The sequence below is a fragment of the Thermobia domestica genome, chromosome 13 (genome assembly GCF_964235325.1).
Source record: "Thermobia domestica chromosome 13, izTheDome1.hap1.1, whole genome shotgun sequence".
Lineage (NCBI taxonomy): Eukaryota > Metazoa > Arthropoda > Insecta > Zygentoma > Lepismatidae > Thermobia > Thermobia domestica.
Genome location: NC_137466.1, coordinates 91317557 through 91530621, shown reverse-complemented (window position 1 = coordinate 91530621; position 213065 = coordinate 91317557). Strand labels below are relative to the sequence as shown.

The 213065-nt window shown below is 34.9% G+C and overlaps 3 protein-coding genes across 19 annotated transcripts; 1 reads left to right on the top strand and 2 right to left on the bottom strand.

Moving 5' to 3' along the window:
- Nucleotides 1–16740: 16740 nt before the first annotated feature.
- LOC145667671 (uncharacterized) lies at nucleotides 16741–17451 on the bottom strand. Its single transcript, XM_081735129.1, has one exon. The coding sequence runs from the start codon at nucleotides 17449–17451 to the stop codon at nucleotides 16741–16743; it is 711 nt and encodes a 236-aa protein (XP_081591255.1).
- Nucleotides 17452–75193: 57742 nt separating this feature from the next.
- On the bottom strand, nucleotides 75194–156318 carry LOC145668327 (transmembrane protein 245). Of its 12 annotated transcripts, XR_014128013.1 has the most exons (18): nucleotides 155611–156318; nucleotides 149214–149442; nucleotides 140941–141002; nucleotides 139147–139474; nucleotides 136058–136182; nucleotides 126579–126707; nucleotides 124073–124240; nucleotides 123372–123567; nucleotides 116665–116849; nucleotides 112892–112992; nucleotides 106150–106280; nucleotides 103850–104024; nucleotides 99330–99518; nucleotides 96802–96930; nucleotides 94994–95098; nucleotides 89911–89970; nucleotides 82952–83097; nucleotides 75194–79302 (listed from the first exon to the last, which is right to left on the bottom strand). XR_014128013.1 is itself a non-coding variant. In XM_081736067.1 (15 exons), exons 1-15 carry the CDS (start codon nucleotides 156130–156132, stop codon nucleotides 79215–79217), a joined length of 2757 nt encoding a protein of 918 aa, XP_081592193.1. In that variant the 5' UTR covers nucleotides 156133–156318; the 3' UTR covers nucleotides 75194–79214. The 12 variants fall into 12 exon arrangements, 7 of the variants coding, with proteins under 7 accessions (XP_081592193.1, XP_081592199.1, XP_081592196.1 ...); XR_014128015.1 differs by lacking the exon at nucleotides 96802–96930 and having other exon boundaries at nucleotides 155611–156317; XR_014128014.1 differs by lacking the exon at nucleotides 82952–83097 and having other exon boundaries at nucleotides 79226–79302.
- A 1414-nt stretch (nucleotides 156319–157732) lies between these two features.
- LOC145668329 (single-strand selective monofunctional uracil DNA glycosylase-like) lies at nucleotides 157733–194943 on the top strand. Of its 6 annotated transcripts, none has more exons than XM_081736076.1 (4): nucleotides 157733–157850; nucleotides 171333–171596; nucleotides 176348–176500; nucleotides 190099–194942. In XM_081736076.1, exons 1-4 carry the CDS (start codon nucleotides 157815–157817, stop codon nucleotides 190762–190764), a joined length of 1119 nt encoding a protein of 372 aa, XP_081592202.1. In that variant the 5' UTR covers nucleotides 157733–157814; the 3' UTR covers nucleotides 190765–194942. The 6 variants fall into 6 exon arrangements, with proteins under 6 accessions (XP_081592202.1, XP_081592201.1, XP_081592204.1 ...); XM_081736075.1 differs by lacking the exon at nucleotides 157733–157850 and adding an exon at nucleotides 163498–164052 and having other exon boundaries at nucleotides 190099–194935; XM_081736078.1 differs by lacking the exon at nucleotides 157733–157850 and adding an exon at nucleotides 163499–163700.
- Nucleotides 194944–213065: the final 18122 nt, after the last annotated feature.

The following is a 213065-nucleotide window of genomic DNA, read 5'->3' as shown; positions in this document are numbered from 1 at the left end:
AAAGGGGGGTGTATGACACATCAAATAACACTAGCTTAAGCTCAGGAATTTAGTGGTGTAATTTGGTTTCTTCTATCTTGTACAGTTTAGAAGTTATTAATGTTCAAAGGTGGGCAATTACCTTGATACTGACCCAGTTCTCTCTTTGTTCCAGGTAATCTAAAATGGGTCTGACACGTGAACAGAAGATCGAAATCATCCTTATATCAGAGGAACGCACCTACCAAACAATAGCAGCTGACTACAACAGACGGCACCCAGACAGAGAACCGGTATCGCACAGCACGGTGGCTCACGTGATCACCAAATTCCGGAAGACGGGCTCTGTTCAAGATATATATTCTCCTAACGTGTTACACATACTTCTAACACTGCATGGAGGTACAGTGGCTCAATGGTAGAGCGCTTACCTCTGGTGTGTCTGGTCCCTGGCTCGATCCCCACCCAAGTAAGTTTGTGGTGGACAACATCGTGTCCGTGGGTTTTCTCGGGTCAATTTTTCCATGGTCATTCATTTGCCTTAACTATCGTGTCCTTCAGCCTAAAGGGTGTAATCATGGGACGTTAAACTGAAATATTTCATTTTTTTTTCCTAACAGTGCACACGCAACTTGCGACTTGGTACTCTCAATAACGCATTCATTATTCAGACACATTTCAATGTTTTTATTTTATTCAAATCAATGCATCATCATAGTTATAAGCGTGAGGGGAAAGACAAACTGTTTTATATAGGAAAGTGTATGGAAAACGCAACAAAACTTTAATATTCTTAATATTCAACGTGTAGGTACTTTCCAACACTTCAAACACGAATGATTTCGCACTTAGATTAGTCATAAAAATCGTCTACAATGACATAAATACGAAATGATGCAATACTTCACAAAATGCAATGCCAGATGTTTATTGTTCTTGTAAAACCAAATGTCTCAACTTCTTTCTTTCCTGTCATATAACATAGTTACTTGGTTAGCGATTCTGTGATGATGAGGAAACTTGTCTGCACACAAAAACACATTCTGCTATCCATTAATTTAACCTTTAACTGACGGAAAGTCAAGGCCAGCCTCTCCCGGTAAACATGCTCCGTACGGATGTCTCTCATTTTCTTCCAATTTATGAAGTTAATTTAATGAACTGTCATGCTACGAGGAAGTATTTACCCAACAAACTACATATACAAAGAAAAATGTCTCTTTGATTTATTTTTCAGTCATCAATCGACTATAGCTTCTTCAGTCCATAGGTGTACCTCTGGTTTTTATTTTTGTATCTATTCTGAGGCTTGCATCGTAGTAGAAACTGCTTTGTAACGTTTGTGTACCTCCCACCTGTGTTTATTACTAATCTTGTTCATTATATGACATCAACAATCATCATACTATTTCAAGCAATAGTTACAAAAAAAAAAAAAAAAAAAAAAAAAAAAGAGGAAAAAGGAAAAAGGAAATGTGGACCGCTTAGTGCCAGGATTCTACAGAATAGAGGCAGCAAAGTTAACTGAAATAAATGCAACTACTCTTAATGAACTTTCTATAAAATTTAATTGAGCCGATTATCATACCGACTATATTTATCAAACCGACGTAAGAGATATTTTGAGATCACTACGTCATATCTACTACACATTCTTCTCTTCCTAATTTGCTACAGTAATTTTATGATATCTTATGCCTTTAATGCAACATTCATGCATCACCGATAAGTGAAAACGATTTAATCAACTCCGTTCACAGACGGTTTCATATTGCCCATACTTCTTTAGGGGAAGACTAAAATATAAGCTATTATTGATTAAGAACGATAAGTAGAAGTCATATTTTGCGAGATACTGTTCGAAGTTTACTTTGGAGCCTTAAATTTTATTTTTTTAAAAAATATTTATAGGTTACCTTTATTTTATGAGAGTTGCGTTATTTCAATGTAAGTGAATATATAATTTTTAACTTCTTCGAATCTCGAAATTTCCCATGTAATAAGTTTATGCTAAATGGAAGCAATTCTACTGCACAGAAAAATGGATTTGTTCTTACTTTTAAACCGATTAAAAAAAGAAATTTCTCAATTCAACTTGTTTATATGCGAGGTGTGTTAAAAAAAAAAAAAAACGAACTTTGTATTACGGTAGCAAGATAGCAGGTGTAGATACGTGCTCCAGCTACCGTGCACACCTGGTGGCATATTTTAGTAAGAGATCGCCTTTCATTGCGTTCCGATCTATGCGTTAGTTGTCGATTAGATGCCGATTGAGTGACGTCGTGCATAAGCTTCTCAACACACGCAACAACGGATTAGTGAAAAAGCAACAACGAAGGAGTTCGAGACACAACGCGACCGTGTGAAAGTTCGCGTAAAAATGGTGAAAACTTCCACGGAAACATTCTAAATGCTTAAAGATGCATACAAATATGACCGCATAGGCTGAACACAGTGGTATGATTGCTTAAAGCATTTTAAGGAGGGCAGAAGTTTGGTTGCCTGAGACCCAAGGACTGAACGACCTTCCACATCAACAAATGAGCAACATGTTAAGATTGTGCGCGCTGTAAGTCGTGAAAATAACAGTTTACCTGCCCATGAAGTTGCTGAAGACTATCGAATTAGTGTAGGATTTTGCCAGTAAATTCTGAGTGAAAATTATCTGGCTAAATATCGCACTTCCGTTGTACCTTATGTACTCTATTCGCCGGACTTGGAGCCGGCAGTTCTTTTCTATTTCTCAAATTTAAAATCATTTTGAAAGGATGTTTCGAGTCCATTGAGTATATTCAGGGAAATGGGATGAGAGTATTGTACCTCATCGAAAACATTATTTCCAGTACCGGTAATTATTCCAAAGTTGGAGTAATAAATAAGCGGTACATTGACAATAGAGCGGAATATTTTGAAGGAATTATGTAGTAGTTCAAGTTTGTATTATGAGCAATTAAGCAAGAAATAATAAAAAAATCGGTCTTTTCTAAACACACCTCATATTTGTCGTGAGTGTGTTCACGCATAACCTTGACATAGGTGCACATACTTTAAATGATTCTTTGTTAGTTTATTTCTTTGTTTGAAACAGAATACTTCTCAGTTGTCCAATATAAATTTCATCAAAATACAATATTATAGTCTTCGGTGTTAAAGTATGAAATACCTCATCGGATGCAGTATGAAAACCGTAATTCACCAATATAAATTATTCTGTTTTTCTTTGAAAGGGTACACTTCCTTCTGTGGTTCTTGTAAAATTCATGAGGATCTAATGATTTGAAATCGGTTAATATTTTCTTTTAAAGATATTACTACACTTCCAGACTGTGGTATCAGAACAACCATGTCCGTTTGTCGAGACTCCAAAGAATAGATTCCATCCCCTCCTTATACTTTTTTTTTTTAATGAAGGTGTTAGTAATGTCCCATTTCTGGTATCAATATTGATTACCATAAAAGGGATACGGTCATAGATAGCGAGAAATGGTATGAATTGAAGGCCTCAAGAGTATCTCCGTCCTTATTTCTGTATCGTAACCGTGGAAATCTCCCACTTCCGGTTTGGATATTGGATCTCATAGAGCAGAAACGGTTAGAAATAGCGAGAAATAGTCTTTTTAAAATAAATCCAGTGTTCTAAGAAAATGTTCCATGTATGCTCTTATCCTGCTATTTCTCTCTATAGTTCACAAGACTATCGTAGTTCCACAATGTGAAACGAAAGTTAATCATCTCATGCCATAATGCTGGTGGTAAATAAACTGATAATCATAGCATACGCTATCAGTACCATTGCTTTCTATATCGTATCAATTTTCTATTTTCTCTTGTTATACAAGAATTATGAAGAGATGGTAAGTCTACTTACTATAAACATTCGAACATCCATACATACACCTGTGAATGCTCCAAATGTCAAGTAGATACAGAATAGAAGCTGACCCAGTCTGAATATCCAGCTAAACTAATATTGTTAATTAGTACATAGCGTCTCGTTCAGCAGCAAGATTATATAAGACGTGAACCTACAGCTTAACGTAGAATTCGAACCACTTGAACACCCACTGGGAACCGAACCCGGATCTCCCTCGAAAAAATACGTATCCTAACAACATAGCTACGAGGGATCTCAGCTAAATTAATTATTCAAATTTGGTCAAGGTTTAGCGCCCATTCTGGGATCTGAGGAAATATGAAATGTGGGTCTATGTTTTAACGTGTGATCCGACTTACATAACTCCATACTAGATACTAACATAGAATCCGGGTCAATCGAACTAAAAGTAAGAACATTAACCATCTATCAGTTAGGGAGCCCCTAAATCAATTCAATGTGTGCCCTCCATATATATACATATACATACATATATATCTATATCTGTATGTATCTATCTATCTATCTATCGATATATATATATATATATAGTATCTAGGTATATATGCAGGGCAGTAGTGTAGGCACCTAGGCAATGCAATGATATCAAATGTGTATTTTACATACATCTGTTATGCTCCGTTTGTGATTCCGAATATTGTGTCTTTGTATGTATATGGCCTTTTCTAGCTGGAGATTTCTCCCAAGATCCACGCATTTGCTTGGCTTATGGCCTCGCACTTCTCATATCCCTAACATGTCTCTAATATTAAAGAATTTCGAGATATGGCCATGTTATTTTAACAATTACAACCCCCATCCTTTTCATTCCGACCTTTTTTCTTCCCTTCTAAGGGAAACGGTGAAACACGTTATTACTCATTTCAAATTAAAAGCTTAAATACCTCTAACATAAAGGCCCAAAGGGGTATTCCCAGAGATGGTAAAAACTTCAGACTAAGCATCTTAGGAACAAGTTTGACCCCCTCTTATGTTTATTTAGTTTTAAAAACCAATACATACATTTAAACTAACACACATTATATATACACAAACAATAGTAAAATACAATGGTACTTCATAAAAGACATTTGTGTAGTAATGGTTTATGTATAGCTCCATTTAGTTCCCCTCCTCTTTCTCACTACCTTCTTTCTGACTGTTACTTCTATTACAACACGTATCATACAACCTATAATACTCATAGTTGTGTAACCCTAAATAAAATACAAAGTTTTAATGATCCAATAAAACTTTAAGGGATTTCGAGATATAGCCATCTTATTTTAACAACTGGCAACCCCAACACTATATTTGATCCTTGTGGGATATAATATATATATATATATATATATATATATATATATATATATATATATATATATATATATATATATATATATATATATATATATATATATATATATATATATATATATATATATAACGCTGAAACACGTCTTTAATTATTTTAAATGAAAAGTCTAAATACCAAATTTTATGTCCCTAACCTTAACGGATTTCGAGATATGGTATTATTAAACTAGGTGAGCTTTTTTTTTTTTTTTTTTCTTAGTATGCGTCCAAATTTACCGCTGTGGGATCTAATAGAGATTAATAAAAAAAAAAGGAGATGTTGAAGTTTTCTTTAAATTTTAGAGATTCTGCTTAGCCAAACTGTTAGCGCGTGCAACTTTCCGCCGTTGACCAGCATCAAGAGACAATTGAAGAGCAACCTAAATTAAGAGATAACGAGTTATGGTCCAGAAAGTCAGAAATAATGGCGCCTAGGAGCCTGACCACGCGTTGCATCAGCTGAATGTGCGCCTTTTGGCAGGCCATAGAGCTTAATCGGCTGTACCGCAAGAGGGTTTAGTACTTTTTTTTTTATTTGTTAGCTAATTTAATCTGTTGTTCAATACTGTACAGCTAAAAATAATTGAAAAGAATGAGATTTTATATTATTAGTCTCTGCAACAATTCGCCTCACCCTTGTGTACTGAAATAAAATGATGAACTTCATGTTGCGAGAATCCATGGATTCTGGACGGTCATATGATATACATTTATACACTTCAGTTGGTCACATGTGGTAAGTGTGTCTGTTTCCGACGCCATATTTTCTTAGGCCAATATAGATACACTCATGTCCAAAATTATTGTCGCATGTCTATAAATATGTTGTTGGAATATAATTTGATAACGAATTCGCCCGGTATTTCTTATAATGTTAGTATGTGTATAATCAGCAAATACATGTATGTGGAAAATTTCATGTCAAAAGAGCAGTAAATAAGAACAATAACACGAAAATAAAACTTTCTTGTCCATTTAGCAACATTTTGTTTTACTCATTCTAATTTTCATATTTATAATTCTTTTCCTATGAAATTTATCACAAATATAAATTTCCCGATTATACACATAGTATCAGTATTAAAAGTACCCTGCAAAATCATTTTCAAATTATATTCTTACAAGAAGACAGTTATAGATATGCGAAAATCATTTTGGACATGAGTGTACATATGTGTATGTGTGTGCTTTCACTACAAAGCAATTATTAGCCCCTTCATTCTTTTCTGGATACGCAATTGCAGTGGAGTATCTGTGTGTTTATTTATTTCTTCAGTTTGTGTCCTTAATGGAGATTAAAAGGGCGTTGTAATATATAGAGAGAACAAAGCAAAACAAGCAGATAATTCTAAAAATTCATTCTTTTAAGTAAAATAATACCTTTCAAATGCCACCTCAAGATCTTCTGTGTTTTCTTCAACTTTTTGAAATGTATCCCGTGCACGTGACGTCTTTTGGTAAGAGGTACTTAATTTTAAAAATATTACTTTTATTCTACTTTATTCTTCAACTTAAATAACCATAGTTCATATTACTATACGTACTCCTACATTTCTGAAGCCTTACATAGGATTAACATATTTGAGTGTCAGTGGCGGATTCAGCCTAGGGCCGGGTCGGGTCGGATTCAGCCTAGGCGCCCCAGTTTTTTTAATGAAAAATTAATCGAAGCTACTATTTATATATTTTTCAAAAGTTTATAGTAAACTCTTGATATACCAATCATAGTTTGGGTTCTGGCTCCCCCCCCCCCAGATTTTACCTTCTAGATCCGCCATTGATGAGTGTAAAATTTGAAGATTAGAAATATGAAATTCCATTTAACTGCTTTGTGATTTACATATGACATTCCAACAACAGGTAATATCTTAAATCAATATTCATTTAAGGACATTTGTTTACTTGTGTACCTTACTGGACAACTTCAATATTGCATTGCAAAAACAAACACAGTAATGCATTGCAAACACGAAAGAGAATCTCTACGTATGTAGCGACCGAATCAACACTTTATTTAACTTAAATTGAGGGAAAGCCCATAAAGCAACCAATAACATGCTTTAAGATGGTTGATATGTTAGTACGCATGTCTTAATATGGTAAATACCGGTATTTAGTTTTGCATGTATCTTGCTCAAGGAGGGATTTCAAACTGATTGAAATAATGGGAAAACCTTAAAATAAGCAAATAAATGTAATAATCTCTATATATAAAATTGAAAATCACTATGTTTGTGACTCTAAATCTCCTGAACCGTCTGACCGATCTCGATCAAATTTGTAACATGGATGAGGTTTGAGGAAGGGCTGGTTTTAGGCTATTCACTTTGATGGTAGAACTAAGGGATGGGGGAGGGGGTATAAAATAATTAAAACTTAATAACTCCTGAACCACTCGACCGATCTCGATCAAATTTTCAACATAGATGAGGTTCAGGCCTGGGATCGTTTTTATGATTGAAATTTGACAGAGCAACGTAGGAGAGGAGAAGGAGGGGAGATATATAAACATCAATTTATATAAGACCGAAAGTGACTATTTTTGTAACTTAATAACTCTTGAACTATAAGACCGATCTCAATTAAATTTTCAAGATACATGAGGTTCGGATCTGGAAACATTTTTGTAATTTCACTTTAACGGTAGATCCTAGGGGAAGGGGAGGGGAGGGGGATGTATAAATAAAAACTAATAAAACCTAATAACTTTTGAACCACCCAACCAACCTCGATCAGATTTACGACATGAATGAGTTTAGGGGTAGGGATTACTTTAGGCTATTCACTTTGACGATGCAACGTAGGAGAGGAGGAGGAGGAGAGAAATTTAAAAATGATCAAAAATAACCGATATTAGTGTTGAATCCATAGTTTTCGGGGAAGAGGAGAGAAACAGTGACACTTCTGATGCAGTTTCACTCCAAGTTCAGCCCTGATTGTTGGGGAAGGGGAGGGTAGAACGTAGGGGAGGGAGATTCATTTAAAAATAATCGAAAATGACTAATATTAGTGTCGAATACACAGTTTTAGGAGTAGCTGAGATTAACAGGGACAATTCTGATGCCGTGTGCCGCAGCACGGAGGAGAGGGAGGGGAGCTATATATAATAATGATAAAAAATGACCAATATTAGTGTCTAATCCATAGTTTTCGGGATCATTCAGATGAACAGTGACATTTCCGATGCGGTTAGATCCAAAATCAGTCCCGCCACTTGGGGGAGGGGATATATATATATATATATATATATATATATATATATATATATATATATAATGATCGAAAACGGCCACTATCAATCTCGAATTTATAGTTTTCTGGGTCGCTTAGATGAACAGTGATACTTTCGATCCAGTTTAAATTAAAATTCAATCCCGCAACTTGGGGGAGGGGAGGAAGAGATATTTAGAAATGATTTAAAATGACCGATATTAGTGCTGAATCCACATTTTTTGGGGTCGCTGAGATGAACGGTGACACTTCCGATGCCATGACCCCAATATGGGGAGGGATATATATATATATATGGTCGAAAATGGCCGATATTAGTGTTGACTGTATAGTTTTTGGGGTCGTCGAGATGAACAGTGGCACTTCTGATGCTGTTTAATTCCAAATTCAGCTCCGCATCTTGGGGAGAGGGAAAAGGAAATACATAAAACTGATCAAAAATAACCCATATTAGTGTCGAATCCATAGTTTCCGGGGTCACTGAGATGACCGGTGACACTTCCAATCCCGTTTAAAATGAAAGGACCCCGCACTTTTCTTATGGAAAGTGGCTTTCGGCTAATGTTGTTGAAACTTCGCTGGTTGATAGTTCTTAACATGTGGATCAAAAGTCTCAATGGGCACAAAGACTGAAATCCACTCCTTCCCCCTCAAAAACCGCCTCCAAGTAGCTGGGGGGGGGATTGAACTGATTTCAGCATGTAAAACAATTTGTTGTTTTAATCAACTCAACAAGGACCCCAAACAACCACATGTTAGACTATCAAACTACCCCACTTGACACCGCCCTTTGCCCCCCACATCCCCCCCCGCGAATTACTTTACGGATGTTCCATATTACTGTAGTTTATAGTTGCGCGTATGTGTTGAAATACCTACTGTTTTGGTCTCACCGACGATATAATGGGTTTCACGTATCGCTGATTACGAATCTGAGGTGAGAGTTCTAGAATTCAAGATGGATGATCAATATGGCGGATTAAAAACACGAAACTCCTGAATGTAGCCACAAATAGCTGTTTACTAGGGTATTTTGGGTCGTTGGTTACGAATCTGAGGTCAAAATTCTTGAATTCAAGATTGCAGATCCAATATGGTGGATAAAAACGTCGAAGCCACAAATCGTAGTAGACTAGAGTGTTTTTAGATCGCTGTTTAAGTACGCAACATTCCTAGATACTTCAGCCACCATATAGAATTATTCTGCATCCTTGCCCTTTACCAAAACCCACCACAGATATCTTAATGCTGAACGGTGTTAAAATAATTCATCAATTATCTGTTCATTATTTTCATCATTTCTGTTTGCAGCATCTAATGTGGTACTTAGCAATGAGTCATCGGGATATCTAATATTCTGTAAATGTGCATGGCATAAATACCACAAGACACTTGCAACATGCGCACATGTACCTAATGTACGAGCACCGCTTTGACATGTACAGTAGTAACCTTGAATAACATTTTGATCATAATCCTGGTCATCTTCATCATTGGCTACATATGCTATGAAAACTTGATGCTTAGTTGCATTGCGGAACCTTGAGTAGAGACGTATGCGCAGGAATCCCGGTTCAGTTACGTTTTCGTCAAGCTGGAATTGCTCATCCTTATCTCGTATTAGTTTATCTTGGACATAAGAGGATGAGAGATCTACTTGATATGTGCCTACAGTCAAATCTCGTAAGTAGTTTAAGTTAAGTACAGAGAAATCAATTAGGCCTTGATCATTCAGCGGTACCCATTGACCGTTCCTTCTAATAAGATTATCTACCTCCGCTCTTGCTTTAACAACGTTCGGCATGATTGATCTATTTCTCATTTCTCTAGCTAATTCAATGGTTGCATCTTGCATGAAAATAACGGGATGGTATCTGTTCAAAATAGCTCCAGCTATGCGATAGAAACTATTCAATTTCTTTGCATGTTGCAGATTCAACGTCTGTGCTAGAAACTTAAAAACAGATCTTAGATGCCCGTTTCTTGCCTCGAGTATCCATCGACTTTTTGTAACAAGTCGAGAAGTATTCGCTTCTTCTGTTGATAGTTGTCTTTCACGTGGTAGTAGGAGTGCGGGCATTCTATGATCAATTCCTAAATATTCCAGTAAAGGAATTGCATCGCGGTATCCTCTGTCTACTAACACAATGACCAGGATTATGATCAAAATGTTATTCAAGGTTACTACTGTACATGTCAAAGCGGTGCTCGTACATTAGGTACATGTGCGCATGTTGCAAGTGTCTTGTGGTATTTATGCCATGCACGACATTTACAGAATATTAGATATCCCGATGACTCATTGCTAAGTACCACATTAGATGCTGCAAACCGAAATGATGAAAATAATGAACAGATAATTAATGAATTATATTAACACCGTTCAGCATTAAGATATCTGTGGTGGGTTTTGGTAAAGGGCAAGGGTGCAGAATAATTCTACATGGTGGCTGAAGTATCTAGGAATGTTGCGTACTTAAACAGCGATCTAAAAACACTCTAGTCTACTACGATTTGTGGCTTCGACGTTTTTATCCACCATATTGGATCTGCAATCTTGAATTCAAGAATTTTGACCTCAGATTCGTAACCAACGACCCAAAATACCCTAGTAAACAGCTATTTGTGGCTACATTCAGGAGTTTCGTGTTTTTAATCCGCCATATTGATCATCCATCTTGCATTCTAGAACTCTCACCTCAGATTCGTAATCAGCGATACGTGAAACCCATTATATCGTCGGTGAGACCAAAACTGTAGGTATTTCAACACATACGCGCAACTATAAACTACAGTAATATGGAACATCCGTAAGGTAATTCGCGGGGGGGATGTGGGGGGCAAAGGGCGGTGTCAAGTGGGGTAGTTTGATAGTCTAACATGTGGTTGTTTGGGGTCCTTGTTGAGTTGATTAAAACAACAAATTGTTTTACATGCTGAAATCAGTTCAATCCCCCCCCAGCTACTTGGAGGCGGTTTTTGAGGGGGAAGGAGTGGATTTCGGTCTTTGTGCCCATTGAGACTTTTGATCCATATGTTAAGAACTATCAACCAGCGAAGTTTCAACAACATTAGCCGAAAGCCACTTTCCATAAGAAAAGTGCGGGGTCCTTTAGCCCCGCAACTTGGGAGAGGGGCATATAATAAAATGATCGAAAATGACCAATATTAGTGTGGAATCTATGGTTTTCGGGGTCGCCGAGATGATCAATGATCTTTCAGATGCTGTTTAAATCGATGCTATTAAACACGAAAACAGCATATTTCATGGGTACTAAACACATGAGATAAAGCGTATATATATATATATATATATATATATATATATATATATATATATATATATATATATATATATATATATATATAAAGAAGTGAATATTTAAAAGCTGCATTATTTTATACTTTCAAAACATCTTATATAGTTAGTGTTGCATTCTCGAAATGTTTGCTCTGTAACCAAATGGAAATTAGACTTTCACTGATGTGGGAGGTGTGCGTTACAACACTTCACCGACTTTTGAGCTGAGACTTTTTAAGTGTTCTAGGGCTTTATTCCGTACCAACCATCTCAAAACTGAGAAGTCTAACGCAATGCAAACTTTGCAAAAATCAATTACAATTGCTGTATCTGTTATCGCAAACTAAAACGCAGATTTTGAGTTGCGGTTACGCAAACTGAGACGGGATGGGGCTCTTAGGGTGACTAGATTGATATTAAAATTTTAAAAATCAGGACCATACGAAACGGCATAATTTGAAAATCTAATTAGTATAGTGGTCGTTAAGTCCTTAATTATGCCAGTGAGGAAGAAGTCTTTAAGCTTACTCCAAAATAAGCTTATTTTTAATTACTTAACCTTATTCAGTTTTATTATTTTTAACATTATCTTTCAGCATCTAAAAGGAAACTAGATTAGGGGCATTATTTGTCACTTGAATGTCATATTGTTTTAATGTCAATTTCTTGTAGAAGAGTTGATCTTTGCTTTAAAGACCTGTAGAAGTTCATACAAGAAATATGTTTAAAATAGCACTTTTGTGATTATACTACTTAACTATCAGCAAAAAATGGGCTTATTATTTTTTAAAAGAAATTTTGCCTTCTGTTTGCATTTATTTGCGGGACACTGGGCGACTTTGTGAAAAAAGGGAACAATACCATTAAAAATGGAACGTCTGGTCACCATAAGTATTCTTATTCTCCCATACATAGAACGCATTCTCCAGAAAAGTTTCAAAAGCACCATCATTTATTAGTACCCGAGAAAGTTCTGTCGGATATTGCGTAAGTATATTACAAAGAGAAAGATCATAACACAGCACGGAGTACCTTTTAAAAAATCAGAATATTACTCCTGATGCGGAAGTTATCTCCAATACCCGCACAGAATATAGATTTCATGAAGGTAGAACACAGAGGAACATGTATGAAAGATAATTTAGTGCATGGATTACCTCGTCGAGAGTTGAATTGAATTGAATTGAATTGAATTTCTCTTTATTTCAGCGGGCGAGGTTCAGCCGGAGGCTGCTCTGCCACCTAACCCTTGTCATCATTACAAAGAAAAGAAAGAAAAAAAATAAAGACACAAATAAGATACAAGATACAAATAACAACATAACATGATACATTCAATAATACTAATGATAAATAAAACACTCAGTAAATGTAAATAAAAAAAAAAAACTATACTCATACTGCTAGTCCAATTTCAAACTGTAGTAAACCTGTCATGTGTGCCAATGCTTTGTCTCTGATCTCTAAATAATAATGTTTGGAGTGATGATTTAAATAGATTATACGGTTTGTCAGTGATTGACTTTGGTAGGGAGTTCCAGATTCTTACTGCCGAGATTGAAAATGCCTTCTCCGTTATTTTTAAAGAATGCCGTGGCATATTCAGCTTATTGCTTCCTCGGGTATTGTAACGGTGAATTTCTGATCTACATGTTAATTTATGATGCAAGTAAGGTGGTGCTTTATGTGAATTTATTTTGTATAGTAAACAACAGTATCGGAGATATCGTCTTCGGGACATGGTTAGGATATTGTTTTCATTAAGTACCGGCAGAATATGCTGAGACTTCCTGTAATTGAGAGAGAAGCGTATAGAGTAATTCTGTATTTTCTGAATTGCTCTAGTATTTTGAGTGGAGAGAGAACTACCATATATTGAATCGCAGTAATCGAACAGAGGCAAAATCAGAGTGTTAACAAGATATAGTCTTGTTTCTTGCGATAAATAGCCTTTCAGTTTATAAAGCTGTCGTAAGATGCGCTTAGCTTTAATACACTGTTCAGAAATGTGTTTATTCCAGCTAAGCCCTTGGTCTATTATTAATCCTAGATCTTTAACAAAGGGAGAAAATGGAATACTGGAATTCACTACAGTTACTTTTAGGTCATCAGGGTTGATTTTGCTCAACTGATGTGATGTTCCTAATACAGTGAAAACACATTTTAATGGATTAAGTAAAAGACCATTCTTAAGACACCAGTTGCTAACAGCTGAAAGATCCGTATTAAGTAACTCTATTGTGTCCATAATATTTTCAGGTGTGCTACTGATGAAGATCTGGGTATCATCCGCATAGAAGTGAACTGATGAATGTTTTATGACTGTAGAAAGATCTGCTGAAAAGAGTGAAAATAATAGGGGACCTAATATTGAACCTTGCGGAACTCCTGCCTTTATCAGGGATGGGGTAGATACCTGAGTCTTTTCTCCTCTTAGTATTACTTGTTGCTGTCTACAAGAGAGATAGCTGTGGAACCATTTAATAACTGATTCCGAGAAGTTGTAATATTTCATTTTGGCCAGTAGGAGTTCATGATTTACTAGATCAAAAGCCTTCGAAAGATCCAACAAGACCAAAACTGTTACCATTGAATTTTCTATTGAATTCAAAATTGAATCTGTAATTTCTAAAAGGGCTGTGGTTGTGCTATGTTCTTTACGGAAGCCGGATTGAGTAACAGGCAATACTTCATTTTTATTGATAAAAGATGTTAATTGCTGAAATGCTACCTTTTCTAGTACTTTGGAGATAATTGGAAGTATACTGATGGGACGAAGCTCATCAAGCGACTGTACAACTGTCTTCTTGGGCAGTGGAACCACCTTCGCTCGCTTCCACAGTTCTGGAAAACAACCTTGAGTTAATGAATAATTTACTATGTGAGTAAGTGGAGTTAAAATAAACGGAACAGACAGTCGAAGCATTTTTCCTGTTATTCCATCAAATGCACACGTGTTGGATTTAATACTGTGTATTGCAGTTTTAACTTCTGTTTCGTTTACAGTGTGAAACTTAAACGTTTCAATATTGCTATTTAGTTTATGCGATGAAAGCCAATGCGTTTGTTGATCAAGTACTTCAGTGCTTGTCTCAGACATTTTATAGACACTTGTGAAATGTGAATTTATAGCTTCAATGTCATTTATATCATCTGGAAGAATCAAGCATGAATCGCTTTTACCTACACCAAGATCACGCAAAGTTTTCCAAATGTTACGTATATCATTAGTAGATCTCATGCGATCAGAAAAATACGCAGTCTTTTCTTGTCGCACAACAGTAGTTGTGAAGTTACGCAAACGTCTGTAATCCTCCCAATGCAACTGATTCTTCGTTCTTTTATATTTTCTGTAAGCACGGTCACGCAACTTCATTAAAAGTTTTGTGTTACTTGAAATAAAGGGAAGAGTGTTCTTAGATAGCCTTTTCGTTTTGAGCGGTGCATGGTTATCAAAAATGTCAAGTATAGAGTTTTGTAAAAATTCAACTTTATTATCTATTGTTTCCATTTGAATAATATCATCCCAGTTGTAATTTTGTGCATCATGATAAAACGATTCGGTATTAAATGAAGCGTAAGTACGACACTGAATTACTCTACTGGGAGTTTTGGATATTGTATGAAGCTTGAGAGTGACGTGAATTACGCTGTGGTCTGATGTTCCAATGGGTGGACTAACTCCAAACGAGTGTACCTGTTCCGGATTGTCAGTAATAATTAAATCTAGCAAAGATTCGGTAGTTTCAGTGACTCTCGTGGGTTCATTTATTAACTGTGTGAAACCTACAGCTAGTACGTTAATAATACCTACAGCTAGTACGTTTATGTTAATAATAGATTTCAAGTAAATAGTTTCTTGTTTATCTGGACAGAGTTGATCGCAATTGAAATCACCAACAACGAATATTTGGTCGACTTGTGGATATAGTTCCAATACGGCATCTTCGATCGCTGACAATTCCCTATATGGTATGCTGGGAGATCTATATACAGCAGTAATACCAATTGACAAGTGGTTCACATTAACAACAAGATTTAAAATTGCTATATCTTGATAAACATCGTTAGATTGAAAGTCAACAACTTTCACTTTAATATGTTTTAAGTAGTAAATCAGCATGCCTCCACCCCTCCCTTTGTCACTGCGAATGACTGAATATCCTGGAATCTCAATTTGCCTTGTACTTATAGAATCGTCCAACCATGTTTCCGATATAATTAAAATGGAACATTTTGTGGAGACAGCGAGTAGCCGTACTTCGTCAATTTTAGGAAAAAGAGAACGGACATTTGCATGCATAATCTTAAAATTTGACGAAGCAGCAGATTGAGTAAGGATCTGAAACCCCACATTGTTTATGTTTGTACTACTCATGTTCAAATACAAAGATTATAATTAAAATGTATGTAAAAAACACCATTAAAGCAGTAATTGAGCCCTGACGAAACTGAAACGCTACACTGACACACATGACATGATGATTGCCTTTTCTACCGATAAACATAAAATAAAATACCATAGAACATAGATGACTAAACTTACAGTAAAGAAGAAATAACAGTATGGGAAAAAATTGCCTTATAAATGCAGTTCTAACATAGGCGTTTTTGTATTTGTCACTTAACGCACACTTAATAAAACAGTGCTTAAAATTTAGCATTTTCATCGTGTTGTTAAGTTGTTAACTTCATCGTGTCCAGTTGAGATTTGTAACGTGATGAGTAACTAACTTACAACATTGGTACAAGTACCCTTGTACAAGTTCAACTTCTATATCCACTAATATATTATAAATTTGTCAACTCACGGTACACAGATAACAAAAGAGCAAAATTGATTTCGACTTACCATAGTTGTCCTTTAAAGTATAAAATATATTTATAACATAGAACAGAACAGATAACTGTAACATAAATACACTTTTGCACTACCTGCAAGTTACACACTTTTGCACTACACACAAGGTCATCATTCACACATTGTAGAGTGCAAACGTTACAGCTCTTGTAATTGAGAAGCGTTCGTAACGTAGTTCTTTTTGCCATTGATGATGACAACAATTTTTCCGTCCCTTGTATACACATTCTTGGGGTCAAACTTCTTAAGTGCCTTTTGCAGTAGCTGCAATCGTGAACTACATAAATCTTCTCTTATTACAATTCCAGAGTTCTTTAGCTTCCGTTTCTGATTAAACACTTCAGCCCGTGAGCGATAACTAACAAATTTAACAATAATTGGCCGTGTACTACCAGGCTTCTTCTGTCCTACTCTATGAGAACGGCAAATGTCCATTGTACTTAAATTTACGCCCAGTTTCTTTTCAAAGATTTCCAGTGCAAGGTTGTCTGTGTTTTCATTTATCTTCTCAGGTACACCGAAGATCCTTAAGCTGTTTCTACGCTGATATTGTTCTAACTCATCTATATTTTCCTGCAGATCACTTATTTTCTTGTCTCTTTGTACCAACTCTTTCCGTAAGTCCTCAATTACTTCAATATTGAAATTTAGCGTTTCTTCCAAACGTTCTATCACAACACGCGTTACAGATTCAATTATTGAATCAACGATTAGCTTCATGACTTCAGGTGTCTGCACAGTACGTTTCACTTCATCACATATATCCTTCATAATTTCTGACCTACTTGAAGCTGCAGCCGGTGACTTCAGTCCATTGTTTCTGCTGTTATAACGAGTGTTGTTAGCCATTTTGCACAGTAATTCTATTAAACTGATTATAATTACAAAGATTATATGTTCTGTGTGTTTCTTCTTGATTAAAACACTGACTAATTGTATTCACGCTACATTATATGCGAATATATGAATATAAATTATATGATTTTACTGGAGACGATGATATCAAACTTTCACTACGCCGCCATCTTGGTTCGGAACAGTAGTCCCTGTATATAGATGTCGGAACAAATAGTAATCTGAAAATAGAATATCTGGAGAATATAGGAGTATATTAACATTTCCCAGTTAAATCGTATAATAATGTCACGGGTGATTGAGGAACATAGAGCTTTATACAGAGTCGCTCTGACACGTAATTAGTGTCATACTAAAGAGTTCGACTAACATGTTTCCTGCAGTAGTCAGGCCTTTAGTATGACGCTAATCATACGTCAAAACGACTCTGCATAAGGCGGATAAGGTTTTGCGTCGTCCTGATGGAAAACAACTCCTATGTGATTCAGAAGCACTGGCTTTACAGTATCAAATTTTCTTTCACACGTTGTATTTGTTACGAGTATGCAGTTGCTTTGATCGCATGGCTAAGTCACAGCAATTAACCATTTACATTATAGCAAGCAGTTTACCAAACACACCAATCTTTTGTTTGATACAAAGAAAAAAAGAGGGAATTTATTTAATGACTGCACCATAGATTATGAAAAGAACACCCCTTTCATCGCACGTCAGTTTCTGTTCAGAAATTGACCTTTTCCCTGGCGACACACACAAATAAACATAAACAAGCATTTGCTCACATAGCTTTTAGAACTGCAGTCATCTCTTGTGGGACCATCGTCTTACCTTAAACTATCTCTTAAAAACTGATTAAAGAACAGCTGGTGAAGTGTTTCTGCACTGCAACGGAATGCTTCTAACAATGCAATACAATTTTGGTCTCAACAGCTGTATTCATCATTTTGTTGTCTTCGAACTTGTGAACGTTTTGTGCGTGATGCGTCCTGGAGGATGACTTCAACTTTCGCCTATTCAAGATTCACCTAATAACCTCAGGTAATGGAATTTACATATGTCAATTCAAGAGAAAGTGTAGGCGAATCTTGAATGCAAGGTTCGCCTTTCAAGATTTGCCTAATGCGCAATTATGTTGGTAGTATTGACAAGAAATGACACAAAAACTTTTATGGTTTCTAAATTTAAAAATAAAATAACTAACTAACTAACTCTATGGCCTATGGAACCCGGAGGTTCAATGCCGCGTTCACAAAAGCTCTCCACTGACTTCTATTCTTAGCTAATTGGATCCAGTTTCTACTTTGTATTCCTATCTCTGCGAGATCCATCTTAACATTGTCCTCCTATCTTCGCCTAGGTCTTCCTAATGGTCGTTTTCCGATGGGTCTTCCAGTCAAGACTTTGAAAGCGTTTCTACTTTCTTCCATTCCAGCTACATGACCCGCTCACCTAAGCCTCCTAGACTTGACGACCCTAACAATGTTGGGTAAACCGTATAAATTATGTAGTTCCTCGTTATGAAGTTTCCACCATTCCCCATTCCCGTTCCTCTTGGATCCGAATATTCGTCTCAGGATCTTGTTCTCAAATACTTTCAGTCTCTGTTCTTCCCTCAGAGTAAGGGACCATGTAAAAAGAAAATAGAATATATTTTTTAAAAATACATATTAAAACAGTATAAGAGCAATTACCGTATATGACTAGATGTATGTTTGACATCGAGATATTAAAATATTGCATGAAGTTACAAAATGTCTTACAGAAAGCAAAATGAAGTGACAAAAATCCTACGAGAGTTTGCCTAAATCATAATATAAACAAAGCAGCAAGAATCACTAGTCACACATTAATGAAATGCAGCCGCTGCTGTCTATAGAATAATTATGTTTTTCTTGATTTCTTACCTTAGGTTCAATCACACGTTTTTGGAACTTATAACAAAATATTTCGTAAAGAAAATTTTCTTTCGTTTGATATATAATAGTTCTCTGTATGTTAGGTAGATATAAAGTTACAAATAATAGAGTAGACTTGTAACCTTAATCTTGCGTCTTTCTTTCAAGCGTATTTTCCTGATTTTTGAAAACTCATAAAAAAGGTAGATTTCATCAACCACCAAAATTTTTAAATACATGAAAATACAGGAGAAAACATAGATGATGTGATACTGTTTTTACATGAATTTTCAGCAAGTGACACGACTCTGTCTTTGTTCCAGAAAGGGAAGAATATTTGTTAGAAACTACTCGAGACATAGACAGTCAATCGCAAGAGGTTGGAGTATATCAAACAAATCTACTACGAATCTTGAAGAACTAGGAAAAGAGTGATAACATATCCCAATTACACTTTTATGCATCGCATGATAGTGAGCACTTTTTGCCGATATTTCACGTACAGAAGACTTATTTCACACCAGTCACTCATCCTTCAGTTTTGCCTATAAGAGTAAGTGCGAACAGATGACACGTACCGAATTTGTACCATCAGGAGCAAACTTGGCTGGAGCAAGATATTCCAGCAATTGATTGGAGACCAGAGGAAAACATGAAGTATGCTATCCAATTACTTGTTTGGACATACTAGCACAGAATTCTTTTTCTGAAGCTGGTGTATTGCATACGTAAAATTATCATGTACTTAGTCCAACTGTTCACATTCCAGATTGCTTTATTCAGATATGTGCATTAATTGAAGGGAAGTCACATTTTGGGAATCAAAACACAATAGGATGAAGGTGACATGTTAGCGTTATCTTACCGGTTAGTGTTGAACTACCCTCGAATGATGAATCTTTCGAAATTCTTCTTTCTTTTCCTTTTAGTTTTTCGATGTAATAGGTACATTTACTGTTCTGAAAGAAGATGAGTTTATTATATGAAAAATATATTAAAATCTAAACGCCCTCCTCAAAACCCATTGTTTCAACAACTTTTTTCATCTGAAGCAGCAATGGGTCTGATCCAACAAAATCGTATCGTTTATGTTCCAGATACGACACTAGCATAGATGGGTTAATTTTTGTAACTTTTACGCACTATAAATTATTCTATCATTTATAAAAAAAGAAATAATTTTGATTAAATAACGTTTACAGAACAATACAAACTAAAACAAGGAAAATGCATCTTATAACAAACAATGAAGTGTTGAAGTACCGAAAAAGTTTCTTGACTTCATGGTAATAATTCAGAGAAGAAATCCATGAGAATGGTGAATTTGGTGAGCAGATCTGAGGCGGCTTTCAGCTTTGGCATGTAGGTGCATAGCGTGTGTATTATGTTGGTCAGATGTAAATACTTCAGAAGTTGCAGAAGTTCTTCAATAGTTTGGATGGCGTCTTTAGAGAATGTATTTCCATCAGGAGATGTCTTCGGTGTTGAAGCTGCGATAGTGCGTGATATTGTAGGCTCAGGTTTTGAAGTGGATGTACCAGTGGTGTCTTGAAGAGATGCGAAATGTGAGATTGTGCTTGCTGGTGATGTTTACCTTTTCGCTTGTAGAATTTGTTGTATTCGAGGACATCCGGAATACTTAGCAGGATGAGGCTCTTTACAGTTGACACATTTCGTTGGTGTGTCTCAGGTGTTCTTTTCGCATTGGTACGTCCAATGCGACCCAGTCCACTTAATGCACCAAGACAGAGCTTGGTAAGTTGCTTGAGAATACCCAAAATCTTTGGCATTTGAAGCATTACAAATAATGTTTCTTGTGTAATGGTTCTATGCGAAGTTTTATGTGTAACAATAAGTCTCCTTTGAAGATTCTGGTAGCTTGTTTTCTATACGGACTATTTTACCAAATAACTTTACAGAAACTTCCGTATAATGCCCAATTATTCCCAAATGCACCATATTTTGTATATATATCAATTGTAATTGTGGCATATTGACATCTTTTCTTTAATTTTTTTTATATATATAAATATTATATGTATTAAACAAGGAAATCAGCAAAATACACTTGAAAGAAACACAGGTACAAGATTAAGCGACACAAGTCTACTCTATCATTTGCAACTTTATATCCACTGACCTACACAGATGAATTATACATCAAACAAAGGAAATTTTATTTATAAAATATTTTGTTGAATGTTCCAAGATCGTAGAATTGAATCTAAGATAAGAAATCAAGGAAAACAATTGTTCTATAGACGGTGGCGGACAAATTGGATGTAGCAGCCATATTGAAGCTCAAGAGGGATGTTCGGGTGTTTTAGGATATTACTATACTTGATCAAAGGGAGTTATCCTGCAAGTTTCATTAAGCTATTATTTTTTGTTAGGTTGGTCAAAATTTTCCCATACTTACTGCAGTATTTAATAAGAACGCGAAAATGATTTCAAGAGGAAATGTTAACTATTAATGAGGTGCAGGACTACGAATGTATGCGAGCTAAACCAAGGTTTAAGAAAAATTCAACTTTCGCCTAATAAGAAAATTAGCTCTATGTCGTCGCCAGAGCCGTAGCTAAGGGGGGGCCAGCGGGGCGCCCGCCCCGGGCGCTGACAGCAAGGGGGCGCCGCACGAGCAAGGAAAAAGAAAAAGTGGTGTTGAACATGAGTAAAAGACGAGTCGCCCCCAGAAAGTATTGGCGCCCTATTAGATAAGTATTGCTGTAGGTTATCAATGAAATACATAGATTTCTTAAAAATTTTCTTGCTCGCTTCGCTCGCAATGCAAGAGTTTAAATAAGTCACAACAAGTTTTTACTTATTACTTGAAGATTTATCATACATGATTTATTAATGACATGTGGTATACAAGGTGCCGAGTAATGACTTATAGTGTACGCATGAGCATTTTCAAAATCAGAAACGAGCAAAGTCGTGTTCGGCGTTTTGACAGTGATGAATTTGCTGACTTCAAAACGTTTTTCTACCCAATCGGATTAATCACGACGCACAGTGGGGCCAAAGCACTGAATTCTTGGCAAAAACAAGAATTCGCAATATGAAGCGGAAAATTGAAATCAATTAGTTCGGCGTATGCAGTGGCTACAATAATATTTCGACATTATTTAATCAAAAACATAGAGTTTTAATCATAAAAGGAAATATCCCTTATATTCGCGCCTAAATTATATAACAGATTATATGATTGGCATAAAGAAACTCGTGGGCAATAGGCTTTGATTTAGCAATTTACGATTGGCTTATATTCTTATGTATGAAAGGGAGAGTGTACTTATTCATTTTACAACTGAAGAGTAATAAAATTGAAGAAAAGTTCTTGCTTCTCAAAATTATTTCAAAGTTGTGGAGGATTCGTTATGACAATGAAGATGCAAGGACCTTCAATACATAAAAATTATCTCATCACAAGTTCTCTATATGAATATATTATCAGATACATTAAACATATTATGATTTACAAGCATCAGTAACCTGTTCAGGTTGTTTCATATATTGCATCGTGCATTACGTGAGCTCATTTCATAGCTTCATTGGAACACTCTGAGCTGGAGCGAGCGGAGGCTCATTACAGTTGATTCCAATGTCACTTCTGTGCATGCATCACAAAAACACAATACTGAATTGATCAACACCATTTTAATATGGTTCATAGATTGTTTAGCATTGGCGTTTCAAAATGTCGCCACCATTAATCAAATATGTTTGACTAGAGTTTAGTTCTGTTGGTGAATGACAGAGAAGTATGACTAGATGTTGGAAACAAGATGGGTCTGGGGGCAAAATTCCCAGAATCGACCTTTATTCAACTTTGTCACTGCGTGCATGTCTAATAACCTAACACTTGTTCTCACATTCATCCCAGCTCAATTCAAAAGCAGCATTGCATCCAGAATGCGGTTTTCCTCAAACATTTTCATGTGCTATATTTTCCAAACGTGCAAATATGTGCAGGTTTTCTCTTTGCATACAGTAAGAACAATGTTTCTGTTACGACATATTAAAAAATCACAGACATATTATGCCATATTTTCTAGTAAAATGCCATTCTATCGTTTGACCATACTTTATATGCTTTCAGTACCACAGCATTTTCCAAATATGATATTAAGTAGGGGATTATCATAAGGATATGATAATGATATTAGCATCATTGCTAATATGATTATTGACTACATATCACATCAATATTCTAAATATACAAAACGATACATACATGTCGGTCGTGTCACCATGTTTACCAGTCACTGAATATCTACACGCAATGTAGAAATAGTCGCATTCAAAATCAATTTCCTATCTTCTCTCCGGCTTCAGCGGATAACCAAATTTACACGTCCCATGAGTTCATTGTAAGTTGCTATCACTTATTTTCCTGCACACTATCTTACGTGTACACTATTAAGGCTTCATTATAACAAATTATTCAAGTCAATCTTTTACTTCATTCTTCGCGTTTTTGCTAAGAATTGCCTGGTTCGGGCCCCACTGTGCGACGGTGAGAATGAAGGTATGAAAGTGGGAAGAGTGAAGAGACACATTCAAGCTGCTGTTTGTGCGATAACATTCAAAATAAAGGTAAACGAGGGGAACAATAACATTTTCGAACTTCAAGCAGTTGCCGAATAGGGACTTAAGGGATCAGAACTTAGCCCAAAGAAGTTCAACTTTTTTAGATACTAATCACTACCAATGATTTATTTTTAAATTCCATTAACATATGAAATTCTTCCAGTTTGAAGGAATTTATTGGGGTCATTTTTTCATCAACTTTTTGTATTGTCAGCATATTATTTTGTGCATACGTGTCTAGTTGTGTGATGTTTTTATCTATCTACATACATACAAAACATAAGTAGGCACACTCTTAATATAAGTACGTGTTAGTGTATTTTAATATGTTAATTAATAATAAGTAGCTTAAATTCGGAACTTTCATTCATTAAGAAATTAAGTAATTACTATAATTTCAGACATATGTAGTAGCCAAAGTATATTTTGGATTTTAAGTACAAACATTGAACATATTCTTCACCTCCATCGATCAATATTTAGAAATTCAGAAAGAAGACTCCTTCTGAATTTCCATTACATTTCACAAAATATTTTTTACCGTAAAAAGATCGAAATTAAAATGCTATTGATGTGATCACATACAGAATAAAATTAAAATGTTTACAATTATTATTGGAAATTAACACTGTCACCCATTTCGAACAATTTAGAAGCACACAGTTTTTAATGTATTGAAATATAATTTCTTATCGATAGTATTAAACGTTGTACATAGTAGTAATTTTCCTGAACTGTTCTCCTAGTGAATTTGTATACAACCAAACGTAGTTTTGTCAATCTTAACAAAAAGTCCAAAATAAGGCTCTTGAAAACAGCTCTTATTTGAAAAAGAATACATAATGATCGTTTTTAGTTGTTGCAATGGTCTTTCCAAGAAGATTTATAAAAATTCAGCGTAGCATAACAACAAAAGCTGCTTTTCTTATATATATATATATATATATATATATATATATATATATATATATATATATATATATATATATATATATATATATATAATGATTGGTAAGATTAGTAAGATGAGTGTAGGGGCGCCGAATTCTACTTCGCCCCGGGCGCCGAAATCTCTAGCTACGGCTCTGGTCGTCGCTTTGATTGACGTTTGCATAGCTAGGAGGTATTAGGCAAATCTTGAATAGGAGAAACTTGAAGCCTCGTCCTGGAGAGATTTCTTGCCATTTTTAAATTTGTTAAACCACCGTTGCACTTTTCGCTCATTTACATAATTCCTACTGAATGTCTGTCATATTTTTTATCTCCATTTCATAAGCTTTTGTTCCTAATTTAAAGTCTTAAAGAACGCACGCCAGTATACAGATGTTTCGAATCCCCATTACGCGGCCACAACCATTACGCTTAAGTGAGAAACAAACACTCGTCAGCCATGCTTTCTTATTCTTTTACCTCAAACGAAAATGCCGAGAATCATTTCAATCAGTAAAAACAACAGCAATTCATTTTACTGGCATCAGGGTCTTCACTGATTGTCTTAAAACGGAATGACACGAATTCCTAATTCCCGTTTAGTTTACTGATAAAAACGCAGAGATGTTCTGGCGGTATTTCTTGTCCATTGGATCATCACGTGGTTGACATTCGCACCGTAAAATTATGGAATGTCTTTGTTCATGTCAACACTTGAATGTATACCAACAGTGAGATGAGCATATATTTAATCCATAAATTTAGTATCAGAGCTGTTCTCAGGGCGAAAGGTGAAAAGTTATACTTTTTTCCAGATATTTCCATTAAATTGAAAAGTCTATTTAATTGATATATTTAGTTTCCATAATACTGATATATACACAGTGAAATCTGTAAATAACGGACACATGATGACTACTTGTACGTAAATGAGAGGTGTTCGTTACAGTGATGTTACACAAATTTTTGATTACTTAGAGCTCATGTGGTAACTGTATGTTGTGTAAATATAGGCTAATATCGAAATACTGTATACAGTGTTGAATAAGCAGAAAAGCCTCCTGTGTAAAGAAACAAAATATCGTTGAAGAATGTGCTTGCATGGGCGTGTACTCCAAAATATAATGGTTGTGTAATAATTTTATTTCCAAACACAAATCATACTTCTATAAAAGTCCTTCAATTTCATTACTAACTGAATCATTACTAACTGAATTAAATGAAAGTGATTCAATAAGAACATTCAACACTATTTTGAAATATTGGAATGTAGTAGACGGAACTAACCAATCATGACGCTTTATAAATTTCTTGGAATAAAGTCTGCAAGAGTTGCTTGCCGTGTAATCTTGCAGACACTAGATTCTGATCCAAGTTTGTTTGTATAACTGCTGGATCAGTTGAAGGGATCAATTGAAAATTAATTTTCAAACTGCAGGAAGTATTTTCTGTTCTAAATACATACTCAATGTTTAGTACGAACTCACGTTGATGATTAATGCTTTTGTCTTGATTCCATTCACAAGTGAAAATACATTATTATTATTATTATTATTATTATTATTATTATTATTATTATTATTATTATTATTATTATTATTATTATTATTATTATTATTATTATTGTGGACTTCTTTTCAACACGTTCTAACTACACAATAAGGAAAAAAATTTGCCTAAAAGAACATATTTCTTTTCGCTAATTATAAAACTTGCTTAAAAAACATGTCTTCTATAGAAATTTTAATTTTGGAGGTAACAGCGTACCACCAATTTTAAAAGGACAAGTTTTCTACTGTATTGGAACGAGCTCATTTCAGTAGGTAAGTCAAAGTAAACATGAATGAGTACTGGAAATATGAAACTTATTTACTCTTTTTCTTCGAAAAAACAAATGGAAATTACAGTATGTGGCGAGAGATAATCAAGTTCTGAAATAAAACTAGTGATTTGCAAGCATCTATAAGTAACAGTGACTACAAGAAAATTAGATATATTTATTTACATTTTGGTGAATCAGCTATTAGATGGTCAGTGACAAAAGCAAAGTCAAATTATTTTTACTGTCCGTAGTAAATAACTGTAGGAGAATTGAATGACACCTACAGATTGCGAAGCTCTTTTGTATACATATTAAAGCATACGTCTTTGTTCTTTCAGATCGTCGAAACGTTGGAAATGCGACTTGCTTCATATTTGACTATTAACTCACCCTACTTAAGAAGTCCAAAGATATGACGCTGCAGGAAAAAAAATAGTGGAATTTATTTTGTAATAAAACAATTTAATCAGGATTGTGAGTTCATTGATCCTTTTTTGTAGGCTCAATTTGAATGAAACTTCATCCAATTTTGTTTAAGGATTTCTAATGACATCTGTTACTTGGAGTTGATACTGGGTTAGGATAAGAGTGAAAAACATGAACTCGAACTTCTTTGAATAAATACATAACATGATAACAAAGGCATTTCCTATCATAACTTTCGTGTGTATATATAGTATACATACGGGGTGTTCAATAAACAACACCGACAACATTTGGGAGGTGATTCCTGATACCAGGATAAGACGAAAAGTATAGACCAATCTAGGTGCACAAATGCTTCTTTTCGGAGTTATAAACTGCCGAAAACATGAAAAACTGGAGTTTAAAGGTTCATAACTTCAAAACTATGGGACCTACCGAAGTCGGATCAAGACTTCACTTATGAACTAATATGTGCGCTATCCAAATATCCATGTTTCAGAAACCTACGGTACTCAGGCAACAATTTTTATAGAGGCAGTTTGGGTACGGGTATATAATTTGAAGTATTCTCCAACTACCTTTATAAAAATTGTTGCGGAAGTATCATAGGATTCTGAAACATGGATATTTAGATAGAGCATATAATAGTTTCTAAATAAAGTCTTGACCCGACTACGGTAGGTCCCATAGTATTGGAGCTATGGACTTTTTAAATTTAATTTTTTCTTGTTTTCGGCAGCCTATAACTCCGAAAGGAAGCATTTGTGCACCCAGGTGGTCTATACTTTTCGTTTTATTTTGGTGTGAGGAATCACCTCCCAAACGTTGTCGGTGTTGTTTTGAAACACCCTATATATATATTCGATTTGGATGAAATATGAAGTGTGCTCTCGTGCTCTCTTCAAGACTTAAATCTACCCTATTCTTCGCGTTGAAATAGGTTAAGAATAAATTCAACCTGAAACTGAAAACACATAACATGAATGTAGGAAAAAATGACTCCGGAGAATTAACTCCGAAAGAATTGGAACATATTTCCTAGTGTTCAAACGGACGATCTGGTGGAATGTGTTAACGAGAATGTGCAATCTAATAGCTAGTTCACAATAACTGAACTTGCCAAAGAATTTCCAGAAGTGCTGCGAAAACAGTGCATCGAACTGTGATTGATAAGTCGGACTTTCACAAACCTCGAGATATTTGCCAAAAATTATGACAGGCGCTCAAGAAGAGCAAAGAAAGACAACTGCACATATTTTTTTGGCCCGCTGGGGAGAGGATGGGGATGATCTGTTTTCTCTAAAAGTGACGGGGAGTAAACCTGGATATCGTACGCCACTAGGGAATCGAAGCAGCTGTGAATGAAATGGTCTTCTAAAACGAAGAAATACAAACAAACACCACCATTGTAATACTCCACACGTTACGTGATGGCATTCCAAACGATGATCTTGTTTGTTTACTCAATATTAGTATGATTTAGTTGTTTTCATTCATTCAATTAATTGTTCAATAATTTGTTGTTAATTTTATTTTTATTTCAATGCAATGTAAATGTTGACTAAAAGATCAATTTCTGCGCTTCTAAATTTCTACGTGAAAAGAAAAGGAAGGAATTTTACATACTTTAAACAAACAAATGGATCCGTATTTTTTGGACTGTTAATTTATCAATTTGGAATAAGCTGAATAATCAACATATACTAAAGCAGCCTATTTTGTGCTTGATTTATAAGTTAAAATTACGGATTAAGAAAATGAATTTTAGTATTGCTTGCATTATATATGGAGATTAAGAGTAAGCATCACTAATTGGTGGACCCACTCCAGGTTCTCACACACAACTTCCGATGACTATTTTCACGTACTTAATTAGCTGGAGCCTCATCAAAATTCTCAATGAAAATACGAGGGTCACTACAAAAATTTTTGAGATGTGAAATAACTTACATACTTAAAATCAATTTAACACTTACATTTTCTCAAAGTATTCACCATTACACTGTACACACTTTTGCATCCTCGAAAGCCACTTTTGGAAGCAGTGTTGCCAGTCTTTTTCTTCAAATATTGAAAGTTCATTCTCGTAAGCCACTACAGCTTCTTCAAGGCTGCAAAATCTCTTCCCATGCATGCGATCTTTGATCCTGGGGAACAGAAAAAAAAATCACACGGGGCCAGGTCAGGGCTATACGGCGGATGAGTCATAAGTTTGACCTCCGTAAATTCTAAAAACTGAATTGTGATGTTGGCCGTGTGTGCGGACGCGTTCTCATGATGAAGCAGGATCCACGCAATCCAGTTCTTAGACGCCGTTCCAGAAGCTTCTGGAACACTTTTGTTAGGCAAGCTTCTGGAACACTTTTGTTAGGCAAACAGTGGTGTACCACTGAGCAGTAACAGTCCTTTGTTCTTCAAGTGGAACAGTTGCAACATGGCCAGATTTGGAGAAGAAAGTTGCGACCATCTTCTTCCCCACACTTCGCGGTCGCTTCACTTTCGTGGGTGGATTTTCGTCTGGAAAGATCCAAACTGTAGACTGGCGTTTATTTTCAGGGTCAAATTGATAGATCCAAGTCTCACACCAGTAACAATGTCAGAGACGCGTCAAGAATTGCCTCCATCAAATCTTGCAAGCATTTCTTCACACCATTCCACACGCATGCGCTTCTGCTGTTCCGTCAAAGTGTGAGGCACCCAAGAGATTAAATCTTCCTGAACCGAAGATGATCATGAAGAACTTTTGTTATAGCTGGCGATCCAATGTTCACTGTAGATTCAATGTCCTTGAAAGTTGTTCGAGGATTTTCTCGAATCATTTGTTCCACAGCGGCAATGTTTTCATCTGACACAGCTGTTGCCGGACGTCCAGCTCTCTCTTCATCTTTAAGCGATGTCCGGTCTCTTCTGAATTCACCAAACCACCGACAATTGTAGCACGGGAAGGAGCAAGGTCCCCAAATGCCCCCTGCAAACGGTCAAGGCTTTGTGTCTCGTTCAAACCACTGTTGAAATCGTAAAGGATCATTGCCCGAAAATGTTCCCTTTGGAGCTCCATTCTAGACAGCCGAATATTGCTCACATCAACAAACAAGTGAAGGCGATACGGCCACGCCGATAAGTGAGGCGAGTTGAAACTTGCTTCGCTTCTTCGCTCTGGATACCAGTACCGAACGCAATTGTTGGAATTCAAATACTGTGCCACAACAATACGTATCTCAAAACTTCCGTAGTGTCTGTTCTTTTGGTAGCTAATGGTTGTTATACAACATTTGGGACCATCCGGACTGCTGATGCTATAGACGTTCATGAACATTTTACTAGGATATGCTATGTATGTAAGTCTGCTGCTGATGACAACGTTTCTGATATTGAAATCCATAGAATGCATTGAATTACAAGATTGGTTACAATGGGGAACTAGGCGTAGTTCAAGTATATTAAACATATAGAAAAAAAGGCCGAGAAAAAAAGAGAGCAAAAAATAAGAAAATGAGATATAAATAAAAGCAAGTTTATTATCGATGAGAGTAGTTAAAGTTAAGTACATAACATTTAATGAAAGGAAAAAATGTAAGTAAATACAAATATAAAGAATTAAAGTTGGCCTATGTTTAGCAGAAGGGGTTCAGCTCTTTTCTCTAAACGATGTTACAAATTTTGGTAATTTCTGTTCACATTCGGTTAGTTTAGGGTAGGATTGGTTAGTTTAAGTTAGGTTAGGCAAGTTTAGGTTACGTTAAGTTAGTTTAGTTTACGTTATATTAGTGTAGGAATCCCGCATAATTTTCCAAAAAATCATAGAATTTCGCTTATTTCTACTAATATTACGTTAGTTTAGGTTAGTTCAGGTTAGCTTACGTTAGTTTGTGTTAGGTTAGGTTAGATTTGGTTATGTTATGTTACATCTAAGCACTTGCATCACTCATTTCTCCTGTAAATTTTGTGTTTTTTGCGTGCTTCTGGACCCCTTGTACTAAACATACCCCTTAAAGTTATAAAACAAAATAACACTGAAATACGTCTAAGAAACTAAAGCATACAAAAGAGTATTATTTATCCACATAATTATTATCGCAATGAGGAATTATTCATTCTTCAGGATAGTCAACACAAAGTAAAAAGAAAAAAAAACTTAACTATGGAGTACCTTAAGATAATAATCTATATAAAATCAAATTATTAATAATACTAGCATATACCTAGAGATACTTGCTTAAAACATCTACAAATATAATAACTACAATTACGAGCTTTGTTACTAAACTGTATATATATATCACATTTACTATTCTAAAGTTTAACAAAGGATACTTACCTTATGATGCAGATTGTCGTCCTAGTTTCATGATGAATTTTATGAATCACTGGAAAGCAACCACAACCAGGAAAATAGGAAACCTTAATATGTAAACGCAGATAATATGTGTCTTGATAATATCTTTGCATGTGAGTTTATATATGTATTATGCATATGTATGTTCTGTACTTATTTGTTTTGTTTCAGGTTGTAATAATAACTTAATTTATGAACTGTTTTTGGTCCTTGTGATCTTGTTACTATCGAGATATTTTCAGCTTTATATGTTCGATTCCTTGGGTACAGACTCTTCCCATTCCGCATCTGGAAGCGTTTGCGTTTTCTTGCTTAGGATGTCATCCTAATCTGGCGACTCGGGCCGTTCACGTCGCCTGTCACGAGTGCTTCCGCATTCGCACAGTGTAACGTGTCTATTTTTCCCGTTGCTTGTTTTATATACTTACTCCACTCTTCGTCTTCGGCTGCTTAGAAGAAAGTCCATTCATAATGACAAAAGATGCATCAAAAGAAGATCACGTAACTCCATCGCAGTGGAGACGAAAGAGGAGCGTGTCACCATCAGTTCACAAAATTCTGACAACCGTGTTTTGAAATCAAAAAGGTGTGATTCTTGTGGAATTCCTGGAACCAGAACGAACAATCACAGCAGATATGTATTGCCAAACACTGAATAATCTGCAACGTTCCATTTAAAATCGGCAGAGAGGAATGGTACACTCTGGAATTCTTCTGGCCCATGAAAACACTTGCCCACACACAGCTGCTAGTTACTACTGTTGACAAAATTCAAAAATTTTCATGGGAATTATTCAATCATCCGTGTTACAACCCCAACCTTGCTCCCAGCAACTTCTTTCTTTTTCTTAACGTGAAAAAGTGGCTTGCATCGAAGTGTTTCAATAATAGTGAGGTGTTTAAGGTATCAGTTCTGGACTGGCTGCCCTCTCAGGCAGTATATATATTTGCATAAAAGAGTATACGGAATTTTGTGTCATGCTAACAGAAATGTCTAGGGAATCATGGTGACTTCGTCGAATAATAGCCAAGGTATGTATATCAATCACAATAAATTTCTGCTCCTGTCATTTTCTAGATTTTTTTTAATAAACCTTGTTTTCTTTTACATGTGTCTTATATCACCCAGATACCAAAGGGCAAAACCAGATTTATAGTAGTTTATTAACAGAATAAAAGTGAAATTCCGGTTACGTACTTTAGAATTTCTATAAATACTAAGGTTCTAAGGATGATTCTAAAACAAATTGCCTAATCTTATGTGACTCCTGTCTAGTCATATACCCATATAAACTGATAGAAAACCTCCCTCGTGCTATATGTTTAGGGTACACGTCTTCGCTGCTCGAGATCCAGCTTTCTTTTCCATAGATTTTCAAACTAAAAATTGGCCCTTTTGTTAGATACACACAATTTTACCAAGTAGTATGTGCGTCACTGTTATGAGTATGTATATCACTATTAGGAGAAGTCAAGCGAAGGATACACTCTCTAATTAACAGAGTATATTTTTCATATATAGTATGTTTCAGGAAAATAAAACCTATCAACTAAAACAAGTGTGCAACGAATGACACTTTTTAACGCCATAGAAACTTATCTTTCTCAAGAACTACACATGAGAATTTTTCCTCAAGCATGTCATTTTTTCAGCTCGATGTCATCTATTTATTGATATAGGGCCATTTAGGGACTTTTCGACACGTTAAGAAACAAGTCGATAGTACTCCGAAAGTTATGATAATTTTATTCTGCAAAAGCGATAAGCTTGACAGTAATCCTTGTCCTAGCTAGGAAACACAAAACCTTCCCCTAAAATGTTGTATTTCGAAGTACAAGAACACATAAACGGACTGCTGCGGATTGGTAGGTTTTAGAAATCTTGCGGGAGAAATCGACACTTGCTATGGGAGATGTCGACACCATATAAACAATGAAATCCTTCACATCTTTGGAGTACAAGAAACATAAAACGCAATGAAATACTAGCTCTAAGATTGGTACTATCTACGTGCGGCTTATTTGTAAACTTTGCTGCTATTCATTACAACCTGAGTTGAAATACAAGAGGAACACTGAAACAATGTAAGCTCTTTAGAAACGAACTTTGTTTTACACCTGTTTTCCAACATATTGCTTTCAGTATTTGCTACCCACAGTAATCAATAATCGAAAATCCCAATTTAACACAATCATTTTCGGAATCCATATGCCAAGAATCCAAATTTCTTCCAACTGAAATTGACTCTCTCATGGTCTTCTTACAGATTTTGTAATCCTACGAACAAAGTTCTCTTAAACGAACTGCGGAAGAAAGATTTGGCAATTTTGAGTACTGTGTAGTGGGAGACAACATTTCTTTACCAGTATTAGAGCTTTCTTTAATACATCAGGACCTTTGAGACGTGCACTGTGCTCATCTGAAACCAAACGTATTTTACCATTAGGCTTTACCGGACTAAATGACACAGAAGCTGAGAAAGCGTGTTTGCTATGTAACCTAAACCTATGATGTATACAGTAAGATAAACCAAAAGGTAGTCAGATAAACTAAAAGGTAGTCCGTTTTCTGATAACTTTCCTTATAATAAAGGAACTAAATGTCGAAATCTCCCTACAATCACTGTTGATTTATCTCCTAAATGTATTGATTAACAAAAGCTGCGCGAGTTGTCACTGTAATAAGCAGTGTGTGTGTCAGCCTGACACACATGCATACAGAGGGTATATTCTATCATAATACCGGAGCGTTCACCTCTGGTGTATGGGGTTCCGGGTTCAAACCCTGCTCCTGCCAAGTGAACTTTGTGGTGGACAAACACCCTGTGTGTGGGTTTTCTCGGGGTTCTCCCGAAACCTCCCACTTTCTTTATTCCGCCATATCATTCATTTCTCATCTTCACCGTCTCCTTTAGCGTAGCCGGAGTAACCATGGGACGTAAAACTCAAAAATTTCATTTCTACCATAATACCAATCCCTTGCCTCCTTTCATCGACACATATTACCGCTATATCTTATTTTTGACGTACTGAAACTTATAACATGGATATTTTTTCTTAAATGAAGCTTTATACCTATTTTAAAGGTTTCTGCTTCCTTTGTAACAGGCAAAATTAACTTCTCTGTATATGCAACTTGTCACTGAGAACCGACACTAACCTTCCACGTACTGAATGTTTCTTCTCGCGTGCGTGTATGATCACTAGCTTTGCCAGACCTTAAAAGTGTCGAAATCTCTTGAGTGTCGATATCTCCCTAAATGACCCTAAATCTGATTTTGGACAATATTACAATTAAACAAAAATGAAACCCTAAGAGTTAATCTTAATGCTAGGCTATATCTCATTAACCACATAGCATATCGTTGTCGTGGTAGTATCATAATGAAAAACGTAAATAATATATACTGCAGTAAATTAATTTTTGTTGATTTTCTCGAAAACTACGCATGAAAATTTATCACTCGCCCCATCATTTTGTTCAGCTTGATGAAATTTAATGATGCGTACAAGTATCTTTGGATATGTTTTTCTCATTAAATGCTGATATTGAAAAGTTACTTCCTTACTATAATGCGGATTTAGGCATCTTGCGTCTCGTTAAGTAATTTATAGCAGGATGTCTCTCACTCACCACTTCACCCATCCCGAGATAAGCTGTCCATAATGAACTCGTCCCAGCATATCTTTGACAGTTTTGCTTTAGTCAGAGTATGCGACTCACAGACTATTTTTATAATACGTTTACTTTCTAGTATACAAATATATCTTTGTGGGTTTACATAATTCGTTAATAACTCAGAAAAAATCTTCCAGATATTGATTTTCAACGAACTTTGTTCGTTACTGAATTCTCTATGTCTGTATGTCTTTCTGTCTGTTATTTGCGATTTTTTTTTCAATTTCGAACCCTGCATTTCGAGGCATAGGGCCTCAAAAACTATCTGAGAAAGTTATTAAATATTTCGCGTCACTCTTACCGTTCCCGAGATATTGGCCAAAATATGGTCGATTTTCAGAGATTTAAGGAGCCAAATTTATTATGAGATTTAAGTCATAGAGAAATCATATTGGTGCTGATAAATACCTAAGAGGATGGTATATATTTTGGTGCTAAATGGTAACCAGTGGCCACTGCCCAATTGGCCATTGATTTGGCCAGTGGCGACCAATTAATATCGGTACCAAAATGTTTACCATCCTTTTAGGTATTGATTAACACCAATATAATTTTTCTATGACTTACCGTTCCCGTGATATTGGCCAAAAAGAGTTCCGATTTCGGGAGATTTAAGGAGTCATATCTCGGGAACCGTAAGTCACAGGTAGATCATATTGGTGTTGATCAATACCTAAGAGGATGGTGAATATTTTGGTACCAAATAGTAACCGGTGGCAACTGATCAACTGGCCAACTGGCCACCGTTCCCCAGATATTGACCAAAAAAAAAAAAAATCAAATTTCGGGAGATTTAAGGAGCCATATCTCGGGAACTGTAAGTCATAGAGAGATGATATTTTACGAATTTTTGCGAGAAACAGAACAAAGTGCGGACAAGAAGATTTACTTTTACATGTAGGAACAACCACAATTATCCTTCCTTCTCCATCTCTCATTCTTTTTAATTTCGTTCTGGCAATGCTCTTGGAGCATTCTCAACTGGTTTTCTTCTGCAGCTCCCTCTGAATTCTACGACCCTACTACCCTAGTCAATTTGTCTTGTCTTGTTTGCCTAGTATGAAATTCGACGTTGGATTATTATATATTTCAAAAGTAATTATTACTTATCAATTCTTTTTTAATTATACTCACTTAGTACTAACTGAGACTGTAATATACACGTAATTAAATAACCATAAAGCAAGAGGATGATTCATTCACGGAAAATAATATAGAATATAACTATTTTGTTGGCCTTGAAAGACAGCAAACACTGTTTATATGAAAGAAGGATATTGTAGTTTTAACATATATACTCTCATGCATCTACTTCCACATATTTCTAACCATGTGGCATCTAATCAAATACCTGTAACAATTACTCAACGAATACAAGTTTTACACAATATTTATCCGCTTTGAGAGGACTGATTTGAAAGTCGGAGGTGGATAGGAATGTTACTGTTTCATACATTTAATGCAACAACAATGCTTTACAGGGTTAATCATGAAAGTTACATCAAGAAATCCGCAAGAACGAAGGTAACTCTGATAGAAAAATCGTTTTATTTTCCAGACCTCCTTAGTGCAGTTAGCTAAACTACATGCTGAAGTGGATGTCAAGGTTTACCACATCCTAACCTTTGACTACGTCATAACATAGGGTATGACGTATGATATGTGTCACAGAAGAATAGTCGCAAAAGATTTAATTTTTTTTTTCCGCAAAAAAATGAAAGAAATATGCAATTACGTATTCAACCTTCGCGTGATGTAATTTTTACTTCTGAATATGGCAACAGTGCTAAAATATGATGTTTACTTAACATTAAACATCAACCGTTTGCATTTAGTCACGCAACGGGATGTGTTCGTTAACTAGTTTAGCTTAGAGGGTTATTCACAGCACGAAAGGTCATGCTTTACAACTACAATCAAAGCACGTGCACTAATATTGAGTCTAAACTTCTTAATTTCTTTCCATTTTTCAGGAAAAAGATAAATTTTCTGGGGTCATAGTTCAGCCAAGTTAACTAATCAACACAAACAACATCCGGTTCAGATGAAAATAGGGTAAGCCTATACTTAGAATTATTGAGACATTCTCGAAATTTACCCTTGGATATTAGTCCTCGTGCAGAAGTAAATGGCTTTTAATACTAAACCCATTACAAAACGACCATAGACGTTGATTCAACTCAGCTCCTGGATTGTAAATACTCCTGCTCTCAATGACATTATATAATAACACGCAGTTTCTGTAGCGGCTGCTATTGCGGGCAGTAGATCGGTAAAAATTCAAATTTTATTGCTATATGATAAGGGGATAAACTTATCTAATTTTGTAATTATTGTATACAACAATTAGGACATAAAGTGACATCTCTTCTCGTAGCTTGTATCGATAAAATTTTACTTTTATTGATGTGATTTTCCTCAAGAGCCGCCACTGAGTTTCTGATATAGCTGTGAAGCCCATTTACATTGGACACAAATAAAAAAATAAAACTGCTGTGAAATTGTTGTCTATTTTTAAATATAAGATCCTTTCATTTCTGATGAGATTAAGAAGAAACTCGAAATAACTTAGGTTGGATATCCGCGGGATCTCGCAATTGCGGAATGTGAACACTGTTCGTCTACGCTCGAAATATGTCTTGTTGAAGATAATCCTTTTTAGTCTACACAGTATATACAAGTACAGTATAACTCCTATTTAATGAATCGCTTAAGAATTTCCCCCTTAAATGGGATTTTTCACTAAATACAAGTTTGGTATGAAAGAAGTGCGCATCATATGAAAGAGTTTCACCTAACGTAACGATATTTTAATATTTTAAAGCATTTTATGTTTCTAAAACACTAAATTTACGGAACGCGGGACATTCGGGTCCAAAATCGGGACTGTCCCGTTTTTTACAAGACGTATGGCAGGTTTAATTGTTCGGCACACTCTGTGATACCAAAGTTAACAGTGCTGCCAACTCAACATAAAAGTCTTTTTTTTTTTTTTTTTTTTTTTCAAATGGCATTACGTCAGGTTATTATACATTTCAAATCTACATATTGAACGAAAACAGAACGATACATTTACTATTCACTATTCAGTGTTGCAAGCTAAAGACTCTACAGTACCATATACATCCAAATTTTGATGGCTTCTACAGCAGTAATAATGCAAGTGATACAGACGAAGCAATCCATATCCGAAGTATTTTAGTGTCTAATATTATGATCATAATATGACGAACTTGGAATGAATATGAACAGAGTTAAAAGAGATTGAACATTCGACTTTTTCCAAAAGCCTCTATTTCGAAAAACTGTTTAGATCAGTGGTTCTCAAACTTGTTGTTAGCGCGACCCACATTAAATATTAAAAAGTACCGCGACCCACATTAAATATTAAAAAGTATTTTGTGGCCCACCAAATTTTATTCAAATATACATTGCCATTCTACGAAATGATACTTTACTTCAATTTCCAAACCAATTACATTTTGTAAATCATATTTCTATATTTTTTTCATAGAAACGTAACACAGAGCTAACACTATTTCCAACGCAATGCTCTACCCCGTGACAGACCCACTCTCTTTCCATCCTAATAAAGCACCTCCACTGGGTGTACAACAGGGCAGGCCTTTGAGTAATTACTTACTCTTCTCCTCATTAACAAACGTTTCCAGTTTTCATTTCCTGAATGAGTCTTACTTTACAACATATGTTTCTGCATTAAAATAAAATCTTCATAATTAAAAGGAAAAGCATTCTCGCGACCCATCAAAAAACGGCCAGTGACTAACAAATGGGTCGCGGTCTATACTTTGAGAAACGCTGGCTTAGATAAGTGTCTCATCCAATTGCATGGATGGCTTTCAATAGAGTTGAAGATCTCAATCTCGTTTACAGCAATTTGATATTTCAAACAGCTCTGAAGATACGGTAAAATTGTTAAAGTTCGGTAAATAATGCTAAAGAAAAATATGTAATTCCGAGAACTTCTTGTTATTAGACATATCAAAAATTATTGTTGCAATTTATTGTGAAGTTAAAGAACCACAGTAAGTAAAATAGTTCTAAAAAGTTACCACATATACGTCATTTTAAGCATATCACGTTATACAATTTTTTCATATTTCTCGAATAGTTTGAGATATTAAATTGCTGTAAACGGAATTATGATCTTTATGTCTGTTGAAAACCATGTAGGCCTATGTAACTAGATGTGATATTTAACCAAAATTTTTTTGGAAAGAAAGTTCTTTGAAATAACGACTGAGATTTAAGTTAAGGTTACTGGCAAAAAGGATGCACTGAGAAAAAAAGGACTAGGATTTCCGTGTGGATACATCGTATTTACGCGGGTACGCTCCTTAAGTAATGTAATTTCATGTATAAAAGTACAGCAGGTGGGAACACCATGCCAAGTCTGGAGTTCGGCGTCGAACTAGACTCGCTGTGATTGGATAATTTCATTCACATGATTGATTTCGTGTTAAAAACTATTACTCTCGTAAGGTAGGGAGTCACAGATTCAGAAAGAACCAAGAGGGGACATTCGTAGGAAGGTAGTAACAACATTATATACCTAAGTTACCACCGTCGAAATGAGTATGGCGTTAATTCTAGATTTGAAATGGTGGTCCCACAATACAAAATTTTCGCTGGACGGTGGTGTAGATCGTACTACTGATGAAACAACATTACTTAATGTGGTGACGCGCGTAACCTGGTAAAAACAGCATTTACATGCCGACTGGATTATGCATTTTTCTCTGTGTGCATAAAACGAAAACAACTCGTTCAATCTCAATGAAAGTTTCACCCTTTGCTCGTCATAGTATCTGACAAGTGTACGCTACGTGTGAGCGAGTAAACATGAGAGGGAAGCGAATGACAGCTGAACAGCCCACCCAACACAAGTACATACTGATCATGTGTAAAGAATGTTCCTCGAGGTACATTGGAATGTACATGATAGGTACGTGAATAGAGCAATCATGTGAAATACACATGTAAGGAATAAGGTTACTTCCGCCCAAAAGTACGTGCATGACACATACCGAGGAATGTATCTATTATGTGTATATCACGTACCGTGTATGTACTTGACACATTTACTTGGCATTGGCATGTGCCAGGAATGTACTAGGCATGTCAGTAATGTTCCTTAGGGCAGTGCTATGCAACTGGGGGTGCGAGTACTTAAATACTAAAACCTTAACGCTTCATTTTTACGTTCGAATTTAGAAGCTTGTACTTTTAAAAAAGCCAAGCAACCAACTCTGAAAATATATGCCCTCCTCCGGCATCTGTGTGGCAATTTAACTATCTATTAAAATACTACAGTAACATTTACGAGTGACCGAGCTCTAACCTATAATTTTAGCATTCAAACCTTTGATTTACGGTTATTTGTGATTTCACGTTTATAACAAAGACAAATATTTTTAAAAGAGTGTAGTTTAAATAAATTACTGAAATAAATATTTTTCACAAAGTTTATCCTTTTAAATTATTGTTCAAAGGCCTTTGCCTTTAGTAAGTCTTCTCCGAAATACATGCAAATGAATTGTGCTGCCATCTTTGGAGCTCTTTTAAAATACACATATATGTTTCTCGACAATGAGATCTCAGAAACTACAGGCTCTAGAAAGATGACGTTTTCACTGATCGATTGCAAATTTCATGTAGATTGTCCAGTTCTAATTCAATATTTAAAAAACATGGGCACTATTTCTTTAGTACATTTTTACGGGTACATTGGAAGTGTTGAAATTTCAAAAAAATAAAATAAAACATCACATCCTAATCATTACACATTCCAACACCACACTGTTGTATATAGCGGTTGTATATGTCTCCGGCATTTGTTTCATAGCCAAATAATAATGGAAAAGGAAGGATAACCATTTCTCCAGTCTAAGATGAACTTTTGTGGGGAGTGTTTTTCCCAATAAGCACCATATATAGAACTGACAATATAGTAATTTTGTATGTAATGTATTTGCTTATTACATACTGCATGCAAGAAGAAAGAAAACACTGGTCGTACATGAATTAGAAACTCCAACCGGAAGTAGGCTCAAATCTTGCAAACGGTGCGAGATATTCAGAAAAATAATCGAAAAATCCCCCTTTATGATACCCCTTGGCTATTTTTAAATCAATACGTCTTTAACTTGTGTCTGTAAAGAGACATGTACAGATGTTGTAAGGAATGATAAGGCGATATATGCTCATATGCGAATAATGCGCTGTGTAGAGAGCGCAGGTTCAGCTAGTTTCTTGCAAAAATTCTTCAATCGAAGATTTATAATCGCCACTGATTTTCAATTTTGTCGATATTATCTTCAAATTCCACAGAAGGTGAAAGAAGAAGCTAAATCAGTAAAAGATGTTTCACCGGTTTCAAGCTTATTGCCACTGAAAAGCGACATTTTCTGAAGGATGTCTATATTATTAGGCTGAATTTCTTTAAGGAGTTAGTTTATACTTAAACTTACGTCTTCCCGAAAATTTTATTTAACGTCTAGTTTTAACGAACAGGTTTTGAACTAATTCTCTGCTGTGTAACGTCACAATATAACCATCAATGCTAATTTTATGAGGACAATTCTGACAGTGGGGTTTAGAATGTTACAACCTAGAGAACGCATCAAACGTCAGAAAATTTGCAAAATGACACACACAATATATTACAATGTGGCTAAACTCAGAAAGTGGCTATAGAAGTGAAAAGCATATGGCTAAAAAGCCACTATTGGCTCTTTGGAAATTATGTGACTAACGACGTTCTCAAAATGGCCAGATCTCGTCACAAAGTGGCTAAATTGGCAACCCTAGTCGCAATACGAAGCAACTTACGCACAACCATGCCATGGTACATGGGGTATGTGCCATTTACATTCCTCACATTCCAGTGAAGCATGTAAAAGTACCTTACAAGTGTCAGAAATTCCTCGAAAGGCACGTACCTAGCGACACGTGCTATGCATATGAAATGTACATTTTTCAAGTACCAGGTACGTAAACGGTACATATGGAACTTAAATGGCACGTTCCTAGAATGTACCTGGTTGGGTGGGAGGCCAAGGCTGTTCTCGAGCGGTTTATCAAATTCTACGAGAAGCATTGCTCGCATAACTTTACGGCTGCTTTAAATCACTTTAAGTTTGAATATCCTTATAGTACAATGCATAGAACGTTGAAAAATTATGCGGAGGCTGGCGAAGTATCAAGAAAGAAGAAATCTAGTCGGCCAATTTCAAAATGGACACAAAAAGTGAAAAGTGCGATAAGACGAGAACTCTTGAAGGACCCTAACATGTCAAACCGTTTTTTAGGACAAAAATATCAAATTTCTGAATTCAGTGTAAGGAAGATCAAGAAAGAACATGGATTCAAGGTTGAAACATGTAAAAGTTCATCATTTTATACAGACGAACAGAAGAAGCGCCCTAAGATCAACTGCCGCAAACTCTCCGACAAGAAGTTCGTGAACAAGATTGTGATCATGGATGATGAAACTTACTGGTACCAAAACTTAGTGTTCAGGCCTATTTCCAAGTATGTATCGTACGTTGATAAACTTCAGGTTAGTCCTAGCAAGTTCGTAACACCTACAGACAGGTATGCTAAACATTTTTTTATCTGGCAAGTGGCAAGCGATCGTGGCTAGTGCTCCCAACGGGTCGGGTCGGGTCGGGTTGAATACCGATCCGACCCGACCCGTGACCCGAATTTGCTGACCCGACCCGATGACCCGGTCCGACCCGACTGACCCGAACCGTGATCCGACCTCATTGACCTGACCCAACAACCCGATCCGAGCTGACCCGATTGACCCGACCCGACAACCCGACCCGAGCTGACCCGATTGACCCGACCCGAGCTGACCCGACTGACCCGACCCGAGTTGCCTGACCCGACCCGAGTTGACCCGACTGACCCGACCCGACAACTCGAGTCGACCCGATCTGTTTGAGAGCACTATGGTCACGACACTGGGTGAACGCCAAAATGCACTCCCATTGGGAATTAAACCCGGACCACGTGTACCGAAGTCTTACACGTTAACCACTAGCTAGATCAAGCTGGGATTTGTATATGCATCTTAATGAATATTTGGCACTTTTGAGGTTTGGTTATTTCTTTTTATAACTGATACCAATGTCCGACGTGGGAGAAGTTTATTTTTTTTTCTTGCTTTAGTTCTATGTGACGAAATTTTATTCAAAGTCAGTGTTCTCTCCTGCTTGGACGGCAGGGGGTCTTCTCGGAAGGCAATAGCAAGAGTCTCTTGGCGGAGACAAAAGGAAATTGTTTAACTACAATGATAAGGGTTGAGGAAACAGGAGAACACCTGTGATTTTTTCAATCCTTCAACTTTCATTCCAAAATAGGTTCTTATGATTCCGGGACCCGTGCCACTTTGATTTTTCTTTCTCGGTAATTAAAACGTATTTTACAGTATATATAGTTGCACGTAAGAAGATACATAATATGAATTTTGTAATTTAAAATTTAAAAATACAGTATGATATTTAATTACAAAGTACTAATTTTATTTCATCACTTTCAGCCCGACAAATGAAATTCAATCAATTCGCTCCCTGGGTCTTGGTCATCAATACTGCGTCTTATTCTTTGTTTTGCAGTCAAGTCTTGGTCCTGCATTTCGTAGTTTTGATGGTCTTTAATGCTATACAAGAGCCAAGAATGCTCGCCTCATCGGTACAAATGAAGACCAAGTGTGATTTTGATTATGGTCTTTCATACTATACGGAAAGCAAGAAAATATGCTCATCTCTACTTGATGATCACCAAAACAAGGCCAAGAGCAAGATTACTATGCAATTCGTCTTGCATATCCAATCTTTATCTTGTTCTTGTATCGATGCCCTTGGGCTTGGTGAAATAAAATGAAATATTCAGTTTAAGGTCCCTTGATTCTGCACCGAGGCTAAGGGATACGGTGATCATGAGAAATGAATGCAATGGTGGAATGAAGAAAGTGGGAGGAAACAGAACCCCGAGAAAACCCACTACACGGCGTTTCTCCACCACAAAGCCTACTTAGCACAAGCTGGGATCGAACCATGGACACCATGCACCAGAGATGAATTCTCTACCAGTGAGCCAATTCAGCCCTGCTTGGGCTTGGTCGTCCATATCCAATCTTTCTTTTAGCCTTGCTTAAACAACTTCTAGTTTTGTTCTAAATCCAGACTCCATATTGGCGTAGATATTAATATTACAGTGGATTGGTAAAATCAATCTTCCACATTTACAAATTAAAGTACACACAACTATAAAAATAAGCATTTACCATAAAAACAGTAGCTGCAAGTGTTCAAAATAGATTTATGGCTTCTATAAAATCAATTGAAAATTGCTATTTTTAATTAGGCAGCTAGTGAAAAACAGCAGCTTTCGACTCCAGCCGAGCTTAAGCTCAACCTAAACTCAATTGACCAAAGTGAGCTGACCCGACTGACCCGACCCGATAACCCGACCCGACAACCCGACCCGATAACCCGACCCGAGCTGACCCGATTGATCCGACCCGACAACCCGACCCGAGCTGACCTGACTGACCCGATCCGAGTTGACCTGACCCGACCCGTTTGAGAGCACTAATCGTGGCAAACGGCAATGTTTCGCCTCCTGTTGTTCGAAGTGGGACAATCAACGGTGACCGTTATTTAGAGTGCATTGAAAAGGTTTTGATTCCATGGATACAAAAAAAAAAAAAAAAAAAAAATCACCGGATATGACATTGTGTTTGGTTCAATATGGCATCCTCGCATTATGTGAAAGAAGTGCGAGACCCGCTTACTGACGCTGGTATCGAGTTTTTCAGCAAAAATGAGAACGCGCCAAAAGTTCCTCAGGCTAGACCCATTGAGCGTTTTTCTGCTCTAATTAAACGCGAAATGGCTTTTTAAAAAGCATACTTTCATCAACGATGTGAAAGATATGCAAAACAAGAGGTCGGAAATAGCAAAAGAAGTGGTAAAAAGTAGTGGACAAGTGCTTTTCAGGATGTTCCGTTTCGAGCTTCGAGAAATCGGCGCAAGGATGTCTACAGCGTAAAATAGTAAACTACTTTTTCTTTCAGATATCATTTGATTTTATATTAAAATATGTTGATTTCTCAAGAAATAAAAAAGTTGTTACAAAAATTCAAAGTTCCCTTAACCTAAATCGCACTCCTTACGTTCAATTTTCTATTCTTTGTAACTTTATGTGTACTTCAAGATACGTCATATGATGACCGTAGTATTCTACATGAAGGTACTTTGGATGTACATTATTCTTGCTCACTTCCATTATTACTGTTCTACAACCCTCCAAAAGGATAAGGCAGTGAAAAGTGCCCTTACACGGATTGAAGTCATATTTATACCAAAGGCACCTCATATCCAAAGATAACTTTGGTCAGAAAATCAACTTCAAATTCTTTCGAATTTCGAAGTTAGTGTTGAAAATTCGAAAATCAAAACTTGTTCATACCTCGGAAACGATTTAAGTTACGATGAAACAAAATATAAACATACTTTGTTTGAAGGGCCTTACCGAAAACAAGAAACAATGTATTTCGCGCTTCAATTTTCTAGCAAAAAGCGCGTCGAAAAGATTCGAATTCAAATATTTTTGCTTTTTGTTTGAGTGACCATCATCTTTTTTCCACCATAGAACCAGCACCAACTCACCTATAATATATTTTGACCATGATTTGATATTCGCTGTGCAATTTGATGTAAAATGAGGGAAACTAAAGTCGGACACGTCTGGAAGATATGCAATCCACGTTACGCCATAATGTTTTTGCCAGCACGAATACTGTCAAAAGTCAAAGATAGTCGAGTTTGAATTTCTGACTCGTCATGAATGACTCTACATGACAGTATAACTCTCATAATCGTACCTCTAGAAACCGCGTGAGAGCCTAATGCCGCTGATAATCGAATTGTCATTTAACTACTGTTACGTTTTTCTTTAAACTGCGCATTCGCTATTCGAATTGTATTAGTGCTGCAATTCTAGGGCTGAAAAGGGAGCAGCAACTTTCGGATATTTGTGCGTCTGTCATGACGTCCTTTAAAAAAATCATTTTACCCTATAAGTTCGGAGTCATGACCTGTTCGTGAGAAGAGCTCATAATAATTGAAAAAGCTATTGTGGCAACGGAACTTCACAATACTGTTGGCCATTTGGTACTAATCTTTGTCGACAGGGCAAGAGGTCGAATAATAAGTATGAACAAAAATCGTACTCTGCCCCTCCTTTCCCCCAAAAAAGTTGCCTCTATGTAGAAGTCATTTACTATTTATAATACGACTGGTTATATTGTAGATATGCTGGGGCCATATACTGCGATCACAAATCATGCAGCAATAGTGAAATGTGTGCTTCAAGATCCAAATGGGTTAGTGATTCTCATGGCACGAGATGATATTTATTGTGAGAATCGTAGCTTTCGAGATACAACTGAATATTTAAAAGAAAGAGGTTTTACAGTTTTAATGCCTATACTAAAAGGTAACGCAGGCAATGGACTAAGGCTGAGGCGAACTTTTCCCGCTACGTTACAAAAATTCGCTGGGTTGTTGAGGCCGTTCATGGTACTCTTGGACAAGTATTATCTTCTATGTCACCAAAAGAACAAGTATTATCTTCTACGTCACCTTCCTTCTTTTTACATAATAATTTTGGTAATCGTCTTAGTTCTGACGATGACTTGGACGAGGAAGTTCAGCAAATAGGACATCACATCGCAGAGAACTCATAGAGATTAGAAGTAGAAAAGCACGGTTGGGACAGTTGTATATGCTCTTTCGCAAAAGTCACATCTGCAGACATCCTTCACTTCCCGGAGTTGACAGAAAGAGGCCTAAAAATTCTTTTCACAGGTTCCTACCAGTTGTCTCAAGGAGTTTCCTACTCGGCTGAAATGATGAACGAGAGTTCCCTCCATGCCTAAGCGGTTAGCGTACGTGCCTTTGCGCATGGGAGGCCCGAGTTCGATTCCCGGCGAAAGCTCATGTAGTTCAGATTCCACGTTAATCAGTAGGTCCACGTCTCATAGAGCCTCGCTGCTGAAAGGGATGTTAAACTCAAAATCAACTCAACTCAAGCAATGATGAATGAAGATAACAGCATCAATCTCCATTTCCTGAAAGAAAATACCCACACCGTTAAATTCGAGGTATGATCTCGACATGTTAGTAAGAATACATACAGGTGTTATATTGATTTTGTTCCAAATGCAATAGGGTATTCGGGTCTAAAGTCGTATTATTGTGAATGTGCATATGGAAATCGAACAGTTTGATCTTGTTCATATGTCGCTGCAAACATTTATTACCTTTCACGTGCTCGATACTTTGTTAAGATTGTTCGAGCTACAGAGATTTTAAGCAAATTGTGTGTTGCCGGTCTTGTCACTCCAGTAATAAAACGCACATGGTGATGAAAATTGAAGGTTCCACGTACCGTGTCCTTCATTTTCCTTATAATATTTTCTAATACAGGAAATACATTGGAAAAACATTTTGAATATTTTTGTATTATCATCATCGTGTGTATTATAATATTTTGTACATTATATATAGGCATAGTCAAAAACTTCGTTTTCTGTAAATCACGATTTAAAACATTGTTATCCTACTAAGACAGACTAAAAATGAATGGCACTAGTACTCTCACACGTTGTTTCGGGAAGAGGTACGATTATGACGTACGAGATCGCACGTAGAACCATTCATGACGAGTCGGAAACTCAAACTCGACCATTTTTGACTTCTGACAGTATTCGTGCCGGCCAAAACATTTATGGCGTAACGCGGGTTGCGTGTCTTCCAGGTGTATCCGACTTTGGTTTTCCTCATTTTACACCAATTCACCGTGAGTACCAAACCATGGTCAAAATATATTATAGGCGAGTTGGTGCTGCGTCTATGGTGAAAAAAATGTTCACTCAAACAAAAAGCATTTTCGACGCGATTTTTGCTAGAAATTTGAAGGGCGAAATACATTGTTTCTTATCTATTGAAGCTTTCCTGGCGACGTATTGTGAACAGGTCTTCTCGGGCAAGCAGCCAGGTAAATACTGTTATATCTTGCAGAAGAGTCTAATCATACATACATAAGTATATATATTCCATACACTCCATTGCACAATCATATTCGCCTGAAGATGAGGACGATGTCAGCCCTCGAAGCGTCGCGAGATATAACAGTATTTACCTGGCTGCTAACTCGAGAAGACCTGTTCACATTGTTTCTTGTTTTCCGTAAGGCCCTTTAACCAAAGTATGTTCATATTTTGTTTCATCCTTGTAACTTAAGTCGTTTCCGAGATATGAACACTTTTTGATTTTCGAATTTTCAACAATAACTTCGAAATTCGAAGGAATTTAAAGTTTATTTTCTGGCCAATGCTATCTTTGGATATGTGATGTGATACCTTTGATATAAATATGACAGCAATCCGTGTAAGGGCACTTTTCATCGCCTTATTCGGCTTTAAGTTTTGCCCTTTGGTTGTGTTCCGATGTTTGTGATATGTTGCTCCATAGTTTGCAACACTACATGGTGAGTGTGGTATTGTAACTTTCCATTTTATATATAGATCCAGAATATGTATTAGCTTGATGTAGTGCCATTTTAAAAAATAGAACTTTACGATGGGTTGGTAATACAGTTAACCTTGTGATATGGAAGAATATGCCAAACCGCCACTCACAAACTGGCTGGGGATAAAATTTCCTTAAAAACAAGAAAAAGAAAAGAAAGAAAGAAAGAAAAAGAAATAATGCTGCCAATGTAGTCTATATAGTAATAGTATATAAAAGATCTTTAAAAATTAAAAATGGTGAAGCAACCATTAGCAACTATTTTTAGTTATTAAATCATCAGAGCGTGTTTTCCTTATGTTGAGCATGAAGTCAAACGTTAGCTCAAAACAATTGTGTGTGAGTAGAGCTTGCTCCCTTTAAAAAGCTTGAGTTTGAGCGTGAGCTAACTCAGTTCTTAGTTCCGTCCCATTACTGCTTTCAATACCAGCTTATCGAAAAGTAAAACTCAAAAATTCTGACATTGGTTGTCAACCTTGTTATTAGTGAATGAACAATAAGCTGTGACATAAACAACTTGGTGCAAGTTATCAAACCACTCTCTCCGATTTCATACCTAGCAAGCTAATAGGTTTGTAACACAGAGTTGCAGTTGTCCATTAGCAGTCAAGGGGATCTGCAATCTTTGATCAAGTGCACGAGCTAAGCTTTTATTAATATTACAAATGAAATGTTCCAATTTTGTGTCAACAAGAATGCCTAAACGAACTGCACTTTTTAAAAAAAAAATTTGAAAGAGAAATACCTTTTTCTGAAAGCAACGAAGTTGAACTATGAAGTTGACTGTAAAATTTGCAATGCTACTTTTTCCATTGCACTGGTGGAAGCTCGGACATTTTTCAACTCCAGAAAACAAGCAAACATAAGAGGACTTCAAGTGCTTCTACATTTACAAGCACAGGGAAGAAAAGTGATTATAACCAGAGCTACAGTTTATTGGATTACACATCAAAAGTTATATATATATATATAACCAATGTTAGGTTCAACTGTGCCAGAACAAAAGCACATTATTGTGTCTACTTAGGACATTGTAGATGCATGATTTTCTTTCGTCTGCTACATTCTTAAATAATATGGCATATTCAGATGAAAAAAAATCTCATGTGTAAATGCAAAACATTCATAGAACTTCTCCAGAAGCATAAAGTGTCCTGAGAACGAATTGTTCGCTACTTCCTTGTATCCATTTCAAATAATGGAGTAAAAATGTTTTCAAAAATATGTATTGTGCCGGAAAGTTAAAGGGAGGGGGAGACATTGAATATGTCCCGTATTCTCATGAAAAAAAAATATGGCAGGCTTACGAACAATGTCCCTCTGCTGGTGCTTGCATGGTGCAAAGTTTCAGCGTATTTTGCCCATTAGTTTAAAAATTAAAGGGTGTATCAAGATAAATGCTTCACGTTGTATACGAGTATATTGTCATCTTTCGGAACCAAATTACTCTTACATAGATAACAATGAATCCACTGATTTACTCATAACAACATTTCTCAGACTGTTGGGTCATAGAGGATTCTCCTATGAAATTTTGTATAATTATTCTCCTTGCAACCCAGGCTTCACGAAATTTTGTAAAATGTGACTCCTAAAGGGAGGAAAGCGAAGTTTAAGTTTCTTAGTCCACGAGATATCCGAAACTATTAGTCATTGAATCTTAAAATTTTGATAATTTCCTTGTATTGTAAGCTGCAGATAAGACGGAATTTTGCGACATATTACCCCTAAAGAGGAGAAAGAGGGAACTTGAAATTCTTCAAATATCCGGAACTATTAGGTTTCTGTGAATGAAGTGTCCACTTAACGTCTGGTTGGAAACTCACTTCATCAATACAACACAGAGATGAAGTTAGGCTATGTGTACCACGCCACAACTTTGTACATCTCCAACAAACAGGCTAGGGTACCCAGACAGATATGAGACAGTGCATTATTGAACAGGGTGGTATGAAAGTGCATCATGGAGAATATACAGTTGGGAGTGTTTTCGTTATGGCTTTAAACTGGTACATTTCGCACAGCAAACCACGAAAAACATTAACATTTGGGCTAGAAATGGTGATTAAACACATCACTTGCTGTTGGTTTGTCAAATTTCATTTCGGTGACACAGCGGTGCAAAATGAGCTCCGACTAAAATCATGTACAGATGAGCTCAAAAACACCGTGGAAGCGGACCATCGGGAAAATATTCGTTGTATTGCAGAGTTAGGCTATACATCATGTTCGATGGTTCCGTGCAACCGGTGAGGTGAAAAAGTCGGACTTACGGGTCCAAATGAATTGATAACGGCTAACAAGAATAGCAATTTTGATTGTCTGAGATTAAGGAATAACCAGGATAATTTTCTGCATTGGATTGTCATTGTTAATGAAATATAAGTCTGCTATGACAATCATTAACAGTTACGACAATTGCTGGAGCTTGGTCAAAGTCCAGGAAGATTTCAAAAACCTCCATGTTGCTGATATGGTTAATCTATCATTCTTTCTCCGTCAAGATGAAACAATCATTGCGGATTGTTACGTGCTGAACTACATGATATGCACCTAACTTTGCCTGGAAAACCCAATTGTGTTCAGAAGACATGCAGTCCTCATGTTGAACGACAATGCTCGCGCAAAGCATGATGCAGTATGAAACTCTTTTTGAAGTATTCTCCTGACGTTACTCCCAAAGACTATAATCTTTTCCAGCGTCTGGATCACTTCTTGGGAAGGAAGATCTTCCCTGAAAATCGGGCAGTGCAATGTGCGGCTGAAGACTTCTTCGCATCGCAGAGTAGTTACCGTATTTTGATTAGCCAGGTATCGTAGTCTTCCTTTTCCCTTTTTGGAAATGACACACCTTTAATCTAGCATTACTGATAATGATCTACTGACAATAAACCCACGTGCACTGTGTTTGTCTACCACAAAGTCCGTGACTGTGACTGTGCGGACTGTGACTAGTGAACCCACGCATTAAAGTTGAGCGATTTAATCGGTTTAATCATACTTTATTGCAGTGAGCCACCACGGTCCGGGACAGTCTTTTCAACGGAGAAGTGAATTGTGTGATTTATTCCAACACAGAAGCGAATACACTTATAACTTCTTAAAAAATGAATCAAGTGATCCACAGGAATTGTCAATCTGTGAAGTGTTACTGAGAGAATAATAGTTTATGAAATTACAGCAATACAACCTAAAGTACGCAATGTGGCTGAAATAATTTCACACAACAATCTAACGATGTTTTCTCTCCTTCATGAGTAAGATGTGTGGTGGACCCGGGTTAGATTGCTAGTACTGGGTGCTTGCCTCTGACACAAACTCGAGTAGTGGATGTGTTCTCGGTTCGATTTAAGCAGTAGTAGGTAGATTATATTTAACTTACAAGGAAACCGATTCAAGTGTGACACGAAATTGTGGACGAGTTTATGTGCAATCGAAATGTTTTTTTTGTAATAATGAATTATATTAGAGGGAAAAACCCTCGAGCTCAACCGTTCCGGAGATAAAGAGGGGTAAAGGGAAAGCTGATGCTCTGATATTTTGGGTACTTTCGCATATATTGTGAGTGAATAGGTTTGAAAATTGCATTTAAACGTTAAGAAAGATGCACCACAGCGTAAAAAAGGTGGTGTTGAATGTTGATGTGAGTGGCATAGCTTTTACGTGGGGCCGTAAAAAGAAGGGGTTAAGAGGAATAACAAACGCCATTGACACGAAGAGCAAAACTCTTTGATATTATTTCCTAATATATCATTTCTTTAGTTCGTAGAAATGAAAAAAGGTGATATGAAAATGTAATAATTATATTGCCAAAGGAACAGAGGCGTTATTATGTGAACAAAACTACAATATCATATTCTGTGCAAAAGCGCTATAGAAAAACAAATCAAATAATATTGAACATAAATACATATTGTTGCAAACTGATTTTTTTTCATGGATCGTTCTGATTTTCACCCTCGACTATTATATAGTAAAACACTTTTTTAGGCCACTTTTCGTTCCGATCGGTTAATAATTGTAGAAGTTATAAATGTTTCGAATGTTCGGACGGCCACCGTTTTTTACATTTTCCATCCTATTTGACCTAACGATGTTTTTATTCGATTCAGCGTACCAAGAAACCTATACATAGACACCTTACACGCGTATTTCAGGCAACAATGGAACTCCGTTATTTTCCCTTTCACATTCCAAAACATTCTTCCCCTAAAATTTTTACGGACTCTTCGGTTTTGTAACCCTCATGTCTAAGGCGACGTATTAGTAAAGTTTTGTGGATGAAGGAGTTCTTCATTTTCAAATCTCTCTTTAACTTGTACTATCGCTACATATTCAAAAGTTCGCAAAATATCGAAGCACCAATCTTTCCCTTATTCCTCTATATCTTCGGAACGGTTGAGATCGAGGGTTTTTTCCTCTAATGGGTTTAATTGTACACAAAAACAATTCGTTTGCGCATGAACTTGTTCACAATTTCGTGTCACACTTGAATCGGTTTTCTCGTTAGCCACAGTACTATAAAGGAAGTTAAATCCAACAATGTTAATAGTTGATTAGCGGTAATAATGCTAGGTAAAACATAGCAATAACTAATGATGTTGTCGTACATTGTTAAAACAAGCGATCTCCCGCATTTTCCTTGCACTATTTCATCCTTAAATAACACAAATAAGTCTATAACCTCCTACAAAATACACATATCGAGTCGAGATATTTTTAATAAAATTTCTATGAAAAATATTTCATTCTGTATTTTAAATCATGGAGTTTCCAAGCAGTACCGACAACTGAGTTTTCAGAAAGAAAATATGTCATTTTTTTAAAAAAAAGGAAAGTTACATAAAGCTTATTTATTTTTAAACTCTTGAGGAGGGGGGCTAATAAGTGAATCCTTATGTTTGGATGGCTTCAACTTATTTTGTGTTGGGATTATGTGAAAGGCTCAAACATATTCAACATATTGTCTAAATTGATTGTTTTTTCACGAAAGTTGCCCTCAATGGGCCAAATTCACTCCTCCTATTGACTGATTTTAAGTGCAAAAATAATCATAAAAAGAAAACTCGAATATGATACACCTGCATATGAAAACTACGAAAGATATAAAAAAAAGTTCTTAAGAAAAAGAGGAAAAGTGTGGGAGGCGTGTTAATTACTCCCTCATTTTTGATTGATTTTAAACCCAAGCAATAGTAATTACTATGTAATATAAGCAATAATATAGGACACACATATATTGCACCAACATCGAATAATTTTTATGAAAGTTACCGTAGAATGTAATTTTAGGTCGCAATTGAGTAATCTATTTCTGGTTGTATTAAATTCACCGCCATTCCTGACTGATTTTAATTGCGAGTAGAAAAGTATCAAAATAATATATATATATATATATATATATATATATATATATATATATATATATATATATATATATATATACTGCGTAGCATAAAAAAATCGAATAATTTTCATGAAAGTTACGACGGAACTAATTTTTAGAATATCATGGAGACGAAAGATACGTCGATCTTGAATTTAATTTCATGCATTGGATATATATCTGAAGGCTCAAAGATGGATCTTCCAGCAGAGCTCAGTTGGGAAAGATGGGTTTACCAGAAAAAAAAAAAGTAATCTGGGCCCCTTCCATTAATACATATTTTTTTTTTCTGTAACCACCTAGTGTTTCCGGGTCTGTGGGAGTGTAGGTTACGCCGCTGGTCGTACTGCATCAGAATTAATTCATTTAGGGAAAAGTCATTTAAGAAATTTATTTCCATATATTATTTAAAATAAGAAAATACTAAAATTTAGGGGGTACTCACCTCCCGCCCTCTCTACCAATTTCAACCACAACAACAGAGGTGGTCAGAGTTCGATTAAAGCGAAGAAAATACGCATTACGTTTATCAAAATCAAATAATTTATACGTTGGGTCATACCGGAAAATTATATTGTATGAATATGTGTAAAATTGTAACATGGGGTTATTTTAACTCCATTTACCTCTAGGGGCGGATCCAGGGGGGCGATCGAGACGATCGCCCCCCAGAAGAGGAAGCTTTCTTATTTTATATATATAAATAAAATCCATCCCAAAGTTTGGAGCCCTTAAAAGTAGCAGTATGACAACCCACCGCCCCCCCCCCAGAAGTCGGTCCTCGATCCGCCCCTGTTTACCTCCTTAAACTCGAAGGATTGCAAACCCCAAACAATAGGGCTTTCTGCAAATTGAAGGAAAGTACATTACAAGTTTCATTAAAATCGGAGACAGTTTGTGAGAATTAACGTGTAACAGACACACAGACAGTCGAACACACGGTCAAACACAAGTGCCGACCGAATCGAATGTTATGAGCTACGTTAATGCTCGCTTCAATGATACAGAACAGTGTGCTTCGATATAGCGCTATACAGAATACTCACATCAGTGAGGTACCAAGAATCAAAAATTAAAACGTGCTCATTTAAAGCAGTTGCGTCAACCATTTGATTGTATGTATTGTCACCAATTATAATATTTGGTCTAGGAATTAATTCGTGCGGGTGGACAAGAGATGGCGCAACGAACGGAGCGTCCCACAGTTCCGTGTATCCACACATGTGTTGCAAACCCCTGTCATCGCGTATCGTTCGTAGTATAGGGCAGTGGATTAAAGCGTCAACAACACCAGTTTGTAGTTAAGTGAACATGGCGCAATTTGTGCCTGATAAAGTGTTTTTGCGGGGTGTCCTGCTGCATTACTTTAACATGCAGAAAAGTGCGACTGAAAGTCATCGTATTTTGGTGGAAGTGTATGGTGACCATGCTCTAGCTGAGCGAACGTGTCAGAAGTGGTTTGCACGGTTTAGAAGTGGTGATTTCGGCTTGGCAGACCAAGAGCGAGCTGGACAGCCAAAAAATTTCAAGACGAAGAATTGACAGCATTGCTCGAGCAAGATTCGTGTCAAACGCAGGAACAACTTGCAGCAGCATTAGGCGTTGATCAAACAACAGTCTCCAAACGCTTGAAAGCCATGGGAATGATTCAAAAGATGTCACATTAGGTTCCACATGAATTGAAAGACAGAGACGTTGAAAGACGAAAAACCATTTGCGAATTGCTGCTTCAACGACAGAGCAGAAAGGGGTTTCTGCATCGAATTATTACGGGTGATGAGAAGTGGATCCATTACGAGAACCCTAAACGAAAAAAGGCCTGGGTGAAACCAGGTGAACCAGGTCCATCACAACCAAAACGAGATATTCACTGTGCAAAGGTTATGCTGTGCATATGGTGGGATATGAAAGGTGTGGTGTACTATGAGCTGCTGCAACCGGGTGAAACTATGAATGGAGAACGTTATCGACGACAATTAATGCGTTTGAAGCAAGCTCTGGCCAGAACACGACCAGAATGGGAGAACAGACATGATAAACTTATTGTTCAACATGATAACGCTCGCCCACATGTCGCAAAACCGGTCAAAACCTATTTAGAAAATGTCGGATGGGAAGTTTTACCCCACCCGCCGTATTCACCAGACGTTGCTCCTTCGGACTACTACTTGTTCGATTGCATGAACAACGATTTGATTGGACAGCGGTTTACTTCTTCAGAAGATATCGAAACATGGGTCTCTGACTGGATCGCTTCCAAGGATGAGGACTTCTTTCGCCACGGAATCCGTACATTGCCTGACAGATGGGCGAAAGTGGTGGCTAGCGATGGACAATATTTTTCTTAAGGTATTTATGTATTTTGTGTTTGTACTACAGCTTCAATGTGTGCGTACCAACCGCACGAATTAATTCCTAGACCAAATACAATAGAGTACCGTATAGCACATGAAATTAAAACTGAATTAAATACCAATATTCCTTGGTTAGAAATTTAATATTTGCCATAACGCACTATTATGAAAACCTAAGTTTTTGCTTTTAATTAATCCAATTCACATAATCAATCTTTATCTTTTATAGTTAATATTTAACAGAAGGTTTTCTGCAATTTTATGCTGCAAATGTTTAAAATTCTTTGAAATGTTAATGTATACTTCAGCGTAAAATCATACATGTAAAATATATTAAGTTATAGAACGGAAAACAGTGTCCTGAAAGAAGAAAAAATAGAAGGATAATGCTAGGTGTATGGTGTAGACTGTAGCCTGCTTGCTTGGCGAATGAGATTTTCTGCCAATTGTGATTTTCATTTTTATTTTATCAATATTATTTTATTTCTAGTTTCTGTTTATTCATATTTACCAAACGAATTTCGAAAAAACAAGTCAACAATAACTGCAACAAATGAATTCTCTTCTTGTCATGGATTAAAAAACTATAATTCTTTTTATAACTATTTATACGAGGGTCATTCGGAAAGTAAAGAACGTTTTGCGCTAGCGCGTGTTCCCCCACTCTCGCTGCCGCTGGGTTATTGACCTGGGCATGCTTTAGCCTCAGTCTGGCACCAGCTGCGATCAGCTACGGTCCGTTATTGCTTCGCTGTGCGACTGTAAAATGTGCGATACAATTACTGATCCCGCCAGGTTTGAGGTTCATAGTGTGATAAGATTTTTGAATGCAAGAAAAGTGCGTCCGATAGAAATTTATAGACAAATCACTGAAATGTAATGAATGAAGCATCAGTTCGTAAGTGGTGCATTATGTTTAATGACGGACGGACGAATGTGCACGATGAGGAACGCTCGGGCCGGCCTTCTGTTGTGACAGACGAACTCAAAGGAAGAATTGAGCGGAAAATTCAAGAGGATAGGCGATTCACTATTGATGGGCTGCACGAATTCCCAAAGTTGAAAGACTTTTTGGGTGGAAGCCACTACGGCAGTGATGATGAACTTAAGGAAGCTGTTAGTGATTGGTTCAACAGTTTGGCGGCAACTGTGTATGCCGAAGGCATAGAAAAACTTGTACCACGGTATGACAAGTGTTTAAATTTACACGGCGACTATGTCGAAAAGTAACTTAAGTATCACATAGTATGTAACACAAATTTCGCCTTTGTATATCAGTTATTAAAGTGTTTATACAAAAACGTTCTTTACTTTCCGAATAACCCTCGTAATATCTTACCTAACACAATTACATGATTATAATGTAGGCTATTTTCCTATTCAAGTTTTGAATACGATTGTTTCGCAATTTTGATGGGAATTATAGTTAGAAGCAAAACTCTATGTCCTGAAGAATTACATAGTAAAGCCAGTTCAAAGTACATATTTCATGTGCCAGTTTAAGAATCTCTTTCTTTTTAAGGGGGTCTCACGTCACGTTTTGTAGCTGAGTATAATATGTATATGATGTAAACCTACAATTTAAACTTGAAACTGGAACCACATTAGTTTTACCCGTGAATATAATCCATGCCTTCTACTGAAAAGGTGAGAACACTACTTCTTGAGCTCAGATTCGATCTTGAGTCTTGAATTCTAGAAAGGAAATTTTATATCCATGCAAGATAGTTCCTAATATATTATTGATTGATTTATTAACAAGTATGTAGCTACATATTCCATATCCACTTTATACTAGAAACAATAATAATAAATAAATGCTTTTAATCATGATACATGCACATTTAAATAAATTTACCGCTGTTAGCAAATTTAGTTCAGTATTTAATTTAAGCGAATCCTATTTATGAACCTTTATACTTGCAAATGACGCGTCTATATGGCAAGCAATTCACTTAGTATTACTTTCTATACTCTCGGAATTAAACTAAACGTAATAGTGATCTCCTTATTCTGTTAAAGATCATGCTTTAAAAATATCTTAGGACTGAAAATTGCAATGCTGAAGTGAAGAGAAAGGAAAAAGTTTATTCAATCATGAACTACCAGTTGTGGAGAGATCTTGAAGTACGATAGTGACTTGCTGAACGAGATACCTGACTAATTATTCAGAACGTATTTAAAGATTATGCAGATAATAATGCGTCCCGCTTAGACGGTTTTTATCCCCTCCCAAAATAATTAGAATTATGGTAATGTTATTGTTATTAAAATTGCGGAGTAAAGATGTCATTCTAAACAAAATAAATATGTTTTTGGACAGCAACGAAAAACTACATATAAACACGAACAATAAAGTTAACCAGAAGTCAGCCGGTGAAAGAAATGTTTACAAAAACAAAACCTATTTCACCATACGCATATTTGAAAACAAAACAGTGAGAGTTGTCCAATCAAGCACAATAAAAGTCACAAAAACAAAATTCGATTGTGAAATTAATCACTTCCAAAAGCCTCTGGTGCCCAAACATGAGATTAGCTATGGCTATTTATAAGTTGCAACCTTTCGATCCGCATATTGTTATGCTTTTGAGGCATACTAGGTTTGAGCGATGAAATTATCGGGTCAGATGATGTCAAAAAATCTGTAGCAAGTCTAGGTTTGTATCTTTCCTAGAAGTTTCTCGGCACCGTTTCTCGTGATACCTGCGGAAATCTGTTTTCGAGACTCCTGAGCCTTTTCATTTATCATTCCTATTGGGAGAGGAGCTACGAATATAGTAAATCCTCTGTGGACAAAGATTAGCAATCAGCATGAATCAGGTACCACGCATATTGCTCAACACATAAACGTGTAGTTTCCATTGTATATGCGTAGAAGACTTTTGTTAACTTCACAATCATTCGAACAAAATTCTTTTTGTATTTGTTCCTTCCTTTTGTCTACTTGAGGTCTTAAGTTTTGACATCAAGTCTAACTGACACATGGTATAACTACTCAAAAAATCTTATACCGTATATGCATGAAGGTTGGATAATCTGAACTCACTCACATTCTCGTTCACAACCTTTTTAAATAACATTCTCTAAGTCTTTCATTTCTTTGGCAGTTGGCCCACACATATTGCACGTCTGAAAGGAATCAGTATTTGTTCAAATGTTGTAGTTTTCCATCAACCATCGTGAGACACAGTTTGTGTTCTACACCCAAAGAAGTGAAGAGAACATTATCACTGTACACTGAAGATTTGCGATGCTCATCCATTATTATTATTATTATTATTATTATTATTATTATTATTATTATTATTATTATTATTATTATTATTATTATTATTATTACTCTGCCTTTTGGCAGGTCCTGGTACTAATTATTTTTTTCTTTTCTTCTTAATTTTCAGTCTGGGCCTGGAAATGTTTTTTCCATGTTTTTCGATTTTCAGCTTCCTCTTTTAACTTCCAATATTTTTTATCGATCACTTATCCATGTTGTGTTTTAGCTTCATAACAATTTCTGGAGTTTCTTTACCAAACTTGAGTCTTGTAATATTTTCCATAAATAGAAGCTTTGCTTTGTACATAATTAAACACAAGCAAACTAAGGAGTGTATCGAAAAGTAGTTAGCAACATTGGGGGTGTCGGTGTGCACTTGCGAGGTTGCATAGACGGCAAAACCTGGAAGCACCTGGTCAGTTGAAGTCTTGTAAACGGATAGCTGCGTGCTTGTTGCTGTGTTCCGAGTTGAATGGGAAATGTCGCGTGTGAAACGCGAAGTGAAGTGGGAAATCCTGCACAATTGGTGCACCGTCAAAGGCATAACATACAATCAGATAGGAAAAAAGTGTGGGGTTCATCATACAACTGTGAAATCGGTCATTGAGAAATTCGGTGAACATTACAGCTTTGAAGATATGCCGAGATCCGGGCGAAAAAAGGGTCCCAGAAACCCTGGACTCGACCGTGAAGTTGTGCGGTTGATACACCAAAATCCATCAATGTCTGTGCGGGATTTGGCTACCAAAGCGAAAACGTCCATAGGAATGATTCAGCGTATCAACTCCAGACATAATTTGAAGACCTATAAGAAGCAAAAACGTGCGAAACAAACACCAAAGCAGAGACAAACGGCACAAACAAGAGCCCGCAAGCTGTACGACAACATCGTAAAGTCACCAGAGCGATGTGTGTTGATGGACGATGAAAAGTACGTAAGAGAGGACTCAAAAACACTTCCGGGACCCCAATATTTTACTGCACGCAATACTGGAAATGTATGTGCTGTACAGAGGCACGTTGACGTGGAAAAATTTGGGAAAAAAGTAGTGGTATGGCAGGCAATCTGCTCTTGTGGTTTGCGCTCCGCTATTTTTTATGCAGAATCCACCATAAACTCAGAAGTGTACCGAAAGGAATGTCTACAAAAAAGACTGCTGCCATTGTATAAAAGGCATGCAATCTCCCCCTTGTTTCGGCCCGACTTAGCAGCAGCACACTATGCTAAGACGAGAGTACGGTGGCTCAATGAACAGAACATCGAGTTTGTAGGGAAACACATTAATCCACAAAACTGCCTACACCTCCGTCCAATCGAAAGATATTGGGCAATTGTCAAACGCAACTTCCGAAAGAATGATAAACCAGTGCGCAACATGGCGGACTTCAAGAGAAACTGGGCTGCAGCATCGAGGAAATGCACCGTCGAGACTGTGCAACGGTTAATGGCTGGAATTAAACAAAAACTACGTTCATATGTACGACGGGACATGCAAGTTGTATTTTCTTTGTCATGTAGATACATAGAGGTTCTCTATTAATAAAAATGTGGATTCGCTTTACTTTTTATCTTTTCTTCTGACTTTCCTGACATATGCAATGTTGCTAACTACTTTTCGATACACTCCTTATTCATATTTAAAAACTACATACGTGTTAGTTGGCAAAACTGTCACACGTATGTAGTTTTTAAATATGAATATATTGTTTTGCTCAGCAAATAATTTGCTTGTGTTTAATTAAATATTGTAGAAGATGAACGGGGATTTTGCCACATAAAATGTGACCATTATCACTTTCCGCGAACAGCTGCAGTGGAACCAAGTAAGTCATGAACAAATTAAGAGTTGAGAAGCATATCCTCACTTCCATTGTTGTTTGTTCAGTGTGACCACTGCTGCAATCGCAGCCCTATTTTGATATTAAACTTAATTGGCCTAAGTTACCTGGCAACAAGCTTATACTATTCTTTCCCATTCTAGTTCAACTATTCTGCCTACAGTATGATTAACAAGTGCCTGAAGCCTTATCTCTACTTCCGAGTCACGCGCATAGATGCTACCTTTATCAGGATAATATTATTTGGCTCTTAAAACCTCATATGATGGGTAAAGTTGAACGTCCTTACACAAAGCACATTTTCTGATACATTGATATGATCTACGTATTTGATAAATCGGCTTCTAACACTAGAGTGAGGCTTCTTCTGATGTACAAGGTGTATTTCTTTAATAGCTTTCGAAGAGGGCCATGCATTGCTGATTTTTTGGGCTCGTGCTGGGGATGTGCATAATGCTTCCTTTGATGGGCCAGCTTTCAGCGATTCACCATGTTCAAGAAGACATGTCTGGGTGGTAAATGCTAATTCCTCAGAAAAATTCGCTTTTGACAGTGCTTCGGTCTTCTTCCTTTTGCTCCGATCGGAGGCCAAGACAAAACCCTTTGAAGGTCTTCCACCTAGTATAGGCGGAGCTATTGGTGGCTTGGGGGGCATTGCACCCCAACTTTTTAACAAAAATTAAAAATGCCACCTATAAGATCCTTCAATTTTCATTGGTATTTGCCGTGCCTCCCAGCAGACAAAAGGTCTGCCCCCCAGGAGACAATTCTTAACTCCGGCCATGCTAGTATCAGAAAAAAAATAAGTGCATTTCTAAAACTAAAATAGATGGAAATTTTGCACTTGTATATGCACATGCGAACAAATCTGTGATCAAGCTCCAACTAAATATTGATTATATTCGTCAAATATTATCGTTCAGCTTCCGACAGTTTTCACACGTGCTGTATTGTTAATATAAGGATGTTGCGAAATAAATGTTACAACGCTGAAGGTGATTTTAGGGGCCACAAGGAGAGAAAAATGTATTTGACATTTTCCCTTCGGGGCGTCCTGGTGGTAGGGCCCTTTATAGAATCCGAATTTAAATTTTGTTTGAGAACACAATAACTGTTTCAACATGGATTTCATATCAATGGGTCTTTAAAATAGTTTCCTAAATCTCTTTAGGGGTTTGTTCTAGTTAATGTTTGGTTACTGCAATCTTCCATCAAAGTCAATGCAGTAGACCTATATTGATGTGTTTCTACAAGCTATTATTGGAATTCAGGTTCGACTAAACAGCTTTATTCTTTCCATTATTAAGTATTCTGCCTTTTGGCAGGTTCTGGGACTTATTATTATTATTATTATTATTATTTTAAATTTTAGGTTTGTGCCTGGAAATCTTTCTTCCATGTTTCTCGATCTTCAGCTTTTTCTTTTAACTCCCAATATTTCTTCTATTTTTTAAAGTAATCGATTAGTTTTCATCTTCTAGCTACTCCTCGCTCTCCTTCCATCTGCCCTTCCATTGCGGTATGAAGAAAATTTCTTTGCAAGATGTGTCCAATCCAATTGGCCTTCCGCTGGCTAGAACTATCCTCTTCTCTCCTATTCGTTTTAAAACATCTTTGTTTGTTGTTCTCTCTGTCTATTTTATCTTCTCCACTTTCCACCAACACCACATTTCGAAGCTCTCTAAATATTTCTTCTCTAACTTTCGTAGTGTCCAAGTCTCTGACCCATGCAGTCTAATTCTCCATATATAACGCTTGACCAACTTCTTCCTAAGTCTAATATTAAGCCCGATAGTTAAGGGTGATCTTTTCTTGTTGAATGCTTCTTTGACTATGGCAATTCTTGACCTAATCTCTTTGGTGTAGAAGCGTCTCTCGTCGAAATACTTCCCAGATGCTTGAAATTATCGACGTTTTCAATTTCTCTTTGTTTTATCATGCAGAATACCAAAATGCGACAGCGTCCTTTCAAACAGTACAACATGTATGTTGTTTCCGGCTTTCAAAATGTACAACACATTTGATGTTTCCAGATACATGGTTTTCAAAATAATAGAAACAGCTAGGGCTGGAAACATCAGATGTCAGGGTTGGCAACGGTCAGGCGGTGACCGCAGCGTCGAGCTGTTGATGATGGTGTGTTAGTGCAAATTCCATACAACGTGAGGAACAGTAGCTTACAGAGAACTGAGCAAATAGTGATAGTGTAAAATGGGCCACCTCTCTGATTTTCCAAAAAGATCAAATTTTTGGCGTTCGGTTATGTGGTGTGACTGTGGGAAGTATGTTAGATGTGTCGCAAGGTATTTAGGATGATAATGCATTCATTCACACAACTGGTGCTATTGCGGTGTGATTTGAGGAATATCGGAATGAAGTAGGACACTTTCCCCTCCTGCCAAATTTCCACACCCAAATATAATTGAACATCTATGGTTCGTTTTGGAGACAAGACGAGAAGAGATTTTAGCTTCATCTTCTCTTATGGAACTGAGTAATGGACTGCATATGGAATGGTAATATTTAATTTGCTACTATTCACAACTGTTATGTGACAATTCCACAACGCATCAGAGCTGTTCTGAGGGCTAAAAGTGGTCAAGGTTATATTAATTTAAGGCAAGTTGCACTTTTTTTTAAAGGTGTTCCTATCATTTTGATAACTATTTGTATATAAATGTAAAATATCAGGTTATTTCTCATTTTTCTGAGAAGAAAGAAAAAATAGTTAATTGTGTTTATAAAGCACGGAATTTTTTGAAAATTATTAATAATAAGCACGGAATTAGTAACTTATGAATTCAGATTTGAATAAGATGCAATATGAACAGTTAGTTAACACACAAGAATTAAGAAGAAAAGTCGTTTTTAAAAAGTTCTTCAATATAAGTTTACACAACAGATAACATTAATGGAACATAGACTAATATGTCACTTGACATCATTTATGTAAAGGCATAAAGAACACTTAATGACATATCGGAATACCAGTTATTCATACTTTCACTAAATAAATAGGTACTGGAAAGTGAAAACAACTTCCAAGCAACACAAGATGTGAAAAACCAACAAAATAATTTAGGGCAAGAAAAGAGCACTGTAAATAACAAAATTAAACAGAGAAATTACTACTCAGAAAATGAGCCATGTACGAATTAGTATGTAAAGTCATATCAGCGTTTTTTTTTAAGCAATATAATTGTGCACAAAATAATAGAATTGCGATGTAATGATGCAACTTGATGCAACTATGATCATAATTTCTTACCGAGCTGAGCTATTTTTACAAGGAAAAATGTAATATAGTTTTTTTTTTCTTCCTGATAGAGGGGTCCTCTTTTGATCTCATATAGTTATGACACATCTCCACTCGAAAATCCGATAGCCGTTGGTTCTCAGTAATACATACCAATCCACTACAGACTAGCCACAATGTTATTGGGGATTGGCCGTAGAATTGATGAAGAGACCATATGCACTTCGACATTTTATGGCATATGGAAATAAAGCACCTCAATAGGCTTCAAAATGCAAGACACTTTACTTTTTGGAAATTAGATAACTACCGAAAACGCGGTACTTTAGGAGTACTTATTTCCTTTCCTACCATTCTTTTGTTTCAAACTGTGGTCGAAGGAGTTCATAAATGACATATCTGCTTAGTTATTTCATTGTATATTATTTTGCTCCGTTCCCTTGTTTTTCACCGAATTGGCAAAAGAAATGCAGTGTTCGGTTTACAACTTAAGAAAAGTGGGAAAACAAACTCGATCCGGATATAATTTGCCTAAAATACGAGCTAGGAATTTAATACTTGTATGAAATTAAGTTATTGCGTGTTCTCATAAAAATATAGGTTCATTTAGTGAACTGTGTAATGTCAATTTTCCGTTTCTTGATGGCATTACGTATTATGGATTATGGACTTAATAAAAAACTCTGTGTTGACACACTGGAAACCAGATAACATTTTACGCAATCTGTAATTAGAATATCTTTCCTCTATTTGGCTTTTCATTTCCATACGTGCTTGTTATACCATACATAAATTGTTCATTTTTATTATTTCATGTTCACGTAAAACAGCAAAGTACGCAAAGGGCTTTTCCTAGTAGGAAAGTGAAATCGGCTCTTGATTCAAATTGGATCGTTATTGACCCAAAATGTTAGTTCTGACCTAAAACCATCCCAAAAATGTTTCGGCACCCTACCTCCACCCCTTACCGAATTATCGTATCATACATACTCAAAATTTATTTTTTAAAAGAAATTCTGGTGGGATTGGTCCAGACATCCTCTGTCTGAGTGGGACACATCGCTGATTTTCTTGTTCAAAATATAATATCCTTAGGTACATTTTTTTTTCAGTGTCTGAAAGTGATGGCAACATTATCAACAAATTAAAACTGAAAAAAAAAGTTGAATAACGTCTCGCCGATATCACTATCTTACTAGGAAACACCCTTTAAAATTGTCCCGCCAATTTCTATGTAAAGAGCAAAACTGCAATATTTGCCTACATATATCTGGAAACTTTTCAGGTGCTAATCTATGAGGATAAGATATATTTTAATTGGAGTTTGGAATTTCTTCGCTGAATGTACTTCAACGAGAAATAGAACTCGGCACTACGACAGTGATGGAAAGAGTTATGGATCATTTAGGTCTGGGTCTCGCTTCTCAGATTCAGTGACCCAGTAACTAGAACTGGAAGCAGTCGAAATATCAGCTCTGCAGAATTTTATAGTTGATTAATAATGTTTACTACACAAGCTTGAACATTCATTTCTTTGATTCCCGGAGTGACTTTTTTTTAAAATTAAGGTATCATGTTTCAAATATAATTCAATGTTTATTCGTCTTCCCATACTGAAAAATAATACAGTGATTTTTGTACGTGGACTATAATAAAAACACTATTTTATTGATTTTTGTATATCCTCTGCATAAAAAAGAGAGCAGTATAAGATATATTCACAGTTTCACTCTTTTAATTTTACATACTGCAGGAAAACCAAATATTGTGTCACAAAGCAATAAATACACGAAATTCATGGTAGTTGTGCACTTATTCGTAGACGAAAAGAGACGAACGATAAATAGGAGTGAATACCGATAGAACAATTAAAGATATAAGAAAAAGGAAGAAATATCGAAATCCCAAAAAAATCCATGGATATGAAATAAGTTCACACCCAATACTCTTTGCATCCGTGCTGAATATAGTTATTAATGAGCAATCACGCCCCTATGCACCTCAAGGACAAAATTCTATATTTAGAAAATAGTACAATATTTTTTAAATTTACTTCGAATTTGTTCTGATTGTGAATACGTGTAAATATAGATTACTAAGAAGTTTCCAGACATTTTTAGGTACCGTAAGACGTCTTTGTAAGACATTTTTAGGTACCGTAAGACTGTAATACTTTGCACAGGATTTAAGGAATTTTAAAGAAAATCGCATGTAATTTACAAATGTAATGATTTAGAACACTGTATTTTAAACATATAATAGCTAGATATATGTGGAAAACATTCATGCAAGTTCATTACTAAATATTCAGTATGACCATAGTTATTGATATATGAATTTTGGTGCAAAGTAACCCCATGGTTGGGATTACTTTGCACAACATACAAAAAAAGTACGTTCAACATACGAACGTAATGTTTCTGTGCAATGTTTTCCCTCCAGTATTTATACATTTTACTTTCTACACAAAACTGCATACAGTTTACAAATGTTGATATTAAAATGAGTGTACTGGTATGGATACTTAGTATTAGCAATATTTGTAAAGAAAATTATAGATTTTCCGGTACCGGTATGACCGCTACCAGAGCGTTATTTTTTGTGGACGCTCTGTATATTTCGTAAAGAGAGTGATTATTTTTTCGATTTATACTTTGTTCTGCGACGCAAATAAGTTCTTTCTTCGGTGGGAATTGTTTCCTTCCCACGCAACTGGACAAAGAAGTCTCTCATTGTTTTTTCATATATATATATATTTAAAACATTGCTTTTTGGTGAGAACATTTCAGTGAGTGACGAATCTTTTCAGTGTTTCTCCCTGACTTATTAATATGCACCGTATATATATATATATATATATATATATATATATATATATATATATATTCTACTGTTATTTGGAACTGAATTAAGTGTTTTCTTTAATCGCTTATGGAAATATTGCAGTAGTTTAGAGCAGGCTAGACCAGAACAGGTGTTCGAGTGACCAGAGTGACGCTAGTCACATTGGTTTTGCAGTTCCTTATCTGTACTTTCTCACGCCCGAGTTATCGCAATGTCTCATGCATCGTGGCCAGTGGACGAAAATTAACATAAATTATTTTCCGTATTCTGTTTGTATGTGCATACAAGTACTTTAACTGAGTGGTTTTTAGAATGAACTGCCAACACTCTTCAGTCAACCATTGCAGCTCGTACCTTGAGCTTTGGTGCTCCGGAATTGTGTGGAGCCACCACGCACGTTGCGTCGGGAATTAAGTATGATTTGGTGTTAAGGGGCACAAGCTATTAGCCGGCGAAGGACGTTTTATTACGGCTAGCCCCCAACTAGTGAAGTCCCAGGTTCATATACCTTGTGCGCACTTGTCAGTTATAAACGCGCCCTCCAACATTAGCATTCTACTTTGGAGACATTTTATTTGCTGAAGACTCATCTTAACGCTTCAGGATTGTTTGGCGCAGCAACTGGATTTCTACGTGGGATTATCCCGGCAACTCTTCCCCCAGTGCTAATCCCCCAAGTGCGTCAATGGTGTGAGAGAAGCATTTGCAGTGAAATCTGAATTATAATCTTCTATATAAAAGTGGTAAAAAGGGCTACAGTGCATTAAAAAGGCAAAGTGTGATTTTAGTAATGAAGATTATTATACATATTCTGTGTTAAGTGTTGTGATAATTTCTCTTCGTTATTTTTTTATATAATAGTATTCTAATAAATAAGTATAGTATTGTTTAATACAGTGTGTTTTCGTTGTTTGTGTGAACGATGTTTGTGTGCGTTATGGTCTGGATGACCGTCTGATCGTCCGTGAGGTTTTCGAGACGAGAAATCCGAACCTCTCGGCGCCTAATGCTCATCTCATCATTGAGACCGACGAGCGATTTGGAAACAATTTGTAACCTCTTCTTGGAGAGGTCCTTCGTCGTACTATCCAGGTAAGTTCAGGTCTCAGCAGAATACTTATTGGCAGGACCTCGAAGATTAGAACCACGACTTGACACCCTGGTGGTTACAAATAAATGGCACCCCGAACTTCGACCTGACACCCAGGTGGTTACACCGGCACAGGAACCACATTCTAATAGTTTAGCATATGTCCCACAAAAATGCCAACTCAGGAACAGAAAAAAAATCCCCGTGAACTGATTTGTCTTGGTTATTCCTTATGTCCAAGAATATAATCCCATCCATAATCCACTATTGGCAGGTCACTTGCCGCAACTGAGAAGCGTTCATGCTCCACGGTCTTCACTAACATCTTTGTCTCCACGTACGATATTTCTGTTTTGATATCGTCCATAACTGTAGCCATCTTTGCCCCCTCCCTCTCTCTCCTGCCACCATACTCTTTACCACGTCCCTCATGATACAGTTCCTTCTCAGCTAATGTCCCAACTAGTTTCCTTTCTTCTTTCCAATTACATCTAAAATTATTCTTTTCTCCCCCAATATTTCTAACACCCTTTCCTTTGTTTTCAGCTCGACCCAGGTAATTATCTCCATTCTTCTCCATACCCACATTTCGAAAGCTTCTAGCCTTTTTAAAATCGTTTTTGCTTAATGTCAATGTTTCTGTCCCATACAGTACAATACTCTACACGTAGTATTTTAGGAGTCTTTGTCTCAACTCTTTATTCAAGGACTCACTAAACAGAGTTTTCTTCTTTCTAAGTGATTCTTTCGTTAATCCTATTCTTGCTTTTATTTACGTTTGCACTTCATATATTATCACTAATCACATTACCTAGGTATCGAAAACTAGTCACCTGTTCTATTTTCTTCCTTTCTACTTCTATTTGACACAGATCAGTTTGTTCCAACTACCATGGCTTTTGCCTTTCTACCATTTATTTTCATTCCATATTCTTCACAGCTCTCTCTAGAAGTTTTCTGACGTCTTATTTATTTTCTTTTCAGATTCTGCAACAAGCGCCGTATTATCTGCAAAACTTCATTTTACTTACTACCGAAATGTCTTCATCTTGTAGGCTCTTTCTCTCTATGTCTTCTAGATAGATATTAAATAAAGTCGGCGAGAGACAACATCTCCATCGAACTCTCCTTCCAATCGCACTCTCCTTTGTCATTCCTTTTCTTATTCTAACAGTTGTTGGTTCCTATGTAAGTTTCTTATGAGACTTCGATCTTTCCATTCCAACCCATCTAATTTAGAACGGCCAACAACAATTTCCATATTTTTAATGAATTTGATTGGTATATTATCTATTTCGATTGCCTTTCCATTTCTAAACTTGGATATAGCTTTTACAAACTCGTCCCGAAGAATATTAGAGAATATTAGACCCTTTACCATCTCGCATAGTTCATTTTCTACTTCAATACCTAGATTACGTGGTTTACCCTACTATCGTATAACTCCTCAACATATTCTTTCCAATATCCTACGACTTTACTTCTCTCGCTGACTACCTTCCCATTCTTGTCCTCTAAACCATCGTGATCCCCCTGTTTCCTCTGCAGTTCAATAGATTTCACCTCCTTGTACATTTCCTATTTCCCAATTCTTTTTAATTCTTCTTTCCTCATATTTTATTTTGTGAAACTCTTCCCTTGCTCTTGTTTTTCTTCGTAACTCGTTGTTAAACTTCCCGTACATCTTTTTGCCCTTTCATGTTCTGTAACTCGTGATTTCTTAGGTGTTTTGTGTTTGCGGAAACCTACTATAATACTTCCTCTGCAGGCTGCTATATGCAAAATTTAATATGTTTTCAACATTTGTTACTACTTGTACCTAACCTTCTTCGTTTGAGTACTTTTCTTCGAAGTTTCCTATGAAGAAATTTCTTACTTCCTCGTTTTTCAACTTTTAAGTATTCAACTTCCTGTTATCTACTTTTCTTATGGTTACATTTTCCAGCTGAATTTTCACTTCGGCCAGCACAAAGTTATGGTCTGAGAAATTGTCCGCCCGGGAAGGGTCTCCGCGTTCTTCAAGCTATTCCGATACCTGTTCTAAATCATAACATAGCCTATTTGATATCTTCGTCCGTCTATTTAGGATTTCCATGTATATCTTCCCCTCTTGTGCTAACTGAGCCAACTGTTGCCAATCACTAGTGAATTCTGTCTACAGAAATTGACCAATTTCTCTCCTAAATTTCCTTTCGCCTAATCCTAAATTACCTTCCTGTTCTTCTCCTACAACTCCATTGAAATGTGCCATTAAGATTACGAACTCATCTCTTTTCTCCCTTTTGTCTATAATTTTTTCTATTTTCTTATAATGATCCTTAGCTTCTTCAGTTGCATGCAAAGTGGTCGGCATGTATGTCTATATCGCCATTAAATCCTTCTCTTTAGAATCTATGAGGTTCCAGTAGTAATGATTTCCTATGTAAGAGATTTGGGGCTTGTGCAAAGTAACCTTGATTAGAGGCTGAAACCTTCTTCTTCCAGTTTTACTTTTTTATGACTTTGAAACGTTTCACATTTCAATTTCAACTATTGCTTTAAAGTCCCATTATACACAGTAGTATTTTACGAAAGTGACTTAACTTTGACGGAAATTCAAGTAGGTGATATCTTTCAAATGTTGGCGGTCTTTACAGTGACTGTTTTCCATACCTCTACAACAACACACCCTCCTTGTAATTAGAACTGATATTAACCCCCAACAATATTGCGAAAATACGGTCAGTTGTTCTATCTTACGGTGGTAGTTGAAACTTCCTCTTTACAGTTCCTGATTTTACCGACGAAGGACTGTGAAACTCTTGTACGACACGCTTAAGTACATAGAAAAGTTAACACTTTTTTTATTATATATATATATATATATATATATATATATATATATATATATATATATATATATATATATATATATATATATATATAATATAAGAGCTATTTACACCTGGAAATGAATCTTTTGAACTCTGAAAGAAACTTCTGATAGAGATCTTTTTATCATAAAGATGAAATAAGTATTGTCCAAAATGGACAAAAGTGAAGTTTATTCTCTTTACAGTGAACGCGTCATACAGTATATTGTACACGTCCTCAGATGGACTTATCCGATCTTCATCAAAGTTACCACACTGAACAAAGAAACTGTTAGAAACTAATTTGAGCTATGAGTATTTAAATGATGAGACAGTTTATTAGCTAAAGTATGTTGTGAATATATATAGGTTCGATAAAACGTAGTGGCAAGATGTTCTCACATCAGAGGGTTGTGTCTCAGCACTACAAGATTTCCGTAGCTGATAAGGTAACAGGTAGTGATGAAGTATGGTGAGTGGTAATGAATATGTGTTATTCAGCCAAACGCAGTAGAGGAGGGAAGTGGAAGCATCATTACGTTTTGGAAAGTTGAGCAACGTGCATCAAGACTGAAATGGCACGTGGACACAGTGCATAAAGATGTTTTCAGGACTTCGTGACGATCTTTTTATCAAAATGTAGGAACCACTTTGCGGGAAGCACAATGCACAAGAGAAACCATCATGCATACCATATGGCAGTCCTTGCGAGACATTGATAAAGATTGACGCACTGCCGGTGCACGATGTCTTCCAAACGTATAACAGGAAGGATTATGTGTACATTGAAGGAATGTAACAGGTGTTCTTCTGTGCATAAAGCCAGGTATGAATTATAACAATGTTGCCATTACTTTTTATCCAGCTCTTTTAGTACTTATAATAAAGATTTGCTAAAATTAATGAACGAGGATCTTTTTTCTGAACTAGGGATACTTACTAGATCATATATGGAGTAAACTTCTAGTAATAGCTATGTTGGAATAATATGTGTATTCAACCGTATGGAAATCTGGTCTTGAAAATCTTGATTTTTAAAATGATAGAAATGAAGACTAAGAAATACAAAAACTATAATAATTATTTAGTTTCACTGATTGGAAAAGAATTATATGAATCAAAAATCACTTACATGTTAAAATGGAGGAGTACTAAAAAGAAGTTCCTTCTAGTGTCTATTAAATTTTACAACAATGAGAAGTAAGTCTTGCAATATTCTGGTATACAAATACTTTTATTTATTACATTACAATAAAAGTAGTTTAAAATTCAAAGTATAACTTCTCGTTTTGGACTGTCTGAAACCACCTTCCTGCCAATTTCTCGATTCCAAGTAGATACCACAACTCGTCCTTAGAAGCAAAGACGTTAAGATATTGTTGTTTCCACTTCTTGCTGGTTGGTAAAGCATCGTGATTTCAGGAAGTGCGCGATGGACCGAAACAGGCAGTAATCTGAAGAATCAAGGTCAGAACTACACGCCGGTTGCATGGTGTGGCATCAGTTCGCAGTCATTGAGTTCCTGATATTTTTGTTGCATTGTCGAGCCGCGTGTGGTTTTGAGTTTTCCACACGCGGACGAGCTTTCGGTTCACCAATGCAGGATATTTTCGACGTAGCGCAGCATACAGCCGCTCTAACTGTACGGAATAGAGGTCGGCATTGATGATACGACCGTTAGAAACGAACTCGAAGTGAATTATCCTCGTAGGTCCACCATACACAGAGCAGGACTTTATGCTTGAAACCACTTTGTTTAACGACAGGAAGTTGACCCTCGCTCAGATACTGTTTTCGCACAATAGATTTCGGAAAAACATCCACTTTCTGTCGAATGTGAAATCCGTTTCAGGAAACGGACATCATGCGGATTTTGCAGAAATTAATAACATATATCCACTCTTCTCTGGGTCTAAGCTCGGGTCAACTCATGTGGCAGCTCCTGGTGGTTTTTCTGAGAGGACTTGGATATGTCGAGTTGATTTGATGGATATAATTTCCTCAATAGCGTATTATATGACCTCTGAATTTGTTACCATGGGACGGATGGATCTTGGCTGATCGTTTTTACAACCTTCACAAAAGTTCTGGAACCAACGAATTACTTTGCTCTGTTCACTGCACCTTCCCCATTCGGATGGCAAATGTTTTGGGTTGCAGCTGCACCGTTATGTCCCAATTCAAACTCATACAGTAACAGTTCACGCATCAGACGTTGAGCATTCATCGTCACTGCTAGTAAAAACTGCAGATATTGCTAGAGTGGCGACCTCCATGTTAAATTACGATCGATTATGGCGTATATATACATACATACGGTAAGGGTTGTGGAAATATTGCAAGACTTATGACTTACCTTTGTAAAAATGAAATGAAATTTTTCAGTTTAACGTCCCACGGTTATGTTCGTTACGTTAAGAGAGAGAGGCGATTAAGGGAAGTGAATGATGATGGAATAAGAATGTGGGAGAAAGCGTGAGTATCCCAAGAAAACCCAAGGACACACGATGTTGTTCACCACAAACTTACTTGGCCGGGGATCGAGCCAGGGACCTTACGAGCGAAAGGTACGCGCTCTACCACTGAGCTACCGTGCCTCCCATGATTTACCTTTGTAAATTCATAAGTCTTGAGATTGGGACATTATAGTGATCGATTGGTTTGTATTTATGTCCTTTGTATGTAACGAAGCCATGGGATGAGATCAATTTAAAATACGATCTGAACCACTAAACTGCGTTTGATGTTCCTCCACTGGGAATCGGACCAGGGACCTTCTGTATCAAAGACGCGCGCGCCAGCCACTAGACCAAGGAAATAACTTCAGACATATTTTGTCGCTTTCTCATTTTGTTGATTCTTATACTCACCAGATCTTGTGGTGTTGGCAATATTTAGTGATGACAAATTCCAGGCTCTGCATTGAAAAAAAAATAAATCCATTACTCTTTCCCTTTCACATCTTGATGTATCATGTCAAAGAATATATTTAGGGGAAGAATCGCGCAGCTAAGTGCGAATTGCTATATTTTGTTCTAAATCCTTTATTCATCCACATCAACGTAAACATGATTATGAAATATCAGCAGATCACTATTATCTATAGATTATTTAAGAGGAAGAGATACGATGAAAATATAATAAACACTGGAATTCGTTTTACTTCAGAATTTCATTAAGTTCGCTGATTATATTTAGTTTTTTTTTTTTTTTTTTTTTTTTTAAATAACAGAAAATCTGTGGTTTTAAAGAAATATTACAAAATTAGGTTTAAAGAGAATTTTCATTATGAAGATAAAATCTGATAGTGTTTTTTAAAAAAAAAAATCGGTACCATTTATGACTTCTATCCGTTCTTTAGAACATTTAAACAATTACATTATCGAATTTAACATGATATAAACCGTAGAAGGTTAAAAGATATGTGTGTATTAGACAAGTAAAGAAAAATCTCTATTTGAAATATTTCACAACACAAAAGGATAAAATAGCAAATGCATTGAACTGAACAGAAACAAAATATAGTACGAAATTCTTTTAAAGCGTTTATTTTTCGTTATTGTGGTTTTGCAGTAATTGGTTTAATATTAGATATAATAAACAGATTATTTATGTATATACAGAATTGGGTGCTAAATTCAATAGCTTGTATATTTAAAGAAAACTCAAGCTTTTTTTTTTTTTACATTACTTCATATTTGGAAAAAAAAATCATAAATCATGTATACAACTTATGTCGGTAAAGTATGTTATAACAGGATGTTGCGCTGTGTTTGATACAGAATATAATGTACTTTTTTTTTTTTTTGTATTTTTTCTATTATGTTGATGCTGGTAACTTACATTGTAAAGTGAACGCAGAAGAATACAGTACAGGACGGTTTATTCAATTATATATACAAATGGCTATTTACAAGACTCGGATTTTCTTTTGATTTTCTTTTCATATCTACAAAAGTTGGTAAGACTGTCGGAGTGAAAGATTTGCTATTTCGCATCATTTAGCGACAATAGATAATTCGTTAAGTTCGATTCGTAGTTCTGTTATTGATATTTCAAAAAGTTTGATAAGTATGTGAAGTATTTAAGATAAAATACATTTTTTGTATCATTCGAATTGAGAAATTATAATTACATATAGTGTTCACGACCGCAACGCTACGGTATTCTTTTACATTAAGAGCAGACTACTTCTAGATTTCTGAAGTATTGTTCTTTTGAGATAATTTACATGTTATTATTTTACATTTACAGAAGTTAATACCATGTTTCCCTTTAAAAAAAAAAAAAAAAAAAAAAAGAAAGAAAGAAAAAAAGGCTCGAATATTTTTTCAGATTGCTCGTAATATAAGCTCTACACCTAAAATATGCCCTGGTAGTTGGAGGGCTTGAAACGGTTCATTTATAAACAATAAATGTATACAGATATATTTTTATATGTGTAAATAGATGAACTCTAATGGTCTTTTGGAAAAATAAAACAAATAAAAATAAATAAATAAATAAGACCTAATCTTATTTTCGGAGAAACATGGCAATAAAACCACATACTTTTTTTCTTTCGAATTTGGCACTGTAACTGAAACAATGGAAGGTTGAAGACAGTGATATTAAGATATTCCTCAAAAACGTTCATTTCGCGCTTGTTCCTGTGATTTAGTTATCAATGTACGTCATAGCACACATATATACATCCATATGAATTTTGAATCAGATATCAGGTAATGCAAAGCTAATGGTAAATAAATAAATGAATAAAATTTCCCCTTATCAGTCACTAGGTCAATAGATTCTCATCATTTGATGATCATATTAGTGAAAGGAAACTTAAAGCATCTCAACCCCTCCGGTACTAATCAAATACACTGGGGAACTGTACATATAGATTCCTTCACCTTTTTTATAGTGTAATACTTAACAAGGCCACAACTAAGACAGAGATATCAATACGAAGACATATTCGAAGTAACTGAAGCGTTCTTGAATTTAGTACCCAGTTCTTAACATTAATGATCCTGTTATTTTCACTAGCATTAAGATTTGCCGTAGGCCGAACACTAAGCTTTTATAATTTCCTCAGTGCTTTTCAACTATGTAGATTATATGCATACTTTCTTGTGTAGCTACAAACATTTATGATACATTTAAAATTTTATACAATTAGATATTACATAAATACAAAACACTTGATAATTCCACTATACATACTTACAAATAGTTTGAAAGACAGTCTGTACAGGAGAATTTTCTTTTACCATAACAATTAATTATGCAAAAAAACAGTTCAACATTACTAAAATATACGATTGAATTTCTTTTACATTTTAAATAATAGTTTTTACACTAACGTGAATGCCTAGTTAAAGGAATTCTGACAGTTATGAGTAATATTCGGGATTTAAAATAATGATACAAAATAAAATAAATGTGCTAGTAAAGATATATATAAAATTTATTAATTAGTTTGAAACACATCTACGTCTTTACTAAATATTTTACGATGCAATAACTTTGGCTTAACGAGATTTTGATTTAGAACAGGAATGTTTAATTCAAACAATGAAATAATACATACAAAGAAATGACTATAAAAATGTTTTCTTGCTGAGTTGAGAGGCGAGGTCTACTGGTAACCATAAGTGCAATTAATTTTGGTATCTCAGCTTTCTGTCACTAGTATTAATACTGTGTTTGTTCGAGATTTATTAATATTGTGTTTGTTCGAGATTTATCCTCACATTCATTCACATATACTATTTCACATTCACTCTTAAAAACATATACAGAAGAACATTTATCAGAAAATATCACTTTTCACTTGCAAAGCTTATAAAATACATTCTATCAAAATGTAAAATAACACACATACATATATATGTATCATAACAATGTATGACTTACAGCAAATAATAAATACGGCCTCGTAATAGCACAGTATCAAGTAGGATATGAATGTATACTTTAAAACATGCTAATGAAGCTGTTTGTTAGATGTAATTAATACGGCGTCCAAATAAATTTGTTTGCCAGTAAAAAACGTTAAATCTTGCACTATCGTAAAATTTTACTGTTAGTAGTAGTTGCAGTGGTAGATTTTTTGTGTATATTTCTTGTGTTTTAAAAATCTAGGGATTAAGCTGAAACTTTGACATTTTGTAAGAAAAATTACTTTAGTAAAGTTACAAATTCATTTCTTCGTTGCTCATATTATTATTATTATTATTATTATTATTATTAAAAACAGAAGTTAATATTCCCACAATGAAAGTATTAAGAACTTCTGCATTTTATTAGATATTATGTAATAATAATAATAATAGAAACTATCACGACTTAGACTTAGCAAATTATAGTTACTATCTAATATTTAGCTAAATACAAAGTAAAACAGTCTTAATACAACTAGTACGCAAATAAAAGAAAAATATGAATTTTACTCAAAACTTCACAGTGTAAGTTAAATAGCGAAAATAAATTTATTATTCGCACTAGCATAAAAGAAGAAAAACTTATTTAATGTTTATATTATAATTGTAATTTGATATCGTTGTCATAGTGAATGTTGTTGCCGAATAAATAAGAATATTTCTTCGATATATGTCTATTATTATAATATGTACGTATAGATACAAACATACGAAGAATTAATAAAATTAGTAAAAAAATTTACTCGCAAATATTTTTTTAATTCTTTAGAGATGTATGTTTTAAGGTATTATCCATAAAAAGAAAATACTTGCAAATTCTAGGGTATTCAGTATTATATACTTTGCTTAATCTTTTAAAGTGCAAAAGTTCCTGAGTTAAAAATACATGTAATTTTGTACGTCAAAAATTTAGTAAAAGTACCTATTCTGTTAGTGAGAAATAACAAATAAATTTTAATTGGTTCACACATCAATTACATATATGAATTATGTTAACATCAGTTACTTGCTAAATGATATTATTTTCTAATACTAAAATGATCTAGTATAAAATTTTAGAAAATTGGCTTTGAATAGGTATAATAGGGTCATTTTCGTGATAAATCTTTCAAGACATACTATTTAAACTTCAGTATGTTCATTGTCGACTTTTCTTACCCAATAGTAACGTAAGTGCATTTAAATTAAATGTTGTAAGTTCTATACTTAACATTTTACTTTATCAGCAATGAATTTACATATTAAAGCCATTAAATTGCAATAAAATAATTATTAGCACACATTAATTAGTAATTTGTAATTTTTATAAAAAAAATAAAATATTTTAAACGTACATTTATAGTTTACAAGCAAATATCTTTATAAGCAATCAATCACAGCGTGAAGGTAACTTGTAAAGGTACAACAGTAAAGGCACTCTAAGTAGCACAGTGAAGGAACGCGCTGTTATAGTAAATACCCAGTATTTTATCAAGCATTCCATGTTCTCACATGCAAAGAAGAAATATGTAGAAGACATTTTTCACAGACAAGCAACAAGTGTCTCAGCACAACAGCACTTAATAAATATTTTTACCCCAGAAGAATACTACATGCCATTCCAGACGAAACAAATACTACACTATGTTATTGGTAACTCATTAGTCGAGTTGATTCACTAAAGTCAACAGTTCTATCGCCCGTTGTCTTCAAAGGGACCTCAACACTTCCGTATCTGAAAGTGAAATACATAACACTCATAACTACAAACACACAATACTACTACTTCATTACATGGAGTTATGTTATGTATTAGAAAAAATCCCCTCGAGTAACAAAACATACCAAATTTTATTTTCTAAAGTAATCGGTAGTCTCAAAACTTCCTTGCTTTTCGCAGTCTACAATTAGTTTCTGTAACATGATAACGCTGCAGCCATTTCATCACGAAAAATGTGGCATTTTTGACGAATAATATTGTCAAGTTATATTTTCTCTTTAGAAGAATTCTCAAAAATATCTCGGGTAAAGCTTTTAAATATTGCATTTATTTTCTATCTAGAATTTTATTGTATGCAAAAATACTGGATCAAAACAGTCTTGTGGTATACCATTATTACAGAAATGTGTAGTTTTATCAAATATGATATTATTAGAATTAGGATAGTCTTAATTTAGTAAGCAAAAATACATTTACATATAATGGAATCTATTTTTAAAACTGTTGAAGGCAAGTATTAGAATGAAGGACTTCTGACATCTTAGGTAACTTCATGGAATGCGGAGCGGAATATTATGTATAATTTTGGGTTTTAAGAAACAGAAGATTAATAAGTATTTTCTACTTCAATTATTGGGCTAGCCAGAGATATAACATGGCTAGTATTGCTTATTTCTTTTTAGCTTTTCTGAAACGATTTCGTTAAATTATGTAAGAATAGGCATATCAATGTGCATTTTAACAAAAACTTGTTAAAGTTGGTGTAGTTTTATGAGGCCATTTAACTAGTGATGATGAAAGACAAAAAGCAAGAGTGTGAGAATATATTTTAAGAAAGGAAGATACGCATCTAAAGCAAGCGCACACACGCACACACACACACACACACATATATATATATATATATATATATATATAAACAAAAATGTCTAGTGTTTGGAGAAGCTTTGAAATTGCTACGAATATTTTCCGAAGTTTCGAATCGAATCTCTCGCTGGACAATATTCCACGGTCAAATACACCAGTTTAAGTTGACAGCAATCAAACCCGATTCGAAGGCGTCCTGTATTATGAGTTTCTTTCACAAAACCAAACGGAATTTTGCAGTGTATGCGGAAGACATTATCAGAAATTTTAAAGTTAAGATTTGTCCGATTTCTGTGTATTTGCTTATTTTAGAAAATAAAAGAGAAACTGCTGCAACCACACATGATATACTTTTCGCATGAAATAGCTAATTAACTCAAGATGTAACATCAACATTTATTTGGTACGAACCCACTTTTAAACTTTCTAATTAAACGCATGCTAGTCACAGTTTCTTACTTGGTAGAATATATGCTGAGTTAGTTATACGAGTTAATTTTGGCTAACACAATTTTTGTTCCAGAATTTAAAAACATGCAGCAACGTAATAAAATGTAACAAAAACTACAGTCAATCCATACAGAGGAAGATCATAAATAATTCTACAGTAATTTAATTTGATTACTATTGTTAAAAATGAATATAAATACAACATTATGTCTAAGTCAAGAAAACAGAAAGGAATAATAATTCCCAACACAATTCACGTTTACCTATATAAGAAGGCTCTTTGCGGAATATCACTCCGCACATACTCCTTCCATACGTATTCACTTGTTAATAATTTCGGAATAACTAGATTCTTTTGAATAAGGTTAACTACCTTTCACACATAGTTAACGTGTATCTCTTCGTGATCAAATTCATTCATTTATTTACCAGTTAACTAACGAACATATACGGAGTGGATATTTGTTTGTGCTCTAAACTATATGTCATAACTACTTGATTGAGAGTAGCATTAGTTCGATTTGCTAAGCAGATAAAGACCAGTATAAAAGAAAATCAATTCTTTCACTTATCTTCATCTGAATTCTTTCACTTATATTCATCTGATCATCCGTGAAGAACTGTTGTTTCCCCAGTTACACTTTTATGGTACACAGATCATAAACACAAATAAATATACATACGTTGTTGTTGTTTTGTTTGCCTATATTAATTTAGTTTTCTTTGAGATAGCGACAACGTAATTTTTTGTACAGTTTTGAAAACTGTAATTGATAATTTTGACAAAAGAATACGTAGGTGTTGGGCAGTAAATGTTTATTGTATATAACACACTCTGCAACATTAGGAGTTAGTTATTGGGATAGAGTCTGCGCAAATACGATCAAAAATTAATGCCTTTAATTTATTCATATGCAGAAGAATAGTATAGGTGTAACGATCAAGTTAAAAAGAAATATCTATGTTGTTACTGTTTAATTTTGTTTGTATATGCATATATGCACTTGTTATTATTAGTGAAGGGAAGAGGATCTCGAGCAATAAATGTCTACTGTATATAACATACTCTGCAATATTGGGAGTTATGTTTTCGCAATATAGCCTGTGTAAATAAACTTGATATTAATGGTAGATTGGATTATTGTTTACGTTATATGAACTTTGTAAGTGAAGGTTTTAATGCAAATAGATGTTACGAAGTGTAACATATTGGATAATTGATGTTATGACGTGTAACATGTTGGGTAATTAGTGTTACGAGATGTAACATATTGTATAACGGTTGATGGAACCTCTGAAGCAGATAAAAGAAAGTATTATTTGAGAATCTAGTTTGGTATACGTATGTTATTACATATTGGCTATGTTGCTTTCTTCAGCAACCATAGTTACACATAGTAACAAAACTAATACTTGTCCATAGTTCTTTTACTACCACTGATTTCATCTCTCTTCACACAAATATAATACTTATAAAATAAAATTACGGTGCATATTCCTAGTTTTGCTGTGACTGTGTATACACCGAAAGCTAGCGTAAGCAGCATACGTTACTAAAGAAACTGTCGTTCAGTGCAAACTATCTTTATCACTCACGTAGTAACATTTTTCAAGGTTGGAATACGAAAATTAGTGTTCCAATACAACAAATGTTTCAATACTTGCAAAATAAGTAGCATAAGTACGTATGTAACTTTTTATTATTTATACAATTCTTACCATTGTGTTTCCAGCTGATAGGAACTTGAAAGAAATAGCCCTCAACTTTCAATTACCAAATCAACACTGTAATTTATTTTGATACGTTTAATGATTATTAAATATTTTCCTACGATAGAAATGGTGATTCAAGCTTTTCAAAACATTCTATTACATGAATATATTGAAAAAAAAATGTATTTCGTTATGGGTAATGCGAGGAAAACGCTTCTTCAGTGTTCCTTTTATTCTTTTATTTTTACTTTCTCTTCCATACCTACATGTGTAAACACACAACTTTCAATTAAAAGTAGGCTTTTAATTTACTTTGAATTATTTCTATGACAGCGTGGTTTAGTGCAGTAGTTACCAATTCCTTTTTAACCGACAACATACTCTACTGAGCGCCCATGAGATCGCTTACTTCATATTTATTTATTTACAAACATATTTTACTAATGATAATATAAATTATAGTAGTATCAGACTTCTAGTGAAGTTCCTATGAAGCAGTGACTCTACGCAATACCGAACGATACTGCTCCTACTGGAAGTGTTGATTGGTAAAGTCTGTCTCAGATTTGAGATTCACTAATTACTAAATGATTTGTGATATTTCTTTTTTAAATTCATAAAGTTCGCGACATACCGGTAAGGAAGCACTGGCCTCGTTGGTTCAAGAAGAGCTCAGATTGGTTTAATCAATGGGGTTTTCTCCAGTAACATCTAGATACGGAAGCCCTGCACTGTACGCACGTCAAAGAACACTTCCTTCAAGTATCTTACTAGCTAGATCTTTAAAAAAAAAAAAAAAAAAAAAAAAAAAAAAAAAAAAAAAAAAAAAAAAGTAAAATTAGGGAAAAAGTTTTAATGAACATATCTAGAGTTTTAAACGACACGTTATCGAATTACCTTCTTGAGTATCCTGCATTTTGTTGCCTGTTAACTAAGATTTTTTTTTTAATTTAAAAAATAGATAAAAGTGTACAGTACGAGCGAGATGAAAATGCAAAGACAGAAAAGGAACATATAGATAATATCTGATGGAAAATATGGGTTTATTTCACTGCTTATAATTATGTAAAAGATCATTTAAAGACGATTGTAACAGAGCAATATACCTTATGAGAGAGAAACCTAAAGTTGAACAATTTCAGAAATTTACTGGATTTCTACTTTACGAAAGTTATTAATTAAAGATGTTGCAAAATAAAACCGTAGGAATATTCTGACAATTAGAGCACAACAAATACATTTCAGAAGATTCTTCTGTTCACCAATGTTTTAATGTTACTCCATCGATAATAGAAAGTTCCAGCGGTTGTGGCTGTATGCAATTGTTCTACATACAAATTATTTAAAAACATATATATTTACTTTAATTCATTGTTTTAAAATGGCACCGAATAAACATCATGGGCAAATAAAATGACAGAAGTTATTTAATTATTCTACTTTCTCTTCATCAAACAAAAATTGGGTTCCTATGCCAGAATGACATATGATTGACATGTAATTAATTTCTACTTCACCATCGCTTAGAAACTAAACACATTAATAAATTTACTTACTTAAACGAATCTTCCATGTTATCGATTACTTATCTTTTACCAAATCAAACTTCAAGTATTTATCCTATTTCCACAGCAATATATATAAAAATAAATCCAGAACCCAAGCCAAACTTCCCAACACACATATGAAACCCCGATAGAGTTAAAGGAAACATAAGCAGTTCACCTTACAAATATTCAGTAATTAGAAATCTAACTTAACACCCACAAGCCATGCATTTCCCTACATACAATACTATTCACTATGCTCCCATCACAATAAAAGAAATACTACGAAAAATTAGAAGGAAAATAAAATTAGTTTCATTTTGTAGTAAATTCCACACACCATTATATATTTATTAGATATAATTGCAGTCATTAAAATTACTTCACATTTCAACATCTTTTACTTGCATAGGCTAAGAAAAACACATTATTCAACAAAGAAATATATACATAGGTACAACAGCATTTATACTCAATCATATTATCATACGCATTCTGCAACTATTGGCAGATCACTTGCCGCAACTGAGAAGCGTTCATGCTCCACGGTCTTCACTAACCTCTTTGTCTTCAATTACGATATTTCTGTTTTGATATCGTCCATAAATGTAGCCATCTTTGCCCCCTCCCTCTCTCTCCTGCCACCATACTCTTTACCACGTCCCTCATGATACAGTTCCTTCTCAGCTAATGTCCCAACTAGTTTCCTTTCTTCTTTCCAATTACATCTAAAATTATTCTTTTCTCCCCCAATATTTCTAACACCCTTTCCTTTGTTTTCAGCTCGACCCAGGTAATTATCTCCATTCTTCTCCATACCCACATTTCGAAAGCTTCTAGCCTTTTTAAAATCGTTTTTGCTTAATGTCAATGTTTCTGTCCCATACAGTACAATACTCTACACGTAGTATTTTAGGAGTCTTTGTCTCAACTCTTTATTCAAGGACTCACTAAACAGAGTTTTCTTCTTTCTAAGTGATTCTTTCGTCAATCCTATTCTTGCTTTTATTTACGTTTGCACTTCATATATTATCACTAATCACATTACCTAGGTATCGAAAACTAGTCACCTGTTCTATTTTCTTCCTTTCTACTTCTATTTGACACAGATCACTTTGTTCCAACTACCATGGCTTTTGCCTTTCTACCATTTATTTTCATTCCATATTCTTCACAGCTCTCTCTAGAAGTTTTCTGACGTCTTATTTATTTTCTTTTCAGATTCTGCAACAAGCGCCGTATTATCTGCAAAACTTCATTTTACTTACTACCGAAATGTCTTCATCTTGTAGGCTCTTTCTCTCTATGTCTTCTAGATAGATATTAAATGAAGTCGGCGAGAGACAACATCTCCATCGAACTCTCCTTCCAATCGCACTCTCCTTTGTCATTCCTTTTCTTATTCTAACAGTTGTTGGTTCCTATGTAAGTTTCTTATGAGACTTCGATCTTTCCATTCCAACCCATCTAATTTAGAACGGCCAACAACAATTTCCATATTTTTAATAAATTTGATTGGTATATTATCTATTTCGATTGCCTTTCCATTTCCAATCTTGGATATAGCTTTTACAAACTCGTCCCGAAGAATATTAGACCCTTTACCATCTCGCATACTTCATTTTCTACTTCAATACATAGATTACGTGGTTTACCCTACTATCGTATAACTCCTCAACATATTCTTTCCAACATCCTACGACTTTACTTCTCTCGCTGACTACCTTCCCATTCTTGTTTTCTAAACCATCGTGATCCCCCTGTTTCCTCTGCAGTTCAATAGATTTCACCTCCTTGTACATTTCCTATTTCCCAATTCTTTTTAATTCTTCTTTCCTCATATTTTTTTTTGTGAAACTCTTCCCTTGCTCTTGTTTTTCTTCGTAACTCGTTGTTAAACTTCCCGTACATCTTTTCGCCCTTTCATGTTCTGTAACTCGTGATTTCTTAGGTGTTTTGTGTTTGCGGAAACCTACTATAATACTTCCTCTGCAGGCTGCTATATGCAAAATTTAATATGTTTTCAACATTTGTTACTACTTGTACCTAACCTTCTTCGTTTGAGTACTTTTCTTCGAAGTTTTCTATGAAGATATTTCTTACTTCCTCGTTTTTCAACTTTTAAGTATTCAACTTACTGTTATTTACTTTTCTTATGGTTACATTTTCCAGCTGAATTTTCACTTCGGCCAGCACAAAGTTATGGTCTGAGAAATTGTCCGCCCGGGAAGGGTCTTCGCGTTCTTCAAGCTATTCCGATACCTGTTCTAAATCATAACATAGCCTATTTGATATCTTCGTCCGTCTATTGAGGATTTCCATGTATATCTTCCCCTCTTGTGCTAACTGAGCCAACTGTTGCCAATCACTAGTGAATTCTGTCTACAGAAATTGACCAGTTTCTCTCCTAAATTTCCTTTCGCCTAATCCTAAATTACCTTCCTGTTCTTCTCCCACAACTCCATTGAAATGTGCCATTAAGATTACGAACTCATCTCTTTTCTCCCTTTTGTCTATAATTTTTTCTATTTTCTTATAATGATCCTTAGCTTCTTCAGTTGCATGCAAAGTGGTCGGCATGTAGTCTATATCGCCATTAAATCCTTCTCTTTTTACCTTAAAGTCTTAATGTCATAAATCTGTCATCAACAAATTTACTTTCACTATGTTCTCTTTTAAGGACTTACCAAGAACTATTATCACAGTATATAACCTAGTAAATTTAATTCGTATTGTTAGAGCTTACAATTACTTTCTGCCTTTTTATCTTCCCTATTTCTTAAAATAACTATCTGAGCATTTTAAAATTATTGATTGATTATAGATATTCAATGTTTGTCTTAATTTTGCTTTACTGTCGCAAAATAAATGATAGAACTGACTTAATTCAATGTGATATTTGCGCATCTTATCTTACTACATCACAATGGACGATAATTCTGGGGACCAATTAATATTAATTAAATCCAAAACAATCAGTACTTCCCCATTTAGAAGTTACTATGTTATACGCAACAGAGACACATTATATAATATCAACTTTCTGCAGGACTCCTTATCTTCAGTAAACGCTGCTAGAACATATAGTGCACAAGATCTAACATGAATCAATTTCAACTTTGTTATTCTTTCTTTATTCTGACATAATGATGTCGAAGTTTGGAACACATAAAGCCTATATTATGATAAATAGTTCTTATATCCGACTCTTGGATACGGTTTTACCGCATTAAAAGCTTTAAAATCATCCAAGCAGAAAGATTTGAATTTCATTATTGACAATCTATGCAGCTTTCAATAAGAGCTATGAAACTAATGTTATTGAAATTCTTCTAAGTTTCACAATATTACTACGGATTTCACGCTATTACTATTTATTTTCCAGTTGCTGACTGATCTGTACACTAGTAATAGTTCATCTTCGTGTAGAAGTTTTGAAAACTTTTCATGTCTCCCCACACATTTTATTTATATACTTATTACTGAGTAGAATTCCTTTTCAGAAATGCTTACAGTTGCTCAAAAGAGAACTTTTCCATTTATAAAATATGTAACTAATAATAGGGTCTAGGTGAATATATACCGTAATGTACAGTGCGGTTTAAAAATAATAAATGTCCGTTCTATTATATTTACAGACAGAATTATTAAGCAAATATGAAACACATTAAAACGTTTTAATTATGAAACGTTAAGAGATTAATATTAGAAATATAAATGCATATTGTTTCTGAAAGAGACAAGTTTAATCATGCACAATTAGAACAACTTTACTAAAGTAATCTTAATATATTCGAATTAAAACTTATCATCAAAACGACAGGCAGTCAAAAAGTTTCCGACTAAGGAATGAAATGGTAAACGAAGAATTAGGAGTAAGATTATGTACGCAATGAAATGATGGAAAACTTAGCATGTTAGAAAGCGGCTACAATAGAACTGGATATGTCATGGTTGCATTTCTTGATATCAATGGTATCCTGCCGGTATCATGTTTAGCCTTGCAGTATCACTAATGTTCAGTGAGAGTTAGACGTAAGTCCTGGTTAATCAGCGCAATGTCGTGGTTCAAACAATGTGCAAACATCATATGAAATACAGCAAATCTGATTAAAGAATGCTATTGGCCTTGCAGTATGTTTACACTGAAAATGTACAACGAAATTTACAACATACGATCGGTCTTATCCGACAAGCGGCACAGAGGACAAGTTTTATATCAGACAACGTACTGACCCGCGCATCGCTTACTGTACAATTTCTCGCCGATAAATGCTTCCTGTCTTCACTTAGCCACACTACTTTCCAAATTTAGCTCAGCAATGTTTTGCTGTTTTCTGCTCTGAAAATGGCCTTCAAGAACACGTTTTGAAACCATGGAGAACATAAGATCGAATGCATCGCCAAACTCCAAAAGAATCCATATATACCAGTTCCCTCGTTTTCATCCTATGAAGTTGGGAATCCGTCCGCTGACCATAGTAGATACTTATTTATCGCTCTGTCTTCTTACTTCTAGAATACAAACAAGTCTACAAACTTGGTTCCAAATTCTAGAGTGAACATAGTACTTGCAAACCAATTATTATTATGCAACTGCTGAATAGATTCTATACGAGAAGATAAGAATAAATGTTTAATATATTAGTTTTATTACTTCGATAAAATTTACATGAAACCTAACTTTGCTTTAGATATCGGACAATAGACATCGGATTAAGAATATAAAATATGATAACCCGGTCGGGTCCGATTCAAATTATCAATTCATAGCTTCTGATGATTCGAGTCTATAAAGCTATAACAAACATGAAATTAATCCCAATAGTTAACTTACGTTTTATGTTTCTAGATGAGTAAATATTTACTTGCTTTTGTTTTCGAAGCTTCCTTAAATATGTCGGCAGACTTCTAATTAAATATTTTTGATATTTTTCTTTATATACTGTATATGGTATTTATATATTTAGTTATGAATTTTTTACTTTTTCAACAATTGTTTACCTTTTTTGCATTTTTGTTTATTTTTTAAGTAATAATTGTTTTTCTTTTTCCTATTTGAAGTCAAAATTGCATACAATTTTAGAACGTTCTTGCCAGTTTTATGTTTCAAGAGGTTTAAATTCATAGTACTAAATAACTGCATTGATTATAAAAGGACGTGGAACAAAGTTAAAATAATAATAAAAGACCATTCACGTAGAATGATACTAACATTTAATTATAAAACTATTAGAACATCAACTTGAAAACGAAAACTTCCTGTAATGACGCTGAAAGCGATTTATTACATACATGAAGCCTTTCACGTGGATTTCCAACATTTGCAGGATCGATGGAATAAGTATGTGTGCGTGTATGAAGTCCTAATGTGAAGCAAAATGATAAGCAAGCGCTGTCGTATGTATATCACTACAGAACTATACCACAAGTTCGGAAACTTCTTGATTACCCTCGTTTATACGTTGTATCAGATATAACAAATATAAAATTAAATGCTGACAAAAAGTATTGCAAAAATAAGAACACTTTCAATTAAAAAAAAAAAAAAAAAACGATTTATTAAAAAGAAAAGATATATGAATAGTGGTTTATCTAAAACTTGACACCTAGAGAGGAATCAAAAGAGTAACAAAATGTCATTAAAACAAAAAATAAAAATGGAATACTATTTACAAAATGGAGGATATTAAACTTATACTACAGGATTCAGAGAAACCACCCCAAACACGAGTGAAGGTGTGATACGCTGACATCCCCTTAATGCAGATAACACAATTAAGTAACTGTCATGACAATCATACGACTGCCTAACGTCATGAGATCAATTCAAGTAAATTTTACATTTTGTTTAAAAAATTTCCCTCGACAATATTACTGACAACTTTTACTTGTCCTTCTGCAATATTTCAGGCGGCAAGAAAAGAGAAAACGAAATTTTAAAATGCATATTCCTCGTGCCAGTACATGAGAATAAAATATGTACAAAATAAGCGTGCTGCCTGTTTCCACAAAGCAGAAAGACAATAAAAAATGTAATACCTACCTAAGTTATAATTAATTGACAAAGTGAAGACGAAAGACTTCTTAAATAACAGTATCCATCCTAAAATGCATACAAATATCAATTAAGTATAGTAAACTAAATAAGGGAAATTAAAAACGTGCGATCCAAATTTCAATCATTCAATGATATGTCAAGTTTAGTTTATCAAACATCTATGTTATTCTGGTAGTATTATTCATGAATAATACCTTTAAGTACAATGTGTTCGGAGACAACACTTTCGAAAATGAATCATCACATGAAAATATTATAAATTAACATAGAAGCATGTGTCATTTCGGAAATGTAGCATGCCGGAACTTGCTTAGAACGATAAAAATAAAGGTCCGTAACTCGAGAACGGAATGTCTGATGAAGGTCGGCTAAAACAACATAGTATTTGAAGCCTTGATTTCATGTGCTAGTTGATGTGGAACAGGGACGGCAACAGGATTAGCCTCGAAGCACAGAATATTCTTCTTCTTCTTCTTCTTTTTTTTAAAAGTCAATTTCATACGCACTGATATTTAATATTTTTCATGTGACGACTCATTCTTTGAAGATTTTTGATGGCATTTCCGGACACACTGTACAACAAATCCAGTTTGTAAAAGGTATAATATAAACAAAATAGGCAAGAATTCAAGATGTTTGAACTAATTAAAAATAAAAAATTAAATTACATTCTGCTCAAATGGATATACTAGAATCAAACAACCATATCACATGATTCGGTTTTGCAAGCTAGCCATTATTTTTGTTAATGACTTTTTCTCTTACAGTAGTACTTATAATTACTTAACAAACGTAATATCGGAAATTTACTACAAAAGTTACACCTTGCAGAGAGATCTAAATGAATTATTACATCACCGTTATTATAAATTCTCACTTTTAGCATCCTGCCAAGCCCTAATGTTTACATGGCCTTTTCAAGGACTTCTTTTACTCCATTTTTTTTTTCATTATAGATCATTTTTCTGCATCTTTATACAGCCCTTTGTACTTAATCCTGCCATTTTCTTCTTTCCTTGATCTTCCTCGAGACAATCTTTGGTCACTTTCATGAACAGAAATTTCTTAAATAACAGTCTCTTCAGTTTCCCTACACTCCATACCAATGTAGTATAGGTTTTTCTACCTTTCTCAGGTGCACACTTAGTTGAATGTATTTCTGATGAGATTATTTCTTATTCACTGCTTTTTGGTCAATTCTTTCAGAAAATGTTTCTTAGGAATTTCCTTGCATCTGTCCTACTCTCTTTCGAGGTCCCAATCCAGGTTATTGCAGCGTAAGTTATTATGGATCAAAAGTTCCTGTTATACAGTAGCAGTTTAGCTTTCCTACGTATCTTATATCACACATTTCATAGTTTGATAAAAATTCTTCTCCTTCCTGTAGTCTTTTTACTGAGTTCTTCCTTCATTCAGCTATCCGCCCTCACTTCCAAACGTAGGTATTTGGAACTTTCTGATATTTCCAAAGGTTTCTTCTTACAATTTTACAAGCAGAATGTACGTCTCAGTGAGGAATATGTGTATGTCACAGAGAGGAGAATACAATCTGGTATTTAACAGTGTTTTTACTTCATATATGGTAAATAAATAAAAATTACCAATTATCATTGGTAACGAATGACATACTCTTTTAGGACTACAAAAATTTATTTTTCGAAAAGTACGCATGAGAATTCACTCTCAAGCATCTCACTTTGTTCAGCTCCGCGTCATTTACCGATTGACATACGCTTCATCTCTGTACATTATAGTTATACAAAAATTGAAGTTTAACACGTTCGCTGTGGCAGTGTAAAACTGAGTTTGGATCTTAGTGCTATACGAGTCAAATCTTACTTTGAGCTTCTCTCCACAGATGATGGCACGGTATTTCAAATTCACATACTCAACCATCTGTTAACAGAATCTGAAGCTACATTACGCCGAAGCAGGACGCGTCACCGGTGACTCATGTAGTACGTCGATGCTGGTAATGTTAAAAATCTGTACAAACGAAAATACCACAAACGCACAGGGGTAATACAATGCATAGAACAGCACCGCACAGAAATGAAGTATTGCACGAGCCACCGGTGACTTGTAACGCAGTGAACGTGTTAACAGTTAATCATAACTTTAGGCTATATCTCACTAAACATACTGTGTCTTGCAGTCTTGCTAGTGCCATAATGAAGTTTTATGAGTATCAGTCTCATTTTCATACGTGTTGTAATTACCGTACAACATGACTCTTGGTTTATACGGAGACCATATTGTTCTGTACACTTTGTCCTAAGCATCCAGTTGCCTTTGTGCTTCTTCAGATTCTCCCCAAATCATTACATATGCAAATATAAACATGTTTCTATTTCTTTGCTGATTCTGTCTTCTATCACGACATTCTCTCTTGTAGTGATAGAGGCAACTTCTATAAGGAAGAATAACAAGGAAAGGTTTCTTTACATCTAACCCAGCAATCAGTAGAGAATTAATCGAACTGATTTCAAACCTATACGAAGTCCCAGCTACGTACCAGCTGCTGACCTATGATTGCCTAAAAAACATTAAATCACTGCAGCACAACTACTCCAAGCGTCTCGGTGAGTATCTCGCTTGTGAATATAGAACAAATGCTACTCAGATACGTGAATGCTGGGGTTTCCTTATCGAAGGCTTTTACAAATTGTTTAATGATCCCAGCTTAATATGGAGTAGAGGAGTATACTTTGCGAGGCTTACTTTGGGAGGTTTACCTTTTGCGAGGTTTACTACTGCTGAGATTTTACATTTTGCGTTCCCATGATAAAATTTATAAGTAATAGCCAGTCTTTCTAGCTGTAGTGTGCATTATTCCCATGATAAAATTTATAAGTAATAGCCAGTCTTTCTAGCTGTAGTGTGCATTAATGTTCCTGCTATCCCAGAGGCTTGGGTAGCAGTAAAACGTCGTACAACCTTCTTACAGACCATTAGTAATAAGCTGAAAGACAACAATGACCCAGTCATAGTCAAATCAAGTATTTAAAATATTTGGGAGATTTAAGGCATAAGTTAACAAAACGGTATGAAAATTATTTCCTCTTTCCTCATTAGCTTCCACACCTATATCACACTGAATAACAATGTAATTTTTTAGTTTATCATCCAGTGTTACTAAGTAGTACTGAACTTCTTATTGACTAATACGACTGTATAAATTATAACTGCTGAGGCAACAACCATCATTGCAGTTCATTGATAAGACACTCTCCGCCAAATAGTTGACTCATACTGAATGTGAAATTTGAAACGGCAAGTTATCATCAACCTTACACTTTGCAATCTAATACGTGCAAGTGCTACTGCAAATATGGATAAAAATATTGTTCTTTCAAAGGAGAGTGAGATATGGTCATTCTTTCTTATTTATTATTTTTTATTTTGGATACAGGTATATACAACGACATTTTAATTTGAGGGAGGCTAAAGATTACGAAATACACTAATCGTGAATTAAGATATTCTTCGTGATTTTTTTTAAAGCATGGGAACATTCTGATTTAAATATTTGCTGAAATTAGGATCGCACGATATTTGGAAATTACATAATTCTTACTCAATCTAATTCAAATGTTCAAGTTTGAATGTAAGTACATATTATATATGTTAAGTACGCATTTACAGACACATTTAATTAAGCACTCACTTATTAACAACATGCTATACTTACCTGGTTTGTATTATGAATTGACAAACTCCATAATAGCAACTAACTGATCGGAACATATTTTTCGTAAGTTGAATATACTAATGACTACTTAACGAAGTTCAATGGATTACAGGAATTATCTTGTCCTTCAATTACTAGCAACTTCACTCAACCTACTTGCACTCAATATCGTTATACATATAATACATATAATATTTCTGTATTTCTAAGATTGTTTGATGCTCCTCTTTTAGCTTCTTCGCGACACTTATCACACAAGTTTTAAGAAATAACAGAGTGATAAATATATACGATTTACTAAAACTTTATGTCACAGTATGTCCATATTGGTGCGATTTTATTTGCAGTGCTGAAGTTTTGAAACTAACAGGATATAGTATGTTTTAAACAAAGATCAAGGGTAAAATATACATAAATGCTGTACAAGAATAGAAGGCAACCACAAATTTATTGAATGATAGAAATGTAAGATTAGAAACCACGATCAACAGCAAATACAAATGACTTCGATTTCAAATTAAAAAGCAAATTGGGAAAGAAACGGCAAGGAAGCTTCAAAAATGTGAAAAATTACGATAGGTTTGACCTATTCGGAACAGCAAAGTAAATGTTGTCCTCTTGCTTCCTGCCTTGAGTGTGATAAAGAATCATTACCTATCTCATATGGGAAATACTAAGCAAATGATTTCAACTTTTATAGAAAAAAAAAAAATTACAAGACGGAAGTAATTGTTGAGAAGACGTGGTTGATAGCAGAAACGAAAGTAAGCTTCAATAAAGAAAACAACGGTCGTCTACCAACCTCATTCCTTCATTTCTTGTATGTTGCAGAATACTGCATACATTCAAGCAAAATATTACAATTTCTCTACGTATTTTTTTTACAAGGTTTCACTTCCATCATATTACTGATGTGTTCAGAATGTTCTTCACTGAATTCAAATCAATTACAAGGTTGAGTTAAGATAATGAAGATTTGTATTCGTTTAATTTTTTGTGAAGATCTGTCAGGATTTTAAATTCTTAATTAACTTATTATTAATAAAGCACCCGCCATCGGAAGGTATTTTATTTTACAAACATTAACAATGGGAGGTCGAAAGTAATTTTCAGAAGGAAACGGCCAGGATACCATTTCAGCATGACCCAATTAGACCTAACAAAAAGCTGAAAAAACAAATTCGAATCTGGAATGAAGCATGATAATGACTTCAACTCCTAAAGTGCGAAAAAAAATCCTCCACCTTTACGTCAAGCAGACGTGGTAATGTGCAGATTGATTTCTACGAAAGTGATTTGAATGTGTTAATGAACAGCTGCAAATATGACTCATTAAATAAATGCGAAAGAAATATATAAAAGGGGGGTGAGCATTACCATTAACTCCATTATCCAATCTTTCATGAATCAATTATGTAGAGCGCACTTCGTGTATTTGTTTCTCCTGTACACTGTCTTGAAGGAAGATATGTATAGACCAAGCTGACAAAATAAACAGTCATAAGCAAACAAAAACGAACTTCAAAAAATATCTACAGAATATGTTTCAGTAATAACTGATATACAAAATATTATGTTTTACATCAAAGCATGCACAAAACAAACAAAATTAATAATACAAAAATATATATACTGTGTAACATAAATTTGTAATACAAAAAATATAAATGTAAAAATATAAGTTGAAGCACACTTTTCCATTTGCAGTGCAGTTGTAACTCTGAAGATTGCACCTGCAGATGAACTCCGAAGTATTATTGAATGTTTCTTCTAGCCTCGAAAGACTATGACTAAATGCATCTTGAGGTTCTATTGTGGTGCATTATTTTTGAGCCTTTGACCGAGCTCCCCTAAAAATAAATAATGTACACGTAATAATATATCACTACTGTGCTTATTCATAGTTGAGACCTTACCAATTGTACTGCAATATTCAAAATAACGTTTTTACATTTTCAGGATACATTCTCACACTACTTAGAAGTCTTTAATTTGATGATACGTAACAATAATATTCTGAAATTCGTATTTCGTAGTATCCTATAGATGGCTCGGAATACAGCCAAAGAAAAATAATACACGCTTATTAAATCAGTGAAATACTATACCTAAGTTTTTCCTATACTTACTACTGACGACCATAGGCTTCTGTAAATTATAAGTCACATAACTACTGCTACCTGCACGTGGGCATAATAGAAGCTTTCACTTGTTCTAATAGTTAACACGGCCATTTTTAAAGTCGTGGACGATTACGATGATGACTAGTCATTTAAGACTAGGAACATATCACTTATTTCTATATGAAATATCCTCACTACTATACCCAAAATGCACAAAACTATATGTATACTACTGAACCCAATCCTATACTACACAACACAACTATTTTAATACCGCTTTGTATTTTCTACTTTCTATTCCTTGCCCTCTTGTTTTGAATTTTACACAGATTTTTCACATTTGATATAACAATCTACACCATCTTCAATAATTCTTACTTTAAATCAGAATCTCACAGATATTTGTTTTATTTTCTTCAGAGGTAACAGATACGCATAAAATTGTACACATCTGAAATGTGTATGCTTTATATATCGTACGTAAATTTACTCTTAAAATATGTAATTTACTTAATTTAGCATCCGATGATTAAGTTTTCAGGCTACAGCAAGAATAACAATTGTAAATTAATGACTATGAAGGAATTGATCGGATGAGGAAGAAAAAAGATACTCGTTATTCGTTACAAGCTCACATTATTTAGATTCGAATCGACGACCCTTGCGCTTTATCACTAGGTGGCTGCGTCCTCCCTGAAATTTCTCATCGAGAACAAGGTATAATGTACGAGATACGAGTATACGTTCGCGTTACAGTTCAAACCGAACTGTTATAATTAATTTTTTCTTATATTCTTTCACTTTAAAGTGTATTTTCTACACTAGCATTCCTTAGAAATTTACATACAAAAATCTATGTTAAGTAACTACATTCAATATCAATTATATATTTATAACAATTATTGTATTTCTACGATTTATTTCCTGTAAAACAATTAGAAATATTTTTAAGAAAAAAATACGCAGTTAATCTCCACAGTTTATATCGAATCATCGAAGCAAATAATCAAAAGCTACTAGCGAACAAAAGATATACGAATACAAAAATACTTATTTACGTACTTGTGTTCAAGGCAATTCATATTCAAATATTCAGTTTCTTCTGAGCTATAACTCACGTAAACAAATTTTGAATACTTGTTCCTTGATCTCCATAAAGTGTGTGGATCGAATGTCAAGTTGCACAAAACGCTACGAGGACGAAGAAACACACAAATGACGATTCCATTCTACAAGCAATGCAAAGCAGTACGAGAACATCTCGCATGAGCAGAAGTATATAAAAAGCAAATTACTTCACTAAGGTATCAATAAAATGGGATATTGCCACTGCGTTGTAGTTAATGTGAAATGCGTGTTTGCTTCATGAATCCAGTAAATCAGCACATTTGTACTTTTCTTAAACTTAATTATAAATTTGTAAAGGAAAAATGTGAACCAGCAATGTACAACACACGACGTGCGCAATATATGAAAGGAGTCTTCCGTAAAATAGCAATATTTACAGAAAAATAAATTCGCTAACATGCTTTACATTTACTAGTGTCTATGTCATGCATACTGAGGAAATATGAAAATATTCTGAATTACATCTGTCAATGACATCAAAATCAGCGCTTTTATTTCTTATTTTTCTCTCTTTATCCCTACAATATACATATGACTTAGCTTTACCATAAAATCGTTGAATTTATTTTCTCTAACATTGAAATATGAGGCAAATATAAAGTACTGCAAAAATCGAAAATATATGATTTGTCTTTATTTACAGCATATGTATTGGCACGAAATAGAAATGGTATTCATATAGTTTCGCTCTGCAAAAGCGATAGATTTAGGTCGACATATGATTTTGAACTCTTTTTAAATAATATGTATTCGAAAAAAAAAAACTTAATTTAGACGACATAATATTATGTTGATATATTCAGCACTACCAAAATTTACATAATTACTTCTAACTTAATCTTCTAACTTCTGCATCATATCCTTCTTGGTAATTACTTCTCAATGCAGGAATTTATTTACTACCCTGCTATCAATTGTTTCCTTGTAACTTTTAGATAGAGTGTAACTTTTAGATAGAGTGTAACTAATTTGAAATTCAGATAATCTAGTTTCAATTTAAAAGCAAGGTAAGTAGTTATTTCTCTGAATCTAGGGTTGTATTTATATACTCGAAGTGATGTCTAAACTACAGTGTGACCGTAAAATAATGATGGGCTTAAAAACAATTACAATTCCGGGATCATGAATCAATGCCGAGAACACTTTGGTATCAATGCCGAATACCTTTGGTATACAACGAAAAGGTGGAAAGAGTGGTTCTGCAGCTCACATGTACGTATTTGAAGATCAGTAATCATATTGGTTGTTATGATTTCAACACAGAGACAGATACAATGGTCATGTGGCTCGTAAAGTTTGTGATATGTACGGTATATTTAATGAACCATCGCATGGAAATAATAGTTGCGACAGAAATGGGAAATTTGCAACAACAACCACGTCCATCAATAGACCAGCTGTGTCAGGAACTGTGCAAGCAAGTCACCTTGGTAGCCCAAGGAAGTCAACGTGGAAGTTCTCGTAAGAAAGAAGCTAAAAACAATTGTTCTGAAGATTTAAAGAAACATCTATACTCTACTGGATGTAAAACTTATATTCTTAGAGACCATAGAAAATATGAAATTGTTCATATTCAACTTATTCATGGAATCATTTTCCTGAATACGTTAGAATGGTATGTAATGTTTTAAATATCGGGAAACGTCTTCTCAAAGTCACCTGAGAACTTCACATTATGCTGCAGTAATGCAAAATTTTGTAAACCAAATATTCCCTTATCAGGTTGGACGAGGCGAGTGGACAGACTGGTTCCCACACTACCGAAACCCTGCTTTTATGATTTATTTATTTATTATGGAGTTACGTTAACCAACTGGGCTATTTTAAAGAAAGGCTCACCGAGTCAGTTTAGTATGTCGCAATGAATATTTGCGTTCATGTTCGGCAATAGCGTATGTATAATATCATGTTGGTATCTTCAAGGCAACTACAGAATCGCATTAAAATCTATTGACTAGCTAAAAAATAAGAGAAAAAAATAACTGTATGATTGTATTGTCTATCGTGACTTGTTCCAGAATTGAGATTCTTTGTAACCCATACAGACACATTGTATAAAGTATGTTAAATTCGATAAGTAATTTTGTTTTATTTTCATTTTTTTAAAAAGTAAATTATATAAAATGGAAAGAAAAATCAGTATGGAAAGCCTCTTACATTCTTCAAGAACTAAGGGAAGTTTAAGATGCAATAGTGGAGTTTTATATAAACCGAAGTCTACATAACAAACATATATATATATACATACACTTGAACATACAGACGCACATAGTATATTTTTCCACACATATTAGGCGAACCATTTTACCTCAGCAAGCAGATATATACGTAATTAAAATTAAAGTAAAAATTTCTGAGAAAGAAAAATAACACTGTTTTGGTCATAAAATGATATTGCACTATTAAGTTTTAGAACATAATACCTACAGAGAAAAGCGATAAATTAATAGGTATGATATTACCTTTTGAGCTGCCTTACACCTATTGTTGGTAAATGAGATTCCATGGGAGATTCTTTCATCAGTGAACTCGACATATTAACAGCTACGAACAAACAACATAGAAGTAAAGGCCCAATAATAGCCCCTTCAATTCCCATACAGAAAATACCGCCTGCAATGGCCAGACCAGTTAGATATGGGTGTCCTGCACTGTAAAATACAGAATAAAACCATTTTAGAACATAATAATACACTACTAAAAATAACTATCGAGGTCAAGATTTTAATATTAATCTTTGTAAGTTATTTGGACGCTTTTAACAAGTGTTTAGAGTCTCGATATCCTTTCTATATTCTGTTTGAAGAAATCAAGGAACAACCGCGGTCAGATTGAGGATGTGAGATTAAACCTCAATCTCAATGGTTGATATACAGTTCAAATAGGAAACCAATTTAGCTACATGGCGTAAAAGTTAAATTGTGGGAACACCCTTGACCAAACTGTTTAATGACTAAATGACATTGCAGTACAATGGAATTTTAAAATTAGTCGTTCAAGCATATTAAGTATTGAACGGTTTCTCAAGTACAAATAATACACAATTTTATACAAGTGGCAGTTCATTGAAAATAAGTAACATATATAGAATATGAATACATCTTTTCTTATACTCATCTCATTAAATTTCGATTGCCGGTCGAAAAGTCTATCGGTACAAACTGACGAGGCTCGTGATTCAGTCAATTCTCCGACTGGAATCTGATTCCACACGTAACGCCCTATCAGGCCTCCAAATACGCGGTAATCACAGAACAAATTTATGCTCAGAGGTTCGGATGTCTTAAGATTTCCCACCTCAGTTCCCAGTAGATCGGGCGGGCGGTGTTTTTGTCGATCCAACTATGCAACGTCAAGTAAAATTCTGCCATAGGTTTATTTTGCTTTAATTTAAGCAATTTAAAATAATTTTAAAACTCATCACTATGTAGTTAATCAGAGATGCATTTTTATAATGCATAATAAACAGGAGTACATTTTTATAACAGAAATACTGCACTAAACTTGATCGCTTCAATACCTTAAACTAAATAATGTTATGCTGAAGTTATTAATGAAACATTTTCTTGTGAAGTACGAACAAAATTATATGGAGTTCTCAGAAAACTTCATCCGAAGAACACTCATCCTAAGAGTAAATTACCCTTTTAGGATAATTTCGTAAGAATTAATTTAAGCAACATTATAGTTATTAGTGAAATATATATTTATGAAATATGAACAAGATCACCTGAATCTTTGTGAGGAAATCGTCCGAAAAAAAAAAAACTCAAGAATAAAGTACCCCTCGTATATTTTTTCAGAATAAATGAGTTTTGTCTATTCCTTGTATGTTTTTTCAGGACAAATGAGACATGTCATATTGTAAGACTATTAATGAAATGTTTATTTACGAAATATGAACAAAATCACTTGAGTAGTTTTCGAAAAAATACGCCTGAACAAACTCATTCCTAAGAATAAACTACTTCTCGTATATTTTTTCAGAACAAATAAGTTGTCATACTTTCAGGTAAGTAATATTTATTTATAAAATACGAACAAAGCCATGTAAGTTGTATTAAGAGAAAATTGCCCGAGAAAAACTAACCTGCATGAATAAACTACTTCTCGTATATTATCACTGTATTGAGAGCGGTGATAATTAGAAATAACGTAAGTAAAAGGCTAATAGTCACCACAAGAAACAAACAACTATTAACATAGTAAGTGAACAGTGGCAAGTGAATTACTATTAATATATGTCTATTTCTAGTGACAAGAAGGTTTTTGCTTCGCATATTTTTAAAATTCTTTTTAAGCATTTTTACCTATCCATAATTTCTTTCCCATGGTTTAAATCCTTTTCGAAGTGTGCCTAGGCTGAAGATGAAGACGATGTTCTTCGAAAGTACTTCCTAGTGATGTGGTCTGTTTCTTGCAGTGACTATTAGCCTTTTACTTAATGTTATTTCTAGTTCTCGTATATTTTTTCATGAAATATAGTCAAGCTATATTGTCGGGTTATTAATGAAATATGAACAAAATCGCCTGAGTCGTTTTCGATAAAATCTTCCGAAAAGATGTTACGTCTATTACTTGTAAATTTTTTCCTAGAAAAACGACTTATATCACAGTATAGGCTTGTTAATGAGATACTGATATATAGAATATAAAGAAAATCATTACAGCTGTTTTTGAGAAAAATCGCATTTTTTAACTTTCACCCTTCTGTAAACTACCCTTAATTTTGGGAGTAGGAAGAAAATTTAAAAAAAAAAAAAATGAAATCATTCAGTTTAACGTCCTACAATTATGCCCTTTAGGCTAAGGGAGAGGATGATTAAGACAAGTGAACGATGATGGAAGACTTGGTGGAATGAGGAAGTGGGAGGAAACTGGAGTGTCCCGAGAAAACTCATGGACGCGATATTGTCCACCATAAATTTACTTGGCCGTGGATCGAACCCGTAACCTCATGCACCAGAGGTACGCTTTCTACCACTGAGCCACCGTCTGCCCTGATGAAAATTTGAAAAACACCCCTAAAGAATCCTTTAAAAATCTTAAGTTTAAATTTGGTGCGGATACATGGAACGGTATGGCCTCTAGGCGAGGGAATACATTTACGTCGGGACAGACGGACAGATACTCAAAAATTACTTCTTAGGCTTGCAGGGGTCACGAAACGTATAAATCCGTTGAAATTTCGATTTTTTTTCTTCACGATCGCAATACTTTCTTCTCTCCTATCATCGCTCGAAAGCAAAAGCAACGTTAATATAAAACAGAATTTCAAGCAAGCGTCTAATAATTCACTTCAGTTCAAAATGCAATAATGTTTTCAAAAATACATAATATTTATAAAAAGAAAGTAATGAAATTAACGAATTCTTTGCGTATTCAATAATTAAAAATAAATATATAAATATTCCTGTACAAATTCCGTCCTTTGGCGTATCATTTCCAAAGATGAACCAATCACATAATAAAGCTTTGCTCTTAACAAACAAAACTGAAGTATTGGTATTGGTAACACTGAAGACGAGTGCTGCCTTAAAACAGCATACCTGTTATTTATTTGAGTTGAAAGTCCTACTATATGCTAAAGAAATGACAGAAATAAACAGCCATGTTCTAGGTGCAATTCCAATTCGTGACTAACATATATTAGGTCGCCTTTACGAAGATTACATCGCCAATACAAGCTATTGGCGCATATCACTCAACTGTGTCAACAGGTAATGTCTGATTTACAAAGCAATCAGATCTTTTCTATTCGATAGCTCATTGCAACCTTGCCACGATTTCTTAATGTCTTTGCCATTAGTTTTCATTATTATTATTATTATTATTATTATTATTATTATTATTATTATTATTATTATTATTATTATTATTTATCTTAGAAATGCATCGCCTGTAAAATTGTAGATTCAAAATGTGTATATGCATTTTTTCCTTCTCTTTTTCGATCCTAAATCATCCGCTCGAATGCCTTTCTTCTTACGATTCTCCCTTATTGCGGCAATTATCCTTATTTTTCCATTAAATTTCAATGGTGATTAATTGTAATCTTCGTAATCCTATAAAATATTATACCATCATCTTCATGCTAATCCCACCTATCTCTTGGCACGTATCCAATCAATGTTTTTGTCTCAAATATCAAGCTTTCAACTCTATTACATGAATATATGGCTTTTTTTTTGACTGCCCCTTACTTAAAAGTTAAACAAAACTCAACTTAAGAAAGAAGACGAATGAATAGAAAAAATCACATATAGGGGGCTATTATCCACAAGGCTACTTAGTGTGAGTTCGACTTAGCAGCTGCACTCTGGAGTTGATCGCTTTACCACTTTCCACAGAAGTCTTTAAAAATATGGATGACAAGAGTCAATCTCATTCATTCTGAGGCTATACAGAACGTAACTTCAATGGAATATACTATTAGATTTACTACTTAATGCTACTCTTGATTTCTTTATCTTCAAGTATCAATTTATACATAATAAATCTCCCATACAAGATCCACTATACATGTTTCTGTAAAAGGATTCACATAAACCTCGAATACTAAAATCATCCTAGTTTTAAGATTTAACACATCTCACAACTCCATAAACCCTTGATTTTGTGTATCTTTCCATTAAAATTTTACTTCCCTACTTAAAAGTACTTGCTATCCTTAGTTTTAGCGTGCTTTTCTCAGTATAATATGAAATACCCGCCTTAAATAGATATATTAAATGCAATAATTAGCCCTTTTCTGCTATTGTGACCATCTTGATCCTCGATAATTATATATTTTAAGAGCTTCTGCTCAAAATATAGAGAACGATCCGTTAAAGTGAATATTCAATTCAATCTACGATCCGTTATAATGCATATTTAATTCTGCTACATTGATGTTATTTGGGTTAGGTATTACTTTTATCTTTCTAGCTATCAATTTGAATAATACTACTACAATATATTTTACGATTAATTCGCAAATTACCCTTTAATTTCCGCGTATATCGCCGTATCAACAAGTGATCTGGGTAAGATCATGAAAATTAGAAGTAATAAAGCTCTTGTCCCATCTTCTTGGCCGAAATACAGATCTAGAGCTGAAGGAACTCCTGCCCAGTATGTTCCAAGGAAAGGAACGGCACCAAAGATAGCTGCCAATACTGAAAGAAAAGACAATTTTAATGTAATACAGTTGTAAACAAATATAAATATCTGAGTATAATAATTGTCCTTTTTATTTAGAGACACTATTACTTAAATCACTAATTATTCTACCTTTAAAATAAAATAATAATAATAATGTGAGGAGTACTATCAAAATTTGACTTCTTGATGATCCCAAATAATGTATTTTTTGGACATATTACTAACCTCCAGGAAAAAAATGAATTTTTTTAGTTTAACGTATCACGGTTATGCTCTTTAGGCTAAAGGAGACAGATGATTAATAAAAATAAATTAATTGTAAAATTATTTTTTTTATGCTTTCCACCGGAAATCAAACCCGGGATCACGTGCACCAAAAAGACATCCACTAATCACTAGACTAGTGGGGAGAGCATTCCACGCAACCTGAATTATCTATCTATGACCAAAAAATGTTTATAAACAACGTTTAATTAATAAGGTGAACTTTGAAAACAATGATCGCTTTGTTTGATAACTGGCTTAATAATAGAATATAGCACATAACTAAATTAGACTATAGACTAATATGACCAACTTTCCTAGTTTATCTTGTAACTGTGGTCAAACAAGGTCAATTTATAACAAACGTATAAAAGCCTCATTTATCTGTTTTGTTTTTTGTTATTCTAAGAGACTCATGGTTATTTAAAAACGTATCTAGTTAAACCTAGAAATGACTCAAGTTATGAAATTTCATGTTGTGTTGAACTGGATTGGGGTTTAACGTCCTTTTCGGGAACGAAGCTATGAGATGTAGACTTACAACTTAACGTGGAATCTAGCCAGATGACTCTCACAGATAATCGAATCTTGATCTCCCAGGTCAAAGACGCGTATGCCAGCTATATAGTCACGAGGAGTTTCATGAAATTTCACGTTTAACGTCGTGCGGATATATTTCACACGGATACAGTAGTAATTACAAAGGAATGATAATGAAATTTTTATAACTGATACAACAGGAAAAAATCCCGATAAATCCCATGCTTAATGAGTTTGTACTGCACATAATTCATCTGAAAGGTTGACGTTCAAACACATAAAGATATGCTTTTGAAATGAGCACAGTACGGTAATTCTTGTAACTTATCACTAATGTACTTTTATCTACGCGTCAATTATCAAAATCATACTTTTGCCCCTCACGTGGTGGACAATCATGTTAGTTAATCACATCATTACAGGAATACCTTGCACACCGTAGTTAACTGATTTCAAGGAATGTTCGAGTTATGCAGAACTGCACCTCTTTGCAATGGGTTTAAATTGAATTTGATCATCACAAAAATTTAGGACAAGAAACAAGTTCAAAATGAAAAAATAATACCTACAGAAGATTTTTTAAACATATTAAAGTTATTAGGAAAAACAAAATACACATTTCTTTACTTCTAAAGAAAAATGAAATCTTTCAGTTTTACATCCTAAGGTTACGTCCTGTAGATGGATGAGTACGAAATAAATTGGTTGATTGAAAATAAAAAAGAAAAAAAAAACCGAAATCTTCCAGTTTTACGTCCCACAGTTATGCCGTGAAGACTAAAGGAGACGATTATGATGAGTGAATGAAGTGATGGAATGAAGAAAGTGGGACGAAACAGGAGAATCCCGAGAAAACGCACGCAAATGATGTTTGTCCACTACGAAGACGACTTGGCTCAAGCAACTGATGGAATGAGAATGTTCGAGCAAACGGAAGAACCCCAAGAAAACCTACGGCCACGATGCTGCCCATTATAAAATCACACACCTTTGATCTCTTCAAATCAGAGGTGAGCGCTCTACCACTGAACCACCTTACAGTTAATATTGTCATATAAAAGTCAACATTCTGCTTGAATTATACAGTATTTCCATCCATGCTATTTACTGGTTTTATTTGGTTATTTCTTAAAAATAGTAATAATAATAATAAAAAGTACTGGCAAAATCTACTGTCAATTCGAGGTAATATGTGTAATAATAAAAACAACAATATGGAAGTTATTCCTGTATACGAAAAACGTAACAACTTTTGCTTAATAATATAATGTTTCTTATTTGTAGAAAATTATTTCTATAAAAAATAAAAATTCGCCTTGGTAATTTGATACTTACCAGAGGGTACGTAAATTATGTGAACTTGGAAAAGGCTATGAATAATCCACGTCCACAGACCATAAAAAACTGCCATTTTAAATGATGCTCGGAAAACACCATTTACAGCAGCCTCTGCTGCAACACCAAACCTAGAAATAAAAGCATCATTGGGCGCACCTATTCATTGTATATGTTTGTCAAATAAACCATGAATAGAAAGATGATATTGTACTAACACTGGATAGAGATGTTTGGTTTCGAATTTCGAAACCGACAATTGTAACAAGCTGAAATTCAAAGACTGAAAAACGTCGGAATCAACCTGAAATCAAACCTAGGTCTTCGGCTTAAAGTGCCGGTGAGCTTACTACTATGCAACCCAGTCTACTTCACGAACTGCTACACATCCTAATCTTGACGTCGGTGCTCAGTCAATATTCTTATTAAAAGAGAATATGAAAACCGTTCTTCTTCATATTTATAGTTTGCTTTCGTAAAGAAAGATACCCTCTACATTTGACAGAAGATGAGAGTCTCAGATAATACAGTGTATCCGCAAAGCCTACTGAAATATGCTACATATAGTTATATAAAACAACATTTATTTATTTATTAAACGCATGAAGATGGATGAAGAAACAACAATGACGAAAATACTCTTTCTAGCCGTAATATCTATGAAAATCCTGTGTTGTGAGAACTTCATCGTTAGTTTAAAATTTGGTACATGCTGAAATATCGAAACGACATGGGTTGAAAATGCGTGGATTGACAAATAACATCTTATCGCATCAGTATGAAACTGATAATTTCCGGTTTTATAGCCACTGTGTAAATTTTCCAGTGTATTTCCTTTCCTTTTGCGCGAAAAGTGACTTAAAAAAAATCAGAAATAATGGAACATTATAATTTTGGGAACTGATGTTAATAGCGAGCTCAATGTAATATTTTCAAATTTCTGATGTAATATTCTTTTCTTCTTTGTAACATTCTTATAAGAATACTTTAACACGAACAGTTCCAGTTCCTGCACCAATTTACAATTATGCGTTCTCGAAACGTTATTGATGATCGAAACTAATACAATTGTGCTAAATCGAACTATAATTATAAAGTAATATCGTACGGGATTATTTATTTTATAACTTGTGCACAACATCGCTACAATGTGAGAAATACTGACCATACCAAATCACAATTATTCTATGTTCTTAACGTAAAATTATAGAATACTAAGACAAACTTAACTAGTCATTATACTTCTGATTTGTCGTAATATCAAGTACATAAGTTTCATCATCTTCTTCTAGAGATGTACCGATACCACTTTTTCACCGATACCGATACCGATCCTGAAGAGGCCGATACTGCCGATACCGATACTTTTGAACACATTTCTTATATATATTATCAGGAGTTTTCAGAATAATGAAATGATGAACATTGTAATAACGTATATTAGATATAAGGCCAAAATTTGACATACAAAGAAAAAAAGCAGAATTTCATATTAGGTTCCGCACAAAAAGCATATTTCCTCTAAATTTAATCCAGCTCACATAAAATGAACTAAAAAGCAGCAAATACTTATATAGTGTAAACTTAATTCTAAGAGTCCGTGATTGATATTTAGAGTGATAATGTACTTTGATAGTTACATTTATTTACTAATCTCTAATACACACATATAATGCAAACTGATACTTCGTTACAAATTTTTATTGTTTACAAAATTATGCGTGATGAACCAGGTGTTGCTGTGTACATCATAACAAAAAGAGGGTTATTTAAGCGAAGTCGAAAACGATAAAACTATTTATTAACTTTAGAACTGATTGTTTTTAACCAATGAAACTTTTGAACAGTTATATGCATTGTTATGAACTACTACTTAACCCCAATTCGCTTTTCAGAATTCATAGTTTTACAAAAGGATTATCCATCACATAAAGGAAATTTGTAACACGTCCGTCTCGCATAAAAACTGTATCATTAAAAAAAAATGACATACGAGAAACCGGATGAAAACTTTCTTCCAATTCTGAAATTAATGTTATTGTAAAATTATATTTTTTTGTAAATGTAAAGTATTACAAGTCACTTTGATCGTAATTGTAAGACTTTGAAAAAGTAACATAAGAGAATAACAAGAAGTAAATTCTATGTTCTATTCAAATCCTATAAATAGTTAGTAAAAATACAAACTAAAAAAGTCTAATTCAAAAGTTTCATTCATTTGTAGTAGTTTCGAAATATTTGAACACAATTTAGTAATTTGCAACATCACGTGTTTTACTAACTATTTTCTAGTAGTTGAAATATGGTAAACGCAAATTACAATGAAGAAACATAAGTGCTTCAGCTCTTTCAGATTTCATTCTACTTCTTAAATGATCATATATATGTCCACCAATACTAAAAAGACGTTCACTTTCAACTGATGATGGGGGAGCACTGAAATATTTCTTCACAAGTTGTACAAGTAAAGGAAAACTATTTGCATGTTGTTTCCAGCACGATAGAGGATGACCATTTCTTGGAATGCACTGCATTGCAAGATAAGTGTCGAGTTCCGTTAGGAGAGCTTTGGAGAATTCTTTAATTTGAGTATCTTCTGAAACTTGCTCCAAGTTCCAAATATCAAAATGTGTCTTTTCAGCAGGAGGCGTATCATCTGGATCTGAATCAGAAGGTTCTTGCGAAGTAAGAATTGATTCATTGCGTATCACTGACGAACTTTGAGGTGTCTACAACGCTTCCATTTCATTACAAATCCACAACTTTATTTCATCCTTTTGAATTTCACTTGACACATATTTAAACTTATAACGCGGATCGAGAACCATAGCCATGAGAATATTCTTGTTGCACTTATACTGAGGTAGCCTACTTTGTATTGAACTCAATAATTCGGCACTAGTTGTTCTAATCCCAGAATGACGTTCCTCTTGTTGTAAATACTTCTCTAACGTGGAAATTGATGGGAAAAGTTGCGAAATACACAAATGTTGGGTACTCATTTCCCTTGTTATTTGCTCCAAAGGTCGAAGTAGGTTCACCAGCTTTTCAGCAAGTGTCCATTGATTTGGAGTAAGTGAGCACGAAATATTATTGTCTGCACAATACATTACAAGTGCTCGTTTATCTTCTGTTATTCTCTCCAACATGTAGAACGTCGAATTCCACCGACTGGAAACATCCTAAATTAGTTCATGTACTGGTAGTCCTAATTGTTCTTCTTATCTTACGAGTAGTGCAAATCAAAGGCGTACACATGCATAAAAAAATAGATTGTACAACTGATAATAATTTAGATCAACTTTAAGTCTAAAAGAAATTGATGAAATATACGTGTCACTGTTAATATTAAACAAACTGAAAATAATTCGGAAAAAGTATCGGTGTCCATTTGCCGATACCGATACTCCCAAAAGTGGCCGATATCACCGATACTGATACCGATATATCGGTACATCCCTATCTTCTTCTATAGTTCAATGTACTTGGTATTAAACGTAAATTATTCGTTGCCAACCATAATTAACTTAACTCTTCTAGATACCCAGCGGAAACAAGATCCTCTAATGTGAACTTAATTTAATAAAATTACTGCAAAGACAACATTAACACATGGAACACAGGAGTACCAGTAACACGTGTATCACGTAACTCCCAACACTGTGTAGCACGCCAAAATTAAAACCAAGAAATCATTTAATTTGTAAATATTTGAACTATACAGAATCGCGCACGAAATATCATACCACTCAATCACGCCACAAACTTTTAAATATTATAGATTTAATGTTGAAAATACGTATTCGGGTGCTTCTGTTCATGGGAAATTCAGTAAATGTCAGAAGATGTCAGTATCCGACTCTGACTTGCCGCGAAAGAGTAGCTTGCAAGATGGCGAATAACAGTCGGTTGAATGTCGGACAGAAGGTGAAAGATGTGCTTTTATGCAGAAGTAAAGAGTATAGTGGTAAAGACGTTTTCGTGGACATTTTAGTACAAGATGTACTCCTGACAAACAGAGCAGTTTGAAGTCCTGACTCTGTGTTGAAAAAGAATCTACGGAACCCATCAAGTGTTCACGCATCTGAAAACATTAAATCATTCGCGTGGCTTTGACACGAAGTCCTAGCAAATTAACAAGAAGCATGGGTGCTGAGTTAGGAATATCTCGTGGGTCAATTTAAAGGATTCTGAACTCTGATCTTCACTTGATCCATTACAAAATGACAGTTTTCCATAAACTAACGGCTGAGGTCAAGAGACGAAGGCTGCAGTTTGCTTCGTGATTTGTGGAACAAGATCACATTCTATGCAATATATGGTTTACCAACGAGGTGCACTTTCATTTAACTAGTGTGGTGAATAAGGAAAATGATTCATTCTGAGCAAATGGATATCCTTACATATTGCATGAAATTGAGAATTACGAAGAAAAGGTCAGTGTGTGGACAGCAATTTCAACCGACGGAGTCATCGGACCTCTTTTTTTAATTATTTACTATTTAAAAACACATTGTAATACAATAAACAAAGAGCAATATAAGAACATATTCGAGAACAATTTCATTCCTCAGTTCTTATCAACAGGTCCCTTTTACATGTTCAGTGTTTCATGTAAGATGGAGCCCACCCACCCAATGTAAATGTTGTTCTTGATATCCGTATGAGATGTTTAATGTGCGTGTAACGTTACATCGTCTTCCTAAACATCATGAAAGCGAAAGACAGTGCCGAAATCCGGATAGTAATCCGTATGATTCCTTTCAATTGAGGTTTTTGAAATAAAAGATATTCACAAGGAAACCTGCACATGTAGTAAAACTCAGGGATCTTATAGTGCAGTTGTGTGTTCAATTTCGGAGACCTGTGCCGAAGAATTATGACAAGTGTAAGGAACACATTCTGCACTTTCCACATGCATTAATCTGTGCTAGTTTGATGATAGACAATTATATAATAAACAAAACAAATAGCATGACATTTCGTGCGCCACTCTGAATATTCGTAAATTTATGCAAATATTTTAACTCTAGCTTAAATGCAAAAAGCACTAATTGTTTAAATTAAATAGGTCAAATCGGTTGTTTTCAAAGTCTACTTGAAGTTATTAAAATAGCCTCAAAACTTATTTTATTCTATCGAACAAATACACAAACTCTTAAATAAAACTAAATTAAATTAAATCATTCATTCACTTATTAACTCTTGAACTCGAGAAAAACTCTCTATTAATATACAGTAACACAAATCTCAGTATAACTCCACCTTCAGTCTGCTAAACTAACAGTACGTCACAATTGAAGTTTCTTTAAATATTATCTTTTTAAATTGTTTTTAAATCCAGCATCTCATAATCAAACACAACATTTAGATGAATCTGCTAAAACAGACAATAACACTAAAAACTAAAACACTCAATTATTAAACTTACATTCTTTTCATCACACTTTGTCTCTATATCGCACGAAATTCTGTAAATAATTAATCCAACATTTTAAATAAATTAAAAATCAACATCTGGAAGTTCAATTCCGAGTCAAAGCTTTCGTATTTCGTAATTTTCACAAAGAAACAGCTGACTAAGTACATTCAATGGCTTGTTGCCGAAGTTTCGTGTCCCTTTTTCAGAACTGAGGAAATATGAGACGTGACTTCAATTTAAGGTAGAATCCAACCCCGTAGTATGTTCAATGCATTACCACTAGGAACTGAATCCAGGAATCCGTACGCATCAAAGGTGTGCGCGGTACCCACTAGACTAGTGGGAAAGGCTTGGCTAAATAGAGTGAGTGGTGCTAAGCAATAAACAATATAAATAACCATACCTACTAAGCGTGTTTCAAAAGGTTTTTTAAGTATTGCACAGATATCCACCATATATCAAGTGCTGTAGTTTGGTATTCATAGTGTTGCTACAAGACAAGAAATTCAGGAAAACTAGATTTTTATGCTGTTATGAAATGTTTAACTGTCAACCCACATATTGTAAACATATACTGGAGTGTTTGGTCTTTTATCATATGCCAAGCCTAAAACTAAATAGAAAGTTCTCGTAACACAAGATTTGGTTTGTTGAATTAGAGTTTAATGTTTCTTTCAGCAGCGAGGCTTATATGAGACGTAGACCTATATTTGTTTTAAAGGCGGAATCCGTACCACAGTAATGCATTTAAATTTCCAGGCTTTCTCGCCAGGAATCGAACCTGGGACCTCGTACACCAAACGAACATGCGCTAGCTACTAGATCAGCGGGGATGGGGTATAGTATTTCAAATATGTTGTGAAGCAAAAGGAGAGCAAGATTAACAATTCATACAATGTAACTGGGAACATATTTGTTTCCATAATGTGACTTTTCATGTGAACTTGTACACAATAAAAATTTCTCAGTGTTTATGCTAAATTTTGTGCTTAAAACATACTTTTTAAAAATTTTAATAAAGAGTTATATGTTTTTAAGTGTCCTTTGTGATAATAACTGTTATTTATTTTTTAAAAATATTCCACTCAACAATTTTGTGAGAGGAAGACATGCGTTGTATTACGTTAATTCATAGACACCAACTATTGTTCTGCAACGTTTGACAAAGAAACCGTGCACTCCTAAAATAATACCAAAAATAAATTCTTCAGGCGTGACACCGATAAGTACGCTATTTATTTGCTCCGGTATGCGATATACACTCTTTGTTACATCTGTGTAGTTCTACATTAACCCTAATGATTATAATCTAATACTTACTTATTGCCATTTCCAGGACTAAAAGTTGAGATTAGTTCAACTGGTTTATACAAACTTCCACTGGAACTAAGCAGGTAAAAGAGTGCCGTCATAAACACCACCTGTAAAATTCAATAGAATATGAATCAAATCGTTGCTTTCCTTACATTCGTTGCTGCTTTTCATGTAATACTAAAGTGTTGCTGCTGGTGTTCTGTGTAGCTGTATTATTACCACACATAGTTCCAGGTTCAAATTTCGAAGAGGGTACACAATTTTCCGTGTGTATCTCGATCGTGATGCAGATGAAAAGTTAACTGAATTAGGCTGTTGAGTCAAGAAAACCTACAGTAATATCATTGTAAGTCGATACGGTCACCACTTTCTCAGTTTCATATATCCCATCTGTGTAGAGAACCCTTCATAGTTACCAGGGTTGGCAAAAACCATGGTTTTTATTTAAAAAACCGGTTTTTTTGGTTTAAACCAGGTTTTTTTGGTTTAAACCAGGTTTTTATGGTTTAAATGATTTGCCCTATATATTCATATCATATATGGACAGAAATAAGTTTGTTTCGCCTTGATGTTATGGATGGGGTCACATAAGCTTAAAGCGGAATAAAAACTGCTTCACGAGTTACATCCGAGAGAAATTGTCCTCCATTTGAACTCAGAACCAGGACTAATTGGCCACAAATGCGATACGTCTGCCGACTCATTCACTCACGAATCCTGATAATAATAATAATAATAATAAAAAGTCATACTGATCTTTACATGCTTCTTAATATAACTGTCAAGAGTCATTTCAGAAGGACAAAAAGATACAAGTGAAACCATTACACAGAATTACATATGAACAATTTCAAACTACTACGGAGTACAGAAGAACTAATTTAGTTCAAGTTAGTTAACAACAATTTTTATTGGTCCAAATTAAAGAAATACACCGACTTAATCTGCATATCAATAAGAAAAGTAATAAAGATACGAATTATTTGAATCCACTTTGGCTCAAACTCATTTATACATAAATAGATAGCAAAGATACTTATTTCGCTAAATGCCTCTCGTGGGGTCTGTATGACCCCCCCCCCCAACACACACACAAAAAGGACGGCATTTTCGATGTATTTTATCAATAGTAAACATTGGAACGAAACAATATTTAGAATTTTTCTTCGATTGCAATTACATAACAATAATAACAACTACAAAAAAATCACAAAATAAACTTGTAAAAAGAAGTTGCTTTTGTAGTATAATCTTTTTGAGTAATGAATGGGGAATTTAGGTCTGAATATAATACGAATAATATACGGGAGTGAAACGTGATAACCCACAAATGTGTGTTCATCAAGATTTTACAAACACTTACACTTTTACGAACATTTTTTTGTTTTTTGGTTTAAACCAGTTGTTTTTTTTTAAAAAACCAGCTGGTTTAAACCTTGGTTTAAACCATGGTTTAAACCAGCCAACCCTGATAGTTACATTATTATAAATATAAATTATAATTCTATCACTGGGCTAGAACAAAAACAATTTTGAAGACTTGTATTTTTTGCTTATAGGAAATGAAGTTAGTGTGCTTGTCTTCCTACTAAAACATAAAACATTAATGTTGACTGTTTTACAACAATACAGAAAGTGAAAACACTTTAGGTTGACATTACTATTTCAGGTTCCATCTTGAGAATTACAATATGATTTTCGCTTTTCAGTTGCTGTTATTTTCAAGATAGAACTTGAAATGGGAAAAGTAGAGACAGCCTGAAGTGTTTTCACCTTTTCTATTGTATTATAACAAGCAACATTAAACTTTTATGAATTAGTAGGAAGACAAGCACACCAATTTAACTTCATATAAGTGAAAAACAAGTCTTGTTTCCACAACTTTTGAAGCACGAAATATTTACTTATTTTTCTTAAGAAAATAGAATCCACGGATAGGAAAAATGACACCTACAAGTTTCCCCAGTTAGACAGTGCATTAGGTGAGTTTGAAATAGTTGCAAGCAACCAACCAAACAGTAAGGAAAAGTTTTGTCTCCCAGCACATAAGGAAGGTTTTTTAATCTCTTAGCACACAATCTCTTACGAATTCAAAGATATTACTACTGAAATGGAAGTGTGTATATATTAGTAACGTTACGCACAATGGAAAACAAACTAAGTATGTTTTTAAGTTTATGACATAAAGAGTTTTTTAAATCATGATGATATAATTATCCTTTGCTCTTGACTGATTTCAATTTCAAGCACTAGGAATGTCAATGATAAACTTTAAAGAAAAAAAGACACTTTAAAAAAAATCCACATAGGATAATACTTGCAAAGGCTATCGTGGAACAAAGGGACGATAAACAAATTAATGGTATTCCTGTATCCCGTACCTCAAATGGCAGAAGCTTCCTACAATGTAAATGCAGTTTAATGATACAGTAGCTGGGTCTGGTATACAGTGTGTCATTGCAAGTTAAATTTGAACATGTTGAGCACTGGGAGTGTGTGTGTGTTGGGGGAGGGGGATTAAAGAGATCAAAATATACCTGGGTATACTAATTTGTTTCTATTTTTTTCTTTCCACATCCTACAGTTATGCCTTATTGTTTAACTGAGGCAGGGGAATCAAATCTGAAACCATAACCACCGAGAGCAAATATTAATCATCTGACTTCCATGTTACTAGTTAGTACATTAATAACTATATTTCCACTGAAATTATGATACCTTTCTAGTTAACAAGCAGTGAACATCTGAAGTTAGTGAGAGTGAGCAGTGAACATCTGAAGACAAAAATGCAAATTTTGTTTCCTTCTTTATAGTGGCGTCATAGTGTAATAACATTAGTCACGGTTAAGAGCGTGGAGTAGCAAGAAATCACGCAAACTTAAAAGATATTAAAATTAATCAATTTCGTTTGAAAATACATTTTGAAAGACGAAATCACTAACAGTTCGTGATTATTGCATCTTACATACATATATTTCATCATCTTCGTTGTCTACAGCAATGGTATTTCATCTTTTTTTTCTCCATATCGCTAACGATACGTTTCCATTCAAGCCCGTACCCTTAATTTATGCTATCCTTTATTTAAATTATAGGAATTGATACATACATGTATATATAATTTTTTGCCAATTAATTAAATAACTCACGTTTACTATAACAGGAGAATTATGTTATAAATTTAGGTTACAGTTAGCATGGAATAAGTATTATACTTTCGTATAATATATTATTTATATAATTTTACATACTCCTAAGAAGTCTTTGTGTATCTCAGACTGAATACCATTGGTCTGGAGCACAATCTCCTTATAAGTGTTAGGAATTAAAGAACAAGGACTACAGACTACTATTACTGTGAAAGTATCAGATGTATGCTAACATATAAAAAAAGCATGAAAGAAAAGAAACAGAAACTAGGTACCTATGAATTTGCTGATTGGTTTACTCGTTCTAACATGATGTTAAGAATGTGTGGCTTGTTCTATATTATTATTTAGTTAGTAACTGATATTTAGAAGTGCTACAATAATATCTTATAACTATTAAAGTTAATTATAGAGCTGAAACGCAAACACAGTTATTATTACTAGAATAAAAGCAGTAAAATGTGTGAAACGGCTACCGGTACGGATTCACGTAATTCTTACTAGATTTAATAAAGGCAAAATTTTAACAATAAGTACAAAATTATTATAAAACTATATACTACACACACCAGACGGTATGAGTTTCAAGAAGTTCAAAAAAGAAGTTTTACAACGCTGTTCAATACTAACCATATTGATAACGAAGTTCAGCAAAGCTGTACCTCCACCAAATAATAATGATAATAAGGATGTAACTGCGTTGAATGCTAACGTGAGATTCCCTTTTAAAAGATTCCATACAGATTCTAGAACAGACATAAGAGTTCCCACATTTTCCTGTGCAAAATTTATGAGGCCTCCAATATTTAAAAGTTCTGAAACAAAAACAAAATAAATGTAGTATTTACTCAGTTTAAAATGTTATCTAAATAAAACCACTTACAATAAATTCATATACATATTGCGTTATTTTTCTACTTCGAAAACTATACAATAAAACAAACAACGAAAAAATGGCTAAATTCACTTTTAGTTTCTTGTTAAAAGTATTTCATCAATAAAAATTTGTTAAAAAATTACAGTTATTTTGTTATTCATACTGTAGCAGGAAAGAACTTAAGAAGCAAATCTTTAAACTTTATATACATATCCTCATCAACTAATGGAAATACGATAGATGTCTAGGTTAGCAACGGTCAGGCAAACTTAACACTACAATGCTGGGCTGTTGGGTGAACTCAATACTACGTGAGGAGCAGCAGAACGGCAGTGTTTAGTGAACTGAGCAGACAGTGATACTGTAAAAATAGCGAGCTCTCTGATTTCCAAAGCGGGCAAATTGTTGACGTTCGGTAAATTTAGCAAACGTAGAGGAAGCCGCGAGTGTTCAAGGTGGTGGTGACTGCCTAAAATCTCAAGGCAAAAATCACAATGGCGAAGAGGAATAGTGGTCGGAAGAAAACCCTTAGTGATACGTACCACCGAATATTAAAGCGGATTGTTATTCAGAATCGTCGTGGGACTGCGGTACAAGTGACTAAGAAACTCAAGCTGCACCTCCTACAGGCTGTGTTGACAATTAAAGTCCGCTGCGAGTTACATAACATGGACAACACATGGGTGAAACTGCTGATAAGAGGCCATAACGCTTCAGCACGACACCAATGGTGACAGGCATGGACTGCTGATGACTGGAAGCGTGTGATGTGATCGGATGAGTCATTGTTCATCTCATTTCAAACCATGGACGTATTTATATGTGGTGAACGCCTAACCGTGAAATACGGCCGCGGCTCTGTGACGTTATGAGCCGCAATATCTTAGCTTTCAGTAGGTAATGTGGTGACATTTACCGGTGATGTGACTGGCCGTTTTTTAAGTTGCCATTTTAGGGGACCATGTGCTCCCTAAGGTTCAGATGTTTCCAAGTGATGACGCCATATTCCAGGAAAATGCATATTCACACAACTAGAGCTGTTGCGGCGTGGTTCGAGGAACATCAACATGAAGTTGAACATCTCCCCTGGTCCACCCAATCATCGGGCTTAAACATAATTGAACATCTGTGATCTGTTTTGAAGACACGGAGCCGACGCAGATTTCTCGCATCTATCCTTTCTCGCGGAACTGAGTGATGCACTGCGCGTGAGATGGTGTAATATTCAACTTGCTACCATTCAAGACATCTATGAGTCCACGTCACGTCGCATCAGATCTGTTCCAACACTATATTAATCTGGTAAATTGCAATTTTTAAAGACGTGAAATTAACAAGGATCTGTATATTTCATCTGCTGCATGACCATACTGAAGTGAAAAAACATAGCTCAAGATTCACGAGGGTGTATAATCGATTAGTCTTTCTCAAAACACTGATGAAATAATAATAAACAATGGCAACATGTATGTATATAAATAATTAATACTTGTTAACTTACTAAAGTTAAGATTTGATGTCGAAATTACGATACAACTACTTATGTGTTAGAATCTTGATTCAAGTATTTTCATACGGGTTTTAGCGTTCTAATTCAACATGGTTTGTGCAACGCAATAAAAGCAATCTTGCTAAGCAAATACAATATGTACTAAAGTTGCACTCAACTTTCAAGTTGTGTTTTTAAGTGAACAGAAACGAATATAATACTGCAATTTGTAGTCATTAAAGAGCTATAAAGATCAATGATCTTGTTGTGTCTTTTGTGTGATTTAATTTTGCTAAATTTTCAATGAATATCTACTGTCACCTTCTGATATTCCACAGCTCGGAATGGATTAAGATTTTATGAGTTTTGGAATTTGTTGGAATGTCAATTGAGGGTCTTGTCTTTTTGTTTCTACTCCATTTCTTCACAATTTCAAATTGTAAACCATAAACCCATTGATTTAGTGTATTAAATGATGACATTATCTTTTTGTTTCTATTTCTTTGTTTTACAAATACAAATTTTTAACAGTAGTTTTACACTTAAAACAGTAGCAATTGTTACGAAATGAAATAAGAACAAGAAACCAAGAACTTTAGTCAACATATACGAAAGACATTTCCCTCTCTTTATTATCCTGTAGCTGGTGCACACGCCTTCAGGGCAGAAAACCTAGGCTGAATTATCGGTGGAAGCTCATGTGGTTCGGGATTAGGATTAGGAATTAGATTTCTGGGCTCTCGGCATCTACAGTCATTTAGCCCGTTACGTATATGAGGGATGACGTCTCTCAGCGAGCACCTATCCGATGAAAGGGTAGAAAGAAAGGATTGGGAAAGGAAGGAACTGGCCTGGGACCATTATGTTAGGTTCCATCCCGGTATTTGCTGGTATGAATTAGGGAAATCCAGGAAAATCAAGATGGCTAGCCTGAAAAAGCTGTTACACTTTTCTGATCGCTCGCATCAAAGGCGAGAGTGTTAGTAACTACGCAACGTAGGGCCACTCATGTGGTTCGGATTCAACGATAAGCTGCAGGTCTTTTCATAAAATGTCGGTATTGAAAAGGAGCGTTAAAGAGGAAGGTAGTCATCTTAGAATAATTGATAGATACTCTAGGATGAATACTTAAATTATAACACTATAGTTTCAAGGCGGTTTCTCTCCTCCTCAATGCAACTTTTTCAGCTGTGTTAATCAAATTATGACATGTTGATGTGATTTTTTTCCATTCTGGAAAAAAACAGTAATTCGAAGAAAATACCTTTTACGAAGAAAATCTGAACAAATTCATTACCCACTTCCATATGATGTGTAAAACTACTAAAACCGCTGCAGGGCAGAAAAGAGTTTCACAAATGTCTGAGGTGCTGGAAACATATTAATTATACTTTAATTAAAAATATCTTAATAATAGCAAGTTCAATCTCAAACAATGTCGAGACATTTACCATACAACTGTTTTACAAGAGAAATATTTTAGCTACTTTATCCACCATAATATGAAATTGTGAAATGAACTGGTACAGGTTTTAATGTTAGAAAATATTTTATTTGAATAACGGGTATTTTCGGAATGAAAACCCCATCAACATGTCACAGAGGATGAAAGGTTAGATGTTTGGTCTCTTTAATATTCACTTTATCTAGTTTGTAGCTTTGCTTATCACAACAACCTGTAACACCAACCAAATCCTAACGCTCAGTTGCAGTTGGCAATAAAAATCATCGAAAACTCCACAAATTTGAGTCATACACAAGACAGAAAAAAAATGTAATTATTCTTCATAGTTAAAATGTGTACGTTGTGAAATAATACAAAATTCATTAAAAACTCCTTCATGGTAAAATAACAAGCGTTCTTGTCTTTGATATGAGAGACCCGAGCTCGATTCTTAATGGCAGTATACAAGGTTCGGATTTCACATTAATCTATAGATTTATGTCTATAGTCTTGATGTTGAATGGAAAGTTAAACTTGAAACCATTAACCAGATTCAAATCTATCAGGCAGATTCACAGACAATTTTAAGTCAGTCGTTTAGACTTTCCTCTATTTTGACTGCATAGTGTAATTATAATCATAAACAAAAGAATTTTACAAATTTGCACGATGAGGGAAATAAACTTTCCTATCATCTGCGTTAAAATCACACACACACATTGCTAGGGCATACAATCTACATAATGTAAAATTTATCTTTCTTTTATTTCATTGTTTTTTACTATAAGCAGTACTACGTTAATACCTTACCTTGGAAAAAGCTAATACCTCCATGGCCGATAAGTAAATACAAAGAAAAGAGAAAGAAGAAAATACTGTTATTTCATTAGCAACGCACTATAGAATCACACCACGAAAATTTAGAGAAATTCTCCAATTAAATGACAGACTAGTACATGAGTTCAATAAAATTAGCACTAATAAGACATCCTTCGTTTCAATTTTACAAATCATCTTCCTAGTAACTGGGTATTTAACTTTGTTTTATACTTTACAGATTTGCTTTAAGTGAATCATGACTTGGAATGAAATAGCGCTCCATTCATACTCTTGTAAATTACTTTTTTCGCTCTTCTTTTACACGATCATCAGATCAATTGGCCTCGAACTCAATAATTAAACACGAGAGCTAAAAGTCGATAACAAGTCTGAGCGAGTCTCAATGAGAAAAGTGAGCCTGGGCCCTTAGCGGGCGCGAGCCCAATGAGGTAAACGGATGGGGAGTTAGCGAGCACGAGCCTCACTTGAGGATAGCGAGCACGATTTTAAGCCTCATTATGATTACTGAGTTTAAGCCCCTACGATGATTATGAGAATGTGCTCGATTCTAAAATGACCGCATCTGTTGTATGGATTCATTAATGTCTTCCCGAAAATAATAATAATTGCAGAACACATTCCGAAAGAATTTTCTGTGCAAATATATTTTTCTGTAAATTGGTTACTAAATGTGTTCATATCATATAATTAACGTCTTCATCGTTAACGTATTATCAACGTAAACCATTTGAAAGAAGCAGTCATAGCAGAGGCAAGCCAGAAGGGGAAAGAAATGCAAAACTTCCAGCTGTTCTCGAAGCACTAAAAGCATTTATATCAAGTTAAAACGGTGTAAAACCAAGACTATGAAAAAAAAAAAAAAAAAGTTGATGCAAGAAGAGTAAAAGAGAATAAACAGAATGCGTAATTAGGAATTACTAATAAGGCCACTATAACAGTCAAAGTTTACAAGAAAAATATTTGGTAAACCACTGTTAACCTCAGCTGAAAGTAAGCATAAGAAAAAGATAAAAGCCAAAACATATAAACACACAGACACAGAGAAGGGGAAGAGAGAGAGGAAATAAGTTTCTGGAAGATTCTAAAAATGTTGGAGAATAAAACAAAATATCTATGTCGCACAAGCAAGTAAGCCATTAGCTTTAGTTTAGAGCAAAGATAATGAATTTTGTGTAAACACATTTCTTCTTAAATTCATACATTCAGAGATCCTACATGTCTCTGGTTTCCTTCGGGATGTCCAAGGATTGTGATAACTAATAGGAAGCTATCAGTTACAGTCCACGGTTGTCATCATTAATGACTTTGGTAGTAAACATGTTAATCACGGATATTCACTGAAACATGCACTGTTTAACGGCCGGAAATCTTCACAGACTGTGTTCCTACAGTTATTATGTTAATATTCATCTTATTTAACTTATGAATGTGTAAAATTATTTGTAAATATTTTACACAATTACTAAGGTCTATAAAACTTTACTAACAACATGCAGTCAGTTTCTATCTCCCTCCCTCTTGAAATCCAGATCTCTCTACAAAACGGAACAGCATATACATCCAATGAATGAAGTAACTGCATTACGAATAGAGTTAGGTGAAAAAGGCAATTAATACTCCGTTACAGGATGATTCTAGTTTTCGACTTTATTCTGATTTAAGATTACTAGTTCAAACCAACACCCGGACCATAACCTGACAAATACGTCTAGGGTCATCTTTTTCTATTCTGAACAAGGAACATTTGATATTTGGGTGGCGTAATAATTACCGTTATCACATAAGAGTCATAAATTGAACGTTTGCCTGGTTTTTCCTTTATATTCTGTTAACAAGAAGAGTTGAGTTGAGTTGATTTTAGTTTAGCGTCCCTTTCAGCAGCGAGGCTATATGAGACGTGGACCTACTTATTAACGTGGAATCCGAACCACATGAGCTCCCGCCGGGAATCGAACCCGGGTCTCCCACGCCAAAGACGCGTACGCTAATGTTAACAAGAAGAGAAGTTAGTAATCTGCTTTAGTGCACTGATGAACAAGACAACTCCGTATACGAAGAATTATACTCGTTATCAAAATGCAAATTAATTGATTTCCTAATAGAATTCTTTTTAACACGTATAGCAGACTAAAACTCGACAAAAAATTAAAATTTCCGCATATTTTTCAGTTTTCAACAATCGTATCAGAAAAATCGTGAACAATCTTCATTTATTTATTTTATTTACAACTCAACAAAATCAACTCATTATATACTACCGTAAAACAACCAGCCACATAAAGTTAAATAACACTCCTGAGAATTGTAGTTTTACAATACTTTCAATTTTTATTTTCTCGAAATCTATTTGCTTGATACTACTATTACTACTACTACGGATTAAAAAAAATAACATGCAAGAGCACAGGTTAAACTACTTGATCTACTCAAAGCTTCTACATTATTTTTTACTCGCATTTTCAAACAATGGCAACCAAAAAAATGTACCAAAGATCTAAATCATTCTTTTCTTTAATATTATGATGCAAATAGCAAATTAATCAACACAACGTGTAGAACTGGAAAATTCCACATCATCCATGCTTTTTCAACATTGATACAAATTGTATTTAATAACCATTAGTTTCACGACTTCAAAAAAATATCTTACAAGTACGAAATTGTATACTAAAAGAAAATCGAAATACCTGGAGTCTTCTGAATTCCATCAACTAAACTTTCCCAACTAGAAAATACAGCAGTGTTCGCCACTTTGGGACCTACCACACTAGAATCAATGTTTGATACCATCCACGCTTGGTATACTTTATCCCATAAATCCAGTACTTGCATTTCCAGTTGAGCAGCTTTCACTTCGTCTTCCTCTTTGATAACACTACGAACCTATAATTAACATATTTATTAACTACTAATACTAGCATTAAACCGAATTACTTTTTTTCTTTCTTTTTTTTAAAAAAAAAAAAAAAACTTGAGCTGTATCTTGTTTACCAGTAATATTTGTAAATAAATAGCACGCTTTAATTCTATAAGCTTTCAGGACCATGAACATAATGGAATATAATGCAATATCTATCGCATTACTTAATAAAATACGCCAACAAGTATTTATCATTGCAAAAGAAGTAACACTAACGTCTATAAACGGAATTTAAGCCTCATACATTACAATGATTCTAATACTGAGCAACATTGTGCGTCATTTTTCTTTCTTTCTTTTTTCTTTTTTTAATTTTATTTTAATGTACTATACATTGTATTGAATCTTTATCTCCAAGTAAAACTAGAATCACATGGAACAATTTCGTAATTTAACCGCAACAAAATTTATACAACTAACATTGGAGGCATATGCAGTAGTTCAATAAAAATGAAAAACACACGCTACCATATTAGAAATTCCTTCTCGTCCATATAAGTAAGCCTTGTTAAGCATAGATTCAACCATTTGTTCCCAACCTTCAGGCAACAGCTGACGGAATTCTGGATTCTGAACAACGGTATTATTTATGAGATTACTTCCAACCATCACCAAGTGCCTCCCTTCAGCATAGATCTTAAATAGAAATAAATAAAAGAGGACTAAAGTAATTTCTTCGTTATACATTTTTAATTGAAATAAAAAACAGAAATTAAATACAATGAAGCTACTTTCATGGTTAGGTTCTTTACAACCCAATTATCATTATACGATAACTTCAATACGTGAATGCTTCTCATTTACTGATAACATTTCAAATGAAGTACCCACTGACGCTGTAATTTAGCAATACATGATTAGTATCTTGAAAACCAGAACTGTAAATTATTCAGTAAAATACCGATGAATTATTAAAGGTTTTAATTATGACCTCCTGTCATTTAAAATCATGCATTGAAGACTTCCTTTCTTATTTATAAATATTATTTATTTCTGAGTTATTATGCTATAGTAGATAGCACTCTCCCTGGTGTGGAAGACCTGAGTGTGATTTCCAATGGAAAAATATATAATTGAAATTTCTCACTCAATTGTAAATCTATGTTCCATCTACTCCCTATTACCAAAAAACATTCTGAATAAGTAAATAAAATAATACAACACATAACTTCAGCTATAATTATGTTACACAAACTGAAAATGCGAAACAACAAAATAATCTTAATTTATTGAATTTTCAAAAAAAAAAAAAAAAATCATATTCTCTATTTACGTAAGTTACGTCAGCTAAAATTCGCCAGAGAGTTCACCAAGTAAAGACGAAATTTTAAAATTTCTATTTACGTAAGTTACATCAGGTGAAACTTGTCAGAGAGTTCACGAAGTAAAAACGAATTTAAAATGGGGCGGCGAGAAAATTGCGAAATGAAAAATTTCAATTTTGCACTGTCAAAAATGTTAAATTCAGATGAGCGATATGTTTAAATTTCCATTATACAAGAAGACAGTACAAAATTGAGTATCTTCAGTTTCCATTACTCTATCCATAACCTTCCAAATTTCATTCTAATTAGTGAACACACTGACGACTTCAATCATTAGGTAAGATTGTTAAGTAAATTTCACTTATTTAGATACAAGACTTTTACCCTATTTCAATATTTCACATGGATGCTTGGGTAGGGCTCCACCGTATAGCTAACGCAGCCAATAGGTTCCCAGCCAGCTTCCTTTGTATTGAAGTAAGGCATCTGATGACTTCCACTCTCCTAACAAGCCATAAATAGCACGTGCATGGGGTTTTGGTCACGCGTTGTCGTCATTACTTAAAATTTCATAAAAGCTTAGATATTTTACTGATTATTTGTAGAGGTAAGTTTGTGAATATATAGGTAGGTATTTTAGTCTCTTTGCCTGCCAGAGCTAGGTGTGGACAATTAGACAAGTAAGGCAGGGATTGGGTGGCCATTTACTTGCATACGTTAATCATTATTCACCTGATATAAGACATTCTGTCATATATAGACAAGAAACCACACTACGATTGTTACCTGTTATTCTTATTCGAAGTCTTGACGAACGCTAAAGTACGGTTACAAATAAACTATGTAAGGTAAGTAAACATAAATAACAAAAATGAAAATAACAAAGAAACTTGATTATAAAACTAATTTCTTTACAGTCTATAATATACAGCGGAGAGAGTGGGCTGGTGAGAGTACAAATTGAAAACATCACTCTTTTCTCAAAAGTTCACGAGTTGAGTTGATTTGGAGTTTAACGTCTCTTTCAGCAGCTGGGCTATATGAGACAGGACCTACTGATTAACGTGGAATCCGAACCACATGAGCTCCCGCCGGTCAGAAGTTCACGAGGAAGACTATCCTTGAACTGAAGGGATTGCTTTACATCCATCTCATGTATTAATGGAACGTGGGTCATACCAATAGTGTGCCGCTTTCTTTGAAGAGGATGGCTTGCTTAACTTTTATCAAGAGAATTAAGGGAACAACTTTAGCATCATGGTAAGGGCTCTCTCTTCATGTGCTTGATCGCAAATTTAAATCATGTTGGGGTACAATGATTTGAATACAAACAGAAGTAGTGATTCCAATTCTTCTGTAATAGTAAGAGCTATTCATATAACATCGTTGTGACAGAAAGATGTGAATCACAATAACATTGAATGAACTTTGACACACGTAAAATTTAGATTTAGAGTTAGATGCTCCACAATGACTGTACATCATGAAGTGCAAACTAGTTTTTCTGAACGAAAATTTTACGTAAGGTTAAGTCCACCTAAAGCAGGTCATAAATTTGGGCAATTAATTGGATTCTTAGATAAGTGAATTCTTCCCTTTATACGAAATAAAAACAGTGACACGTGATAAACATAATAATAAGTATGAAGACTGTGTTTAAGAATAAATAATAATACAATAATACTAATTTACTGTACAAAGAAACATACCTGTACAGACATAAAGATAGTTCCTAGGATAGTTAACAATAGAACACAAAGTATCACTATAATGCTGGCTGCTGTATCAATTGAACTCTCTAATGAACTTGCCGTTCTTTCATTCACGGAAGACATTACCTGAAAAAGTGAAAACATAGCGCTCATAAGAACAGTATCTCTAAAATGAAATACCGACATTTGTATTGGATTCTTCTCAAGTTATTAATGGATTCAATTAACGGTGATGACATTGTGTACCTATATCATCCTTTTAGCCTATTGATTTATATGAGGCATTATTTTTGGTTCCTTTGAAATGAACTGCTGGAATTTTAATTATTTGATTTTACTGATTTCTTCTTCCAAGCATGTTAAATGTCTCTTGCTTGCTTTTTTAAAAATGAATTTGCATTCTATAGAGGACTCTTTTTGATTCAAAGGCCAAGGAGATAAGAAAAAAATCGAATTGTCCAAAACATGCATTGTTAAATACCTAAAATCAAGCGAATAAAACTACTGCAAATAAAGAAAAACAAACAAAACTAATATGCAATAGGCTTTACCCTTAAGGCAGAATATTATTTGTCTAATCCAATACCGCGAAAAACAAACATTTACTTGCACATAAATTAAGCCACACGTAAGACGGAAAACATTTATTACATGCACACCAAATTAACATACAAGGGCAAAAACATGAATAACAACCTTCATTATCTGTTTTCACTTAATGACGTTAGTGATCTTTGTTTTCTTTCAACGGTTAACACAATCTTACATTTCATTTAACGCGTGAAGTACGTCATTAGTAATATATGGTTAACGTTCAATAAAATCATCTTAAATTTTCAACCATTAACTCTTTCGGAATTTATGATATATATAGTAAACCATATCACACGTGTTTATTGTTTTAAATCGCTAATTTAACATCTATTACGGCTGAATTTTTTTTTTTAAATTATTGTTCAGTCGTACATTTGCGAAACAGGTCTCTGTCGCATGTATTTTGAGAAGCTTGTCAAGTTGGTGGGAGTCGTGGTGTGATCTGTTTGGCGTTCAGAAGAACAACGCAAAAGGCTTATATTGTTCTCTCGCAAATGCTGTCTTAAAAGTTTTATGGGATCCAAGAACACATATATATATGTCGTCGACATGACCATTAGACAGAGTGCACGTGTTATAGCTTCATTCCTCCTCCTTCTATCCCCTCCCTGACCTACAATTTCTTTATCATTATTTACTTTAAGTTAAAAGGCACTGGTCGTCAGTTTCAAATCCACTCTTATAAACATAAAGGAAGAAGGTTCAATTGATTCTATTTAGAAAAAAAAATCTGTTGGTGGTAAAATGTAAACGATGAAGAATAACCTTTTATGTTTTATTTTAATCACTTCCTCATGGCTCTACAGGGTGAAAAATCTTTCGGTATCAAAACCCGTCACGCTGAAGTGCAGTAGGGTTTTTTCTTGCTTTGATCAACGAAGATGCGAATAATAATAATAATAATAATAATAATAATAATAATAATAATAATAATAATAATAATAACAACAAGTGCCATTTGTCGGAGTTCTTTCGTTCACCGCAAATAATGAAATAGCTTTACAACGACCTCCCTCCGAACTTTCCAATCCCCTTTTATGATATTTCTTCGATCAAGATGGGCCTAAACTTTCAAAAAAGTGATTTTTTTTTTCAGAAAAAAATCCCAATTTTCCTCGCATTCCCCTTTCCACGTATATGATGCGAATAGTACCGTTTGGAAGGTTGCTTTATTCTAAAGAGAATGAGGTATCCAATGATCCTAGGATAAATAGTGATGATGCACTTGCTGCTTGACTGAAAGTCTAAAATTTATCTTAAAAAAATTCTAAAATCCCAAAAAGGTTAACGAACCTTCAGAGAAGGTTGGCAAATGTTCCTTTTTTTATTTCATCTTCGTTATCATTATCACATAGTGTTTCTTCTATCATTCTTTCCTACAGGTGCATCTACAGGTAGATAACTGGAAACCAGTTGAAACTAAATATTTCTATTTGCTATCGGCCCAACACTAAAAATTCTTGTACTATAAATACTTAGAATTATCCAAACAAGAGATTAAAAAGTTTTCAATACAGCTTTCAAGGTAAATACATTTTTGTTCAATTTATCCACTATTTTGAATTATCGAAGTTCGAATTATAAAGAGTCCGCTGTATATAAATTTAGTATTATTTAAATATTAAATTACTATTTAGTAAATATTAAAATTATACGAAACATGTTAGAAAAGTAATGAAACTGATTTTCTGTTAACAATGAATTTTATTACAAATCAAGGTTATCAAGGTCACCCCATACGACTATTTTGGTACCTCACACAACTCCCCTTCCATTATAAAACAAAGAACCTTGATCCAATATGGCGATTATGAATCGAAAGTACTCTGACATATCCCGAGATATATCGGTGCAACTCAGAAAGGCTGACACTTTGTCCGTTTCAGAGAAGGAAGAGCGCTTCAGGATTATTTGACTCGCCCTGTATATTATGTCCTCTGTAGATTGCTTTCAGTAAGTACCTAACAATATTTTTTTTTATCTCCCTAATAGGAAATTGTGCGCTCTTTCAAATTATATCTATATCAATGTTCTACGCTTTGACAGAAAAAAGATACAATGATTATGATAAATGAATGTATACAAGTTTCCGAAATTGACTATCCCACTCCCGGCAGATCATTCATGGATTAGAAGTCCTTGATGTCATTTTACACCACATTTTCGAAATTCTCATCAAATTTACAGTCAGTAAGGTTAATGTCAAGATTTTCGCTTCAATCATGCCCTGGTATTGCTTAATTTTAAAGAATGCTATCTTTTATGTTATGTTCTTTAGGCTGAAGGAGACGAATGATTAATTGAAAGGGAATAATTATGGAAGAACTGGTAGGGTGAGAATGTAGGAGGAAACGGAAGAACCGTGAAAAACCCATGAACACGAAGTTACCAACAACAAATTCACACGGCCTAGAATCGAACCAGGGAGCCTTCACAGTAGAGGTGACTGCTCTATCATTGGGCCACCATGCCCCCTTGCCTAAAAGTGTGATATATCATTCCGTTCTTATACAATATCATTCACAAAACCTTCAAGCACGGTCTCTCAAAGACTTGACAAAATAAAGTTAAAAAAAAAAAGAGCTTTGTTTAAAGAAAGAAAAAAAAAATGAGGAAACTTCGGACGAGTTCCCTATAAGCGCTATGTACCAAGTTCCACGACAATTTGAGTTGAGTTGAGTTGATTTTGAGTTTAACGTCCCTTTTCAGCAGCGAGGCTATATGAGACGTGGACCTACTGATTAACGTGGAATCCGAACCACATGAACTCCCGCCGGGAATCGAACCCGGGCCTCCCAAGCCAAAGGCGCATACGCTAACCGCTTAGCCACGGAGGAGCTCCACGACAATTTGAGATGGAAGGGTGGACATAAAGTTAGATAATTTTAAGTGAACTGACACATGTTTCTAAAATGTTACTGTTGTGAATTTTGTTACAATTAAATTGCTACTATAGTAAGAACTCGCTAACCTGATTCACATATCCATAATGTTTCTTTGAAGGTCAATATTGAGATAATTTCCGAAATAAGCACGCTGCTTCTGAAAATTCTGCTTTACAATCTAAAATTACATGACTCACTTTAAATCCATTTTTTTACACACAAAATATAAACCAATGTTCATTGCCTTAACTTCTTTGTGATGTTCTCTTTACATCTTACTACTTACTTATTATACATTAAATATATATTAATAACAACGTTATTTAACGGTAACTTTATCTTGGGCCAATCCATGCAAAGTAATCGAAAAAAAAAATTGCCGCTCGACCTTTTCAAAAAACTCTATTTTTATCATGAATGTTTATCCTATATCAGGGTACTTCAAAACCACAATTAATTATTTTACACAACATCCCATGGCGACACAACGGCTGCCGCCATTTTGCGTTTTTTCGATTTTAGGCGTTTACGTTGTTTCGAATATCTCAGCATGTATTTGTCCTAAAAAATTGAAAATTGCTGGGCGTCTCCAACTCGTGCAGAACTAAAATTTTGAGCTCTTAACATTTTTGCCTAAAACGATTTGAAGGGGGTGAAATCAGGGCCTACAATAGCAACATTTTTGGACATTGTAAACATGTTTGGGAAGTGGAAACAACAGATATAGAAGTCCGAATTTGTGTGTGCATGTAGTCCGGGGTCATAAGTTAATATACAAAAATTTGCAGACCTGTAGCTGCTCCCAAAGGTCTGAAAAAAATCGTAAAGTTGGGGAATTATGCCAATTTAGACTTATTTCACTGTCCAATATCTCCAATGGGCCTGGATTAAAAAAAAAAAATTAAAAAATCTGAAATTTTGGTAATAGTTAGTCCTTTAGTATACTATAACACACAACGAAACGCGTTTTGTGTTTTTGAGCAGAAGGGGGTCAAAGTATTAAGTAATGACGTCATACTCTAGGAGATGTTTTGTTCGTAAAATCTTTTTTGGACATTGAAAACATGTTTGGGAAGAGGAAACAACTTACGTAGAGGTCTGAATTTGTGAGTGCATGTATTTCGGGGTCATAAATTAACACACAAAAATTTATAGGCCTGTAAATTTCTTTGACCCCCTTCTGCTCAAAAACACAAAACGCGCTTTGTTGTGAGTTATGGTATACTAAAGGACTAACTATTCCCAAAATTTCAGATTTTTCTACCCAGGCCCATTGGAGATACTGGACAGTGAAATATGTTAAATTGGCATAATTTCCCAACTTTACGATTTTTTTCAGACCTTTGGGAGCAGCTACAGGTCTGTAAATTAGTGTGTATTAACTTATGTCCGCGGACAACATGCACACATAAATTCAGACCTCTACGTCAGCTGTTTCCTGTTCGCAAACATGTTTTCAATGTCCAAAAATGTTGGTACTACAGACACTGATTTCACCCCCTTCAAGTGGTTTTAGGCAAAAATGTTAAGAGAACAAAGTCTAGCTCTGTACGAGTTGGAGACGTCCAGCAATTTTCGATATGTTAGGACAAATACATGCTGAGATATTCAAAACAACGTAAACGCCCAAAATCGAAAAAAAAAAAAAAAAACGCAAAATGGCGGCAGCCGTTGCGTCGACATGGGATGTTGTAAAAACTAATTAACTGTGGTTTTGAAGTACCCTGATATAGGATAAACATTCATGAAAAAATTAGATTTTTTGGAGATGGTCGAGCGGCACATGCTTGATCATTTAGAATGGATTGCCTCTCTTAAATTATCTCAACACTGCATTTCATTGAAGCATTACGGTGTGTGAATCAGGTTACTGAGTTGTTCATTTGATAAATATGTGCCAGACATTATCTGAGTACATATTAGTACAGTAATAATCTTATCAAAGACGTAAAAGTATATATGTTTCTTCTTGTACATCACACTATCCATCCTGTTTATTTTTCTTCAATGCATATCACACTAAAATATATTGTAAGTAGTCAACATTAATGTATCTATCTATATTTGAAATATTAATCAAATTGTTTGTTTGTTATTCCACTATAAATGAAATGAAATTTATAATTTTATGTTCCAGGGTTATGCTTTTTAAGGTAAGTGAATGATTACGAAATAAGTGGTTGAATAAGAATGAAGGAAACGGGGAACCCCGAAAAACAACCAATGGATGCGATGCTGTCCACCATAAACGTGAATAGCTGGGGATGAAGCCAGTGACTTCTCGCATAAGGTGAAACACCACCATGCCTCCTTTCCCCTTGTCACACTATAAATTAAATTGAAACTGTGATGAGATATGGAATATTTAAAACGTATATTTATGCAATATAATTTCACAATGGCATGAATGTAAAAATCCAAACATTAAAATAACAAATAATGAAAACTTTTGTGCACATTCTAATTTTTGTAATCCACCGAAATGACTATGGGTCAAAATCAATACCGTTTACTTTGTCAGATATTATTATTATTATTATTATTATTATTGAACAGCAAATTTTCGACACTTCTGTACTAACTTTTATGAGGTATGTACTAGGAGAAAGGAAAATTGTCTTAGATATATATTAGATTAAGAAGATAGTCGTAAAATTAATTTCCTTACTAAGTATTTCAAAAATCAAGCAGATATATGTTGAATTGCTATTATTTACTCTCTCGTCGTATGTTATATAGCTTATTTGTAAATGAGAGTTTAACAATTTGAATATACATAATTGGTGTAATTATTACCACCTGATAAAATTCAATTTTAAACCATATGAAAGACAATAATACAAGAGTAAATAACCGTAGTTAAACAATATCTGATGGATTTTTCACTTACTTAGTGAGTAAAGTAATTTTACGAGTTTTCTACATCCTTATATTTAATTTATTCCTAAAGCAGCCCCCTTTTCACCCTTTTAATACAGTACATAGATGAGAGCAGAAGACTTGACAATTTACTGTCCACAGAGGCGGGAGACGATACCTCACAATGCATTATTGATTTTGTATATTTTTTGAAGCTTTCTTATGCTGAATTTCAATTACTGACACGCCAATTGTAGTTAATACTTAACCACCTGTATAGTTACAAGGAGATTAGGAGATTAGATTTATCCGATCCTAACATGGAAAAAGTAGCACTTTGTTTTTTAATTCCCTGCAACAGCAATGCACTTCTCCGATCGGGAGTTACAATCCCTGGACCTTGAGAGTGTGTGTGTGCGAGAGAGAGAGAGAGAGAGAGAGAGAGAGAGAACCGACTGGTCCACCAACCATGAGTCTATAGTTGCTATCACCTCTGAATCAGCAAAACATTTCAAACCACGCAAATTATCCTAATGTTTGAACAAATGGAAGTCACTGGAGACAAAATCTATGAACAGAGAGGTTAGGAATTAATTCAAACGATGCATCTGCGATAAAAGCCCTCACAATGCGTGACATGTGCACAAACGCATTGTCCTGGTGCAAAAGCACACCACAGATCAACATCTCACTTTATTTTTTGATTGAATCACATAATATCTTGATTAGGCCACTGTAGTAGATCCCAGTGTTGGTATGACCTTTTTGTAGATAGTCCACAAGAAGAACGTCCCTGTAATCCCACAAAATTGAGACCATTACTTTTTCGAATTACGATTGAACTTTAAACTTTTTGTTGGTGAAGAATGGGAATATTCCTACTTCATGCGTTGTTGTAGTCTCTGGGTCAAAGTGATGCACCCGTTTCATCCATAGTTACAAACGAAAAAAAAAAAAAAATCGTGTGTGTTTGTGTGTGTCAGCAGAAAGCTTGTCAAGAGTTCGCGACTGATGATCTCTCGGATCGCTTCTGATTTGCGGAGAGGTTTCGAGGAACCCATCTTGCAGAATGTTTTCCCATTAGTAAAACTTAAGCAATTATGGGCTTACAGTGCCATATGAGAGGCGACACAGCTCAGCGACGTAACGGATAGTACTTTGACGATACTGCAGCACTATTTCGTGAAATTTGTTGATGTTTTCGTCAGACGTCATGACAGTTTTAACAGCTCCGCCTGCATGTTCATTCTCACAACTCCCCACAACACTTGAATTCACAATACCGTTTCTTCGCCATGCTATATGATGGAGAAGAGTTCCCCACTGTATCTACCAAGTCCTCAAGAATTTTGGATACCGGCCACTCCTTCTTTACAAAATACAGGGTTTGTCCGGGAAGTAATAGGACTGATTTTATTCCGCCATGACTGTACTTCGGAGCGTGCGCGCACCGACTGGATCCGGTAGAGGACGTTCCTAGCTAACGAACGAGCGGCTGGTCAGTTGTCTCCTAGCACACGGAGAGTCAGGACAGGCTTTTTCGCCCGACGTGTTTCTGTGAGTGGTGCAAGCCGAAAATGCAGCGTTCGTTACAGCAGAGGTACGCGATTAAATTCTGTGTTAAACTCGGTAAATCTGCGACAGAGACGTTTGATATTATCAAGCAGGCTTACCCAGATGATGCTTTAGCAAGAAGTGGTGTGTTTCGGTGGCACAAGGCCTTTTCGGAGGGCCGGGAAGAGGTCGCCGATGAAGACCGTGCTGGAAGACCTTCGACTTCGACAAACACCGACAATGTGACTCGTGTGCGCGAAGTTTTGAACTCAGACCGTCGACTAAGTATTCGTTTAATTGCCCAGATGTTAAATTTACCAAAAACTGTGGTTTATGAAATTGTGACGGAGCATTTGAACATGCGCAAGGTGTGCGCGAAGATTGTCCCAAAAGTGCTCACTGACGACTAGCAATTGCGGCGAGTGGAATTGTGCCAAGAAAATTTGAACATGTGTGAAAGTGACCCCCAATTTTTGAATAACGTAATCACAGGTGACGAATCATGGATCTTTGAGTATGATCCTGAGACAAAGAGGCAATCTTCCGAGTCTCCTCGTCCAAAAAAGGGAAGAATGAGCAAATCCAAACTGAAAACGATGCTCATTGTCTTTTTTGACATCAAAGGCATCGTCCATCATGAATTTGTTCCTCCTGGACAAACCGCCAACGCCAAGTTTTACGTGGAAGTGCTCAAGAGACTCAAAGGAAGGGTCAATCGGGTCCGACCAAACATCGGAGCCGACTGGAAGCTGTACCACGACAACGCCCCGGCTCACACCGCCTTTCTTGTGAACAGCTACCTGACCAAGGCCGGTATCCCAACGCTTCCGCAGCAGCCCTACAGCCCAAATGTGGCCCCCGGACTTCTTTTTGTTCCCTCGCCTGAAACGCCCGTTGAAAGGCAAGCATTTTGAGACGAAAGAGGGGATCCAAGCAGCTTGCACCGCGGCTCTCAAGGCTATTCCGGAGAATGACTTCCGTGACGCCTTCAATGCTTGGATATCGCGCTGGTAGCGCTGCATCGACGCAGAAGGAGCCTATTTTGAAAGTTTTTAAAGAATTGTAACGATTGGCTCAATAATTTTTTTTTTTAAATCGACTCAGTCCTATTACTTTCCGGACAAACCCTGAATGAAATGAAATGAAATTTTGAATTTTACGTCCCACGGTTATGCCGGTTAGGCTAAAGGAGACGGTGATAATGAGTAATGAATGAAATGGTGGAATGAAGAAAGTGGGAGGAAACGGGAGAACCCCGAGAAAACCCACGCACACGGTGTTTGCCCACCACAAAGTTCATTTGGCGGGAGCAGGGTTTGAACCCGAGACCCCTAGCACCAGAGGCGGACAAACCCTGTATTTGATGACCGCTATCATCTCAATCTTCTCCATTCTGGCACTTTACTTGACTCAATTCACTCAGTTAAACCCCTGTCAAAATAAAGGGGGGCACTACTTATCTGGTAAGAGGATAAAAAAAAAAAAAAAACAAGATAATTGTCACGTAAATGACAGAGTACAAAGATATATTCACATTGCGTTACTCTACAAGAAAATACTAAAAAATCCCTCTTAACTACTTACTCGTAACATTCCCCTCACAGGAACAGGTGTTAAGGCATCTCTTCTTTCAGAGTACCACCTGTATGCACGATCCATGGCATGTTGATAATGGTATGAAACAGCGCTCCATACGCCGAAGTAAGATCCTGTTACCAAAACAATCACTAGTATATATAAAATAGTGCTGAGATTTGCTGACATTGTGATCACTTTTAAAATGTGATTTTACTAACACTTGACTACTAATAAGATGCGCTAAACAAAAGAATATTTGAAAATAAAATAAAATATATTTTTAAAAGTAATTAGGAACAGTATAACGGTTTATTTAACATATTTAATCTCCATCTTGAACCAAACCAACCATCTTGATTTAATTCTGAAGTTACTGAAATCATTGTTTTCCTAGCAACCAATTCTTCCATTTTAAGCCACAAAATGCAGTGTATAGAAAACGCGAAGGATACATGAATATAAAACAATTCAAGAGAAAAACTATTGAACACTATTCACACCAGAGTGATAACAGGACAGGCGCAAATACGATCTAACGAAGAGATGTGACTGTAACGGCACACAAAGCACAATGAGCAGATTGCGTATACATAGGTTAATAGATTGGACATGTCGGGTTGTTTGCTCACTTATTCAGTGGGGTCGCAATTAATGTAGTTCCAGAAAACGTGCATTTTCCATTTTTAAACATTTACTTGTAAATATGTTTTAACTTTATTTGATCAGCAAGATTGAGTGCTGACTTAACGGTTAAAATATCAAAATATACTTATATGATCATATAAAATGTTTGAAGGCATACTGTATTCTCTTTTCAAACCATCTTGAAATATAGTTTAATATCTAACGTCATGCTGAAGACTCCAAGGATCTTCAAAGCATTGCGTGGTTATTTCACGTACTTTAAATTAAGTTGTCACTAATTCATAGGAAATTGCAAAACAAAATATATAATAATGTTAATAAGGTAAGTGCACTTTTTTTTTTTTTATTGAAATATCATTGTTCCGTAAGATTTCTGCATTTTCATTTATCTTTATAATATACAGGGTAGGCCGTAAGTCGCTTGACACTAGCTACCAGTTATTCAGTTTTTAATTGACTAAAATAGTAGTAGTGGATTGATTTAAACAATACGTTATAGCAGTTTGGGGACAATACATTGTAAGAAGTGATTTTATAAAGGATTTAAATTTTGTTATATTTCTAACGTAAGTAGATAAGTTTACAATGAGTAAAAAGTTTCAAAGGATGATGGACGCGTATTTTAACTTCAAAGGTGGTGGTTACATTACCACAACTAACACAGTGTGATTGTTATTTGTGCAGTATTCTGTCTGGAGTTTAATAAAAGATAAAGCTTATCCTTCATTTAAAAAAAAAAAAAAAAAATCTTACTTCTGAACTTGACAACTTATAGAAGGTTGCTCACTATAAAAAAACAACCAAATTTGAACTACTTACTCGGTTCGTAAATTCCTTTCTTCACCAGATTGTATTCGATTATACGGTCACAGTTCCGAAGGATCGCTCGTCAGCGAAATTTCCACTGTAGCAAACTTCTGAGTAAAACGAAAAGGGACTATCTCCCCAACTGCTTTGACAACTTTCCAAAAACCATGCATGGTAAGGGGATGTCGTCGAGCAAGTGTCTGTCTAAGGAGTTCAAAACCATAGTAGTCCATTTGTGAGGCGTCTAGGGATTTCTCAAGGATGAACGAAAATTAGATCATCGAATTCCCGTCTTCCTTGCGTAGAGAGCCTGGGATAATTAAAGGGTATGGTTGGATGCCTTGTTCATGTTGATCCATACATTTGTGGTCTCATCTTGTATGTCATACACAGGGTCCATAACGTTCTCCTGGAAGTAAGTTGCCTTAGCTTTAGTGCTGAAAGGCTCTTCAAAGAGTGGCAGCGTTTGTCGACTGCAATATTTGCCACCATCAGAAATCCCTTGGAAAACTTTTTCTCGCACTGCTGCATAGTCAGAATGGCTCTTGGTCTGTTTGAGGTAGAAAATGGATTGAACTCTGTTGGTCTCATCTAGGTAGACCCACCCCTCATCCAGAGTATAGATTCATTTCCATTTGTCCCCTGCGAGGTATGTTTCATATAACTATCTGGCGTTTGTAAACCTCTTCTGGATATAGCGCTCTGTAAGGCAGTGTCCGCATGCTATGTGACGCGCTTTCAAAACTGTCGCGTGGCCTAATTTTTCTGCGTAGGTGGATTGTTCTGTATTACTGACCTCTTAATGGCGTGCACTGTATTAGGAGTTCGAGCAGACCGGGGCCTGTTCTCATCACAATTTCCGTCTGATCGCATACAGCAAGGGGCTTGTTGGACACATAGTCAGATGATGAATGCTGAGTAGTTATAATGTGTGGCGAACAGTCCACAAATGAACTCTCCTCCCAGAAAGCTGCCACTTTTAATTCCATCCATGATAGTGCTCAACTGATACTGTTTTCAAGTACAAGCCCGAGTGTAACCAGAAGCGTACACAGAGGTGAAACATAACAGCAGTTAAGTGTGTCGTTTTAGGGTGCCAATGAAAATAGATAATTTTTGTTATGAGCAACCTTCTCTATCATCCAAAATATCAGTGATGTAATTTGTTCTCCTGAGCTTCAAAGATGTAATTCGTGCATGGAAAATCATGGACGATACTTTGAACACTTGATTTAGATAACCTAATATTATGACACAACTTGTAATAATTTCATAGTCGATAAATCTCACTATAAATGGACTTTGTCAAGTGACTTATAGTTCACCCTGTATATAATAGCTTAAAAAATAAAATAAATAAAAATGACATACTTCAGCTACTTTCTTAATACTTCTTCCCTCCTTATCCAATGATTTATTTACCGAAAATAATATATTCAGAAGATATCAATACCCTTACTCATTCATATGTACGATTGCAACAAGCAAAGACTTCTGCTTTTCATATCTCTGGAGCCATCATTGCAATGCTGGAAGTAATTTAATCAATAACTTGCAATGATGGAAGTTTAAGCTGTCTTTGAACATGATTGTATAATTAATCTTCACGAAGTTAATTGCTACGGGTATATTGACAAGCTCACCTGCATGCTTTATAACGTAGTATCCTACTGGGATTGGCAACAGATGCAATAACCAAATATGCTTCCAAATTTCAATTATAACACATCCCCAAAATACAGCATATAAAAATTTATTAGGGTCGATGGCTATGGGTTCAAGCTTTCCACAGGCTTTTAAAGAAGCTGCTGATGTACTTGATGGAAAGGATTTCGTAAGAACGGGACGACGCACAGGCAGCGAATCGACTTTCGGTAGTTTGTCACTGACTGTCACATCATCGTCATTCACTTCTCCTTCAGCAAACTCTGTCGTCCTTTCGATTTCTTCAATTTCACCAGCGTCGTCTCCCTATAATGAATAAAATATACTACTCAAACTAACAATTTAAATCAGAGAATTATAGCAATAAAATTAGTAAAAAATAAGAAAATGTGTGGCATACATTTCTCTTAATTAAATGCTTAAACTTTAATCAATCAAATAATTGATTTCATTAAATAAATTAGAGATGGTCAATTCCGGAATTTTTACTTTCCAGAAACCGGACAGTAAAATCGGAAAAATTCCGGAAAGTGAAATTTCCGATTCCGAAAAATAAATTTTCCGGAAAAATCTGGCCATCCCTAAACTAAATATAACTAACCTTACAGTGATAAGGTACCTAGGCATTTATTCCAGGGATACGATTTCAAGAGCTGTTCCTGTTCTCACTTTCGGTCGCTCAATCTACGAAGAACAATTAAGACACATAATTCATATACGACTAAACATGCTCGAATTTTTTTTTTCTCATCTAGGCGCCAATTCTAGCCACAGATCAAATTTGATACATTGGCCTACATTTTTAGCTTTAAATTATAGTTACTAGTATAGAGAGTGCAAGCTTACCTCAGTCTTAACGCTAACCATAAAAAATAACACAACTGAAGGCGATATAAGTAAAGTTTTACAAAATGGCCAGTGCATATTTTATATAAATGAACATATCTTGCAGTTTGAGCACTGAAGTACCAATTATCCACTTTTCTGAATGGATCAAAATCCTTTAATGATGGGACATTCGTGTTCAGATTCATGGTAAAAAGAAAACTTTTGAGCTTTTTATAACGATTTTTTTTTTTTTTTTGTATTTTGTTTTTCATTCATCCAAGCACATAAATATTATAATTACTAGCAGGTAAAAAAAAAGAAAAAAAAAAGAAAAAGTGCCAGGTTTGTATTTTCAGTCGCCATAGCGACCACGATTTTTCCAGCCCTGTCAATAAGCATATCAACATATTCACGAATAACCAGGAAGTTCTTCATCAGATACAGAGGTGGGTTCTTGTTATTCATTTGATATGTATCCTACAGTGTCAACCATCAAATATCACATTACTACTTAAAGGTTATTTAAGTAAACAAATTGTCAAAATTCTAATTTGGTTAAATCATACTGTCTGGCTTGTTCAAGTGACTGACTAGGAAAAGGTAATCCGAGTATGAATTCAGTCTTGAAATTGTGGATTCACTGTTTGTTAATTCCTTTACTTAGTTTTACACCTTATAGTTATGTCATTTAAACCAATGCGTAAATGTTCGATTCCCGGTATGGATACTAGGTCGAACAAGTGTAAAAGCTTTTCAGGGGAGCCATCCTGAGTGAGATCTTTCTGGGTTTCCCTCATTGACACCAGGCAAATGTTGGGATTCAGCCTGACATAATAGGCTTTCTCCTCGAGACCTCAATATGATCCACTTTCTTATTGCGCTATACTTAGTTCTTCTTGTGGCCTTTTAACTACACTGCGTTTCAAGAACAGTAAATAACTCACCTGAGGAAGGGAACGATTTGAGACTGTAGATCTGACGGATTCCATAAAGGTCAGTGGTGCACCTGGAAGAAAAAGATTTTGTTTTACTTTACAAATGACTCCATGACCACAAGTGTTCTGTTTTTAATGAGATTCATCACTAACAGCTACATTTATCTTTCTACACTTTTGTACTTTTAATGTTCTTGAATAGAGGAGGAGCTAGGTTAGCCCCCAATGGAACCCCCCTCCCCTCCAGGACTACATGAAACTTTTATTTTCAGAAGCTTCAAACATCCGTGAATCAGATTTAAGACGTTAACACGAAAAAAAAAAAAAAAAAAGTGTTCCGAAGAGTGAAAATTCAAGATGGCCGCCAGCCGCAACATCCTTTACGTATAAAGTAACTGTTTTCTTCAAAAATTTACAGAACGAAAATTAACAATAGTAGAATTACAAAACATACCTCGTTTTGTTTGGTATATAACAAGTAATTAAGAGCATATAACTTTTGTTCCCATATATGTTTAGGTTTAGAAGAAAAAGAAGAAGAAATATCAGAAATATTCATTTTTTCCCATTCCTTTGAGTTTCTCTTTTCACTTACAGAGACAGCACGTTTACTTGGAAGTCAAATTTATTACCAAAATATTCTATCATGCATCCTCCTCCGACGTACCAAAATCTATGATTAGTTACGGAGAAAAAAAAAAAAAAAACTTATACGAAGTAAAGCAAATCCTGGCGAAACCATTGAATTTACAGATATATATATATAAAACAGTATGTTTATCTTCGTTTTAAGACAATATATACACACTACTGAAACATATTAAAAATTCCAATGAATTGTTTCTTTCATTCACATTCACACCTTCTGAATTTACAGAAAAATAATCTTATAAAAAAAGTTTGTTTATTTTAATTGTAAGACAATATATACCTGGTTCAAACATATTTAAATTTCTAAAAGACTGGTTTCCTTTTCAAGATTACCTTCTGAATTTACAGAAGAAAAATATATATATAAAAAGGTTCGTTTATCTTATGTATAAGACAATGCATAAATGATTCAAATATATTCCAATTTCTTAAAATATAGTCTCCTTCCCAAGATCACCTTGAAAATGTTCCAACCATATGATTTAGATCCGTTTTGTAACATTAAAATTATTACAAATTTTTCAGATACGGAAATGGATAATGGTGCATTACATAGATATTAAGATATTCAAGATACTCTATATTTGTAATACTCTACATTGATTAATTAGATTATCTTTTATTGTGGACAAGAATTTGTTAATTGGAAAGGAGCTATTGAAGATTTCTAACTACTACTGAAACTAATATACGGTATTATTTACAAGTTTGATATGCAAGTCCGTGAAAATAATACATTGTTTGAATTACAATTGATAAAACATTTACAGAAAGGAAATGTGGAGTGATACGCGGTAAATGATACATAACTAATATAATAATCCGATTATATAATGACAAAAATAAATGACGCTGCCATATCAAGTAGTTAAATGAACATGTTTCAATACATTTCCAAAATACTGAATGTTGAATGAAAAGCACTTTAGAATTATTTCTATGGCACGTTGCATTGTAACTTTACGTATAATAATTAAAAACATTAGTTTACACATATTTGTAAGGTCTCACTGGTTTTGATGTTTATGTAATGATACATGTTTAAGACTTCGCAATACGCCGCAATCGCAAGACGTCGCTATACGATCGCAATACGGCCTATCAAACTTCGCACTCATCTTCTGAATCATCTGAAATATCTGATAAGCTGCCTACTGACAGGAGATCAACATTATCATCGTTTCCATCATCAGTACCTAAAGTATGAGTACTGCTATCCGAACCCAAAATGTTCACTATACAGGTAAAACGGTATAGAGGGCCCTCTGACCACACCAGTTCTAAAAACTTATCACAAGTTTGCCAACTAGATAGAATTAGGCTTGAAGTGTCTGGATTTGGTGTGTGTGATTGCTTCGATATACGATATCTGTAATTTACACGTTTGATATGTGGAAGTAGAGAACGTTTGCATGGTGGCAACTTGGAGAGATCCACGTTGGAAGCACATGTTACCAATTTATATTTACAAACCATTTTCTTTAACATAAACATCCGAACTTCATCATTGTCTTTCAAGGAAGAGTATCCATACATCAAGGAAGTAAATTTATTTCATTGGACTGTTAGTGCTTCAGAAACATCCCATTTGGTTTCCTAAAGCAGCAAACGTGTCTTTCTTCTCCATTTTCTTCAAAGGTATCACTTTACATTTCCTCTTAAAAGCGCAGTTGCAATCTTCACCAGTGAAGCAATGCAATCCCAAAAGAGCATCACAAAAAACTTTGCCAAATTTCCTTGCAATATCGGAAATTATTCAGGAGTCGTCTGTTTCGTCCATTTCCAGTATACTAATAAAATAGCAAGGGATCTTTTTGGTTTTAGTTTCTTGAAGTAATAGTTTTTCACTACATCCATGACGCAGACGTTCTTGAGATTTTATAGAACTCTCCACGTAAATATCAGTTGAAAATATTACATATGCTTTACGGCTGTGGAAATCCAGAACTTTGAGACAAATTTCCCCAAACGTTGGTGGCAGATTCTTCATTGCATAAAACTGGGCATTGCCATCTTCTATGAAAAATGTTTCCTCTGTAAGAGGAGGATATGCAGCATCTAGGACACCTCTAGTAAGATATCGCACTATTTTGCTGTTGTTTGTTTTCGCCATGAATATTTAGGTGTGTTCTGACTGTGAGAAACAGGGTTCTACAATATGTCATAAGCTCATCAATGCTTACCTCCTCAAGCTGAGATTTAACAAGTATTTTGAAAGCAACATCACGCTGTTCTTTGTTATTTTATAAGTAGCCCATCGGATGCTTTCAACTTGATCACTATTTTTGTTGACATGGATTTTAGATTAAGTAGTGGTAAAGTGTCAAAGAAGTTTTACTTGGGTTTATCCTTACCACCTTCAACGTGAAGCCTTTCCCGTAGAAATCTCTTTTTCTCTCGTTTCTCTGCTTCTTCAGTAGTCAGAATATCGCATGCAATATCTGAAGGAAGAGCAGCAGCAGATGAAATTCTGTACAAATTCTCTTTATCAGCAACTCTATACGGATTAACAAAACCTTGTAGTGTTTCCATTACACGCTGAACTGCAACCTCACTTCCACAAATTTCTGATGACGAAAGTTCACAATGTTTGCAGTTTTTTAGTGTCTTCACCGAGAACCATACTAGTCATTTCCAGTGTCATTTCATAATAACTGCTTCTTTCAGAAGTTGTACGGATCTAAGGTTAGTAAGCACCATAGTTGACCATGATGCCACTGAGTCCAGCTCCACCAGAGCAAATACGAGATTTAACAAATCTCATGAATGCTTCCTCCATAGTCATATCAACAGAATATCTGTTCCCTGGAATGAATGAGCAAGCTACTGAAGTTGCCCCTTTATTCAACATCTGAGTTGCTGCTGGGTGAGTAGTTTCGATGTTTGCAAGGAATACATCAAACCATGTAAGGTGATTTGCATAATTGTGGCAACCAAAACTGGAAATTAGAACGGCCATATCTTCCATACATTTATGAAAAGGACTAAAATTGTTTGTCGTAACTGCATACAACAGCATGAACACAAGTCAAGCATGGTCTATAAAGCTTAACCAGAACTTAGTTTCCCGGTTTCACCATTTCTAACCTTCTCTTGAAAGAGAATGTAATCTTTCATATGACGTTGGATAATAGGATCTTGGAGAACTGTGTCAAGATTGACGGCACTGCAAGTTTTACTAGAGCTTCAAGTAAACGACTGTTCAAAATCTCGTTGGGTTTTTTTCTTGGGGGGGGGGGCAGACACACGTCAAAAAGTATACGTTCCAATGCTACACTATCTTTTCCAGCACCACATAGATTTGTTGTAGCTTTTCCCATTAAGGAAACAATTTAGGCAGCCGGCAGAGATTAAATTGGCTTCTAATATTATGTCGAAGTAACCTGATCCTTCCATCTTGGGGCCAATCATATTTAAGTAGTTCTTTATCGTATGAAAGGCTCCAACAAACACTATACGATTTTTATATTCTTCTGGATTGCTCCATTTAATTGGTAGTGCTTTCATACACATCCCTAGATCAAGTGTTGTGGTAGTGTACAGTTGACCCCCCTCTGCTGTAGCTTCTTCACACCGTTTAAGTTCTTTCACAACATTGTACTCCGTGATAGGCTCTGCGATTGACAGGTAACTGTCAACAGTTGTTAGGCAAGTTGGTGACTGTCCGGCTACTCAGCAACGCAAATCTATCTCCAACATTGAGGGTTGGGGGAGGGGAAGACCGTTCTTATATATATATATATATATATATATATATATATATATATATATATATATATATATATAGTTAGATAGATAGATAGATAGATAGATAGATAGATATAGATATATATATATAGATATATTTAAGCGATGTTTAAAATACTTATGAAGTTGAAAAACAGTGATGTGGAGAATCAGGGAGGAGCAGAGTTGTTTTCAACATTCTGGGGCAGATTTGAGGCTTATTCTGGGGGGGGGGGGGTGATGAGACTCATATTACGGTAGATGAATCTGATTTCTTAGGTGAACCTGTTGTATATTATATATCAGACGATATAGATGAAGTGGCAGTTAGACACAAATCATCACATTTCTCCCCAAAAAACACATGTCAAATCGAATTATTGGGAGGGGCAGTCCCTCCTCCAATTTCAAGATTGGGAGACATATCCCCCTCATCTCCACGGGATTTGCGCCAGTGCGGTTATTGATATGAATCGTGGGAAACTAGATACTGTTTGTTGTTTTGTACTGCCAGTCCAACCTATGATTCATGTGCTAAGAAAGAAGTTATCTTGAGAAGGAAACCATTCTTTTAGACATTTAAATATGTTTCAATTATGTGTATATTGTCTTAAAATGAAGATAAACGAACTGTGTTTTTATATTAAAAAATCTGTAAATTCAAGGGTTTCGCCAGGATTTGCTTTACTTCGTATAAGATTTTTTTTTTCTCCGTAACTAATCAAGTGTTACTCATAGATTTTGGTACGTCGGAGGAGGATACATGATAGAATATTTTGGTAATAAATGTGACCTCCAAGTAACTGTGCTGTCTCTGTAAGCGAAAAGGGAAACTCAAAGGAATGGGAAAAAATGAATATTTCTAATATTTCTTCTTCTTTTTCTTCTGTTGTTCTATGGGGACAACAGTATATGCTCTTAATTACTTGTTATATATCAAACAAAACGAGGTATGTTTTATAATTCTACTATTGTTAATTTTCGTTCTGTAAATTTTTGAAGAAAACAGTTACTTTATACGAAAAGGATGTTTCGGCTGGCGGCCATCTTGAATTTTCACTCTTCGGAACACTTTTTTTTTTTTGTGTTAATATCTTAATCTGATTCACGGATGTTTGAAGCTTCTAAAAATACTAGTTTCATTTAGTCCTGGGGGGGTCCATTGGGGGCTGACCTAGCTCTCCTACTATTAAGGATATATTTTAGAATGCGTATTCCTCTGTGACAATACAAAAATTGAGAGAATTTTGCTAAAGCTACTTTTAAAAAGTCAGTGTATGATTCGCCACCAGAAGTGGATACTTGTTTAAATATTTTTTTCTTTTAAGTAATTCGGAATGGAGACTACTATTCAAGTAATATTTACGCATCTTATAAAGAATACTTCTCTGTATGTGCGTGAAATTACGCAAGGAGCAATGGAATGTCAGCAGCAAAAATGGATATCTATCTCCATAATTACTCGAATCTTTGGAGTTTCAGAGCCAATTTGAGTACCATTTATTGTAACTTGAAGAACTCTTGAAGATGTACGATTATGCTCTGTAAGTTGAAACAGATGGATAGAAACTTAAAAGTATATATGAATTAATTAATGGAATGATTATGAAAAGGGGGTAAAAATTAACGAGTAATGAAAAATGAAATGAAATTTTTGAGTTTTACGTCCCACGGTTATGCCGGCTAGGCTAAGGGAAACGGTGATGATTCTTTTAATGAGAAATAAATGAAATGGTGGAATGAAGAAAGTGGAAGGAAACGGGAGAGCCCCGAGAAAACCCACGCACACGGTGTTTGTCACCACAAAGTTCACTTGGTGAGAGCCGGGATCGAACCCGGAACCCCATGCACCAGAGGTGAACGCTCTACCACTGAGCCACCGCGGCCCATAAACGAGTAATGCTTATCCGCTGTACGGTCTAAGATAAAATAGGAAAATTTAAAATAAGTCTCTAACACTTTATTGATCTCATCTAATTTACACTTACGTTTGGGACAATGAATTGCAAACGGGGCAATCTATGTAACTAGATTAAACAACTTTTGTTCCACTGAGATATCAATCGTTCAACATGCGGTGCTGTAGACGATGATGAGTAGTTGACTTTCTATTCCTCACAACAATTCCTTTCATGGAATTAATTTCAGTTCATCAGACATGGTATAATTACAATGGGTATACCTGGACTGCATAAAGGGTAATGCAAACGTTTATCAGCTATTATTTTGGAGGATATCATGTTGGAGATTGGGCATAAGAGAGCAAGAATTACCACAAAAATGTAATGGGATCTTTAAATATGCCCACACTTATGCCCTTTAGGTAAATGAAACAGATGATTAATGAAAGTGAATGAAAGAAACGGATGATTACTGAAAATGAACGATAATGAAGGAAACGGATGACAGGGTTTCCACAAAAAAGTGAAGATCGATTTCCCTGACATTCCCTAACACAAATTCTTGTTTCCCCTGGCATGAATTCTTGAATATAAATGGGAAGATGTGGGGTATGTTCTATCATAGCATAGCTGTGGGGTAAGCATTCTTCGATCAACACGAAGAGATTCTACACCTCCATAGTACATAATTGCATCATGCACCCTCCTTTGTGCTACCAGAGAATCTTCAATTTGGTTTTCTACAATAAGTGTATTATTGACTAAGAACCCGCCTTCCATTGAAACAATGTCGTGGGATAAAATAAAATATTTTCACATTCCACAAATCAGAATATTCTTGTCTCTTAGACATTACCTTTGCAAAGAAGTCATCTAACCTGATGCTGCCCGTCTTCTCTTCGTATCCTCTGAAGTCATGAGACCCCCGAATTTCAGTATTGAAAGACATAAATTGACACTTTGCTTTCTCAGCTACAGAATCAAATATTCTGTTATGCTCATGTAAAGTTTGTAGGATGCGTTTCATCCTAGTTTGAACAAGTTCTGGATTGTACTTTTGTAGCCTGGGGTACAATGCTGACAGAGCACGTACCAGTTTGTACTTCAGAGGGCTCCTTTCCTCAATCTTCTTGATTGTGCCCAGCAAAAAGTTTCGACAGGTAAGCCTATCTGATGACACCCACACCCACCCACCCACATACACACGGAGTACTTTACTTCCTCAGCATGAAATAGCAACACTGCATTGACATTATGTGAACGCTCTATCATTGTGGTCCTCTTCACATGTCAATCTGAACAACTGATAGCGAGGAAACAAAGTTACATTGAAAAAAGGAGCGTGGCACTTGCACATTTCCGATCCCCGACCTTCCATGACATTTTACGCAAAATGTATGATTTCCCTGATTTTGCAGAATGTGGGAACCCTGGATGATTAGTGAAGGTGAATGATTATGAAGGAAAGGGATGATTAGTGAAAGTGAATGATTATAAAAGAGACGGAATGAGAACGGGAGAACCTCGAAAAAACCTCGAACACGATTTTATCCAGAACAAACTTACGTAATCTGGGATCAAACCACGGTGGATACCTCGCACCAGAAGTAAGCGCTTTACCAGAGCCACCGAGTTATAGGCATCGAATTACCTACCAGACTACTGGGCATGTCACGACTTCGTGGAATGTCGAAATCCTGTAACTATTTCTTTGTACCGTAAGTCTATGATGACTTTTCTTTTATTATCCATCATTAAACAACAAATCCATACTTCTCCTGTCTACATTTTGCACTAGAACTGAAGCTTTTCTTATTTTACCCTTTGCATTCTTACAATACTAATCTGCAGGGTGCAAATGTAGGTTTGTGCGGCTATAGTTTAATCTACTAAAGTTACATAGGTAGATTCGTCTTCAACTGACTAATCTAAGTAAAGTAGGCTTGGAATTCACAAGATTTAGGAATTTACTAGTGGTATATATAATAATTTTAAAACACTCACCCAATTGACATGCTGTGTTGTATGTGTCCCACACTTCAACAAAGAATCCAGCAACAAAAAGCAATAGTATTGCAAAAAATATGGGCAATTGAAGAGATCCTGCTAACGCCGCTGAACACGAAGCAATGGTCATCCAGATGAAGGTAGAAGCCACGCTGAACTCTTTTGACATTTCAGGTTTCCAGTACATTCCAAGAACGATGAGATAACCAATTAGAAGAGTCGCTAGCTGAAACAATTAATTGTTACTGTTGTTAGTAATCACTTCTTGTAATGAAATTACAGAAAATCTTAAAATAAACAATCTCTTGGTTATTTTATCTATGGGTAATAAAGTAGATTAGCCGAGTGGGTCATTTAATGTGGTCATTTTTAAGATTGGTTGAATTGAAGTTTATCTTGAAGAATTTAAGTTTGAATTTTACTCATAAGCGTCTAAAAAAAAGTTCTACAATCGGCTTCGTCAAATCACTGTCGACTTTTTCGGTGTGACTGAAAAACTACAGCTGCTCAATCCGTCAACAATATTATATTATTTTGTACGTTAAAAAACAGTTGGTTCGGTTTTAGTTTATATACATTTTTTTTTTTTTTTTTTTAAACTGATGTTACTTCCCTCAAGAGACAACTCACGGATACGTTTGATTTAAGTACTCTTGCCTGTTCGCTTCAACATACATCTCCGTTCTATTCCAGTACCTTGAGCCGATTATAAGACAAATTTAAGTCCCATTATTCACATCTGGAAGAAAAAGAGGTGATCCTTATGCACAAATTTCTTAATTCATTCCACCCCTACCCTCCTCTCTCAAAGAACTGAAAGTGATAACAAAGTAGAGACAATATCTATAGAAAAAACGCCCTATATACATTAGGATAGGAATGGCGAAAGAAGCCTTTAGGAGGAAGAAAACATTATTTTGTGGACCTTGAACAAAGAGGTGAGAAAAAGACTCATAAAATGCTTCTGCTTCGTGTGGAGTATTGTTCTGTATGGGTCAGAAACATGGACACTACTCAAATATGATGAAAAAAAGACTGGAAGGTTTCGAAATGCGGGTGTGGAGAAGAATGGTGAGAATTATGGATTGACCGGAAAACGAATGAGAGGGTCTTAGATATTGTGGGGAAGAAAAGAGCGATTTTAGAAATTATTAAGAAGAGGAAAAGAAATTGGTTGGGACATTGACTACGAAGAAACTGTATCACGAAAGACGTGGTACAGAGTATAGTGGTAGGAAAGAGAGGGAGGGGCGAAGGAGATTACAATTAATGGACGATAACAAAACAGAAAAGTCATACGCGAAAACGAAGAAATTAGAAGAAGACTGTGAAACATGGAAGCTTCCCAGTTGCGGCAAGTGACCTGCCAATGCTGGCGGAACACCTATATGATATATATACAAACACTAGAGTTTCTTCTGTATGGTTGCGAAACATGGTCGCTTACTCTGAGGGAAGAACATCGACTGAAAGTATTTGAGAACAAGATCCTGAGACGAATATTCGGACCCAAAAGGAACGGGAATGGGGAATGGCGGAAACTTCATATCGAGGAACTACATAATTTATACGGTTTACCCAACATTGTTAGGGTCGTCAGGAGGTTCAGGTGGGCAGGTCATATAGCTAGAATGGAAGAAAGTAGAAACGCTTTCAAAGTCTTGACTGGAAGACCCATCGGAAAGCGACCATTAGGAAGACCTAGGCGCAGATGGGAGGACAATATTAAGATGGATCTCGCAGAGATAGGAATACCAAGTAGAAACTGGATCCAATTAGCTAAGGATAGAAGTCAGTGGAGAGCTTTTGTGAACGCGGCATTGAACCTCCGGGTTCCATAGGCCATAGAGTGAGTTAGTTAGTGTTTCTTCCTCCCATTTCTTTGGCCAAATTCATAATTTTTCCATTGTTTTTAAATTTCTTCCAATATTTCGTTGGGCGCTGTCATTGTGGAAGAGTATTTGTTAACCCATTGACTGGATGCCACCTCTAAACGGAAAAAATTTCTTGTCCCAATCGCCTCTCTGTTTCTCTTCCTCTTAGGTTTCTTCTCTATATTTGAAAATAAGACCAACAAGCCTAGTTCGTTGGCGGCAAAAGTAAAGCTAACTTGCTTTCAATGTGGAAAACACAAAAATACAAAATAATAATAATAATACAATTTGGCGCAATACGCACATTACTTAAAAACGAGAATAAATGTAACTAGGTTACCACGAGGTGCTCTGACCCACTTGAATTAAATGCAATTGGCAGACCAAGATTTCTTTCTTTGTGTTACACACCATAGAAGCTTATGATTAATGTATCAAAATACAGTAACAACAACTTCTAGGGATGGAAGTGGTCCTTTTCTACATGTATATAGCATCTTTGTACAAAAATTTGGCGAAAATCGAAAAATACCTCTGTCACAATTCAAGATCAAATATTATAGTTCGAGGTGAAATTTTAAAAATTAAGCCAAAGGTCAAGTGTTATATATCGTTGGAAAGCCAGCATTTCAGCTTTATAATGGTCCTTGTTTGACAGTTCTACGTTAATTATAGTCAGAATAAGCCTCATTTTCATAAAGCAATGTTTCCGCAAAAAGTGTCAGAAGTGTGATTTTGACATGCCATTACTTTGGACTTGCAATAGATACGGGGGTCATTTTTTATTTATTTTGTTTTGTTTTGTTTATCGAGGTATACATGCCCAAATCTAATAACACACAAAACATCTTGACATAAATAACAAAACAGATATCTTGACATCTGAAGTGATAGCCAGGATATAAATAAATAAATTAAAAAAAAAAAAAAAAACCTTCGTTGGAGGAATACGCAAGTTTATAAAATGTATAATAATTAAAAGATTGGCTCGTAGTATCTTCAAAGTTGATGTACAACGAAACAATAATGAAAGTTCATAGATATCGTATTAATGCAGTTAAGCCAAACAGTACAAATGAAAGAAGAAATTATGCAACGGAAAGCAGCAGTACTGACTTATCAACCTAGGACAGAATATGAACCAAACTTAATTACATACGCAAGGACGATAGTAGTTCCGAAGCAAAAGGTACATGACTATAATGAAGGAGCGAGCAAGTCATCTAAAATCTGCAGAGGTTCTGAGCGAAGAGAACATTGTTTATAGAACAATGTGCATGATATCCCGGATTTATATATATATATATATGAAAGCTCTTGAAAAACAGGAGTTACGATAATTAAACAGCGGAATTAAGAATTACATTTCTGGGCTTGCGGTTTGCTCTCTACGGCTATTTTAGCAGTTAAGAATGAGGATTGACTTCTGTCAGTGATCCCACGAAACGGGAAAGTGAAAAAAAGAAAGTAAAGTAAAAGGACGAACGTGTCTGGGACCTTTATATTAGGTACTATCCATGCATTTGCCCACTATGAATGAGAAAAATCTAGGAAAAACCTCTCATGAAGATGGTTGTCCTGAAGTACCTTTAGACCTTTCCGACCGAGTGTCTCCATTTGGAATCAAACCTGGGACCGGTCGCGCCAAAGAGAGAGAGAGTTAGCAACTACGCTAGCGCAGGGCCACTGAAAATGGTTAAATCAAACAGTGAATAAGTTTTACTGAAGTCTTTGATATATAAGGCATAGAGCATATTTCTAATAAGTTTACTATTAACAGTTTTACGTATCATGCTCATGGCCTTAGGATAAATGACAAGATGGTTAATGAAAGTGAATTATTATATGAAAGAATTGTGGGAAAGAAAGTGTGCGAGAAAAAAACGGAAGAACACTATCCCGACCACCAACTCAAATTACCAGAGATCGAACCAGGGACCTTCGCACCCAATGGACGTTTACAATTCAACCTAAGTGCACAGAATGTTAGATTAGATTAGGTTTAGCTGTATAATACTAATAATATTACCATTGAATGAATTCCTAACGAATCAAGTTATTGAATGAACTAAGTAAAATTTTGCCAAAAGTAAATATTCCACATTCTTGAGTATTACATGCCGAAGACGATACATTCTTGGAGAAAGATTAGATTTAGCCAAAGATTCCCTCAAAACGACAAATTATTTTAGTATTATGCTTACAGTGTTTGATTACGGACATCAGGTTCTGTTAAGATGGTTTAGTAAGTCTTTTATTTACATCGTTTTCACCTCATTAACTAATAATCATGATCATAAAATACCCAGCAAGACTTACAAGAAGTGCTAGTTCCTGTAGATTTTACTACGTATTTTGGAACATAATAATTTACATGACCAATTTTAGAAATTATAGGAGTATATGAAATTGTCGGGAAGGTTCTAGAACACAGGCGCCCCCCTATAGATTAATAGCTAATTTGTTTCTTTTCTGTACCAACGTACAAAAAAATAATCACATAGTATTGCCGAGCGAGCGCTAGCGAGTGAAGGCAGGTTGGAGCCCCGCAGGGCACATTATTTGTCTTTATTACAGCTAAGTGGGAAGGGGAACCTGTGTTCTAGAACCTTGCCGAAATTGTCCCGCTCATCTTTCTTGGCACAGATTAAGAAGACGGGAATATTTTTGAAAATTTACGGGCAAAATCTATTAAATCAAAACGAAAAAAAAAAAAAAAAAAAAAGATTAAGAAATTTGCAAATGGAGAATACATAATTCACCTGTGAACACAGAAACAGCGTAAGAAGTGTGGATTTTAACTATGCAGTTGTCATACAAACATAGCTTGTTTCGACCATCTGAAAGAGACTAGGGCGACTTTTTTTTTATATTTGCGCTCCGTTACGCGCATATCGGCTTGTGTATAGCCCGCTCCCCCCAGTTCTTTGTCACCGGAACTGGAAGAGTCACTACTACTACTACTACTACTACTTCCGGTACTACTACTACTACTACTTATATAAAGAACAGAACCCAATCAACCCCTGCGGGGCTTCTAACCCGTTCCTACTACTAGTATTACTACTACTATTGCTACTAAATACCACCACCACCACTACTACTACTACTATTACTACTACCGCTACTGCTACTACTACTTATACTAAAGCTTCCTTACCACAAGATTTACATCTTAAATCTTTATAACATGCGATTCCGATTCATTATGAACTAATATGAATCGTTAGAATCACTATGATTCGTTAAAAATCACTGGGGGGAGCGGGCTATACTCAATCCCGCATATCCACCGTCAATGGCGCACCTGGTTCCTATGGACGCGGTTCCTCCAGCTTCGCACTGCCCTGAACCAGAATAGATGGAATGCTTTCTTTCTCATGTCCCTGTGGCACAAAATTTAAAACATTTTCGAACGGAGACCTCAAAATATCAGATCCTACAGCAGACATGGTTCTCTAGTAAGTCACGAGATAACACTATACATGTCAACATTAAACACCACCCTTCAAAGCAGCTGACATTTAATTTGGGTTAAGTTCCAAAGTTGGGCGTCCGTTTCCAGCAAAATTTTTAAAATTTACAGGAAAGATATGGATACTTTGATCGTTTGTGTGCTTGATAATATATAAGGGTCTCGAAAAATCTGTTTGTTTGTTATATATAAGCGGTTATAAACATGGGACTATACCGCGAGCGGAGGGAACTATTTGGCGCAAGCTAACTAAACAGTTGCATTGTGGGAAAGTAACGAGCATTTATGTTATCAACATGGCGAATGTACAAGGGCAATGAAGTAACAGTTTGAACATTTGTGAAACAATACGTTAATAACGAGCAAAATCTTTTAAAAGTTTGTGAAGAGCACGGATTAATGAACCTAATAACAAATTGCAGAAAATGTGGAAACGAGATGACAGCGAAAAAACGTGGCGAAAGCGGACGCCCAACTTCGGAATAAATGCCTTTAATTTTGATATGTAAACACCCAGTAGTTGATAATCAAAACACGATTGTTTTCTGCTACTTTTAGATATGACCTAGATGGAATGCTAACTTGATTGTGTCATATAATACAGATTGGTGTGTTTATCTCACGAATAATCGTTTTAATGCCATATAAGTCTCCACATATATTACTTATGGCATGCAAATTTGCAGGCATATTACAAGTCTGTTATCAGCTGAAGTCAGGCGCCAAGAGACTAGAAAGTGCTCAGATTATTGGTGAAAGAATTGTACTTTTGGAAATTATTTTTGGTGGCACCCTCAACATTACATGTTCCAAGTGTGCTATGATGCTACTTCCACGAAGAAACATGCATATCAATTTGTTCCCGTATTCTTAATCGGTGTTTTTCTTTTTATAAGCGATGGAAGAGACCACTTGCTACAAATTGTTATGGGATTTATTCCGTTACTTACTTAGGACCTAGATTTTGCGGGGGGGATTTACCAGAACTTAATCCCTCTTTACATTAGCATAAATAAATAAATAAACACCTTGACTGTAAACTTACCATACGTATGCCAATATTCGACACAAATGTATCAATTACTGCAAAGCCGAACATTCCAACTCTTTGTACTATACAAATGACAAATCGCGGAGTGTAATAATAAACTACATGAAGAAGGGGTAGTAGCACGCAGATTGTCAAAATGAATTTCAAATACTTTCTAATAAACCCTCCAATTTTCTCGGACATGTCATCAATAAGTTGAAAAGGCATCATAAAAATTGCTACAAGTAATGGGGTCGAAGATGTATTTATATTATGAAGCCATTTACGAGTACCAGTGGCAATTTTGTGTTTGAATGGATGTAATACGGAACCACACAATAATGCCCATAATAAAGGTTTTATAAAAGGTTCGAGTACATAATAAACTGCCCACCCTGCTGCACTACATATGACAAGTAATAATAACGCTAATGCATTATAGAATGCATGTTTTAATGCTTTCTCATGTCCCTGTGGCACAAAATTTAAAACATTTTCGAACGGAGACCTCAAAATATCAGATCCTACAGCAGACATGGTTCTCTAGTAAGTCACGAGATAACACTATACATGTCAACATTTAAACACCACCCTTCAAAGCAGCTGACATTTAATTTTGATGTGTAAACACCCAGTAGTTGATAATCAAAACACGATTGCTTTCTGCTACTTTTAGATATGACATAATCACATAAAAATCACACCAGGTGACGCATGGAAAAGGAAGGGAAATTTCTACCGGATATGACAGGGACAGTTATAAGCTTAGGGAAAATTTTAACGTGAATCCTCGAAAACCTCTTCATAAAGATATTCATCTATAAATTTAAAATTCCTACAGGTTAGGTTTATTTGTAAATATATTTTTTTCATTTTTTAAAAATGTTATTCCCAGTGCGTATGCGCTTTTGATGTATGACAGTAATCTTAACTAGAGGTAATTTCTAACTCAAGTGAAAGTTAAAAAAAAAAAAAAAAAAAAACTTCTTTCCACCTATTACTTTTGCACATTACTGCAGGAAGAGATTGAATTCAGGCAAAGCATATCTAGGAAATTTTTGGAGACAAATGCGTCTTTTAAACAAAATCCTTATTAGAGAAACAGGACAATAATAGGAGAAAGTTACTCTTTTCAATGTAAATTTGACAATTTGTGGTTTTTGACATTTAATGCTTATCTCCTTAGGGACTTATTTTTTTTTTTCTCTACTAAAATGTTGATACAAGTGGCTAAACATGGGGTGAAAGAACTCCGGTTGTGTAGTCACTAAAAATTAGGTTCATAATACTTTCAATACAAGTAACTATAAAGTATTTACATTATTCGGTTCTTAATAACAACAACAACAATAATAAAGTGCATCGAGAAATGTTTTAACACCCACTTAACTTAATTTCAAGCTTCTACAATTAATCAGATTGCTATCGATAATGCTGCACTACTGGTGCCTCTGAATGGAAAGTAAAGGACAGGAGTTGTTATCCGTAGAAGGCAAAGTAACAAAACAAAGCGAGATTGTATTGTATTGCATTGTATTGTAGAAAGATGGTCACACTATATTTGCCTAAATCGTCGCTTGCGCAGATTAAAGTAAAATATAAGAAAAGAAACAAATACCAAAACTGCTTCGAATTGACAGTGCTTAATTAGAGAGAGATAAATTCTTCATAGCATCAGGGGCGGATCCAGGACGGATTTCTAGGGTGCGGTGGGTTGTAATACTGCTACCTAGAGCTACTTTTAAGAACTCCAAGCTCTGGGATGGGTTTTATATATATAAAATAAGAAAGTTTCCTCTTCTGGGGGGCGATCGCCCCCTGGATACGCCACTGCATAGCATAAAAGTCACTAGATACCCAAGCAAGTCGCAAAATCGTCATTAGGAAATCATCTAAAAAGTTGTCAATCGAAAAAAAAATTCGCTATGTCAAGTCCAATCTTCTACGAGGTAGGTTTCGCGACCTTTCCCACAAACTGGCAACATTAGAGGAAAGTGGGTGAATACCGCGCAGGAGGGTAATACCGCGCATCAACGTTTCTCTATGATATCACAGATCATGATATTTATAATGGCGAGTGACAGGTAGCGAACAAGGAGTGAAACAATACAACATATAAGTTGGCTGTGCGCGCCATAATAATTGCGCAGTACATGTTGAAAGACAAAGTGGGAAAGTGCTTATAATTTAAGCAGAGACATTAAAACGTTGTGTGTTCGATGTGTTTTGAAGAAGAACGAAATTATGTTGCTAAGGTAAGTAGGATAATATGTTCTTTTAAAATAGAACTATAAAAGAACTACACGATAATATTAGCATGTTCTATTTTCATTGTGTGTGTGTGTGTGTGTGTGTGTGTGTGTGTGTGTGTGCTTTCAAATATTCTGTTAGCAAGATTGACCCCATACGCAGATGAAATTATTGGAGATTATTAGTGCGGATTTAGACGAAATCGATCAACTATCGACCAAATATTTACCATTCGCCAAATACTCGAAAAAAAGTAGAAATACAATACCCCGGTACATCAACTATTTATTGATTTTAGAAAGGCGTACGACTCGGTTAGAAGAGAAACATTATACAACGTTCTTGCAGAACTTGGAATACCGAGAAAGCTAATTAGATTAATTAAGATATGTTTAAATGAATCCCAAAGTAAAGTCCGGGTAGGAAAATTTTTGTCCACGAGTATTTCACGTCGAAAATGGCCTGAAACAAGGAGATGCGTTGTCGCCATTATTAATTAACTTCGTTTTGGAATACGCTATAAGGAAAATCAAAGATAGCAACCAGGACTTACAGTTGAACGGTATTCACCAGGTTATGGCATATGCTGATGATGTAAATTTAATAGGAGATGATAGGAGAACAATAGAAAGAAATGCAGAGATCTTATTAAACGCTTGCAGGAACATGGGTTTAGAAGTAAATGCAGAGAAAACTAAATACATGGAAGTGAGTCGGGACCGGAATACAGCAAATTATGGATGCGTTAAAATACTAAATAATACTTTTGATAAAGTGGATACTTTCAAATATCTACTATCAATATTAACAGAGGAAAATCATATTCACGGAGAAATTAAATGTCGACTAAAAGCAGGGAATTCGTGTTACTATTCGGTTCAAAATCTCTTGTCGTCGCGAATTCTGTCGAGGAATTTGAAACTTAAAATACACAAAACGATAATCATGCCTGTTGTTCTGTATGGCTGCGAAACATGGTCACTTACTCTGAGGGAAGAACATAGACTGAAAGTATTTGAGAACAAGATCCTGAGACGAATATTCGGACCCAAGAGGAACGGGAATGGGGAATGGCGGAAACTTCATAACGAGGAACTACATAATTTATACGGTTTACCCAACATTGTTAGGGTCGTGAAGTCTAGGAGGCTTAGATGGGCGGGTCATGTAGCTAGAATGGAAGAAAGTAGAGACGCTTTCAAAGTCTTGACTGGAAGACCAATAGGAAAACGATCATTAGGAAGACCTAGGCGCAGATGGGAGGACAATATTAAGATAGATCTCGCAGAGATTGGAATATAGAGTAGAAACTGGATGCAGTTAGCTAAGGATAGAAGTCAGTGGAGAGCTTTTGTGAACGCGGCATTGAACCTCCGGGTTCCATAGGCCATAGAGTTAGTTAGTTAGTTAGTTTAGTTTGTGTGTTTGTGTGTGTGTGTGTGTGTGTGTGAAGGTGCATATGGGGTAATGGCGCGCAATGCATTACATTAGTGCGTGGTTTTCCATCTCATTGTTTTTTGGGGGACAAAATATACTCAAAATTTTCTACTCTCATTTTCGCAGATGCCGAGAAAGTACTTAAAGAAAACTAAAGGCAAAAGCTGGACAGAAGAAGCATTGTTCAAGTAGACTCGACAATAGTTTGTGTGAATGCTTGTAGTATACGCTATTTCATGTTTTACTTCAAGTATTTCATCTCTAGTATAGTCTTTCAAGTTTATTTCTCTGTTTTCAGTATTTCAAGTTTATAGTACGTAGATCATTAAATACATAAACATGTGTTTGGTTTCTAGGTTACAATGGATCATTTAATATTAGAAAATTATCTGCGCGCTATTACCCCACGGGGGTGGTGAATACCGCGCATTTGCCTCATTCACTTTTTCGCTTGTTTTTTCATAATCTAATGCAGTTGACATAACGGCTTATATATGCATCTAAAGATAAAGGATGTGATTATGTGTTCCTGATTTCTTAGTTTTTATCATCCCAAAATGTCTGCGTAATTTTCGATTAAACCTTAAGTGCGGTGTATTCACCCACTTTTCCCTATTCTTTGCCCTCATCAAAGTAGTGATGCCGATTCGAAGGAAATTTCCGATATCGAGGAAAAGTAAGGTCATAAAGGAAATAAACCTTTAAAGAAGCTGGAAAATGTGGCAATTCTCGATGTTCTTAAAAAAACTTCAATTGCTGGGCAATAGTATTTTTGATTGGCATGATTACATAACAAGTGAGTATCGTTTCACAGTGTGAAACTAAGCCTTCCAAACGATGTGTTCAATACTCAAACTAAAAGTATTGCATCTAAAAATACTATTTGTAATAGAGTAATATGATCGAAGATAGAACCTGTTTCTCGGACGCTGAATATCCCTAACTCGCTATCTCTTATGCCTTTGTTCTATGGCGATAAAGCTTGAAACAAAAATAGTTTTTTCAACCACTTCCGGTTTGAATCGATTGCATCTCTAGATTTCTTAATGCCTTTGCTTTGATACCTGTCGAGAGACAGACATACAAACCCGTTCTATACTCCCGGGACTTATGCGAAGCATAGTTTAGAAGTGTAATCATTAGTCTAATGTTACAAACTATTTTGTTGGGAATGCCTGACGCTATTTTAAAGGCTTGCTACTACTTATGTTACATGAATAGCTTACTTAACAACAGGGACGTACGAAGGGAGTGGGTACTGGGGGTCCGGAACCCCCGAAATTTCGACTTTTGTGTAAATTTAGCGTAATTTTAGGGACAATTTTAGAAATTTTAATATAAAATACCCTCCTATTGAGTTTGGATCCCCCGGAAATAAATTCCTGTGTACGCTACTGTTTAACAACAGCAACATTTCTAGCGTTAAGGACTTCAATAGTAATCTCAAATGAACAGTTTTAGGAAAGCTAACTAAACTAGTGTTGTGTTTTTTACATTCCAACGTGAAAGCTGAAAATATATTTTCTGTTTTAGCTTACGTTGAAACATATAGAAGAAGTAGAATCGCAAAATGCAGTTTCTGTGGTTACATATTCATTTCAGGCCAATAATATTAACTACAAAATTTTGTGTAACGAAACGACACCTAAATCCTCACAACAAACAAGTTATACAAGTTATAAGTTGTGGTAGCAATGAGTGTAAACGTTACACAAATTTTATTGGTAAGTGAACTGTCTTCGCATTATGTAGAAAAGCATAAAATTAAAGTTGTAGTTTCATTTTTATTATAGTCAATTAGGCACGTCTAATAAACATTTACACCTGTAGCTTATTTTTATGAACGTATAGTAAAATTTTATGTAGGACTAATAGGTAGGGACATGAAGTTTTCATTTTAACGATAACATCAAAAACTTGAACAAGTCAAAGTATATAGATATACCTAAATACTAGTTATATGGTAGAAGGTCGTTTTTGGTGTTTTTAAATCGTTAAATAACGCGAATTTGGTACTTGTTTTCAAAATAACACCAAAATGAACTGCATAAAGTGATAGATTCGCGAAATCGCCACGTTGGCCAGTAATACTAATAAAATAACAGAAGTTAGTTGCTATAAAGTAAATTTAATTGCCAATTTGTAGGGAAAAGAAATGGACGAACTGAATGAAGTTGTGAAAATGAAGTCCGCATTTTTGAATACACGGAAAAGCAAGCATTTGTATTTTCAGCTCTTCAGGAGAAATACCCGAATGAATAAAAAGCTCCTTTGTTATTTCCTAGCTCCGTCCAAACAAGATGGAGTTCTTGGTTTCGTGCTGTATTTTATTTAGCAACTTACATGCTGTGGAATTTTTCCAAAGAGAGGATATAAGATGTATTTCAAATGCTACAATGGATTTTCCTTCCAATCTGAGCCCGGAAAAAGTGAGCGTGTTGAAAGCTTCAGCAAGTTTTGTGCAGGATAATGCCTCGGATCTAGTTCAGACCATTGAATTTCTGGAAGACTCGACATACACAGCTGCCCACCTTCTGGTCAATAAGATTCAAGTCTTTAAATATGGCTTCCGCTAAGTTAAAGACAGAATCTTATCCTATTTAAGGATTTCAGCATTTACGAATTTGCCACAAGTGAGAGAGAATCTTACAAGAAGTTCACGAGTGTGGGTCTGGTGTTACTGAAGAAACTGGAAGATCTCATGGAAACTGACCCTTCTAAAGACGCGTTCCAGTTGTTACACCAAGTGTTCAAACCTCAGCATGTTCTTGAAAATAGTGTGACTCCTGGATTTTTAAAGCAACTGAAGCAGATTGGATAAACTGTCACCTCAGAAGCTCGCTAAAGCCTACTTATCCTTGAAAGATAGCGTGAGAAGATCGGTAGTGAATCTCTAGGAAACCCTCTTTGTACTGCAAAGTGAACACAAATTTTGCTGCCTGTGCTCTTGAAGCAATATCTTTGCCAGCTTCCAACGTTGATTCTGAAAGATATTTTTCAGCCGTAGTTACGGTGAGGAGGCAAAACTTTAATGAAGAAAATGTGGAAAATATTGACAATTTTGTCCTTTGAAAAATAAGAAATTATAAATTTGCTATTAATTGAAAGCATGTGTTGATAATGATATGAACTGCGTTTTAAACAAGTATATTGTGAATTGATTTTTTTTTCTTTTTGAAGTGAAGAAAATGTTAAGAACCACTATGGTATGAATTGCGTTTTAGATAAGCATATTGTGAATTGATTTTTGTTTTAAGTGAAGAAAATGTTAAGAAACACTGCGGTGTTGTTTTTAGTCGATATATGTATTCAAATCAAACATTAAAGAAATCCAAGCTTAGGAGTGATATCGAGTCATTTTTTCCCAGGTGTAAGTCCAAAAATATAATTTATTCTTTTAAATTTAAAGGGCGGTATTCAGAGAGAATTCGTTAATCACAGTTTAGTCATAGACTAGTTAGTAATCATACTAACTATTTACTAAGGAAGGTGCACATTTTGGTATTCAGAGTCTACTTTGAGTACAACTAAAATGGTGATTTGGGTATGGTAACTTATAGAACCCCAATGCATCGGTGAGTAAAATAAATGTGGCAACTACGGAAAAGTAGATGAGCGCATGCGTAGTCTGTAAAAATGAAAACACATGAATTACGAAATACGAAATGTTGTGTCGCACGCTAAACCGTGGGTAAAAGATCAGTCTCTGTTCTGGATTAATTAGTGACATGTGATTAACTTCGTCCAATACTACGTCCTAATCAGAGACTCTGAATACAATTTTGATAACCATCCGTTAGTCAATCCCGTAGTAAGGTTTTAATCAAATGTCAAAACGACTCTGCATAAGGCCCAAAATGTCAAAATTTAAAAATGTATTTTAGTTTAATTAGCTTTCACAGACTACTTTCTCTATGTTTACAATATACTTGCTTTTCAAACCCATTACAGAATAAAGCAAATAACCCCTATTTGCCTATATTAAATCGCGAAAAAACAACACCGATTTTGGGCAAAATATAACACCGATTTCAGGGATAAAATAAAACAATAACTTCAAGTCCCTAACAATAGGCTTATTATTTTATTTCTTTTTTAAATAGATTTTCGGAACGTGGGATTTTTTGAAGGACTGAGGGAAAGTTTTCTACAATAAGTTGGTTGGCATCACTGCATCGAGGACATGTTTTCTGACGGTTAGCAGCACTGAATATTTACGATTTACGTTTGCCTTTTGTCTGTAATTTGTGTTTCCGGTAAATAGGGACTCCCGACAAAGCCGCGTAAAAATTAATAAAAGAATTGAAAATTGATATGAAATTGAATTATATTATCGTTTTATTCAAGACGGTAGAAGGTCACAATCGAGCATTTATAGAATATTTCGTTATCCGTATATCTAGTATTTTAGAATCAAGGTGGAGTTTTTGAACTCGATCACTTAGCATGTGGTGTTTGATAAGAATCCCTGTTCCATAAGGTGAAAGCTAACTAAATATTTGTATATCGCTCTATGATATGAAGTGATCACATTATTTCGTACCTGGAATGGGTGAAACAGAGATTGCATATCAGTTGCTTCAAACCGAGAGAGAGCTTTCAGTAGAGTTACGCAAACTACTATTTTCGGATCCAGTAGTATGCATATACAATCCAATTGAATATGCTTATGAAGTTCATTCAAAATATGTAATGAGATTTTGCAACAATCAGAAGAAAATTGTTTTTCTGGGAATGAATCCAGGACCTTGGGGAATGTCACAAACTGGGGTTAGTTTCAGTTGTAAATCCGCAGGATACTAAACATTTTACTTACTATTCTTACTACTGTTATTTGGGGCCAACTTTGCATTTCCCTCTCCAGTTGGTATCCTATCCTGACGTAGGCACGGACAATAACATTACTGTCAATCGTGAAAACACAATTTGGTTTATGTTTAGATGAAGGGGGCGAAACGTACAGATGAAGATAAGTTCTAATTGAAAATACCAGACCTAACCTAACCTAATATAAAGAAATTAGCGAAATTGTAACATATTTTTTCGATTAGAAAATGAAACCAATCTTCCTTTATGGGACTCAGTGGTAGAGCGTTCATCTCGTGTGTGGGGTCTCTGGTTCGATCCCAGCTCACACCAGTGGGCTTTGTAGTAAACAAATAGCATATGGGTGGATTTTCTCGAAGTTCTCCCACCTTCATATCATCATGCCATTAATTCTTATCATCGCAGTCTCCTTTAGCCTATACGATATAATTGTGGGTTCATTTTAATTTCGTTTTCTTCCGATCTTCCTATCCACCTTCGCTTACGCGCGTGCTTCTAAAGGACGCAGCCTCCATTCTACTGCAGTGGTGCTTCTGTTTCGCCCTGTTCTGACCGATTAGATGCAGTAAATACTAGTTTGTAGTGAGCACCCAGCACGGGTTGGTGTTTTCATTTTCGCATAATTTTACTGAGCATCCTTTATCCATAAAGGCGATCCGCCGCAAAATACTTCTAAACCAGCGCTGCTTTACAATGCGCATTAGGACGAACTAGAGTGTGTAATGCAAATTTAAGCCGATATTTGTTTAATAGACAAGAGTTGTAAAGATTTGAATACGACAAAAATTGTAAAATATATGGGTAATTAGGCCTACTTTATGAAATAATAGGAGACATCAAATAATGACAGAAGTTCAGTAGTCACCCAATGTTATTTTTTTATTATTATTATTATATGGACGAATTTAATTTTTCAATACTGATGCGGATTAAAGATCTTAGTGTTGGTATTTGGAAAATTTACATGTAAAATCAAGGTACTCACACAGAAAATGTAATTCTTTTCAGTTTAATGTTCCATGATTATGCCCTTTAGGCTAAAGGAGCTGGATGATAAGGGAAGTAGAATGAGGGAGAACTCTGAGAATATCCCCGGACACAATGTTGTCACAAACTTGTTCAGGAATCGAACCATGGACCCAACGCACCAGAGGTAAGCGCTCTACCATTGAGTCATGGTGCACCTAAGTGGTATTACGTATATAAGAAACTTATGTATGCAGGCGTCATACATATAACTAAGAGAGTACGGTAGCAATAATATATAAGCAGCATTACCGAATATAATTAGAAGTACTGCACACAATGTAAACTCTAACGATTTACATATACATTCAACACTTTAATTAGCGCCTGTCTCAATGCCTTCGATGCCCTAGTCTTTTGTGCTACACTTCTTGGTAGCTACTAAACAAATCCCCTCTTGCACATCTAGTAAAAATGGTAAACTGTTATTGGATGAGTTAGGCATGAAAAGTGTAATGTATTCAAATGATACTATGTATATGATTATTACCTTTATGCACCACTGTTGTTATTTTACTGTTAGGAGGAATGTTGTGAAATTTTTAAAGGCAACATCTAATAGCATTAGGTAGGGTTTCCATATGTCCGTATTTTGTATGGACTGTGTATTTTTGGATCCGTGTCCGTATCGTACAAAGCATGACATAGGATAATGTCCATATTTGACAGTTTTTGGAGCTGCCCGAAAATTTCCGAGTCGGGAATCGCTAAACTTTCGGGTGAAAAGGATTGTGTTTTCATCATATAACTTATATTTTATTAATAAAGTAGCTTATGTTTTTAAAAAGTGTATCATATTTCCATTCCAGAGTTCTTTTGGTTTGATTTAATAGATGTAATTTAATGGCATGATTTATTATAATTGTATTAATGAAAAAAATATAAAAGCATGTTAGTTTCCAATAGTGTTTTAAGTATTACAGCAATCAATTGTGTGATAACCTAAAAATGTGATTTTTAGGTAAGAAATTTCAAAATATTTGTTCTGTGTTTGGGCACCGTATCTTTGATGGGTCGTGATTTTGGCTTGTCCGTATTTTGGATCAAAAAATCATGGCAACCCTAGCCTTAGGTCATTTTTTAATGCATGATAATCATGATATGGCTAATCTGTATGCAACTTTCTGATGCAATGTGCAATATTCTATGAAACGAAATAACCATAATTTGTAGATTATTTTAACATTTGAAGAATTTTTTTCGCCGTCATGTTTATTAACCTTTTCTGAACACGTAATTTTAGCGTTAGATCTGCAGAGAGATACTAGACTGGCTTCAAGACTTTATATTTTTGTGTTGGAAGAACGATTTGAATACAGTTTCTACAATTTCAATTCTTAACACAAAAAGCATTCTATTCTAAGCAATTGATTCATTGACAAGATACCAAAATTGTATCAGGATATAAGCTTGGTGGTAGAGGTTACTTCAGTCACGGACAAAAGCCCACTGGAGCTTTGGTGTAAGTGGATGAAGGCCCACAGTAGCTTTCGTATAAGCGGACAAAGAATCAAATGATTTGGGATTGTCATCCACATTTTTCGGATGTGTTTACGAATTACTAAATCTAGTAAATTACATACCTGTTCATTACTGCTTCCATGCTTCCGTTTGTTTCAGCACTTCCATAATCCTACCTTGTGCTGTGCTAGTTCCGTTGGTAAGAGAGGTAGACAGGAATTCACAATAAACTTGTCAACGCAATAACGGCAAATTCACTATAAATTCCAGTCACCCTTTAATATTTTTAATACGTTATATTATATATCATTTAATACACTATACCTTTATATCAATTACTTTAATCTAACATTATGCATATTATATATTATTACATTATATATTCATCTAGTTATAATTTACAATATCACATACTCCAAAACATACTAATTTATGCCATATTGCGTAAAATATATCCACATGACAAATTATTTTCAGAATTACATTCTTAAAATATATCGTATGATTAGCGTTAGGTATTCCCACTTACCAAACAATTTATAATATTACATTCTCAGTGTCTAATAATGTCAGTAACAGCTTTTTAGAAGCTTGGAACACATTTGGCATCTTTTATTTCCTTGCAGAAACCAAATAATCTCTTATCCATTTTCCCTTTTTTTTTTAAAAAAAAAATATTTTTTAAAATACAATCTTCATTTGGCTTCAATAATCTTGGTTACAGCAATATTTTGATCTTTATCAATTGATGGGGCGGTGGTTAAGTGGTAGAACATTCACCTCTGGTGCGTGGGGTTCGTGGCTCGATTCCTGCCCATCGCGAGTGAACTTTGTTGTGGGAAAAAACCGCGTGCGTGAGTTTGCTCGGGATTCTTCCACCATTTCATTCATTTCTCTTTATCATCTATTCTTTAACTTAACGGGCATAATCGTGAGACGTAAAACTAAAAGACGAAAAATTTCAATTGAAAGGGATAATTGTGACCAACAAGAAAACTGAAAGACCAATTCCATCCTTCTGTCAAATTATTCCTTTCTTTTAGTGATAGGGGCCGCGGTGGCTCAGTGGTAGAGCGTTCACCTCTGATGCTTGGGGTCCCGGGTTCGATCCCAGCCCCCGCCAAATGAACTTTGTTGTGGACAAACATCGTGTGCGTGGGTTTTCTCGGGGTTCTCCCGTTTCCTCCCACTTTCTTCATTCCACCATTTTATTCATTACTCATCATCACCGTCTCCTTTAGCCTAACCGGCATAACCGTGGGACGTAAAACTCAAAGATTTCATTTCATTTTCTTTTAGTGATAATCTCATGAATGTTCTGCTTTTGTTTCGGACTTTTCTAAGTCCTCTTCGAGAAACCTTGTGTGAATTATTTTAGAGCGGGCAATTTAACATTTACAGATTTTGAATCAAAATAAAATAATAAATCATGCAATTCCCCCAGTATAATTTGCTTTAAATAACAAAGACTTTCTTCCACCATATTCATTGAAAGAAAAGCTAAAGCATCCAGCATCCCACAACTTTATTTAATTTCTTCGTTCTCAATATACAAAGTAGGTAATGCAAGATTTTGTATTTTTCTCCAAGTGCATTGTGTTAGATGAAAAAAAAAAAAAAAACCCTCTGACAAGTACACCATCTCCAAAAACTATTTTTGCGACTTGAACGAATGCTATTAGAAAATTTACAATTATTTTTGCGGGGTACACGTTAATATTCAGTTCTCTTGACTTTTAATTAGAGATTCTAACATTCTTTTAAAAAATTGTGTACTTTTTCCAGACGAAAGAGCATTTGTACACGCCATAGTACAATCATCAAGATGTGCACGAATGATAAATATTTGCTTAAACATTCCAGGACTCAGAGAAAAATTAGTCTCGACATACCATGTTGACGAACTCTCTAACTTATTCTCAGAGCGTAACAATGATTCTATTTTCAGCCTCCAGCAATTGAGAAAACTGATAATAAGGAATTAACAATATACCGTTAAATTAATAATAGTATACTATAACTAGTTGGAGTTTCTAAATTAAAAAACTTTCTCGATACTACTTACCACGGCGTATTACGAAATTTCACTACGACTAGCGTCATTCATGTAACTGTAAAGTCTACACATTGGGCTCGCACCGTTCTTTAGGATGGAGTTTGATCCACGAAGACCGGACACCATACGTTTATCGTAGTTGTTCCCCGAACTGTTTAGGTGTCAATCAATTATAGTATCGTAATTGATTCGATCCTTGGACACCGTGTTTCGGCTCATTTAACTTTGAAATCACTGTCTTCTATTGTAAGATCTTGGGTCCAATTTTATTATTTTAAATCTTAAAGATTAAAGCTTTCATGTGGATATTTTCACTTTTCTCCGAATAAGATAACACCAAGCTCAATTGCCCTGGATTCAAGTTCTAAAGTTGATATTCGATAAGTACAAGACTTTAAGCTCGATCCCGATATTGCACATAAGTCGGTCTAGGCTCAACAAGTAGATCACAATAATGAAAGATTGTTTGATTAAACACTTGTTTTTCATCATGACAGGGAGGAGGTAACTTTGACCACTTCAGATTAGGTGATAATATCCAAAGACTGTCATTATAATTAAACTTACACAAATAGAATACAGACATCTCGTATGAATTTACTTTAAACGCAGCCCTAAACAATTACCAAAAACATTATTCGATAATTTGCAGTAGGTTTGCTATGCAAAGACAAAATTATACAAAGATATATTTAAGTATAAGGCACATTTTGCGTATTTTTTCTTACACGAATGTTACACATAATGCAAGTATATAATAAACATTAGTATAAAAACAAATTTCTCTCTCTCATTTACCTTAGTTGATATATCGATGTTTTCATTTTCATTTTTGTAAGCCTCATAAAGCTTAAGTGTGTAAGCCATCGCACACTCTTGGTCACATAATAGTACACACTGTTCCTTGAGATGATTTTTTATGGTGCCTTTTGCGTCACTTTTATCTCACAGTCTTCATATCGAAATTTTGATGTTTTATTTTTTACATCGGTCATTAAGCACTTCTTCAGATTCGTTTTAAAATATATTTACCATAAACTATATGCTTATTAATTTCATGTCATCTTCGGCATCGAAATGCGGTCCTCTATACTAAAATCCTGCGACTGCCATTATTTTTGTTGTCTTTGCTGCGATCAACTTACTACTGTTCGTCAAGTGAATATTTTGGACACTATCGATTACACAAGTTACCATTCGTTTTACTAATTTGTTTAAAAATTTAATGGTATTAAAAATGTGTTTTTATATTCGTTTCATCCTAAGTATTAAAACGCTATTTTTAATGTAGTAAGTATTTTTAAACTGGAATCTTTACTGGCGTCGCTTCAGCCGCTGTTCTTTCACTACTGTCTGCCACACTCACCACGTTCTTTACACCAGCTTTGTAGAGATGATCTGAAAGAAAAAGAGGAAGGAAGCGTTTTTCTTTTCTCTAAAACGAAGGGAACTCTATCTTCTGCGACTTCAAAAATACTAATAATTAAGAAATAAATATTACATGAAGTTTGTACCGGGAAATTTCTGATTTCAAAATGTGTATTCTAGAAGCATTGACATAATGTTTAAATATAGAAATTGGAGTAATCGGCAGATAAGTGTTAGCTGGGTTGTTAACGTTTCCTTGGCAAATAAGTCCATGAAGAGTATCACACACATAATTCCAGGAATTGTAGAATATACGGGACGAATTAAAAATTGCTAAACTTTAAATGATTCGGCTGAACAGTCATAATACAATATATAAAATATCATCTTCTAAATATATCATATGTGAGGTTTATAAACACTGTGCGCCTAACAAGATACGAAAACTTTTGTGGGCTTTTGTCCGTTTACACGAAAGCTCTATGGGCTTTTGTCCAAAGTGCTTTTTGCCTATGGGCTACATACCTCACTTCTGTGCTAGGACTTCCTGCTTCACCCTTTGTCTTTTAAGTTAGTTGTGGGTAACATCGTGCCCATTGGTTTTATCAAAGGGTTTTCCCATTTCGTTCCATATTCTCATTATATTCTTTCATAATCGTCCGTCTTCTTTATCCTACAGATCATAATCATGCAACTTAAAACCAAAGATTTGCTTTAGTTTAAATGAATTGCGTATGTATGTTATAAGCTAGAAGTAGCAGCTGTTTCACTTGCTTTTAAGTTAAATGTTTACATAATACAGTCATTTAAAGAAATTATTAAGCCATTTTAGTAAATAGAAAGAAAATACCATGTCACTGCTCATAAATAGCAGCCATAATTCACAAGAAGTGTAAGTCTGCCTTCATTGAATGTTGAATTGCTGAGTGGTACTCTTTCGTACGGAAGAAGTAGTGTACCTCTTGAAATAAATTTGTCAATTTTGTAGTTAATGATATAATAGAATGCATATTAATAATGAAACTAACAATGTGTACTCGCTGAAGCATGATAAAGATGACAAAAGGTATAAAGGTGAGTCCATTGTTCTTATGACAAGAGGTCATTAAAACTTAGAGTCGGTACGCCGCTTCAGCATTTGGATGTTTCAGTGGGTACACATTTTTACTTTTGTTAGTCAATTGTGTACTGTATCAAATATTTGTTTGAAACATTAAAAACATCTCAAGATTAATAAAGTAATGCAACTGGTAGTGGATAATAATTACGTGTTCTTTACGTGTAATTACGTTTATTTCCCCTCTATTGCCAGGTTCCCTTTGGCGAGGTTAATCTGGTTAAAGACTGGTTGAAGGTCTATGGAGCTGTTGGTAAGCCGCCTGTAGAATTACCTGAAAGACCAGTAATGGGATTTGATTGTCACCGAACAGAAGTCAGTGGTCAAAGATTTTGGACTTTGTGGAAGGATTTATGTGGAGAGCCAGAAATTTTCTTTCGATACTCTTTCGTACACAACTATTGTCCATTACAGTTAATGAGTAATTCTGGTAAAAACATTTCCGTTGCAGAACTAAAGGTAGGTATTTATTGGCTTGCAATAGTTATAACTTTTCCATTTAAATAAAAAGTACCAGTAAGTAATATTGTTCAGACGTCACATTTTAGCTATAAAAGTTAAAATTTTATTGTCTCATGTCCTGCATGCAAATCAAATTTGCGAGTTTTGAAATAATTTTTACTGCTACTTTATTCCGAGCCTATAGCGAGGTGAGATTAAAAGAATTCGAAGAAAAGCAAAAGCTTCTGACCAAAAACGTCGACATGAAATTGTAGGAAAAGCATGTATATTGGTGTGAGAAGCGACTCTTAGAAGGAGAGGAGAAACGGAAAATGGAAGTTTTCGAAATCCAGTGCTATAGAAAATGGTAGGAGCATAAAGGATATACTGAAGAACATTTTGAAAATAAGGGATATAACGATTGGTCAAGTTGAGACATGGAGAAATCATACCATGGAGGAGCGACAGAAGGAAAAATACCTAAAGAAAGACCCAATTGAAATATACGGACCAAGGATCAAATAATACAAGATGTAAAAAAAGAAAAGTACAGGGAAATGGAAGGTTTGGCTGAAGAAAGAAAAAAAGTGAAAATCTGTGTCGTACCAATTGAAAGGTTACTGACTTGCGAAGAAGTGACAAAGGAAGGCTATGAACTCTTTAAGATTAAGGCGTTTATTTGTGGCACAGTAATGTATGTTGAATAAAATTCTTTCTCTGTTAGTTCAAAAAGAGTTAAAAATGTTCGACTGGTCTGGGAATTGAATCCGGTCTTTGGCTTATGCCATCTCTTGACAGTGTAAGAATGTGTCAGCTAACTATGAATATATTAAAGCCACTCGTGGCTGTTGTAATTTTTGTTCTAAATTTACTATCTTTCTTACTCATATCTAAGAATGAAGAGTGTATGATTGATACAATGTACATACATGCTCTTATATAGAAGTATAATGTAAATCTTGTGGTATGATGTCAGAGTGCGTATGAAAAGTGAGTAAACTTTGAGGATGACTCAATATATATATATGTATATGACAAGTAAATTCACAATTCTTTTACCGAACTTTCAACTTCTGGTTTCTCTCGGAATCAAAATCTATTTTACAGATTAAAAATGTTAGATGTTCTGGTTGCACTGTTGCTAGCTTCTGCATCGTGAACAACCCTGATAAAGATTAAGTGAAATTTCACCACTTGCGTACGTATGGGTGGAAAATTGATCGAAAATACTTAATTTAAGTTAGTAGCATTTATTGGAAAATAATGTAACTGTTTATACTTGCAACAAGATAAGAAACGAATTGACGTTTAGAAGACCACATGTTACACTGTTGCCACGTCATGAGTATTCAGGTGAAGTGTCCACCCTGTTCCTTCTATCTCGGTTGACAAACACTTTTGAACTTGCGATACGTGGGCGGCAACATTGTATTGTTGTTGTCCCTTTCTATAGAAACCCTTCATTTCTAACAACCATGACAATGTTTGTGATTGGCCCCTCTTTCGATGACCTTACCCCATTACGTTTCTTCCCTTCTCAACAAAGATTTCCATATGGCTTTGAACCGTCAAATCGTTTCTAATTTTGCTCCACGTATAATACTTTTTTTTTTTTTTTTTTTCGTTTGGAAGTTGCTCAAGTAAACATAGTTGTACGTTCGATTTAGTTTATAAGCGTCTGTATGTTAGTGTTTATTATAGTAAACAAGATGAAAAAAAAAAATCTTCCAATACACGAATAAAAAAAGAAGGTAGCAAGAGAGGAAGGAAGCGAGAGTATACAAAGAGTGAAGGAAGCGAGAGTATACAAAGAGTGAAGAAAGTGAACAACTGTATCAAGATTCGAATGCGGGTTTCAAGTTTACCGTGCTGATACATTAACTATTACGCTACTCAGTTCGGTCCCTGAAGAGTCATACATTCTATTGCTCTTGATATCAAATGTGATATACATTCAACCGTCAGAGGTGTTCTGTGTTGATTTGTCCAAGTACAACAGTACCTGTGACTGAACACCAACATTAGGAGTAACAGAATGCATGGCTCTTTAAGGAACTGACTGAGTAATTGTTAACGCGCGGTATAATAAAACAGAAACCCGGGTTTGAATTACGGTCCAATCGTATACTTTTTACTATTTGTATATAATTGAATTTGCTTCTATTGAAGAATTGGTGATGTAAAATCAGTTATTTCCTAAATTTACCAAATATGAAATAAGAAGGAGAAAAGGAATTACGATAGCAGAAGCAAAGCAAGTATTTTATAGATGAAAAGGACTGTTGATGTAGAAGAACGTATCAATAGTACTAAGGAAAAGCTTCATTGAAAGCTTTGTTTGCAATATAGCTTTATAGGGATGAAAAATATTGATACTTTGGAAATCAGAAGAAGAAAAAGAAATAAAAAAGGAAAAGTGACAGCACTTGAGATCGCCGTTGGACTACTAAGCTGTACTTACCATGAACAGAAAGAACTAACAGAGACATAGTAAACGAATCAGTTTGACAACGATAAACAAGGAAGAAATAATGTTAAGAAATGTGGGCTTACCTTTGTACCTCAAGATTTTATCTATTTACTCAATAATTTCGATCCTCTCCTTTCTCTTGACCATCGTCAGTTCTGAGCTGACTGTGTCTCTGGAAACCTTTTTGCTCCCACTTTCGTTGTGTAACTAAGTGTACTGCGCTATAAAATAAAAGTGAGCCCCAGAGTATTTGAGAAAAGCAACAGATTACATCTCTAATTTGCACTTTCTAACTGTCACCTAGCTTTATAATATCAGTCCATTAACAAGTTCAAAATAACGTGGTGATCCTTTAATAATGGTTTTTGAAAGTTCATAATAAGAATCTTCGAAGTTGTTATGACTCAGCCTATTTAAAATTAATTTTAGTTACTCAAAAAATGTGAGAGTAATAAAGTATTTATATTATAAAATAGCTATGATGAAAATAATTATAAAAGTATTTTAATTATACTTAAAATAGAAAACAATATCAAAAATGCTTTATGTGCTGAAATGACACATAATGTCAAAGATAATTGAAATCATATGGTGCATATATAGTAAAGATTAAGCAAGAAATAGAAGAATTGTTAATAGAAATAAGTGGTGATAATATTAAACTGTCATTGCACAGAACATGAAAACAAAAAGATATACATTGTATAATAAAGAAACACACAGAACAGAACACAGCGGAAAAATAAAGTTTCTAGATTTGCAATTTACTGCAGACTTTGAGAGAAAAATAAATAAATAAATAGAATCTTCAACTCTCTACCGATCACAATCAACGAATTCCTATTATCCTGTTGACTCCCATCCCGGGAGCTCATTAGTTTCCGGCCTTTAGTGTTTGGCACCCTCCGTCTTATTCAAATGTTTATCTGTCAGCATTCGGACAATAGGGAAATGATCGACCTTTGCTAGTATCGATCATTTCCTGGACATGACGGTTGCCTTCTCAAAGAGTTAGATCCTCTTCCACTCTGGTTATAATTCAACAAAATTCGTACAGCAGTATCCATCGATCGTATGTTTGTTATTGAGACGATGCATGCGAAGATAACAGATTTCTGCTGCTTCTTTGAAAAAATGAAATGAAATCTTAAAGTTATACGTGCAACGGTTATGCCGGCTAGTCTAAAGGAGACGGTGATGATGAGATATGAATGAAGTGGTGGAATGCGAAAAATGTGGGAGGAAACAAGAGAATCCCGAGAAAACCCTCGTACACGGTGTTTGTCCGCCGCAAAGTTCACTTGGCGCGAGCTGGGATCAAACCGAGGACCCCATACACCAGAGGTGAACGCTCTACCACTAAACCACCGCAACCCGCTATTTGATGGACGTGAAGGACCAAGAACGGAGTATCTGAATATCAGAAAAATACTGTCGTATCAATAAATAAAACAACCAGTACAAAAAAAAAAAAAAAAAAAAAAGGCACTTAGTTCTTCGATATTACCTTTGGTTTAAGAGAGGATATATGCCCAGGGGAAATATACTTCTGTCTGTTTATCAGTATTTTGTCTTTCATTCCAACTAAGTCATTGTTAAATGCTAATCAGTAACATAAAAAAGGTTTATAATACGAATGATGAAATACGTATTAGAAAATACGTACATCTGAATCAAAGTAACTTTTCTTTTATAAAGATATATTTTTCGCATTTTATAAAAATGAATAATAACATTCTTATTTACCTTGATACATAATGTATTTAGTATGGAATGCTGCCATACCTAGAGTTTGTACGGGTTAAATTGTAGCGTAAAGTACAATTGGCACCCACTGTTGGCAAATACTTTTATTATATTAAAAACTTTCCTTGTTAAGTTTGATATTTACAGCTATGCAATTACTTATTTGGGGGTGTTTCTACAAACAAAAGTATACTGTATGCAAGTAAGAAAAACGTTAAAAGGATGTAAGTAGGTGTAGTTCAATGAAACTAACTAAAGGATGTCCAAAGCAAGTATGAGGACGAAATATAGGTAAGTGTGAATAACTTTTCGTATCTAAGGAAGAATATCATGGTAAATAAGAACTTTATTAATCATGTTTCTCTTTATGTTGATTTGAAAGTGGTACTGATTAGTTTCTAATAGTTCTTTGGTACGGTGTACTGGGAGCAGTCGAATTTTGCTTGTGACACTTTAATATCCGTTAGCTTAATTCGTAGAAAATATGTTATTTGTTTACTCATACTTAGTATTTATATACCTCCTTGGTGTACATGTTTGTTTTCTGATTTAGGCATCTCAGAGGAAGGAATTGTTTGATATATGTGATGCTTTCCTGTGCCGGGTTATACAGATTCTTAATCCAGAATATATAATTGGAGTTGGAAACTTTGCGAAGGAAAGAGCACAGGCTGCCTTAAAGAATGTAGGCATAAATCATATACAGGTAAATAAATACTTGTTTCCATATACCACAGGTAATTTACCGTGCAAGGAAACTCTGGGACATACTTTATTCAGTATACTTGAATTCTTTGTAATGTCTGTTTCTTGTCTTTTTTCTATGACAGATAGCAAGTTCAGTTTTGGCGATGTAGATTAGTCCAAATGAAATTATTGCATATGACATATTGTTACATTGGTTATTTTAAAACACTACTTATTTCCGTACACGTTCCCATGTGCACTTTGGTAGTCTTCACTAAAGATATTCTGTCCTCAATATGAGAATTTTCAATAATTTATCATTTTAAAGCTTTACAGCTTTACAAAGCTTTAGACTATATTCATGTTGTTAGTGTATAACCAGTGTAAAGACATAGATGAATTTCTTGCTGACGTTTCAATTAGCATTGTATTAGATGTCCAAGTTGAGTGAAAGAAGTGTCTCTAGTGCCCAAGTTAGGCCTAAAAGAAATAGCATAATTGTACTTTGTAAAGATACCTTATAAAGATACTTTGTAAAGATACGTCTCTAAATTATAACGGAAGTCTCTTCTATGTTTCTTTTTACAATAGTACTAGTACAAGTACTTCATAGGATTTCTCTATCTAAAATTTTATAGACTTCGATGGTTCGTCTTTTACTTTAAGCCATTATTTTAAATTGAGTTTAAATAAGTTTGTAGAGTTTTTCACTTAACAAACAAACAAACAAAAGAAAACACTAATTTGATACTTGTTAGTATGAATATACTGACTTCTTAAAATTTGTTCATTTGTTGGAGTTTTAGCGTCCCTTTTCAGCACTGAGACTATACGAGACGTGGATCCACAGTTTAAAGTGGAATCCGAACCTCAATAAATTCGTTCAATGCTTTCCCACCGACCATCCACTGGACCAATGGAGAGGGCTGTTCTTGAAATGTAGCTCAAAGCGTCTGAGTTAATAAATATCGCCAGTGGTAATAACATTCCTAGAAAGCAATTCGTAGTGCACGACGCCTTTATTTCATCAGACTCGTAACACATAACTTATGTGGATAGACATTAGAACTGGGGATTGTTTTTCTGTTAACGTTCAGATATTCCTTTCTTATCTTGATGTCAACATAAAGACACTGTTTCTCGTCACCGGTAACAATCCGAACAAGGATGATTAATATTATTATTGTATGTAGAATATTATTATTATTGGGTGGAAAGTAGTTCCGTCTATATCACATATGCAGAAGTTTGTGGGAGCTGCATAGTTAGCTTGTCCGAACAGATTAAAGATTGTTGAAAGCAGAATAATGTCGGATGTTTGATATTTAGATTGTATGTCCATGTAAGAAATTTGTTAATCCTTTTTGAATCAGAGAAGTAATGAAGTCATAAGTAGTTGAGTTTGGTATCCAATAGTGAATATTGGTTATAAGATTGAGGACTGTGTGAAAAATCGTTAAAAGATGAGGACTTTGTGTCCATGGGTTTGGAAGTCAATAAAGATTGTTCAGAAGGGAACTCTGTTTGTATTAGTTTGTCAAACTGCGCTAACTATTAATATTGAATCCTATATATATTAAAATATAAAACTAACAAACACGGCATGGACACTTAATCCCCAATAACCAATATTGAAATTAGACAGCTAGTCTCATTGCTTACAACGACAAACTAATTTCTTACATGAACAGACGATCCAAATATCAAATGTCTGTCATTATTTAGCTTTCAAAATATTACAAACTTATAAATACGGGATATATATGTTGAATTAGTTTTTGCCCACAATATTCATCGAACAATTGTTCACGAGCTAACCGATGGCAAACAAACAATTGTTTTCTCTTAAAGCGTGCGGTATCCATATACCAACTTTTGAACTTGCCCATGGTTGACGATGGTTGACTGGCTACAATTCATCACACTTGACTAACATAGACGAGAATGTGTTTCTCTGATAAATTCAATCAGAAGAATATGTCAGAAGTACTCCTTTTCCCTCGCACTTGGCACTTATTGTTTTTTGTTTGTCATGTGCTGCCTTCCGTTGTCTAGAGTTGTTCTTGTATGCCTGATTAATATATACGTGTAATTAATATAATCAACAACGACTCAATAGTACGAAGACAATATAAATTCCATACAGGAACAGTCCATAGTACATTGCGTAAGATGTATCGCAGTAATATTCTTTCTTTCTATAACAGGGTGGCGACAAACTTGGGAAGCCTGGAAAAGTCAGGGAATTTCGATTTGCTAAGAATGAAATTTTATGAACATGAAAATTCTAAAATGATTTTAAGATATTTGAATACTTTTTTTTTTTTTTTTTTTTTTAGTTGCCGACTTCAAACTTAGAAATTTATATGTGTTTCTGGTATGGATGTTTAACACACTTATATCCTGTTATCTTTTTGCTTCTGGAGAACAGGATATAAGTGTGTTAAACATCCATACCAGAATGTTCTCTTCGTGACGGGGACATATAGCCTCGATGCTGACGTCCCCATTAACCTCCCCTTCGTACTTAAACTCAAACTTTTTGCTTCTGTTTGTGCAGTGTAATAATATATTGGTGAATCATCCACAAAATGCAATTGGATCAACAATTCAATGGTAAATTCCTTTTCGACGTACACACAATTCCAATCTTTTTTCCATTTCATTCCCACTAATTTCGATTTTGTCGGAGTTTCTTGTCTTGCATTGAATGAAGGTAGTTAATCATGAAAGAATTTTGAAAAACGGTTACTCGTATTTTAGCTTCTGTGTTTTCATTATACTGTATTTAATTCACAAAAAAGATTTATTTAGAAAGTGCATATGGGTTTACGAAAATTGCTGATAAAATGCTTTTTCAATGCCAAGGCGAAATGTTGAAAGTATTATACAACAAAATTCTTTCAGACAAGACGTGTGAAAGTATTTTGTAACTGAATGCACCTTTTAAGAGAGTGCACAAAAACTGTTCTGAGGTTGGAGGATATTCCGCCATAGGAACACTTCTACTAGCACCCTTCTCCAAAGATATGTAACAAAGGTCGGATTCCTTTATTTAGCAATTCAGAGTGAAATGAAAGAAAAGGGAACAGTTACAATTTGTAATTCGAATTGTCGTAAAATATTAAATTGTTTCGTGTACACTGTAGAAGTAACGAAATTTTATGATGTGTAATTCTTGTTTTAACGTTGACATCTTCATACTTTTACTATACGAAAAAAATGTAAATGAGATCTCCATCATGCCCGTATGTTGCTGTTCTATATCTTGCTTTGCTGTTCTATATGTTGCTTCGCCAATATCCTTGGTTTTAGAACTAAGGAAGCAAATGTGTTCCTTCCTGCTGTCGGTTCATTATCTCATGATAGATAGAATGAAGGAAACTAATCCAAAGGATCGATCATGTTTCGATGTTAAGCGAGTTTGAAATATTTTGCATGGTGATACTAACACAAATTCGCTGGCGTAGTCGATAGAGCGTTCATTTCTGTCGCCAAAGTTCCTACGTGCAAACCATGTGTGCGTGATATAAATTTTGTGTTAAATAAATAACAAGTATGGGGGGAGAGAGTTTCTCGAGGTTTTCGTGTTCTCTCTCCTATTCGTATTCCTTTAGTTGTTAATCATTAACTCAGTAATTACTATCTCGTTTGTGTGACGTTAAACTAATGATTTAATGTGAAGTATAAATGTTAAGCAGTGAACAATAACCGTAAGGTGCCTTCGGGAATTGTGAACCTTTATTGACTTCTTTCACCCGTGTAAATAATGTTCTGGGACAAGATTCTATTTTTCTCAGGAATAAGCTATTCTTTGCTCGCTTTCTGACATGGGAAAATAGTTTACTTTCGCGATAGTATTCGTTGCTGAATATAGAATTTTGTAAATACCCAAATGAGCGAATAGTTAATACAAAATAATAGCTGTGTTTTCATCCATAAGATGTTATTACAAGAAATCTCAAATGAATAAAAAGCAATCTAAGAATGAGTGTATATAATTTATTCGCATGTATTAAGAGCTTTTTTATGTGTTTTTGTTTATGATTTTCATTTCTTATCTTGAAAACATAATAAAGCTGAGATATCTGGACTAATGATTTTCGAACTTTCCGATAACACGAATCCCCTGTTCATTCGAAAAGTGATCTGTGGATCCCTTTGCAATGCTATGGGTATTTGAAATGTCACTTGGTATTAACAAAATATAGTAATTAGAATTACCATTGACAAGAAAACAGGCAAAGAAATATAATGTAATAAATAATTTGTTTTAAAGGTACATAATCGTTGCCAAGTGAACGAAATTACACTTGAAACTACTGATTAGTAACTCGTTACTTTCAAGACTGAAAATCAATGTGCTTACTATTTTTAAGAAGTACAAGTTTATTAATAAACAATATTTTCAAGTGTGGGGTCATTAATGTAAGAAATAAAATTCTTCGTGCTTTCCCATAATTTCAGTGAAATCTGGAATAAGTTGTCATCATCAGCCTTAGGATTGATTCCACATTAAGACGATTTCTGTTTAAGGTTTTAATGCTGCAAAGAGCAGAAATGGTAAGTCGTAGGAAAAGGCATCAAATGTTCCAGTGTCATTTTAGACAACTCCCAATGTTCACAGCCCACAAGCAAGCAGGAGTCAAAATGTTCATTTTCGTTGAAAACTTTTTCTCGTGAATTCTGCTGCAGGACAATTACAATAGCTGTTCTTGTTGTTTGTCAGTGATATTTATACTTTGTATGTCATAGATTTCTACATTAGTCAGAGGATTTTTAATCCAACCATTTCCAAGTTCTGGGGCAGGGAAATATTCCCGAAAAATTGCAGATAATGTTATCAAGTGTCCTGCAAGTGCTTTGTGCACTTCATTAGAGTGTTTTTCTCCTAAAGAATCCATGAACTCCTTAAAGCACTGGAAATGACCAGTAGTTATTGTGTTGTACTCGTACTATCCATAAGTACAGTTTCTTCATTGTAGCTTGAACTTGATTCTCAATTTGGAAGATATTAACATTTCTTCCTTCCAGGCTTAAATTAAGTTCGTTGAGAAAGAAAAAAATATCTACCAAATACGCAACTATACACAGCCAATCGAAATCACACAATTTCTGGCTTGACAAAGAATGTTACCTGTTTAAAAGAAACAAACGCCTTTCATCAGGCAGCTCAAAGAAGCGAGATTGGACTTTCCCACTTAACAACCAACATACTTCAGTATGTAAGGAAAGTTAAATCTGTTCACTGCCAATTTCGTTACATATTTCTCGCTGCTAAAACTTCTCTGTGCATAAAGCAATGAGTCTGGTTTACTTCTGGTGCTAAAGGTTTGATTGGAGCTATTAGACCTTCTTCAAGCCTGTCACATGCTCCGTCCGTACTGATTTCTACATATTTATCATACTTAATATCGTTGCTTATAATGAACTCATTAAGTTCATAAAACACATCTTGTTCCGTTGTTCGAAATATCTCCGTACAGAACAAGAGCTCCTCACAAATTACCTCTTTACACTCAGAACGGATGGAAACTAAAAAATTTGCTTTTCCGTCAATTTCTGTACTTTCATCAAGTTGTAAAGAATAAAATAAGCTACCTTGAATGTTTGAAATTAATTGTTCCTTAACATCGCAAGACATATTGTGAATTAGTTTTTTAACTGTATATTGGAAAGAGGAATTGAGTTTTTATTTCCCCAGCAGCTGCATCACTTATCATAATTTCACGCATAACTTTTGCAGCTGATAATATTAGAATTTCCGCAAGTATGTGAGGTTCCCCAGTTTTAGCAATAAGCAATGACACATGATATGACGCTAAAGTAGCTTTCGCTTTAGTATTAGCAATCGCTACGATCTTTACTATTACACTTTTACTGAACCTCATCTCCCTGAGTTTGTTTACTGAAAAATCTATCGACTTACTAACTTGTCCCTGATGTTTCTCTTCCAAGTGTCTTCAAAGATTAACACGGTTTCGTTGCTCAGTACTTCATAACACAAGACATATTGAGGCTGCTGGCTGCCATCACTTCTAACGTTTGTAAATCCATAACGAATATAGTCAGCGCAATACCTGTGTAGTTTTGTCTTCTTTCTTTAACGCTGACTTGTAGTAAGTAGCCTGCGAACATGAAGACTCACTTACGGAAGCACTGTCCGACTTGATGTCTCCAATAGTCTTTCGTTCCACTGTATATGATTGCAGCCATCGATGCATTGCGAACTTAATAAATATCTCCACAAAAGAACGTGAGCGGTTCAGGAAACGAATGGCTAAGGGCAAATCAATGTGTATACGTCTACTGCTTAAAATTGTGAAGTGACAATAAAAACTTGGAAAGGTGAAAGTAATTAAACCGTTTTTTCTTACCTAATCACATGATCTTGCCACTCAAGAAAAAAAATAACTAACTAAAGAATAACATCGAATGTAGTTTCTCTTTGTTGCTTAAGAATACAACCAATCCAAAGTTTTTTATGCTTTATTTATTTATTTATTTATTTTCGTGGAATGGAAAATTAAAGAAGCACAACGTTTTTGCTTCAACAATAGTAAGACCGCGGTGTAATATTATCGTTTCACGGTTGTACTTACCTTTGCTGGAAAGGAGGCGGTTTAAAAAGATGCTATGTATGTGTCATTTTGTTAAGTTTTTCTTTTATTGAAACAACGTTCTTATTTCTCCGTTGCGATCCATCTTGCAAGACAATTCTACATTAACCGCACGGCATTTAAGTCAAGAGTTACTCGTAAATTTCAGCACCTGAAGATGAAATCCATGAAATTCCGAGGTGTCTTGCAGTTAATGTACAATTGCTTTTGGAAAAGTGTCCTAACAAAGAAGAAATTTTTCTCACTTGAAGTATATAACGGCTTCAGGGCAGAAATTTAGTGAAGTAGGAAAGCATTTAAATTTACTAATGTGTAACTTCTCATTGCTTTCTTTTTTAATAGCTAAAAAGTACTTCTTGCATGAGAGCTATGAGTTCAATTTTATTACAACACATTCCAAATTTTAGGCGTCGCGGACCTCGTGGGTAGGTCCTGTTGACTCCACGTTGAGAACCACTGATCTAGACTAAACACAAAAAATCTGGCTGTGTCTCAAAAAGGGGAAAAAAATAGCATTGCAAATGCAAGTTGATTTAATTCAGTGGATCGAGGCTGTGCACGTGGCAAAAGAAAATACAACAATCGTACAACAGACTTTATTTACAATCACCAACAACATTCTTTTATACAATCGTCAACAACAGGCTTTTTATGTACGACACCATAGTGTATAGAGAAGCGTTCAAGAAGCGGAATGCATAATAACAGCTTTCTGCTGGTTTAGGATGGTTGTTCAAGTTGCAGAGGTAGGATCGAAAGTGAAGAGGTGATGTAGTTGTGGTGTTCGGTGTTCGTTGTATCCAGTATTCCTGTGCAGATAACAAACATGTCAGTTTCGAAGTATTTCTGATTGTGAAATATATTTTTTCATGCATTTGGGAAGTACCAGTGACAAATTTTCTGCTCGCTGCAAAATTTGCCAGAGCATCTTTTTGTTGAATAGTGTTGAACGGTAAGCGCTAACAAGTCACGTAATGAAGCAACGGACTGTAGAATCATTGTATTTCTGAGGCCTCTGTATAACTTATTTAAGAATGCTCTAACGCACCGTACTGAGTACACCCGCAAAAGCGCACAAAATTTGCCCATGAAGTTCTATATTGGTTTGCAAATATTAGTGTTGCTCAGCGAGCCATTTATCCGTATTTTCTGTTGTATATTCAAGGTGTTAGGAAGGAAAAGAAATTTTCAGCTCTTTGAGCTGTCAGATCATGTCAGGTATATTGGAAAAAGATAAAATGCTTATTCCTAGGAAAAAAAAAAAAAACAAACATAAAATAGTTGTATAAAGAAGATATAATGCTTCCTTTGAAACATCTGCTTCAGAAAGAGAACCTTTCCTTACTGAATTTCAAACTGATGCTCCTCTCAGTCCATTTCTTTACAATACCGCTAACTACCTTACCTTCTCGATGTTAGTGACAGTGAGCTCTCACAACTCGATCTTGGACAACCTCATATCATCTGACTGCTGGTGAGGGGTTATCGAAGAATCCTCATCGTTTCTTTGATGTCTTGATCAAAGTGTTTTTTTTTTTTTTTTTTTTTTTTTTTTTAAAGAAATTTGATTACCATTTAGAATTATTACTCATAGCCAAATAAAAACTCACATATTTAATTTTGGAAAAAGTAAGAAAAAATATCCATGAAAACTGATATGTGTGACGGAATGTACGTTAGTTTTAAGTCAAATATGACCAAATAAACGCGAAATTTATTTCCCTCTGTGAAAATCAAACTCAGGCCTACGTTAAGACCAAAAAGTAACAAGCTGTGTCAAGGCCATTAGCTCTAGAAAAGAGACAGGAATGTGTTTATTCACTTGACCCATGAAATCTAGTTCGTAGAAGTGTTCTAAGCTTAACACTGAGTACACATGCACATACTTCACTTATGGCTGATTTTACTTAAATTGAAGAAATTGATAATTGAAGACCCGCTGTAGAAAACAATGTAAGTGCCATCTTGAAATTGTTTCACTTATTTTATGATTTAGATTCTCATACTTGGTTATATGCTAGGTTGTAGTTCTAAGCAATAGTATTTTCTATCTTTTTGACGCTTGGGCACAATTTATTATCTCTTGTCTCTACTGTTACAGTAACTTTTGTTTTGGCACTTATATTGTTTTCTACAGCGAGTCTTCAATTGTTCATTGGTGACTGTGAGGGGAGGGGGCCCCTGCCAATCTCCGGAAAGTGTGAAGATAGTCTCGACAAAATTTCGCTAGCCCATAACTTGCCGAAAACAATCTCCGCAGAATTCACGATGAAAGAAACCGGAAGAGAAAACGGTGATTCAGTTGGTCAGGCGTCGAACCTGAGTTACTTTTCCCGTTGGTGCCGATAATCCATCTATTTATGCCAATGCCAGTCCTTTCACCATTGATGGTGATACGTCAATTAACCATGATAAATATTACATATAACACATATTGAAAGATAGTTTGTATCCAGGAAAGAACTCACAAAGACAAATATAAAATCACTTGAACGTCGGAGCGATCAACTTGATCTATCATGAGTTTCGATGCCGCGGTTTTGTTCTCACTTTGTGCCAATCAATTGTTTTTGTTTAGCGACTGACGCTTCTGAAGCTTGGTAACGGTCCTCAGATAAGTTTCTCAGGAGGATGAATTTCGAAGTAGTGGCTTCCTGTTCTCATTAATTGTCTGTATTCAGCTTGGGTTTGTTTTAAAGAGTGAAATAAAATGTATCACGCGTTAAGAAGATGCTAAGCAAAATTAAAATTATTCTCTGTTTTATATAGAAAGAAAAATTAATGACGGATGGTATGAAATGTATTGGGGATGCTAAACTTAATTCAAAATCGTGTTGACAGGGTAGGGTAGTCCTCTTTCCATTTTATTTTCTTTCATCTTCATTTTTTTTTCCTGAAAATCTAGAAAGAATTACAAAGTATATCAATTCCACAAATTAGAGATAACATCTATTTGGAGAGTGTGATAAAAATGTGGTGCAAAAGTTTATAAAACGAGCACCTTTTAGTTCTTTGGGTTTATGTAGATAATGAAAAAAATCATCTTCCTGTGAGAAACGTTAACATTGTTTTTTGCTACATATAATGCCTTTAAGAAGTTCAACTAATAACTGATTTGGACATTTTGAATTTTCGCCGAAATCGCAGAAGGAAATGTCTACAGAAATTTATTCATAAACTTTTGGGAGAAGTTACCTTTAAATTAAAAATTGACTAGAGTTCCCTCTTGTTTGGATTTTAATATCTCTGCAAGATCTGATTCTAGAGTGAATCGCATGAATTTCTTTTAGTTGAATTAGTTGAAAATAATTGGTTAGATGGCAGTAGGACAGATAGAGTTATGAGGCAGTTCAAAGAGTTTTGTTAGAATGTAAATTGTAAGATAGTATTCTAGAACTGGTCAACGTTCGGATGACTTTCGGCTAAATAATTTTGATACTTCAGAGTGCAGTGATTTAATAGATGTGAAAATGGTCTTGATTTCTTTCATGGAAATTCAAATCTCTTAAAAGAATTTTCAGTCAATGCGCAATGTATATCAGATTTTTTAAAAGAACAAAGTTCGATAGCTCTCACACGTGTGTATGATTTAGTAGCTTATTCGGGTGGCCTTTAGAAATTATCCAATAGAAATCCATGATTCATTATTCACGAAATGCACGTACTCATTTTGCAGAAGAGAAATCAACGATGAGAGAAAGGGAAAAGAAACAGAAAGAAGCAGAAGACAGGAACGGAAGCGGAAGCGCAATAAAAATCGTTGTGTGTATATATATGTAGACTGAAAACGAAATCCGTGCTAAGTGCCAAAAATAGAAAAGTTCGGTTTAATGTGAAAATGAGGTCTATGCGCCTAACATTGCTCAGTTAAAATCGGGCTATCTAATATTCACTGTGGAAGTAGTTCAAATAATGGCCATAAGAATTCGCGTGGGCCTATGTGCCACCAGCTCTGAAGTAAAATCTGGGAGTTTAAATCAACATTTTCATTTTGGCTCTTTGCACGTATAGTCAGTCTAATATATATACACTTTTTTTGGACGAGTGTCTTACTGTGACTTTTTCCTTCGATATGTGATGAAACTGTCATCATGTGACTAACATTACAATTAAAGTTTCAGGGAAGATTTTTTTTTTCTTTTTGCAGGAATTTCTATTAGATAAGTGTTTTGTAATTTCATAATACAATACGTTGTATTTGTTTTCACATTATTTATTGCTCCAGTTGATTAGGAAAAAATATATTACTTGTGTCGTCATTGTCATGTTTCTTTGATGTTATTTTTCCATGAGCATGGAAAAGTCTGTGTGGCTAATTACATATCAGGGAAATTTGTAAAAAGATATTCTGGAGAACCGGGAAAAGTCTGGGAATTTTTCCAGTAAATTTTGTCGCCACCCTGTATAATAAATGTAGTATTATTTGTAATACGCTGCACTCTCTCTCTTTCTTATTCATACGCAATATACATAATCATCAACTTTCTTTCCGAAGTGTATTACTTATTAGACTGTTATTTTCAATAATGATATTCTAACGCTTCAATCAACGTATGATACTTGAGTTCCATATCGCATAATTACTGGCATGTCATAGAACTCGTAATTCGTCAGTACAAAACGTTATATTTCTTGGTAAAGGATTGCTTAGCAGAGTCGTCCTCGATTCATATACATATTTTGTTTCACTTCTCTGCCACAAACCTAATATAAATTATTAAAATTACGGGTACAAAACTATAAATCAAAAGCAAAATCAGCCGTAATAATGACTTATTATGATAATAGAGAGAATTTTCAGTTCTAAAATCACTAATTTCTGTGCGTTCATCAATAATTCTGTAACTTTACATATAAATCAACATGAAATTTACAGAGAGAAAGAACAAAATGGCATTGATATTAGCATCATTTGTGCCAATACGAAATAAACATCAAAGGAAAGGTATAAATAATAACATATAATATCTAAACTTAACCAATATTTGACTAAATATTTGATACAATTAACGGACAATTACCGAATTGTAATGATCCATTACATATTCCACAAATAGGTTCCTTTAAAACAGCAAAGTTAAAAACGTATTTGAAGTCTAACATTGCCACTTCAAATGACGAATGTTGACGAAAATAAACTCTTAAAAATGCAGTGTTGCTATTGGAAAAACAAACTCTACGAACTAATGCGTCAATCATTAAATATGAATATCCTTTTCTTCTTAATCTAAAGTTAGCTTGACTCGTTATGTTCTATGTCATTCATATTAGCCCAATAACTATATAATAAAATTGTGAATATGAGTAATTATGAGTTTCGATCAAAACGAATAATAAAGTGTAGGATTGTTTCAACCTCGTATTATTTTAGTCTGTTTCAAAAGCTCGTAAAGAAGATGAGTTTTACTCAAAGCTTTTATTCTCGTATTATAATTATAAATCTCTTTCCTTTGTAAATACGAACATAGTGACGTAAGTCCAATAAATAGCTATCAGTTCAGCCATGTTGTGAAGGCAAGCTGTATATGCAAATTGAGTAGCATAGACTTCTATAATCCAGAAGTTTTGCATGTATCGTCACTATAGTCACTTGCCGGAAACTTAAAGGCTTCCATGCACGATAGTCCTCTTCGTCTTGACATAGTAGTTTTCTGTTTTAATGCCGTCTATCAACTGTAGCATCTTTCACCCCTTTCCTTTTTCTCATCAGCGTACCTTCCATCACATCTCTCATGATGGTCATTCTCTGCTAATATCCCAACCAGTTTTTTAATTGTATCTGAAATTGTTAATATTTTCCATTGTACAAGGTTTGCTTTTAACCCACAAACGCCCAAGACCAGTTTTCTTCGTTAGCAACTGCATTGAACAATACCGTGTTACATCGAAAACCTGAGAAGAAAACTAAACGAAATTCGTACAACAAGAGAACGGGTAGTGTGCTTGAAGTGGAACAATGGGGGTTTGGCTAAATGAATGATAAAGCCCATGTAACGTAGTGAAAAATAAAGTGGGTCACTGGTGGCACAAGGGGCGTTTGTGGGTTAACAGGCTTAAATCTGATTTAAACTACTCGCTGAGCAAAACAATACGTTTATTGTTAAAAAAAAAGTATGATGACAGAATATTGTATAAGTCACGTGGATAGTTGGTGAAACTGTTACACGTTAATATTTTTTACAGCAAATGTATTGTTTTGCTTTAGTAGTTTAAATCAGATTTAAGTCTGGAATTGTTCTTTTCTCTCCTGCTATTTCTAAAACTCGTTTTCCCCTCGACTCAGTCAGCATATTTTCCCAATTCTTCTCCAGACTACATTTCAGGAGCCTCCAATATTTTCTCGTCGTTTTCGTGTAGTGTCCATGTGTCTGCACCGTAGAGTACAATGCTCCACATGAAACATAATATAAGTCTTTTACATATTTGTATTAAAAGATCCCCAAAATAGACTTTTCTTAAATGCAGAGTTTTTCTTAAATGCTTCTTCCACTGTTCCTAAACTTGTTTTTATATCACGTTCATATTCTTGTATACGGTACTACCCTTTTTATTTCCTATTTCAAACCGTGCATCAACTTTTTAATCTCAGCTTTCTGTTCCTGAATAAGACTCACGATTATGGCTGAACTATCTTAAGAATGTACATGCTTCAGCTGAGTGTAAGGAAGCGTTAGTGATTCACTAGCAGTATATTTCTCCTTTCTTTTTTATTCCCTTTTTACTTGCCTTTGTTAATATTTTCTTCTTTTCGTGCGATTTATTTCGATGTTTATTTAGCTAGCTGCTGTCATCAAAGACTAAACTAAGAGACTGATGTTCACCATTCTCATCAGATTTTCTCTTTTCTTCCTATTTATGCTACGAACACGATCTATTGATGATCAAAAGACTAGTACTTGTGTATGTGTGTGTATAGTACTGATCATAACCATTGCAAATTACATACGTCGTACCAGAATTTCCTTGTGTAAGTCACTGTTTGTACTTTGTCTTGCAGATTCATTCAATTCTTCATCCCAGCCCGCGAAATCCAGGCAGTAACAAAAATTGGAAAGAGAAAGTTATAAATCAATTAGAAAAATTGAATTTGATTAAATATTTTACGAAGTCATCGATTTCTTCGGATTCTGTCGCTACTACGTCTCATTCAAGAACTACGTTAAATGAGAAGTTTATCGATAGAGCTCTTGAGGTTGCAAGGGCAGCTCTGAGGGTAGGCGAAGTACCTGTTGGTTGTGTTTTTGTGTATGAAGATAAAATAATTGCTGAGGGAGCGAATACTGTAAACGAGACAAAGAACGCGACTCGGCACACAGAAATCAAGTGTATTGATGAAGCGGTGGAGTGGTGTAATAAAATGGGTTACTCATGGCAAGAAGTATTCAAAATGGTGGATGTCTATACAACGGTGGAACCTTGCATTATGTGTGCATCAGCTCTTTTGCAGCTGCAGGTTAGATCTCTGTATTATGGCTGTGACAACATTCGATTCGGAGGTTGTGGATCTGTTTTAAACACAATACCACTTTACGACACTAATTGTGTAGTAATTGGTGGAATAAAGGGTGAAGAAGCTATTGAACTATTAAAAGAATTCTATAAGGGGCAAAATCCAAATGCTCCAGTTCCAAAATGTAAAATAAATAAAAATAATGCGTTTTAATACATATAAATAAAGTGCATTGTAACATTAATTAATGATTGTGTAGTGATTTTTCTATGAATATTATCAGTGATTAGGTTTTTCACAATATCTATATATATATCTATATACTGTAGATATGTTTACTGGTTTTTACGGTTTTTATTATTTCGTATCATGAAAATATTCTTCAAAATACTGTAGAAAAGTAAAAAATTAAACTAACTTATTTGTAAACCATTAAAGAAAGTAGTCGATATTTTCAAGATATTCCTCATTGCCGAAATCAATTACAAAGTAGCATATTTGGCACCAACCTACCTAACATTAAGAAGTACCTCGAAATCATTAAGCACTAGTTTTCATTTAGTTTTCAAAGCATAGTAAAACCGTTCTATTTGACCACCACTGGTTCTACCAAAAACTAGTCAATTTAGCCTGGCTATTATTTTGTTTACTTTTTATCAACCAAAACTTTAGGAATGAATCAAAAACTAAATGATAACATTCTTGGCCAAGAATCTGAATTTTGTATACGTGGCTTAACCCATTATAGTCAAATTTAAATGCTCTGTTTTAAGCATAGAAATCAGATTTAAGTGTTGTATTGGAGTAGATCAGAAATTAATAAAATGAAAACAATAAATATCTCTTCTCATAAAAATATACTACTTGTTTTTATATTGACCGGCCGTACTTCGAGAGATTTTGTTCCTCTTAGTATATTTTTTTGTGAGTTATTTATGATTAACATTAGGGACGTACGCGAGTGGTATTGTAGTTATAGCAATAACCAACTTTTTGTAGAAATTTAGACATTGATAATTTTTATACCAATATTTATGAACATTTTTTGTATGGTGAAATGAAAGAATCGAGTTTTAGCATAGAATAAAAATGGAGTATGTGATTTATTCCTTTTGTTTAACTCGGTGCGTAACATTAAGAATACAGTATAAGTGATCATCATAATACTGCATATCTAAATCGCAAATTACTTTTTAACTGTGAAAATACGGTCTTTAGACGTTTGATTACTAGCTTATTCCGGAGAGTAAGGCTATTATACTGGGCTGATTAAAAAAAGATGATATGGTTACTTTCAAATGTATTACCACAAGCAAAAGTGCATTCATACTTCCAATCTTTCAAATCCTGCAACGTTAGAAACCAACAATGCACTTAAGGTTGGTTGATTGAGAACTATGCTAGGCGCTTTACAAGTGCTCTGGTTTGTTCGAAAGATCTTAGTGTAGGAGACGGCAAGAAAATAGAAAAATATCCATGCATCTGTAACGAATAAAAAATCAGGTAGAAGCACCGTTTAGTGTCTACAGAGCGATTGATATCCAGAGTTCCTACTGGTCGGGGAAGTTAGAATCGCGTTATTCGTCGTGGCTGATGTTTATTAATACGAACGTGCCACCTGTTTCCTGTTACTATTTCTTTTCTTTACCTTTTTCCCAGCTGGCCACGACGAAATGACTCCTACCATGCCTATATTTAATTTCCACCGAAGGTGGGGGTCGATAGATATAAATATAAGCACCGTTTGAATGTGTAAAACAAATGTTTACGTTAATTCGATGTGAATGGCATGCGAAATTGATCTTACAAGAAAACAAAATTCCACTACGTAATATATAACGAATATAATATAACGCAAATTAAAATCAGTAATACAAATATTCTACTATCTTTAATTCACAAGAATTAATTATCATCAACCTTTCTTTATTTTCTTTATATGACCTAGGCCTTTTTGCAAGTCATTGACGGTTGATTGGTGGCGTTAGTTTTACTCACAACAGCGTTGATCCAACAAGTCCACTTTGAAGCTCGCTGTTGCCTTCAAGTTGAATCGCACGCATTCGTTGGGGCTCGTAGCTGATCCTGTGGTTTTGGTCCGCAATAGTTCCGCACCAACATAGTATACGTCCTTGCGCTTAATTTCCTTGTAGCTCTTCCTTTATACATAAACTGATGCGTTCTCCACTCGGAGCACACGCTTACATCAAACAATATTGAGATATACACAGATTCAAAACATTTTTTTTTTTCATCGTAATGCTCAACTCACTGATACTTTAGCGACAAGGTGAGGAGCGATTCGGCACAGTAATCTTGTAGACTTGGGATCATTTGCCTGAATTTGGCTTATGGGTAGCACGGAGCAGGGACCGAGCAGGGTCCTGCTTCCTTGCAACTAGACGCGCGAATGAATTGTTCTTTTCTCTGCTAATCTCTATTCAGTGAAGCTCTCAGGAGGAAAATTCCCCGATCTTTCTTATACTTTCGGGACCAAGAACAAAAACCAAGCTTGACGATGACACGGTCCTAAGGAATGCAGTGAGTGGGCGATTTGCACTCTAGTTCTCCATATAGGGGGCGCGGTGGCTCAGTGGTAGAGCGTTCACCTCCTGTGCTTGGGGTCCCTGGTTCGATCCCAGCTCGCGCCATGTGGACTTTGTGGTGGACAAACACCGTGCTCGTGGGTTTTCTCGGGGTTCTCCCGTTTCCTTTTACTTTCTTCATTCCACCACTCATCTCTCATCATCACCGTCTCCTTTAGCCTAACCGGCATAATCGTGGGACGTAAAGCTTAAAGATTTCATTTCATTTCTAGTTCTCCATATAAGGTTTTCTGAGCGACTCGAAGCCACACACACGCATAGACAAATATACATGTATGTGCTTGCAAGAGAGGCAACTCCAAGAAGAGTTTTCTTTTATAAGAGGCGTGGTTAATAAATTCGAAGATAACACGAACTATCTATCTTCTTTTGATCGAAGCAATTGATGAGCCTCAAAAAGCGGTGATAAAGTCAGAAAAAACTCAGGGAAAATGGTGCAGGTCAGGGAAGTTCAGGGAAAAAGACTGAAAATAAGGAAATCAGGGAAATTTTTATAAAATGTTTTTTAGCATTAATTTTATACCAATTTTAGCTTAATCAACCATTATAATGGACGTTGCTCAGATTTTTATCGGAGGTAAGTGGAATGTACAAACACGTCCAAAATTATTGTCGCATGTCTATAAATATGTTGTTGTAGGAATATAATTTGATAACGAATTCACCCGGTATTTCTTACAAATAGATTATTGTTAGTGTGTGTATAATCGTCAAAGACATGTATGTGACAAATTTCATGTCAAAAGAGCAGTAAATAAGAACAATAAAACGAAAATAAAACTTTCTTGTCCATTTAGCAACATTTTGTTTTACTCATTCTAATTTTCGTATTTATAATTCTTTTGCTATGAAATTTACCACAAATATACATTTCCCGATAATACACATAGTATAAGTATTAAAAGTACCTTGCAAAATCATTATCAAATTATATTCTTACAAGAAGACAGTTGTAGATATGCAAAAATCATTTTGGACGTGAGTGTACGTATGAGCAATTTATTATTATTTGTCTCCATAGAATAAATATTTTCATATATAAATATTCACTGTTATTTATTCCTTGTTTACATGTCAACGTCATCCGACACCTGTCATGAAAATCAGGAAATTTCCTGCCAGAGGTAAGAGAAAGTCAGGGAGAAATCAGGGAATTAGATTTCTTCAGATCAGTAGGAACCCTTATTTCACGAGAAAGTCACAAAGTTATCTTATTTAACCTTAGATATACCAAGAAAAAATCGATGTTGGTGAACATTCATTGTATGTCACAGGTTACACTATTTTGTAAAATCTATGAATGTTTTACATTATTCGTTCCAACATTACCTTCACTTTTGTTACTTTCCATTTTTAATATATCTACTGAAATTTTATGAAAAAAAAAAAAAAAAAAAACTATCGTGTCGTGCGGGGTGATTTGACTTTCACGTTTGTTATGTATGAATTTCGTTTATCTGCAAGTCCATTATATTTTCCATTATTTTATATATTATTATTGCTGACACATATATTACAGCTAACAAGAATATTTTTTGCTGTTATATTATGCTTTCCAATCTGTTTGGAAAATGCAATCGAAACAAAAAGATAGTCTAAGAAAGTAGAAACAAGATGGTGGAGTGTGTAAAGTTTAATTTGTGAACACTATCGCATCAATAAAAAACATGTCATATGTTTCAATTAAAAATTTATATCTTTGATATCACTTGCTATACTCCAAGTAAGCGAGAACTGTAATTTTATAAAGGAGAATAAATAAAAATGAACTAAAACGTAAACAAATATGGATATGGATGAATGTTCCTGATAATATTTCAATAAGATCTATTTCTACTTGCTCTTTCTCTTGATTAATATGTGTATGATGCTTGCATCTCATTCTAGATGGAGAACAGAGCAAAGAGAATTGATCATTCACCTTCTAAGAGCAAATTCAATGTAAAAGTATTATTTTGAGGTAGGGTGGATTTGAACGGAAGTCCTTCATATTACTAAATCAGCACCTATAACACCTCGAATATTCTTCCACTATTGGTTGAGTCTTAACTTGATAGCATATGACGTTTTGAAGAGGAAAGCGAGGAAATTTTAGTAACAAGAAGAAGATCTGGGCGACCAAGGTGTATTATCTGTCACAAAAGAGAATGCATGTTTTCCGCAGGATAGTACAGTTTGCCCTTTACTCTGAGAATGAATTCGGTACGCTTACCTTTCTACCACCTCGCAATTTAATTAAATGTTTAAAGTTTTTAAAGGCCCAATCTCTAACAAAATCGATAAATGCATTATCTTTCTCTTTGCGTTCACACAAGATACTATAGAAATATCACAAAACTTGATAACGAGAAGATAAAACTACGTTCTTTCACAGCTTGAAACTTACGGCTATTAGCGATATGTGTACAGAGTAGCTATGTTATGTTTTCTCGTTATTCTGTGGCTCATTGGATCCGTGTGGAACTCCTAATAACACGGCCAGGGTTCGAATCTTCGTCACGCTTTGCTTTTGTCTTTTTCATTGATAAGGTAAAAACAAAACACAAATATAACAGGTGTAATTCGACATTATTATTATTATTATTATTATTATTATTATTATTATTATTATTATTATTATTATTATTATTATTATTATTATTATTTTGTCAAGTAAAGAGGATGAACTAGGATTTTACAAGCATACGGACCGTTCTAGATTTTAGTAAAAACTATGAATAGGTTTATCAACTGAAAACTGACTTAAGTTCTCTTCAATTATAGTTTATAAATAGCTTTGATTAGCTAGATACATTTCAATTATTTTGTGTGTGGTCAGCACATTGGCCTATCTTTATTTCTGGAAATAAATATAACTAAAATAAGTTTGTCTTTAGAAGTGAAATACTCATCGGAAGATCTAAACAAAACAGAGAGTATAGTTGACAACGTCACTGTGCCATTTCATTTCGTTACATAAATAAATGGAACAAAGGAACACATTTATACTTGAAAATGTCGAAGATAATATGACAAATATTATGAACAGTTTTGTAATAAATTATTCAATGGTTTATACTAAAATAAACTGCAATGAATTCGAAGTTAGCAAAGTTGTTTATCCTTATTCGCTGAAACACACGTTTCTTGAATATATAGGGACACTTTACCTTGAAATATACCTCTTGAATTCGATTCTCGACAGTATCTGAAAGATGTTAAGAACTTTCAATCCTCAGGTACTCAACAAGTTTGACGTCTCATGCTTATAATATTGTTGCTATTAACTGGCTAAACTAGTGATAAATGCAGGGAGTGACATGCTGAATCATCTCCTATTCCCTATTATAAGAGATATTCCTTCACCGGGGTTGGTCACCCGCCCCGTCCGAAACTAAGATAAATTCAAATTATATATCACTCTTGTGCAGGCATATCCTTTTGTAAATATGTGTAGGTGCAGCTCCTTTACATTTTGATTTTATTCTTCCCGTTCCGGTCAACATTTTCAGGGAGAAATATTGTTTGGAAGTGAAATATCGGGAACTAAAATTAGACACTAATGGAAACATATGCTTTCGTGTTGTAAACAAAGTGACATAGGTAATGATGGGGTGAATATAGGCTACTATAGTTGAAGGTTTATTGATTAACTCTGTACTCAGTGTTTCTTCTTACAGGCATACTTTCGGAAGGGCTAAGCTTTTCTCATAGTAAGCCCACTCCTTATTAAATTGTGATGATATATCACTGTCGTGGAGGTCACGTTCTTTAGCAAATAGTATCTCACTGCAAACCCCTTACATTTTAATTTTGCCCCAAGAAGAAAATTTTCTGGAAGAAAACCTGATTAGTAGATGCTGTCGAATGCCAACGTCCAGGCCAAACTGCATAAGCTAGAAAGTTCAAATTTGGACAGTGCACAGGATTTGTGACGTAAAATACTAATAAGAAAGAATTTTTGAAAATTCGACGAAGGAGGAGGAAAATAGTGGAAGTTATTACATTAAAATGTCTATACCTCTGAATCTCTGAAAGTTAGAGAGATGGAGCCTTATGCAGAGTCATTTTGACGATTGATTAGCGTCATACTAAAGTCCTGACTACTGCAGGAAACATATGTTAGTCGAACTCTTTATTATGAGACTAATCACACGTCAAAACGACTCTGCATAAGGCCCATGAAGTCTTATCCAAAGTCGTTATTACACGTGTGATTAGCGTTGCACTATCGGCTTGGCAAACGATTGAATCATGTGGGAGTCAAACCCTTAGTATGACGCTAATCACAAGTAAGCACGACTTTGAATAAGGTCCATGAAATTTGGTATATGGACTTATCATTTAAATCAGTTACACACGTGTTTAACTAAAAAATATTTTACTTATAAGCTAAGAAAATAGGAAAGAAAAGGATTGAGGAAAGAAAAAAGGATTGAGGACTATAATAATTTTAACTAGAGCCCATATATGGAAATCTCTTAAGTTTAGAGACTTGAAATTTGGTATTTGGATTTATCATTTAAAATAATTATTTAGACACGTGTGTTTCAGCGTATTTTGATGTCTGATGTAGAAGAGAAGAAATGAAGTTTGGAAGAAAAAGGAGGAGGGACTACAATTATTATCATATAATGTCCATGATTCAGAATCTCTTGAAGTTAGAGATATGAAACTTGGTGTTTGAACTCATTTAAATTAATTAGAAACGTGTTGCAGTGTTTTATATGTGAATCGCAAGGGAATAAATTAATTTGAATTAATTTGAGCCTTTGAGTGGAAAGAAAAAGTAGGGTGGATTGCAATTATTAGCCCTATAATTTTTGGAATCTCTATAAGATTTTTTGGAATCCCTTAAAGTTAGATATATGAAATTTGGTATTTAGACTTCTTTTAAAAACAATTAAACACATGTTTCAGCATTTCCAGATGTTTGATTCAGAGAAAGGAAGAAAAGGGCGAGGGGGTTCACCAATATGCCTATACAAGGTGATCAACATCGTATTCAGACGAATACTATATAAAAGGTGCAGAAGGAAGAGCACCTAATATTGGCCGAAGAAATATGTGGAGGCATTTGGTAGTTTATAATAATGGATGTCTGAAACACTGAAATAACAGGAATTCATGAGATGATGTAATATTGCATTGGTATTACTTGCAAGTTTACTTTTTGAGCCTTTGAGTAAACCACATCTACCCAATGTCTTCTACATTTAACAATTGAAGGGCTTGTTATCGCATTTTAAACTTTAGTTTCTTTAGAAAGTTATCAAGTTATCATAGTTATGTCTTGTTCTTTAGTAGCTGATAAGGTAAAGGAGAGGGAGATAGGGAAAGTTCACTAGTGAGTAAATATTTTCTTTCAATATTATGATATTTTAATTACGGCAGCACATTGATGTGTAAAATAACTTTCTCTTTATAGCGAATTAAATAAAATATTTCTTTCTAAGAAATGCAAATGTGATTTGATTCCTGAGTCAATGTTGAAGCAAAGTTTTAATGTCGATATTTTGAATTTGACTACTTTTGTCCGTAGTGTATGGAAAGACAGAGAGACAACACGTTATTTATTAACGATTGGTGCTCCTTTACACTTACCTTTAATATACAACATTTTCTGATTAAATATGATACGCCTACTACGACAAACGACGATATTTGCATCTCCTTCAGTCTGCGTGAATTGAATGCTACTGAAGACCTTTGTCTATCTGTACTGTCACTTTTTCCCTTCATTTTGGTGTATCTTCACAATTTTGTTGACTATATCTCACTTTTCATTCGTTCTGATGAAAGGTGACAGAGTTCTCTATGTTATAAAAGAAGAAGATGAACCATTTTAAAAGAAAAGAAGAAAAAAATGAAGACTTGTCTTTGTATATAACGCAGAGTTGAGAGCAATAGCTATTTTATATTTCCTTTTGCTTCATCTCACCGTAACTATAGATCTTTTGCAATTTCCTTGAAAGCCATATCTTTCCGTTCTTACCCCGTCAGATCTTAAGAGCATTGTGAAAAATTATCGATTTGTAGATATCCTTTGTGTTACACGGAACGGACTTGTTGTTGCAAAGAACAATGGGGAAGAGGAAGTAAGAGTGAGATTTTCTGTTCGTCTGTTATCGTGTGGGAGGAAGGGAGTGATGTGTCTTCCAAACGGCAGTTAGTCGATTCGGATTACAACGCTGCCAAAAGACCAAGGAATGTCTGCACGCGAATCACGCAACCTGATTGTTCTACAGTCTCCACTCAACACAATACAACGTTCTTCGCTTTTAAAAAGAAAGTTTTTTTTCTTTTACTGTTATTATTTTCTGTACCAGCATCTAGTTGAAAAGATTTTTTTTTCAAGGAGAACCAAATGTATTGCTTTCGTACATGTTGATGCACATTTTAGAATAATAGATAAAAGAAGCATATACAGTACAAGAGCCTAGAGCGCAATCTGAAGCCGGGTGAGCGGTGTCTCTAAGTATCGCGGCAGATTAAATTTGACATTAAAACGACGAAAGGATTTGTTTTTTCTTTCTATTTATTTTATGTTCCATAGCATTGTATTCTATAGAAACGAAACTACTCATTAGAGAGAGAGAGAGAGAGAGAAAGAAAGAAAGCTTATTACATTAACTTCTAGTAACTCGATTTCTGATGAATTGGCCACGGATTTCTCCATATTTTATTCTTTTGCTCGCAACTGTAGGCTTTCAATACTAAAATCCAATTTCAATCTTAAAAAGAAGAAAATTATTGGAAATTTATAGTGCCTATAAATACCTGTTTCGAGGTTTAACGTCTATTTTTTTTAAATACATACAAACACCTCTACCGAGACTCAAACTTGAACTACGTGCACGAATGTATCTATATTCCTCTCTCTCTCTCTCTTAACATACAGTATTCATCCATATTTTTTAAAAAATATATATAATTCGAATATATTAAATACTTTCCAGTAATTTTCGTCAAAATACTAAAAACTCTAGTTTAATGCTTGCGTATACTTGAGTCTTTAAAAGACCGATTTTGTGGGAATCAACACAAAAGGTAGTGGTAACAAATATCTACATTGGTACGGAAGATGTGTGTTTAATTCCATGTGGAGACTGGTTTAGATTTTGCAGAGCTCATGGTACAGAGAACGGGATCCAACTACAATAGGCCTCCCCCAGAAAATATTTGGATCACTTTACGGGTGTATTTTCTAGCAATGAATTACCCTTACGTACTTCTTTCCATGGCAATCATCGTTAATACATCCATCGACAAAATTCGGAAGTCATTGGCTATCAATTTTTATAATGGCAATAGAGGTCATAGAAAATACTTTGACATCTACGGTCTCCCTCTTATCTACCACAACACATCGCATTCTTAAAACTGCGTTGCACTTATTATAAATAATATACAAATGCAAAGTCCATGATCAACAATACATTATGTAATCAAAAGTATCCGGATACCCCCAAAACATACGTTTTTCATATTAGGTGCATTATGCTGCCACCTACTGCCAGGTACTCATTATCAGCGACCTCAGTAGTCATTGGACATCGTGAGAAGGCAAATCAGGTGCTCCGCGGAACTCACGGACTTCGAATGTGGTCAGGTGATTGGGTGTCACTTGTGGCAGAAGCCTGTACACAAGATTTCCACACTCCTAAACATCCCTAGGTCCACTGTGTATGATGTGATAGTGAAGTGGAAACGTGAAGGGACATGTACAGCACAAAAGCGTACAGGCGGACCTCGTCTGTTGACTGACAGAGACCGCCGACAGCTGAAGAGGGTCGTAAAGTGTAATAGGCAGACATCTATCTAGACCATCACACAGGAATTCCAAACTGCATCAGGATCCACTCCAAGTACTAAGACAGTTAGGCGTGAGGTGAGAAAACTTGGATTTCATGTTCGAGCGGCTGCTCATAAACCACATATCACGCAGGTAAATTCCAAACGATGCCTCGCCTGGTGTGAGGAGCGTAAACATTGGACGATTGAACAGTGGAAAAACGTTGTGTGAAGTGACGAATCACGGTACACAATGTGGCGATCCGATGGCAGGGTGTTGGTATGGCGAATGCCCGGTGAACGTCATCTGTCAGCGTGTGTTGTGCCAACAGTAAAATTCGAAGGTGGTGGTGTTATTGTGTGGTCGTGGTTTTGTTGGAGGGGCACCCCTTGTTGTTTTGCGTGGCACTCTCACAGCGCAGGCCTACACCTTCTTGTTTCGCACTGTTGGAGAGCAAATTCGGTGATGGCGATTGCATCTTTCAACACGATTGAGCACCTGTTCATATTGCACGGCCTGTGGGAGAGTGTTTACCCTGTAATGGACTGGCCTGCACAGAACCCTGACTTGAATCCTATAGAACACCTTTGGGATGTTTTGGAACGCCGACTTCGCGCCAGGCCTCACCGACCTACATCGATACCTAAGAAACCTTCCAGCACCTGATTGAGAGTGGAAGCTGTCCTCAAGACTAAGGGTGGGCCAACATTATACTGAATTCCAGCAGAACCGATGGAGGGCGCTACGAACTTGTGAGTCATTTTCAGCCAGGTATCCGGATACTTTTGATCACATGGTGTATGTGTCTATTACGATTATTATTATTATTATTATTATTATTATTATTATTATTATTATTATTATTATTATTATTATTATTATTATTATTATTATTATATTTATGTTGTAAAGTTCAAGGAAATTCGCTCCGTGAATTTCAATTCACGTTCACAACGTAGACTGAGCTTAGGCTGTTACAACATTTTAATAACCTATTATAATCTGGCTCAGACAATTTATAACATTTATTTATGATAATTTTATGTCTTACTTCTCATCATGAGTCGCGTGCAATTCCTAAAACCATTTTTTTGCTTCTTCTTACAGGACTCGCAATATCAAGCTTTACAAATCAACGCTATGGTTTGCCTACATAACGCTATATTTCCTTCATAACCTGGAGACAAATCTCATAACAATAAAGGAGAAGAATTGGAAGTTTGAACAAGAAATAAGCGCATTTTATAATAAATTTTGAGTAAAAGAATATTCAAGATCTCTGTGAACATGAATATGTGTATGTAATAAAAAAATATAGCAATAATATCAAACAGTGCTACTACCTTGATGTAACAGAAGAAGAACATCAATAAAATACCATTTACGATTATCTATGCGTTTTTATTTCAATTTCAATCCTAAGGTATAATGTCATCAAGTTGATAGCAGATTGTATGTTTCAATAGTGTCCCTTAAACAAGATTAAGAGGTTAAGTCATCTTTCAAGGTAAAAACATAAGGATGGTTAGAAATTTTGAGAAGGTGCGTTGGATCACTTGACACTTATCCCTCAAATACACCTAAGAACCTTTACATTCAAAGCAATGATATACATCCAAAATAATAATTTTAGCAATTTTAGGGCACGGTGTAGACCATCATATGTACCCATAGTCCTACCTTCCAGGGACCTAGCATTCGATGTATCATAAGGTATATTGAAGTTCACAAATTAATGAATGAATCACAACGTATATCTTCTAATACGTTTTCCAAATTAAAAAGTGAATCATATTGTAGCCCGTCCAAAATGTTATTTTTGGCAGTTTTAAGAACTACTCAAATGTACTCTTAGTTCTACCTTTCAGAGATCTAATATTCAATTTATCTAAGCTAAAATACAGTTCCAAATTAAGGAGTAAATCAAAACGTACCTCTTCCAAATTGTTTTTGGTAATTTTATATCCAGCGAAGAGGATAAGATGAATTACTCAAGATGAATAGAAGCATGTATCCAAGTGCTATTGAACATTTACCAATTATTTTTTTAATAATTCCAAATTTTAAGGGTGTACCAGTGTATTTCTGTAAATATTTAAGAAGGAATGCACCATTGTACTTATGAAAGAGAATGAATCTACGTACTCATCAATAGAAGTATATGGTGCAATTATGCCTCATCTTAGATGATAAAGTAATAAATCCCAAATTTGAGTTGTTTTTTCAGCCATACAAGAAAACGAAACAACCAAACATTCAAAGGTATAGTCTTGTTCAAAAAAACTTAACAACCCACCTTGCTGTAGGCAGCTATATTGTGGCAGCCGTACTTAGGAAATTCTAATACTTTGGCTCCAAACAAAGATCTCAATTCTTCAAAGAAAATCCATATTTGTTTGACTTAATTCTAACTGTAGGTAACAGTGCTAGACGTTTGAAAGAGAGGTGGGTGGTCAGTTTTTTTATAATAAGACTGTACATACGATGATCCTGTATAATTCTACCAAATTTCTAGATTTTTGCAATTTTCAAAACTTCAAACCTTTATGCCCCTCCCAAAATTTAGAGGTTTGACCAAAATAACCGTGCCCAAATCAAGAGGGTTGGTTAAGCTGATTATTTGACTGATAGTTATTTTGGCTTCCAATAACACTGGACAACAAATTTCAACTTTTTTATGCTTCGGAAAAGCAAAGTACATTTTATTATGCAAATGAGGATGCTGAATATGAAAATGACAATAAAAATGCTGAATTGGTTCGAGTTTAAGTGTAATCGAGTTAAGTGTTGACGCTTTTAGAATCGTAAATTTTCTATTCGACCTTTCACTTAAGTAGTTATTGTTTCAATTTTGTTCATCCGAGTATCGTGGTTCATATATCATTCACTTCAGAATAAACCAAGCTTGCAAATGGTACTATGTGCATGTGAACATGATGTATAAGAGGAGGGAAATTTTAGGTGAAATTGGGAATTTCCCATCCAAAAATCTTTTTTTTTTCAAATCTAGCATCCCCTAGTACGGCTCCGGCTAAAGATATCCAAATATAATATACCTTTAAAACTACTGTAGTTTATACGTAATGCATGTGCCAAGTTTCATTGTTATATCCACAATAGTTATGAGGGGAAAATATTTCTCATTTCTGCTTGACAATACCAAATTTCATATAGGGAAATGTAAGATACAAAATAAAAAGAATCCAAACAATATTATTTACTCAAGTATCACGATTTATACGTCATTCTCTTCAGAGTAAAACACTTTCAAGTGGTACCATGAGAATGTGTGTGTGTGTGATGTACGAGAAAATGGAAAATTTGCGGTAAAATTGGGAATTTTCCGTCCAAAAAATCCTTTTCTTCAAATATAGTGCCCCCTGGTGCGGCCCCAGCTAAAAATACCAAAATGCAATATACCTTGAAACTACTGTGATTCATACGCAATGCGTGTGCCAAGTTTCGTTGCAATATTTACAATAATTATGAAGGAAAAGTATTTTCAATCATGCTTGACAATACCAAATTTTATATGGTGAAAAGTAAGATATAAAATAAAAATGTATAAAGTGATGCTCATACGTAAAGAGAGGAAATTGCGTTTTATTATGACGTTAGACCCTCTGCATATGACACAAAAAATTACTTGACCTATATGTTATAGGGTATGAAAATTGATTGTGTGTGTGCTTGGCACAGCGTTTGTTCAAAAGAATATAAAAGCGACAATAATAAATTAAAACTATATAAAATGAAAGTGATAAAACATAACTTATATGAATATTACAAATTATGCCTCTTTGCCTGTCTCTTGTTTCTGAAACATCTTTAGTGATTGTCCAACAACAATCGGCAAACGCAGACTTACTCCAGTGGTCCTTATATCGTTTCTCGATCATAGATATAATTTGGTAGAAATGTTGCCCATGGTCATGACCGCTCCGCAATTTTCTGGAAAGAAATCTATGTGGGAGTGCAACATATGCATTTTTATTGACATATTACACCCTATTGCTTGGTAGAAGATATTAGATGCTCCAGTACTTCTTTATTGTTCTGAGACAACTCTTTTCCTAAAACATTCGTCATCACTTTTCGGAAAGAGTCCCATGCAATCCTCTCCTTATCTTCTAACACTGCATTACATTCAGGATCATTGAGGAGTTAGTGAATTTGAGAGCCAATAAGGATTCCGTACCTGATTTTAGTTTCAGCAATTAGTGGAAGTTTACGTAGAGTATATTTGAAGTATAGGTTTGATTCATCTATGAATAGGATATGACCATTTTGGGGATTATCTTCTATGTTAAGTTTATTCATAAGACCATTTACATTGTTACAACACACTATGTCACTTTCCAATGAATATACTGTTCCAAGGGATTCTGATGTGTTCATGCAAATACGCAGGAATTTATTTCCAAATGGGTTTTAAACTTTTCGGGGGTTCCAAATACAATTTGAGGCTAAATTGTATTAAAATTTGTAAAATTGCACCTGAAATTAGACTAAATTTACAAAAAGTCACAAATTTTGGTGCCTCAAAACCCACAGGACCCACCCCCTGCGTACGTCCCTGAGGATAGCAATGAAACTAACCGTCAAACAACGTAAGTTTATTGAAATAAGCAGACAGCTCCTGTTGCCACGACTCTTAATTTGCCCACCGGAGCACATCCGGTGATAACGTATTTCTTCGAAACCCGAACCAATCTTCAAAACCTAATTTCATATTAGTTATCAACACCCTAAAATTAGTAAGAATTGTTTACTTTTATCTCCGAAACATTTTCACTGTTGACCAGTGTAATTATTTCGGCATGTATGTACAGTTAAGGCACCTCTAATTATTATTATTATTATTATTATTATTATTATTATTATTATTATTATTATTATTATTATTATTATTATTATTATTATTATTATTATTATTGTGACAGTCGCGTCAACGGGTCCAGGTCCTACAAACATGTAAGTGGAAACTGTTCTCCGATTAATTAAGCTTCCTTGGGCTTGGACAGTGAGACAATTAATAATATTAAAATTTTGAAGATTTTCCCTCTTAATATTTTAATGAAATTAGTCACTTTAGACTTACGGTACAAACTTTACTACGGATAACAATGCTGGCCATTGTGTCTGTCTGTCCTCTGTCGATAGGTATTAGAGCAAAAATAGTAAGACATAACGAGAAGTGATTTTCAATGTGAATCCAGTTTTTCAATGATAGGTTCCACCTCCCCTTTTAATCCTGTATTCAAGTGGTCCAAATCAACAATTTTCCATTTTTACGTTGGTGGTCACAGAAACGGTAAAAAGACAACGAGAACTAGTTTTTCGGAATCGATCCAACGTCCCTAGAATAGATTTAATCTTCACTCTTATCTCTCTACTAAAACCGGAAGTAGTAAAATTTATTACTACTTTCGGTTTCATTATTCATCTCTAATTGCTGAAAAGAATGCTTAACTCGAAAAATCAAATCAAATCATTCCATAAAGCAAAAAATGGTCAGAGATCGTGAGAAATGCCGCGCTCGAAAAGCAGGTTGCATTTCTGATTTTGTCCCTCTATTGCAATCGGACGTTATAGATGTATTACTTCCGGTTTCGGTATTGTATTTGTATTGTTTGAACGCCTACCGTAGCTGCACAATATGCAACGAAACTTATTCGTTTAGTATCTGTTAACATACTGCCTTTTAATATATTTTTCTTCTGTTAATTTGTAATATTTTAAATTTGCATATTTTAATAGTCATTTAGAACATAGAAGTAATATTAAGTATACATTTCAAATCCATGTTTATTGTTTAAAAACCTGAACTAGCAATGTAAACTACGTGAGATATTAACTGTTAGGTTCTCAATAGATCAGTTGTTCAATCCAGAAAGTGCATGTTGAAAGTGATTTTTTTTCTTTCTTATGCGAGTTTATTAACGCAGTCTCTCACCTCTTCGAAAGCTGCCACTGCCACGGATATCGACCAATAATAATTATTTCGTGCCTATGAGATATTGAGAGATACAATTGTATGTATATGTACGTGAGTGTCTCTCTCTCTCTCTCTGTGTGTGTGTGTGTGTGTGTGTGCTTGGAACCAAATTAGCTTTCCTCGAATCGATTGTGACTTATGTTTCCCAGCAGGCCTTTGATCAACATTTTTATAGCAGGTTAACAGGAACACTGCGCTGGGCTTGTATATATGAATGTTTCATAAATTACATTGCGTTTTAGCTCTACTATTTTTTTCAAGTAACAAAAAAAGAGAATGCTTTTAGCGTTTGTACAATGTATATGATCACATAAATCGACTGTAGACATTTTTTTTTTTTTTTTTTTTTTTTTTTTGCCTGGCATATCAGTTGAGTGGTCATATTCTCCATTAAAGCTAGTCAATGAATCTAACGTAGAAAGAGATCATTTTCACTGGACTGCATCGGCGCTATTTGCAAATATTCATTGATGTATATATAACGCTTCTTCTTCAGTACCGGTAACGTAAATCAGGCTTTACATAAAAAGAATTCTGCACAGGTAAAAAAAAAAAAGTAACAAATCATGTTTTCAAAGCGGCTTGTACAATTATATGCCAATATAACTAATAAAACAAAGTGCAGCAACTTCCCTTTTTATTGATGATAAGTCAAATAACACATTCTAGAAAATGTTAAATTACCACAAAAATTATTCAACATATAAAAACAATTTATTTGTGTGTTGTTCGATTCAGATAAAAGAAAATCCTAAATTTGAAATCTTCTATCATTTACTGATGCATCATTGTACTTGTCAGTAAGGTTTCTATCAGATATTCTCCGATACCAATACAGGGGTTATAGTCTTCCAAAGAATGTAAGAATCTTCGAAAAATAATAATATAGCGACTGGGTTGTATGTTTTGAAACTATGGGAAATACCTTCAAAGGTTAAATTTCAACTTACTAGAAAATATAAATACTAAACGTACTCCTTTCTAAAATATTGTCCAGTCATACTACTGATATATGGATAGTCATAGAAGAAAAGAATCATTTGGGGGGGGCAGGAAATCATTTGGGGGCCTGGCCCCGATACCCCCTCATGGCTACACCCCTGACTTTTCACTAAAACACAGATCTAATGTATTTCCAACTTATTTTAATCATTTAATTTAATAGTTATTACTTTCATGAGCTCTGTTTATTAACTCAATATTGTACTTTCAAAGCTTATAAGGTACCTTTACCTCATATTGTACACACGGAAAAGAAAGTATTTGACAGCTGACAAATTTTCTTTTGCCAATAACTCGGGAACAAATGAATTAATTTGGATCTTTTTGTTGTTATCCTTAGAATAGTTATAACTTGACAACTTGCCAAAGTCGGTACTCTAATAGGTTAATTTATTGTTGAGTTATTAGGGAAAGAAATTTTGTCAACTTTCTTTCGTGACTGTACAGAATATTCTAAATGCATTGGGAACTTGAGATTGCTTTGGGACCACTTAATATTATTCAATTGAGCTTATTTCTCTCGTTAATTACTTTGGTCTGATATTGAGACATTTTAGGGGATGAGGCTAAAAAGAACTCGGAAGTCGAAAAATAAAGACCACCCTAATATGTATGGATATCAGTCGAGATATGGATGTCAAAGGCCTGCTGGGAAACATAAGTCACAATCGATTGGAGAAAAGCTAATTTGGTTCCAAGCACACGCACGCATTATAATAACATGCTTGGCAATAATTTCTCATGCGTAGATTTTGAGAAAAAGTTAAGAAAAAAGAAAATCTAACATATTTCAGTAGGTCATTTCTTGCCGAACCCTGGATCACATACTTTACTGTCGTGCACAAGAAGGTTTACATAGTTTTAATTACCCTCCCCCCATTTCTACAAGATATTGAGAAAAAAAATACCGTTAACAGACGAATAGAAGAATTGCGTGTACTTTGCGTATGAGGGCGCTATCCCATCTTCTAACTTCCTAAAGCATTAAAACGATTATTATTATTATTATTATTAGTTGTTGTAATAGTAGTAGTAACAGTAGTGCCAATACTAGTATTTAAAATATCTAACTAATATCTTAAACTCTATCTATTTCATGAAATCCTTTGTACGCCGCTGATGCATAAATACAGATTGGGCACCATCGTTTTCAAATAATATTTGTTTTTCTTTCTTGATTTTCGTATTCTTTATTGTCTCTTACTTATTTTCCAAAATTAAAGAAAAAAGTGATTGAGAGCGTAGTGAATATATATTTTCTAATATAAATAAAATAAAGAATTTGTTTGTGTGTCTGCTGTCTGTCTGTGTTCTCTATGTGCGGCCTGGGGACCAGAGAGTGGACCGAAAGTTACCAAATCTTGGTCACGGGTACGTTGGTCCAGGGTCCAGAGCAAGCGTTTTTTTTAAAAAAATTCGAAACAGGGTGTCTCGGGGGGGGGGAGGTTACCAGGACATGTAAAAGTAGTAGAAAATGACCGGTATTATAGTGTCAAATCCATACTTTTCGCGGTCGCTGAGATCAATAATGAAACTCCGATCACATTAACTTCTAAATTCACCCCATTCGGCTGTGGCCAGGGGTCACCGGGAGGATACCGACACTTGTATAAATAATCCAAAATGACCGATATTAGTGTCAAATCCATAGTTTACGCAGTCGCTAAGATGAATGTGATTCCCATAGACATTGACTTCCAAATACAACCCCCATCAGCTGGGGGCCAGAGAAGACTTTTTTTTTCAAAATTCAAACCAGGCGGTCTCAGGGGGTGTTTACCGGTATTTATATTTAAAATTAGTAGAAAATGAGCGATATTTTTTATTTCGTTGTTCAATTTGTTTGCATAGATATTTTATCTGATACATGCGAAGAGTGGGCATTTCAGCTAGTACTGTAACTCGTATTAAAATATCGATCAATAATAATAATAATAATAATAATTAATAATAATAATAATAATAATAATAATAATAATAATAATAATAATAATAATAATAATAATAATAATAATAATAATAATAATCACTTGTTTATTTTTAACGTTAGCTGTAATGTTCGATCTTCGTACGGCAAAAATAGGTTTATGGACAATATTTGAAATATATATTTAAATTCCCTTTCAAACATTAGGATGCTTGTTTTAATCGAAATGAAATTATACAAACCCAGCCCGACACAAGAGTTACAGTAATTAGATTTAAAAATCATTTCAAAGTGTACTGCTGTTATTTATTTATTTATTTATTTTGCAAAATAAAAATTAAATTATCTTCCCCAATTATGATACGCGTTTTAACCAAACTGTAATGACAAAAACCCAGGCCAACTCAAGACTATTGAATGTGCAATAATTCTTTTTAAACTGTTGAATCGTTTCATTACTTTCGCCATTTTAGAAACACAAAGTAGGAAAATAAATATTATAGAAATTTCCCCATTTCTCCTCTTAGAAGTGGAATTTTCGAAACCACTAGAACACCTGTCAACTTACTTTTAATAAGGAGCTTCTATTCTGACTTTCATCTTCATAACTCGAGAATTATTCAACTTTTTTGCCATAAATTTTGAAATCCGTGTTAGTGAAAAAGACGAGACAAAAAAGCAAGTTCGAGATAAGAAGTGTGTACTTTCCACAAAGTCATTTTAAACGGTTCATTTCTTTTCTTTGTGAACAAACTCCATGGCTCTGGATAAGTAGAGTAACAAATAAAACACAGTTCTGACCAGAGCAGAATGAAATATATTAAAAACTATACTTACAATGTGTTACAGTTTCAAGGACCTAACGTCCTCTTCATCAGACACAAACACTGAGAAAAGGCAGGTGTCTGATGAAGAGGACGTTAGGTCCTTGAAACTGTAACACATTGTAAGTATAATAATAATAATAATAATAATAATAATAATAATAATAATAATAATAATAATAATAATAATAATAATAATAATAATAATAATAATAATAATAATAATAAGTATAGTTTTTAATACATTTCATTCTGCTCTGGTCAGAACTGTGTTTTATTTGTTTTCTTTGATAATGAGAGAAAAAATCTCAATTTAAATGTTGAGAAACAACAATAGAAATTGCCCCATCCCCCCCCCCCTTCGAAGCGGAATTTCATCTTCCAAACTTGAGAAGCTCCTAGGATACTCTAATTCTGGCATGGATTTTGAACCCCCTTGTCTTCCCTTAGGAAAGGTTTTAATCAAAATAATATAAGAAAATCTCAGCTTTTGGTGGGTATTAACTGTATTGAAAAATTCATTTCAAACTGTTCAGCCATTTTTCCATGATATGACCTAAAACAAGATCACTTTCATTTTCATTTATAGAGATTTGAATTACCCATCGTTGTAATTTAGGGATGTTGGATTGTCAACCAATTTGTCAGTAATTTATTATAATTTTATTGGAAAAAATCTCAGTGTGTTTCTTAGCTAAAGCGAATCATTTGGAGAATTCTGACCAATTCTTTACTTAGAAGGAAAACTGTAGTATATCATTCTGCAAGGTTACAGGGCCAAAAGTCACGCTTCGCACATAAAATTGGATAAAACCAGTGGCACGTCAACTGCAAAGTAAAGAAGACAGATGAATGTATATACATGTATATATCTTGAATTTTAAGCAATCTCTACGGATTCTTTTTTCTACTTAAACTTTTTTCTATTCTGTCGTCCTACTTCTTTTCTTTATTTATTTATTCAGCTAAAAAACTAACTAGATTATATAGAAGAGTAAAAAAAAAAAAAGAAAGAATTTGATAACGATATATACTAAAGATGAAACGCTACACGTATAGGTAATAAAAATTTTCATAGATAATCAACACGCCAAGACGCGCTTTGACGCATGCAAATAATATCACATAGACGACAATTTTGCATGCAATGCCATACATACCGTTTAATATTGAAGAGGTGCAGTGTACATATATATATATATATATATATATATATATATATATATATATATATATATATATATTACAGAAGTTATCTATCCCCGGTGATAATCAGTCATTCTGTTCGTGTTTATTGATTCACAATGCGGTTTTCTCTATTCGATTGCAATATACGCATGACCGTCCTACTTTACTAAAGCGTTTTGGAGTTAACAAAAGCATCGTTGTGGTAAACATTCACATTATAATAAATAATTAGAATAATAAGGAAAGAAATAATATTGAAAAATATCACTTGTTACATAATTAATAATATCCGATAAATTTGTCAAGATTACTAAAAGTTAAAGAGAAACACAAGATTGTGTTTCAATTACATTGTTGTTTATTACTTTATTGCTAGACAGGCAATATATATTGTTGTTTAGGCTAGACAGGCGACTACTTTTAAAATCTCAAAATATACTGGAAATATATACAGAAGACACTCTTCCATTGCTTAACAATGTTGTACGATGGACATGTCTTGCCGTACATCAGATATTTCTTTGTGAATCGTTTGTGTACAAGGCTGCAAGTGCAGGAATTTGGTCAAAGTTCGGTATTCAGTTTTGTCGATCATGATGGTAATTTTCGTAACTTTCAGTTCACCAGAGTCTGGAGTAATATAAATTGCCATAAATATTACTGAGATATTAACAAATAGTTGTGTAAAACTTCAGCACCTTAGCACACCTATATAATGATGGAAGTGAGAACATTTTTGCTCCTCTTTCTAAATAAAGATTAGAGCTTTACCATAGGATGGAAAGAAGCGTAGTCTGTTGAGATCTAGTAGCTATTATTTACCTCCTTTTAAAGATCTACTCCTGAGTCCATTTCCGGTCTCAAACATTAATCTCCATAGAGCATGAACGGAAAGGGATAGGGAGAAACAGTGTTTTGGTTTCATTCAGCATTCCAAAAGCAGATTTTATTTTCATTCTTATTTTCTTATCCAATTCGGAAGTGGAAAACGTCTGCCTCTTCAGATTTTAATATTGGATCTTTATACAGCAGAAACGGTAAGAGATAGAGTAAAATTTTGATATGCTATAGATTCAATGTCCCAAGAGTAGGTTCCATTACCTGCTTATAATTTTCACCTAACATTACCAGCAAATCTCAGCTAAAGACGAAAACACATTAAACAAGATAGAAACTAGCTGGAATACACGTTCTT

Coding starts and splice junctions, on each gene's coding strand:
- LOC145667671 (XM_081735129.1), bottom strand. CDS start 17,451: ATGGCTAACAACACTCGTTATAACAGCAGAAACAATGGACTGAAGTCA.
- LOC145668327 (XM_081736067.1), bottom strand. CDS start 156,132: ATGTCTGCTGTAGGATCTGATATTTTGAGGTCTCCGTTCGAAAATGTT. Junction 136,183..139,146: donor CTACGTTATAAAGCATGCAG/GTGAGCTTGTCA, acceptor TTTTGGTAACAG/GATCTTACTTCGGCGTATGG. Junction 112,993..116,664: donor TGAACTTCGTTATCAATATG/GTTAGTATTGAA, acceptor TGAATTTTACAG/GTGGTGTTTATGACGGCACT.
- LOC145668329 (XM_081736075.1), top strand. CDS start 163,831: ATGGGTGAAACAGAGATTGCATATCAGTTGCTTCAAACCGAGAGAGAG. Junction 164,053..171,332: donor GGGGAATGTCACAAACTGGG/GTTAGTTTCAGT, acceptor CTCTATTGCCAG/GTTCCCTTTGGCGAGGTTAA. Junction 176,501..190,098: donor TAGGCATAAATCATATACAG/GTAAATAAATAC, acceptor TTTGTCTTGCAG/ATTCATTCAATTCTTCATCC.